Source organism: Watersipora subatra, chromosome 2, assembly GCF_963576615.1.
Source record: "Watersipora subatra chromosome 2, tzWatSuba1.1, whole genome shotgun sequence".
NCBI lineage: Eukaryota > Metazoa > Bryozoa > Gymnolaemata > Cheilostomatida > Watersiporidae > Watersipora > Watersipora subatra.
The window spans coordinates 47,152,957-47,441,314 of NC_088709.1; the positions used below are offsets into that span (position 1 = coordinate 47,152,957).

At 36.5% G+C, this 288,358-nt stretch overlaps 1 protein-coding gene, 1 long non-coding RNA gene and 2 pseudogenes across 2 annotated transcripts; 1 reads left to right on the top strand and 3 right to left on the bottom strand.

The window, feature by feature from the left end:
• Positions 1–15,292: 15,292 nt before the first annotated feature.
• LOC137388653 (uncharacterized) lies at positions 15,293–16,565 on the bottom strand. The gene is made up of 3 exons (XR_010977983.1): positions 16,350–16,565; positions 15,708–15,803; positions 15,293–15,407 (listed from the first exon to the last, which is right to left on the bottom strand). It is a non-coding gene; the product is annotated as an uncharacterized lncRNA (long non-coding RNA).
• A 2,730-nt stretch (positions 16,566–19,295) lies between these two features.
• LOC137388259 (uncharacterized) lies at positions 19,296–43,501 on the bottom strand (annotated as a pseudogene).
• Positions 43,502–71,185: 27,684 nt separating this feature from the next.
• Positions 71,186–178,287, top strand: LOC137388260 (frizzled-5-like; annotated as a pseudogene).
• A 1,789-nt stretch (positions 178,288–180,076) lies between these two features.
• LOC137388261 (poly [ADP-ribose] polymerase 2-like) lies at positions 180,077–185,199 on the bottom strand. The gene is made up of 5 exons (XM_068074759.1): positions 185,137–185,199; positions 184,012–184,143; positions 181,881–181,989; positions 180,572–180,686; positions 180,077–180,230 (listed from the first exon to the last, which is right to left on the bottom strand). The coding sequence occupies exons 1-5, from the start codon at positions 185,197–185,199 to the stop codon at positions 180,077–180,079; spliced, it is 573 nt and encodes a 190-aa protein (XP_067930860.1).
• Positions 185,200–288,358: the final 103,159 nt, after the last annotated feature.

Sequence of the window (288,358 nt, forward strand, 5' to 3'; positions counted from 1 at the left end):
CCTCTTTCCATATAGATAGTTTAGACCCTTTCTCTTTTGAATGTATGTAAATATTTTAGGTCCTTTTATACGAAAGCCACGATTTGTCCCTGTTGATATCTCCTGATTAATGAGAACATCCCTATAATCCTTGGATGTCAGCGCATTATGTCTCTTTGATATCCCTTTCGAACTATGTTTACTTTCGTCTCCTATGCAGTAGTAGCATTTGCTTCACAAAGCTATCACTCCATCACCTCTCCATTCAGTGTGAAATTTACCAACAGTACGTGAGTCATATTTGGCAACCGTCTTGCAACAATCTCGAGCCATCCATTTCATACCGCTAAACATACAATCAAAAAATGATTGTTTATGTAAGGGACAGTATTCAACAGCAAACCACTTATCGTAATCACACATAAACTGTCTCCTTTTCTCTGGAGGAACAGCTACGAATAGATTTGGCTCCGAGAGTGAGAGGTACATTGAGTCTGTGTCACATTGAATTAGTGAGAATTTGTCGAATGGAATGAAAACCAACAAGAAATCAAAATAGAATTTCAACAACAAAAATTTAGCGTATTCCAACACAAAGAAACCTATCTGAATTGGAATGTCAAGCCTGATTGATTGTTTTGCGTGTTGAACCTCAGTCACGCCATTCATCTCTTCCATTTGTCTGAAACCTTTCTCATTCACTATAGATGCTGCTGTCGTTTCTGTCAATTGATAGAACGATATATCAGTATGCTTCTCCTTGTTGACTAATGTCCTCCCGTAGGCAGAGTTTCCTACAATACAAATAATATATGTAGATCGACTAAATTATTTGTGCATAGTTTGTGTAAGAGCCTAATCTAATAAGCTTACCCATTAGTTTGCATGAATCTGAGATGATTTTCTTTTTAGGATCAAGGTCACCCACGCGTCTGGCTGCCATGACTTCCTGTCCAAATTCAGTGAAACATTTCTTTGGGGTATATTGGACTACCTGGTGAACTGATGTAACTTCTAATCCATGGTGCAGGTACCATTTCAGAAGTGGAGTAGCAAAGAGCATTTTCTTTCCGTAATAACTGTTGAGTAAAGTTTTTGTAGGGTTTTTGAGTAATCCATTTTTAGCTGAAAATTTTTTCATGTGTTCACTCAAGTCATCTCTTGACATAAAAGCGTGTTTGCATACTGGTTGATATTCAGAAAAAATTGTTTTCAGGTGCTCAGGTGTTCTGATGTCGCATTCAACCATTCCAAATAATTGTCCGCTTTTCACTTCTGCAATGATTTGTTTCTCAGTCAACTGTGGTCTGTTATCAACGATGAAAGGTCGAGTTTCGCAAAACTTTTTCAGCTCAGCATCATTCTTTTTCATTTCTAGGAATTCACACTCCCATATATGGTGTACAGTGTATCCAAGCATCTTCAGATAATTCAAATTTTGGTAAGTGAACAACTGATTTTGTAAATCTTTCATCTTGTCACCGTGTTTACCTTTTGGCGAATGTTTACACATGTGCGAGTGAAAATAACATCCTGATAACTGCATTACGTGTTCTTCATTACCTCTACGAGCGTATCCGTCAACAGGCAATTGTCTACCCCCACACCTTTTCTCTAACCCGTTGAACATGTGCTGACATTCTAGTTTCAAAGTTCTTTCCATATGCAGTATCCACTCTGTTGCAAGCTGACCATGTTTGTTCTTCTTTTCGATTTTGAAATCATTGCATTTTCGTCTTCTGACATATGCTCCTGTTGGCATTTCACGCATCAAATTGCTTAGGTACATTCCAGATATATCAAATCCGAGACACACTTTTGTGCATTTCTTGATTTTTGTTAAATCTTTTTGCTGATGTCGGTTGAAGACCATTGATAAACCTCCTCTGATATTACTTCGAACTAGGTGATATAGATCCTCATCTCGTGACCCGTATAGAAAAAGTGGAGAATCCTTGTCTTTAAGTTGTAATAGTCTTCTAATGGCAAGCCCTGGCATAGAAATTGCCATTTTAAAATCTAGGTTTTTGCTTTGGAAGAATTGAGATTGTTTTTCTAGAGCTTGGACAAACCCTCTGCAGTCTTCATTGTTGTAGTATATTAAGAGATCTTTGAGAGTTTTCATTTTGCGTGAACGCCAAATTTGTTTGCAGTATTTATAATCTTCCTTGCTAATGCCTTCTTGTTTCAATTGACTATAAAAATCTTCTCTCTTTGGAAATGTGGTTTGTTTGAGTAAATCTAAGGATGTAAACTTTTCATAAATCCAGAAAAATTTCTTCGCTTCAACATCCATTGCTCTCCGATAAGCTGAATAGCTAAACCCAGGTGCAAGATAGTTTGTAACGTCTAAAAAGCGAAGTTGATCAGTTTTCAAGCACATGTATGCATTCCCTTTTTTCACTGTGAAAGAAATACTTCTGTCGTGTTTGATTAAATATTGGAGTAGTTCTTCCTTTATTAAAGGGATGTCATAGGCACCAGAATTGAATCCGAACACAAGAAGTTCTGCTAGATATTTTTCCAGATCCTCTTCTAGTTTTTGAAACTTGAACTCTAATGATTGTACATCATCATCTCCTGTTACATTTTTTTCCATCTCTATCACTTTGGTTCGTTTTTTATCGATTTCAATGAATATATCTTCGTACTGAAGTCTTAGGGTAGCGTAGCAAAGTTCTGACATTTTTTCTAGGTATTTCATCATCCGAAAGACAACATCGTAAGCATTTCCATTCTCATTCACAAAGCAGATAGGTTCTGCGAAGCCTGGAACATTACTTGCTATGCTGACAGATGCTAGTTTATGTTCAGCTTCCCATGTCATTGTTTTTGTATCCTTAGGCAATCTAGACTTGTCAAAATATGCTTCAGTATCAAAAACAGCATAAAACGGGTAATGTCGTCGGTCATCTTCTACTGTGATGCCATAGTCATCTAACTGTTGAAAGATAGTCTTCGGTAATGAACATGTACCATTTGGATAAATGAATCGTGTGACATCAGTGCAAGTAGCTGCGTGCCTATTGAGTATTGTAGCTGTCCGAAAAAGCTTGGAACAGAATGAACACTTGTATGACTTTGTGTATAAGCGCAATTTCTTGATGAAGCAAAAATGTCTATCTTCCAGATGTAGAAAAAGTTTCTCATTATACTTTGTGGCAGATTTTCTCACCAAGTGAGCTATTGTTTCGTCATTTGATTTTTCTAGGCGGTATACAACAATAGATATTTTGAAGATTGTCTCAATTTTAGGAAGGTCTTCGATAGATACTCCCATAAATTTACTTCTATCTAAGTCTGTTGATTCGATGTAGGTATTGAAACATTCTTTAGCGCATCTCTCCATTGTCATTCTTTTTGATTTCACCATGGCTAATGCTCTAAAGAAACAGAGATTGTCGTTATATGGTTGTCCACTGTTATCCTTTTCAAGAGATACTAATGCTTTATTGTTTCGTATATAGTCAGGTAAAACTATGCAACATCCAATTGGGTGTGATGGAATTGGATAAACGTAGAAAGATATATTCGTTAAAGAATGCATTGACCAAGATGTATCAGGTCTTTGTCGAGTCACAGATTCAATCATGTCGTGATCTTTCATCTTCTCAAGGAAGTTGTTAAAATCATCAATAGTTTCTATCAATACAGGTTTATTAAATAGTCTGTCCTCATTAGGTGATGCATGGAAGTAACGAATCGTATCTTCAACGTTGTTCATTAAAATGCACCCGACTGCAGCATTGATTTTAAATTTATATTGCTGATCTTGATAGATGGATTGTACCGCTGAAGTTTCCAATGCGCCGATCATATCGTTATCTTTGATCATAATATTGTAAATTCTAGTGTGCTTGCGAATAAGCGAATAGGTCTTTATAGCCTGCCAATTTTTATGCATCAGTTCTCCGATTTCTGGACTATTAATCATGTCTGAGCTGGGTATGTTGTTTGTGTCAGTTGGAAATGAGGCAGGTCTTATAGGTGTTAAACGGTTCACTTGGTTATCCTAAAAGAAATACATCATGTTCAGTGGAATAAGAATATATCTATATAAGCGGTTATTCATGAAACTTTCAAGGAATCATTCGTACCTGTTGACAATCGTGTTTGCTATGGATTGATACTGGGATTACTTGCAGACATTTTCCGCATCTTTTGGTGTGTTTAATAGCCTTATGCCTTGATAGGGATTGTCTATGGGCGTATGACTGAGCAGTCTTGACATGTAAATCGATCTACAATAGTTTATTTTTCCGTTGTAACCAACAAATTGATTTTATGCTCAATAATACGTTAGCTATGAATTCTGGATTAGGTATTTGTGCGTTGATGGATTGTCTTGTTGACATGGTTAAATAAACGATCTTTATTGTAGTATACATACATATGTGATGGTAAGCGTAAAATATCAGTATGAAGTATATAAGTGCTTAATAACGTAAAATGTATATAAAAGTTTTCAGTTTTGTCAATCATAAGATGAGTATAGGTATATCAAACAATTATAAGTGTTATACATAAATGTTTGAGGTGTAAGTAGTCAACATTTTCCCCTTCAGGCTTACAAGTTTTGACCAAATTGAATTCTCGGTTGCCCTGAGTGCATCATACAATCCTCATCAGGTGTATAATCTTTTGGACATGGCTTATGAGTTCGCTTACACTTAAACCCCAAGCGAAATCGTGGTATCTTGAAGAACTTTTTATTGATCGGCTTCTGATAATTGCTTCCATCATACAATTCTTATTTTGAAGTTCAGCAATTGGTAACAACTTTTCCTCACCATCTTCAATGGCGTTCACACATTTTTCTTCTTTGATGTTTAAAACGGTGTCAACAAATGGTGATACGAATTTGCTATCAGGATTTCCGTAAAACCCTTACTTCACCTTTCAACTTTTTGCTGAGCCCATCTTTGAATTTTAGTAGAATTTCACTTTTTTTGACAACAATGTTTGGTGAGCCTGAAGGGGAAGATTTAGAGTAGAATATCTTGATTTTCCCATACATAGGAGCGCTTTTAAAGTAAACACGTTTGTCTGAATTGTATGTAGCGTATTTCATTCCTTGTTTTTCAGTGACAATCGCTAGGTTATTATAGTCAAAATGATGCAGTTCGGTTAGACACGGGCCAGCACTCTCGTTACCTATTCCAAACAGGTCATCTCCTACTGGTTGAGTAGCAATCTCAGATGATGAGTTTCCTTTTTCGATTGGACGTCTGCAAATAAACAACAGTCAATGTCAAATCTGACACGGGTATCATTTTAGAAAAAAAATTGTAAAAACATTAATAATATGGTAAAATGATTACCTTATGGTAGACTGCTCTGATGTCTTTTTGGTTTTTTCTAAGGGAGTGCCATCTTTCTCTTCTTCATCGCTGTAAACCAAAGAAATCATTTCAGATAAGTGTATCAAAACATACAATGACAGAATAAGGGGGGTAATGAAAAATCGTTCAATCTGAAAATGTCTGCGGTTAAACAATACTGTTATAAAGATGATCCATTAGCGGTAGCAAAACATTGATAGCAAAAATGTCGAGTCTTCCACCATGGTGGATTAAAATCAGACCTTTACCACCTTTACCACGCATAGATGAAGAATTATTTGGGAATCATATTTATGAAAATATTTCTAACAGTGCTGCGATATACCAGAATATATGCAGATTACACGCTAAGCAAGTGCATCTGTCATGCAACATTTGCAATCGGTATGTTTGAATTTTATTACCTTTTTCGTTTCTTGGTTGTTTTCTTCTTATCGCTGAGCTTTTTTATTTGCTCTTCCAACTTCTTCTCAAGCATTTCCATTCTAGCTTTTTGACTGCAAATTATGAATATTTCTATCAAGAAAAGTTGTGTTTCGAAGAAAGAATTATATCCTAACAAATGACTAAATTTTCACTCATCTTAAATAACTTATTAAAAATTTCTACTTACTCTGAATCATCCATTGTTCTGTATGAGCGTAGTCAGGAGAAATATGATCAGCAGGTTTATGTGTCTGTCAGCAAGCTGTAGATGAGGAGTCTTACAGCTCCAGCTTTTTATATAGTAAGGAGAACCCGCATGAATTCTAATTTGCGGTAGAATTCAATTAAAATAGGTAATTGGATGAATTAAACATGAAAGGAAATTACATGTTATTTGTTAAAACATGTAATTTCTTTTGCGGTTTTTTCGATTAAGATCAGAATTGTCTAATTTATGGATAGATACTTGTAATTTTGTTTTTAGACGGAGAACTATTTAATTAGTTTTGTGGAGTTCGTTAGATTTGTAACAGCTTTATCTATCTTCAGGCGGAGACGAAAAAGATAAAAGAAATAAAGGAAGCAAAGAATGCTCATTAACTCTATTTCAAAGGTAGGAAGTATACAGAACAGAAACGCATTGAATTGATACGTATGAGTTTGTTCAATTATATAATTTATTTTGCGATACAACTCATTAAGATAGGAATTTGTCTAATTTAAGGTAGGGTAGTTGTATTGGTTTTTTTTTTAATTGGTTTTATGGTAATCGGTACATTTGTAACAACGTTACCTATTTCCAGGTGGAAACCAAGGAGCTACCAAATTGACTGAAGAAAAGATCATCGATTGCAAAGTGTTTGTATTTTGTGAATATATATATATATATATATATAATAAATGTAAGCTTATCAAAAGTAAGCCTTCATCGCTGTGCAATTCAGGTCAACATATTCCATTCTGTTGAGTCCATCTTTAAAACGTAAATTGTGTTTGTTTGTATTTATAGCATTTATTGATTGCTTTATCAGTACTTTCTGGTGAAGGGATAATTTTTCACTAAGTTTTCTTTCGAACCTTTCTTTCATTGTATCCGAAGGCATGGTGTTCAGTGTTGGAATCCATTCGATAGCATTTTGTCTTTCCAAATTAAATTCCATCTATAATCAGAGATATCAAAAAAGATTTGTGTATTCGAATCACAGAAACATACATGAGTAAATTCATGCGTATTAAATGTTTGTGATACTCACATCTTACCTTATATTTTGTTAAAATACGGCTGTTTTGACCAGTTGGACAAGACTTGATGTATTGAGTGATTGAGCAGTAGTGTCATGAACTTTCTCTGTACGAACAGATGTGTAAATAACCTCAGCGAGTAGGCAGAGAGCAATGATAAATATGAGGCAAAAAACACGTATAGACATGTTTTTAATTAGTCGAATTGTCTCATGGCTATCGAGGTGTTCAACTTGATCAGTCAAGGGAATGGAGGGTGGAATAGCATTTATGTTTATAGTAGTCTCATCAGCTTCATCGCTTGCATAAAAATGTGCAGATGAATTATTTGTGGACATTATGGCAAATAGTTAGTGACAAACTAAATGTTCTTATGATATCTTTGGTTTATATATTTCAGATGTAGAACGTTATAGCGAGAATATGTGAGAAGTATTTTGACCTATTGCATTGGTCATCTCAAATGCCTACAAATGCATAAACATTTGTCCGCGTTGCTAATCACCAATGGAACACGTAGTAAACGAACTGTTCATTTAATTAAACATCAAACCTTGAGGTTACCTATTAAAAGAAATGATTAATGTAGGGTTAGTCTGACATTATTACCTATGGTAATAATGTGAACCGGTTTAAAGTCATGGCTTAAGGCTACGCGTTTGATGTACCAGATTAGCAGGTACCAGGTAAGCAGATTTAAAAAGACTATTCGCATTGTAATTAGGCTAGCATAAGGACGTAAAATATGCACGATAATTACGCGTTAACAGCGGGTGGTGCGCGGATGAGCTGCGCTCATGAAATTAATGTAAGCAGAGTGAAAACAACTATATAATTACATTGTAAGCATATTCAAAGCTTTATAAACAGTGGCGGGTAGGCGCTTGAGCTACGCGCCTGAAATTCATGTAAGCAGATCGAAAACAACTATATAATTGCATTGTAAGCATATTCAAAAGCGTTATATAAATTTAATTGTAAGCAGGTCGAAAAATGCCTTCCTATACTACTTATATTTACACATATAATGTATTGGCATAGGATCTAGAACAAGAAAATGCAATGCGCCAGTACTTTCTAGAACACTAACATTGATCTTACCAAATCATCTACGCTCGGAGGTTGCATGTTTTCTAATCCTTTTGTAAGTCCAACTGGAGTCTTAATAAACCGATTTCCAAACTGGAATACGAGGGTGGTAGAGGAGCGTCCCACAATCTACAAAGCACTAGTGTCTAGAAAATTTGATCAGTGCAGGCTGATAAAAAAACTCCACTTGCTGGGTGGTCCAGCAATGAGCAATAAAAAGCATAAAATCTGTGAGGCTTCAGATCAGCCAATCACATGCAGGCTGATAAAATTAGTATCTTGCCAGCTAATTGGCTAATGTGCCTAATGCTTTGCTAATACCAGAAAGGTAATTTAACTAACAAGTTCTAAATTTGATGAAAGCTCATATAAGTGCATTTACACCGGGGTAATTCATAGGAGTTGCTTCCTAGGCGACCAATTCGGTTTGGTGTAAAATAAAAAATTGTTGTAAAACTGCCTTTGTATCAGTCGCCAACACCAGATCAGCAAAATCTTCATACTATGTTTGTCTATTTTGAACAGCCATCATTGACAGAGTACATCATAGAAGTGACCAATCACATATCGCAATGTTAACAGCGACGTAAATACAAGCAAATGGAATGGATATCAATGTGGTATTTAATTGGCTAAAAAAATGTGACTCGTTTAGAATAGTCGGAGTTTGAATTGAGTTTAATTTGCAAAATGCTTTTCAAATTGTAAACAGACTGGATGTCATTCCAACTCCAACTCTCTCAGCGGAAACACAACTCCAATAAAATGCCCGATCGTGAACACACGTGTAATCATAAATATTGAGACGCACAAACCTCAAATGGGTTTAGCAATTAACTTGTTACTAGCCAGAAGAACAGATCTGATGTTCCAATTACAATTCCAAATTAATGAAAAGTTTTTGTGCGAAAATCTTTTGATAAAAAAGGCAGGGGATATCGTGTTTTTCTGCAAACTGCAACCACTTAATGGCACAAAGCAAACAATGGAAATGTTGTAGGTGAATGAGAACTGGTGAAGCCTAACATGATTGAAATATGTTTGCTCAGTGTAACATTTATTGGATAGCTGAGTTTAGTTTGAGTTCCTGATGGCCATGTCTACTCTTCCTCATCATCTTCTTGGTTGGTGTAAAAGCCACCCGATGATGTTAACAATAGCCTAGGATAAACATTGGAAGAATGCAGTTAGCTGTACAATATCATATGACCGCTTTTGACTACAGAACTAAAAGGATGCTGTTTATACAGAGACTAGAGGAGAGACTCGAGACCCACACACGGAAGCAGGTACTAAGTTTAAAAAAGAAAGTCTAACACAGAAAGTTACGGCTATCATAAATGCTTATGTATAGCTCATGGTTCTAAATATAAAGGAATTTGAGTGTACATGGCAGTTTATATGGATTGTGGTACACATTCCTTGGTACTTACAGAGGAGTGTTGCGGGTGTTATAGCAACAGCCCATGCCGAGTGGGGTAAAACTAGCAAGCATGAGTTTATCCTTGTCCTATGCTACTGTGTAGAAGCCTTAGTCAGTACCACGGCTAGTTACGGTTGCCAGCTCTCCTCCCTCATAGCTTATACAACGGTTGAGGAAAGTTGGGCTAAATCAGTGTAGTTAACTACGTATGTCATAGGAGACGATGCACATGGTCGATAGGTACGAATGAGTTCATACCATATAAAGTGTAAATGGAGTTGTGTTCTCTTGAAGAAAAAGCTTTATTATCCATAATCGGTGCTTTTATAGTACACACTATCGGAAACATGCCAAATGTTAATAAAAAATATTTTTTTTTGTAAATAAGCCCTAAAATTGAGTCATGGTATTAGGTCAAGCTTAATGGCTAATTGAAAACAAGAAATAGGAAGAAAAACTCCCAAATTTTTCCAAATGCCTAATATTAGCAGTTTGACAGAGTCATTAAAGATACATATGGACACTCTTTAGTGAATTAGCTTGGCTATAACTAGTTTCTTTAGATTTGAACGGTAAAACAGTAGACAAAGACATGAATTTGGTTCGCTTGATTTAACCAACACACATTGTACCCAACCTGAACAAACTAGAGCTGCTATTAGAGAACAACAATAGCAGTAAATGTTTATAGAAGTAAACTAAAGCTACTTAAAGTAGCTAATGATTGCTCATTGCGAACTGTTGATTGCTTATTGCCAACTGTTGATTGCTTATTGCCAACTTTTGATTGCTTACTGCCAACTGTTTATTGCTTATTGCCAACTGTTGATTGCGTATTGCCAAAATGTTGATTGCTTATTGCCAAAATGTTGATTGCTTATTTCCACTTGTTGATTGCTTATTGCCAACTGTTGAATGCTTATTGCCAACTGTTGATTGCTTATTGTCAACTGTTGATTGCTTATTGTCAACTGTTGATTGCTTATTACCAACTGTTGATTGCTTATTGCCGAATGTTGATTGCTTATTGCCAACTGTTGATTGCTTGTCAACTGTTGATTGCTTATTGCCAACTGTTGATTGCTTATTGCCAACTGTTGATTGCTTATTGCCAACTATTGATTGCTTATTGCACACTGTTTATTACTTATTACCAACTGTTGATTGCTTATTGCCAACTGTTGATTGCTTATTGTCAACTGGGTATTGCTTATTGACAACTGTTGATTGCTTATTGACAACTGTTGTTTGCTTATTGTCAACTGTTGATTGCTTATTGCCAACTGTTGATTGCTTATTGTCAACTGTTGATTGCTTATTGCCAACTGCTGATTGCTTATTGCAAATAACTGTTCAAACTTGCTGAGTCAGTTTCAGAATATATAGACTGTCAACAAAAATCAGCTTTTCTTCTTAGGCCTGTGCTCTTTGAGTACTCTATAAAAATTCCAGAGCTGGGTGGTCCAGTAGAAAGCCGCGAAACAAGAGATTGAGACTGAACAATCACATGTAATGGGCTAAGTCAGCTTATTGCATGTGTGACAACTAATTTGTGACAACTCCATCTATGACAACTGACAAACAATGCAGACGTTGGCTAGTGATCTAGAACGCCTGATCTGCAAACCATAGATTGGGTTCAATTCTTAACTAAGGTCACCAGTGGTGACCTTTGAATTGAGCCCTGACCTTCGGTATCTACATGAAACATTAAATTGCTTTTTCTCTCTTCAACTGGACATGTTTCCAGTTGTCAAGGTGATCTCACCACTGAACTCACACATGTACAGCTGAGATGACAGAGCCAGTGTTTGTGCAACAATACTGCTAAAAAGTGGACACAACTTCTACTTCAGTAAGCTAAGCAGACATCATGGTCTTCAAGGCATTGCTCATACACGCTTAATATTGCTATGATAACTCTATTAAATGAAATGCGACTCCCGTTTGAAGCTGAAAGGATACTATATGGTTCAGGAGCCGTCAATAATCTGCGTGCACAAGATTTGACCTTTGCATAGTTTAGTTTTTAGACTTGGTATTTTAGGTTTCCCTCTTTTATAACCGTATTGAAGATTACAAGTCTATCACCAGCACTTTTAGCCAAAGACTTCTATGTGACATTGTGCATATAGTACCTAGTAAATAGAAGCTCTCGTCATCGTAACCTTGCTGCTTCTTCTTGCTTAACTTTACTGTAAAAATACCAAGGAAAATGTCAGATCTTTTACATCTGCTAGAAAAAGCAACTAATTGTAATAATAATATGGTAGCCTACAAGTGACACAATTTGAATGTTTCTCACAAAACATCTATTCTTGTATGAAGCAGGATTAAAGATTATACTGTTTCAAATTAGAAGAACATGTCTGTTCCCAGCTGAGTTGGCACCAGACTTTGCAATAGATTGCTCCTACAAGCCAAAGTCTTGTTTAAACACTGAACATGGACTAAACAAGCAGAAATACTATCTAACTAATTAACTAATTTAGTTTGTGAAGTTCATAAATATAAATGAAATTAATAGTAAATTTCATAAAGTAAACAAACAGTTAAGTTTCAGCCGCAAACCAACTTTTGGAAGTATGCAGTAAAACTTCTAGATAGAAAATTAATTTTTTTTCAAGATCTCACGTTGTACGTCAAAACTGTTGTATCTCATATTTGTATAAGAATACACTGTAATTCCTTTAATTCATCTCACATCTAAAAAATGTTTCACTCTTTTATAGCTACTGCAGATAACGGCACTGCAATAAAACAAATGCATCTATATACATATATATATATATACTCATGCTACATATATATATATATATATGTATATATATATATGTATGTATATGTATATATATATAAATTTGTTTCCTCACCCCGGATACCCCGTACGGGTGGTAAATTCTGCTCTAACTCGGGTCTCCTACCAGAGACCTGGGAGTTTGAGCACTCGCCTCAAGATCTTAGCTGTTCCCAATAGCGCACTTTTCTGCAACTCTCCTGAGTTGATTGTTGTTGGTATTTGGGCAAGCCACATTTTATGCGCCGGTGTTATTGCACCCAGTGCCCCAATGACTACTGGGATTACAGTTGTTCTTAAATTCCAGCATTTTTCAATCTCTTCTCCAAGATGGAGATATTTCTCTACCTTTTCTTTTTCTTTGCTGGCTATATTGTAGTCATTGGGTACTGCTATATCCATTATAGTAGCCCTCTTGTTCTCCTTGTCTACCGCAACTATATCTGGTTGGTTTGCTAGGACACGCTTGTCAGTTCAAGAATTTATTTGGTAGGAAGACATAAGTATATCATCTATACATAATAAAACAATTAACAAGATAAACATAGCTCTTAATTCCCTATCCAAGTGACTGCAATCCTCTGCATCACCACTTGATGAGCCAAACGGAAGAAAAAGCCTAGAATCTGATGAATTTCTCATTACTCCATTTCATGTACCCTCACTCTACTAAATGATTTGGGTGTTGAGTTGTTTAATTAACATATAAGTAATAATATTAATGATAATATAATAATAATGAAGTAATACCAAGTTTGAATTTTACCAATAGTCCTACAGCTTGAATAAAATCTGATCACGTTCCTTCCCCTTATTTGTAATATATTGAGAACACCATAGTAGTATTGTATCGCGTATTGTTTAATAAGACTTCCTGAGTTCAACAAAATCAATTTGATTGTAAATAGCAAACCCTATCAGAATCCTTCAATCCTATTTTCTTAATCATGATAAAACTTGGCTCATTAATTTCATAAGTTCCTTAATTTAGTTACACAGACTAATTGTATCACAAATTTTAAAAAGACAAGTAAAAGAGTTAGTTTTAGGTGATGTGACTGCCAGGACATTCTCAGATTAAAATAGGCAAAACTCCATCACGATTGAAACACGCAGTAAAGAAAATACATATTTTTCTTTTGAGCGTTTTAACAAAAACCAATTTTGCCGATCTTTCTTCAAGTTTATCTGAAGGTTACCACGCTTCTCCTTACTTTCGGAAGGCTATCCCCATGCGAATGTTTGGTAAAATTTGATTTTTTGCAAACCTTTATAAAAGTCGTCAACAAAATATTTTGCCGATGATGGTAATAATGACGCCTAAGAACTACTAAAGGTTGATGTTTATCTCTATGCCTTGGAATAAAATGATATTCTAAAGCGATAATAGCCGTCTCGGTAGCCGTTAGGCAAAAAACTGTTCGAGTTAACGAAGTTAAGGTCGAGTTGTTTAAAGCAATTTATCATTGCGTGGGAACGGACCAAACAAATCCGTTCGAGTTAACCATGTGTTCGAGCTATCCGAGTGCGTGTTATCCGAGTTTCACTGTAGTTTGATATAAGTGTGGTGTCTAGGAGGAAGAGGAAAGAGAAAACATTTCATATGAGGAGAGAGATAGCTTTGTAAAGAGGAATACTTCACTGACAAAAGAGACATTTGAAGGAAAGAAACAATTACTGAAAATACAAAACTGTTCATAATAAAATAAACCTTGCACAAAAAATATTTAAGAAAAAAAGATACATTTTCAGCGACACCAGTTAGTAATGTGTTTAGCCAATTGATAACAAATGAGAAATTCCCACCATGCCATCTGCTAACAATAGATGCAGAATTTGAAAAAGAAAACTTTGGAGCTCTGCATAGAAAAAGCAATTAATGCTCTTACATTTCATAAAAATTTATGTTTTTCAGTATTTCAATCATCTATCTGAAATGCCAAAAATGTTATAGCAATCTCAGTCGCAATCATGTGGCTATCGTTTGAGGATACCGATTGTGGCTATCGATCGTATCTATTGATCGTGTCTATCGATCGTGGCTATCGATCGCGGCTATCGATCGCGGCTATCGATCGCGGCTATCGATCGCGGCTATCGATCGCGGCTATCGATCGCGGCTATCGATCGTATCTATTTTCTCGTGTCTATCGATCGTGGCTACCGATCGTGGCTATCGATCGTGGATATCGATCGTGGCTATCGATCGTGGCTATCGATCGTGGCTATCGATCGTGGCTATCGATCGTGGCTATCGATCGTGGCTATCGATCGTGGCTATCGATCGTGGCTATCGATCGTGGCTATCGATCGTGGCTATCGATCGTGGCTATCGATCGTGGCTATCGATCGTGGCTATCGATCGTGGCTATCGATCGTGGCTATCGCTCATCGCTTAGTAAATCTAGAGGCACAATTTTAACCCTTAGCTTATTCATTAACAGCCATAAATGACCTAATACTTTCATTAAATCAGTTCATGACTAAGGTGCTTGGATCTTAATTAGCACGTAATGGAACGATTATTAGTCAAACACTGAAAGTAGTTTAGTAAAGGTAAGATGCCTTTACTATCTTACCAGAAAAGTTATTTAAATTTATTGGGCATTCAGTTAGTTGACCATATTTTAAGTTCAACTGATTAAAACTACTACACCACTTGCAAAGTTAGGTAATCAGACTCATAAATGTGGCTATTCCTCCAGACAACCAACTTATGTCAAAAGACGAGACTTGAATAACGATGTTTTGTTAGGTAAAAGGCTTTTTATAATTCTAAATAATGAATGAGGATAGACAAACACAAAAGTTTGGTTCCTCCGCTGATTGGACAATTAGACAGAGGGAGGGGTACAACCTTTTGCTACCAACTACAGGCTAGAGGTGACAATCAGACAACCAGGCGTAAATCACTGATTAAACTGGAATATTGACTAGATAAAAGAATAGTTACCCACCCGATATGGTATTTCAGGGTAGATACAGAATCTGGTGACTGAGTTCCATCGTCTATTTTGGGCACCGGAACAGTAATGCCAGGACCGCCATGCTTGTCAACTCCGGCACTTCCTATCTGTCCACCCCACGGAGACCTCAGGCTCTCTCTTCCCTTTTGTGGACTATAAAAAGTTAAACTTGATGAATACTGATATATTTATCTTTCTCTTCTCATTTTTTGGAAACTTTTACATTTCCAACTGCATCTACAGGTCTTCAGCGCATCGGCATGTTACTCGGGCATTTGTACTTTGATAAAAAACTAGAAATTAAAAAAGATGCACTTCTTATGGATGAAGGAAGGTGGTGATATCCAAATCACAGTAGATTTATTATTAGCAATCACTTGTAATCAAACAACAAAAAACACTTTGCTTCTACAGGGAGAGAAACAGGTAAAAACAGAAATCACCTGAACTTGAAATCTCTGGGCAAACAGAAAACCTTGAGGGCGAGCTTACGAGTGTCCATCAACAGCTTTTGGAAGTTCTTCCGCGCATTTCCATAGCTATTGAATATATGGTCACAAAATGTTAGTCGCCCGACTGGAAAAAACAAGATGACGAGCTATGGTAAAGCGAAAGGAGGCAACTCTCAATACCACTTGTGTTCATATTTGTTACTTTTAAACAAAGTAAGCAAGTAGCAAGAGCCTGTGGTATGCACTATGGTAACATAACATTTCCACAGTGCATACACGTTGCTTCCACAGTGCTTCCACATCCAGCGCTTCCACTCTCACCATGCATGTTTAATGGTAACATAGTACTTACACAATGCAAGCACTGTGGTAAGTTGCTATTTCTACAATGCATACACGTTACTTCTACAGTATATGCACTGTGGTAACATAACATTTCCACAGTGCATATACATTAATAACATATTATTCCTATACTACCTACTCCCATGCACACATCTCAATGATCAGATAGACTCTATTTGTATTTCAAGATCAAAGGAGAGACATAAATAGTTAAAGTTCACAAAATTGGAAATGCATGACCAGCAGGAAATGGAAGAGAAATATGAAAATGTCAGGAGATAAGAATACCTGATGGAGCTGAAGGTATGCGAGGAGACTTAACGACTTCTTCAATGCCAGGTATAGGTGTAGAGGCCAAGTCAGCAGCATTGTTGTTCATAATACTGGGTGGAAGAGATTTAGTGGTGTGCAGTCCTTGTTGTGACCAGTCTACTGATATCTTCATGTTTTTTAACTGAATGGAGGCAAATCCAAGAGCAATCCTATATACATCAAGCCATTCGTCTACGAGATTCCTATAACATGAAATATGACATGCCTGGATATTAGCTACTGACAAGCTTGAATATTAGCAACTGACATGCCTGGATATTAGCAACTGACATGTTGAATAATAGCAACTGACACGCTTGGATATTAGCAACTTACATGACTGGATATTAGCAACTGACATGCCTGGATACTATCAACTGACATGACTGGATATTAGCAACTGGCATGCCTGGATACTATCAACTGACATGCCTGGATACTAGCAACTGACATGCCTGGATATTAGCAACTGACATGCCTGGATATTTGCAACTGACATGCCTGGACATTAGCAACTGACATGCATGGATATTAGCAACTGACATGACTGGATATTAGCAACTAATATGCCCAGATATTAGCAACTGACCTTCTTGGATATTAGCAACTAACAAGCCTGGATATTAGCAACTGACATGCCTGGATATTAGCACCTGACATGCCTGGATATTAGCAACTGAAATGCCTGGACTTTACCAACTGACATGCATGGATATTAGCAACTGAAATGCCTGGACTTTACCAACTGACATGCATGGATATTGGCAACTGAAATGACTGCATATTAGTAACTGATATGCCCAGATATTAGCACCTGGCTTGCTTGGATATTAGCAACTAACATGCCTGGATATTAGCGCCTGACATGCTTCAATATTAGCAACTAACATGCCCGGATATTAGCAACTGACATGTTGAATAATAGCAACTGACACGCTTGGATATTAGCAACTTACACGACTGGATATTAGCAACTGACATGCCTGGATACTAGCAACTGACATGACTGGATATTAACAACTGGCATGCCTGGATACTAGCAACTGACATGCCTGGATATTAGCAACTGACATGCCTGGATATTTGCAACTGACATGCATGGATATTAGCAACTGACATGACTGGATATTAGCAACTAATATGCCCAGATATTAGCAACTGACCTGCTTGGATATTAGCAACTAGCAAGCCTGGATATTAGCAACTGACATGCCTGGATATTAGCACCTGACATGCCTGGATATTAGCAACTGAAATGCCTGGACTTTACCAACTGACATGCATGGATATTAGGAACTGAAATGACTGCATGTTAGCAACTGATATGCCCAGATATTAGCACCTGGCTTGCTTGGATATTAGCAACTAACATGCCTGGATATTAGCGCCTGACATGCTTCAATATTAGCAACTAACATGCCTGGATTTTAGCAACTGAACTGTTGAATAATCGCAACTGACACGCTTGGATATTAGCAACTGACATGACTGGACATTAGCAACTGACATTCTTGGATACTAGCAACTGACATGCCTGGATATTAGCAACTGACATGTTGAATAATAGCAACTGACATGCTTGGACACTAGCAACTGACATGCCTGGATATTAGCAACTGACATGCCTGGATACTAGCAACTGACATGCCTGGATATTAGCAACTGACATGCCTGGAAATTAGCAACTGACATGCATGAATATTAGCAACTGACATGACTGGATATTAGCAACTGATATGCCCAAATATTAGCAACTGACTTGCTTGGATATTTGCAACTAACATGTGTGGATATTGTCAACTGACATGCTTCAATATTAGCACCTGACATGCCTGGACTTTACCAACTGACATGCATGGATATTAGCAACTGACATGCCTGGACAATAGCAACTGACATGCATGGATATTAACAACTGACATGACTGTATATTAGCAACTGATATACCCAGATATTAGCAACTGAGCCGCTTGGATATTAGCAACTAACATGCCGGGATATTAGCACCTGACATGCCTAGGTATTAGCAACTGACATGCCTGGACATTACCAACTGACATGTATGGATGGATATTAGCAACTGCCATGACTGGATATTAGCAACTGAAATGCTTGGATATTAGCAACTGATATGCCTGGATGTGAAGCGCGATTTAATTTCTAATGATTCATAAATTTTAAGTTATAAAAAGTCAATAGAAAGTCAGGATATCTTATGTGAGCGAATGATCCTTCCACATCTTTGCTTCTTCCCAGTTTACCCTATGGTAATTGTTTCTTTTATACCATATTATCAGTTTTAAGAACTTTCATCGCTCGTGTCTTCAGTTTTTACATGACAATTACAGGTTTCCAACTCAATTAAACTTGCATTATATGAACAAATTGCATACAACCTTTATTATTAGCTATTTGAAAATATATTTTACTGTTTGCTATACCTATTTGAAAATATAATTGCTAGCGCCTCTAGCAATCTTTCACCTAATATCCGTTCTCTCCACAGAAAAAGGTATTTTTAACGATATGTCAAACCATTTATTCGCTTTTATCGGTCAACTGTTGGCTTTTTCTGTTTTACAATTCTCGTATTGCATAACTTGGAAGACGTTCCTGTTTGAATGAAATTATTGGCAATAAAGTAATACATAATAAAAACAGCATGTTCAGTAAACAGATGTGACTTGCAAAGGATTGAAACGTGAACAAGAGTCGAGCTGTATTTAAATGTGATAATGATCCTAAAGCACATAAATTACATAATTTTTTTATTATATAGTTCAGTACATCAGAGTCTTGGCTTTCGAATGGGCCTATATTCAATACACAAATAATAATAGAACTGAAAATCAAGGTGTCACAAGTATGTCCTGCAATAAAAAAACATTTGGTTGTGGTTCCCACATTGTGATGTCACAATTATTATTTAGCCTTAGGTAGTCGATCCCTTTCGCCGCCATATAGGCTGCGCTTTTCTGTGACAGTTAGTGCTGTTAAACACAGAGAGCACTAATAATGAACTAGGATTCTAGATAATCAACAATGCACGGGATCGTGCTAACGCCCAACCAATACAAACACATGTTCTGGGCTAATTAATTATGCTTCAATAAATGTACTGTCGATGATAGAGGTAATGAAATCACATCAATTAAATTGTGCCCTGCGGTTGCGTGGCCCTAGGGCTATATGTCAATCGCACTTTCGCAAGATCTCGCAATGCTTCAAATAAATTAGTCTCAGTCGCGACCCTCAACATCACAATAAAATGAAAAGGCTAGTGCATAATATCATCGGGGAAACATAGTATGGTGCTTAGAATCTGAGTTATTTATCATAGAAATAATCGGCACATGGAGAACTAATGACACCGATTCCTTTGTCATTTTCATTGGTTTTCTGGAGTTGTCCTACCTTCGCCTGACACTAGCGTTATTATCGTAGTTGATAAATATAAGCGGTAAGCCATAAAATAAGTGGTAAGAGCACACAACACCGCATATGAAAATTGTGATGCCACAATTTTCGAGTCTATACCATTGAACATTTCTGTGGTATAACTCTGGTGAAATCCTATAAACACCAACCAACGTCTGTCTCACCATGTCAAACAATGGCACATTCGAAAGCCAAGACTCTGATGTGTTGAAATATATGATAAAAAATTATGTAATTGATGCACTTTAAAGAGGAAGCAGCCTCACTTAGCCTTGTTTTCAGTTTGCTGTAGTCTCTCTCAAACTTGCTAATGTCGTATTGAATGACATGAGCTTCTGAGAACTCGACATTCGATGTTTCCTCCTTCTTCGGCGTCTTCATTGAGCGAGTTCTAAACAGAGAGAAATACTGTGACAACTTCTATTTTTATTTCAGATAAGCTGCTTTCTAGTATACTCACAACATTAACAAGAGTGTGTCGGTATTAGCCAATAGATAGTCAGCACTGGCAGCGGTCTAAGCATCAATGTTTGTACAATATACTATGGATATATAAAACAAAATTATATTACAATATATTTATATAATTTATTCTTCAAGTATATTACAACATTTCATATATTATAATGTTATATCATATGGTAATTTATATGATAATTTAAATATTTTATTACATATAAATTATATATATATTAAAACTACCTACCATTCAGTATCATCAAAGATCTGAAGATTTTCATCTTTCGAGCCAATTCATACTACAAAATGCTGCTCTGGTGGATATATATTATTCATGGATATAGATTTTTATGTTAGTATACATATACCTGCTTCTGCTGCCAAAAGAAAATATTTTGCTGTGAAAAAAATGGGCTGACGCATAATTCAGTTTGTTATGGAAGTCTATTTTCTTAGCTTTGTGACCCAAAAGTTACAAAGGTGTGCATTATCTATTTTCAGTAACATAAAATTCAAAAGCAAAATAATACCACATTTTTCAAATTAGGCGCATTATTAAAATTTCGGAAATTCTATCAATAACGTGGCCTAAAATTCCATTAATCAAAATAATGAAGTCACGGTAAAATTTTCTAAATAAACTCAGCAAGTGTACTGGAAATGTAAAACAAGTAATGAATATGACTACTTCCGATGCCGGCAGCATATATATAGTGACTGAGTTTAATAATCAATATAGCTAGAAAGTTTAGGATGTGTTTGTGAAGTGAAAAGCTACAGATTTTAATTTGCAACCTAATCTACACATGCATATTTACATGTATAAAAACTTTTTAGAAATATCAAACATACCTTTGATGAAAACTTCCTGATACTAAAAGCATTAACATTTTTGGTCCTAGACAATATAAAAAACTGTTTACAGTTGATTTAATTAGGTTATGATAGGTTACAATAGGTTCACGGGTGTCTATGACCATGTTCTGTAGCATACCATTGCAATCCTAGAACAGGTGTGTAAACATGTCATAGTTTAAGGCAGCATATATGTCATTATGCTGTCAGTTTTGACAGCAATGTAAGCATGTCTTGCTGCAGTGCGTATGACTTACTTCTTGTGTACAGAGCCAGCAGGGTGCCTTTCCGTCTGGAAAGGAGCTGCACCAGCTTTTTGTAGTAGACTCTGGGATGCTTGACAAGTGTACGCTATTCTATCACTCATCTGCAGTGGTGACTACAATAAAAATCAAATGTTGACACAGCAAAATATGTTTAGATTTACACATATAATGTATTGGCATAGGAGCTAGAACAAGAAAATGTAATTCACCAGTACTTTTCTAGAACACTAACATTGACCTTACCAAATCATCTAAGCTCGGAGGTTGCATGTTTTCTAATCCTTCTGTAAGTCCAACTGGAGTCTTAATAAAATGATTTCCAAACTGGAATACGAGGGTGATAGAGGAGCGTCCCACAATCTACAAAGCAATAGTGTCTAGAGAATTTGATCAGTGCAGGCTGATAAAAAACTCCACTTGCTGGGTGGTCCAGCAATGAGCAATAAAAAAGCTTAAAATCTGTGAGGCTTCAGATCAGCCAATCACATGCAGGCTGATAAAATTAGTCTAATGCTAGCTAATTGGCTAATGTGCCTAATGTTTTGCTACTACCAGAAAGGTAATTTAACTAACAAGTTCTAAATTTGATGAAAGCTCGTGTAAGTGCATTTACACCGGGGTAATTTATAGGAGTTGCTTCCTAGGCGACCAATTCGGTTTGGTGTAAAATAAAAAATTGTTGTAAAACCGCCTTTGTATCAGTCGCCAACACCAGATCAGCAAAATCTTCATACTCTGTTTGTCTATTTTGAACAGCCATAATTGACAGAGTACAACATAGAAGTGAACAATCACATATCGCAATGTTAACCGCGACACAAATACAAGCAAATGGAATGGATATCGATGTGGTATTTCATTGGCTAAAAAATGTGACTCGTTTAGAATAGTCGGAGTTTGAATTGAGTTTAATTTGAAAAATGCTTTTCAAATTGTAAACAGACTGGATGTCATTCCAACTCTAACTCTCTCAGCGGAAACACAACTCCAATAAATTGCCCGATCGTGAACACACGGGTAATCATAAATATTGAGACGCATAAACCTCAAATGGGTTTAGCAATTACCTTGTTACTAGCCAGAAGAACAGATCTGATGTTCCAATTACATTTCCAAATTTATGAAAAGTTTTTGTGCGAAAATCTTTTGGTAAAAAACTAAAAAGACAGGGGATATCGTGCTTTTCTGCAAACTGCAACTCCTTAATGGCACAAAACAAACAATGGAAATGTTGTAAGTGACTGAGAACTGGTACAGCCTACTTTGATTGAAATCTGTTTGCTCAGTGTAACATTTATTGGATAGCTGAGTTAAGTTTGAGTTCCCGATGAACATGTCCACTTTTCCACATCATATTCTTGGTTATTATAAAAGCCACCCGATGATGTCACTAATAACCTAGGAGAGACATTGGAAGAATGCAGTTGGCTGTACAATACCACATGACCGCTTTTCTCTACATAACTGAAAAGGATGCAGTTTATATAGAAAAGAGATGAGAGACTCGTGACTCAAATACATAAGTAGGTACTTAGTTTAAGAAAGATGCATCTAACACAGAAAGTTACTGCTGTCATAAATACTTATGTATAGCTCATGGTTCTAAATATAAAGGAATTTGAGTGTACATGCCCATGCCCACAGGTACATGCCCATGCAGAGTGGGGTAAAACTAGCAAGCATGCGGTTATCTTTGTCACATGGTATTGTGTAGAAGCCTTAGTCAGAACCACGGCTAGTTACGGTTGCCCACTCTCCACCCTCATAGCTGATAAAACTGTTCAGGAAAGTTGGGCAAAATCAGTGTAGGTAACTACATATGTCAGGGGAGACGATGCACATGGTCAATAGGTACGAATGAGTTCATACCATATAAAGTGTAAATGGAGTTGTGTTCTCTTGAAGAAAAAGCTTTATTATTCATAATCAGTGCTTTTATAGTACACACTATCGGAAACATGCCAAATGTTAATAAAAAACTATTTCTTTATAAATAAGCCCTAAAATTGAGCCATGGTATTAGGTCAAGCTTAATGGCTATTTGAAAACAAGAAATAGGAAGAAAAACTCCCAATTTTTCCAAATGCCTAATATCAACAGTTTGACAGAGTAAGAAAAGATACATATGGACACTCTTTAGTGAATTAGCTTGGCTATAACTAGTTTCTTTAGATTTGAACGGTAAAACAGTGGACAAAGACATGAATTTGGTTCGCTTGAATTAACCAACACACATTGTACCCAACTTGAACAAACTAGAGCTGCTATTAGAGAACAAAAAGAGCAGTAAATATCTGTAAACCTAAACTAAAGCTACCTAAAGTAGCTAATGATTGCTCATTGCTAACTGTTGTTTGCTTATTGCCAACTGTTGTTTGCTTATTGCCAACTGTTGATTGCTTATTACCAACTGTTGATTGCTTATTACCAACTGTTGATTGCTTATTGCCAACTGTTGATTGCTTATTGCCAACTGTTGATTGCTTATTCCCAGCTGTTGATTACTTATTGCCAACTGTTGATTACTTATTGCCAACTGTTGATTGCTTATTGCCAACCGTTGATTGCTCATTGCCAACCGTTGAATGCTTATTGCCAACTGTTGATTGCTTATTGCCAACTGTTGATTGCTTATTGACAACTGTCGATCGCTTATTGACAACTGTTGTTTGCTTATTGTCAACTGTTGATTGCTTATTGCCAGCTGTTGATTGCTTATCGCCAACTGTTGACTTCTTATTGCCAACTGTTGATTATTAATCACTAGCTGTTGATTGCTTATTGTCAACTGTTGATTGCTTATTGTCAACTGTTGATCGCATATTGTCAACTGTCGATTGCTTATTGTCAACTGTTGATTGCTTATTGCCAACTGTTGATTGCTTTTTGTCAGCTGTTGATTGCTTATTGCCAACTTTTGATTGCTTATTGCCAGCTGTTGATTGCTTATTGCCAGCTGTTGATTGCTTATCGCCAACTGTTGATTTCTTATTGCCAACTGTTGATTATTTATCACCAGCTGTTGATTGCTTATTGTCAAATGTTGATTGCTTATTGTCAACTGTTGATCGCATATTGTCAACTGTCGATTGCTTATTGTCAACTGTCGATTGCTTATTGACAACTGTTGTTTGCTTATTGTCAACTGTTGATTGCTTATTGCCAGCTGTTCATTGCTTATCGCCAACTGTTGATTTCTTATTGCCAACTGTTGATTTCTTATTGCCAACTGTTGATTGCTTTTTGTCAGCTGTTGATTGCTTATTGCCAACTGTTGATTGCTTATTGCCAGCTGTTGATTGCTTATTGCCAACCGTTGATTGCTCATTGCCAACCGTTGAATGCTTATTGCCAACTGTTGATTGCTTATTGCCAACTGTTGATTGCTTATTGACAACTGTCGATCGCTTATTGACAACTGTTGTTTGCTTATTGTCAACTGTTGATTGCTTATTGCCAGCTGTTGATTGCTTATCGCCAACTGTTGACTTCTTATTGCCAACTGTTGATTATTAATCACTAGCTGTTGATTGCTTATTGTCAACTGTTGATTGCTTATTGTCAACTGTTGATCGCATATTGTCAACTGTCGATTGCTTATTGTCAACTGTTGATTGCTTATTGCCAACTGTTGATTGCTTTTTGTCAGCTGTTGATTGCTTATTGCCAACTTTTGATTGCTTATTGCCAGCTGTTGATTGCTTATTGCCAGCTGTTGATTGCTTATCGCCAACTGTTGATTTCTTATTGCCAACTGTTGATTATTTATCACCAGCTGTTGATTGCTTATTGTCAACTGTTGATTGCTTATTGTCAACTGTTGATCGCATATTGTCAACTGTCGATTGCTTATTGTCAACTGTCGATTGCTTATTGACAACTGTTGTTTGCTTATTGTCAACTGTTGATTGCTTATTGCCAGCTGTTCATTGCTTATCGCCAACTGTTGATTTCTTATTGCCAACTGTTGATTTCTTATTGCCAACTGTTGATTGCTTTTTGTCAGCTGTTGATTGCTTATTGCCAACTGTTGATTGCTTATTGCCAGCTGTTGATTGCTTATCGCCAACTGTTGATTTCTTATTGCCAACTGTTGATTATTTATCACTAGCTGTTGATTGCTTATTGTCAACTGTTGATTGCTTATTGTCAACTGTTGATTGCTTATTGCCAACTGTTGATTGCTTATTGCCAGCTGTTGATTGCTTATCGCCAACTGTTGATTTCTTATTGCCAACTGTTGATTATTTATCACTAGCTGTTGATTGCTTAATGTCAACTGTTGATTGCTTATTGTCAACTGTTGATCGCTTATTGTCAACTGTTGATCGCATATTGTCAACTGTCGATCGCTTATTGTCAACTGTTGATTGCTTATTGCCAACTGTTGATTGCTTTTTGTCAGCTGTTGATTGCTTATTGCCAACTGTTGATTGCTTATTGCCAGCTGTTGATTGCTTATCGCCAACTGTTGATTTCTTATTGCCAACTGTTGATTATTTATCACTAGCTGTTGATTGCTTATTGTCAACTGTTGATTGCTTATTGTCAACTGTTGATTGCTTATTGTCAACTGTTGATCGCATATTGTCAACTGTTGATTGCTTATTGTCAACTGTCGATTGCTTATTGACAACTGTTGTTTGCTTATTGTCAACTGTTGATTGCTTATTGCCAGTTGTTGATTGCTTATCGCCAACTGTTGATTATTTATCACTAGCTGTTGATTGCTTATTGTCAACTGTTGATTGCTTATTGTCAACTGTTGATCGCTTATTGTCAACTGTTGATTGCTTATTGTCAACTGTCGATTGCTTATTGACAACTGTTGTTTGCTTATTGTCAACTGTTGATTGCTTATTGTCAACTGTTGATTGCTTATTGCCAACTGTTGATTGCTTTTTGTCAGCTGTTGATTGCTTATGGCCAACTTTTGATTGCTTATTGCCAGCTGTTGATTGCTTATTGCCAGCTGTTGATTGCTTATCGCCAACTGTTGATTTCTTATTGCCAACTGTTGATTATTTATCACCAGCTGTTGATTGCTTATTGTCAACTGTTGATCGCTTATTGTCAACTGTTGATCGCATATTGTCAACTGTCGATTGCTTATTGTCAACTGTCGATTGCTTATTGACAACTGTTGTTTGCTTATTGTCAACTGTTGATTGCTTATTGCCAGCTGTTGATTGCTTATCGCCAACTGTTGATTTCTTATTGCCAACTGTTGATTATTTATCACTAGCTGTTGATTGCTTATTGTCAACTGTTGATTGCTTATTGTCAACTGTTGATCGCTTATTGTCAACTGTTGATCGCTTATTGTCAACTGTTGATCGCATATTGTCAACTGTCGATCGCTTATTGTCAACTGTCGATTGCTTATTGCCAACTGTTGATTGCTTTTTGTCAGCTGTTGATTGCTTATTGCCAACTGTTGATTGCTTATTGCCAGCTGTTGATTGCTTTTTGTCAGCTGTTGATTGCTTATTGCCAACTTTTGATTGCTTATTGCCAGCTGTTGATTGCTTATTGCCAGCTGTCGATTGCTTATCGCCAACTGTTGATTTCTTATTGCCAACTGTTGATTATTTATCACCAGCTGTTGATTGCTTATTGTCAACTGTTGATTGCTTATTGTCAACTGTTGATCGCATATTGTCAACTGTCGATTGCTTATTGTCAACTGTCGATTGCTTATCGCCAACTGTTGATTTCTTATTGCCAACTGTTGATTATTTATCACTAGCTGTTGATTGCTTATTGTCAACTGTTGATTGCTTATTGTCAACTGTTGATCGCATATTGTCAACTGTCGATTGCTTATTGTCAACTGTCGATTGCTTATTGACAACTGTTGTTTGCTTATTGTCAACTGTTGATTGCTTATTGCCAGCTGTTGATTGCTTATCGCCAACTGTTGATTTCTTATTGCCAACTGTTGATTATTTATCACTAGCTGTTGATTGCTTATTGTCAACTGTTGATTGCTTATTGTCAACTGTTGATCGCTTAATGTCAACTGTTGATCGCTTATTGTCAACTGTTGATCGCATATTGTCAACTGTCGATCGCTTATTGTCAACTGTCGATTGCTTATTGCCAACTGTTGATTGCTTTTTGTCAGCTGTTGATTGCTTATTGCCAACTGTTGATTGCTTATTGCCAGCTGTTGATTGCTTATCGCCAACTGTTGATTTCTTATTGCCACCTGTTGATTATTTATCACTAGCTGTTGATTGCTTATTGTCAACTGTTGATTGCTTATTGTCAACTGTTGATTGCTTATTGTCAACTGTTGATCGCATATTGTCAACTGTTGATTGCTTATTGTCAACTGTCGATTGCTTATTGACAACTGTTGATTGCTTATTGCCAACTGTTGATTGCTTATTGCCAGCTGTTGATTGCTTATCGCCAACTGTTGATTTCTTATTGCCAACTGTTGATTATTTATCACCAGCTGTTGATTGCTTATTGTCAACTGTTGATTGCTTATTGTCAACTGTTGATCGCATATTGTCAACTGTCGATTGCTTATTGTCAACTGTCGATTGCTTATTGACAACTGTTGTTTGCTTATTGTCAACTGTTGATTGCTTATTGCCAGCTGTTGATTGCTTATCGCCAACTGTTGATTTCTTATTGCCAACTGTTGATTATTTATCACTAGCTGTTGATTGCTTATTGTCAACTGTTGATTGCTTATTGTCAACTGTTGATCGCTTATTGTCAACTGTTGATCGCTTATTGTCAACTGTTGATCGCATATTGTCAACTGTCGATCGCTTATTGTCAACTGTCGATTGCTTATTGCCAACTGTTGATTGCGTTTTGTCAGCTGTTGATTGCTTATTGCCAACTGTTGATTGCTTATTGCCAGCTGTCGATTGCTTATCGCCAACTGTTGATTTCTTATTGCCACCTGTTGATTATTTATCACTAGCTGTTGATTGCTTATTGTCAACTGTTGATTGCTTATTGTCAACTGTTGATTGCTTATTGTCAACTGTTGATCGCATATTGTCAACTGTTGATTGCTTATTGTCAACTGTCGATTGCTTATTGACAACTGTTGTTTGCTTATTGTCAACTGTTGATTGCTTATTGCCAGCTGTTGATTGCTTATCGCCAACTGTTGATTTCTTATTGCCAACTGTTGATTATTTATCACTAGCTGTTGATTGCTTATTGTCAACTGTTGATTGCTTATTGTCAACTGTTGATCGCTTATTGTCAACTGTTGATCGCATATTGTGAACTGTCGATTGCTTATTGTCAACTGTTGATTGCTTATTGCCAACTGTTGATTGCTTTTTGTCAGCTGCTGATTGCTTATTGCCAACTGTTGATTGCTTATTGCCAGCTGTTGATTGCTTATCGCCAACTGTTGATTTCTTATTGTCAACTGTTGATTGCTTGTCAACTGTTGATCGCATATTGTCAACTGTTGATCGCATATTGTCAACTGTTGATTGCTTATTGTCAACTGTTGATTGCTTATTGACAACTGTTGTTTGCTTATTGTCAACTGTTGATTGCTTATTGCCAGCTGTTGATTGCTTATCGCCAACTGTTGATTTCTTATTGCCAACTGTTGATTATTTATCACTAGCTGTTGATTGCTTATTGTCAACTGTTGATTGCTTATTGTCAACTGTTGATCGCTTATTGTCAACTGTTGATCGCATATTGTCAACTGTCGATTGCTTATTGTCAACTGTTGATTGCTTATTGCCAACTGTTGATTGCTTTTTGTCAGCTGTTGATTGCTTATTGCCAACTGTTGATTGCTTATTGCCAGCTGTTGATTGCTTATCGCCAACTGTTGATTTCTTATTGCCAACTGTTGATTATTTATCACTAGCTGTTGATTGCTTATTGTCAACTGTTGATTGCTTGTCAACTGTTGATCGCATATTGTCAACTGTCGATTGCTTATTGTCAACTGTTGATTGCTTATTGCCAACTGTTGAATGCTTTTTGTCAGCTGTTGATTGCTTATTGCCAACTGTTGATTGCTAATTGCCAACTTTTGATTGCTTATTGCCAACTGTTGATTGCTTTTTGTCAGCTGTTGATTGCTTATTTCCAACTGTTGATTGCTTATTGCCAGCTGTTGATTGCTTTTTGTCAGCTGTTGATTGCTTATTGCCAACTTTTGATTGCTTATTGCCAGCTGTTGATTGCTTATTGCCAGCTGTTGATTGCTTATCGCCAACTGTTGATTTCTTATTGCCAACTGTTGATTATTTATCACCAGCTGTTGATTGCTTATTGTCAACTGTTGATTGCTTATTGTCAACTGTTGATCGCATATTGTCAACTGTCGATTGCTTATTGTCAACTGTCGATTGCTTATTGACAACTGTTGTTTGCTTATTGTCAACTGTTGATTGCTTATTGCCAGCTGTTCATTGCTTATCGCCAACTGTTGATTTCTTATTGCCAACTGTTGATTATTTATCACTAGCTGTTGATTGCTTAATGTCAACTGTTGATTGCTTATTGTCAACTGTTGATCGCTTATTGTCAACTGTTGATCGCATATTGTCAACTGTCGATTGCTTATTGTCAACTGTTGATTGCTTATTGCCAACTGTTGATTGCTTTTTGTCAGCTGTTGATTGCTTATTGCCAACTGTTGATTGCTTATTGCCAGCTGTTGATTGCTTATCGCCAACTGTTGATTTCTTATTGCCAACTCTTGATTATTTATCACTAGCTGTTGATTGCTTATTGTCAACTGTTGATTGCTTATTGTCAACTGTTGATTGCTTATTGTCAACTGTTGATCGCATATTGTCAACTGTTGATTGCTTATTGTCAACTGTCGATTGCTTATTGACAACTGTTGTTTGCTTATTGTCAACTGTTGATTGCTTATTGCCAGTTGTTGATTGCTTATCGCCAACTGTTGATTATTTATCACTAGCTGTTGATTGCTTATTGTCAACTGTTGATTGCTTATTGTCAACTGTTGATCGCTTATTGTCAACTGTTGATTGCTTATTGTCAACTGTCGATTGCTTATTGACAACTGTTGTTTGCTTATTGTCAACTGTTGATTGCTTATTGTCAACTGTTGATTGCTTATTGCCAACTGTTGATTGCTTTTTCTCAGCTGTTGATTGCTTATGGCCAACTTTTGATTGCTTATTACCAGCTGTTGATTGCTTATTGCCAGCTGTTGATTGCTTATCGCCAACTGTTGATTTCTTATTGCCAACTGTTGATTATTTATCACCAGCTGTTGATTGCTTATTGTCAACTGTTGATCGCTTATTGTCAACTGTTGATCGCATATTGTCAACTGTCGATTGCTTATTGTCAACTGTCGATTGCTTATCGCCAACTGTTGATTTCTTATTGCCAACTGTTGATTATTTATCACTAGCTGTTGATTGCTTATTGTCAACTGTTGATTGCTTATTGTCAACTGTTGATCGCATATTGTCAACTGTCGATTGCTTATTGTCAACTGTCGATTGCTTATTGACAACTGTTGTTTGCTTATTGTCAACTGTTGATTGCTTATTGCCAGCTGTTGATTGCTTATCGCCAACTGTTGATTTCTTATTGCCAACTGTTGATTATTTATCACTAGCTGTTGATTGCTTATTGTCAACTGTTGATTGCTTATTGTCAACTGTTGATCGCTTAATGTCAACTGTTGATCGCTTATTGTCAACTGTTGATCGCATATTGTCAACTGTCGATCGCTTATTGTCAACTGTCGATTGCTTATTGCCAACTGTTGATTGCTTTTTGTCAGCTGTTGATTGCTTATTGCCAACTGTTGATTGCTTATTGCCAGCTGTTGATTGCTTATCGCCAACTGTTGATTTCTTATTGCCACCTGTTGATTATTTATCACTAGCTGTTGATTGCTTATTGTCAACTGTTGATTGCTTATTGTCAACTGTTGATTGCTTATTGTCAACTGTTGATCGCATATTGTCAACTGTTGATTGCTTATTGTCAACTGTTGATTGCTTATTGCCAGCTGTTGATTGCTTATCGCCAACTATTGATTTCTTATTGCCAACTGTTGATTATTTATCACCAGCTGTTGATTGCTTATTGTCAACTGTTGATTGCTTATTGTCAACTGTTGATCGCATATTGTCAACTGTCGATTGCTTATTGTCAACTGTCGATTGCTTATTGACAACTGTTGTTTGCTTATTGTCAACTGTTGATTGCTTATTGCCAGCTGTTGATTGCTTATCGCCAACTGTTGATTTCTTATTGCCAACTGTTGATTATTTATCACTAGCTGTTGATTGCTTATTGTCAACTGTTGATTGCTTATTGTCAACTGTTGATCGCTTATTGTCAACTGTTGATCGCTTATTGTCAACTGTTGATCGCATATTGTCAACTGTCGATCGCTTATTGTCAACTGTCGATTGCTTATTGCCAACTGTTGATTGCGTTTTGTCAGCTGTTGATTGCTTATTGCCAACTGTTGATTGCTTATTGCCAGCTGTCGATTGCTTATCGCCAACTGTTGATTTCTTATTGCCACCTGTTGATTATTTATCACTAGCTGTTGATTGCTTATTGTCAACTGTTGATTGCTTATTGCCAACTGTTGATTGCTTATTGTCAACTGTTGATCGCATATTGTCAACTGTTGATTGCTTATTGTCAACTGTCGATTGCTTATTGACAACTGTTGTTTGCTTATTGTCAACTGTTGATTGCTTATTGCCAGCTGTTGATTGCTTATCGCCAACTGTTGATTTCTTATTGCCAACTGTTGATTATTTATCACTAGCTGTTGATTGCTTATTGTCAACTGTTGATTGCTTATTGTCAACTGTTGATCGCTTATTGTCAACTGTTGATCGCATATTGTGAACTGTTGATTGCTTATTGTCAACTGTTGATTGCTTATTGCCAACTGTTGATTGCTTTTTGTCAGCTGCTGATTGCTTATTGCCAACTGTTGATTGCTTATTGCCAGCTGTTGATTGCTTATCGCCAACTGTTGATTTCTTATTGTCAACTGTTGATTGCTTGTCAACTGTTGATCGCATATTGTCAACTGTTGATCGCATATTGTCAACTGTTGATTGCTTATTGTCAACTGTTGATTGCTTATTGACAACTGTTGTTTGCTTATTGTCAACTGTTGATTGCTTATTGCCAGCTGTTGATTGCTTATCGCCAACTGTTGATTTCTTATTGCCAACTGTTGATTATTTATCACTAGCTGTTGATTGCTTATTGTCAACTGTTGATTGCTTATTGTCAACTGTTGATCGCTTATTGTCAACTGTTGATCGCATATTGTCAACTGTCGATTGCTTATTGTCAACTGTTGATTGCTTATTGCCAACTGTTGATTGCTTTTTGTCAGCTGTTGATTGCTTATTGCCAACTGTTGATTGCTTATTGCCAGCTGTTGATTGCTTATCGCCAACTGTTGATTTCTTATTGCCAACTGTTGATTATTTATCACTAGCTGTTGATTGCTTATTGTCAACTGTTGATTGCTTGTCAACTGTTGATCGCATATTGTCAACTGTCGATTGCTTATTGTCAACTGTTGATTGCTTATTGCCAACTGTTGAATGCTTTTTGTCAGCTGTTGATTGCTTATTGCCAACTGTTGATTGCTAATTGCCAACTTTTGATTGCTTATTGCCAACTGTTGATTGCTTTTTGTCAGCTGTTGATTGCTTATTTCCAACTGTTGATTGCTTATTGCCAGCTGTTGATTGCTTTTTGTCAGCTGTTGATTGCTTATTGCCAACTTTTGATTGCTTATTGCCAGCTGTTGATTGCTTATTGCCAGCTGTTGATTGCTTATCGCCAACTGTTGATTTCTTATTGCCAACTGTTGATTATTTATCACCAGCTGTTGATTGCTTATTGTCAACTGTTGATTGCTTATTGTCAACTGTTGATCGCATATTGTCAACTGTCGATTGCTTATTGTCAACTGTTGATTGCTTATTGCCAGCTGTTCATTGCTTATCGCCAACTGTTGATTTCTTATTGCCAACTGTTGATTATTTATCACTAGCTGTTGATTGCTTAATGTCAACTGTTGATTGCTTATTGTCAACTGTTGATCGCTTATTGTCAACTGTTGATCGCATATTGTCAACTGTCGATTGCTTATTGTCAACTGTTGATTGCTTATTGCCAACTGTTGATTGCTTTTTGTCAGCTGTTGATTGCTTATTGCCAACTGTTGATTGCTTATTGCCAGCTGTTGATTGCTTATCGCCAACTGTTGATTTCTTATTGCCAACTGTTGATTATTTATCACTAGCTGTTGATTGCTTATTGTCAACTGTTGATTGCTTATTGTCAACTGTTGATTGCTTATTGTCAACTGTTGATCGCATATTGTCAACTGTTGATTGCTTATTGTCAACTGTCGATTGCTTATTGACAACTGTTGTTTGCTTATTGTCAACTGTTGATTGCTTATTGCCAGTTGTTGATTGCTTATCGCCAACTGTTGATTATTTATCACTAGCTGTTGATTGCTTATTGTCAACTGTTGATTGCTTATTGTCAACTGTTGATCGCTTATTGTCAACTGTTGATTGCTTATTGTCAACTGTCGATTGCTTATTGACAACTGTTGTTTGCTTATTGTCAACTGTTGATTGCTTATTGTCAACTGTTGATTGCTTATTGCCAACTGTTGATTGCTTTTTCTCAGCTGTTGATTGCTTATGGCCAACTTTTGATTGCTTATTACCAGCTGTTGATTGCTTATTGCCAGCTGTTGATTGCTTATCGCCAACTGTTGATTTCTTATTGCCAACTGTTGATTATTTATCACCAGCTGTTGATTGCTTATTGTCAACTGTTGATCGCTTATTGTCAACTGTTGATCGCATATTGTCAACTGTCGATTGCTTATTGTCAACTGTCGATTGCTTATTGACAACTGTTGTTTGCTTATTGTCAACTGTTGATTGCTTATTGCCAGCTGTTGATTGCTTATCGCCAACTGTTGATTTCTTATTGCCAACTGTTGATTATTTATCACTAGCTGTTGATTGCTTATTGTCAACTGTTGATTGCTTATTGTCAACTGTTGATCGCTTAATGTCAACTGTTGATCGCTTATTGTCAACTGTTGATCGCATATTGTCAACTGTCGATCGCTTATTGTCAACTGTCGATTGCTTATTGCCAACTGTTGATTGCTTTTTGTCAGCTGTTGATTGCTTATTGCCAACTGTTGATTGCTTATTGCCAGCTGTTGATTGCTTATCGCCAACTGTTGATTTCTTATTGCCACCTGTTGATTATTTATCACTAGCTGTTGATTGCTTATTGTCAACTGTTGATTGCTTATTGTCAACTGTTGATTGCTTATTGTCAACTGTTGATCGCATATTGTCAACTGTTGATTGCTTATTGTCAACTGTCGATTGCTTATTGACAACTGTTGATTGCTTATTGCCAACTGTTGATTGCTTATTGCCAGCTGTTGATTGCTTATCGCCAACTGTTGATTTCTTATTGCCAACTGTTGATTATTTATCACCAGCTGTTGATTGCTTATTGTCAACTGTTGATTGCTTATTGTCAACTGTTGATCGCATATTGTCAACTGTCGATTGCTTATTGTCAACTGTCGATTGCTTATTGACAACTGTTGTTTGCTTATTGTCAACTGTTGATTGCTTATTGCCAGCTGTTGATTGCTTATCGCCAACTGTTGATTTCTTATTGCCAACTGTTGATTATTTATCACTAGCTGTTGATTGCTTATTGTCAACTGTTGATTGCTTATTGTCAACTGTTGATCGCTTATTGTCAACTGTTGATCGCTTATTGTCAACTGTTGATCGCATATTGTCAACTGTCGATCGCTTATTGTCAACTGTCGATTGCTTATTGCCAACTGTTGATTGCTTTTTGTCAGCTGTTGATTGCTTATTGCCAACTGTTGATTGCTTATTGCCAGCTGTCGATTGCTTATCGCCAACTGTTGATTTCTTATTGCCACCTGTTGATTATTTATCACTAGCTGTTGATTGCTTATTGTCAACTGTTGATTGCTTATTGTCAACTGTTGATTGCTTATTGTCAACTGTTGATCGCATATTGTCAACTGTTGATTGCTTATTGTCAACTTTCGATTGCTTATTGACAACTGTTGTTTGCTTATTGTCAACTGTTGATTGCTTATTGCCAGCTGTTGATTGCTTATCGCCAACTGTTGATTTCTTATTGCCAACTGTTGATTATTTATCACTAGCTGTTGATTGCTTATTGTCAACTGTTGATTGCTTATTGTCAACTGTTGATCGCTTATTGTCAACTGTTGATCGCATATTGTCAACTGTCGATTGCTTATTGTCAACTGTTGATTGCTTATTGCCAACTGTTGATTGCTTTTTGTCAGCTGCTGATTGCTTATTGCCAACTGTTGATTGCTTATTGCCAGCTGTTGATTGCTTATCGCCAACTGTTGATTTCTTATTGTCAACTGTTGATTGCTTGTCAACTGTTGATCGCATATTGTCAACTGTTGATCGCATATTGTCAACTGTTGATTGCTTATTGTCAACTGTTGATTGCTTATTGACAACTGTTGTTTGCTTATTGTCAACTGTTGATTGCTTATTGCCAGCTGTTGATTGCTTATCGCCAACTGTTGATTTCTTATTGCCAACTGTTGATTATTTATCACTAGCTGTTGATTGCTTATTGTCAACTGTTGATTGCTTATTGTCAACTGTTGATCGCTTATTGTCAACTGTTGATCGCATATTGTCAACTGTCGATTGCTTATTGTCAACTGTTGATTGCTTATTGCCAACTGTTGATTGCTTTTTGTCAGCTGTTGATTGCTTATTGCCAACTGTTGATTGCTTATTGCCAGCTGTTGATTGCTTATCGCCAACTGTTGATTTCTTATTGCCAACTGTTGATTATTTATCACTAGCTGTTGATTGCTTATTGTCAACTGTTGATTGCTTGTCAACTGTTGATCGCATATTGTCAACTGTCGATTGCTTATTGTCAACTGTTGATAGCTTATTGCCAACTGTTGAATGCTTTTTGTCAGCTGTTGATTGCTTATTGCCAACTGTTGATTGCTAATTGCCAGCTGTTGATTGCTTATTGCCAGCTGTTGATTGCTTATTGTCAGCTGTTGATTTCTTATTGCCAACTGTTGATTATTTATCACTAGCTGTTGATTGCTTATTGTCAACAGTTGATTGCTTATTGTCAACTGTTGGTCGCATATTGTCAACTGTCGATTGCTTATTGTCAACTGTCGATTGCTTATTGTCAACTGTTGATTGCTTATTGTCAACTGTTGATTGCTTATTGTCAACTGTTGATCGCATATTGTCAACTGTCGATTGCTTATTGTCAACTGTTGATTGCTTATTACCAACTGTTGATTGCTTTTTGTCAGCTGTTGATTGCTTATTGCCACTGTTGATTGCTTATTGTCAGTTGTTGATTGCTTATTGCTAGCTGTTGATTGCTTATTGTCAGATGTTGATTGCTTATTATCAACTGTTGATTGCTTATTGTCAACTGTTGATTTCTTATTGCAAGCTGTTGATTGATTTTTGCTAACTGCTGATTGCTTATTGTCAACTGTTGATTGCTTACTGCTAACTGGTGATTGCTTATTGTCAAGTGTTTAATGCTTATTGCCAATTGTTTACTGCCAACTGTTGATTGCTTATTGCTAACAACTGTTCAAACCTGCTGAGTCAGTTTTAGAGTATAAAGATTGTTAACAAAAATCAACTTGGCTTTCTAAGCCTGCGAGTATTCCATAAAAATTCGAGAGCTGGTTGGTCCAGTAAAGAGCCATGAAACAAGAGATTAAGGCCGACTAATCACATGTGGGCGTTAAGTTAACCTACTGCATATGTGACAACCAATTTGTGCCAACTGCGTACATGACAACTGACAAACAATGCAGTCGAGACCTAGTGGTCTGCAAACCATAGATTGGATTCAATTCCTAACAAAAGTCACCAGTGGTGACCTTTAAATGGAACCATGACCTTTGGTATCTAACCTCAAACTGCCCTCTCTCTCTCTTCAACGGTACATGTTTCCTGTTGTCAAGATGATCTCACCACTGAACTCACACATGTCTAGCTGAGATGACAGAGCCAGTGTTTGTGCAACAATACTCCTAAAAAGTGGACACAACTTTTACTTCAGTAAGCTAAGCAGACATCATGGTCTTCAAGGCATTGCTCATACACACTTAATATTGGTACGATAACTCCATCGAATGGGTAGATGACTCCCATTTGAAGCTGAAAGAATATTATATTGTTTGGAAGCATCAGTAATCTGTGCGCACAATATTTGACCTTTGCATGGTTTAGTTTTTAAACTTGGTATTTTAGGTTTCCCTCCTTTCATAACCGTATTAAAGATTCAAAGTCTATCACCAGCACTTTTAGTCGAAGACTTTTTTCTTACCCTAGGACACATATGTATTCGCGGCATGTAACTTTCGCATTTTCGCGGCAACATCTTCTCGCGAAAATTTCATGAGCGAAACTAAACAATCATAACGAACGAGCGAAAACGCGAAATTAAATGGCTTTCTTCATTGATATTCCCAATAAAATCGTCATATTAGAAATGCAGGCAATTTTCGTGTGTGGTTGGCTCATTGGGCAATTTTTGCTAAACTCATTATATCTAATACACCGACTGAGCAGCATGGCAAAACAAGTTAAGATAATAAGTTTTTTGGAAAAGCCTAGACAAATGAGGAAGCTAATGATATTAGTTTAGTCATTGAATTTGTAACTGATGAGGATGACAGTCTGGTAGGGAAAGTCATAAAACTGAATAATAATTATTGTGGTGATGAATTTTATCACCAACCAAAAGCAATAACAACCCGGAGCCATGGCCACCGCGTGCTATAAATACTTGAGATCTAATATTGGTACCACATCAGTCACGGCGGCAGAGACCTTGACGTCATTGATAGTTCAGGAAACAAATGGCAGCAAGCGATCAAATTGCATTATTGATCTCGCTTACATATTTCTACCTGCGGTTCACAAATACAAACTACTGTACTTTTGGCCGCTATTTTTTTTGATGATTTGAGTCATGCGGCTTATATAAGGGTGCGGCTTATCTGTGGCTTTTTCTTGCACTGCAAAGGCGCACTAACGAGAATCTCCAATTAGTCTCCTTCTAGCGGTGAAAGAAAATATGAAACAATGCCTCATGGTACTGTCCCGCTAGGCACTAAGTTAAAAAGCGTCGGATAATACGAAACTTTGCCATTCTGCACTGTTCCATTTTAGACAGCAAACGTGCTGCCGCGTTAAAAAGCACAGTCCTGAGTTCTGCGGCCTATACAAAGGTGCGGCTTATATATAGTTTTATTATCGTTTTTTTTGGAAAATAAAACAGATGCGGCTTATATAGAGGTGCGGTTTATAGTCCAAAAAGTACGGTAGTCCCAAATTGAAAAATATTTCGTACCAGTGAACTGGACCTGAGGAATCTAATGTTTGTTCCACTGCATTTATTTTTACATCACTATATTTTCGCACTCAGAGCTGCGAAATTAAGTTGCAGCGAAATTTTACTCTGTACGTTACTCACAAAACTAAATACTAGCGAAATATAAGTGTCCTAGGGTATAATGACTCCTGATCAAAATACACTGCAACTAGAAAGAATAACAAAACACCTTGGTTACGGTATGTAGCGCCTCAGAAACTTTACTACATCTTTAAGCCTGAAATAAGATCAAACATAACTATCTTAATAAAGTTGCACCCTGTTGGTGCTAAGGCTATTTGCTGTTTATTTGGTAGGAAGACATAAGTATATCCTCTATACATAATAAAATAATTAACAAGATAAACAGCCTAATTCCCTATGTATGTGACTGCAATCCTCTGCATCACCACTTGAGCATAACAGAAGAAAACCAGCTAAAATCTGTTGAATTTCTCATTACTCCATTTCATGTTACCCTCACTCTGCTAAATGGTTTGGGTGTTGAGTTGTTTTAATTAACATATAAGTGATAATAAAAATGATAAAATAATAAAAATAAAAAAGACAAATGAGAGAAAGGTGAACAAAACGGCTATAGGAAGGATTATAAAACAAAAAATGTCTACCAAAAATGAAAATGGATTTAATGATAGGAATGAGTGTTGTTAGGTCATGACAGGAGAGAGATGGTGGAATAAAATATTGTACAACGATAAGATTACAGGGTTGAAGAGAAACTATTCACTAAAAAAAGGAAAAAAATAAGAAATCTCGAGAGGAAATAAACAGTTTGATATAATTGGGGTGTCTAGGAGGAAAAGGAAGGAGAAAGCATTTCATATGAGAAGAGAGAGAGCTTTCCAAGGAAGAATATTTTACAGACATAAGAGACATCTGAAGGAAAGAAACAATTACTGAAAATACAAAACTGTTCATAATAAAATAAACCTTGCACAAAAATCTTTAAGAAAAGAAGACACATTTTCAGCGACACCAGTTAGTAATGTGTTTAGCCAATGTATAGCAAATGAGGAATTTTCCACAATTCCATCTGCTAACAATAGACACAGAATTTGGAAAATAATTTTTTGGAGCTCTGCATAGAAAAAGCAATTAATGCTTTTACATTTCTTAAAAAAATAAGTTTTTCAATATTTCAATCATCTATTTGAAAATGCCAAAAAATTAATAATAATATAGCAATCTCAGTCGTAATCATGTGGTTATCGATCATGGCTATCGTTCGAGGCTATCGATCGTGGCTATCGCTCATCGTTTAGCAAATCTAGAGGCACAATCTTAACCCTTAGCTTATTCATTAACAGCCATAAATGACTTAATACATTCATTAAATCATGACTAAAGTGCTTGGATCTTAATTAGCACGCAACGGAAAGATTTTATTAGTCATCCGCAAACACTGAAATTGGTTTAGTAAAGGTAAGATGTCTTTACTATCTTACCAGAGAAGTTATTCAAATTCACCGGGCATTCATCTAGTTGATCATATCACTAAGTTTAACTGATTAAAACTATTACACCACTTGCAGAGTTAGGTAATCAGACTGATATAAATGTGGCTATTCCTGCGGATAACCAACTTATGTCAAAAGACGAGACTTGAACAACAATTTTTGTTAGGCAAAAGGCTTTTTATAATTCTAAATAACGAATGAGGATAGACAAACACAAAAGTTTGGTTCGTCCACTGTTTGGACAATTAGAGAGAGGGAGGGGTACAACCTTTTGCTACCAACTACAGGCTAAAAGTGACAATCAGACAACCAGGCGTAAATCGCTGATTAAACTGGAATATTGACTAAATAAAAGAATAGTGACCCACCCGATATGGTATTCCAAGGTAGATACAGAATCTGGAGACTGAGTTCCATCGTCTATTTTGGGCACCGGAACAGTAATACCAGGACTGCCATGCTTGTCAACTCCGACACCTCCTATCTGTCCGCCCCACGGGGACCTCAGACTCTCTCTTCCCTTTTGTGGACTATGAAAAGTTAAAATTGATGAATTTACACAGACTGATATATTTTTCTTTCTCTTCTCATTTTTTGGAAACTTTACCGTTTCCAACTGCCTCTACAGGCCTTCAGCGCATCGGCATATTACCCAGGCATTTGCTCTTCGATAAAAAAAACCAAAAAATGCAATTCTTGTGGATGAAGCGGTGATATCCAAATCACAGTAGATTTATTATTAGCAATCACTTTTAATCAAACAACAAAACACTTTGCTTCTACAGAGAGAGAGACAGGTAAAACAGAAATCACCTGAACTTGAAATCTCTGGGCAGACAGAAACCCTTGAGGGCGAGGTTACGGGTGTCCATCAACTGCTTTTGGAAGTTATTTTGCGCATTTCCATAGCCATTGAATATGTGATCACAAAATATAAGCCGCCCCGACTGGAAAATCTAGATAAAAAAAACAAGATCACGAGCTATGGTAAATCAAAAGAAGGCAACTCCCAACACCACTTGTGTTAATATTTGTTACTGTTAAATAAAGTAAACAAAGACAGCCCGTTGAGAGTGTTTCACACAATAATGTTGGGTTATGATCATATTGATTTGAATTTGTTCCTGGTTACTGTTTATAATACTGTTGTATGCCTGAGCGGTAAATAACATATAAAATTAAAATGCTGCAGAAACAGCGAGACAATCAGCCAGTTATATTGAGTTATCATCGGTACAGTAGACACTCCTATAACATATACATCCCATAATGTAAATTCCATATAATGCAAAGAATTTCACATACCATAAAGTGTCAAGTCAGTACAACTTGTCAAATTTGATTTCAATAACGAGAATCTCGTGGATAGCCTTAAAAATATAGCTTTTTCTCAAGCGCTTGAGAGAGAAAACTACATGTAGAGCTCTCTATTACATGTACTAGTACACTGGCAATCTACTTTATCATGAGAGTTTATCAGGCGTCTCGACGAAACTCAGAAAATAGGTAGTCGTGCAATAATTCAAAAATACTGGAAGCGATCTATTGGTGCAATCGCTGGAATGTTGATATAACAAACTGAATGTCATGAGTTGCAGTTGCAGTCGCAATCTATCTATCGTCAAACGCTACCTTTTATTTTTATCCTGATAACTGACGGGCGGTCAGACAGAGATAAAGTACATTACTAAATACGTATAGTAAAAATATTTTTGTTTTTCGTTATTTTAGACATGAAATATTTTGCAAAATTTTTCCTTTGCACATCAAACCTTGCTGTCATAAAAATGAGGAGAACCTTTAAATTGACATTGAAAGCATTTCCTTTAACTTATAGTCAAATTAGCATCCTCAACCCTAAACCTGGTGCAATTGATGAGAAAAAATGAAAATTTGTCAATACAAACCGTTAACACTAAAGTTTCTGTCAAGTTTTCAAATTAAATAAGTTATGTTTAGTTTCTTGCCATTTTGGAAGAGACAAAAACATGTTTGGAAAGATCTTAGATTAGATTCGGCAATTTGCATGTATTTTACCCTTTGTATAACATAAAATGTAAACATTCCCAGAACAAGTTATTTACGTTGTAGATGCCTCTACCATATATGCAACTTGACCATGAAATTATTTTATAAAGTGAATAAACACTCAAAGATCCTCAAATCAGGTTAAAGTAAGAATAATGGAAGTTGTACAGAGACAGTTTCATGTACTTCCTTCATTGTGAGAGCTACTATAGCCTCAGCTCACAGATAAACTCACTAGGAACATGCCAGGTACAGCATTATGTCTGGTTAGAAGTAATAGCTCGGTGTGGTTAGAGTCAAAGTATAAGCCGTCAACATATCATATCTAAAGAGAAGGTAAGGGTCTGAGCGTGACTGCATACATCTGTGAGCTCGGTTGGCATTGCGATCATTATGCAGTTTGTCTAGCATTTCATCTCCGGTATTCTTGTCAGGAAACCTGTCAATAAAAATATCCAGCAAACATTGAAATAGTTTCTGGCTCGTTACACAAGGATAAAAAATATCATCGCTAATGAATGTAAAATTTACGATGTAGAGAATAAAATTGATTATGATCAGATAACTAAAGAACGCATGGATGGAAAACAGGAGGCTATGCGAGGAAAAAGCGAAATCATAAAATGGAAGACTTTGAGAGAGACAACAACTTACAGAGAAGAGATGACTTATGGAAAGAAGACAACTTATAGAGAAATAACTTTAAAGAGCTAGCACTTTATAAGGAGAAGACAACTTACAAAGAAAAGACAACTTGTAAGAAGGCAACTTGGAGAGCTAAGGTACTGCATGTAGCTTTAGAGAAGAGGTTGCTTTAGTTAGGCAGGAGACGCAGTACAAAATAAAAACAATTCACGGTGAGAAGGCAATTTACAGAAATGGGACATTTTACAGTGAAGAAACATCTTACAATGAAAAAGCAACTTATAGAGAGGAAACAACTTACAGTGAAAACACAATATACTGTTACAAGACAACTTACAATGAGGAGACAACTGAGAGAACAATCAGCCGTTTTCTTGGCACTACTTTCGAAATGAACGTTTCCAGTGCAACATCCGTAATATAAGGAACCCGTCTCCGTGTACATCGGCATAAATTGTGACTTCCTAAAGTATAACAGGACTAAAACATAATCTACTATATAATCTATATAAATGGCAAAAAATCCGTCTGTATATTTGTGAGTGTTTGTACACCTTATAGAGCGGTCGTTCTTTTTTCGATTCGGTCATACAAAGCGAACTGAATTAATTTGAGTAGTAAATATAAGTAGTAAATAAATTAATAAAATTAAGATTTCCTACTCATTAAATAAATTAATGAGTAGTAAATTACATGTAATTAATATTTACTACTAAATGTTGATATTTACGCGTACAGGGAAGGTCACGTAAACGTTTGTTTCTTGCGGCCACCTAGACAATTATTTTCGCGTTTTATCTACTGAACTTCTACTTCAAAAAGGAAAGTACTTCTCATTCAATGTCGTATGGCCTGTGAATCGCCACACATCCACTACTTGAAAACGTTGGATTTGCCACTGTTCATGATGGTGAACATGTTCATTTCCTTCCACAGATGAGTTACTTTGACTTTTTTCCAACTACGAGTACTACAGAACTACAGAACTTGCACAGGTGCTCCGAGCGTTGCGATAGCCCACGGTGAGAAGAAAGAGAGCAGGGTATATTACAAAAAAGCACACCATCTCATTCACCTTTAGACACGCTTTTAGTAGCAGTTCTGGCCGGTTCTAGCTGTAGACATGTTTGCTCAGCAGTTTATGCTCGGCAAAAAGGTTATCATGTCAGCATTATGTTTTATTATGGTAAGGTGCTAATGCTGTATCTGCCTTGGCATCATACTGTGTGTGCTGTTATACATGTAAATTTTGCTGATAATAAATTTTATCAACACATTCACATTGCTGCTGCACTGTTTGTATATACCATGTCAAAACACAGGCTATAGACAAGAACTGGCGAGCCATGATTATTGTTTTAAGCATGTAGAAGTATCCATTCAATAAATGCTGACAAAAACTCAACGGTGCAATCACGAAATATTTTGTAGAATTTCTTGAAAGATGCAAAATTTTATAATACTGCTAGTTTGAAAAACTTCAGTTTGCCTAGCAATGTCAGTTTTATTATCCGTCCTCTACAAAAATAAGACAACTCCAGTTTGAGTGGTTTGGGACTGATGCATTGTATACTAGCTGTAAAAAAACATTGCAGATTTACATTGTTCTCCCCAACATTATTGACATGTATGATTGCATATGCGTATGCATAGTCCAATCAGCGCAACGATTTCAGTAAACTGCATACTTGGAGTTGTTTTACAGTATGAAAGACAACTCTCAATAAAGCTCTTGCTGTACGTGAATCAGCCTGTTCCCGTGGACGAACTATAAAACTAGTCAGATATAAAACTAGTTGGTAAAAGCAGACATTACAGCTCTTGCAAAACATCAAGATATTATAAAGTGGTTCACCTGACATGGTGCAACCCAGAAGTTGCTGCCGCAAAACCACTGGGCATTGATAGTGGTTAGCGACAGTCCACTCTGACATGAGACCCTGAAGTTTGGGTGTATCTGTAGATAATGTAGTTTGCTCTTCGCAAGGGAAGCTTAATACGGGTGCCTCTACTTTTAGACTGACGCCTGTTAATATAATAATAACACATTTTAACTTCAACTTAGCTAGCTGTGACACTTGGAATCACAAAGGGCGTACTGCACACCCTCCATGTAAAACTGCAAACCAGAAAGGTAGGTAAATAAAGCACTCTTATCAAAGGAGGTCCAGTCATAGTCTTCTACATGGCTTCAGGTGGTCTTTTACTACTGTCAACATCAGTAGTAGTAAGTAGTAATAATTACTAGCGTACTTTACCAGCGTAATTACCAGCCAGGTCTCAAACCTCCTATTTTTATATATTAACTTTATCTTGCTCTACTCTAACGGAAAAGCTGTCTTATACAATCTCCACCTACTAATTTTAATTTAATTTTAATACTAATCCTATTTAAACCCTAGCAATAATTTTCTAAGCTAGCATCTAAACTTCACCGATTGTCCACTGCTACACAGCATCCATAGACGTGTTAGGATTTATCAACCTCAATCTATATAGCTATCAAATTCCTAATCAAGGATTTTTACTGATATTAATGGCTCACACTTCCATTTATTCCAGTTTTTGAGGCGTACCTATTTCCTGTTTCTATACACAGGTCTTCTGATAACTTCAATTAAAACTGAAGAGAAACAAAAAAGGGCAATTCAAAGAGAATATAAAATAAAGACTACTTGCTTTAAGCAATGATAAGGGGTGATCTACTGAGTATTAGAAAAGCTTTTTTTTCGGGCTGACAACCTTGGAGTAGCAGACAACTCCTTGATTATATCTGTCGAATGCATCCATGGTCCGAAACCTAAAAAAAATTGGACACTCATGAATGCCTACCAAACCATAAACATACCTAATAGCCATTAAGTAATTCTATTGGAGTCGTCTAAGGCTGGTGTTCCAAGAATATACAAGTTTTATATAATGAAACCAATATTGTAGTATATATACAACAATATTGGTTTCATGAGAGAAAATAGTCAGCTGTCTCCCTAAATTTTGCTATGGTACACAGTCTCTAATCAGCTGACCTCTGCCTCTTAGCGACATTTTGAGATTGGAGATAGCATTTGCTTTTGGAACACAGAAGAAAATTTCAAGACAAGTATGAGAGATTTATAACAGAAACTGTCGCAACTCTTCTGTGTGGTATTGTATATGCTACCACATTCCCTCTCGTAGAGTAGTAAGTGTTCAAGTCAACTATATTCATGGCTGATGCTTGATTTATTCCAGTTTATAAATTCTACTAATTTCTTATATATTTTCGATACAGGTCTTCTGATAAACTCTCAAGTGCCTCAACAAAAATCAAAATTCGGCAAGTCTAGACAAGTGAAAATTTAAAAAGTGAGGCAAGAGCAACTCCAATAGGGATGCTCTGCATGCAGACTATCACGCTGATCAAGAGCAGAAGTGACATGACTAGCTGATACCAGCAAGTAGAAGCGGCAATAAATGTCTGAACAAGACGCACGCTAACTGTAACCTGGAACTATACTAATCATTTCTAATACCATATGAAATAGCCTAGCAAGCTACAGGTCATTTTGGAGAAGGGAAATGTGCACACTATACTATCACATTATGAATATACATGTACAACTTGGTTAGAGATAGCTTTATAATAAAATCCTGAATGTGTGATACCTTCATCAGTCTCTGTAATACAATATATACTGACGTTCACACTTTGATAACATAGTCTTTCTACAGTGAAATCGTAACAACATAGTACTCCCACAGTACATGGACAGTGAAAACGTAGTACTGTGATGTAATAATAGTAATGCGCACAGTGGCATCTTAGTACTCCAACAGTGCATGTACAGTGACAAAGTAGTAGTTAAACAGTGAAAAGTGGCTACATAATAATCTCATAATGAATGAATATAGATAACATCGCACTCTCACCATGCTTGTACAATAGTAACATAGTACTTCTATACAATACAAGCACTGTGGTAAGGTGTTATTTCTACAATGCATACACGTTACTTCCACAGTATATGCACTGTGGTAACATAGCATTTCCACAGTGCCTATACATTAATAACATATTATTCCTATACTACCTACTCTCATGCTCACATCTCAATGATCAGATAGACTTTATTTGTATTTCAAGATCAAAGGAGAGACATAAATAGTTACTAAAGTTCACAAAATTGGAAATGCATGACCAGCAGGATGTAGAAGAGAAATATGAAAGTGCCAGGAGAGAACAATACCTGATGGAGCTGAAGGTATGCGAGGAGACTTAACGACTTCTTCAATGCTAGGTATAGGTGTAGAGGCCAACTCATCAGCATTGTTGTTCATAATACTGGGTGGAAGAGATTTAGCGGTGTGCAGTCCTTGTTGTGACCAGTCTACTGATATATTCAGGTTTTTTAACTGAGGGGAGGCAATTCCAAGAACAATTCCATATACAGTCAAACATGGATAACTCGCCCACGGATAGCTTGAACACATGGTTAATTCGAACGGTTTCTTTGGTCCGTTCCCACGTAATGATAAATTGCTATAGATAACTCAAACTCAACACTGTTAACTCGAACTGTTTCTTGCCCAACGGCTACCGAAACGGTTGTTATCGCTTTAGAAAATCACTTTATTCCAAGCCATAGAGGTAAACCTCAACTTTTCGTAGTTCGTAAGCGTCGTTATTACCACCATCGTCAAAATATTTTTGTCAACGACTTTTCTAAAGGTTTGGTGAAATTTGATTTATACCAAACATCCGCTTAGCGATCGCCCTTCGGAAGCAAGGTAAAGTGAGGTAATCTTTGCATAAACTTCAAGAAAAATCGGCAAAATTGATCGTGGGTAAAACGCTCAAATGAAAAAGATGTCTTTTCTTTTGAGCCTTTCAACAACGATCAAGTTTTGCCAATGTCAATCTAAAAAACGTCCTGGCAATAACATCACCTCAAACAACAAACCAATCTCAAGTGATAGAAAAATCTCTATACTTTTTGATAAAAACGTTTTAAACTTTACATTAGAAGCATTTAATTTGAAACAAGCCATTTGAGCTTTTGATTTATATTATAGTTTGTATATGTACATGTATCTACTAATAAATAAGTAAATACATGGACTTGTGACAGTGCTCTGATAACTTGAACGCTCTGATAATTCGAACACTTTCGCTCGGTCCCGTGAAGTTCGAGTTATCCATGTTTGACTGTATATGTAGCGATTAGTCTACGAGGGGTCTGCAAAATGAAACATTACACGTCTGAATAGGTATTAGCAAAAAGAATTGCTGGATATTAGCAACTGACATGCCTGACTATTAGCAGCTGTCAGGCCTGGATATTAGCAAATGACATGCTTGGATATTAGCAACTGACATGCCTGGATATTAGCAACTGACACGCTTGGATATTAGCAACTGACATGCTTGGATATTAGCAAGTGTCAAGCCTGGATATTAGCAAGTGACATACTTGGATATTAGCACGTGACAGGTCTGGATATTAGCTACTGACATGCGTGGACATTAGCAACTGACATGCCTGGATATTAGCAGCTGACATGCCTGGATATTAGCAACTAACATGACTGGGTATTAGCAACTGACATGACTGGATATTACCAACTGACATGCCTGGATATTAGCAACTGACATGCTTGAATATTAGCAACTGACATGACTGGATGTGAAGCACTATTCAATTTCTCATAATTGAATTCTACATTGATTCATAAATTTTGGGTTGTAAAAGGTCAATAGAAAGTCAGCATATCTTATGTCAGCGAAGGATCCTTCCAAATCTTTGCATCTTCCCATTATGGTAATTTGTTTCTTTTATACCATACTAGCTGTGCTACCCGGCGTTGCCCGGGTAATAAAAAAGGCTGGACAGAAAATTGAACTGTATTTAACATATAACAGCATTTACCATTCTAACTTACAAACTATCTATCATGTGAGAAGTGTTTTGTATAGTTGAAATAAATTAAGAGAAAAATGAAAACAACGGTGAAGGTTTTAAAACTTTGGAAAACTACTGTAACTTTCAACCTATTAGCCTGGCACAATGCTAATGGAAAACTGCAGTAAGCTGCTAAGCTTCTAATGACGGTACTCCATGGCATTGCGACAGCAATGTAGCCCAGCTGCAGTTTTTCTAATAATAGCTATAACCGGAATGCAGACAGACATACGACACACGAACATACTTTGAGAAATATATATATATAGATTATCAATTTCGAGAACTTTCATCGCTCGTGTCCCCAATTTTTACATGACAATTACAGGTTGCCAACTCAATTCAACTTGCATTATATGAACAAATTGCATACAACCTCCAACATTTATTTGAAAATATCATTGCTAGCTGCTCTAATAATCTTCCATCTAATATCCGTTCTCTCCACAGAAAAATGTACTTTAAATTATATGTCAATCAATTTATTCAATTTTATTGGCCAACTGTTGGCTTTTTTCTGTTTTATAATTCTTGTATTGCATAACTTGGAAGATGTTCCTGTTTGAATGAAATTATTGTCAGTAAAGTAATACATATTAGAAACAGCCTGTTCAGTAAACAGATGTGACTTGCAAAGGATTGAACCGTGAACAAGAGTTGAGCTGTATTTAATTGTGATAATGATCTTAAAGAGGAAGCAGCCTCACTTAGCCTTGTTTTTGAGTTTGCTGTAGCCTCTCTCAAACTTGCTAATGTCGTATTGAATGACGTGAGCTTCTGAGAACTTGACATTCGATGTTTCCTCTTTCTTCGGCGTCTTCACTGAGCGAGTTCTAAACAGAGAGAAATACTGTGACAACTTCTATTTTTATAATAGATAAGCTGCTGTCTAGTTTACTCACAACATTAACGAGAGTGTGTCGGTATTAGCCAATAGATAGCACTGGCAGCGGTCTAAGCATCAATGTTTGTACAATATACTATGGATATATAAAACAAGTTTATATTATAATATATTTATATAATTTATTCTTCAAGTATATTACAACATTTCATATATTATAATGTTATATCATATGATGTATTTAAATATTTTATTACATATAAAATTATATACATTTTCAAAGATATGAGGGTTCGCTTCTCTCATGCCAATTCCTACCACAACATGCTGCTCTGGTGGATATAATGTAGTTTATATATGAATATACATTTCATGCCTGTAGACATACCTGCTGCCAAAAGAGAGCATTTTGTTGTGAAAAAATGGGCTGACACATAATCAGTTTGTTATGTAAGTCTATTTTCTTAGCTTTATGACCCACAAGTTACAAAGGTGTGCATTATCTATTTTCGTTAACATAAATTCAAAAGCAAAACATTACTGCATCTTTTTAGATTAGGCGTATTTTTTAAATTTCGGAAATTCTATCAATAACGAAGCCTAAAATTCCATTAACTAAAATATTAGAGACACTGCACAGTTTTCCAAATAAACTCAGTAGGTGTACTGGAAATGTAAACTAAGTAATGAATATGACCACTTCCGATGCTGGCAGCATATACATGGTCACAGAGTTTAATAATCAATATACAATGTAGATAGAAAGTTTAGGGCAAGTTTGTAAAGTGAAAAGCTACAGATTTTAATTTGCAACATGATCTGCACACGCATATTTTCATGTATAAAAACTTTTTAGAAATATCACACTTACCTTTGATGAAAATTGCCAGATACTAAAAGCGTTAACACTTTTGATCCTAGACAATATGTTCACAGTTTATTTTCTCAGGTTATGATAGATTACAATAGGTCCATGAGCGTCTATGATCACATTCTGCGCCATACCAATGAAACCCTAGAGCAGGTGTGTGAACATGTCATAGTTTAAGGCAGCAGATATGCCATTATGCTGTCAGTATTGACAGCATAGTAAGCGAGTCTTGCTGCAGTGCGTATGACTTACTTCTTGAGTACAGAGCCAGTAGGCTGCCTTTCCGTCTGAGGAGCTGCACCAGCTTTTTGTAGTAGACTCTGGGCTGCTTGACATGTGTACACTATTCTATCACTCATCTGCAGCGGCGACTACAATAAAAATCAAACATTGATACAGCTAAAAATGTTTATATTTACACATACAATGTATTGGCATAGAATATAGAACAGGAGACTATACAAGGTGCTAGTACTTTCTAGACCACTAACATTGATCTTACCAAATCATCTATGCTCGGAGGTTGCATGTTTTCTAATCCCTTTGTAAGTCCAACTGGAGTCTTAATAAACTGATTTCCTAACTGTAATACGAGGGTGATAGAGGAGCGTCCCACAATCTACAAAGCAATAGTCTAGAAAAATTCCACTTGCTTGATGGTTCAGCAATAAGCAATAAAAAAGCTTAAAATCTGTGAGGCTTCAGACCAGCCAATCACGTGAGGGCTGATAAAATTAGTCTCATGCTAGTTAATTGGCTAATGGGTCGATTGTTTTGCTAATACCAGAAATTGATCTAACTAACAAGTTCCAGATTTGATAAAAGCTCTTATAGGTGCATCTACACAGAGGTAATTTATAGGAGTTGCCTCGACGGCAATCAAATCGGTTTGGTGTAAAACGAAAAATGGTTGTAAAAATGACTTTGTCTCAGTCGCAGACGCTAGATCAGCAAAGTTATGCATACTATGTTCGTCGATTTTGAACAACCATCATTGACAGAGTACAGCATAGAAGTGACCAATGATATATCGCAATGTTAATAGCGAGGCAAATACAAGCAAATGGAATGGATATCGATGTGGTATTTAATTGGCTAAAAAAGGTGACCCATTTTGCAGAGTCGTAGTATAAGTTGGGTTTGGTTTGCAAAATACATTTCAAATTGTAAACAGACTGGATGTCATTCCAACTCTCTCAGCGGAGACACAACTCCAATAAACCATCCTGGTGTGAACGCACGGGCAAAGTTAAAAGACAAAAATTGGGCTATCTTAGACATTGAGGCACACAAACCTCAAATGGGTTTAGTATTAACTTGTTACCAGCCAAAAAACAGATCTAACGTTCTCAGCTACATTTTCAAATCTATGGAAAGTTTTTGTGCTAAAATCTTTCGGTATAAAAATAAAAAAGGGCAGGTGATATCATGTTCTTCTGCTAACTGCAACAGCTTAATGGCACTAAAGGAAAAATGGAAATGTTGTAGGTGAATGAGAACTGGTACAGCCAACCTTGATTGAAACATGTTTGCTCAGTGTAACATCTATTGGATAGCTGAGTTTAGTTTGAGTTCCTGATGGCCATGTCCACTTTTCCACATCATATTCTTGGTTGGTATAAAAGCCACCCGATGATGTTACTAATAGCCTGGGGTAAGCAGTGGAAGAATGCAGTTAGCTATACAATACCACATGACCGCTTTAGACTACGGAAATAAAAATGATACCGTTTATATAGAAAATACATGTAGATGAGATACCCGTGACTCAAATACAGAAGCAGGTACTTAGTTTAAGAAAGATGCATCTAACACAGAAAGTTACTTCTGTCATAAATGCTAATGTATAGCTCATGGTTCTAAATATAAAGGAATTTGAGTGTACATGGTAGTTTATATGGATTGTGCTACACATTCCTTGATACTTACAGAGGAGTGTTGCGGGTAGTATAGCAGCAGCCCATGCCGAGTGGTGTGAAACTAGCAAGCATGCGTTTGTCCTTGTCGTATGCTATTGTGTAGAAGCCTGAGTCAGCACCACGACTTGTTACGATTGCCAGCTCTCCTCCCTCATGGCTGATACAACTGTTCAGGAAACTTGGGCTAAATTAGTGTAAGTAACTACATATGTCAGGGGAGACTATGCTCATCGTTGATAGGTCCGAATGAGTTCATTCTATATAAAGCTTAAATGGAGTTGTGTTCTCTTGAGTAAAAAATTTATTTTAATCATAACCGGTGCTTTTATAATACACACTATTGGAAACATGCCAAATGTTAATAAAAAATTATGTTTTATAAATAAACCTTAAAATTAAACCATTTCGTTAGGTCAAGCTTCTCAAAAAACAAGAAATAGGAAGAACTCACAATTTTTTTTCCAAATGGCTAATATTTACAGTTTGATAGAGTCAATAGAGATACATGTAGATACTATTTAGTGAATTTACTTGGCTATAACCAGTTTCTTTAGATTTTAACGGTAGAGCAGTGGACGAATACATGAATTTCGTTCGCTTTATTTGATCAACAGACATTGTACCCAACCTGAACAAACTAGAGCTGCTCTTGGTGAACAACAGCAGTAAATGTCTGTAAATGTAAACTGTAACTACTAAAAGTTGCTAATGACTGCTCATTGCCAACTGTTGATTGCTTATTGCTAACCGTTGACTGCTTATTGCCATCTGTTGATTGCTTATTGCAACTGTTGATTGCTTATTGCCAACTGTTGATTGCTTATTGCCAACTGTTGATTGCTTATTGCCATATGTTGATTGCTTATTGCCAACCGTTGATTGCTTATTACCAACTGTTGATTGCTTATTGCCAACTGTTGATTGCTTATTACCAACTGTTGATTGCTTATTGCCAACTGTTGATTGCTCATTGCCAACTGTTGATTGCTTATTGCCAACTGTTGATTGCTTATTGCCAACTGTTGATGGCTTATTGCCAACTGTTGATTGCTTATTGCCAACTGCTGATTGCTTATTTCCAACTGTTGTTGCTTAGTGCTAACCATTGATTGCTCGTTGCCAACCGTTGATTGCTTGTTGCCAACCGTTGATTGCTTATTGCCAACAGTTGATTGCTTATTGCCAACTGTTGATTGCTTATTGCTAATCTTTGATTGCTTATTTCCAATTGTTAATTGCTCATTGCCAATGGTTGATTGCTTATTGCCAACTGTCAATTGCTTATTGCCAATTGCTCATTGCCAATGGTTGATTGCCTATTGCCAACTGTTAATTGCTTATTGCCAATTGCTGATTGCCAACAGTTGATTGCTTATTGCAAACAACTGTTCAAACTTGCTGATTATGTTTCAGAATATAAAGACTGTCAACAAAAATCAGCTTTGCTTCGTAAGTCTACAGCCTTTAAAGGTTGACTCGCAACAAAATTCACATTACAGTTATTTGGTATCAAAAGATTCACCATGTCTTACTTACTCTGTTGTGTTGTAGGTGCAAAATATGTGGGAATGTGATTACAAGCTCTTAAAAGCTCTAAAATGAAAAGCCGTCGTAGATTGGAATCTCTTTATTTCTCTGACGTAGTCATGAAATTTGGTTATTGTCTTGTCACATGATGATCTCACGTGAATTGAAAGGGCAATAAAAAGCTCAATATAAAACTTATCATAGCACTAGTTTATGACAAACACTTCAGGTTTTACCGAAGACCCCGTATCAAATATAGATGCTCGCTACTTTACAGTTTTGTTTCGGCTTGAACCAACTGGCAAGTCCTAATCTGATCATGTGACCCAATACTTCGCAAATAATTTATGCAGCACTTTTCGATTATCACAAGTGACCAACAGGCTCGTCGTGATTATCAGACAATGATAAGTACAGTACTGCTTCAAGCTGAGGCTAAAAAATAAAATGAATTTTTATGGTAAGTTATCAGATATCACTGCTAAAAGTGACAGCATTACAATAACGATAAAATAGGCGCGTAAGAACAATAGACATGGTTTTATGAATGTGTGAAGTAAATTTGTAAAAATATTTCGACGAATAAGGTTGCATGAAAGTGTAAACAGAAACCATCTCTCACAACTACATCACATTTTAGCCGTTTTGGAAAGGGAATCCAAACTACAGCGGTCTCGTGTTGCTGCGATTAACTGTTCGTTTTTAAGCTTTTAAGAGTTTGTAATCACATATCCACATATTTTGCACCTACAACACAACAGAGTAAAACATGGTGAATCTTTTCATACCAAACAACTGTAATGTGAATATTGTTGCAAGTCAACCTTTAAATATAGTAGCGCCAACAAAGTTCACCCCATTGAATCTCGCGTAACTGCAACATTTCGAAAAATGTTTGCAAAGCTATAATGGTAATGCAAATTATAGCCACACAGACACACACACAACATACACATGTACCTAAATGCAGACTGTAACATACCCACAACACACACACAGGCACAGACAAACCCATTCTTTTCAACAAGAATTATAATTTCGAAACCCACACTTTCAAAATGTGTCTAGCGCACAAACACACGCACAGAAACCCATACGAACGTAGATATGCAACAATAACAGCAAGGAATTTGATCCATTCATCTATCACAAACATTTCTATCAGAGTGTGCAGTGGCAGCTTGATAGCGGTCCTACATAGTATTAGTTTGATAGTTTTAAATGTGCCTTCAACTTTCAAGTAAAAACTTGTCCTTTAAGAGCACAGTAACCTCTTGACGGATTTGAATAGCTTGTTGCGATTGAATAATGTTCACCCTATTGAATCTTGGGTATGTGAAGTATTTGGAAGCTTGTTTGGAGAGCGATGACGGTAATTCTAACAATAGACACGCGCAGAGACAGACAGACACACATTCCTATACTTGCTCACAATTGCACAATAACACAGACAGACACAAACCTGCACAGACGCACACAATGCACACAGACGCACACAATGCACACACACTCAGATATGTCAACAAATATGTAACAACACAAATGTATAAATTTTATATGTCTATCAATTGCAAACTTTTACAACAATAGTTGCATTAGAAGATAGATAGAGGTCTTACATAGTGGCACTTTGATAGTTTTAAATGTACCTTCAACTTCCAGGCTAAACACTTGTCCTTGAAGACCATGGTGACCAATTGTCAGATTTGGATAGCTTGTTGAGATTCAACAAAGTTCAACCCATTAAACCTTGGGTATCTGCAAGATTTGGAAATATGTTTGCTGATTAATGACGGTAATTCTAATAGTATTCACGCAGTCACGGAGACAAACAAAATCACATTCATGAATTTGCTAAAGACTGCACAGGCACACATAAACATAGACACACTCACACATGCGCGCGCACACACATGCGCGCACACACACATGCGCACACACACACACATGCGCACACACGCGCACACACACACACACACAAACAAGTATACACAAGCACGCACACACAGACATGCACACACACACGTATACACAAGTGAGGGCACGCACACACACGCAAACACACACACATTTAGCAGTTTTAAATGTACATTTTACTTTCAGGTATAAAACTTGTTTTTAAAGTGAATGGTAACCTCTTGACTGATTAAAACAGCTTAGTGTGATTGAAGAAAGTTCCCCCATTAAATCTCGCGATATTGCGCCTTTTGGAAAAATGTTTGCAGAGGATTGATGGTAATTCTAATAATAGTCACGCAGACACAGGGACGAACAAATACATTCACATACTTGCTCCCAACAGAACAGGCACAGATATAAACGTGCACAGCCATACACACAGGCACGGAAACCGACACACAGTACACATACACCACACACGCGTGCGCACACACACAAACTCGTAGATACACAAACACACACAGGTGTACAGACACAAACATGCACAGAAATACACAAACGTGCACAGAAATACACAAACCTGCACAGAAATGCACAAGCTCACAGACAGAGACACACACAGAAACACACTCAGGCGATTAAACAGACACACACTTGCATGCACACATAGTCGCACACATACACACACACACACACACACAAGCGCGCACACACACAAGCGCGCACACACACACACACCCACAAGCGCGCACACACACACACCAACATGCATGCACATACACACGCACACGCATGTAAACAAACACATTTAATAGTTTTAAATGTACCTTCAAATTTCAGGTTAAAAACTTGTTCTTGAAGATTATGGTAGCCACTTGACAGATTGAAAATCTTGTGATTGAACAAAGTTCCCCCATAGAATCTCGCGTGTCTGCAACATTTATTAAACTTTTTTTGCATCTAAACATTTAAATCTAAACGTTACTGCAACGTTTAGATTTTTTATTGCAGGTGATGTCAGTAATTCTAATAATATTCACAGTGATAGACACACAGTCATATACTGACTCACAAGAGCGGAGACACACACACATGAACACAGATAGACACATATGCGCAAATGCACGCAGTCGCGTGCACGCACACTAGTGTTGGGCCGGTATCTAATTTAGTGCCGGATCAGATATCCTTGCACATTTTTATCGGTTTTCCCGGTATCGGTATCCTCGGTATTTACCATCTTCGGTATCCTTGGCCAACTAAGAAAGTTCGGTATTGTCGGTACTAATGTTCGGTATGTGGTTATCAGTGTGTCTTTACTTGAATGGTTTAAAGTTTAATGGTTTATACTTTAAATCATAACTGTCTCGAACAACTTTTATCGTTGTGCAAAAAATAGCCTGTGCAAAGAAAACATTCTTTAGTCAGCAGTATATTGTTGCGGCAAAGAGACTCCTTGTCTTAGAAAGCCAAAAAGAAAAGAAAGATGGAAATATAATTTTCATAATATATGTTTTTATTGTTTATTCTATTAAAAAATATAGTTATTGATACAAACGTTATGTATAACAAAGAACAGATAGATAATGGCAAGGGGCTCTCTTTGTTAAATATACTGAAACAGTTTACAGAAATCTTACTATCACCCATTGTAATAAGGTAATGTAATCACATAATTATACGCAGTCCAATTAGAGTCCAGTCCCGTTAGAGTCTTTATACATCCTCCCATCTGTGGAGAACTCCCAAACCTTCGAGGCTGGTGGCATTATCAATGTAACGTAATATAATAATAGATACAGTAAGCAGGGAAATTTTAGTTGAATTTGCTCGCCAATGCGTGCTGAGATTAACATGTTCGTCACGAAGCGTTTCAAAAATCTCTCCGGATATCCGTATAACCATTTACCGGTAGGCTTTAACGGATAAATACCAATGATATCAAACCGGCCGCGGATACCTAGCTGTCACCGAAAATTATTGGTTTCCTCGGATACCGAGAATCCCTCGGTATCGGTAAGAGCGGATAACCCAATACCGACCCAACACTAACGCACACGCTTGCACAGACACTCGCACAAATACCCACCCACGCACACACACGTTTGCAGGCACACATGCACACAAATACCCGCCCACGCACATGCACACACATATTTGCAGGCAAACATGCACACGAATACCCACCCACGCACATGCACATACACGTTTGCAGGCACACATGCACACAAGTACCCACCAACACGCATGCACATACACTTATGTAACCAGATATGTGCCAGTAAGTGCAATGTATTTGATTCGTTCATCTATCACAAAATGTTATATTAAGAGTTTGCAGTAGCGGCTTGATAGTGGTCCTACATAGTAACAGCTTGATAGTCTTTAGTGTGATAGCAACTTACAAATTAAACACTGGTCCTTGAAAATCAAGGTAATCTCTTGACAGACTTGAAAATCTTGTTGCAATTGAACAATGTTTAGCACATTGTATCTCGCTTATTAGCAACATTTGAAACAATGTTTGAAAAACATTGACAGTAATTCTAAAACTTCACACACGCACACCAGATACCCACATTAGACACATGCGTACACGACACACACACGACACACACACACACGCACGCAAACACACACGCACAAACACACACATGCACAGACACAAATGAAATAACTAAACAGTTAAAAATTCCAGACGCATGAATAAACAAACACACAAACAACTACAACCACACATACACAAAATGCTTATACACAAACAAGTACAAACTCATACGCAAAGAGATACACCACACACACTGCATTCAAATGACACAAAATCATGCACACACATAACCACTCACACGCACCACCACCCCACCACACATACACCATACTCATTTTGTATCCATCAAATAATAGATATTTTAGCATAATATGTGCACCCTTTTTCGGGATATGCTTAGGTTTCCAAGGTATATTTCTATTTCTGCAAATTATAGGTAGCTCATATTAGATTACTTTAAACTTATATTGCATTTTAACTCTGTAGTTTATTGTTATAGCTCTATAAATATTTATCAAAGCAGTAATTCTAGAATGTCTCTTAATGCTACTGCAGCAGCTAATTAACCTAGATATACGAGCTTAGTGTACTCCGGTACTGAACTTGCATGACAGATTTCCTGTATCTTAAGGCAATATTTATCTCCTTTATAAAATTGCTATAATTAAATAAATATCATAATATTAACTAGTGGTGATTATTGCAATGTGTTTAATCCATTCATCTGATTCATCCATTCAATCTTTTAAATAACAGATGATCCTGTTATTTAAAAGGCCTACACAATACGATGTTGATAGTATGACAGTATGCCAGTACTGTCAACTTTGTGATTAAACTCATTTTTATGGTATGTCACAAAAACTATTCTCCTGATATTCAATGAATCTTGTAGCATGGTGGATCTACACATATACTCATCCTTGCTAGCGGCAACTAACTAGACAGACATACACACATTCATATACTTGTTCAAAACTGCGCAGGCACACACACACACACGCACGCACACATATATATTTCAACAAATATCTAATAATAGTAATGTATTTGATCCATTCATCTATCGCAAACTGTTTTATCAAAAGTTTACAGTAGCAGATTGGTGGCAGTCCTGCATAGAAGCAATTTATTATTCTTAATGTACCTTAGACTTTCGCGTTAGAAGCTTGTTCTAGAAGACTGTGGTAACCTCTTGAGAGACTTGAAAATATTGTTGTGATTGAACAAAGTTTCACCCCATCTACAACATTTGAAAAGATGTTTGAAGAGGGGTGTAACTAATTCTAATGATAGACATACAAACACAGAGACAGACAGACACATATTTATATACATGCTCACAACCGCGCACACATACACATCAACAAAGGCACTCACAGACACAAATTCAGGCATAGACACACACGAGACACAAGCTTTCAAATGACATTCATGATCAAGAAACCTATAGTTTTGAAGATTAATTAATCTGATGGGTAAACCAACGCACACACAGAAACAGTATGGACAGAAAAAAACCTGTACGCACACACACACAAGTGCAGATATGCCAACAGGTATGTAACAATAGCTCACACAGCCGCAGACACACATAAACACAGATACACATAAACGTAGACACGCATAAACGCAGACACGCATAAACACAGACACACATAAACACAGACACACATAAACACAGTTACACATAAACACAGACACACATAAACGCAGATACACATAAACGCAGACACACACTCACACAGAGTCAACAAGAGTTCCAACAAGTTTTGACAAACGCCATAATTACGAAGACTAAATCTTTAAGCAGAATCTAATTTTGGCACAAAAAACAGGCACAAAAACACACACACAGATAGACAAACGCACACGGAGTCACACAAACGCACACACGCACGCACACACAGACACACATGCGCACGAACACACAAAACACACAATAAACACACAGAAAACCGCACAGAAAAATTATTCTACTGATATTCACAGAATCTCATTGCGTATTGGATCTACACATATACCCATCCTTGCAAGAGTCAACTAACACATGCACGCACACATGCACTTTGACATGCACACAAAAACATATAAGACCTGGTTGCATGCACACATGCAGACACACAACCAGTCAAACGCACTCAGACACACACACACACAAACGCTCACACATCCATAGCCAGGAAAACATACAGCCACACAAACAGATGCAGGGATGCTCACACACAAATAAAAACACAAACAAGCGCACGCAGGCAGACACACACACACACAGATACACATACATATAATTGCTTACAGACACACACACAAACGTCTTGTTAACACAAACACACAATTTCTTCAATGAGAATAATGACTACAAAACCTACACTTTTAAGGAATATCTAATCTAACGGACAAACCTATACAAACACAGACACATATACAGATAGAAACTCACACAAAAACACAAACAGATACACATATACGCAACACATGCACAGATACACACAAAAGCACACACTCACACGGACAGACAATTGCATACTTGTTCACAAGCAGACAGACACACACACACACACACAAAAACACACAAAGGAACACACAAGCATACACAGACACACAGGCACACACAGACATACGCACATACAAGCGCACAAACAAAAACACAAAGACAGAGCAACACACAAACAATCACACACATTTACACCAACTCACACACAGCAACAAACAAAGACATAAAGCAGCACTCAAGTGTACATAAATAAATACACAAAAATAAACAGTGAAACACATATGAACACAGACCCAGTACGCAAACACAAATGAACACTCTTGGGAACACAAATAGCACCACGCACCGACCAGGGCAGTATTTACCTGTTGGAAAATGGTACTGCGGGGAAAGTCCAAGAGGGGTATCGAGCGCCCTCTCGGTAGGGGGGCTGGGGGTTCTCCCCCGGGAAAATATTTAGTATAACTAGTCAAAATGGTGCAAATCTAGCACATTTGGCTCCTGATGGGGCACATGTTCCAACAGAAAATTTGACATTACAATCCAGTTTTCTAAATATAAAACTGTTTATTGAGATTGTCTTTAACAGCGCTTATTAAAAATATATGTGAATGAGAGCTGCAAAAGGGGTTGGCCTCAGCTAGCATGAGGTAGAATTAGTCTGTAATACTGAGCAAATAGTATGTTACATGCATAGCTATGCATGTTACATGCATAGCTCAAATAATTCATTTCTGTGAACGATATTTTTTCCACATAAGCATTCATTTACATATCTACTACTACAAAAAATACAACCATGTACAATTGTCTCTGTATGAAATGCTTGGAAGCATTCCTTTCGGCAAAGTCCAACGCTATAACGTTGCCGTGCGAGCTACCATAACGATTGTTTTTCTCTGTATATTCCAAATATTATAAGTCTAAAAAGTTTACATCACTTCTTTCATATGAATTATTGTTATTCTAATCACACCAGAAATCACTTACAATCGGAGAATCAAATAATATTTTATTTTTCCGTTTTGAAAGTCGAGCCGATGTTGACTGGTATTTCCAGCTTTTATTCTTTTCCAAGAAGGCGCGATTTCTTTAGCATAAAACAACGCCTTTCTGATGATCGTTTCATATCTTATTTTATTGACTAATATCTTGTTGATGATATTTAAAACTTACTAGCATTCATATCCTTTGTTTAACGTTACGAGACGGCAGCTTTATAAACTTCATGTCTACTAAAAGTGACGTAAATACCGTTTCCCTAGCCTGAGCATGGCTCTCGTGGGGGATTGGGAGAGAGAGCCTGGGACACATAGCAACACGCGGGGAAGACAACTCTAAAAGTCGACTTCTGCAGTCGCTAATATCACAATCGTTATTTCCGAAGGAGTATCATGTGATGGTCTTTTTATAATCTTCGCGAGTATTATGTATTATTTTTAATCTGAATTGGCAGCAAACAAATCCTGGTTGGTAAGTATGAAATGTTGGTTGCATAATAAATTCACGGGAGTTATATTATTTCATATGTTTAATTAATTAGGTTTTGATTTAATTATAATCAAAAATTAAATCAAGTGAATAAAAGATTTTCACAATAACAATACAAACGAATAGCAATAGAACAACAAATATGAATCGCACACTGCTAGTAAAGAAAAGTTTATCTAGTAAAAACTGTAATTACTCGCAACAGTTACTATAAACAACTCGGACCTACCACTGCAAAACGGTGCCATCTGAATGCAAATACTTTTTTTCTGAAGCCAGTAGGAAGAACTATAAATTATTCAAAACCTGCGATAATATGTTGTGAAGCTTGAGACTGTTTTGGTCTAAGCGTGACTATGCCTAGCTTTGATAGATGATTTTTGAATCGCTCCAATTTTTATCAGTATATGAAATGAAACTGCAAACCTGAAAACGCAAGAGAATAGTAACCTATGGTTCTTATCGTTTTGTTATCAAACGGGGTATTACATAACTACCCAGCCTATCAAAAACATAGGGCCTTTCACTAGATCAAGTCACGTGACCACGACGATAGGCTTTTAAACCCACCACATCTAATACATCGTGAGATCTGAATCTATCGACACGCTTTCATTAGTATCAGTCTGAGCGTCATGTGTAACACATGTCGCTCGTTTTGCAGAAGTTATCTTACTTTTTTTTCGCTATGTGTCCCAGGCACTCTCTCCCGATTCCCCACGAGAGCCATGCCCAGGCTACCATTTCCCCACGCAATCGATAAATGACATGGTGGTCATTTCTCCAGCAAAAGTGTTAAAATCAAGCAAAAATGACGTAAATTCCGAGATTTTGAGCCTCAAAAATGGTACTGCCATGGCAGTAGCTGCAGTATAGGAGGATACAGCCCTGGCACTGACACACACTTACATGAAGATCACTAGATCAATTGTTTCAATGAGATTCATGATTATGAAACATACACTATTCAAGAGGTATCTAACACACAAACCCATGTACATGAACATATACAGTACATGCACAGAAACACACACAGACATAAAGACACACACATACATAAACTCACGCATGCCCAGAAACACTCATACGATTGAAAAAACACACACTTGCCTCTATACACAGTCGTAAACTCACACTAGCCCACTCACATAAACACACACCAACACGTATACACATACACATTTATGTAAACAAAAATGTAACAGTAATTGCAGTGCGCTTGATTCGTTCATCTATCGTAAACTGTTCTATCAACAGTTCACAGTAGCAGCTTAAGAGCGGTCTTACATAGTAGCAGTTTGATAACCTTAAATGTAGTAGCAACTTTCAAATAAACTAATTGTAAATCCTGTTGCAATTAAACAATGTTTAGCACATTGTATCCCGCTTATTAGCAACATTTGAAACAAAATTTGCAAAATCATGACAGTAGTTCTAAAACTTTGCACACCAAATACACACACTAGGAAAATGGGCAAACACAAAGATAAACTAACTAAACAGATGAAAATTCAGGACACATGAATAAACAAACACGCAAACAACTACAACCACACATACACGAAATGCTTTTACACAAACAAGTACAAACTCATACACAAAGAGATACACCACACATATACCCTACATTCAAATGACACGCACGCACCACATACACGCGTGCGTGCACACACACACGCACGCACACACACACATACACCACATTTATTGTGTATCCATTAAAATCATAGATATTTTAGCAATATACAGTGAAACTCGGATAACTCGCCTTCGGATTGCTCAAACACATGGTAAACTCGAACGGATTTGTTTGGTCCGTTCCCCCGCAATGAAAAATTGCTTTAAATAGCTGGACTCCAACTTCGTTAACTCGAACAGCTTTTTAGCTTTTTGCCCAACGGCTACCGAGACGATTGTTATCGCTTTAGAATATCACTTTATTCCAAGCCAAAGAGATAAACATCAACTTTTAGTAGTTCTTAGGCGTCATTATTACCACTATTGGCAAAATATTTTCACTAACGACTTTTCTAAAGGTTTAAAAATATCCAATTTTACCAAACATCTGCTTGGGTTAGCCCTTCGAACGCAAGGAGAAGCAAGGTAACCTTCAGATAAACTTAAAGAAAAATCTGCAAAATTGTTTTTTGTTAAAACGTTCAAAAGAAAAAAATATGTCTTTTATTCTAAACGTTCCAACTGCGATCATGTTTTGCCTATTTTAATCCGAAAGCGTCCTAGCTATCACATCACCTAAAACAAACAAACAAATCTCAAGTAATAAGAAAATATTTATACTTTTTGATAAAAATTGTTAAAACATTACATGAGAGGGCCCTTAATTTGCAAATTAATGTTTTTGATTTACAAATAGCTTGTATATGTACTGATAAATACATGCACTTGTGACAGTGTTCTCCTAACTTGAATACTCTGATAACTCAAACACTTCCTCTCGGTCCCGTGAAGGTCGAGTTAGCCGAGTTTCACTGTATGTGAACCCTTTTTCGGGATATGCGTGGGTTTCCAAGGTATATATATTTGTATTTTTGCAAATTACAGGTAACTAATATTAAATTACTTTGAACTTATATTGCATTTTAACTGTGTAGTCTATTGTTATAGCTCTATAAATATTTATCAAAGTAATAATTCTAGAATGTCTTTTAATGCTACTGCAGCAGCTAATTAACCTCAATATACGAGCTTAGTGCATTTCGGTACTGAACTTGCATGGCAGTTTTCCTGTGCCTCAAGTCACTATTTATCTCCTTTATAAAATTACTATAATTGTATAAATATCATAATAAACAATCAAAACAATAAATAATCACTATGAATCAGTATAAATTCAACTTGATTTGTTTCCATGCCATGAAAGACAAGCACCCAAAAACTAGACAACAAAATGAAAATCATGTTTTAAATTGTTGTTATTCACTGCTTACACTCACAAACTAATTGAAGACGTACTTAGCGGTTATGATTTGCAGGAAAGTCCAACATTACTATGTTGAGTACCAAACAACGCTTTTACCCTTGAGACAGACATAGTGTCCAACGGCAATGTAAAATTGAATTGACGGCATCACAATTAGTAGCTGAAGTTTTTGAAGCTTCATAACACAGAAAGTTTTAAATTGAATATGTCAATTTCAACTCGATTTTAAACATCGAGTTTAGCTTACTACACACACTTAAAGAATGATTTAATCAATCTATATATATATATACTTCTCAAGGTTGTCTGTATGTGTGTAGTTCCAGCTATAGCTATTAAAATCTTGGAGCAAACCATCTGTATCATAGAAGATTTGTTCTCCGACCCTCCGATTTGCCAGTGTGACGCCTTACCAATTCAGCAATACAAGCTTGAATGTATTCATTAGGCAAATGCACTACCGATCTCCGCCTTGACGTAATGTAATGGTGTAATGTCATGAGAAGTGGTAGCTCTTATTAGTAAGCTTACTCAAGCTATTAATTGGCAATGTACCAGGCTAATAACAAGTGGCAGGCAACTCTCATTACCCCTCATTGTTTATAAGCTGATTTTTAACACCCAGGCAATGCCGGGTAGCACAGCCAGTATATATATATAAACCGCAGTGCCTGTTTGTCAGCTGTTGGTTGTTTATTCAGCTTTAGCGATAAAACTGTAGGAATGAATAATTGGAATTGCACTGGGTTTGAACTCAAAGACACGACCGAAGTCACACTGTAGACAAGCCTAACGGTTCCAAAGTAGTTCCTGAAGAGCAGCTAACCACTACGCTACAATGTCATAGTAGATATACTTAGTAACAAGAGGGGCCATACTAATTACACCTGCCAAACAATCATGGCTTCATGCTTAGCTAGCATTACGCATGAAACCATGAATGATTGGCGGGTATAAGAAGCATGTCACACTAAGTTAACATTAAGCATGAACCCATGCCAAAAGAAAAATGGGAGCTCATGCATAAAAAATTGTCAAACTCATATGACCAACAAGACTATTGTAATCAGTAGAGAACTGCAGCAGACACTACTGACAGAACAGTATGAAGTACACAGAAATAAACAGAATACCTTCATTTAAAAGGTACGCAAATTTTGTTTATGTTATGTATTTTGAGACTAAAATCTAATTTGTCTACACGGTGCTTCTAAACATAATAAAAATTCAAAATAAACACAGTACACACAACATTGTTTGCACAATTAAATCGACTGGTTCAGCTGTGCAAGAAAAGAATTGCGGTCAGAAGACACTGTGGAAGGTATTGAATATGGCCAGATGAATGTAGAACTTATAATAACTTATAAATTTGCAGATTTGTATTGTAGCTTGATTACGGTAATATGAACTTGGCTTACAATGAATCGTTGCTCATAACGGGTAAGTAAAGTTACCTTTTTGCAACAGGTGTACAGTGTACAGTCAAGCAATAGTGCTTCCTAATGTCTGTTACCATAGAATTCTTAGTGATAAAGCTATACTATAAAAAGGTTAAAAACTTTATATAAAGGCATGATGATCCATTATGCCCGTGGGCATTACATGGATATTGACTAAAATCAAAATGAATGAATCCAAAAAAAAGGTTATTTTAAATCTGCTTTTCTTTTCCGTTTATGGCCTACTTTTTTCTCTCACTAGAATGAAACAAAAAATTATTCGCAATTTACTATGATGATGCTTGCACCAGTCCATCTAATAAATTCTAATTCCATTATAAAATGAGAACTTGACATGGTCCAAGCGAGAATGAGAAGCGACACTACCTTTTCAAAGAGAATGTGAACTATTAAAAGATATATAATCATTCAATCATAATCAATGTCATATTGATCAGATTCAACCACTTCAATAATTTTTTATCTAGCTTTATGAGCTACCATCATTGCTCTTGCCATTCTGCCACAAAATAACCAAGTTGTCGGATACCTCTGAGCAAATCAAAGAGAAAAGCTGGTAATTAAAAAAGCAGTGACATCAAATACAAAAATAAAATGAAAAAATGTTTTACTTACTCTGTAAAACTAGTCACAGTAAAATTAAAATACTTGTTTTAAAACCAAAGTAAGAAAGTGCAGAGACCTTCAATAAAAAAATACTACCAAAAACGTACCCTCGGTGTACATGTACAAAAACATGCGCAGCGGCGCCTGAGGCGGCCGCGAGACAATAAAGCAGGTCAGTATGTTATGTTAGTACAAAACAATGTAGTAAGAACAAACATATAATAGCTATAAAAAGAGTGCTTAATTTAAAACAGTGAAAATTAAAATAACGCAGGTAAGATATACATACGGGTATCATATGCACGGATGAGTGCATTTATACATTGCAAATGAGACTCAGTCCGGTCTAGGATGTTGAACGATGTCCACTTGCTGAATATAAATAATTAACATGGCAAAATCTGCTATCTCCACAGAAGGGATGAATAATTATAGACATATATACCTATAGCGCAACCGACTAAAACTTGCGTCAGAAGTGTCACGAAAATTCACTACGGTAGTGTACGATCGATCGCTTGGGAAACCTCAAGTCATGGTATTATTCCTAAAGTATTATTCAAGGTGATGATAATGCTTTGGAAACAGGTAAATATATTTAAAAATACAATAAAAAGAAAAATACAAAGGGTTAGACACAAACCTTTATCAGTTGACTCAACAAAAAATAAGATTGACTACCGAAAATCGCATAACAAGCATGCAAACTGTTTGAAAATACCACAAGATTAGCTCAGGTTCTTCATAATTCACCTTTTAAACAACCCTGTTTTCATAGCTTAAAGTGCATCAGTTTCAATCTAAGGCGATACAAAATTAGAAAAGTAATTATTATAGTCGTTAAATAAAGAGAAGACAACTTCTAATTAAATCATTGACACTTCAAGGGGTGCCAGAGATTACGCCTACAAGTGATTTTGCCTACAGGAGATTACGCCTACAAGTGATTTTGCCTACAGGAGATTACGCCTACAAGTGATTTTGCCTACAGGAGATTACGCCTACAAGTCATTTTGCCTACAGGAGATTACGTCTACAAGTGATTTTGCCTACAGGAGATTACGTCTACAAGCTGATAGACTATGCCTACGATCTAGGATATTGCCCCTACTTTAATTCTGTGAATTGTGATGCAGAAAATTACGAATGGCACGATGAATGCATGTTATGAACGTGTGTTGATGTATTTTATTATGTAAATTATTTTTTATATCAAATCCTATAATCATCCATATATCAAATCCTTGCAAATATATAAATTTAATTCGACTTGATTATTGGAAACCATGGTGATTTAACAGTCGTTTATTTGCAACAAACCGTGTTGTTGAAGTTAAAACCACATTTTTATTGAATTATTAAGCAAAAAACAAGCGTATGTATTTTTGAAGTTGTTACTCTTATACATACAGGCACATGTCAATAACTGAGTATTTCTATGTTATCAGCAGCCCATCACTAAAGGTGATCAATGGTTGTTGGTCAATATATCATTTCATAACTTTGGAGTTGTTTTTTATCTTCTATTGCATACCATTATGTTTCACTTTTACATGGAGCCTCCCTCACAGCCGGTTGAGATCACCCTTGGGTACATATGCATATATACAGAGTAAATTACAAATACAAGTTATATGATTTACAATAGTGTCATCCATCAAAGATGAGCAAAAGAAGGCTCTCATAAAAATTTGATTTTTCTGCATATAACCTGTTATTTCACTTTAATAAAAAAGAAATTATTTACTAAACAATATTGTTTTAGCAAGAAAAAATATGACATATAAAGGAGCCAACTCTAAATTAACAAAAATACCACAAAACAATTAAGCACGTTTGATAAAATTATGCTAAAGTGGCCATAGCTTCAACCACATTGTAATGCTGTAATAAATATCTTTGAAATGAAGTAAAAACCCATTTCTCAATCTCCTTGCATGGCTACTATAACTGCTCCTTCTCTTTAGCTTTGCTATATAATAAGCATACATTAAAAGACTATTTCGAAGTGAATATCATTTAGACTTATACAAAATTACTCACTTTTGTATAATTTGGAGGAATTGGGCTACTTTTGTACACACAACAGTTCATATGTTAAGTACACATTCTTGCAGTATTTTTACTTGCTGAAGTTTTCCTATTTCATCAATTGAATCAATAGATAGATTATAAGTTTAGGATTTATTCTGCAAAAAAATACAAACATCCAGTTACAGATTTGTTCGCTCCATTTTCTCATTCATCACATATAAGCACCATCATGTCAGTGATACATCTTAAAATGGTAGTATCTGTACTTGTACTAGTATTTGTTCAATAACGTATGTATCGTCATATCACCCTATCTTCTGACTGTCATCAATCTTTCTCAATCGACTTTCAATGTTCTACAAAGTAGAGTAGAAGGTCATGAAAAAGCAATATGTTTTTTGAGAATATTAGAAAGTATGATAATGCAATTTACTTTCTCTAGCTCGATACATCAGAAACCCAACACTGAGCGGATAAGAAAATTTGCACAGAGAACAAATGCAAGATTTTGCAACATTTTTGCAAGATACAGAACAAATCAACTTAAGCTAGGTTATAGGTATAATATTCTAAAATGTTCAAACAGTAATATAATGATTAAACTTTTGCTTCATTTTTGTGAGCCAAAAGCCCTGCTAATCATTGTATGAGCTAGTTTAGCCTGTTTAGACTAGCTTTAAGAAAGGAGTCGTGTGTTCAACAACAGCAAAACTCTAACAGACAACTCCCAAACCGCTTGTTGAGAGAGTCTAGAGCTATTTTTGTGCCTGCTACATATTGCATAAAATGATGCTTGGTAGGCTAAGAGACGAGGTATTAAGGGACTCCATGTGAGTGCCAAGAAAGTGGCCGAAGATGAACTGACAACTTAGCTAATAACACAAAGCCTCAACAGCTACACAAGACAAAGCTCCCATGCTGCAACAAGAATTATGCTCTCTTGAATCTTGAGCCAAAATTTGGCACATGAAATTTAATCCACAAAAGTATTACCATCTCTCTATTGGCAAGTCGTCTTTGCCGATGGATACAAATAACTTTCTCATCTTATATGATCACCATCTTCAAAGTGTGACTTCTAATCCTTGTTTTGTGGTAGAGTTGCAGAATGATCTGAAATTTAATCAACATATTTTTAAAATTGAATCCGAGGAAAAGCAATTAATCGGCATGCTTACAATGGTTCTGAAAGATGCAGATCAAAAGACAAGAAAGATAGCTGATACTTCACGAGTTAGACCTGGTCCTGAGTATGGCTGCATGGTTTGGGACCTTTACCTTACAAAGGATATTACTTTACTAAAGTGAACTCAAAACGCTGCACTGAGATTTTTGTATAGACAAAAAAGCAGAGTTAGTTTTCTTCAACTATGAGAAATTAATCATTTTGAAACCTTGAAAGACAGATGAGTTAAACTTTGTCATAATGTTTTTAGTAAAATTCTGGGTGGTGGTATTGACTTATTGATCAGGACCAATATCAATATACCAATATTGACATTGGTCCCATTCGCTACTTGGGACTTGTAATTTAGATGTTGCGTACAAAGCTACATACATGGAAAATGGTAGCGTACAGCCTGCTACACGGTATTGGCGTTTCATAATTTACAGTTTTTGACTAATTGTACTGCTCAGAGGATGAAATTTTTAATGTAATGTTACTTATCACAATTAGCCATCCCAAGACAAACAGTTTTAACTCATGATTCAACCTTTCGATCAATCAACCTTGCTTGCAACACAAAATAATAAAACCACTACATAATTATATGTAATATATATTATGTATATGGTATAATATACCAAAGATATAATATTACTACTACTCTGTATATATTAGCAATGCATAAGACATTGCTAAAACAATGTTTTACAAAGCAAGCTAAAACAAAGCAATGCGTAAAACATTAAAAGTGACCAGAAGAATGGAACAATTTAGTTATAAAACAACTATTTATTTTTTTGTTATTTATTCGCAAATAATCATATTATTTTGTCTCATTCATTAACCCACACTCGTTTGACTATTATTAAATTACTATAAGCAGACAGACCAATGCCCAATATATCAAATTATTAATACTAGTTCACCGTTAGTTGCAGACTATTAATTAATTACAACTATCAATAAATAATAATTCGTAGTACAACGAATGGTACTACCACCCTAAGGTGGTGATGATTTTATCAGACTCAAAGCATCTACCAAAGCTTTGAGATTTTAAGCACACATCTTAGCGTTCTTGTGGCTCCGAACAGCCACCAGTAGTAATAGTAGCAGTGGTAGTAATCGTTAAGAAAGCCAAGAAAGGAAAGGAGATATTAAATTGTTTTTATTTTACACTTCCACGATTTTCGTTCTGATTGATAGATGACTTTAATCAATAGTATGTTTTTTCAATCAATGTTAAGTGAAAACACTATTATTGCATTACTTTTTACCATTTTTCTTACATTTTTTCTTCAACAATCAATAGTAGGCCTATGCACCATCTCCATAACTGTAGACGTAATCTCCAGGAAGTGTAGACGTAACCTCCAGGAAGTGTAGACGTAACCTCCAGGAAGTGTAGGCGAAACCTCTTGTAGCCGAATCCTCTTGTAGGCGTAATCTCTGTAACCCCACTTCAAGTTGTAGTAAGTTTTCAGTAAAACTATAGCATGTAAGATATTAGTACACCGTACTCACTTGCTATGTTATGGTGTTATATTATTTGCAAAACGGAAACTTTATAAAAGAAAGCACGTAAAAGTGTAATTTGTTGTATTATGGGATTTGTTAGGCTCAGGCTATATTGGTGTCTGAGCTCAAGGCAGTACAGGTGGTCTTGGTAATTACGGTGAGTGCATAAAGCTGGATAAAGCTAGTGGGTAAAGCTAGTAGATAAGCTAGTGTAAGGCAGTATAGGGGAGGATATAAGGAAGTGTAACGAAAGACAGAGGCTCTTCTTCATCTTCACATCAGTACATGTGAGTACATTGATTTATACAACATAGTTAGCAAAAATATAGCAAACATACTAATACTATGATAGGAAAAAACAAATCAAAAAGACTAATTTAAAGCACCCTATTTTAGCTATCTAAAATACAAAAAATAAAGTGACTACCGAAAATCGAGCACGAGCACTGATTTGAAAATATCATCAAAATTAGTTCAGGTTCTTCATAGTTTATCCTTTAAACCACCCTGATTTTATAGCTAAAAGTGCATTAGTTCAAATCTAAGGCTATGTAAAATAGAAGTGTAATAATTATAGTCGTTAATTAGGGAGAACACAACTTCTAATTTAATCGTTAAAACTGTAAGTAGTAGTAAGTTTTCAGTAAAACTATAACATGTGCCACATGTTGGATATTAGTACATGCTTGCTATGTTATGTTATTTGCAAAACAAAAATGTTATAAAAGAGAACTCGTCAAAGGGTTAAATAGCAAAAATATAGCAAAAATACTAATACGATAATAGAAAAAAACAAGTACAAAAGATTCTTTCAAAGTGTCGGATATCAGTTCTGGAAGAAACCAGGCCAATCTATTTTGCCAAGGAAACCAAAAACTACTATGACTTGTGATGACAACAATACACACAGAAATGAAATTTAATGACCTATTCATCTTAACACAACAGACAGACCACCTTAAAGGATGTCAGATGCTAACTAGACAGGAAAACCACAAATCACTGTATCTCACCGTAATATATATATTTATTTATATACTTATTCAGATTCAACATAACACATCAAAATATTGCATAAACATTGGAAAGAGAGACGTGATAGCTGAGCAGCCATCCAATCCTATATAGAACCTGTACCGAGTAGAAGAGAGCCTCCATCCACGAGCTACAATAAAAAGAGTATGTCACATAAATAATAACTGCATGGCTTGAGCTTACACTTTAATCTTTGTATTTTATGCTTTTACTTTATGTTAGTTCTAAATTTTCTGTTTTATGCTATTTTTTGTTCTATTATACATTGGTAATGCCAAAGCAGTCTTAAGAAACCATCAAACTCATGAAAACCAGTCCTTTCAACTATGTCTCCATGAGATTCCATTTAATCATGGAATTTCCCAAGGAGCTGGCTTCTAGCAGCAAGCAGAGCCTCAAATAATAAAAGAAAGGAGCAAAATACATACTCCAGAATTTTTCTAGATTTTTAAAGCTAAAAACAAACGAGATACATACACTTCTATAAATTTTACACTCCAAAAATTGGCTAAGTTTTGCAAACATCATGAGCTTCAAAAAAGGATGAGCTCAGACGCTCCACCACAGCTAATCCGTTGCAATATGCTTAGTCAGCAATTGCACAAAGTTTGCAAAATGCTGACTTGAAGCCAATTAAAAGTTGTTATTCTCAGACGGCTTGTACATAAGGAGCCTCTGAGAGTGATTAAGACAGAGAGAGGAGAGGCCAGAGAGAGGCCAGAGAGAGGGGGCCAGGGAGGCCACGTTGGTAAAATTGTATACCCCTTTTACTACTTTTTTACCTCGAGGAGATAAAGCCATTTGGCTGAATACTACGATAATACTTGTACGTTTCTGAGGACACATTTTTTTACCACTCATTTTGACGAGATATACACTTATTATACTATGAATTATTTGAACGATTTTTTTTATTTGTTTTATGCCCAAGTGAGGCTTGTTATTGATAAATATACTTTATATCAAAGCCTGAGATAGGCCAATCTATTACTGATACGACAACAATATTTGAGTTTGCAACCAGCATTTGAAATTGACGCCCGAAAGAGGCTATATACTGCTAAAACAACAGTGGCTAACACTCATTCTACAGAGGAACATACATTGGTGCCCAAGCGAGGCAAGACAACTACTGAGCTGGCAGATAAGTATAAAATATTCAGGAGAAGAAAACTTGTGTCAGAATTGCAAATACGGAAACAGATCATACACAAATTGGCAGGATTGATTTGACAGTTGATTGATATAGAGAACATTTCTTTGCCTGGCAGGAAGAGCCACCTTGCCAGTTCGAAAAATTTATTTGTTACGTGAGAAAATCAGTCAGGAGTGCTACCTTACACAACATTATATAGAACCACACAAAAACACGATTGCATTTAAAAGTTACATTTTATTAAATCATTTTATTAACATTTTATTAAAACTTTCATTTAGTTTAAATAATTATATACATACATTTGTATTTATAAAATATTATTAAATTTTCTCCACTGACAAAGCTATAGCTTTGCACAACACTACGAGTAGTTTGGAAATACATCATATCAACAACAAAAGTATATTTATATAATTTAAAATACATTATATTATTTAAATTTATTATATTCTTTTATTTATTACATATTATATATTTATTTATTATTTTCCTCACGCGACAAAAGCCACCTATTTTAGCTACATTTATCTAAAGCGTAACATAATTGTTTTTTTTACAAATCAGCAGTGTGGCTATGTGCTGCTCACCTAAGTATATTGTAGCAGTTTGACTAAAATGTAACAATAAAAGTGCTGACAGTTTTGATAGTACACTCTTATTTATATTAATAAAATGAAGATGATCAAAAAGTAGATAGATTCAAAAAAATTGTTATGAGAAGCAAAAACCAGCAATGGTGATTCTGTTAAAAACACAGTTTTGTTATCATTTGAATAGATTTTTGATGTTTGAGATAGTCTGACTGTCAGCATGTTTCCAGATTAAAATTGGCAAAACTTTTTACCAGACACAACCACAAGAAGAAAGGTATCACTAGTAGTGATCATTGCTAAGTTTCTAGGCTTCACGTTTCTATTATGTGAGTCGCTTTGCAACTTGAAACCTCATAATTGCACTTTGTAAGTATGTAGGTGCATGTAAGTGGGTGCCATTATATGTAGAGTCACATTACTACAACAAAGTCAGCATAGACGGAGTATCCGACTGCTCCATGTGCTGCCATGGAGCTTATTTTACAGGAGCAAGTAAGTTTGTAGTATTCGGGGTCAGTTTTGGAGGATCCTCCACTGTATATCAACTCCTCTCACAGTCATCACCTTCTTTATAGACATGCAAAGGTTTGAGTATCCGGAAAGACCAATCATACTCATCAGCTGAGTAGTATGATTGGTGCTCCTCAGGCTGTAGCATGCAATAGTAAAGTTATTAGATATGAGACAACAGGCCCTGCTTTTTCCATGGCTGTTTTCCTTTTAGTCCATTTTTTGAAATGGCTTCTTCCACATAGTGGGTGATTGTGACCTTCGTCTGGCTTCTTGCAGCAGGCCTCAAAAGGGCTCAAGAAGCTATTTCTAGCTATTTACGGTATTTCCATCTCATCGCCTGACTAGTGCCATCTATTAAGGCCATTGCGATCATAGCTACTAACAACATCGATGGGGACCATGTCACAGGAATATTGTACGCTGGAAACCAAAACATGCCTAATCTACGAGGATTTGTTTTAAGGCATCTTATATTGTATCTTCTGCTTGGTACTTCTTTTTTTAGTTGCTGGCTTTGTCAACCTTTTTCGAATAAGAGATGCGATCCAGCAGAAAGGTCATCCTAGGACAAAAAGTTAGAAAAGCTCGTAATAAGAATCGATATTTTTTCTGTATTGTACACTGTTCCTGATACGGTTGTGACAGTGTGCCATTTCTATGAGAAACATTATAGAGTCGAATGGAACAGAACTATTATGCGCCCGTGTGACAATTCAGGTACTAAACCAGAGTACAGAGTTTACTTGCTCAAATACTTTGTGTTCAGCTGTTGGTATTACTTCAGGCTGTTAGGTACGACCTGAAAAAACTCTTGTCTCTTGAAGAAAGCCGTCGCCTAATTGTGCCTGATGCCAAACAGCAGCCGACAATGCTGGCTACCTCTTCATCTCCACCAGCTAGCGACAAAGGAAGTAATTATACTGTTTCAAGTCATACTCTTAGCCATGTACAAGTTACACCCAGTGTGGGAGTTATCTTTTCTTTGATAAAACTAACTAAATGCTCGTCCATTGATTCCCTACTTTATATTTACACAAATTTTATTGTATTTCAAGCAATTCTCTGCTGTTTTCTTCAAGCTCCAATAACAGAATTGAATTTTGAGATTGACATTGCGAAATACTCTCAATATATGAATTGCGGGTGTTTTTCACAAGGTATTTAATATTATTCTTAGACTATATTAGGAAGTTGGAACTTGCTCTCTACTAAAGAGCTACCTAATCGACTATATGACAACAATATAAGTACTCAATGATACAACAGTGATGCACCAGAGCAACAATAATGATTAAAGATGGGAGTCATTTTCAGTTAAGTCCTAACATATCAATATCAAAACTGTCAGGCTGACACCAACTTTGAACCTATCGATTTATGAAATAGACTTCAATTTTCTATTACAAAAACAAACATTTAAAGCTCTAAGGTTACCCTCTCAGTTTTAAAGTGTGTCTAATAAGAAACCGACAACATTTTTGTATTGATATAAGTACCAAAAAATGCCACAGGTATTACATAGATATTTAATTAGCTGAAATCATTGAATTAAATAAAAAAATTTAAAATTAAGTTTTTCTTTTCGGCCTATTACTTTCTCACTAAAATGCACTAAAGAGTTATTTGCAATTTACTATATTGGCACATCTAATAAAACTCAAACTATTTCTCAAAGTGTGTCGTCTGTCTTCTGTTGTCGTATATATGTCTGTATGCATTCCGGCTATAGATATAGCTTCAGCGTACACTGGTTATTTTACAGATGTGGCCACGAGTCATGATGCCCCTGTTAAGAAAATTTTTTCGTAAGGTTCAATTACTATATTTTTGTAGATGACACATATACTATATTCGTGAGAAGAGCCTTAACATTCTCTCACCTTTCAGTCAGACAAAGAACGATATCTCATTTTTACATTTGTACCAGTATCAAGAGACAATAGTATCGCCGTATTCAAAGTTGTGATGGATATCTTCTGGTGGAACAGTAACCTTTTTTCAAATACACACACTTCTATGCAAGAATTTCAATTACAAAAAACTAACATTTTTTGAGCAAGTTTTATGTAAGCACCTCCCAAGTTAGAAAACAGATAATTACTTAGGTTGATGGCATTATAGCCGATTCAGATTTTCGTGATTACACAAATGATTGAAATAGCAGCACTCACTCGGATGGTGGTGAAAATATTACAGTAGTTACATTCTAGTTTTGTAAGGGTAAGGAGCTAGTAGGAGTAAGAGGATCATTTTAGCTTCATAGCAATTGTAGCTTCACGTCGCTTTATCAATACACAAAGTATAGATACATTAAATTTATTGCATGACAGTGTTTTTTAACATATTTGAGAAATAAAGTATATAACAAAACTGTTTTATATAGAGTTTAAAATTGAAAAAATAATGTTTGCATGCTGTATCATGAAGCAATATAGTATCGGCATCTTTCAGTAAAATGGCTGGCTGTAGGCCGATAGCTAAATTTTTACATGGATGTTGTACAATAATCGTTATTATTAATTCAACATATTCAGGATTCTTTATTTATTTTTGTCCAGTTCATAATAATTGTATCATTACCAAATCATCCTTTATTGTATTCGTAGTAAAACCGACTTAATTTAGCTATTACTTGTTAATTATTTCTCATTTATATGTAAACCCCTTTTATAGACTTTTTTCTTTTTTGGAAAATGTTTGACCTGTCCAAACCTTTTCCTTATGATATAAAGTTTGAAAGCTACAGTTTGACAAAGTTTGAAGACCTTTACTACAGTTGTTTTTATTTTCTATTAAATTCTTTCAACTACACAAAACACCTTTCTCATGATATGTAGTTTGAAAGTTAGAATGGCACATGATGTTATATGTTAAATAAAAGTCAATTTTCTGTCAAATGGCTTTTTTATTACCCGGGCAACACCGGGTAGAGATGCTAGTTCTATTATAGAATGAGAACTGGAACTAGTCCAAGCGATAATGAGTAGCGACAGTACCTTTTTGGGTAGAATAAGATTTATTAAAAGAGATGCAACCATTTACCCCTGGGTCATATTGACCACATTCAACAGAATAAATAATAGTTTTATCCGACATCGGTCAACGAGCCATGAGTAAATCTATAGCATGCTCTCGCGTACAGCTAGTAACACTTTCTAATTGACCTAGTCTAAAAATCCATCTTATGGCACCCCTCTGGATAGTTTCTAGCATGTCTATTAAATACTTATGATATGATGACCACACCCGACAGGTGTATCCAAGATTCGACCTCACTATTTCAGAATAGATTTTTGAATAAATTGTGAAGCACAATTTGCCACAAAAACAGTTGGCGTAATTATGATTTGATCTCTTCCTTGTTAGCTCATCATATAAGAAAATACAACAACAAAATAATATAGTCAGCTATCTGTATATGGAAAAGTCAGTGTTTCTGTGCGTATGTCATATGTGTGTCCAGCTATAGCGATAGTTTCTGAAATGAAAAACTCATGTTGCACTGGATTTGAAACTACTAGGCCAAGCGGCTACAATGCTATACAATAGCATAATTGTGGCCATATTCATTACATCAGTTAAAATACCCATTCTTGAAACACTTGCAAAAATGATTACATTGTGGCTATGATTACAAACCATTTCTTTCTTTCAGCAAATTACTTAAATTCTGAGAGCTAACAGTGCATTTAAAGTATTTTGTGTAATCAGACGGGCTTGGGTTTATATCCTCTTTTTCAATATTCTCCTTATTTCAGATGATATTCAGTTGTGGTTATATTTAGTCAAGACAATGCTGGGTTATAGAAGTAATTGAACAGGCTTGTATTTGTTCACACCAGCTATCTGGCAATTAAGAATGTATATGGTTCGCAAAAAGTCAATTAAGATAGAATACACCAAAATTGCTTTATCGATCAATGTACATTTGCTTCCACATAACTGATAGTGTCCGGTATGATAATATTACATGACCGCAATCATCTTTTTAGCTTCAAAGTTATTACTGAAAGGTACCGATGAGGTAAGATAACTCTTAGTAGACGGTTAAACGACTTAGACAGTTGGACATATGATTGAATATACATCTGCACACATAATTATAACGTATAAAACATGTAAAAGATATGCCTATAAAAATACTGCAATATAAGGCCTATCTAACTATCCTATCCTAACTTGTGCACAAAACTGCCAGCAAATCTTGTGTACCAGGATAGAGCCATAAAACGGTAGACCGACCGTTTTAGACATACTTGCCAGTGCACAGTAATGCTGGTGCAATTTAAAACATTGTCGATATGGTGACTTATCAAAGATGAGGCTCGCTGGTGCATTATAAATTCTGGTACTGGTGTAGACGGATAGCTAGCTAGGCAATGCTTGTAAAAAAATGCAGAGTATGTTGTAATTTGTTTTTTTATTGTGCATAAGAGTAAATATAATCATACATCAAAAAGCGTTTATACCCCAGAGGGCAGGCCTTAGAAAGTTCAGGAGGGTAAAGCAGATGTGTCAACTATTATGATTCGCAGTTAGTAGCAAACAGGCCCCGCCCTCAACACTTGATTACATAAATTCTAGTTTTATTATACACATCTAATGGCTACACATAAACACGAAATATATAAATAAGGATATACATTGTATTGTTTATACCAGTTCACATCAAAAAGGCTGATTCGCTCTCAGTTTTGAGATATAGCAATTTTAAAAGTATGGGTTTTATTACAAACTACAGCAGTAAACCGGGCTTTAAACACAATATTTGACACGAGTAGGCAATCATTACTACATATCAGATGCACTCTAGTACAAACACGCAATTTTTGTAATCCTGCTAATTCATCAATTATTTATTTTATATTATTGATAATGTTATTTCAATTAGAATTATTATCATTGATAATATTAATAAGAGGAGAAAACAATTACGCACAATAAAATATGAGGTGGTTACATCAACATGAGTATTCAGCTCCTTGTGTAGGCTCCCTAACTCATAAATGAATGAGTAAACTAAAGCGACATACACTCGTGCATCTAATGACCCGACCTTGCTATTGTCCTTCAACTTAACATAATTTAGCGAAAAAGAAATTTAAATAAATTTAAATTTAGTACATGAGTTTAATTTAATGTCGGCTTTCCATGACGCGCATTACATTACTGGTTGGCAACCAATAATGGTTGGCAACCCTACTACGTTACAAAATATGCATCGGTTGCTAGTCCTAATTGAATTATTTTAAACTGTTTGGTCAAGAGCAACTTCGATTGCTGCTGTACATTGGAACTGATGTTTGTAGGGTTTACCATAAAGGGCACAATGTACAGGTCGGTAGGTACGACGGCAGTACGGGGTAATGGAAGGATGGGTACAGCAAGGCAATAGATATAAAGAGGATATGACACCCTATGCCACCCACCCAAGCCCTATCCCGTTCTCCCATCACCCGTACTGGTGCCGTACCTTATGCTTCCATCACCCGCATTTTGTGCCTATATATTTGAGGCCTTTTCATCGCAATCAAAACCAAATTTCTGTAATGCGCACCACGAAAAGTCGACACGCCATTCATGTACTTTACTTTTCACTAAACTCTGTAAAAGTGAAGGACAATAGCAAGGTCAGGTCATTAGATACATGAGTGTATGTTGCTTTACTTTACTCATTCATTTTTGAGTTAGGGAGCCTAAGCAAGAAGGTGAATACTTTCGTTGATGTAACCACCTCATATTTTTTGTGCGTAATTGTTTTCTCCTCTTATTAATATTATCAATGATAATAATTCTAATTGAAATAACATTATCAATAATATAAAATAAATAATCGATGAATTAGCAGGATTACAAAAATTGCGTGTTTGTACTAGAGTGCATCTGATATGTAGTAATGATTGCCTACTCGTGTCAAATCTTGTGTTTGAAGCCCGGTTTGCTGCTGTAGTTTGTAATAAAACCTATACTTTTAAAATTGCTATATCTCAAAACTGAGATCGAATCAGCCTTTTTGATGTGAACTGGTATAAACAATACAATGTATATCCTTATTTATCTTCTTCGTGTTTATGTGTAGCCATTAGATGTGTATAATAGGATTAGAATTTATGTAATCAAGTGTTGAGGGCGGGGCCTGTTTGCTACTAACTGCGAATCATAATAGCTGACCCATCTGCTTTACCCTCGTGAACTTTCTAAGGCCTGCCCTCTGGGGTATAAATGCTTTTGGATGTATGATTATATTTATTTTTATGCACAATACAAAACAAATTACAACATCCTCTGGATCTTTTTACAAGCATTGCCTAGCTAGCAATCGTCTACACCGGTACTAGAATTTGCAATGCACCAGCGAGCCTCATTTGTGATAAGTCACCATATCGACAATATTTTAAATTGCAGCAGCATTATTATGCACTGGCAAGTATCATCCTCAAAAAATGATTAAGTCGGCAATCTTCTACGTGTAGATTGCACTGATTTGGCTTGTTCTTTCTAAGGGTTTACCATCATACCAGCAGGACAGTTCTGTTTCCCTAGGTTTTTCCATTTGTCAAGAGAAATGGTATTTCTTATGCAGCAAGTCTAGAGTTGCAATATCTTCGAACAGAGGGTCAAGGATCGAACAATCTCCTTTAGCTTGCTAACCAAATTCCTCTTGATTTTTATGACAATATTTGTATTTAGCACAAAAACCCGATAAAGAATAACCAATTTAATTCGGTGAGCGAAAATTCATTGAAACTTGGTTGCCCAGTGTAATCAATATGGTAACAGGCATTGCAGACTAGACACGCTCAGCAAAACATTGGTGGAGAGCCAATGGGTTATTATTTTTGAAGAAAACTGGATATCAAGGTTATGTTAAACTAATAACTATTTTGGGTGCTGTTGAGTCAGCCACTTGTATCAAGTCTAAATAGACATGTATTTGATACAATATAATATGATGACTGAGGGTTCCCTGCATGTTTTGATTTACTCTAGTTGGAAGAAGATTGATCATCGAAATTATCAGAATTACACTCGTATTCAAAGTCAGTAGGGTTTAAACCATAACTGTCACGTACAACTTTAATAGTAGTGTCTAGGTAAATCAGCCACGCTGATTCCGATTTTGTACTCAAAATAAAGATTGGTCCACTAACTTTCAATGTCATTCAAGCCTTTTTTGAGGCATTTCACAATCCGTTTCGAAAACAACGCAATCGGCATTACAAGCTCCGCCCATAAACATGTGACAAAACCTAGCTTTTTCAGAAGCAGAAGAATGTTTAGTCCGATTTAGAATAATAGAGAGGAGTGTCTTAAAACTCATTATTATCCAAATCCAGCCTGTAAAATAATCTCAGTCTTTGCCGAAAGGTATATAAACTATTTAAAATTGCTTGTAGCTTGTTACATGATGTTTAAATAGGCTGAATGCTGAGAAAAATGAGCTCAAAAAGCGTGATTTATCACAAGCTAGCGATGTTATCGCGCTCTTTTTAAATATGCAATGTTAAATAGCTTATCTACCTTTCAGAAAAGGTTAAGATTATTTTTAAGGCTGAGTTTAGATATTAATGGATTTTAAAACAACCATCTCTATTATTCTAAATCGGTCTAAACATCCCCATGTAACTTCTGTTCTTAAAAAGCTAGGTTACGTCATGAATTTATGGGCGGAGCTTGTTGTGCCGATCGTGCTGTTTTCGAAACCAACATTAAAACGCTGTAAAAAAGCCTTCATTACTTTGAAAGTTAGTGGGCTAATCTTTATTTTGAGTACAAAATCGGAATCAGCGTGTCTGATTTACCTAGTAAATACGATAAAAGTTGTACATGACTGTTATGGTTTAAGGTCGATCAATTGCCTTCAGAGACCATGAAACCCCTGAAACCATGACAACCACTACAGCAAAAACGAAAGAACTAATTGCAACTGATGTAACCGAGTCATTATTAGTAGGCCTAGCATTTTGGGGATGGTTTCTACTGATAACTTTCTATTACGGTTTCGTAAAGATCAAACAATGAATGTCAATGTGGCGGTATAATAGAGGTGATGTTCAATTAAAGGGTCACGCTGTGTTTTTCAACCTTTCTATTAAAGGGGGCATTCAAATAACAGTAACATAAAAGTTGTAAATGACATTGGCAAAAACAGTTGAAATATTTCCATCGTATCAATTCACATGCGGTCGTAACTTCGGTTGAACGCATTTATTATCTGGCTGTCCAATCAAATACTAATAATGCTGCAGGTAAATCAAAGGCTATTAGGCGTATCATAACAAAACTGAAAGGGGAGGAGTGTGTCCAAACTGAACAAAATGGGAGTAGGTTTTCTCCTTGTGTGCATATATCCTGTGTCATAAGTTTTAGCCAAATAAATACATTTTATATAATAATTACATAATAAGAAAACCTAGCAAAGTTTTGATTTTCTGTTTGAAAGAAATTTTGATAGCATTTACTGTGAGCAACTAACAGAAAGTGGCAACTAACGGCAAGTGGCAGCAGTAGCTTGCTAACTGTTATTCTCATTTACGCAGTAAAGAATAGAACAATGTGCAATAGTGCCAAAAGAAATAATCTAAAAAGTTAAAAAGCACCAATCTATAAAAGAACCAAGCCTAAAAATCATAATACAAGATATTTAAAAAAACTGACAAGAAGAACTAGAGCAATTGGGCCTAGTTGGCACTGCTATGGAAGAAGTTAGTGGTGAAAGTTGAACTTGACCTTGAGAAGATATTTCATCTTGATCTGGTTGGTGTTATAGACTATGTACTCATTGTACTGGAGCGTATAACCTGATGAGTTGACTATACCTGTCTCCTTAAGCCTTCCACATGGTACAGTCACGCCATCCCTATGGGATTCAGATATCATACGCTATTATATACCGATATGTAGAGCTATCTAAACTCATGACAAATAGATTTTTAGTCAACAAGAACATGATCACTACTTGATGATCACAGTGACAAACTGCTTTAATATTACCAGCCCTTGAATGACAATGGAAGATATTAAAGCATTTGGTAATTTTTTTATCAGAGTCCTCTGGTGTTGTGTCTATTAAACATTGGTTAAAACGGTTTGAATTTTCCTACGACCAAACACGAGCGAAGCAATTGTTTTGGAGATTTATGATAAATGCATATGTGCACACAACCCATGAAAATGATTCATCAGCGGCCGTCGCAAGTCCTTGTACCGAAATCTCATTAACAAATTCAACCATTTTTAATGGAGTCGTTTAAGTATAATAACAATACAAAACAAACATAAACCTATTTAAATAAGTTACCAAGTCTTTATTATTTGTAGACAATATCCTAAACCTTTCCCATCTGATTGGATTATACATAAATAGACAGATTAATTCGACCTGAAATCGTTAATAAAACTTGACAAGCCTTAATTTTTATCAAAATTAGGACCGGCAAACGAAACGCCAAACGACAGAGAATAGATCCATTAAGTCGTGAGCATTTCACGAAAAAATTGTGCACAGTTCACCAGTCAACGGTTTTGTCCAATTGCCGAAGGTTTCTTTAATTAACGCAGAAGTACTGAAAAGTCATCGTTTCTTTGTTGCCGATTTCAAAGTAACTGACATTTTGGACACCTTTGAGTACTTTGGTATTCTAACCGATGTCCAAAGCAGTAAAAGTAAAGGAAATGACCATCATATTTTTTCTAACGATTCTTGTGAGATTATTACAATATTTAATTATAAGAATGATTATTCGATTTTATGAGATTTAATTATAAGAATGAGCATTCGAATTTACAAGATCAAAGTATATCGTGACCGATGCTGGGCAATATGTTACTGTTATTATTTTTTCTAAATAGCTTTGTTAAATAGGTTTTCTAAAAATCTATATAAATATCACAGCTTCTTGATATTGTTAGCTATGACGTTTTGAATTGTAAACAAAATTGTGCATTGGTTTTCTATTATTACTGTATTACTATATTAATGATATTGGTTATTCTAAAAATATCAGTGCATTTTAGTTCTAATATTGCATTTCTCCTATTGCGGGGGAGAGATATAAACATATAATCTTTTCCTTTCATTATTGCTGTTTGTTGTACATAATAACACCCAGTACATTACAGCTACCATTGCAGTTATTCTATTGCCCTGCAGTGGCACTTGACTGCTAATATTGCATTTCTCAACCATCAGTACCCTTTCTTTTTTCCAATATCACTTTGGTCGTGGGCTGTATGACAGGGGAATTTCTAGTTATAATATGAAAGTTCTATCGGTGTTGAAAGTTTCCTTTATATATTAAATGTTGACTTGCAAAAATTTCACATTACAGATATTTGATATGGAAAGATTTACCATGTCTTGCTCTATTGTGTTGTAGGTGCAAAATATGTGGAAAGGGGAATGATTACAAGCTCTTAAAAGCTCACAAATGAACAGAAAATCGCAGCCACACAAGACCACCATAGTTGGGATTCCCTTTCCAAAACGGCTCAAATGTGATGTAGTTGTGAGAGATGGCTTCTGATTACACTTTCTTGCAACCTTATTCGTTGAAATATGTTCACAAATATACTTCACGCATTCAATAAAACTATGTCTATTGTTCTTACGGCTCTGTTTTATTGTCATCATGATGCTGTCACTTTTAGCAGTGATATCTTATAACTCGCCATAAAAATTCGTTTAATTTTTAAGCCTTAGCTTGAAGGAGTACATATCATTGTCTGATAATCATGACGAGCCTGTTGGTCACTTGTGATAATCGAAAAGTGCTGGAAAAGTTATTTGCGAAATATTGGGTCACATGGTCAGATTACGACTTGCCGATTTGACCAGGCCAAAACAAAACTGTAGAGTAGCGAGCATTTATATTTGATACGGGGTCTTCGGTAAAACCCGAAGTGTTTGTCATAAACTAGTGCTGCAATAAGGTTTATGTTGAGCTTTTTATTGGCCTTTCAATTCACGTGAGAACATCATGTTACAAGACAATAACCAAACTTCATGGCTATGTCAGAGAAATAAAGAGATTCCAATCTACGGCAACGTTTCGTTTTTGAGATTTTAAAAGCTTGCACTCACATTTCCACATATTTTGCACCTACAACACAACAAAGTAATACATGGTGAATCTTTTGATACTAAATAACTGAAATGTGAATTTTGTTGCAAGTCAACCTTTAAGTAACATTTTAGCAGGATATTAAGGGTGGCACCGAAGGAGAGAAACTTACAGGTCAGTATTGCCCTCCTGGCTTGGAGCCATCTTCCCACAACCTTTTACAGAGTGTTTTCCTTTAGGCAGCTTGTTAGCATGGTAGTTTGATGAGACTAGCTCATTTTGCTGACCTATGCAAAAACAATAAACCCTTCCACAATGCTGACCTAGTAGTCGTGATGCGAGATCTCTGGCATCATCGAAAGATTAACCAGAATCGCATGAATGGCTACTCGACTGAATGTAAACATCTAAACAGTCTAGCTGGCATAACTTACCTAGTTTACATCTAAAAAGTCTAGCTAGTATAACTTACCTAGTGTACATCTAAACAGTCTAGCTGGTATAACTTACCTAGGATACATCTAAACAGTCTAGTTAGTATAACTTACCTAGTGTACATCTAAACAGTATAGCTGGTATAACTTACCTAGTATACATCTACACAGTATAGCTGGTATAACTTGCGCAGTGTACGTGTAAACAGTCTAGCTAGTGTAACTTACTTATCATACATCTAAACAGTCTAGCTGGTATAACTTACCTAGTGTACATCTAAACAGTCTAGCTGGTATAACTTACCTAGTGTACATCTAAACAGTCTAGCTGGTATAACTCGCCTAGTGTACATATAAACAGTCAAGCTGGTATATCTTACCTAGTGTACATCTAAACAGTATAGCTGGTATAACTTACCTAGTGTACATCTAAACAGTCTAGCTGGTACAACTTACCTAGTATACATCTAAATAGTCTAGCTGGTAAAACTTACCTAGTGTACATCTAAACAGTATAGCTGGTATAACTTACCTAGTGTACATCTAAATAGTCTAGCTGTTATAACTTACCTAGTGTACATCTAAATAGTCTAGCTGTTATAACTTACCTAGTGAACATCTAAACAGTCCAGCTGGTATAACTTACCTAGTGTACATCTAAACAGTCCAGCTGGTATAACTTACCTAGTGTACATCTACAGAGTCTAGCTTGTATAACTTACCTAGTGTACATATAAACAGTCTAGCTGGTATAACTTAGCTAGTGTACATCTACACAGTCTAGCTAGTATAGCTTACCTAGTGTACATCTAAACAGTTTAGCTGGTATAACTTACCCAGTGAACATCTAGACAGTCTAGCTAGTGTAACTTACTTATCATACATCTAAACAGTCTAGCTGGTATAAATTACCTAATGTACATCTAAACAGTCTAGCTAGTATAACTTACCTAGTGTACATCTAAACAGTCTAGCTGGTATAACTTACCTAGTGTACATCTAAACAGTCTAGCTGGTATAACTTAGCTAGTGTACATCTACACAGTCTTGCTAGGATAGCTTACCTAGTGTACATCTAAACAGTTTAGCTGGTATAAATTACCTAATTTACATCTAAACAGTCTAGCTGGTATAACTTACCTAGTGTACATCTAAACAGTCTAGCTGGTATAACTTAGCTAGTGTACATCTACTGTACATAGTCTAGCTAGGATAGCTTACCCAGTGTACATCTAAACAGTTTAGCTGGTATAACTTACCCAGTGAACATCTAGACAGTCTAGCTAGTGTAACTTACTTATCATACATCTAAACAGTCTAGCTGGTATAAATTACCTAATGTACATCTAAACAGTCTAGCTGGTATAACTTACCTAGTGTACATCTAAACAGTCTAGCTGGTATAACTTACCTAGTGTACATCTAAACCGTCTAGCTGGTATAAATTACATAGTGTACATCTAAACAGTCAAGCTGGTATAACTTACCTATTGTACATCTAAACAGTTTAGCTGGTGTAACTTACCTAGTGTGCATCTAAACAGTCTAGCTGGTATAAATTACCTAATGTACATCTAAACAGTCTAGCTGGTATAACTTACCTAGTGTACATCTAAACAGTCTAGCTGGTATAAATTACATAGTGTACATCTAAACAGTCAAGCTGGTATAACTTACCTATTGTACATCTAAACAGTTTAGCTGGTGTAACTTACCTAGTGTGCATCTAAACAGTCTAGCTGGTATAACTTACCTAGAGCACATCTAAACAGTCTAGCTGGTATAAATTACCTAGAGCACATCTAAACAGTCTAGCTGGTATAACTTACCTAGTGTACATCTAAAAAGTCTAGCTAGTACAACTTACCTAGTGTACATCTAAACAGTCTAGCTGGTATAACTTACCTAGTGTACATCTAAAGTCTAACTGGTATAACTTACCTAGTATACATCTAAACAGTCTAGCTGGTATAACTTATCTAGGGTACATCTAAACAGTCTAGCTGGTAAAAATTACTTATTGTACATCTACAAAGTCTAGCGGGTATGACTTACCTAGTGTACATCTACACAATCTAGCTGATATAACTTACCTAGTGTACATCTAAAGAGTCTAGCTGGTACAACTTACTTAGTGTACATCTAAACAGTCTAGCTGGTATAACTTTCCTAGTGTACATCTAAACAGTCTAGCTGGTACAACTTACCTAGCGTACATCTAAACAGTCTAGCTGGTATAACTTATCTAGTGTACATCTAAACAGTCTAGCTGGTATAATTTACCTAGTATACATCTAAACAGTCTAGCTGGTATAACTTATCTAGTGTACATCTAAACAGTCTAGCTGGTAAAACTTACCCAGTCCAAATCTAAACAGTCTAGCTGGTATAACTTACCTAGTGTACATCTAGACAGTCTAGCTGGTATAACCTGCTTATTGTACATCTAAACAGACTAGCTGGTATAACTTATCTAGTGTACATCTAAACAGTCTAGCTGGTATAAATTACCTATTGTACATCTACAAAGTCTAGCGGGTATAACTTACTTAGTGTACATCTACACAGTCTAGCTGAAATAACTTACCTAGTGTACAACTAAAGAGTCTAGCTGGTACAACTTACTTAGTGCACATCTAAACAGTCTAGCTGGTATAACTTACCTAGTGTACATCTAGACAGTCTAGCTGGTATAACCTGCTTATTGTACATCTAAACAGACTAGCTGGTATAACTTATCTAGTGTACATCTAAACAGTCTAGCTGGTATAAATTACCTATTGTACATCCACAAAGTCTAGCGGGTATAACTTACTTAGTGTACATCTACACAGTCTAGCTGAAATAACTTACCTAGTGTACATCTAAAGAGTCTAGCTGGTACAACTTACTTAGTGCACATCTAAACAGTCTAGCTGGTATAACTTACCTAGTGTACATCTAAACAGTCTCGCTGGTACAACTTACCTAGTGTACATCTAAACAGTGTCGCTGGTATAACTTACCTAGTGTACATCTAAACGGTCTAGCTGATATAACTTACCTAGTGTACATCTAAACAGTCTAGCTGGTATAACTTACATAGTGTACATCTAAACAGTCTAGCTGGTATGACTTACCTAGTGTACATCTAAACAGTCTAACTGGTATAACTTACCTAGTATACATCTAAACAGTCTAGCTGGTATAACTTACCTAGTATACATCTAAACAGTCTAGCTGGTATAACTTACCTAGTATACATCTAAACAGTCTAGCTGGTATAACTTACCTAGTTTACATCTAAACAGTCTAGCTGGGATAACTTACCTAGTGTACATCTAAACAGTCTAGCTGGTATACCTCACCTAGTATACATCTAAACAGTCTAGCTGGTATAACTTACCTAGTATACATCTAAACAGTCTAGCTGGCATAACTTACCTAGTGTACATCTAAACAGTCTAGCTGGTATAACTTACATAGTGTACATCTAAACAGTCTAGTTGGTATAACTTACCTAGTGTACATCTAAAGAGTTTAGCTGGTACAACTTACCTAGTGTACATCTAAACAGTCTAGCTGGTATAACTTACCTAGTATACATCTAAACAGTCTAGCTGGTATAACTTACCTAGTGTACATCTAAACAGTCTAGCTGGGATAACTTACCTAGTGTACATCTAAACAGTCTAGCTGGTATACCTTACCTAGTATACATCTAAACAGTCTAGCTGGTATGACTTACCTAGTGTACATCTAAACAGTCTAACTGGTATAACTTACCTAGTATACATCTAAACAGTCTAGCTGGTTTAACTTATCTAGTGTACATCTAAACAGTCTAGCTGGTAAAAATTACTTATTGTACATCTACCAAGTCTAGCGGGTATAACTTACCTAGTGTACATCTACACAATCTAGCTGGTTTAACTTACCTAGTGTACATCTAAAGAGTCTAGCTGGTGCAACTTACCTAGTGTACATCTAAACAGTCTAGCTGGTATAACTTACTTAGTGTACATCTAAACAGTCTAGCTGGTACAACTTACCTAGCATACATCTAAACAGTCTAGCTGGTATAACTTACCTAGTGTACATCTAAACAGTCTAGCTGGTATTACTTAACCAGTTTACATTTAAACAGTCGAGCTAGTATAACTTACCCAGTGTAAATCTAAACAGTCTAGCTGGTATAACTTACCTAGTGTACATCTAGACAGTCTCGCTGGTATAACCTGCTTATTGTACATCTAAACAGTATAGCTGGTATAACTTACGTAGTAAACATCTAAACAGTCTAGCTGGTGTAACTTACCTAGCGTACATCTAAACAGTCTAGCTGGTATAACTTACCTATTGTACATCTAAACAGTCTAGCTGGTATAACTTATCTAGTGTACATGTAAACAGTCTAGCTGGTATAAATTACCTAGTGTACATCTAAACAGTTTAGCTACTATAACTTACCTAGTGTACATCTAAACAGTCTAGCTGGTTTAACTTACATAGTATACATCTATACAGTCTAGCTAGTATAACTTACCTAGTGTACATCTAAACAGTCTAGCTGGTATAACTTACCTAGTGTACATCTAAACAGTCTAGCTGGTATAACTTACCTAGTGTACATCTAAACACTCTAACTGGTATAACTTACCTAGTATACATCTAAACAGTCTAGCTGGTATAAATTATCTAGTGTACATCTAAACAGTCTAGCTGGTATAAATTACCAAGTGTACATCTAAACAGTGTAGCTGGTATAACTTACCTAGTGTACATCTAAACAGTCTAGCTGGTATAACTTACGTAGTAAACATCTAAACAGTCTAGCTGGTATAACTTACCTAGCGTACATCTAAACAGTCTAGCTGGTATTACTTACCTATTGTACATCTAAACAGTCTAGCTGGTATTACTTAACCAGTTTACATTTAAACAGTCGAGCTAGTATAACTTACCCAGTGTAAATCTAAACAGTCTAGCTGGTATAACTTACCTAGTGTACATCTAGACAGTCTAGCTGGTATAACCTGCTTATTGTACATCTAAACAGTATAGCTGGTATAACTTACGTAGTAAACATCTAAACAGTCTAGCTGGTGTAACTTACCTAGCGTACATCTAAACAGTCTAGCTGGTATAACTTACCTATTGTACATCTAAACAGTCTAGCTGGTATAACTTATCTAGTGTACATGTAAACAGTCTAGCTGGTATAACCTGCTTATTGTACATCTAAACAGTATAGCTGGTATAACTTACGTAGTAAACATCTAAACAGTCTAGCTGGTGTAACTTACCTAGTGTACATCTAAACAGTTTAGCTGCTATAACTTACCTAGTGTACATCTAAACAGTCTAGCTGGTATAACTTACATAGTATACATCTATACAGTCTAGCTAGTATAACTTACCTAGTGTACATCTAAACAGTCTAGCTGGTATAACTTACCTATTGTACATCTAAACAGTCTAGCTGGTATAACTTACATAGTGTACATCTAAACAGTCTAGCTGGTATAACTTACCTAGTGTACATCTAAACAGTTTAGCTGGTATAACTTAACCAGTTTACATCTAAACAGTCGAGCTAGTATAACTTACCCAGTGTAAATCTAAACAGTTTAGCTGGTATAACTTACCTAGTGTACATTTAGACAGTCTAGTTGGTATAACCTGCTTATTGTACATCTAAACAGTTTAGCCGCTATCACTTACGTAGTGTACATCTAAACAGTCTAGCTGGTATAACTTACATAGTGTACATCTAAACAGTCTAGCTGGTATAACTTACCTAGTGTACATCTAAACAGTTTAGCTGGTATAACTTAACCAGTTTACATCTAAACAGTCGAGCTAGTATAACTTACCCAGTGTAAATCTAAACAGTCTAGCTGGTAAAACTTACTTAGTATACATCTAAACAGTCTAGCTGGTATAACTTACCTAGTGTACATCTAAACAGTCTAGTTGGTATAACTTACCTAGTAACATACATATAACTTACCTAGCATGACCTCATTACGCAGGAGCACTACAACATTTGTTCTTTTTGTTGGAAAGCAATTAATGGCACTTTTACTGGAGCAACCAGCAAAATAGACAACCTTGCCAAACTATGAAGCATATAGAAACGCAAAAAAGTAAACTGGCTATCAGAAGCAGGTACATAGCAGTCAAGATGAGGTTACATAAGAAAATTTAGGAGGTAAAATTGGATATTAACATTGATAGCGCATGAGACATTGCTAGGTATGATATTAATGGCTATTCAAAGCTCAAATGGTCTCTTCTACTTTTTGGAGACTACAACAACTTTAGATAGCTGAACACTGAGCTACTGGTAGGGCTACCCCTTATAATATACCAGACCCTTTAGTTGATGAAGCAGTCACACCTGTATAAGATTTCAAATTCATTTATACCCGGTTACTAGTGTAACACAAATCTTTATCATGGCATTGACAAAACTGTAATTTACTCACCATGTAACCTGTAACAGGAGCCGCCCGAGGGTGCAATTCTCAGTCCCTTAGCCAGAATTCCAACCCAGTTGGTAAGCCTGGAGCCATGCCAGAGCGGCATTCTTCCCCATGTGCGCCAGTACGTGTTAGACAGAGAATGATGAGCTCACATAGCCATATGAATGAGTCATCATGCACGTAATACATAGCCATATGATTGAGTCATCTTGCACGTAATATATAGCCATATGAATGGGTCATCGTGCACGCAATACATAGACATAGAGTTGAGTAATCATAAGAACTCACAGAAACTGCAAACGACAGGCCTACATACAACAGCCAACATAAAGTAAATAAATAAAAAAAAACACAGAGTTTCTGTAAAGAAATCAGGTTACTATATTGGAGATACGACTAACAATATTGGAGATGACTAACAATATTTGAGATACGACTAAACATGTTGGAGATACGACTAACAATATTGGAGATGACTAACAATATTTGAGATACGACTAAAAATGTTGGAGATACGACTACCAATATTGGAGATACGACTAACGATATTGGAGATTCGATTAACGATATTGGAGACTTGACTAACGATATTGTAGATACGACTAACGATATTGTAGATACGACTAACGATATTGGAGATCGACTAACAATATTGGAAATACAACCAAAAATATTAGAAATACAACTGACTTATTGCCAACATCTGGTCCCGATGGTTGATCTTTGTCGCAATGGAATATGTCCAACAATTCTATGGAATACTGGTAGAGGGAGGAAGTGTGGGTGTTTAGCAAATAGCTTTTGATTAACTAACAAAATCATACAAACATGTGATTAATGAAGAGTTGTGATGGGTGATAACTTTGTTAAAACTGTTAAAGTTACCACAAAAAATGAACCAAAGCGTCCAATAAGCAAGCTGAAAGGCAGAATGTAGCATTCACTCAGTAGACCTAATACAGTTTGCAAAACTAGACAGTTGAATAGAGCAGTGCAGTCAGCTTATTGGCTAGTAGAAATTTAATGTGACCAGCTCATTGGCTATTAGAAAAGCAATGCGACCAGCTCATAGGCTAGTGGAAATTGAACACAACTGGCTCATTGGCTAGTGGAAATGAAATGTATATACATGTAGCTGATTGGCTGTAAGACTAGTAAAAACTGCACTACATTGAGACTTTTTGTTGTGCCAATGATGTTTTCCTAAAGAGCACCCTTAATACATTTGTGTTTTCCATCGGATAAAACTTGACAACTTGCCAGCAAATATTGGCAAGTGATGCTAAACAATTGACCAGTGTTGTCCAGTCTCATCTAATATGATGTTTATACACTAATTTATGACATAACCAGTAAATTGAACAGCACTGAGAATCTAATAAATGCTGAAATATAAGTAAAAGGCTGAAAATAATAATTTACTACTGAAAGACAGAAACATTCATACCGGCCCAATGTATGTACATATATGTCAATATAAAGAGTATAAAATAGGTGTTGAAGTAAAAGTAGCATTAACTTGTATATATCGCAAGATTTATTCATTGGTTCAAGGTCAAACTCAAGTGACAAGTACTTTCTATCTACTGGATGAATGTTCGAGTCTCCCATTTTTAGTACGTTCGCGGCAATCTCAATATCTCCAAACGCCGAGACAGACAAACGCTTCGCATACTTGTTAACTTTTCAATCACTTAACTAAGTCAACTTGGTAGATGAGCCAAACAACTAAGAGCAGGCAAATCTTGTCCATTTTTCATTTATTTGTAAAATCCTTAAACAAAATATCTATCCAAGAAAGCCTTCCAAATGTTACATCCATCTATTTGTGATTCATTGTTTACCTTCTGTGAGCGCAGACAGTAAGGTAGCACACACTTAGTTACTAGTGATGGTACATTAAATGACTCAGTTACTAGTGATGGTACATTACATGACTCAGTTACTGGTGATGGTACATTACCTGACTGAGTTAATAGTGATGGTACATTACATGACTCAGTTACTAGTGATGGTACATTAAATGACCCAGTTACTAGTGATGGTACATTACATGACTGAGTTACTAGTGATGGTACATTACATGACTCAGTTACTAGTGATGGTACATTACATGACTCAGTTACTAGTGATGGTACATTACATGACTGAGTTAATAGTGACCGTACATTGAATGACTGAGTTACTAGTGATGGTACATTAAATGACTGAGTTACTAGTGATGGTACATTACATGACCCAGTTACTAGTGATGGTACATTGCATGACTCAGTTACTAGTGATGGTACATTACATGACTGAGCTACTAGTGATGGTACATTAAATGACTGAGTTACTAGTGATGGTACATTACATGACCCAGTTACTAGTGATGGTACATTGCATGACTCAGTTACTAGCTATGGTACATTGCATGACTGAGTTACTAGTGATGGTACATTGCATGACTCAGTTACTAGTGATGGTACATTACATGACTCAGTTACTTGTGATGGTACATTACATGACTCAGTTACTAGTGATGGTACATTGCATGACTCAGTTACTAGTGATGGTACATTGAATGACCCAGTTACTAGTGATGGTACATTACATGACTCAGTTACTAGTGATGGTACATTAAATGACTGAGTTACTAGTGATGGTACATTACATGACTCAGTTACTAGTGATGGTACATTACATGACCCAGTTACTAGTGATGGTACATGACCTGACTGAGTTACTAGTGATGGTACATTACATGACTCAGTTACTAGTGATGGTACATTGCATGACTATGTTATTAGTGATGGTACATTACATGACTCAGTTACTAGTGATGGTACATTACATGACTCAGTTTCTATTGATGGTACATTACATGACTGAGTTACTAGTGATGGTACATGACATGACTCAGTTACTAGTGATGGTACATTACATGACTCAGTTACTATTGATGGTACATTACATGACTGAGTTACTAGTGATAGTACATTACATGACTCAGTTACTAGGGATGGTGCATGACTCAGCTACTCGTGATGTTATGTACATGGCATGGCTCGTTAAGTTCATTGACATACCTCTAGCAAATCCATCTTTGCTTGGAGAATTTCAAGAGACACAATTCTCTCAGGATGTTTCATCCTTTAAAAACAATATCATGGTTACATTACACACATCAGGCAATAGAAATACTTTTAACAGTAGAACATAAGTTAGTTTCTTCGTTTTCTTTCATAGAGTTGAGAGTATGGCTGGCTTAGGTAAAGTACTCTTTCATTAGACAAAAACCGTTCTTCTCCGACTCCAAGTTTGTTCAAAAAGATATTTCAAAATACTAACAAGGTTTGAAACTGTTTGATTCAAAGGAGTGTTCATATCAGCGCAACATTTCAGTTACATGCAAAGGTATATATCTCTTGGTCAAATACGATGTACTGAATTTTGGTTTAGCCAGCAACTGGTTAGAGCTTTGCTAGTTGCTTATACCGTAGTATACATGTATTTACGATAAATCTTGTATACATTTATTTGAGCATTCCTAATACACATGTGTGCAATATGTTAAGTTTTCCCCTCTCGGCTGTAAATTTTTAGCATAAGACCTTGCCTTTGATCTTGTGTGTTAATTTTTCAATAGTTTAGTAGGCATTTAGCGTAACTACTTTTACTAGTTTTCTGCTGGTCTCAACACACATAGAACATCCATTATCATATAGTCCTGAAATGACTGTCAGTTTCATGTACCCCTCAAAGAAAAATTTCTCAAAAAAACTGAAAAAAACAAGTTTACCCTTTGCGCCATTTTAATAGTGAAAGCTGCAACTAAGAGGTTAACCATTTCTTGCTTTATTAAATACCAGTATACTCGAGTATAAGGGTTTAGAATAACCTTCTACTGCTATTACCTATTCCACTAGCTTGTGCAGCTGTATACTGACAATCGTTAGTTATTCCTGCAATGGAAAACCACCCAATTGATTTTTTGTGATTATAGCCCAGTTGCATGGATCCAGAACTTCATATAATGTTTGGTCTGAAACCTGTGCCTACACAACGGCTGCACAACAAATATGAGGTATATATCTATCCATAAATCTATATGTATATATATTTCTCAAAGTTTGTGTTTTCGTCGTTGTAAATGTTCAGCTATAGAAATTTTCATATCTCGGAATAAAGAATTTGTGAGTGTTTGCGCAAGTGATTGCTCAACTCACGGAGAAGGGAAAACCTTTACAGATGTTTTATTTTTCTCTTAATTTATTTAAAGGTTGACTTGCAACAAAATTCACATTACAGTTTTGATATCATAAGATTCACTATATCTTACTCTGCTGTGTTATAGGTGCAAAATATGTGGAAATGTGATTAAAAGCTCTTAAAAGCTAAAAAACAAACAGTTAATTGCAGCCACACGAGACCGCTGTGGCTTGGATTCACTTTTCAAAACGCCTCAAATGGGACGTAGTTGTTAGAGGATGGTTTCTGTTTACACTTTCATGCAACCTCATTCGTCGAAATATTTTTAAAAATATCCTTCACACATTCAATAAAACCATGTCTATTGTTCTTACGCGTCTGTTTTATCGTCATTGTAATGCTGTCACTTTTAGCACTGAAATCTTATAACTGACCGTAAAAAATCGTTAAACTTTTTAACCTTAGCTCAAAGGAGTTCATATCATTGTCTGATAATTATGACGAGCCTGTTGGTTACCTGTGATAATCGAAAAGTGCTGCAAAAATTATTTGCGAAGTATTGGGTTACGTGATCAAATTACGACTTAGTGATTGAATAATGCCGAAGCAAAACTGTAAAGTAGCGAGCATCTATATTTAATACGGGGGCTTCGGCAAAACCCGAAGTGTTTGCCATAAACCAGTGCTACGATATGTTTTATAGTGAGCTTTTTATTGGCCTTTTAATACACGTGAGAACATCATGTGACAAGACGATAAAAAACTGTAGTGAACACGTCAGATAAATATCTAGAGGCTAATCTACGGCAGCTTTTCGTTTTTGAGCTTTTAAGGGTTTGTAATCACATTTTCACGTATTTGGCACCTACAAAACAACAGAGTAAGACATGGGGAATCTTTCCATACCAAATAACTGTAAGGTGAATTTTGTTGCAAGTCAACCTTTATACTAAGCAAAACAATTTTCTCATGATATGAAGTTAGCAAGTTCAAATGGTAACTGTTGGTATACGTTAAATAAAAATAAATGTTCTGTGCAAAAACTTTTATTCCCCGAGCACCGCCTAGCATTCAACTAGTATGTATATATATTATTATTATATACGTATATCAATATATATAAATATATATATATATCAATATATATAAATATACATAAATATATATATATATATGTATATATATATAAATATATGTATGTATATATATATATACATATATATATATATATATATATATATATATATATATATATATATATATATATATATATATATATGTATATATATATATATATATATATATATATACTATTCCATTATATATATATACACTTTTCCATTATATATATATATATATATATATATATAAATAATGGAAAAGTGCGCTATTGGGAACAGCTAAGATCTTGAGGCGAGTGCTCAAACTCCCAGGTCTCTGGTAGGAGACCCGAGTTAGAGCAGAATTTACCACCCATACGGGGTATCCGGGGTGAGGAAACAATTTATATATATATATATATGTGTGTATATATATACATATATATATATATATATGAAATTGTTTCCTCACCCCGGATACCCCGTATGGGTGGAGACTTATGGAGTATTGTGTTGGTTCCCGTGACCAACACGTAGAGGCGACTAGGTCGGCTTACTCTACCGGTCAAACATTAACCACTTCACAGGAGGTTGTGTGCTGGTTCCTTGTGACCAACACATAGAGGCGACTAGGTCGGCTTACTCTACCGGTCAACATTAACCACTTCACACAAGGGATTGCACAAAAAGGGGTTTGCACTAGGTCGACAGGGTCGACAGGGGTCGACAGTGTTTTTAAGAGCTTGTTTCAACAGCACAGTCCATAGACCAAGTCTTTGGAAATAGCTATATGCCGTGGTGATCCTTATGTTGCTAAGATAGCAGAAGGAGTGTGATTCAATCGCAATGACTGTATTGAATGAATAAAAAGGGCCGAGACCCTATCTTATGTACACAAAGTTATGCAAATTAGGTATAATAAGCCAGCCTCCCTTAGGGCGTGGCTAACAATTATAAAAGAAGGAGAACATAACCCTTGTTAGAAAAACTATCCTAACTGTTCAAGAGAGGGTGGAAGTTTTGTTTTCCACCACACACGCCGCCCCTATAGACGGCAATCGGCTATAATAAAAGATAAACAAGCCGGACTATTACTGTGCAACAAGACAAAAAATGAGTAAATAATAGTTTATATGAATAGTCAATGTTTTAGCAGAATCCTTGGCATAATCCTTTACTTGGTTAGCTTCTGGTTGGCCAATTCTTCCAGGTGGCGGGCCGTTCTTTTGAGGTTGGAGGCCTCCTCTCGGAGGGCGTTTATAGCGGTACGGGGTCGGACTTCCCCCAGTCGACTCTGGATGGTCCCCACGGTAGTTAATGACTTCCTGGGGGCAGGTATAGGTTTTCCCTTCTTGGGTGGACTCCGCTTTCTATCCACCCGCTTTTCCTTTGGGGGAGAGGGAAGAGGTGTATGAGGTCCTCTCCTCACAGGGGGTTTTATTCTGACCGGAGCATGGGGCACAGGCCTCTCGAAGGCCGGTGGATTATTTAGTTCGATCCTTTTTATCCATGCGGGATAGTTAGTACGGTCGACCTCGTATATTCGGATGCTCCCTCCGCCGTGATTTTTCCCTTTTTCACTGCCCTTCATTCTTGACTGATGTTTAGCTATGGTGTCTCTCGAGGTAGAATTCCTTCCACATTTACAGAAAAACCTCGTGAAGTGCTGCGTAATGTGTATTCGACGCCTTCGGGGGGTGGAAAAGGATTGGTGGCACAAGGAACAGTGATCACCATCTTCCTCACACAGCTTCGTTATTTTTTTGGTCGTTCCCTCCGAGATCCATTTAATTGGCATTGGAGAGCTTGGGTGAAGATTTTCCTTTTCTGTTTCGGAGTTCATATCGTCTAAGGTCTCATTAGGAGCAGGGTGTAGCTCTAACGGAGTTACTAGGTCCGATAATAAGGGTAGAGCTCCGGCAATTGGGGAAGCTCCTTTAATAGTTTCTTTAATTACTTCCATGGCTGGAGGGCGTAGGTGTGCGTGTGCGTCCAGTTGGTAACAAACGGTAAGATGGCATTCTCTATTTTCCAATATGGCCGACATCTGGCCTTGACTCTTTTTGGCCTTTCCTGATTGGACGGTATTCGTGTCGTAATCCGCTAGATGGTCAGGTATAATTGCAGTGGCTCAAAACCTGGTCAGTTTCTGGGTCGTTTTGTAGGGGTGGAGCTTAATCTGGAAATACAAAAGCTTTAAAGTTAGTCGAACAACTGCAAACGTGTAGTTGTTGAGAAATCGAGTAGTTATCTTTTTGTTTAACAAAATATCACGTAAGCATCTTTTCCTAGCAAATTTTTAATTACAAATATGAGTTTTTATTAGCAAAATAACATAAAGTATTTGCATAGCTGTTCATCGTTGTTTTCTCTTGTTAAGAATAGATAGTAACACGCTCACGAAACGGAAAGTCTTCTCAAAAATACACCATTAATTATTCTGTATTCGTTTATATTTGAAAAATAGGTTTATATTTTTTAATATGAATACACTTTTGTAAAGCAGTATTACATAAAATATTTAAAAGTTACGATTATGTTCTGAACAAATAAAATGCACATTAAAACGGTTGTCCACTTTGTTACCATTCTGAGAGCCTAAAATGATTCTATTTAATTTCAGTGTAAATATTAATATTAGCATCTTGTTAGGCATTGATTGTAAAAATGAAGACAACAGAAGACATCAGTTTCTTATCTTTACTGTATTTGCTGCAATCACACACTTTTTTTAACAACTAACTTTGTATTACTACTAAGTCTCAACTGTAGCACCTTTTGAAACAACAACAGTATGTACAGTGGTGTGCATAAACTTGGAATCACATTGTTTTGTTCACTCTATATCGAATGGATCTTCCATTTGCTTTCTATTTTCCCGCCAATTATGATGCCATGCCAGATATTATATATCAATCTGATCAGCAGAAGATGTGCTTTCAAACAATGCATTGATTGATTTAACACAATCATTTCTGAGTGATTTATATTAATCCTATTAAACGGATTAGCAATTTTATTTGCTCAGAAAGTTGGTAAACAGCATGCCTCGACGGTGTCAGATGGTGATCAAGAACAAGGGCTGGCCAATAGAATACTAATGCTCAGCTCAAGACACCTTACCAGTCCTTCTGAAGACCAACAATAACCCAACGGCCCTTTTCAGGGCCACCAATTTGTATAAAAGAGTTTGTTTGTATCCTATTTTATCAATTTTCACTAACAACATTCATAGCCTGCAATAAGTCTGCCTTTCGGTAGATCCACCCCAGCGATAAAAATCTGGGAATATTTTTGAATATTTGGCATCATCTTGTTCTTCAGAATTTTCCCTTTCAAATGATATATATATTGATGGGGTTGAGGCACTTAACTCCAAAGAATTTCTTAGACAACAGCATATAAACATACATATTTGAGGATTTAACTGGTGATTCCAAGTTTATGCACACCACTGTAGCTACCTAAGGAACAACCATTTAATTGTGTATTTCAAATTTTATTTGAACTTGTTACTACAATGGTGCGTTGTCAGTAGCACTGCCAGGCCTAGGCTGTATCTCATCTGTTTGGTTCGCAAGAAGTGTAGGAGAGGAGGCAAGGTAAAGCAAATTTTTGTAGTCTCCTGCAATGTAAGGCAGTTATATTTTCTGACTTGAGAGCCTGCCTGTGATCAGTAGTCCTCAGTAATCAGAGTCGGTTACTGCTTGCAATTTGTCTTAAAAAATTAATTGAAATGCACTACATATTCATATTGCTTCAACCTTAAAAGAAGACCTCAGTGGGTCATCATGTATTCATAACTGACTTTTTGTATTTGTCACTTCATCTTTTATATAGGCCTACCTACAGGCCTCCCGTGCCTGTAGTCGGCAATCGTGTCGGTAGGTTATTGAAGGCTCGATAGCTGAATGACATGATTGCTGACGACAGTCAACTTCTACGAGGAGCCTGAGGGCCTACCAAATATATTTTTTGCAGTGCATTTACGCATTATGCCACTCATTCTTGTCTCATTGTTAGAAGAGGCTGAGCAAGCCATCAAAGCCCATGAAATCAAATATGGCAACAAGTTTTACACATACCATGAGGACGGCATATTAAACAAGCATGAAAGACTTTTTGAAGGAAATCTCATATCCTTAAAGCACTTTTTCTCCACTGCCTACTTTGTGATCTTGTGTTGAAAATGAACATTTTACACCTCGGATATTTTAGTGTAACCTTGAGGTTGTTGTGCAATAGAAGTACATGTCAATAGTAGCTTATATGTCTTTATGCTGCAGTTTTATGAGGCCCCTTTTGGTTTGTTTTTGTACCATGTGATCTATGACATCACAGGCCCTACTTGAAGCAGAGTTGATACAATTTTCATCAGTTCACTAGCAACTCACACTGGATACACACCATCTACCTCTCAGCAATAAAGGATTACTCGCTATGGACACTCAACTCTTAAGCTTAATTTAATGAAGTGGATATTCATGTATATACAGGCATGCAGTGGATTACAATCAAGCTTATAGTGCAGCCTTGATTCGAAGATATACATGGGCTTCAATGTACAAGCATTGGCATGCAATTGAAATTACATTAAAAGTCATTGTATATTAATAACTACATTCAAGCAAGCAATAAATGTATAAAGCATCATATGCATGCAGCAGTTAATTCTCAATTGAGTGTTAGCAATCAAGTAAGGTTAAAAACCTATATTGTCTTCAGCCAATGAATCTAAAAATTCTGTACCATGTTTCTTAATTTTAAAATTTTATCTGCTCTAATTTAGCAAGGTGAAGGTATTTGGAGAGGAAAGAAGGTCATTCATGACAGTCAAGGCTATTTATGTATGTATGGCGAAGAAAAAGAGTATGGCTGCGTGTACGGCCTTGAATGACATCAAACCCAGAAGGAAAAGTACAAAGAACAGCGGAGGGTAAGTTACCGGCACACCAAGAATATTTTACTCAGGCTATTATAAGAGATATTTTGGACAGCAAAACTCGGTCATTGTATGTCCAACATATTTAGACAAGGCTATCATTTCATGTCTTTGCAAATGCACAGATAGTATAGTATGGATTTCACATAGAGATGATAAATAATATTTATTACTTTTATGGATTTTAATTTGTCTTATTTCTGAAATAGCTATCTTGTAACAAAAGCACGCGTGCACATTTATGTTATTGTAAGCCTGAAATCAGAGAATGCAGTAAATCTAAGTCTACACTACTGTGAGGGTTGGACATGTCTAAGCTGCATTCGATACTTTACTTACAAAATTCAAAAACACTTTTTCTTATTTTAATTCATCTACACTCTCATAGAAATTCGGTAGAATTGCAAAGAAACAAGGACTTGATTGGAATGCTTAGATACCATATCCTTAACCCAATAGCCAGTGAAGTTTACGGCAATCTGTCTCGTTTTTCTTGAGAATTTCTCATCCCGAGGCCTCACACATGCGCCAGATAGTATTATATCGCAGTTCACACCTTTGCTTAAACTTGGACGTAATATTTTATTTTACATTTAATATTTCACACCTAAAATTTGCAAAAACAATCATTAAAAGCAAGATGAAATGAATGCTTATTTTAGAGCCCTGGCAACAAAGCCTTTGTTTGGACTCTTTTGCCAATTTGAATTTGGTTAGATTGTGCCCACAAATATAAATATTATGGCGCCTTACGGTGCCTCGCGTTGCGCGTTCACAACTCGAGTTGTACAACACTAGTTGCACAACTCGAGTTGCACAACTCGAGTTCATCAATACCCAAGCCGAGTTCTTTCAACAACAACTCGGCTTGAGAACATCTCACCATTTCATTTTCTCTAGCTACGGTATATTTTTATATGCAATTTTTTTGGTGCATCAGTGAACGTCGTTGACATAATTTCTATGTTTGTTTATTTTCGGTGTTCATTCAGTTTCTTGTCAAGTTCTAGAGAGATAACTCTTTTTTCATTTGAAAAAGAAGTGGCCCGCCTCCCACATAGATTGTTTTTTAGTTTGCTTCTTACGTTCTACAATTGTTTTTGTCTCGTTATATTTATAGAAACAAATATGCGCAAATATCGCCACTATATATAATTTAAATGTGTATATATATTTAAATTATTATTATTAAATTTCTGTAAATGAGACACCCCAATTACTCACTTTGTTTTCTTTACGAACCCGTGTTAGTTTTGTGTAACACAACTCAAGTTCATCAAAAACCCAGGCCGAGTTGTACAACACGGCAACTCGAGTTGTACAACTCGAGTTGCGAACACGCAACGCGAGACACTGTAAGGCGCCATATAAATATGCTATACATGTTCATAAATTCATATATGTTGTCACATGGTGTCAATATACGTAATTTACGTATTGTTTATATTTTCAGTCACAGAATCCAACAAAGAGACCGCATCCTCAAGATAATACATCTGATAGTAACACGAAGGTACTCACTCACATAACCAGCAATAAAATTTTGGGCAAATTGTGCAATATTAATTATGGTTAAATGTGGAATCTCATTGGTAGGCGGATCTTCAAGCCCTTTATAACCCTAGATTAGTAGCTAGAAAAACATGAAGTTATAGTAGGATAATGCAGAAGAACTCCTTGTGTAGGCAGGATTAGGTTTTAGAAACAAATTATTTGCTGCCAACTGCGATATTTGTTAAGTTGCCTGTTCACACCCAGCCAAACGTTCAATGCCTTGAACATTCTGATTTATAGCTCAAGATAAGGAGGAAACGCAGTGCTTGCTCAGGACAGGTAGGAGTAAGAGCAAAGGCTATGCGAGCTTCCATAGATGTAGGGAGCATCTACAAAATGCCACAAACGACAGCATTATAGATGTAACTGAGACACCTGATATTACTTTCATACCTAACAGTCCAGTGAGTAATATTCAGTAACTCAGTTTTAAAATTAGAACCCTGTTGCATGATGCTTTCATGTCACTTTAGTGTAAGTTCTCAGTGTCTGAATTGGAGAGAGTTGTGCGGCGATGCTTCCAAATCTCTGATTCCAGATTTGTAAAGCATATCAAATCGCTGGCATGCGTTTTGCTCCAAATCAAATCACTTAGAAGGGTGACGACTCAGCTTTGAAAAAAAATGAAATTAAAACCATCATCCACTATGTAATTGATAATTTTATTTGATTTAATTTACAAGCTGGGCAATCCATTTTCATGGTGCTTTGATGCCAATTTCATGATTGGTGATTTGATGTGATTTGCATATCTCTAATCGGGATTTGGGAGCATGTCTGGAGTTGTTATCAACTCTTTGAGAAGTTGATAACAAGGTGCCACAACACCATCCGATTCGTTGACTGAGTACTTGACTAATGTCGTTGTTGTCTTCTACAAGTCAACTCTATGGGCTAAGTTGGTTGAGCAGTGTAGGAGCGGAGAAGATATATGAAGCCAGGAAATAATTGTGAAATAAAACTATTGTAAAAACAGTAATAAAGTCAGGAACTAGTAAAAAAAAGCAGATTTGCCCGGCTCTTTCAGATCGCCAAATTAACTTCCAGCTAATCACAATGTCCAATGTAACTTTCCAATCTACTTCATTAAATTAACAAATAATATTCCTGTCAAAGTCAAAAATCGCCTCAAAACAATGCCACTTAAATACTGCATTCACAGTACTTTACAAGTTCAAGGGGATGTAAATACACATGCTATGATTGTTTTTATTCTAGATCAAGGATCTCCAAGAGGAGTTTGCAGGGAGTAAGAAATGACTGAGGAAAAATGCTTCCTGAGCCCTGAGGCTTTATAATACATACAATATCTAGATAGGCATAGAACAAGTTTGTTCCCTATAGCTGTGGGTGAACTGGCAATGAAGGGAGGGCATGCCAGAGGGCATCTGGCGTGCCCTCCACCTCATTGCCAGTTCATCTGCAGCCATAGAGAACAAACTTGTTCTAGATAGGAATACTTTTATATGCAAAAACTTCAACTGTTTCAGCTAGGTACTGTGCTCAATTTTGAGTGAATATATAGATCAAATTAAAACATACCTGCATACATACAACATTCAGGACTTTCATCACTGATTTTTTTTTAAATAACCCAGACTTGTATTCACTTATTTTCACATATCTACATGTAGTATATGTGGCCCTTTTCTACTGTGTTATTCTGTTCTCATTTGTGCTTGTTAAAGGCCTTTTATGGCTTTGGTGCTGATGTGGTAGTAATTAAGTTATGTGCAACATTTTCTTTTTATATCAAATAAAGTAAAATTATTAAACTTAACAATTTATCATGATAGATTCGTCTGATAACTGAAACAACCTACTTCCTATCATTGTTCCAGTGGTCCATCACCAGACATTTTGTCATTGCGCATCGACTTTTCAAACAATGTATGCTGTATAACGTCAGCAATGCCAATAGATATACATCATGCTAAGGGTTTTGTGTGCTGCCCTCTGATTTTCCAGAATTGGCTACATTGTGCTTGTGGAGGTAACGGGAAAGCTGCTAACAATGATGCACAACAATTGCCACATGCATTATTTATATTGGAGCAAGAAAATACATCATCATGCCAACAGTAAGAAAATATTTTTTGCCCAACAAATCAAGAAAATTTTTTGGTCACACAATGCTGTACATAAATAATAAATATATAAGCAAATTGACAAATGAATACCTACAAAGTGCGGTCATGTTCAAAACATAAATAAAGATACGATAGACTAATGTCTTCTGTTGCCTTTTCACAATCTTTGTCTTATGATACGCTAACATAAATAGTTACACTAAAATGAAATAGAATCTTCTTTAGCTCTCAGAATGGTAGCAAAGTAGACAATTGTTTCAATGTGCATTTTATTTGGTTAGAACATAATCACAAATATTCAACAACTTATGTAATACCACGTTACATACATGTAAGTGCAATCATATTACAACGTATGTAAGATATTTCTCATACACACTGTATAAACGAATACAGAATAATTAATGATGTATTTTTGAGAAGATTTTTTTCCGTTTCGTGAGCATGTTACTATTTCGTCTTAACACGACAAAACTACAGTAAACAACTATGTGAATACGTTATGCTAGTTTGATGAAAGATCTCATATTTTTGATTAAAGATTTGTCTAAAACGATGTTTATGCTTTATTTTGTTACAAAAAATAAAAAGATTACAGACTCAATTTCTAACCGACTAAACATTGGCACTTGCTTAAAACCTCGTCGCTTAGTGCCGACAAAACAGTTGCATTTCCGGATTAAGCTCCACCTCTACAAAACGACCCAGAAACTGACCAGGTTTTGAGCCACTGCAATTATACCTGACCCCGCTAGATATGCAGGGGGCTTTTTAATTAGCGGGGGCCGAGCTGAGGTTCCGCTATCTGTAGCACCCGTCTCCGGATCCTCCGGAAAGGGCGTACTCCTTTTTTCGGTCCCAGCGTCTGGATTAAGGTCGAGAGTGTGCTCGAGGTCGAGTTGGCTACGGGTTTGGGGTATAGTTATATTTCTTTCGGAACTGGTATGCCGGTGACTTTCCGGATGGTTGTAGGGAGGCCGTGTATCCACTTTCGACCTTGTCATGGGTGGGACAAGGGGTAGTGACTCCATATATATATCTGGGAGTGCTGGTGCCTGGTTGTTTATGTGTCTTCTTCGAGGGTACCCTCTCATGTTTGGCCTTCTGGTTGGCTCGATTTGAGCTGGGGGCCCTCCCTTGTTGTACTTCGCTCGGCCGGCAAAGCCTCAACCTTCCTTCTGCTTGCACCGACTTTTGCCCGTAACTTTCAACCTCGTAGGTGTGGTTGTCATAACTCTTTAATACTCGGTAGGGGCCAAAGTATTTCGCGGCTAGTTTTGGATTCTCTCCTTTTCGACGTCGCTTGCTGACTAACCACACCAAGTCACCTTCGTTGAAGAGAGGAGGTTCTGTGGCATCCGTAGTCACAATGTCTCTCTGTTTCTCTCGCAAGAGGGTGTGTGCTTGCACGAGTCTGCCATGCATGATTTGTACATACTCATGTGTACTGGTAAATGAATCCACCAATCTTCCATAGAGCAATTGATCGGGGAGGCGTAGCTCTCGCCCAAGCATTAGGAAATTCGGAGTTTCCCTTGTGGCTGAGTGGGGCAACCCTCGAAACGTACGCATGAGTTGTGGTAACAGGAGGTCCCAATCTTCTTGCTCTCGGCCGAGCAGCAATGCTCGCAATGAGTCCCCTAGCACCCGGTTGTTCCTCTCGACAACTCCATTTCCTTCAGGGTGGTAGGGGGTCGTCCTCATTTTGTCTACCCCCCCAGAGCCCGCACAGTTCCTGAAACAGGGTAGAATCGAACTGAGCTCCCTGATCCGTGTGTATTATTTCTGGCAACCCGAAATAACAAAACACACGCTCATCTAACGTATGGGCGACTGTGGGGGCCGTAGCATCGGGAATGGCGAGGGCGTCTGACCATCGGGTGAAGTGGTCCGTCAACACCAAGGCCCAGCTATTTCCTCGCGCTGTCTGTGGAAGGGGGCCCACCAGGTCCACTGCCAACCGCTGCCAGGGCCTCCCAGCATACAACCGTTGGCGGTTACCAGAGTGTCGAGAGGCGCCGGGTTTAGCTCGCTGGCAGATTTCGCAGGACAATACAGCCCGCCTTACATCGCTGGCCATTCCCGGCCAATACCAGTCCATCTGCACCCTCTTCAAGGTTCGTTCCACTCCACTGTGGGCTTGTTCATGGGTCTTCCATTAAATCTCTTGGCGTAGGCTCTGGGGGCACACAAATACAACCTTTTCCCGTCCATTCTGTACTAGGTGGAGAGTCAGGACCCCAGACTCGTCGATCTGTAGCTGGTGGTACATTTGAGCAAGTCTACGTAGCTCAGGGCTCCCCAGGCGTACCGCCGCTTCCTCGACTTTTTGTCGTTCTCTTATAGCTTTGATAGATCTGTCCCAGATCAGTTCCAGACCTCTGCTGGAGAGCCCGGATCTCGTCCAGGGGTGTCTGGATGGCGGCCAGAGATGACTGTTCCACAGGCAGGGATCCCGCTTCCTCCGTGCTTAGTGATGGCCGCACTGTAATTTGGCCATCCTCCACGGGAAAACCAGGCTCCATTGCCGCCAGAGGACCATAGGGTTCAGTCCTTTCCCTAGAGGGTTGGAGAGGATTCTCTGACACTCGAGGGACCTCTACACCGCATGGCGGCCATACTGAGACTTGGCCGGCTGGTGTAGGGTTCTGGAGACCGGGTCCTGGTGGGTGACTGCTGTGATTTAGTTGGGGCCTATCATCCTCATTTAATTCAAAGGGTCCGGACGTAGGGGGAGTAGTGCGAACCTCGTCGGGAGTTCCTGTACCTCGTGGCAGCCGTACTGAAACTTGGCCGGCTGGCACAGGGATCCATGGCCTTGGTTCCCATCCACTCCTTTCAGACAACCGTAGGCCCGGCTCCTCTTTCCCTACAGCAGGCAATCTTGAGGGTGAGGTGACTGGCTGAGGTAGATTCAGCGAGTCGTAGACCTCGGACCTTGTGGGCCCACCATCGCGCTTTTCTATCGTGGCACACTGGCGACAGTCTGTGCATTGCTGCCGGCTCAGTCCATCTGCATTGCCATGTCGAGCCCCCTTCCGATGGATAATCTTGTACTTGTATTCTGCCAGGCCCTCTAACCACCGGGCTATCTGGCAGGACGGCTCCTTGCGCCGGTGCAACCATACCAGGGAGGCATGGTCCGTGCGGATCATAAACTCCCTTCCATACAAATAAGGCCGGAAGTGTTTCACCGCAAGGGCCACTGCTAAGAGCTCCTTCCTGGTCACACAATAATTCCGCTCAGCTGGGGAGAGTGTCTTGCTTTGATAGGCGATGGGTCGCTCCTTTCCCTGTTGGATCTGTGATAGTACCGCCCCCGTTCCCACGTTACTCGCATCCGTGTCGAGTATGTACGGCAGGGTAGGGTCTGGGTATGCCAACACGGGAGCGTGAGTCAGTGCCCACTTCAACTTCTCAAAGGCTTCTCGTTCCACGTCTCCCCAACTCCAGTTGGTCCCTTCTTCGGTCAACAGGGTCAAGGGTTTAGCAATAGATGCGTAGTCAGGGACATACCGATGGTAGTACCCGGTAGTCCCAAGGTATGCCCTCAACTGGGTGACATCTCGTGGCTCTGCCCATTCGCCAATAGCCTTAATTTTCTCTGGATCCGTGGCAACCCCTGCCTCAGTGACTATGTGTCCCAAATATTTGACTTGGGTCTGTAGCAGGCTGCACTTAGAGGGCTTTAGCTTAAGTCCAGCCTCTCGGAGCCTCTCCAAAACTTCGCCGAGTCGTGAAAGGTGACTAGGGAGGTCAGCAGACATAACAATAATGTCATCCAAGTACAGGAGTAGGGTCTTCCAATGAAGTCCTTGGAGTACCTGCTCCATCAGGCGTTGGAAGGTGGCTGGGGCGGAGGTCAGCCCAAAGGGTAGTACTTTCCACAGCCACAGCCCGCTACGAGTGGCAAAGGCGGATTTTTCTTGTGCTCCGGCTGACAGTGGTACTTGCCAATAGCCACTCATCATATCGAGAGTGCTGAAGAATTTGCTGCCTGACAGGGCATCTAGGCTGTCGTCGATCCGGGGTAAGGGGTAGGCAACCTGCCTAGTGATTGCATTCAATTTCCGGTAGTCGACGCACAACCGCCAGGCCCCATCCTTCTTTCTCACTAGCACTACCGGCGAACTCCAAGCCCCATGGGCAGGCTCAATCATCCCTTGCTGGGCTAAGGCTGCCACTTGGCGTTCTATTTCGGCCTCTTTTTCACGGCCCACTCTGTACGGTGGCTGGCGAATGGGCTGGGCATCAGTGGAGACTGGAATCTCATGTCGCACTAGGGTGGTGCGTCCCATGTCCTCGCTCCCACGGCTAAAAACATCCGCAAACCGACAGAGGAGCTCTTCCACTTTCTGACGTTCCATCTGACCTGAACAGTGCGTCACAGCCTGTTGGTATAAGTCATGTAAGTGGGTAGGTACCCTGGGGCCGTCTGTGACTTTTGGTGGATGGGGACTCCCTACGGGGTCAGTGCCCGTCCAGGGAGTCCCGATATCATCCTGCTTTACCCCGGTGTAATGGCCTAAGATAGATCCAGCTGTCACGTCCACAGGGTGATCCGTAGGGTTCATACAGCATACTGCCACCCTTCCCCGCTCGTCCGGCTGGAGCAGGCTGGCTGCTACCATGTATTTCTGGTTGGCACCTTCTATGAGTCCTACGGGTTGGTAGGATGTGGTGGTCAACCGTCCTCCCACCAAGATCTCTGATTGAGGGGGAAGTGTTGTAGTTCTTAGTATCTGCACTTTGCTCACCAAGGGTCGACCTTCTCGGTCAGTGCATACTAGGCGTTGGTCATTCACCACCAGGGTTGGCTGCTGAAAGTCCATCTCACAGTGATGGTCTACAAGGAAGGGCATGCCCAAAATAGCATCCTCTTTCAGTGCACATACCACCAAGGATGTGGTGACCTGTACCCTCCGGACTCGCAGGGAGAGGGTGATTAATCCACGGAAGCGGAGTCTTGTTCCATCGGCCATCCGTCCATAATCTTCCCTTGTTTCTAGCCTTGCTCTGACTTCCTTGGGGAGGCGGTCAAATACATGACGGCTCAAGAGGTTTGATGTGCACCCGGTGTCTATTAAGAACTGGACTGGCTGTCCACTTATACGGCCCGGTAGAAAATAGCTGCTGTTATGTGGCTTCCAGAGGTTGTCTACCTCGATCTCATCCGTCACTTTTGGCTTGGCTAGCGTTCTCCGGTTGTGCCTTCGTCTTTTTGGCCAGGTATACAACTTCCCATTTTCCTCTGGTTCTGGGACTGTCATTGGGTCAGTTAATGTCTCAAAGGCATTCTGCAAGGGGACTGGAGTCGACCAGGGGGGCCTGGGTCGACCGGTCCGTCGTGGCTGTCGCCAAACATCTTGCTTGAACGCCTGTGATCCACAGTCAGTACCTTCCCCTACTGCTGTGGATGATGGCCGTTTCTCGGCATCTGCTGCCGAGGATTGGCTCGTCTAGGAGGAAGAGGCTGGGTGCATTGGCGGCGAGTATGTTCACTTTGTCCGCACCCCCAGCAACTGAGTTCCCTCGCTAGAGGTGTGTGGTTGGCTCGTCTGCCTTCTACCATAGAGGTGCTTTGCAGCCCTTCTGCCAGCCTTTTTATGGCGGCTAGGACATTGTTTAATGTGACGGATGGAGGTTCAGGAGTCACTGGAGCGGCTGTGTGATCGGGTTTTGGTTCCTCCTCCAGGGTCATGATCAGAGGTTGAGGGGTAGACCGTTGGAAAGTAGGCTGAATTTGAAGGAATTCATTTCTCGCCTGGACAGCCTCTTCTAACGTCTGTGCCTTCACGGCTAATAGATGCCTCTGCAAATAGGCGTTTCCCAATGTCATAGAAAATGCATCCATAGCCATGGTAGCCTGGTAATTATCCGGTAGTTCTCCGTAGGCAATCTTCACCAACTGCTGGATTTCGGTTGCGTGGTCTTGTAAACTGACCTTGCCATTACGTTTAGCGTTGAGTCGAGCCTTCGCCTCCCTAGGGGACAGCCCATATTTGGTCCTTAGTGACAAGAATATGGCTTCGGGGGAGTCTCCTTGGCTACATGTTTTCGCTCCATCCTTCAGTACTTCACGAAGGTGTAAGAGTGTAGCCTTTTGATTCCATTCGTTAGCATCAGCAACTTCTTGGAATTGGGTAATGAAAAGTTTGACATCTTCTCCTCCGTCGAACTTTGGGGGTTTAAAATTCCCTTATCGACGAGGTATTCGTAGTGCCTGTGTAATGGCCTCGGTCAATCGACTCATTTGGTCAACTTGCTGCAGTTCAGCTCCTGCCAGCTCTGGTAGCTGATCGCCGACTGCCAGGCATGGTCGCGTAATTGTCCGAGTGGCGTCCCTTTTTCGGCAGATCCCATCGCTGCCACCAATGTGTTGGTTCCCGTGACCAACACGTAGAGGCGACTAGGTCGGCTTACTCTACCGGTCAAACATTAACCACTTCACAGGAGGTTGTGTGCTGGTTCCTTGTGACCAACACGTAGAGGCGACTAGGTCGGCTTACTCTACCGGTCAACATTAACCACTTCACACAAGGGATTGCACAAAAAGGGGTTTGCACTAGGTCGACAGGGGTCGACAGTGTTTTTAAGAGCTTGTTTCAACAGCACAGTCCATAGACCAAGTCTTTGGAAATAGCTATATGCCGTGGTGATCCTTATGTTGCTAAGATAGCAGAAGGAGTGTGATTCAATCGCAATGACTGTATTGAATGAATAAAAAGGGCCGAGACCCTATCTTATGTACACAAAGTTATGCCAATTAGGTATAATAAGCCAGCCTCCCTTAGGGCGTGGCTAACAATTATAAAAGAAGGAGAACATAACCCTTGTTAGAAAAAGTATCCTAACTGTTCAAGAGAGGGTGGAAGTTTTGTTTTCCACCACAGTATTAAAAGAGCTTTCGTTCACGAGCTGACAACCTTGAAGTAGTAGACAACTGCTTGATTATCTCTGTCGAATGCATCCATGGTCCAGAACCTGCAAACAATTTGGACACGCCTGAATCCCTACCAAACTATAAATATTACTAATAGCCATTGAGTACTACTATTGATGTAATATAAGACTGGTGTTCGCTGTGATATGCCTTTGTGCCATCATATTGGCTTCATGTGAGATAATAGTCAATTATCTCCCTTACTTTTGCCATAGTGCACAGTCTCTATTTAACTGATTACAGTCTTTCAGTCTCATTTTGAAATTGCGGATAACATTTACCTTTTGGTCACACTGAAATAATCCAAGACAGATGTGACACATTTATTACAGTAAATGTCTCAGCTCCTATGTGTGGTGTTGTATATGCTACCATATCACCTCCCATAGAGTAGTAAGTGTTCAAGTGAACAAACAGAAAGCTTATTTGGCACTAAACCAATCAGTTGTGTTTAGCACACAAACCTAGTGGTGTTAGAGTTTACTAACCTCTTTCTACTTAACCACCTAACTTCTGCTAAATAATTTATTACTGATACTTATGGCTGATGCTTGATTTATTCCAGTTCATAAGCTCTACAAACTTATTATTTCATCTTCGATACAGGTCTTTTGATAACCTCTTAACTGCCTCAACAAAGATCAAAAGTTGACAAGTCTAGACAAGTGGACATTTAAAAGGCAAGGCAAGAGCCACTCCAATAGGAATGATCTACATACAGACTATCACGCTGATCAAAAGCAACAGTGACATGTCTAGCAGGTAGCAGCAAGTAGAAGCAACTGACATGCCTCAATATTAACAAATGACATGCCTGGATATTAGCAACTGACATGTTTTGATATTAGCAACTGACATTTTTGGATATTAGCAACTGACATGCCTGGATAATAGCAACTGACATGCCTGGATATTAGCAACTGACATGCTTTGATATTAGCAACTGACATGTCTGGATATTAGCAACTGACATGCCTAACAACTGATAATAGCAATTAACATGCATGGATATTAGCAACTGACATGACTGGATATTAGCAACTGACATGCCTGGATGTGAAGCACCATTCAACTTCTATTTAAAACTGTTTACAGTTGATTTCCTCGGGTTATGATAGGTTATGATAGGTCTACAGATGTCTATGATCATCTTCTGAGGCATACCAATGCAACCCTAGAGCAGGTGTGTGGACATGTCATAGTGTAAGGCAGCTTAGCCTATATGTCATTATACTGTCAGTATTGACAGCAATGTAAGCAAGTCTTGCCGCAGTGCGTATGACTTACTTCTTGTGTACAGAACCAACAGGTTGCCTTTCCATCTGCAAAGTAGTTACACCAGCTTTTTGTAGTAGACTCTGGGATGCTTAACATGTGTATACTATTCTATTACTCATCTGCAGCGGTGACTACAATAAAAATCAAATATTGATACAGCAAAATATGTTTATATTTACACATACAATGTATTGCCATAGGATCTAGAACAAGAGACTATGGAATGTGCCAGTACTTTCTAGAACACTAACATTGATCTTACCAAATCATCTATGCTTGGATGTTGCGTGTTTTCTAACCCCTCTGTAAGTCCAACTGGAGTCTTAATAAACTGATTTCCAAACTGGAATACGAGGGTGGTAGAGATGCGTCCCACAATCTACAAAGCAACAGTCTAGAAAAATTCCACTTGCTTGATGGTTCAGCAATGAGCAATAAAAAAGTTTAAACTCTGTGAGGCTTCAGACCAGCCAATCATGTGAGGGCTGAAAAAATTACTCATGCTAGCTAATTGGCTAATGTGTCGATTGTTTTGCTAATACCATAAAGTTTATCTAACTAACAAGTTCCAGATTTGATAAAAGCTCATATAGGTGCACTTACACCGGGGTAATTTATAGGAGTTGCTTTCATGCCCACAAAGTCGGTTTGGTGTAACACGAAAAATGGTTGTAAAAATGTGTTTTTATCAGTTGCCGACACTAAATCAGCAAAGTTCTGCATACTATGTTTGTCTGTTTTGAACAGCCATCATTGACAGAGTACAACATAGAAGTGAACAATCACATATCGCAATGTTAACAGCGACGCAAATACAAGCAAATGGAATGGATATCGATGTGGTATTTCATTGGCTGAAAAAGGTGACTCATTCTGAATAGTCAGAGTTTGAATTGGGTTTGGTTTGCAAGCTACATTTTAAATTGTGAACAGACTGGATGTCATTCCAGCTCCAACTCTTTCATCAAAAACACAACTCCAATAAATCCCCTCGGTGTGAACACACATTTATTGTTAAAAAATAAAAATGGTGAAATCTTAGACATTGAGACACATGGCCTCAAATGGCTTTAGCAATTAACTTTTTACTAGCCAGAAGAGCCAATCTAATGTTCTTAGCTACATTTCCAATTTTATGAAGGATTTTTGTGCTAAAATCTTTCGGTAAAAAACTAAAAAGGCAGGGGATATCGTGTTTTTCTGCTAACTGCAACCACTTAATGGCACAAAACAAACAATGGAAATGTTGTAGGTGAATGAGAACTGGTACAGCCTACCTTGATTGAAATCTGCTTGCTCAGTGTAACATTTATAGGATAGCTGAGTTTAGTTTGAGCTCCTGATGGCCATGTCAACTCTTCCACATCATCATCTTTTTTGGTATAAAAGCCACCCGGTGATGTCACTAATAGCCTAGGGTAAACATTGAAAGAATGGAGCCAGCTGTACAATACCACATGACCGCTTTTGTCTACATAACTATAAAGGATGCAGTTTATTTAGAAAATAGATGGAACTCGTGACACAAATACAGAAACAGGTACTTAGTTTAAGAAAGATGCATCTAACACAGAAGGTTACGGCTATGTATAGCTCATGGTTCTAAATATAAAGGAATTTGAGTGTACATGGTAGTTTATATAGATTGTGCTACACATTCCCTGGTACTTACAAAGGATTGTTGCGGGTGGTATAGCAGCAGCCCGTGCCGAGTGGCATAAAACTAGCAAGCATGTTTTTGTCCTTGTCCTATGCTATTATGTAGAACCCTGAGTCAGCACCACTGCTAGTTATTATTGCCTGAAATAGGATAACTTAAATGGAGTTGGGCTCTCTTGATAAAGAAAGCTTTTGTAGCTATAATCAGTGTTTCTATAGTATACACTACCGTACAGGATGAAAATATCCGATGGATATAAAAATTCGCGATTTCGCGTACAGTCAGCTTCGCGAATTATTAAATTCCGTGAATAATTAGTTCTATTTTTAATCACAAGGGAGAATAACTACTGCATTAAATTGAAAACTAGTCGCTAGGCTAGTTTTTAATATAACTACTAAACGTAGGTGAGTTCCAAAACATTTTTAAAATCATTGCCTAGGCTTTGAGCTAACACCATTGCCAATGCATCACATTTATTTACAAAATTATTCAAGGTTGTCACAAGATAGGCAGAATGGCGTCATAGCGTAAATAGCCACTAGGCAGAAGTACTAAACGTAGCCGAGTTCCAAAACTTCTTTAAAATCCTCGCCGGGGTTCGAGTTTTATTGCCATTGCAGCAAACTTTACAAAATTATTCAAGGTTTTTACAAGTAGTTCGGCATGGCTTCATCATTGCAAAAAAGCTCTCCTAGTCTTTATACATTGAAATCAACTCCATCAATCTCGAATACCGAAGTTGAGGACGATCATGATTCTGATCTGGACATTATGGTATGTATTTGATGTGCAGTGCAGATACGTTTTTCCATTATTAACTGCATTAGTTAATTCTTTTGTTTAAAAACTGATCGCTTTCATTAAATACTTCAGCTATTGTTTTTGTACTTCCTTGACACTTGTTAAGATTTTTTTCTTTTTTGTGTTTACTGCAGATTGAGAATAAAACAACCTACTCCGATTACGAAAACTAGAGACAAGTAGTAATATTCATCAAGGCAGGAATATTGGCAGAGAAGCAACCAGTCAACCTAGACCCCCTTCATTGACAACAACTCCTTGATATCGCTGCAGCAAACATGATTAAATTATATATTTTATTTCATGTATAGATATATTATAATTTATTACAAACTTGAGTGTATAAATAAAATTTTACAAACAATGAATGGAGTAAATATAAACAGTTTAGTCTATATTGCGGTTGTGTAGAGCAATAAAATTAAACTGATACTCTTGATAAGTGAATACTAGCGTGTAATGGCGCTCTCTGACTAGTTATTTTGGTAATAGCAGCTCTACATCGCTGTCACTGTCTTGGGTAGATGTTAAAGGCGATTCTCTTGCTACTACATGGCTGGTAAGGAAGTTATCATCAGAACTCTCCTCGTAGCTTACTATTGCAAAGTTCTGCCGGCTGGCCAAAGATTTGTGCTCGTAAAGGCGTTTTTGCTCTTTTTTTAAAATCAGATATATTCTCTTCGTAAGTAGCTGCGGTCATTTCTATCTGAATTTCCAGACTTCCCTGAATGATTCGTGATCTTCTAAAAATGGCATACACCACCCTTGCAATCATTGTTCTTCCGTGTATGATGAAAAATCTCTCTCTCACACTAAAACAAATAATGAATTGGTAGGGATGGAAAACATGAATATCGTGTTTTACCGAAGAACCAAAGTAAGATTCAACTAATTTAGTAAATGTGAAAAACTCATTCCTTACCACAAATTGTTGGTTTATCAAAGGCCTCCAAATCTGTGAATATTCGTGAAAACCTCTGAACACAACAAAGAATTTATAGCTTAGTACGATCCACCCGTAGTTGTAAGCTAAATAGAAAACGAAACGCGCAATGCTCGCAGCTGCGCATGCCTAAGGTTAACTCTATTGCTAAACGTAATAGAGTTAACTTTTCCTAGAGAGTGGCAGTTTTCAGCCGCGAATAAATTCATCCGCGAATATGCATGAAAAGACAATTTTCGCGAAATATAACTCCGCGAATAAATTCATCCTGTACGGTATTAGACGCATGCCAAATGTCAACAAAAAATTCTTTTTTATAAATTTCCTAAATCTGAGCCACTTTAAAAGGTAAGCTTAATGACTTTTTGGAACAACTAATAGGAAGAAAAACGCACCAAGTTTTCCAAATACCTAATATTTCCTACTGGAAAGGGTCAGGAAAAATGCATGTAGATACTTTTCAGTGAATTTGCTTGGCTAAAACCAGTGTTTCAGATTTGAACGGTAAAGCAGTGCAAAAACACATGAGTTTGGTTCGCTTGATTTGACCAACAGCAACTTTACGCAATTATGCCTGAGCAAACTAGAGCTGCTCTTAGAGAACAACAATAGCAGTAAATGTCTGTAAATGTAAACTAAAGCTACCTAAAGTAGCTAATTATGGTTGCTCATTGTCAACTGTTGATTGCTTATTGCAAACTGTTGATTACTTATTGTCGACTGTTGATTGCTTATTGTCAACTGTCGATTGCTTATTGTCAACTGTTGATTGCTTATTGCCAACTTTTGATTGCTTATTTCGAACTGTTGATTGCTTATTGTAAACTTTTGATTGCTTATTGTCAACTGTTGATTGCTTATTGCCAACGTTTGATTGCTACCTGTCAACTGTTGATTACTTATTGCCAAATTTTGATCGCTTATTGCCAACCTTTGATTGCTTATTGTCAACTGTTGATTGCTTATTGCCAACTTTTGATTGCTTACTGTCAACTGTTGATTACTTATTGTCAACTGTTGATTACTTATTGTCAACTGTTGATTGCTTATTGCCAACTTTTGATCGCTTATTGTCAATTGTTGATTGCTTATTGTCAACTGTTGATTGCTTATTGTCCACATTTGATCGCTTATTGCCAACTGTGTTTTGCTTATTGCCAACTGTTAATTGCTTATTGCCAACTGTTTATTGCTTATTGTCGACTGCTTATTGTCAACTGTTAATTGCTTATTGCCAACTGTTGATCGCTTATTGTCAACTGTTATTTGCTTATTGTCAACTGCTGATTGCTTATTGCCAACTTTTGATTGCTTACTGTCAACTGTTGATTACTTATTGCCATTTGTTGATTACTTATTGTCAACTGTTGGTTGCTTATTGTCGACTGTTGATTGCTTATTGTCAACTGTTAATTGCTTATTGCCAACTGTTGATTGCTTATTGTCAATGTTGATTGCTTAATGCCAACTGTTGATTGCTTATTACCAACTTTTGATTGCTTATTGCCAACTTTCGATGGCTTATTGTCAACTTTTGATTGCTTATTGTCAACTTTTGATCGCTTATTGTCAACTGTTGATTGCTTATTGTCAACTGTTGATTGCTTATTGCCAACTTTTGATTGCTTATTGTCAACTGGTGCTTGCTTATTGCCAGCTGTTGATTGCTTATTGTCAACTGTTGATTGCTTATTGCTAAATGGTGATTGCTTATTGTCAAGTGTTTAATGTTTATTGCCAATTGTTTATTGCCAACTGTTGATTGCTTATTGCTAACAACTGTTCAAACCTGCTGAGCCAGTTTTAGAGTATAAAGATTGTTAACAAAAATCAACTTGGCTTTCTAAGCCTGTGAGTATTCTATAAAAATTCTAGAGCTGAGTGGTCCAGTAAAGAGCCATGAAACAAGAGATTAAGACCGACTAATCACATGTGGGCTTTAAGTTAGCCTATTGCATATGTGACAACTAATTTGTGCCAACTGCGTACATGACAACTGACAAACAATGCAGTCGAGACCTAGTGGTCTGCAAACCATAGATTAAATTCAATTCCTAACAAAAGTCACCAGTGGTGACCTTTGAATTGAACCCTGACCTTTGGTATCTAACCTCAAATTGCCCTCTCTTTTCAACTGTGCTTGTTTCTAGTTGTCAAGGTTATCTTATCACTGAACTCAGCCATGTCTAGCTGAGAGGACAGAGCCAGTGTTTGCGCAACAATACTGCTAAAAAGTGGACAAAACTTCTACTTCAGTAAGCTAAGCAGACATCATGGTCTTCCAGGCATTGCTCATCCCACTTTGTAATGTATGTTAAAACTGTTGTATGATGGAGCAGATATTTGTATAAGAATACACTGTAATTTCTTTAATCCATCTAATATCTCAAAAACCCATCCCTCCGTAATAGCTACTGCACATAATGGTGCTGCAATAAAACAAATGCATCTGTATATATATATATATATATATATATATATATTGCACAATGGGCAGACACACCAACACGTGTCCACAATATGCAGACACACCTACGAACGCCCACAATACGCAGATACACACACGCACGCACACACATGCATGCCCACTGTGCGCAGACACACCCACACATGTCCACAATATGCAGATACACACACACATGCCCTCTTTGCGCAAACACACCCACGCATGCCCACAAAACGCAAACACAAGCATGCCCACAATGCGCAGATACACAGATGCATGCCCACAATGCGCACACACACAAATGCAGATATACCAACAGATATGAAACAGTAACAGCTATGTTATTGATTCTTTTATCTATCCCAAACTGTTCATTCAACAGTCGCAGTAGCAGTCTGATATCGGTCCTACATAGTAGCAGTTTAATAGTTTTACATGTATCTCAGACTTTCGCGTTAAACACTTTTCCTTATAAAGCACTTGAGTCTTTTGACGGGTTTCGATAGCTTGTTTCGATTGAACAAAGTTCTCCCATTGAATTTTGCATATTTAAAACATTTGGGAAAAATGTGACAGGTCGTGTCATTTTTAATACAAATTAGGTCAGATCACAAAATTGGTTTTAGCCCAAAGTAATAGAGAAACTTGTCAGCTTTTCAAAACTGTTGTCGGAATTAAAATCAAAGCAATTTAACCTAAGACACAGAGTTATATCAAAGAGGGTGTTGGTCAATGTGGTCGACGCCAAAAACTGAGAAATCTGTCGTTACAGTTGATGGGTTAAATATCAAACAGTATTATTCGTTGACGTTTTGGAAGGTCATAGCACCCCCCCCCCCCCCCGCTACAAGCATTACGTTCTCATGAATATTGAAATCTTTAGGGAAGCGAACATGGCGAACAATATAAAAAAGTTTCCAATGGCGCCACATGAACTAGAATACTTAAAACAGTGAGGTCAAGGTAATATGTTGTGTCATTGAAAAATAACACATTAATATACAGTAAAGGAGCTACGACCAAATTGTGTTGCACATTGAACTGATGGTTTTGTGCATAACATTGATGCCAATGTATCAGTATTAGAATAATTACTTATTAATAATTAATTATTGTTATATTTTGAGCTGTGTATGTGTGTGTTTTTGAGAAAAATATAAAATGAGATTTCGCGTTTTGTAACAAGCAATGTTTTAAAAATGGTTTTGATCTACCTGCTGCGCATAATCAAATCCGTAGTGAGCAACGGGAGGTCCAGTCAGAAAAGTATTGACCCCCAAGCTCCAAGTTTTTTGTTAGATATCGTCGTGAAGGCAGGATGCACTCATTAAGGCATGTTCAAGGAGATTCAGCTGCCGATTGATCTCTGCAGCTCGTTTATCTAACGGCTGGTTTGCAGACCTGTTGTGACAAACAATAACGAAAGGTAGTGGGCAGTGTGCAAAGAACACTTGCCAGAATATTCAATATGCTCAAATATCACTAAGACTAAAACTGTAAACGCACATACCTCAAGTATGCCATGTTATTTTTCTGGCAGAGCTAACACAGATATTTACTTGGTTTGGTGATGATAAAGTATGGCGGAAGCTCCTTCCAGGTTGCTCTGAATGCCGACTTACACTTGAAGTTAAGCATAGCCTCTTGACACTTTTGCTTATAGAGCTCGCAGCTTGACTCAATTGTGAAGCTACTAGGCAGAATCTTTAGTTCCTCACGTCGAAACCCTATTGGAATGTTTTTGATGAATAATTTTCAATATAGCTCTGACAAAATTAATAACTTAGGTTAACTAATTGCAAAAAAAATAAAATAACCGTAATTAAGCTTTGAAAGCATTTAATTTTTAAATTTCAAAACCTAGTTGGCTTATCTGAAACTGTTTCACTGCATATTTTTTTACCTACATACCAGAAAGCATTATGTAGCAGTGTGTAATAACAATAACAGCTGTGTAAAAAATAACGCAGTCGATCAGATTTTCTACAGTAACACATCAAAAACACCATACCTTTGTGAGCAAAGTTGCAACAGTTTCGCTCTCGCCGCATCTCCTTGTATTTGTGCCTTTTGCCAGTTGTCTCTGACACGTCAATTATGGCTGAAATCTTTCCAATAATGATAAGATCTCTGCTCTCCTTGGCTAATGATTGATTGACTGCGTGGATCAGGGTATCTTTGACACTTCAAACCATGCGATGCAGCCACATGACCGTTTACATCCTTAAAAACAACTCATAAGTCTAACACCTGTCAGTCGGGTCATTGATGGTACTACCTGATTTGAGGTAAATATGAATTCATGACACTAAATACATGTATCACAGTGAGGGTTAGATTGGTAAGGAAAAGAGATGGTTGGTTGCTTAAACCAAACTGAGATAAAAGATAATGATACTACATAATAATACTAATAAAATAATACATAATAAAATAATACTCATAATAATACATGCACTACTTTTCTTAGACTACATCTACTTGCTTGCAGTAGGTACTTATCATCACTGAGATTAAACTCTACATCCGCTGGCAGAGCTGTTCTTGTATCATCTGAGTTCGGCTGGGCAGCAGCATTATTTTTACATGTCTCTACACTACGACTTTTATCCGTAAACTCATCGGAAATTTCCCATTTTATCCATCATTTTCAAGACCGAAATTGACCTCACTGTTTCCGGAATCACTATCACTTTCTTTTCCACTCTGTAATTCTAAAAAATCTACATCTACCTACTCAAATTATTTCCAACAATCACCACCATCGACATCGTGGTAAGACATTTTAAAATACGATACGTAAACCAAATAACTGGAAATGAAATATCGTCATTCATCGTCCTTAGCAACCCCTTTAACTTCTTCAAAACAGTCAAATAAAGCATCTTAGCTAATCAAATGCATAAGCAATCAATTCCTGATATATTATTTGCTTTAGAAAGTTCATGACCTCAAAACACAAAAGTTTATGCCGCACGGACTAATTTCACTTTGAGAGCCTATTGTGCGCTATATGAAATGTCGCTTTTGTATGGAAAATACTACGAGTCATCACAAATGTTTGCGGAGCGGTGACAATAGTTTTAGTGGTTAACATACAAATGCAAAGACAGACAGACACCCATATAAATACCTGCTACCAACTGCGCAGACACACACCTATTAACAAAGACGCATAGAAAGATGAACACGCTTGCACAAAAACATGCATGCGCACACATAAACTCACATACACACACACCTGCTAACAATGCGCAGACACACACACGCAAGCCTACAATGCGCAGACACACACACACTCACACACACACACCCACCCATGCACGCCCACACACACATTCAAATATACCTTCTACTTTCAAGTAAACAATTTGTCCTTAAAGAGCAGATAACTTCTGGAAAGATTAAAATAGCTTGTTGCGAAGAAAAAGTTTACCCCATTAAATCTCGCGATATATTTCGCTTGTTGGAAAAATTGCGCACATTTTATACTTGCTCACACCAGCGCAGACACACACATAAACATATACAGACAAACACACAGACACGGACAGCAACACACACACACGCACGCGCACACACACGCACACACATGCACACACGCACGCATACACGCACACTCACACACCCGCATGCACGCACACACGCATGCACACACAAACGCACACAGACAGCGACACACAGCGACACACACACAGCGACACACACACACAGACAGCGACACACACGCACAGACAGCGACACACACACACATCACACGCACAGACAGCGACACACACACGCACAGACAGCGACACACAGACAGTGACACACAGACATCGACAAGCACAGACAGCGACACACACAGACTGCGGGACGGACACCACAACAGCCACACCCACACAAACATGTACACACACTGAGCGAAACGCATACACACAAACATGTAAACACACATGCACACGCACGCACACACAAAGGCTAATATGCCAACAGATATGAAATAATAACAGCAACATAGTTGATTTGTTCATCCATTGCAAACTGTTATATCAAAAGTTGCAGTAGAAGCTAGATATAGCTCTTACATAGTAACAGTCTGATAGTTTTAAATGTACCTTCTACTTTCAGGTTAAAAACTTGTATTTGAAGACCATGGTGATCATTTCATAGCCTTTGATAGCTTGTTGCAATTGAACAATGTTCATCCTTTTGAATCTTGCACATGCATGCACACACTGCAACATTTAGAAAACTTTTTTGCAGGCGATGTCAGTAATTCTAATAAAATTCACTGTGACAGACACACAGTCATATACTTGCTCACAAATGCGGAGGCACACACACATGAACACAGAAAAACACACAAACGTTTGCATACACGCACAAACACCTACCTACACGCATGAACCCAGACGCACTTATATAACCAGATATGTACCAGTAAGTGCAATGTATTTAATTTGTTGATCAATCACATAATGTTATATCCCAAACTTGCAGTAGCAGCTTGATAGCGGTCCTACGTACTAGTAGTTTAATAGTCTTCAATGTAGTAGCAATTTTCCACTAGAACACTTGTAAATCATGTTGCAATTGAACAGTGTTTAGCGCGTTGTATCTCGCTTACCAGCAACATTTGAAAAAAGAAGTTTGCGAAAAAACGACAGTATTTCTAAAACGTAATACACAAAAACATAAAACAAATACACAAACTAGGCAAATGTGCAAACACAAGGATGAAATAACTAAACAGATCAAAATTCAGGACACATGAATAAGCAAACAAACAAATAACTACAACCATACATACACAAAATTCTTACACCCAAACAAGTACAAACTCATACACTAAGAGATACACCACACATATACACTTTGCATTCAAATGGCGCACATTCATGCACACTGACACACTCAGACACACACACACTCAGACACACACACACGCGCACACGCACAAATATATAACTTCTCAAATATTTGGAGTTGTTCTCTTAGGAGTATGACCAAAACGTCCAATCAGAATAACTCTGAAACGAAAGTAGTTTAGGTCTTATGACTTAACCAGTCAGATTTAAGTGAAACTAGTTCCATTTTAGAAACTGAGCAATAAAAAAGGCAAACATTTTCTGAAGATGCTTTAAAGAAAGAGCGGTGCAATTGGAAATTTTTAGCCAATCACAGAGCTTAACGCAAAACTGACCAACAAAAAGCCAGAAGCTGTTCAACATTGATTGGTCAGTTTTCGAAATACTGAACCCTGTTTGGTGACACACCATTTAGTCACCGACAGCTCTCTATACTACAATATTCCTGTTTCAGCTTTTCACAAGAGTATGTTGTCATATTCACTTGTGTATTCGCCTCATCTAATTTTTGCGTTTTCGCGGTGTCATCCTCTCGCGAAAATTTAATGTGCGAAACTAAACTATCATAACAAACGAGCGAAAAAGCGAAACTAAATAGCTTTGTTCATTGATATTCAGGCCTGTATTCACTGGTTGCAAGTTGGGGTGGCTAATTTTAGGCGACTAGTTATGAAGACCTACTGTGTGGAGGGTGGGGCGGTGTAAGCCCCCAACATATTTCTTTCATGTAGGGCCTCAGCCGGGCCTCTCGTGTGAAGTTTTAAAAAAATTTATCGGAAAGTATCAACATTTTTCTATTTTTTGAGATTTGTTTTGTTTTAGGTGATGTGACTGAGGAGACGTTTTTAAATGAAAATAGGCAAAACTGGACCGCAGTTAAAACGCTCAGAAAAAGACATCTTTTTCTTTTGAGCGTTTTAACAAAGATCAATTTTGCGGATTTTATTTTAAGTTCATTTGGAGGCTTTTACGCTTTCGATGGAACATGGCCAAGCGGGTGTTTGACAAAACTTAATCTTTTGCAAACCTTTATAAAAGTTGTTACCAAAAATATTGTGCCTCTGATGATGATAATAATGATGCCTAAGAACTACTAGAAGTTGATGTTGGTCTCTATGGCTTGGAATGAAGTGCTATTCTACAGCGATAAAAACTGTGTCCATGGCCATTGGGCAAATAACTTTTCGAATAAATGATGTTGAGGTCGAGTTATCTGAAGCAACTTATCATTGCGTTTGGAACTGACCAAACGAATCCGTTCGAGTTAACCTTGTGTTTGAGATGAAACGTTACATTTTATCCAGGGAGAGTTATCCGAATTGGACTGCAGTACTTACCGTAAAAAATTCCGAAAAAGTTGGGGCGGCTCAGCCGGCCAGCTGCTACAGAGAAAACGGGCCTGTTGATAGTCCAAGAAACAAACGACAACAAGCGATCAAATTGCATTATCGACCTTACCCACACCATTCTACCTGCGGTTCACAATTACAAACTAGTCGCAAATTGAATTTTTTTTATCGGTGAACTGAACCTGAGGAATCTAATTGTTTGTTCCACTGCATTTATTTCCAAATCACTATGTTTTCGCACTCATCAGAGCTGCGAAATTAAGTTGCTGTGAAATTTTACTCTGTGAGCTACTCCCGAAACTAAATACTAGCAAAATATAAGTGTCCTAGGGTAGTCACCGACTTTTGAAGTTTAATATCGTCTGATATAGGTAACATGACTGACAGGCTCTAGTGAATGTTTATCTGCTGAGAATCGCTAACAAACATTGCGTTGTATCTGATTCACTGCACAAACTAGTCAAGACATGATCAATACTGTCAAGCGCAATTCAAATTCCATCTACTTCATGTCTCTCATTTCATATTGTAGAATTTATATTCATAAAGCACGCAAAATAATAACAAAATATATAATTGTTTCAACACAAACATCACATAAAGATATTATTCACATTTCTAAATAAAGAGATCGGAAGGTCATTTGCTGCCAGTACCCAAATGCTCTCCATAGAACTTGGTCGTCATATCCACGACTGGCAGATAGTTCTGTGTGAGAAGTAGGTTTGATACTTTGGAGGCTTGTGATAAACGACCTTTACTTGATCCCGGTAGCGGTGGCTCCAATTTTTTAGATTTCAAACTGAAAAGAATGACAAACTTGTGTATAAGAAATTAAATATGCATACTGATAAACTGGAGGATTGTATCTACTGCTGGTATTATTGTCTCATGTGTGAATAGTATACCAGTACCAAATTTCTGCTGGCAGCATCTTTCATTTGAATTTGATTGTAACAACCATGCAATTGGCAGTTACAACAACATACAAACCTCTTATCTGATGAGACAGGATTCGTATAGGCTACGTGTCCTTTTGGAGTTATCCCTCTTTCTACTGCTGATGGCCGATGTGCGTACTCCCAATCTAACCTCTTGTTCTTGACCATGCACTGCGGGCATTGCAGCTCTCCTCTCACTGCAATATACTCATTACAGACTTGGAGCCATGCCGCATGCAGGAGAGTTACATGTACCCCCTAGGTAGTTCAAGGGCTCAATTACTGTAAACATATAGTAACAGCAAAGAATTTGCATGCCAATAAGTATATTTATTACCAACGCTAACAAAAATTGCATTTAAATGCAACCGACATTTAAGAACATGGTAATTCAAAAGAAGCATGATCTCCAACTTAGAGATGCTAAGAGATCACATGGAGACTCTCTAATTTAGAGATCACTTGGAGACCATAAGAGATTACTAATGTAATCACTAAGAGACAATCTGATTGTATCACATTATTACAAAGCTATCTATGCTCACCTTGGTACTGTATCATATCATAATAAAGCTATCTATACTCAATTTAGTAATGTATCAAATAATGACGAATCTGTGTATCTAGGCACACCTTAGTAATGCTATTTTAATTATTTTATTAGTTCACTCCAAGTATGGACTTTCTACTTTTCAATTTGAAGTAAATGTTGTAAAACTCTCTTATTCATGAGGTTTTATCCCCGCGAAAAAGAGGTATATACATACAAAAAGCCCCCCAACTTTCTCCAATTCGACGGGAGCTCCAAACCTTCGTCCACTTTAAATAAGAGTTTCATTCCGGTCATTGAGTATTACGAGGCTGCCGTTATGTGCATGTGTAATGATGTGATAAATGATGTGATTATTATGATAAATTATTCACATGATAAATGCATGCGCACACAACTTACGAAAATTTTCAACAACGACGTCGCAAACCCTCGTTTTGAAAACTCATGAAAAATTTTAACCATCGTTTAGCAGAGTCGTTAAAGTATAATAACGATAAAAAACACATATAAACCAATTCAAATATATTATCAAGTCTTTGAAAAGTGTCGACAGTATCTTAAAACGTACCCATCTGAATGAATTATACACAAATAGACAGATTTATTGGCCAAAAATTGTTACTTAGTATTTTTTATGGCCGTACTTTGATAAAAGTAAGGCCATAAAAGCCTTACTTTTATCAAAGTTAGGACCGGAACTTGAAACGCCAAGCAACAGAGAATAAAATGATTAAGTCGCGCGCATTTCATAAAAAAATAACGTGCACATTTCACCAGTCTATATATCATTGTCAAATTGCCGAAGGTTTCGGCAATTCGACAATTTGCTGATTTCAAAATAACTGACATTTTAGACACTTTTGAGTACTTTGATATTCTAACTGATGTCCAATGCAGTGTAAGTAAAGGAAATGACGATGATATTTCCTTCTAACAATTCTTATGAGATTATTACAATATTTTATTATAAGTTTGGATGACTACAGAACAATGACTACGTAGTACAGCTTTTCTAAAAATCTATATAAACATCACAAATTCTTGATAATGCTAGCTATGACATTTTGAAATGTAAACAAAATTGTGCATTGGTTTTATATTATTACTATATTAATAATATTGGCTATTCTAATAATATCAGTGCATTTTACTTTTAATATTGGCCAATATTGCATTTCTCCTATTGCAGGGGGAGATATATAAACATATAATAACACCCACACCCAGTATATTACAACTACCATTGCAGTTATTCTATTGCGCTGCAGTGCCATTTGACTGCTAATATTGCATTTCTCAACCGTCAGTACCCTTTCTTTTTTCCAACATCTCTTTGGTCGTGGGCTGTATGACAGTGGAATTTCTAGTAATTATAATATATTTATATATTATATATATATATATATATATATAACATCACCTTCAACTACTCTCAGATAGAAAATAATAAAAGAGATGCAGCATTCAGAAGATTATAACTATTTTTCTATCCTTGAATTCGATAAGCAGATGTGATACAGTATTACTATTCATAGCATAAACAGTATAAACTGTTATTCTTGTGTAAATCAGTGACAACAGTTAATAAAAAGACCAAAGATGGCTTGCCAAATGACACGCCTTTTACCCTCTATTGATTTATAAGGTTTGGATTGTCAAAAATCAATAGAAAGTCATCATATCATATGTCAGCGAATCATGCTTCCAAATCTTTGCATCTTTTTACCTATGCTGTGTGTAATAGAACAAATATTGAGCTAACTTATGTTACGTATTAAGTTAGTCAAAATTGTTAGTTAGTTACTTTGTTTACCCGTGCAACGCCAGACATTCACTGAGTAGAAACTAAATATTATCAAATATTAGCAAACTTTAAACTGTCAGTACTCAACTGCCATGACTTGTCAAGAATCCTCTAACAAAGTTACATCCATCATAATGACAATCAATACTCACTTCAACATTGGCTGAGGTATAGTGTTGTGGTGGTTGGTGGTGTTGTGGTGAAGAGCGGCGGATTAGAAGAGATGGGCTTTATTTGAGTAAAAGTGGGTTGGAAGTTGAGTGGCAGCGGGTGGCGGGCTAGGCGGTAGGGGTGGTGAGTCGATATGTGTAGTGTTGGTGATTATTACTGGTGAGGCGATAGTGATGGTAGTAGAGGGGCAATTGTGATGGTGGCGATGAAGTGAATGGGGTAGATATGAAGTTGTGGTGAAGATGATTTGGTGATTGTGGCGGTGTTTGTGGTGGTTGCGGAAGTGGTGGTGTTAGAGGTGGTGAAGCGAAAGATGATGGTGATTGGGATAGTAGAGGTGGTGGTTGTGACAGTTATTGTGGCGATAGTAGGTGAGTTGGTGGATGGAAAGAAGTGGCAATGGCAGCATCCTCTGGTGGCAATGAAGTGGTGGTTTCATTGGCACCAGTGCCTACAAGTCAAAGAATTATATTTGGTAACATGTAGATATTAGTTAAATTCTTAAAGGCTGGTTCCCATATACGTCGCAAAGCACCGGCGACAGCACAGCTGGTTATTAGCGGTGAAATGGGAACCTACGCCAAGTACCACAAAGGACCGCCAGTAGTTGCCGGCAGCATCGCAATAGTTTCGCACTGCTCAAATTTCGCAAAAACCGCAGGCAAAGCCTTCCCGAATGTACTGTGCGGGTAAAGGTCACCATTATAGGAACGGCATGGGGGAGCGAAAATTTTATTTGATCACAAAATTATGTTTACGATATTAATAACGATGTGGCTTTATGTGAACATATGCCAGCGGGCCTGTTACCGCCGGAGTCTCGCAATCGATATGGGAACCAGGCTTTAGTCAGCCATAGAACATGTACTATAATGATATAGGTTGTTTAGCATAATAACTTACTTGTACAGCTTGAAGGCTGCCACTGCCACTCCTACCGCGGCGCAACCAATTAAAATCTTTGTTACTGTTCCAGTTTGGGCTGGAGATGGTGGCGATGATGGGAGGAGTGGTGCTTTTGAGTATGTTGATGATGGAGATGCAGGTGATGATTTCGATGGTGAAGGTAGATGGGGTGATGGTTTCTTTGGTACTGATCGGGGTGTTGATGATGGAAATTGAGGTGAAGATTTGGAGTGTGAAGGTGGATAGGGTGCTGATTGCATTGGTAGTAGTTGAGATGAAGGAGTAGATGTCGAATCAGGCAGCTCTTCCTCCATCACTGGCCACGTTAAATTTTTTGGCTCTGCTGCCCTCAAAGTAGCTAGATGACCAGCATCTAGCATAAATTGAAGGGCAGCAGGCAGTGGCCAAGTAATTGCTGGCGCAGATTGTCCGGAGGAGGAAGAGCTGCCCTCTTCTTGAGCAAAGAATTCGGGGAGTTCTAAAATGAAATAATACAATTTCAGTTTAAACGTCTTAGATCGAGTTCTATTTGTAACAAAGTTACTTATCGAGTTTCATAACACTCTGACTCAATAGTGAAAGTTATGACAGTTCATAAAAGTTTGGTTGGAGCGGAATGTTAATAGTTGTGTCACCATGAAATGTTCACTTTTTCACTGATTGAATTTGTGGAGAAAGACACTTGCAAATAGTTAATGAATTTATCAAGTCTTATATTAAGGAAATCTTTTAGTTGAGTGTACTGGCCTAGCTATAGCAAGTTTTTAATAAGAATAACGACATCATGACCTTTCATGACTTATTATTACGTAGGTCCTGAGGCTATTCTTTCGAATAAATGTCACTACATTTTATAATTAAATTTGTTGCAGTCTTTTGACTGATTTACTAAGTTGATTGAAGCAGCTGATATCAGTTTAAAATATTTCATATCAACCTAACATAGGAGGTAGTATGGACTAAAATGAAGTAAACAAATATGAGTCAAAAGCAAGCATCCTTAAGCATTTTTATAATATATATTAAATGTTATGTTTTATTTTACAGACATGTCTTAGACAAACAAAAAATTGGTGAGAAAGGATATAGACATAACAGTCAGATTTTTTGCTCATATGTCAAATGCGTGACTAAATAGTCTCTCATTTTCATGTTTGTTGATTCATTCCACAAAATACAGTTTGAATGATGAAAGGAAATTAATGGGTATGACAACTTCTCATGCGCCATCCGCTTTGGTTTGATTCCAACACAATTTTATGAACTGAAGCGCCTGATACTAGACTCTTTGTTTTTAAAAGACACATAAATCGCTCCTCTACAGCTCACTGCTCTACTGTCTCTCACTTTAACAATATATCAGTTTAGATGAGGTCCTTATTCCTTTCAGCAGTCGCTAAGTAGTCACTAGCTAAACATCGATTCTAATGTATTTATTTTCACAATAGTTTACGAGTTTCACATCTTTTTATAGTCAGATTATAAACTTATATTGCTTCAAGGAAGAGAAACATCACATCTTTTTTTATAGACAGATTATAAACTTACAATATTCCTTCTGTGAAAATGAACATGTATTTATACATTGCTTACCGAAACCATAGGAGGTGTTATCCAGCTCGGCCAGCGAGCTGGATGATGATAAACGAAGCCCGCCTATCCCGCTGCCAGTCTGTGGGGGACAATCCGCGATGCTCATGATCGAAGAATGATAGCAGTTAATAATAGTTAATAATAATAGCTCAGAATGAAGGGACTCTGTGTAACTCACTGTAACTACTGTGTAACTTCACTGAGAACTACTGAGTAAGTGATGTCATCACATTCCGCTAGAAATCTTAGAATTCCTAAGCCAAGTTTATACTGTTAAGTAATTACACTGATTGGCTGTATGACATGCGTATTTTGCTCACTTGTACAGCTTGAAGATACCATAAATACTTTCTCATGTGCATAATTCAAATACATATACATTAATATTATATATACATGAATATTATATATATATATATACATGTACATGTAAATATATATAAATACATATGAATTATATATCAATAAAACATAAGATATATGTTTATAATGAACATAAATACACAATAAATATACACAATACTAGAAATTTTCCTGTCATACTGCCCACAACCAAAGTGATATTGGAAAAAAGAGAAGGTACTGTTGGTTGAGAAATGCAATATTAGCCGTCAAATGTCACTGCAGTGCAATAGGATAACTGCAATAGTAGCTGCAATGTACTGGTTGTTATTATGTACAACAACAACAATGAAAGGAAATGATTATCTATATATATATTTTTCAAAATCCGTGTGTCGTATGTCGGAAATCCGGCTATAGATCTTAAATTCTTGAAATAAATATTACATACCGACGAAGATTCGATCTCGCACGAAGCCGGGCAAAAGTCTTATGTCTAGCCCACCGGACTAAGGATGTCGCAGTTGTTGGCCAACCAATATAAGGCATTATATCAGAGCTATACCTAACTGCTTTACGTATGACGCGGGTCATAGCATAACGTCACGAGAAGCTGTTCCTCACATTATTAAACTGCCTAATGGCCCTAATAGCAAAACTCTCACCACTTCTCATTATTTATAAGACAAACAACTTTTCTCATGACATGTAGTTTGAAAGTTAGAATGGTAAATGTGATTATATGTTAAATACAAATTAATATTCTGTCAGAATATTCTTCTATTACACGGGCAACGCCGGGTGACACGGCTAGTATGTTTATATCTCTCACCTGCAATAAGAGACATGCAATATTATAAGTAAAATGGCAAGCTGCTGTGTAATATATACAGTTTGAAAGTTGGTTGTGTTGAATGCAGAATGGTTTTGACAGCGATCTGTAACCAAAGTGAAAAAATGGTTCATGATCACAAAAACCATGGTTAAGTCGGGTGTGTGAGATTTAGAGTCTACACTAACATAAGGAGAAGATTATCAGTTATTTTGCAAAAAAAATTTATTCTAGCTTATTTACAGCGGCTTTTATGGTCAATAAACTGAATGCATGTTTACCACTAGCGCGAGAAAATTGTTTTGAGAAAACTGTTATTAAAGTTTGAGAAACAAAAACCAATGCACAATTTTGTTTACATTTCAAAATGTCATAGCAACCAATATCAAGAAGTTGTGATACTTATCTAGATTTTTGTATTTCTATGCAAAAAATTATGTTGAATTTAAAATTTTAAACAGATTTTAGTTGGTTGTCATTGAAATAGATGAATATCTATAAGAAAGTGTAGGCCTATAACTTAATTTTGCAGACACCAAAAATGGCTTGGCTGTACCGCGATATTGGGCACCGCCGTAGCAATGTACTGTGTATCACTACAGATACTAGCTAACACTGTGAAATACTGCATAAGTGATGTCATCACATTACGCTAGAAATCTTAGAATTCCTCAGCCAAGTTTATACTGTTAAGTAATTACACTGATTGGCTGTATGACATGCGTATTTTTCTCCCTTTTACAACTTGAAGATACCATAAAGACTTTCTGATGTACATACTTCAAATACATATACAGGAATATTATATTTATATACATGTATATGTAAATATATATAAATCAATATGAATAATATATCAATAAACCATATGATATCTATGTATATTGCATATAAATATACAATAAATATACATTATATTATATGCACATTATATATACATGCATATATATACATGTATATATATTCATATTTATAATTCATATACATAAAGTGGATGCTGCACAATTCGTTACAGAGTGCTCAATGATAAATCAGAGCTAAATTATAAAGTATGTATAAGTGGAACTTCACTCTATAAGTTAGGCATTTTATTACTAATAGTTTCATGTGGTACAATTAAGTATCACACTCTTTAGATAAAATGTCTAAAAGTCTTAGACAATATAATAATAGACTTTTTAGGATACCTTGCTCTAGGTTAATGTATAAGCTCCCATTGTTTACGATATTCCCACAATTTTTAGTACAAGTTTATTTAAACGACTGCAAAACAACTTCCTTTATAGGATAACTGCTCCGAATTTAAATAATGAATTAATAAAGCATTTTGGGGCAGAAAATAAATTTTTTAAATGTGTTTTTTAAGTGGGGATGTTGCATTACGGATCAATTATTGTCGGGAAAAAGTTTACTAAGGGCAATTGTGCGGTTGTTACCCATCTAAACCATAGCAATCAGTCATTTTAGGATAGATTTTAAACTTTTACCAAATTCCACCCCTGCACAGCATCCATAGTTGAGTTTGAAGTTACCAAACTCTTTCTATGTTTGGTAAATCTTATGTAAACCTAATTTTTGCTAAACTATGTTTCACTGATCTATATGGCTCACATGCACACTCCATATATTCCAGTTACTAAGGTTCACATATTTCTGGTTTATCTTCTGATAACTTCGATTAAAACTGAATATAAGTAAAGCAGGACATTTCAAAGAGAATATAAAATAAAAACTAATTGCTTTAAGCAATGATAAGGGGTGACTTACAGAGTATTGGAAAAGCTTTTATTCAAGAGCTGACAACTGTGAAGTAGTAGACAACTCCTTGATTATCTCTGTCGAATGCATCCATGGTCCAGAACCGGCAAATTTGGACACGCCTGAATCCCAACCAAACTATAAATATTACTAATAGCCATTGAGTACTACTGTTGATGTGATATAAGACTGGGGTTCACTGTAATAAGCCTTTGTGCTATCATATTGGCTTCATGAGAGATAATAGTCAATTATCTCCCTAACCTTTGCCATAGTACACAGTCTCTATTTAATTGATCACAGCCTCTCAGTCTCACTTTGAGATTGCGGATAACATTTACTTTTGGGTCACACTGAAATAATCCAAGACAGGAGTGGTGACATTTATTACAGTAAATGTCTTCACTCCTCTGTGTGGTATTGTATATGCTACCATATCACCTCCCGTAGAGTAGTAAGTGTTCAAGTGAACAAACAAAAAGCTGATTTGTCGCTAAACCAATCAGTTGTGTTTAGCATACAAACCTAGTGGTGTTAGAGTTTACCAACCTCTCTCTACTTAACCACCTAATTTCTGCTAAATCATTTTTTACTGATAACTATGGCTGATGCTTGATTTACTCCAGTTCATAAGCTCTACAAACTTTTTATTTTATTTTTGATAAAGTTCTTCTGATAAACTTTTAACTGCCGCAACAATGATCAAAAGTCGACAAGTCTAGACAAGGGAACATTTAGAAATCGAGGCAAGAGCAACTCCAATAGGGATGCTCTGCATGCAGACTATCATGCTGATCAATAGCAACAGTGAAGTGTCAAGCAGGTAGCAGTAAGTGGAAGCGGCAAGAACGGGCTGAACAGGACAAACACTGGCTGTTACCTTGAACTATACTAATAATTACTAACACCATATGAAATAGCCTATAAAGCTACAAGAAATCTAAAAAAAGGGAAATGTACACACTAAAATACCGCTCTATAAATATACAGTAGAGTTTGGTTAGAGATAGCTTTATTATAAAATCCTGAATGTGTGATACCTTCATCAGTCTCTGTAATACAATATATACTGATGCTCACACTTTGATAACATAGTCTTTCTACAGTGAAATTGTAACAAAATACACGTAGTACTCCAAAAGTGCATGTACAGTGACATTGTAGTACTCAAACAGTGCAAAGTGGCACCATCACAATCTCATAATGAATGAATATAGATAACATCGCACTCTCACCATGCTTGTACACTAGTAACACAGTACTTCCACAATGCAAGCAATGTGGTAAGTTGTTATTTCTACAATGCATACACGTTACTTCTACAGTATATGCACTGTGGTAACATAACATTTCCACAGTACCTATACATGAGTAACATATTATTCCCATACATATGCAGGGGTAACACAGCGGTGCGTACACAGCCAACCTAATACTGTTACATTGATAGCATGCCAGCGATGCAATGCACAGAAAGCAGTATGGCCATAGTATGGAAATATTGCTATGTCATATATGGCTATATTAGCATCTGACATGACTGGATATTAGCAACTGATATGACTGGATATTAACAATTGACATGCATGGGTATTAGCAACTGACATGACTGGATATTAGCACATGACATGCCTGGGTATTAGCAACTGACATGCCTGGATGTTAGCAAGTGACATGCCTGGATATCAGCAACTGATATGCCTGGATATTAGCAACTGACATGTCTGGATATTAGCAACTGACATGACTGGATATTAGCAACTGACATGACTGGATATTAGCACATGACATGCCTGGGTATTAGCAACTGACATGCCTGGATATTAGCAAGTGACATGCCTGGATGTTAGCAAGTGACATGCCTGGATATCAGCAACTGATATGCCTGGATATTAGCAACTGACATGCTTGGATAATAGCAACTGACATGCTTGGATATTAGCAACTGACATGACTGGATATTAGCAACTGACATGCCTGGATATTAGAAAATGACATGACTGGATTTTAGCAACTGACATGCCTGGATGTGAAGCACCATTCAACTTCTATTTAAAACTGTTTACAGTTGATTCTCTCGGGTTATGATATGTTATGATAGGTCTACAGATGTCTATGATCATATTCTGAGGCATTCCAATGCAATCCTAGAGCAAGTGTGTGAACATGTCATAGTGACATGACAGCACAGCCTATATGTCATTATGCTGTCAGTATTGACAGCAATGTAAGCGAGTCTTGCTGCAGTGCATATGACTTACTTCTTGAGTACATAGCCAGCAGGGTGCCTTTTTGTCTGCAAAGTAGTTTCACCGGATTTTTGTAGTAGACTCTGGGATGCTTGACATGGGTACGCTATTCTATCACTCGATTGCAGCGGTGACTACAATAAAAATCAAATATTGATACAGCAAAAATGATCATATTAACATACCGTATGCAATGTTTTGCCATAGGATCTAAAACATGAGAATGCAATGCGCCAGTACTTTCTAGAACACTAACCTTGATCTTACCAAATCATCTATGCTTAGAGGTTGCGTGCTTTCTAATTCCCTGTAAGTCCAACTGGAGTCTTAATAAGCTGATTTCCAAGCTGGAATACCAGGGTGGTAGAGGAGCGTCCCACAATCTACAAAGCAATAGTAAAGAAAAATTCCACTAGCTTGGTGGTTCAGCAATGAGCAATAAAAAAGCTTAAAGGTTGACTCGCAACAAAATTCACATTCGTTATTTGGTATCAATAAATTCACCATGTCTTACTCTGTTGTGTTGTAAGTGCCAAATATGTGGAAATGTGATTACTAGCTCTTAAACACTCAAAAACGAAAAGCTACCATAGATTGGAATCTCTTTATTTATTTGACGTATTCATTACAGTTTGGTTATCGTCTTGTCACGTGATGTTCTCACGAGAATTGAAAGGCCAATAAAAAGCTCAATATAAAACGTATTGTAGCAATAGTTTATGACAAACACTTCAGGTTTTGCCGAAGACCCCGTATCAAATATAGATGCTCGCTACTTTACAGTTTTCTTTTGGCTTGGACTAATCGTCAAGTCTTAATCTGATCATGTGACCCAATACTTCGGAAATAATTTTTGCAGCGCTTTTCGATTATCACAGGTAACCAACAGGCTCATCATGATTATCAGCTAATGATATGTACTCATTCGAGCTAAGGTTGAAAAGTTTAACGATTTTTTACAGTAAGTTATAAGATATCAGTGCTAAAAGTGACAGCATTACAATGACGATAAAACAGACGCGTAAGAACAATAGACATGGTTTTATTGAATGCGTGAAGTATATTTGTGATAATATTTTGACGAATGAGATTGCATGAAAGTGTAAACAGAAACCATCCTGTGACAAGTATGTCCCATTTGAGCGGTTTTGGAGAGCGAATCCAAACTACGGCGGTGTCGTGTGGCTGCGATTAACTGTTCGTTTTTTAGCTTTTAAGAGCTTGTAATCACATTCTCACATATTTTGCATCTACAACACAACAGAGTAAAAAATGGTGAACCTTTTCATATCAAATAACTGTAATGTGAATTTTATTGCAAGTCAACCTTTAAACTCTGTGAGGCTTCAGATCAGCCTATCACGTGCGGGCTGATAAAATTAGTCTCATGCTAGCTAATTGGCCAATGTGTCAAATGTTTTGCTAATACCAGAAAATTGATCTAACTAACAAGTTCCAAATTTTATTGTATTCCAAATAATCGTGTAGGTGCATCTACACCGGGGTAATTTATAGGAGTTGCTTTCACACCTACAAAGTGGGTTTAGTGTAAAACGAAAAATTGTTGTAAAACTGCCTTTGTATCAGTCGCCGACACCAGATCAGCAAAATCTTCGTATTATGCTTGTCTATTTTGAACAGCCATCATTGACAGAGTACAACATAGAAGTGAACAATCACATATCGCAATGTTAACAGCGACGCAAATGCAAGAAAACAGTATGTATATTGATGTGGTAATTCATTGGCTAAAAAGGTGACTCATTTTGAATAGTCGAAGTTTAAATCGGGTTTTGTTTGCAAACTACATTTCAAATTCTAAACAGACGGGATGTCATTCCAACTCCAACTCTTGGCCGACATGCCTGGATATCAGCAACTGACATGCCTGGATAGTAGCAACTGACATGCCTGGATATTAGCAAGTGATATGCTTTAGATATTAGCAACTGACATGCCTGGATAGTAGCAACTGACATGCCTGGATATTAGCACGTGACATGCATGGATATTAGCAACTGACATGCCTGAGTATTAGCAACAGACATTTCTGACATGCCTGGATATTAGCAACTGACATGCCTGGATATTAGCAACAGAAATTTCTGACATGTCTGAGTTTTAGCAACTGACATGCCTGAATATTAGCAATTGACATGCATGGATATTAGCAAGTGACATGTCTGAGTATTAGCAAGTGACATGCCTGAATATTAGCAACAGACATGCCTGAGTATTAGCAACAGACATGCCTGGATAGTAGCAACTGATATGCTTTGGATATTAGCAACTGATATGCCTGGATAGTAGCAAGTGACATGCCTGGATATTAGCAAGTGACATGCTTGGATATTAGCAGCTGACATGCCTGAGTATTAGCAACAGACATTTCTGACATGCCTGAGTTTTAGCAACTGACATGCCTGGATATTAGCAACAGAAACTTCTGACATGCCTGAGTTTTAGCAACTGACATGCCTTGATATTAGCAATTGACATGCATGGATATTAGCAAGTGACATGCAGGGATATTAGCAAGTGACATGCCTGAGTATTAGCAAGTGACATGCCTGGATATTGGCAACAGACATGCCTGAGTATTAGCAACAGACATGTCTGGATATTAGCAAATGGAATGCCCAAGAATTAGTTGTGAAAACACAACTCCGATCGCCCAAAATGTGATAAATTAAATGTGTGAATGCACATTTAAAGTTAAAAAAAACAAAAAATGTGTAATCATAGACATTGAGACACATAAACTTCAAACGATTTTAGTAATTAACTTGTTACTAGCCAGAAGAACAGATCTAATGTTCCCAATTACAAATTTTTGAAATGTTTTTGTGCTAAAATCTTTTGGTATAAAACTAAAAAGGCAGGTGGTATCGATTCTTCTGTTAACTGCAACCACTTGATGGCAAAAAACAAAAAATGGAAATGTTGTAAGTGGCTGAGAACTGATACAGCCTACTTTGATTGAAATCTGTTTGCTCAGTGTAACATTTATAGGATAGCTGAGTTTAGTTTGAGTTCCTGATTAAACATGTCCACTCTCCCACATCTTCCTCTTGGTTGGTACAAAAGCCACCTGTACAATAGCTTAGGGTGGATATTGGAAGAATGCAGTTGGCTGTACAATACCACATGACCGCTTTTGTCTACATAACTAACAAGAATGCAGTTTATGTAGAAAATAGATGAGAGACTCGTGACTCAAATACAGAAGCAGGTACATGTACTTAGTTTAAGAATGATGCATCTAATACAGAAAATTACTGCTGTCATAAATACTTATGTATAGCTAATGATTATAAAGATAAAGGAATTTGAGTGTACATGCCCATGTGTACATGCCCATGCAGAGTGGGGTAAAACTAGCAAGCATGCGGTTATCTTTGTCGTATGCTATTGTGTAGAAGCCTTAGTCAGAACCACGGCTAGTTACGGTTGCCCGCTCTCCACCCTCATAGCTGATACAACTTTTCAGGAAACTTAGGCTAAATCAATGTAGGTAACTATGTACATATGTCATAGGAGATGATTCACATGGTCGATAGAGTTGATTAAGTTCATACCTTATAAAGCTTAAATCAAGTTGTGCTCTCTTGATAAAAAGCTTTTGTAGCCATAATCAGTTAATGCAAGAATTGAAAGGTTAGAAAAGGATGTTATATATATATAACTTTTTTGCTGCAACTGACAAAGCTATAACGTGCTTGTAGATCTGACAGCTGCAGCGTGAAAAACCGCTATTTCAAATAGCTTTTGGGTTGAACTGACTACATTTTTACTTGCAAACAGTCTGATATAAACACTCCAATGTCAATGATATTGGGAGTGTAACAGCATCCCGGGCAATTCTCAAAGCTATATCTATGATGAACAGAATAAGACTTGCCCTTTGTGTTTCTGATCTATTAGGGGAACCACTATTAGCCATCACTGTATTCTAATACACGTACTTGTCATTATGACATAAGTTTGCATATAAATATTATTTATCTGCAAATGTATATAATTATTATTTATTAAATAATAACTTGTTTTGGGATGTCCAGTCTTGTGAAAATGGTAAACAAAGTTCTGTCAAACATACCTGTGCCTCTTTCATCAATCGCTTCTTCTTGTGAGAGTGGGCAAAGTGGCATACAATCTTCTTGATGGCAGCTAACAAAGGGTGTATCTCCTCATCGTACTTCCTGAAAGTAGAAGTAACTGCCAAGTTCAAACGGTGGCCAAAACATTGTAATCGTAACCAGTCTGGAAATGATAAAACTATTTGGATAGTTTGATACTTGAAGGAAGTTCACTTGGACCATTAATTTCAATACGAATTACAAACTCCACAAACTAAAATTCTATGAAAAAAGATAAGAATTGATTATCAGACCAAGTAGGCCAAGGGCATAAATGAACTATAATTTACCTTGATCTCTGACAGCAGTGGAAATATTTGAAGCATTACCTGTTGTAACGGATACTTGCTTCTCTGCATCCAACTCCCAATCTAGAAACACTTGGTCCAACATCAACTGAATGTTAGCTGCGGTGTGGTTTGCTGGACAATGGCTGACCTTTAAACATACAGGAAATAATCAAACAGAAAATAACACTTCCTCTCTAGAGGAACAGTTTATAAACACAATATGTATATTGAAGTGAAGGCGCTATACAATAGACATACATAGAACTGGCAATCTTAATACTTTATTAGTAAGCAAACCAATGACCATGATGTTTTCTGCTTGCACCACCCACCCAAGCCTTGATTGTTAATACGAAAATCAAATAACATCTTGTCTCACATGATCTATCTGTTTCTATACTCACCGTGTGGTTATAACAGCAATAAGACTAAAATCATAGTTTTTATTAAACTCAACAACAGACTTGTGAAGAAAAATCACCATAAAACAACCTTGGTTGATCTTGTTTGTGCATCCCAATATTTGTTTATGGGTAAGCTTTCAATAGTTTCGGGGCTGACTTCGATTTTGCTTGTCATCCTGGTTTCTCATTATTGTTACAAAACAGTTGGGGGGCGTGAAAAATATAACATATCGAGAAGTCAAGATTGGTTACCTGTAACGGCCGTGTCTTGAGCTCAAATTCATCTGTTAACCAGTAAACAGTATACGCCATAGAAAGGTCTTTGGTTATAAAATACCAATGGTCAGTAGTGGCGCTAAAAAACTTCACAGCTCCTAGTTCATCTCGGACACGTCTGACTGTCTCACTGTACATAGCTGGCAGCAGCGTTCTCAAGAAATACGATCAGTTTGGGAGAGTGTACCTATAGAAGTACTAATGGCAAAGCAATCATGTATTTTTTTACACATTTCCACATTTTAACAGAAAGTTGGCTAGCTTATCATTATTCCTGCGTAATTTTGTTAAACAGGTCAGAATTTTTTAAAACAAATTTTCAGTAGAGGTCATGCATTAGCTGCACCTGTGTGTTATTATGCTTCCTTTTATCTCTCATTACTTGTATAAAATAGAAAACTTAAGGGTATCCGGCTACTGCGTAATTGTGCAGTCATAGTCAACAGGGCAGTTGACGTGAACAAAGTGCGCTGAAGTCTACATACTAATATGACAACCTTGCCAAATCCACTTACTGTGCCAATTTTAGTTTTACTTACAATGGGTCAAAATTTGACAGCAATTCCTTGAAGCCTGTCTTCTCCACAGTGTACAGTGGTAAGCCTTCTTTGAAGATAAATGTAGCTACAGCAGTAGTAAGCTTCTTGTAGTTTGCCGAACTTGAAGAATAAGGAGTTCTAAAGAGCTGGTGGATAGATTCCCCTTTAGAAAGCTTCTGTGACTTTTTGACTGGTTGAAGCCTAGCTTTGGTGCCTGTTTCCTCAACACATGAGATATCTGAAACAACATAAGTTTAAATCAAGTAACTGTTTGGTGTGGGGCATTCTGTATACTTCTGTAGTTATCAGTTATCAGGGGATTAGTGACATTAGTGGACCAATGAGATTATTATCGAAAGATTTGCATTGTTACAATATGCATTTATATTTGAGTAATTATTAATGGTTATCTTTAAGACTTGATGGATAAGTTGTTTGTAAGATATTAAATCATGAATGCTTTGCTTACCTTCATCTTCATCGCTATTCAACATGTGTATTGGTGTTCTAGTATTCTTCTTACTGTGTGGGGTTGAAGTCACCTGAGACCTTGGGGGAGAGGAGAGTATGTCAGAGAGCTGAGGAGAATCGCTGTGATCAAGATCGGTCATTCCGAAGCTGTCCAGCTTCTTTTGGGTAGATGATGCCATGGTGTAAGACATTGGTTTTGTACTTGTTAATTACAACGAAGGAAACGTGGTCATTTTTTACAAATTATCATATTTATTTAGCAATAACATTTAAAAATTTGAAAGTTTGACCTGAGCTTGCTAGCATAGCATTCAACGTTATATCTATAACAATTTGCAAATGGTATCATGAATTCAAGTCTTTCCAGAGATATCAACTTGAAAAACCATTTGAAATTAATATCAAAACTGTTTAGTTAAAATTAATTAGTATTTATAAATTTTTAATTACATGTATATAAAAGTTATAATAAAATTATTTTATTAGCTACAATTCCATTAATATTTATGTAAAATAAAGTACTAAGTAGTGTAATTTGGAGTTAATAACTATACTAAAGAATTGTTGGAGTCGAGTGGGTTATCTTGTTTTTCCTAGTTTAGCATAGTCTATAGACTTACTGTTTACTATTCTTGATTGTTCTATAATCAACTTAATCGATCTCAATGACTCACCTGAACCAGAGCTTGAATCAGAGGAGGCTGAGTAGAGCTTACTGGCGTGTGCTGATCTGAGATGCGATATCATGTTGCTGGTAGATCCTCTGGTCTGTTTCAACTCATTGTCACACAACAAGCATGTCACAAGGGCGTCGTTAGAGTCTTTGTACATCCTCCTATCTTTGGGGAAGAACTCCAAAGCTTCGAGGCTGGTGGCATTACCAATTTAACGTAATATAATAGTAGATACGGTAAGCGTGGAAAAGTCCGTTGAATTCGTTCGCCAATGCGCGCAGAGGTTACCATGTTCGTCAAAGAGGTGTTTTTGCAATTAACCAATAACAATCGAAGAATTTCCAAAGCGACAAAAATCCATCTGGATAACCATATACCGATAGGCCTTTACGGATAGATACTGATCATATCAAGCTGGCCGCGAATAACTAGCTGTCACTAAAAGTGATTGGTTTCCTCGGATAGCGAGAATCCCTCGGTGTCGGTAAGAGCGGATAACCAAATACCGGCCCAACACTAATACACACACACATACATGCTCACACACAGACACATACACAATGCACACATGTACATAAACGCAAATTCTACCATACACACACACACACACACACGCATGCACACACACAGATGCACACATACTCTACACACGCTACACATACACACACACTAAATCTTGTGAGTCTGCAACAATTGGAAAACAAGTTTGCCAGTACTAACGGTAATTTTAATAATAGTCACACAGACACTCGCACAACACAATCATGAACATAAACACAGACTCTAACAGACCCGCGCACACATACACGGACACACACACAATGCGCGCGCGCATACACAGAGGAATAGACACGCACTCGCACCCACAATCCCAGATATATCAACAGCTATGTAACAATAACAGCAATGTATTTGATCCGTTCGTCTATCACAAAATTTTCTACTGAAAGTTCACAGTAGCAGCTTGATAACAGTCCTACATAGTAGCAGTTTGATAGTTTTAAATGTACTTTTAACTTTCAGGTTAAAAACTTGTTCTTGAAGATTATGGTAGCCACTTGACAGACTTGAGAATTTTGTGGTGATTGTACAAAGTTCCCCCATTGAATTTCGTGCATCTGCAACATTTAAAAAGTTATTTTGCAGGCGATGTCAGTAATTCTAACAATCTTCGCAAAGACAGACACAGAGTTATAAACTTGCTCACAACAACGTAGACACATACATTTAAACACAGACAGACACACATGCACAAATGCGCGCAGTCATGCGCACACACACGCTTGCACACAAACTCCCACAAATACCCACCAAAACGTATGCGCACACGTGCACACGTGCACACACACACGCACACACGCAAACACGCACACGCATACACACACACGCATACATACACATTAAATCGTTACAAATGTACCTTTTACTTTCTTTACTAGTAAATTTACTTTTACTCTTTGACGGATTAAAACAGCTTAGTGTGATTGAACCAAGGTTCCCCCCATTGAGTCTCGCTATATCACCTATTCGAAAAAATTTTGCAGAGCATTGATGGTAATTCTAATAATATTCAAGCAGACTCAGAAAGAAACAAATACATTCATATACTTGCTCATAACAGAACAGGCACATATATATAAATGCACCCGGACATACACACAGACACGGACAGCGACACACACTCACACACGCATACAGTACACATATGCATGCACACCACACACAGTACACATACACCACACACATGCACATATGTACAAACCCAGTACAAACCAAGCCCACACAGTACACATACACCACATACCATACCTGCGCGCACACACACAACAACAGACATACAAAGATGTACAGAGACACACACCACACAGTACACATACACAACACACACCACACACAAATACATACAAATACACGTACAAAAATGTACAGACAAAAACGCACATACATGCAGAGACTCAGATAGACACACGCATACCTGCTTGTATTGTAGACACACACAAACAAACCCCATGCACAAATGCAGGGACGCAAACACAAAAAAAGTAAAACCAGAAAGACACACACAAGCACACACAGAAACATGCATGCAAATACAATCGTGCATGCATGTTTCTGTGTGCTAACATGCGCAAGCAAGCACACAAAGACAAAATCAAAAACACCAGCACTAAGCGACACAAACAATTACACACAGTTACACAAACTCACACACAGCAACAAACAATGACAAAAACCAACGCACCAAAGAGACAAAAGTAAACAGAGAAACACGTCTGAACACACACTGAGCACATATACACAAAGAAACACGCTTGGCCACACAAATTGCACCATGCACCCATACATACATGAAGGTTGCTAGATCAATCTTTCAACAAGATTCATGATTAAAAAACCTATACTTTTAAAAAGGGTCTAACGCACAAACGCGCGCATGGGCAGATACTTGTACACCAACCCAGATACACAAACGGATAGATATACAAACACACACAGATGTACAGACACAAATGTGGACAGAAATACACAAACTCACATACAGAGACACACACAGAAACACACTCAGGCGATTAATCAGACACACAATTGCATGCACACATAGTTGCACACACATACAGTCACGCAAACGCAGTCATGCGCAAACACACGCTTGAACAGACACACGCTCACACAAACTCCCACCAACATGCAAGCGTATACACACGCACACACACGTATGCATACACACACAAACCCACACATTTAATAGTTTAAATCTACCTTTTATTTTTAGGTAAAAAACAAACTGCACAGTAACTGCACAGTAACTGCACAGTAACCTCTTGAGGGATTAAAACAGCTTAGTGTGATTGAATAAAGTTCCCCACATTAAATCTCACGATATTGTGCAATTTGGAAAAATGTTTGCAGAGCATTGATGGTAATTCTAATAATAATCACGCAGACACAGAGACAAACAAATACATCCATATACTTGCTCACAACAGAACATGAACAGACATAAACATACACAGACATACACACTCTACACATACACCACACACGCACGCACCCTCACGCACACACGCATGCACGTACACATGTGCACATCTACCCGTGCACATGAAAACACACACACATCCACATGCATGCACATACACACGCACTTACGTAACCAGATACACGTATGTAGTAGTAAATGCCATGGATTTGATTCGTCCTTCAATCGTCAAATGTTCTATTGAGAGTTCACAGTAGCAGCTTGATAGTGATCTTAAATAGTGACAGTTTAATAGTTTTAAATGTACCTTCAACTTTCAGGGAAAAACCTGTCCTCGAAGATCATGGTAACCCTTTGGCCGACTTGAAAATATTGTTATTGAACAAAATTCATCCTGGCGTATCTGCAAAATCTGGAACAAGGTTTCCAGAAAAATGATGGTAAATTTAATGATAGACATGCAGACACAGACAGAAACACATTCATAAACACACTAACAACTGCAAAGACACAGACACATAACACGGGGACAGATGCGCGCGCACACACACACGCAAAAATCCCCACCAACACGCATGAACCCAGATGCACTTATGTACCCAGATATGTACCAGTAGGTGCAATGGATTTGATTCGTCCATCAATCACAAAATGCTATATTGAAAGTATACAGTAGCAGCTTAATAGCGGTCTTAGATGGTAGCAGTTCGATAGTCCTAACCCTTTCACTGCCATCCAGGAAAAAATTTAGCTATCGGCCTATTGCCAGCCAATTTACCGAAAATTGTCGATATTGCTTCATGATATGTATACAATATTTTTCCAATTTCAAACTCTATCTAGAACATTTTTGTAACATATTTTATTTCGCCAACATTTCAACTAACACTGCTAAGCAAAAAATCATTGTATATATACATGTACTTCGTGAGATGATAAAGCTATGTGAAGCGATCACTACGAAGCTAAGACGATCCTCCACAATGTTTTTTTACTCTTACAAGACGATTACTTTCACCACTATCAGTCACTGTTGCTACTTTAATTATTTGTATAATCACGAAAACCTAAATCTAAATTTGGCTATGATATCATAAACATAAGCAATTACTTGTTTTCTAACTCATGCGGTAATTTGCGAAACTTGAAAAAAATTGTTTGTTTTTAAGTTCGTAAATCTCAAACAAAAGTTTAAATTGCTTTGTTATTTTAAGCTAAGTTTATAGAGATATCTTCGGACAACGTATTCAATATCATGAAAATCCTAAAGACCTACAGACATACAGGCACCCAAACACAGACAAACTTAAACACTGTAAAACCAAAATGACACACACACATGCACACACAAAAACATGCATGCAAAGACAATTGTGTATGCATGTTTCTGAGTGCTAACACATGCACCCAAGCACACAAAGACAAAACCAAAAACACCAATACAAAGTGACACACAAACAATCACACACATTTACACAAACTCACACACAACAACAAACAATGACACAAAACAACACAACAGAGATACAAAAGTAAACAGTGAAACGCATGTGAACACACACTCAGCACACATACACAAAGAAACACACATGCTCACACACATTGTATTCATACATACATGAAGATAACTAGATCAATCTTTTCATCAAAACTCACGATTACGAAACCTATACTTTAAAAAATACCTAACACACAAACACACGCATGGACAAATACATGCACACAAACCAAGATACACGGACACATAGATACACAAACGCATAGGTACACAAACACACGGATACACAATCACATAGAAACACAATCACATAGATACACAAACGCGCAGATACACAAACACGCAGATACACAAACGCAGATACACAAACACACAGATACGCAAACACAAAAGCACAGACACACATGCACGGACATACATAGACTCACACACAGAGACACACACTCAGGCAATAAACAGACACACACTCAGCACACATACACAAAGAAACACGCTTGCGCACGCACATTGCACCATGCACCGATACATACATGAAGATCGACAGATCAATCTTTGCAACAACATTCACGTTTATGAAACCTATACTTAAAAAATATCTAACACAAACGCACACATGGAGATACATGCACACAAACCCAGATACACAAACACACAGATACACAAACACGGAGATACACAAATACACAGATACACAAACACACAGATACACAAACACACAGATACGCAAACAAGCACACACACACATGCATGCACGCACGCTCACACACACTCACACTCAGTAAGTGTACCAGTAAGTGCAATAGATTTGATTCATTCATCATTCGCAAAATGCTATATTGAAAGTACACAGTAGCAGCTTGATAGCGGTCTTCCATAGTAGCAGTTTGATAGTCTTAATCCTTTCACTGCCACCCATGTAAAAATTTAGCTATTGACTTAGTGCCAGCCATTTTAACAAAAGTTGGCGATATTGCTTCACGATATGTATACAATATTTTTTTCAGTTTCAAACTCTATCCAAAACATTTTTGTAACATATTTTATTTTGCCAACATTTTAACTAACCCTTCTATGCAAAACATTCAATGTACAGTGCACCCTCGAGATACGATTACCCTGATATACGATTTTTTCACCTTACGAAGTCAAACATTGTGATATATTCACCTCGTTATACGAATTTTATTTCACCATACGAATTTGAGAAAAGTTTCGCCCGAGTTAAAATTTGGCCGTCGGTGTGCTCATAACACACGTCGAAATAAAAAAGACACCGAAATGTAGTTTGCCAAAAACATTCTTAGAACGTTTAGAAGAGACACGATGATCGACTTCTCTCATATCCGCGTGGAAAATTTCGTGTAAAATGCACAAGCGAGAGCAAATATTCATTTGTAGCGTTATTATAGCTTTTACTATAAACTTTTAAGTCAGCATACGTATATAACTACAAGTATCTACATTCAATTTGTTAGCTATGGAATCTGAGACCGATACAAACGTTACAAAACGAAGGAAATTCAATTTCTATGTCAACAAAGTTGGATGTCGTAAATAATAAGAAGGGACCCGTATTATCAACATTGTCAAAGAATATGATTGCAACCAATCAGCATTTGCAATTATTATTAAAACAAGAACTCCATTAAAGCAAGCACAAGAAAGAGCTTCCGACTGAAGATTTGAATGAGCTAGGTAATGCATGCGATCAGCATTCAAAAGGAGCAACCATTTAGTAAAGGCGAGGATGTAGAAGAGCATTCCAAGAGCTGTTGTTGCAGAACAACCAGGCATCGATACTGGTTAGCGACAGTCCACCCTGACATGAGACCCTGATGTTTGGGTCATCTGTAAAAAATGTTCTTGGCTCTTTTTGCATAGTAAGATTGCAAAAGAAGATCTTTAGGAAGATGCACTAAAGTGGCCTCTAATTTTATACCCACCTGTCAATTTAACAATAAGACATTTTAGCTTTAAACTGACCAGCTGTGACACTTAGAATCACAAAGGGTGCATTACATACCCTCCCTGAAAAACTGAAAAGCGAAAAAGTGGCTAAATAGAGCATTATTATAAAATGAGGTGAGTCATAGTCATCTACATGGGTTCAGGTGGTCTCTATATGACATCCTCACTGCTGTAGATAGCTTATAATAGCCTGATTCAACTGAGCTTCTATTATTCTCTTTTGCCAGAGAACTATGGCTAGTTTCTCTAACAGGACTTAACCTATTAACAAAAACGTAGCTGTATTCAAGTTATTCTATTTATATACAATATATTTTGCAGACTTTTCTCTAGGCTAATATATAAGCACCTGTCCTTTACAATCTACAACCATTATTTTTAATAACAGTTCATTTAAACCAATCATTGTTAGGCTAGCATCTAGAATTCATCAATTGCCCACCCCTGCACAGCATCCATAGTTTTTTTCAGGTACAAGACTATTTCTATGGTTGGTAAATCTTATGAAAATTTTTGTTGCTCAATTATTTTTCACCGATCTTTACAGCCCACATACTGCATATATTCCAACTTCTAAGGTCTGCCCATTTCTTGTTTATCTTCTGATAACTTCGATTAAAACTGATAAGAATTGAAAGATAGCAATTCAAGGAGAATATAAAATGAAAACTACTTGCTTTTGGAAATGACAAGGGGTGACCAAGGGAGTACTGGAAGAATAACCCTGGGCAACCTTGGAGTAGCGGACAACTCCTTGACTATATCTATCACATGCATCCGTGGTCCAAAACCTGCAAAAGATTTGAACCTTCCTGAATCTCAACCAAATCATAAGTATTTCTAATAGCTACTCAGTGCCTCTCTTAAAGTCATATAAAACTGGATCCCAAAGATAAGCCTTAGTAATGAAATATTGGTTTCAGGAGAGAGAAGAATCAACTACCTCCTGCCATGGTACACAAGCTACATTTAATTGATCACAGCCTCTCCGTTTCACTTTAGGATTACAAATAGCTTTTTTTTTAACACATGGGAGGAAGGTCTGAGACAGGGATGACTCATTTATTACAGATAATGCCTAAACTCAACTGTGCCTTTATATAATTAGGCTACTGTATCATTAGAAAGAGTTTAAGCAAACAAACAAAAAACTTATTTATTAATAAGCCAATCAGGGCAGCTTTTTAGCACCTCCCTGGTTGTATTAAAGTATATAAACCACTCTATATGTAACTTGTTAAATGATAAATCCACAAGTGTCTCAACGGCGATCAAGAGTTGGGAAGTCTAAACAAGTGAATATCTAAAAAGATAGCCAAGAACAACTCCAATAAAAATGCTCTGCATGCAGACTATCACGATGACCACTAGCAAGTGACAGGTCTAGCAGGTACTAGCAAAAGTGACAGGTTTAGCAGGTACCAGCAAGCAAAAGTGAAAGGTCTAGCAGGTACTAGCAAAAGTGACAGGTCTAGCAGGTACCAGCAAGCAAAAGCAGCCAAAAAGGTCACCACAAAACACACACTCATTGTAACCTTAAACTATGCTAATAATTACTGATACCGTATAAAATAACATGAATACCTACAGGAAGTGATAGAGAAGGATAAGTACACACTATAATACCGCTATATAAATATACAACAGAGTTTGGTTAGAGACAGCTTTATTATAAAATCCTTAATGTGTGATACCTTCATCAGTTTCTGTAATACAATATACACTGATGCTCACATTTTGCTAAGACGGTAATTCTACATTGAAACCGTAATGACATACATGTAGTAATCTAGCAGTGCACTCACAGTGACAACGTAGTACTGCAACATTACATACACAGTGCCAACATAGTACGACCACAGTGTGATACACTGGCCACACCATATTCTAACAGTGCATACACTGTGGGAGATTAGTACTTTACCAGTGCATGCACAGAGGCAAAGTACTACTAAACAGTTTATGAACAGCGGCAATATCACAATCTTACAATGCATGCATATAAATAATATCGTAATTTCACAGTATTGTACAATTGTAACATAGTATTTCCACAGAACAAGCCCTGTGGTTTTTGCTATTCTCACAGCATGTACATTATACTTCTAGAGTATATGCCGAGAGGTACCACAAGATTTCATTAGTACATACACAGTAGTAAGATAACATTCCCGCAATTATGCATAGTGACAACAACAATATTACACCCCTGGCACAATGGTAACACAGTACTTCTACAAACATGCATTTGAGTGACAGGGTGCTTTTGCTGCGCATACACAGGCACACATACCGTACAGGATGAATTTATTCGCGGAGTTATATTTCGCGAAAATTGTCTTTTCATGCATATTCGCGGATGTATTTATTCACGGCTGAAAACTGCCACTCTCTAGGAAAAGTTAACTCTATTACGTCTAGCAACAGAGTTAACATTACGCATGCGCGGCTGCGCGCATTGCGCGTTCCGTTTTCTATTTAGCTTACAACTACGGGTGGATCGTACTAAGCTATAAATTCTTTGTTGCGTTCAGAAGTTTTCACGAATATTCACAGATTTGGAGGCCTTTGATGAACCAACAATTTGTGGTAAGTAATGAGTTTTTCACATTTACTAAATTAGTTGAATCTTACTTTGGTTCTTCGGTAAAACGCAATATTCATGTTTTCCATCCCTACCAATTCATTATTTGTTTTAGTGTGAGAGAGAGATTTTTCATCATACACGGAAGAACAATGATTGCAAGGGTGGTGTATGTCATTTTTAGAAGATCACGAATCATTCAGGGAAGTCTGGAAATTCAGATAGAAGTGACCGCAGCTACTTACGAGGAGAATATATCTGATTTAAAAAAAGAGCAAAAACGCCTCTACGAGCACAAATCTTTGGCCAGCCGGCAGAACTTTGCAATAGTAAGCTACGAGGAGAGTTCTGATGATAACTTCCTTACCAGCCATGTAGTAGCAAGAGAATTGTCTTTAACATCTACCCAAGACAGTAACAGCGATGTAGAGCTGCTATTACCAAAATAACTAGTCGGAGAGCGCCATTACACGCTAGTATTCACTTATCAAGAGTCTCAGTTTAATTTTTTTGCTCTAGACAACCGCAATATAGACTAAACTGTTTATATTTACTCCATTCATCGTTTGTAAAATTTTATTTGTACACTCAAGTTTGTAATGAATTATAACATATCTATACATGAAATAAAATATATAATTTATTCATGTTTGCTGCAGCGATATCAAGGAGTTGTTGTCAATGAAGGGGTCTAGGTTGACTGGTTGCTTCTCTGCCAATATTCCTGCCTTGATGAATATTACTACTTGTCTCTAGTTTTCGTAATCGGAGTAGGTTGTTTTATTCTCAATCTGCAGTAAACACAAAAAAGAAAAAAATCTTAACAAGTGTCAAGGAAGTACAAAAACAATAGCTGAAGTATTTAATGAAAGCGATCAGTTTTTAAACAAAAGAATTAACTAATGCAGTTAATAATGGAAAAACGTATCTGCACAGCACATCAAATACATACCATAATGTCCAGATCAGAATCATGATCGTCCTCAACTTCGGTATTCGAGATTGATGGAGTTGATTTCAATGTATAAAGACTAGGAGAGCTTTTTTGCGATGATGAAGCCATGCCGAACTACTTGTAAAAACCTTGAATAATTTTGTGTAAAGTTTGCTGCAATGGCAATAAAACTCAGAACCCCGGCAATGATTTTAAAGAAGTTTTGGAACTCGGCTACGTTTAGTACTTCTGCCTAGTGGCTATTTTCGCTATGACGCCATTCTGCCTATCTTGTGACAACCTTGAATAATTTTGTAAATAAATGTGATGCATTGGCAATGGTGTTAGCTCAAAGCCTAGGCAATGATTTTAAAAATGTTTTGGAACTCACCTATGTTTAGTAGTTATATTAAAAACTAGCCTAGCGACTAGTTTTCAATTTGATGCAGCAGTTATTCTCCCTTGTGATAAAAAATAGAACTAATTATTCACGGAATTTAATAATTCGCGGAGTTTACTGCTCGCGAAATCACGAATTTTTATATCCATAGGATATTTTCATCCTGTACGGTAATACTGTTATATTGATAACACGCCATTCCTGCAGTGCACAGAAAGCAGTATGTTAATAGTATTGCTATGGTACCAGAGAGTACCAATGTAGTAGTTTACACAAACAGTACTGTCTCTTGACTTATATAAGCATGTATTTGCCAATTTTATTGAAGCAGTGCGATGTTTAGTGACATATATGTACTTAAAAATGTTCATTTCCTTTTTAAAATTAACAGCAAGTTATTACGTCATTTTGGTTTCTGGTCAGATTTTAAAGATATGCTAGTTTCTAATTGTATTAAAAACCAAATTACAGAAATTGGAAATGCATGACCAGCAGGAAGTAGAAGAGGAATACAAGAGTGCCAGGAGAGAACAATACCTGATGGAGCTGAAGGCATCCGAAGAGGCCTCTCAACATTTTTAAAGCTAGGTATAGGTGTAGATGCCAACTCAGCAGCATTGTTGTTCTGAATACTGGGTAGAATATATTTGGTTCTGTGCAGTACTTGGCGTGAATAGACTGATGTCCTCATGGTTTTCACTTGAGGGGAGACAATTTCACGAGCAAAGAAGTATATATCTAGCAATTTGTCTACGAGGGGTCTGCAAAGTGAAACATTACATGCCTGAATATTAGTAAAAGACATGGCTGGATATTAGCAACTGTCATGCCAAGATATTAGCAATTGACATGCCTGGATATTAGCCTCTACAGCTACAGTGATTATCAGGTTAATGTGAGGACCAAGTAATTTTTTGTATTATTATTTATGACATGAACTCACTTTTATAACTATCTCAAACCATACATACTATATGTATTTGAGAAGCAACATTTGTAGTCACTCTGTTTGCCATCAAAATTATTCTCAATTAATATAATTTACTTAGTAAACGCCGATTTTATCTTATCCTGTGATTGATAATCAGGGCTGTTCAACATATCTGGATGTTAGCAACAGACATGCCTGAATAGTAGCAACTAAGATGCCAGGATATTAGCAACTGACATGCTGGGATATTTGCAACTGACATGCCTGGATAATTATTAGCAACAGACATGCCTGGATAATTATTAGCAACAGACATGCCTGGATAATTATTAGCAACAGACATGCCTGGTTGTTAGCAACAGACAAGTCAGGATGTTAGCAAGAGACAGGCATGGATAATAGCGATTGACATGCCGATATATTAGTAATGACATGTTTAGATATCAGCAAGTATTATGGCTAAATATTAACAAGTGACATGCCTGGATACTAGCAACCGACATGCCTGGTATTAGCAAGTGACATGCTTGGATATTAGTGAGTGACTCACCTGGATATTAGTGAGTAACACACCTGGATATTACCATTCATTGCATGAACTTATTTTTTTTACTTTTTCAGACCGTACATAGAATCAATATTTAAAAAGCAGCTTGTATGGCCTGTTCGCATTCAAAAACTTTCTCAAGAATTATGATATATTTACTGAGCGCCGATTGTATCCTATCCTGTGATGATAATAAGGGCAGTACAGCTATTAAGATGCTAGTAATACTTCAAAGGGGCACCAATTTACTCTCATATAACTACTTGTATTAATATGCTCCAAAACTGCATTAAATTCGGTCAATTTTTCCATGAGCATAAACAAAATTTTATTGGAATTTGTAATAATGTGCAGATACGCACAAACAAATACAATTTGATATTTAATAATATTCATGTGTAGAACATCTCTAGTGTTTTATTGATGTGTGTATTACAAGAATTAATCTAATATACACTAAAGGAACTAATAATTAACTAGAAATTCCACTGTCATACAGCCAGCGACCAAAGTGATATTGAAAAAAAGAAAGGGTACTGAGGGTTGAGAAATGCAATATTACATGTAGCAGTCAAATAGGATAACTGCAATGGTAGCTGTAATGTACTGGGTGTTACTATATACAACAAATAGCAATAATGAAAGGAGAAGATTGTATGTTTATATCTCTCCTCCTGCCAAAAAAGAAATGCAATATTGGCCAATATTACAAGTAAAATGCACTGATATTATTAGATTAACCAATATTATTTATATAGTAATAATAAAAAACCAATGCACAATTTTGTTTACATTTCAAAACGGCATAGCTAACAATATCACGAAGTTGTGATATTTATATAGATTATTAGAAAGTCTGTACTACGTAGTCATTGTTCTGTAGTCATCCAAACTTATAATTAATCATTGTAATAATCTCATAAGAAACGTTAAAAAATATCATCGTCATTTGCTTTACTTATACTGCGTTGGACATCAGTTAGAATGGGAAAGTATTCAAATGTGTCGGCAAATGAAAATGAAAAAATTGAAATCGGCAAAAATGAAACGATTTCTGTACTCCTATGTTAATTGCCAAAACCTTCGGCAATTCAACAATGCTATAGACTGGTGAAAAGTGCACGTTATTTTTTCGTGAAATGCGCAAGACTTGATCGTTCTATTATCTGTCCCTCGGCGTTTCAATTTTCGGTCTTAACTTTTATTAAACCAAGTTTTTCAAGTGTTTTGTGGCGATTTTCGTTGAAATTAATCTGTCTATTTGTGTATAATCCGATCAGATGGGTAAGTTTTAAGATAATACCGACGGTTTACAAAGACTTGGTAACATATTTAAATAGGTTTAAATGTGTTTTGTATCGTTATTATACATACTTTAACGACTTTACATAACGATGCTTAAATTTGTTGATGAAATTTCTTGACGAGGGTTCGTCTCATTGTTGATGAATAATTTTCGTAAGTTGTGTGCACATGCATTTATCATAAAAGCTCCCACACTTCGCTCCGCTTGTTTGGTCGTGGGATAACAAATAATGTTTTATTTTAAATTTTCCAATCATTATGGCCCACTATATAAGTAAGATTTTAACCAGCAAGGATCTTAAATATCAGCTTAAGTTTTAAATCTGCTTTAGTTTGTAGTCTAACCCTTCACCCATCTACAAAGAGTAGTCTCCTCATTCTACTACTCTCAGACTATATAGCAGCACCTTCAACCACTCTCAGATAGAAATTAATAAGAGTGATGTGGCATTCAGAATATTATAACTCTTTTTCTATTCTTGGTTTGATAACCTGATGTGATACAGTAATACTATTCATAGCATAAACAGTATAAACTGTTATTCTTGTGTAAATCTGTGACAACAAGTATTACATAAAAATTATGGCTTGTCAAATGAAACGGTATTCAAACTGTATTGATTCATAGGTTTTTAGTTGTAAAAAGTCAATAGAAATTCAGCATTTTTTATGTCAGCGAATCATGCTTTCAAATATATGCATCTTCTTACCTATGCTGTGTGTAATGGAACAAATATTGAGTTGGCTACAGACATGGCTATTATTATAATAAAGATTGAAACTAACTTATGTTATGAGTTTAAGTTACTTAAAATTGTTAGTTAGGTATTTTATTACTAGTGCAACGCCAGGCATTCACCTAGTAGAAACTAAATAGCATCAAATATCAGCAAACTTTAAACTGTCAGTACTCAACTGCCATGACTTGTCAAGAATCAGCTAACAAGGTTACATCTATCATAATGACAATCAATACTCACTTTAACCTGGGCTGAGGTATTGTCTTGTGGTGTTTGTTGGTTGATGGTGGGATAGGGGATATAGGCTTTCTTTGAGTGACAGTGGGTTGGAGGTTGAGTGGCAGCGGGTGGCGGGCTAGGCGGTGAGTTGATATGTGTAGTGTTGATGATTGATGAGAGATAGTGTTGGTGGTAGAGATGGCAATTGTGATGGTAGTGATGAGGTGATTGTGGTAAAGATGAAGTTGTGGTGAGGATGAGTTAGTGACTGTTGCAGTGTTTGTGGTTGCGGAAGTAATGGAGTTACAGATTATGGTATTGAAGATTATGGTGATTCCGACAGCAGAGGTGGAGGTTGTGAGAGTTGTTGTGGTGATAGTGGTAAATCGGAAGATCGTGCGTTGATGACGGTGATAGTGGTGGTGATTTCATCGAAGAGGATCGTTGTGATTGAGGTGATTGGGTGGTGGTGGTGATGCTTGTGGTGTCAGTAGAAATAATGATTGCTGGTAGTGGGTTATATGAGTGGTAATGACAGAATCACCTGGTCGCAATGATGTGGTGTTGTAGAAATGCCAGCAGTGCCTACAATGATATAGATTTTTTGGCATTAGAACTTTTTGTATAGTTTGAATGCTGGCATCGCCACTCCTACAGCGGCACAGCGAATTAAACTTTTTTCACTGTTCCTGTTGGACCTGGAGAGGGTGGCAATGATGAGAGGAGTGGTGCTTGTAAGGAGGGTATGGATGATTTTGATGGAAGGGATGATTTTGATGGTGAAGACGGATGTGATGGTGATACTTTTGTACTGATCGTGATGACGGTTGGGTGAAAGGGATTAAACGAAGACATAAAATTGGTCATCCACTCCTCTGCCACTGGCCACGTTAGAGTTTTGGGCTCTGCTTCCCTCAAAGTAGCTACGTAGATGCACAACATCTACCATAAATTTAAGGGCAGCAGGCAGCGGCCAGGTTATTGCTGACGCAGATGTTATAAATGAAGAGCTGCCCTCTTTCTTCTAATAGGGTTCAGGAGGTTCTAAAATAAAATAATACAATTTCAGTTTAAATGTACTAGATCAAGTTGTATTTTTAACAAAGTTTATTATCAAGTTCCATAACACTCTGACTCAATATTGAAAGCTATGAAAGTTTGATACAAGCAGAATGTCAATATTTGTGACACTAAGAAATTAAGAGAATCACTTGCAAATAGTTGAATGAATTTATCAAGTCTAATAATGAAAAGTTTTTTAGACTTTAGTTGAGTGTACCGGCTTAGCTATAGCAAATTATTAATATGAAAAACTACATCACAGCCTATTATGACTTATTATTATGTAGGTCCTGAGGCTACTCTTTCGAATAAATGTCATCAGATTATATAACTTAATTTGTCTCCCTTTATTGAGGGATTTACTAAACTGATTGAAGCGGCTGATACCAGTTTAAAATAGTTCATATCAACCTAACAGAGGCGGTAGTATGGACTAGAATAAAGTAAACAAGTATGAGTAACAAGTAAAAGTAAACATTCTTAATCATTTTTATAACCCTACGACCGAACACGAGCTTAGCGATTGTTTGGGAGCTTTATGATAAATGCATGTGCACACAACTCACAAAAATTATTCATGAACGGCCGTCCAAACCCTTGTGCCCAAATCTCCCCAACAAATTTAACCATTTTTCTATGGAGTCGTTCAAGTATAACAACAATACAAAACACATATAAACCTATTTAAATATGTTACCAAGTCTTTGAAATTTGTAGACAATGTCCTAAAACTAACCCATCTGATTGGATTACACACAAATGGCCTATTACACACAAATGGATCAATTAATTTGGCCTAAAATCGCCATAAAAACTTGACATGCCTTTTTAATCAAAATTAGGACTGGCCAACGAAACGTCGATATGGCCGTGTGACAGAAAGAAGAACCATTAAGTCGTGTGCATTTGATAATGATACGGAATGACGATAATGACAACGGAAATGATGATGATAGTATTCTAATGATTCTTATAAGATAATAATAATTTTTAATTATAAGAATGATTATTCGATTTTATAGGATCATTATTAGATTTAATTATAAGAATAATAATTCGAAATTACAAGATCGAAGTATATAGTGACCGATGGTGTGCAATATGTTATTGTTATTTTTCTAAAGATTTTGTTGATGATACTACGACTGTGCCCAATATCACGGTACTGCCAAGCCGTTTTTAATATCTGCAAAATTAGGTTATAGGCCTACATTTTCTTGTAGATATACAGCTATTTCTATGACAATCAACTAAAATCTGTTTAGATTTTTAAATTCAGCATAATTTTTTGCATACAAATACAAAAATCTAAATAAATATCACAACTTCTTCATATTGGTTGCTATGACGCAGGCCTGTATTCCCTGGTTGCAAGTTGGGGCTGCAAATATTAGGCGACTAGTTATGAGCACCAGGGGGTTTGGGGGCGATGTAGACCCCCAACGAGATTTGGGGCGGCGTCCCGAAGCTCTGGACCTTTCAAGCAACAACGACCCTCAAAGTATGCATAAATGTAATCAATTGTAAGCATCAAAATCCACATAAACATATTCTTTATAGTTCATAGTAGACAAAACTTGTTATTTTTTACACGAATGATATAAAACTCATGAAACAACATATTTCTGTAAAGGACATTTACAGAACAAGAGCTATTACTTCTTTATTGAAGTACCTCTAGTCAACACAGCACAGAAATAAACAGTGAAGCCCAATCATACGCAATTTTGGTGCAAATCCACGCAGGAATTCCGCACAGAGGCATGGACACAGGCATATGCACACACGCATGCACACAAACCACACACATGTGCGCGCACAAATATAAACGTAAAGCACAACACATAGAGTAAAAAGCTTACAAAAACAAATGGACACACCCGTGTACACACATACACATAAATAAAAAATGAAGCACATGCATTCACAAATCCACCACCAATGCACACAGGCGCTCAAACATACGCGCACATGCACACATGTATGCACAAGGACACAAGCAACTGTATCAGAAAATATGTAACAACAGCAATGTATTTGATCGATTCATCTATCACAAGCTGTTCTATCAAAAGTTTACAAATATTAGCTTGATAGCGGTCTTAAAAAGTAGTAGTTTGATATTTTTAAATCTACTTTCAACTTTTAGGTTAAACACTTGTACTTCAAGATTTTGGTAATCACTTGACAGGTTTGGATAGCTTGTAGCCATTAAACAAAGTTCACCCAATAGAATTTCGGGTATCCGCAAAATTTGAAAAATTGTTTGAAGAATGATAATGGCGGTTCTAATAATGGTCACACACACGGACATACGGACACATATAAACATAGACTCTAACCAATACACACCCGCATTCTTCTCATTGAGAATCATATCTTTGAAAACTACACTTTTAAGGAGTGTCTAACGCACAAACAGACACACTCACGAACAGACCAATAGACGCAACCACAAATGGATATATGAACACACGCACAGACAAACACACATATTACCCACACACCGATATACCTACACAGTCACAAACACACAAAACAGACCACATGCACAGATACAGGCACACAAACATAAACACAGACCCGCGTGTGCATACACACGCACACACAGACATAGGAATGTACAGACACATACACAATTATACTGCAACATACACATACAGATGGATGTACACACATGTAACAGCAAAATAGCACATCATAACACACAGGCAAAGCATACACACCAAATTTTTTACACACAGACACACACATAAAAACACACACAGACACATACAAACAGACCACATATATAGACATACAAAAGCGTACACACAGACACACACACAAAAGCACATACAGATACACACATACACGCACATAAATACAAACACTCACACAGTTGCACACATACATACACACATGCAAGCTAAAACAGAGACATTCACAAGCGTATTTGCAGACACACAAGCACACAACGACACACAAACAATATAGACACACACACATAGACATAAGGATGCACAGATACATATGCAATACAGACACACCCATACTTGCTCTACACCAACACATGCACACTTGCATATAAACACACACACACATGCGCGCACACCCACACACCACACACACAACAGATATGTCAAGAGACAACGATAACAGCGATGTAATTGGTCCATTTATCTATCGCAAATTGCCCTATCAAAACGCTGCAGTAGTAGGTTGATAGCGTTTGATAGCTTCAACTTTAAGGTTAATCACTAGTCCTTGAAGATCGAAGTAATAGCTTGACAGACTTAAACAGCTTGTGTCAACTGAACAAAGATCACCTGAATGAACTCGCTTATCCGCAACATTTTGAAAAATATTTGCAGAGCTATGATGGTAGTTCTAACAATTGTCACACAGACTCACGCACAGACACGCGCACATAACTCACGCACAGACACGCGCCCAGTGACACACACACAGGCGCACAAACACACACGGTCTTGTAAATGCATGCAATTGGGGACGCGATATTTTTACCATCACTTTGGGGACAATTTTCATCTATTATTAAGAGCTTCAAAAAATAACATATTAAAACATTTTTTGTTGGGTTTACAAATGCACTGATTTTTGGAGCTGTCATCTTATCCGTTTTTCAATTATAGCTCATGAGAATTTAACACTAAGTTTGGGGACTTCACCTCACACACATGTATGAATTTTTTATCTAATAAACGGGGACTTTTGCGTAGAGAAGATAACTCTGGCTTATTTTTGTTTTTCAACCATTTTGGAGTCGGTATGTGATACTTTTTCCACACTTTCGTAAATGTGCCTGTAAAAATTATCCATCACTTCATTTTTTCCTCAAATATCAACTTAGAAGTTTAATAGTTCTTTATTAAACCTATTTAAAGTACTAATTCTACACATGTATGATGCGCAAAGGTCGAATAGACCTTAGACTTTTATGTTTGGTAATAAATACAGTGTAATCAATTGCTTCACAGAATTTACGGGATCTGTTCAAATTAAGGTTTTGAATTGCAAACAGCCAGGCCTGGGTTGCAGGCTGATGTCCTATCTAGATTTACGACTTTTCAACAATTAACACGATTATCTTCAAGGTAAACATTTTAACATAGTTTTCATAGAACTCTTAAGCCTTGAATAGGCAACAAATTTAATTACTATAATCGATAAAGTATTTTGCTACAGCTAATTTTATCACTACCAAGAGCAGCCGTCAGAAAATTTACATTGAGGGATCATGAGTGAACTTTTTTAAACAAAAGTAAAAATAACCAGGCCAGCAAATGTGAGTAATGTTTTTAAAATCAGGAAATTTGGATATAGTTAATTTTAGTTGCACTTTTCTGCTTGGTTGTACACGATGATTACCACTTTTAATTTTAATTTTTGCGCAATTCTTTTGTTTGTAAGCCATGCATGAAAAGCCAAGCATAGGCGGAGACATATTAGAATCAAGCTTTGCAAATGAAGCATTGGTATCTCCAATATGCCTAATGTAAGCCCAAAAAACATTTACCTTATAAAAATATCATTATGTTTAATAAAGCGTGTTATCTGTACTAGAAATTTGCCTTCTATTACATTTTCTTAAAAATATATACAGTTGCCCATCTTTGCAAAACCATACATTTAATTGTAATCTATTAAAATGTTTAATAACAAGATTGACTCAATTTTTAGCGCAGATATGACCAAAAGTATGCAAAATATTTGAACCATTAGCTTGGGAGTGTTAAATAAATACTATCATTGCACACACTGATTTGAGCTATCTCAATACTATTGAAATAAGCTTTGTTCAATTTGAACGCGCGTACGTCATCAAAATTATGTATGATACTACAGCCAACGTTTTTTGAAGTAATTGGCAAGTTATTGGAACTGCAAACCGTCAAAAATAGTCTCAAATATGTTTTCATACAATTTTTCTGATGTATGATGTAAACATAAAAGAAAACTGTGTTTGTATTAGTATACAAGTATATTCGTTATTTAGGTACAATTGACCAACTATTACAAGTGCAAACGATATCATAAATTCTCTCAATGCTAGTCTAATATGGAGTCTGTACTTTTCACCATCAACTATTTAGAGGGCAATATGAACACAAGGGAATGTTTGGTATTTTAATCAGCAAGTTTGTAGCTATTAGTTAGTTAGCCAACAATATGGTAGAAATATTATTGTGAAAAGATATCCCCATATTGGTTGTAGAAAAATTATCGTGGGTGTGTATGATATTTTTACCATTGATTTAGGGACACTGACTGATTATTTTACTTCATATCACAGTCATCATCACTCCTTAAGAAGTTTCCTGAGCACATTGACCAATTATAACAAAAGAACACAGTCAGTCATAGAATATGCCAACACCATTGCAACAATATGTCCCCAATTAGATGGTAAAATTATTCTCACAGGTGTGTATGATATTTTAAACATTGATTTGGGGACATTGACTGATTATTTTATTTGAAATCAGTCATCATCATTCCTAATACCATTGCTGCTAGATGTTCCAAATTTAATGTCACAATATAAACCCCAATAAGTATGCTTCTTAAACAGTTTCCTGAGCACATTGACCGATTACAACAAAATAACTCAGTCAGTCAGAGAATATGTCAACACCATTGCAACAACATGTTCCCAACTTGATGGTAAAATTATTCTCCCAGGTGTATATGATGTTTTAACCACTGATTTGGGAATATTGGCTAATTATTTTATTTGAAATCACAGTCATCATTCCTAATACCATTGCTGGTCGATGTTCCAAATTTAATGCCAAAATATCAATCCCAATAAATATGCTTCTTAAGCAGTTTTCTGAGCACATTGACTAATGATAACAAAAAAAACACAGTCAGTCATAAAAGATGTCTACATCATTGCAACGCCATGTCCCCAATTTGATGGTAAAATTATTCTCACAGGTGTGTATGATATTTTAACCATTCATTTGGGGACATTGACTGATTATTTTATTTGAGATCACAGTCATGATTATTCCTAATACCATTGCTGCAAGATGTTCAAAATTTAATGCCAAAATATCAACCTCGATGAATATGCTTCTTAAGCAGTTTCTTGAGCACATTGACCAATTATAACAAAGAACACAGTCAGTCATAGAATATGCCAACACCATTGCAACAATATGTCCCAATTTGATGGTAAAATTATTTTCACAGGTGTGTATGATATTTTAACCATTGATTTGGGGACATTGACTGATAATTTTACTTGAGATAACAGTCATGATCATTCTTAGTATCATTGCTGCAAGATGTTTCAAATTTAATGCCATAATATCAGCCCAAATGAATATGCTTTTTAAGTAGTTTTCTGAGCACATTGACCAATTAGAATAAAAAACACAGTCAGTCATAGACAATGTCAACACCATTGCAACAATATGTGCCCAATTTGATGGTAACATTATTCTCACAGGTGTGTATGATATTTTAATCATTGATTTGGGGACATTGACTGATTATCTTATTTGATATCACAGTCATGATTATTCCTAATACCATTGCTGCTAGATGTTCCAAATTTAATGCCAAAATATCAACCCCAATAAATATGCCTCTTAAGCAGTTTCTTGAGCACATTGACCAATTATAACGAAGAACACAGTTAGTCATAGGATATGCCAACACCATTGCAACAATATGTGCCCAATTTGATGGTAACATTATTCTCACAGGTGTGTATGATATTTTAACCATTGATTTGGGGACATTGACTGATTATCTTATTTGATATCACAGTCATGATTATTCCTAATACCATTGCTGCTAGATGTTCCAAATTTAATGCCAAAATATCAACCCCAATAAATATGCCTCTTAAGCAGTTTCTTGAGCACATTGACCAATTATAACGAAGAACACAGTTAGTCATAGGATATGCCAACACCATTGCAACAATATGTCCCTATTTAATGGTAAAATTATTCTCACAGGTGTGTATGATATTTTAACCATTGATTTGGGGACATTGACTGATAATTTTACTTGAGATAACAGTCATGATCATTCTTAATATCATTGCTGCAAGATGTTTCAAATTTAATGCCATAATATCAGCCCAATTGAATATGCTTTTTAAGTAGTTTTCTGAGCACATTGACCAATTAGAATAAAAAAACACAGTCAGTCATAGACAATGTCAACACCATTGCAACAATATGTGCCCAATTTGATGGTAACATTCATAGATATAGTAAACCCTAGATATGCGAATAATCAAAACAAGTGAGGCCTATAATTAGCATGACGCAACGTCATGGTGATGTGCAAAACGAATCAGCTGATCTATTAACTCATATTGACTTAGCACTAAAACTGCTCAATTTTTCCATAGTTTGTGCATCTGAGACTGCATGTTTTATTGAAAATATGTAAAACTTATATGCAGTAATACTTCAACTTACGAGTGCCCTAATGTATGAAAAACTTGAGGTACGAGCCAGCTTTTAAGCAAGTTTTAGCACTAAAATACGAGCCATGTTTGAGATACGAGCACATGAGCCAGTTGCCAAGTATGTCGGAGGTGTTTTATGAGAACAGCATCACTCTTTATTTTTTAACTGCTCAGATTATACTTTTGTACCATGTTTTTTGTGCACGATTTTCAGTGCAGAATTATGTGAATTAAAAGTACCGTGCGTAGACCGAAAGTTTGCCAGTAAAAGGATAGATAGTGCAAAGAAAAAGCGAATGATAACAATTGATATTAAATGGGAAATTATTGAAAAATATGCAAAAGATGTATGCGTGATTGAGCTTGCTCAACAATATGACAGAAATACATCGACAATTATCAAACACAAGGATTATATTCAAGGCATTTAGTTTGCAAAAGGACTAACTATAGTTTCTAAACGATGCAGCGATCTTCACGACCACTGATGGAGAGACTGCTCAGGTTTTGCATAAAAGACAAACAATTGGCCGGTGACTGCGTAACTGAAACGATGCTACGTAAAATGGCCGATGCTATCTATCAAGACTATAAAAAATAAACATTCGGACAAGTTGGCTAGCGGTCGTGCATTAACCCTCGGTGACAACACCTGTGTTCGTCCTGATCACAACATGTTGAAAGGGCGACAAAGGCAAACGTCCTTAGATAGGTTTCTCTTAAAACGGCCGGCTGGTCGTGAGAGCGAAACAAAAATTAGCTAACCAGCGAGAAACTTAAAACTATGAACGCCAAAGAAACTTTAATTGCGTTAAGTTAAAGATTAAAGTTTGCTTTTAGGTTTGCTTTTAAGTTTGTCTTTTAAGACTTGGATAAAATTTAAATTTATCAAAGTCAAATGTTGTAACGAAGGATAACTTATCTCTCCCTCTCTGGCAAATGCTAGCGTTAGCTGCTATTGTATATGTTTAATTTTAAATTTTAATTAATCACATTTCCTTGCATTATTGTTATATGTTGCTTTTTGAAAACATGTGGTAAGTTAGGACAATAACCAACATGTTCTTTCTGTTACAATATATTGTTTTGAGTGTTTTATTTGCATTTTCAAAGTATGAAAACCTATCAATATATATTCAATTGTTCTATATATAAATAAATTGCACCAACATGAGAGTAAATTGACCTACGAGCTCAGTCTCTCAACGCATTAAGCTCGTAAGTCGAAGTATGACTGTAATGACTTTGGATGAGAAAGGCAAGAATCTTACACACATGGTAATGAATAATACCAATGATTTAGAAGCTTCTATATCATTGATAATACAAAGAGTGACCAAATAGAAATTAAACTAATAACAAACTAATGAATCAAATGAGGTTTAGAAGCAGTTACGCTGGACCTCTGTATTAAACACCCATTAGACATGACTTAAAATAACTAGACGAGATAGTTTTTGTCTAAGGTTGGTTGAGCTAGACTCCTGCTTTGAAGCGGCATAGTGTTTTCTGATTTTAGTATAGCGATTTACTATAGTTTTGAGTAGATTGTTGGCATGCACTGTACATGTAAAACCTTGATGGAGGTTATGTAATAAAACATATATGTTACTGTCTGTGATGTTACTTGTTTAAAAGCTCTCTGTGTGATACCACAGCTCTCCATGTGTGAACGTAGGCACTTTTCTGCAGCAATTCATATTCGGCCCATCAATCTGGTCACCAATCCTCCTCTGTTTTTAACTGAGATTAGGGTTATGTCATCACTATTTCTACTTCCCACTACTTCGACATCGGTCAAGAACTTGATACGCTCATCACATTTGAGTTAGAAAAAATCCTCATCACCGAACTCCTCATCTTCACCTTTCTCAGCTTTTGTCTCTTCTTTCTTTTTCTTTCTAGCCAGAGAATGTAGCAGGAGTTGGCCAGTTTTTTCAGCCCTGCTCACATCCAGATCAATACATTTAACATTGGGATTTGGTGTGATATCTGCTTTTATGAACAGTGCTCGAAGTTCAGATCTAAAGCACTGCACATCCGGGTTATTGTTATAGCCACCCTTAGATCGTATTGTGGAAAACAGAATCTCACTGTGATCCTGGTTGATCTTAAAGGTTAGGAAGTAGTTGATGTAAGGGTAGTTGCTGAAAAGATATTGAGCAATGTCATGTACAGATTTGGCTGCTGACTCAAAACCAATGACGAAATGATGATGATTTTCCTATTATTTTTCACTAGCAGCTTTCAGCTTGGTGTCTTTAATCGGCATAGATAGCTTATGATATTGTTGAGAACTTCTCGTTTTGAGTTGAAGTTCTGTTTTGTTATAGGCAATTCTGGATATACCTGGGGTGTTGTGGTCTCTTCTGAGGACATTTCACTAAGAATTTGGTCTTATTGTTATGTTTATGACTTAAAAACTAGCATGCCAAGCGTGCTTCCACTACTAAACTTATTGCTCAAATGAAGGCTTTGATGCTGTGATGCACATCACTACGACGTAACGTCGTGAAAACAACAGCCAATTATAGGCCTCACTTTTGCTCCATTGTATTGATAGCTATTCGCCAATCTAGGGTTTACTATATCTATGGTAACATTATTCTCACAGGTGTGTATGATATTTTAACCATTGATTTGGGGACATTGACTGATTATCTTATTTGATACCACAGTCATGATTATTCCTAATACCATTGCTGCTAGATGTTCCAAATTTAATGCCAAAATATCAACCCCAATAAATATGCTTCTTAAGCAGTTTCTTGAGCACATTGACCAATTATAACGAAGAACACAGTTAGTCATAGGATATGCCAACACCATTGCAACAATATGTCCCAATTTAATGGTAAAATTATTCTCACAAGTGTGTATGATATTTTAACCATTGATTTGGGGACATTGACTGATAATTTTACTTGAGATAACAGTCATGATCATTCTTAATATCATTGCTGCAAGATGTTTCAAATTTAATGCCATAATATCAGCCCAAATGAATATGCTTTTTAAGTAGTTTTCTGAGCACATTGACCAATTAGAATAAAAAACACAGTCAGTCATAGACAATGTCAACACCATTGCAACAATATGTGCCTAACTTGATGGTAAAATTATTCTCACAGGTGTGTATGATATTTTAACCATTGATTTGGGGACATTGACTGATTATCTTATTTGAGATCACAGTCATGATTATTCCTAATACCATTGCTGCAAGATGTTCCAAATTTAATGCCAAAATATCAACCTCGATGAATATTCTTCTTAAGCAGTTTCTGAGCACATTGACCAATTATAACAAAAGAGCACAGTCATTCATAGAATATGTCAATACCATTGCAACGATATGTCCCCAATTTGATGGTAAAATTATTCTCACAGGTGTGTATGATATTTTAATCATTGATTTGGGGATATTGACTGATTATTTTATTTGAAATAACAGTCATCATCATTCCTAATACCATTGCTGCTCGAATTTCCAAATTTAATGCAAAAGTATCAATCCCAATAAATATGCTTCTTAAACAATTTGCTGAGCACATTGACCAATTACAACAAAATAACTCAGTCAGTCATAGAATATGTCAATACCATTGCAACGATATGTCCCCAATTTGATGGTAAAATTATTCTCACAGGTGTGTATGATATTTTAACCATTGATTTGGGGACATTGACTGATTATTTTATTTGAGATAACAGTCATGATCATTCTTAATACTATTGCTGCGAAATGTTCAAAATTTAATGCCAAAATATCAACCTCGATGAATATGCTTCTTAAGCAGTTTCCTGAGCACATTGATCAATTATAACAAAAGAACACAGTCAGTCATAAAAGATGTCTACACCATTGCAACGATACGTCCCCAATTTGATGGTAAATTTATACTCACCGGTGTGTATGATATTTTAACCATTAGGTTGGGGACATAGAACAATTATTACGTGTGAACTCACAGTCACAAACAATCTAAAAACGGTTGCTGTAAGATGGCCGTTATTTGACAGCTAAATATCACAGACATGTTTACGCTCTTTTAAACCTTTGTATGGTCGCATTAACCAATTATTATAAAATAATGTGCAGTTTTAAGCCAGGTAAATTCATCATGCCAAGATGTCTCAATTTGATCACAGAACTATTATCACATGTGCATATGACATTACAAATTTTTGTAAGTTCACTTACAGTCACTAATCATTTCAAAGCATCTGGGAATTACACTCAAGGAATTAAACACACACTTACACGCACACACACACAATTGCAAACACACACCAACAGGCAAGCACATACACACATTTATGTAGCCAGATATGTAACAGTAAGTGCAATTTGTTTAACCGTTCATTTAGCACAAACTTTTTAATCAAGCGATCCTACACAGTTGCAATTTGATTGTTTTATATGTGTCTTTATCTTTAAGGTTAAATACTTGTCCTTGAAGTTCAGAGAAGTTCTTGACAGACTTGTTGCGATTGAAGGATGTTTACCACATTGTATCTCGCTTATTAGCAACATTTGGAAAAAAAAGTTTGTGAAACAATGCCAATAATTCTAAAACTTCTCACATGCACACCAGATACCCACACTAGGTACATGCGAGCACACACACAAATGAAATAACTAAACAGTTATAAATTCCAGACACATGAAGAAACAAACACAGAAACAGCTGCAACCACACATACACAAATTGCTTACACACAAACAAGTAAAAGCTAATACACAAAGAAATACACCACACATATACACTGCATTCGAATGATATATATACATACACATGTACATACATGCTCACACAAACATAACACCATCACCGCAAGAATAGATATTGTTGCAATATATGTGCATCCTTTTTAGTGTATGAGTGGATTTCCAGGACATATTTGTATTTTTGCCAACTAAAATTAACTCATATTGAACTATTTTAAACCTATACTGTATTTTAACTGTGTAGTCTATTGTTATAGCTCCATAAATATTTATCAAAGTAATAATTCTAGAATGTGTTTTAAAACTACTGCAGCTGCTAATTAACCTTGATACATGAGCATAGTGCACTCCGGGACTGAACTTGCATGGCAGTTTTCCTGTATCTTAAGTCACTATTTATTTTCTTCATAAAACTGCTATAGTTGTACAAATATCATAATAAACAATCAAAACATTTGAACAATCGAAAAAATTGAATTGTACTGCGTTTGAACTCGGAACTTCCAGGTCTGCAGACAAGCCTGTTTATATTTCATCAATTGGGTGACTACAGTAGCTTGAAGTTTTCTGATCATATTTGGGTATAAACCACATCTTAAAATAATTGGTTCATACATGATTATATTTAGGTAACTATAGTAGCTAAAAGCAATCTGTTCACATCAGATCGAAATTGAGTACTAGGTGTTTTTCAAATTTATCTGTTCATACATGGTAATATTTCAGTAACTGCAGTAGGTAAAAGCCAATACTTAGACCTGATCATATTTCGTGACAAGAGGTTACACAATCAATGCTTTCAGGATGTAACATAAACTGCAATATGTTGTCGATCCATATGTATGCAACAAGTTTTGCTATTAAGTAGGCCTTAACAGCAGCCTGTTTATAATTTGAGCATATCTACAAGCTTCTGGTTAAACATTTGTCTATTACAATTATGGTAGTCTTCCGATGCATTTGAACAGTTTGATCTAGTAAACAAAGTTCACCGCATTGTGCCACCGCAATTGAACAATTTTAAGGTCAATTACTGCAGTTCTACTAAGAATCATTGAGACAGATTGCATAACGGATTTATAAATTAGTACAAACTAGATTATAATTAGTGTAATTATTGTTTCATGCTAATAGAAATTTCTATTTTTAAAATGGTCATAATACTTCAATATATGTGAAATAGGTTTTGAGCATTTACAATGGAATCTGTGCTATTACGTATTTTGAGGGTAAAACCTAGAGCTATTTTGATTACATGATGTTTCTCTTTATTTGCCTGAAAAGTTGTATAGATGTATTCTAAAGTGCATCGCGTAACAGTTTTGCTCTGCTAAACATTCATTGAACGATTATATTGACCAGCTCAACTGTGCATAAAAGATGAGGTTTAAACACACTGTGGAAAGTATTGAACAACCAAAAGAATATAAAATGGTTTCAAAATAAACAACAATCAGAGTGCAACTAGCTGAGCAATCAATGCTAATATTTTTATTTTACAAACGTTAATTTTGGTTTTAACCCGTAAACTTTTGTTTATGAATGTATTATAAAGAAGGTTGGTCTGTGCCAATTGTTCTTAAATATATCTTTGTAGCATTTGATTGATTATTACTTTATAACTTAAAAATTTGCAGATTTCTAGCATATTATTTGATACCTTCAATACGATAATATGAACACAGTTTACAGTGGAACGTTACTCTCAAATTGTAAGGAACGTTAACTTTTTGCAACACGTATTAACATGCATTGTCAAACATTCGTGATTCTTAATTGCAGTTACCGTAGAATTCTTAGATAAAACTACACTATAAAAAGTGGAATGAAGTCAATATGCTGAATATACTTAAATAGCATGCCATTTTTGCTACTCCTGCAAACAACAGGATTAATTATAAATAAAAGCCAATAACGGCACCCATTAAAACTTGTGTTCTGAAGTGCCAAGAAAATTCAGGTAAATCATTTGTTGGGGCAACGCTAAGTCAGGGAATTATTTGTCAGGTAATAATCAGTGTAATAAAAATGCTTTGGTCATAGGTAAACTCATTTCAACAAAAAAGGTAAACAAATAAGGGAGAAAAATACAAAGGGTTAAATAAAAATTTTCGATGGTTCACACAACAAAAAATAAAGTAGCAACCGCGCAGCGCACAAAATGGCGCAAACTACTAATTTTGAAAGTATTAGCAGAAATAGCCCAGGCTTTACTAGTACAAATTTTAGACAACTATGAATATGGAGCTCAAATTGCATCAAATTTATCTGAGGCTATTTAAAATTAGAAAGATAATAATTACAGTCGTTAAATGAAGAGAAGACAACTTTCAATTATGTTTCAAAACAAAATTTTTTTATAAAATAGAACTTATAAAAGGGAATGATTAGTAAACATATTATAGGAGAAATACTGATATGATAGGAAAAAGCAACTCAAAAGGATTATTGTAAAGTTACCTATTTTAGCTATCTAAAGTGAAACAGAAAATGCTGTTATTCAACAAATATACAGTTCAGCAATATGTTATATACTTTGAGCATATCATAACGATGTGTGTTTAGCATTAAAAATGCACTATTTCAATGTTTGCTACTTTCATGTGAGAAAAATAAAAAAGAAACTAAATAATGTATATTTAAATCAGATAAATGTTTGATATATTTTTTTAAACAATTAGTGCGATACAAGGCTAAACCTTTCTCATGTTAGAACAAAAAGAATTATAAATTATAATATACCATATCTAAAATACTATATTAAGGACTATTTGAATTGGGAAATTAATTTTTCAAAAAATATTTAAATGTAGCCTAAGAAAAATGTAATCGTGTTTTTGTGTGGTTCAATACAATGTTGTGTAAGGTAGCACTCCTGACTGATTTTCTCATGTAACAAATAAATCTTTCAAACTGGCTAAGTGGCTCTTCCTGCCAGGCAAATAAAATGTTTTTTTTTTATTTCAACCAGCTGTCAAGTCAATCCTGCAAATTTGTGTATGATCTGCTAGTTACTTTATTTATAATTCTAACACAAGTTGTCGTCTCCTGAATGTTTGTATACTTATCTCTCAGTAGTTGTCTTTCCTCGCTTGGGCACCAATGTTTGTTCCTCTCTAGTATGAGTGTTAGCCGCTGTTATATTACTAGCATATAGCCTCTCTTCGGCATCAATTTCAAATTCTGATAGCAAACTCGAATACCGTTGTCATATCAATAATAGGTTAGCTTATCTCAGACTTCGATATAAAGTATATCTATAAATAATAAGCCTCACTTGTGCATAAAATAAATGAAGAAAAATTGTTCATACAGTTTGCAGTATAATATATATCTATACCTCGTAAAAATGAGTGATAAAAAGGTGTCCTCCAAAACTTATCAGTATAACTGCAGTACTCGACCAAATGGCCTTGTCTCTTTGTGGTAAAAAGGGTTATATAAGTTCACTCATCTGGCCTCCCTGGCCTACTTCTCGTCACCTGTCTGGGGTACTCTCATTTAATCACTTTCAGAAGCTCCTTATATACAGACCGTTTGAGAATAATAACTTTTAATCGGCTTCTTGTCAGCATTTTGCAAACTTTGTGCATCGGAATGGGACAGAACTATTACGTGCCTGTGTGACACTTCAAGTATTAAACCAGGATACTCAGTCTACATGTTCAAATACTTCATGGTTTAGCTGTAGGTATTATTTGGGATTTGGATATGGTCTAGAAAAACTCTTGTCTCTTGGAAAGATCTTTCGCCGAAATGCGCCTGCTGCCAAGCAGCAGCCGACAAAAATAAGTATGTGGTAGTTACTACTTACACGACGACAACAATGCTGGCTTCCTCTTCAGCTCCACCAGCTAGCTACAAAGAAAGTAATTATACTGTTCTGAATCATACTCCTAGTCGTGTATGAGTTACACCGAGTGTGGGAGTTATCTTTTCTTTGATAAAACTAACTGAATACTCTTCCATTGACTACACTAATTTTTTTCACAGCAGTTATATTGTATTTTTAACATTTCTTTGCTATTTTCTTTTAGCTCCATTAACAAAATTATCTTTGAGATTGACATTTTAAAATATTATCAATGTATGAACTCCCAGTGTTTTTCACAAAGTATTTATTATTCTTAGACTATTTTATATATAGCAAGTTTGCACTCGCTCTCTACCAAAGAGTCACCTAATCAGCTAGTAATACGTGTCAACAATTCAAGTTTTCAATGGTGTCACAGTGATGCAGCAGAGTAACGATAGTGCTTGCAGATGGGAGCTGTTTTTAATTTAATCCTAACATATCAATTTCAAAATTGTCAAAAAATTCTAAAACAAATCTATAGCATTCTCTTGCATACAGCTAGTGACACTTTTTGATTTCTCTAATCTAAAGAGTAAAAACCCATCTAATAGCACGCTTCTGGATAGTTTCTAGCATATCTATTAGGGTTTTTTATATGGCGACCATACCTGACAGGCGCATTCAAAGATTTGCTTCACAATTCTTGAATAAAGTGTGAAGCACAATTTGTCAAAAAACAGCAGATGGCAAATTTTTGATTTGATCTCTTCCTTGTTAGCTCACCATATAAGGGAATACAACAACAAACTAAAAGTTATCAGTAAACTAAAGATTTAAATTTCAGTGTCTGTTGTTGGTCTGTCATTTGTTCAGTCATAGTGATAGATTTTGGAATGAAAAATCTGCCTTGAACTGGATTTGAAACTATTAGACCGAGCGGCTAACTTGCTATACAATAGCATAATTGTGATAATCATATGATCATAATCATTGTCAATCATGTGATCATCACATGATTGTCAATCGGCCTGCAGATCTCTCTGAACTTCCGCTTTAAAGTTGCTACTTGCCCCCTGGTTTCTTGAGGTACAGCTACAATGCCATGCTCCACATCTTCTTTTATAGCTTCATTGTACGTGAACGACCGTTCTCTCTCTATTGCTTCTGGCCCTGCCAAGTGGAGCAGCATACACGCCCTGGCAGCCTCTGGTTTGTCATTATATATGGCATTGACATAAATGTCATATTTTTGCTCAAATATCCTCCAGTTTTAGGACACATTTCCCTCGAATGATAGCTGCTGTGGCCTCCTCAGTCCATTGTCCATGATTGACTAGTAGGCAGACTCTTGACACCATGTAATATGTTGGTCCTAAGTTGCTCAAGTAAGGAATATTGCTTGGAGAATTGAAACGCAGTTTATTGTTCGCAGGTCTAGACCAGAAGAGAAAGTTTCAGTACAGAACACGTAGTAATAAACAAAGCTGATAAAGCAAAGCTGATAAAGCTAACACACAGTATAATACAAAGCTGATAAAGCTAACTCATAATATTATACAAAGCTGTTAAAGCTAACACATGATATTATAATTAGATAGATAGATTAGTAGAGTTAGAAGGCGCGGATGCATAGAATATACATAGAATGTTACATATACCTAGTGTAGCACTGCAGAGGTGTTTTATACCTAGTGTAGCCATTTTTCCATCATATCATATCAAAATCATGTTAAACTAACAACTAGTCCGGGTGCTGTTGAGCCAGCCACTCGTACCAAGTATAAACAGACAGGTATTTTATACAATATAATATAATATGATGACTGAGGGTTCTCTGCATGTTTTGATTTACTCTGGTTAAAAGAACGAAGGTTTGTAGCAAAATCTCCCATGTTTGAGAATAATTGACTAGCTGAAACGAAGGAAAATGACTGATCAACAACTTTTTCTGCTGTAGCGAATGGTACATTAGAACCCGACGGCGATGCCTTGACTTAAGCCTCTTTTATGATACTGAATATCCTATCTTCCCTGAAGAGCAACAAAAGTTCTATTCAAAGAAAGGCTGAAAATATTTGGAATATAATATGAAACCTCTATTTGAGCCCTATGGTGCTGTATTTTTCCAAACCTTCCACTCAAGTGGCATTATAATAGTCATGACGTTCAAATAAAATGATCTGCGTCATTTTCTCACTAGCTGGCGAGAATTTTGGAAAAATAAAATTAACGTTTATATGAACAAAGCACTGCTAATGTCACCTATATTTTTCAATCTATTTTGGACAGAGCAGCATTCACGCGTGGGTCTCAGAATGTTTGCTATACCAGTTTTCATATAAGTTCAAGTATCAGACCAAGTTAAACAAGTCTATCAAGGAACTACATTAAGTAAACATGTTAGACGGATACTGTTATTACTTATTTGATAGCGTTGTTTGCAAAGTTTTAAGGAAAAAACCAAAGAGTTTTGTAGTTAGAAAACGCACTTTGAAATGCTGTAACAATGGCTGGTATTACGCCATTTGCTGTTCCTGAAGGGTATTCTCATCATTCATCAAAACATATTAAAGTCTTCAGATCAGGTTGTAAACCATCTATAAAGATTTCTACAGGTGAATTGATCAAAGTTAAACCTCAGTGACTGCAAAAGAGAGTGAAATTCTGATGATTGTGATGATGAATATTCTTAGGCGCATCTTGCATGAGGAAGGAAGGATGGAGTAAGGATCATCACTTGTGTTACTAAAACTGGTTATGAACTCATGTAACATTTTCACTAGCAGGTAACTTGACTTTTTGGCATCGAACCAATTCATATCTGGTAGAGAGCTGATGGTGTGACCATTAACAAGGAAAACTGCAGGTCAAGGTCATGTTAAACTAACCACTATCCATGGCAGCAATGAACCAGCCCCGTGTATCGAGTCCACAAACACATGTATTTGATACAACATAATAAGAAAACCTAGCAAGGTGTTCCTTGCGAGTTTCGATTGGCTGTTTAAAAGAACTTTTGTTAGCGTTTACTGTGAGCAACTAACAGAAAGTGGCAACTTACGGCAAGTGGCAACAGTAACTTGCCAACTGTTATCCTCATTTAAACAGTAAAGAATAGAACAGTGTGCAATAGTACCAAAAGAAATTATCTAAAAAGTTAAAAACTACAAATCTATATAATAACCAAGCCTAAAATCATAACAACGAGACAATACAAAGAAAACTGACAAGAAAGAACTAGAGCAATCGAGCCTAGTTGGCATTGCTATGAAAGGAGTTAGTGGCGGAAGTTGAACTTGACCTTGAGAAGATATTTCATCTTGATCTGGTTGGTGTTATAGACTATGTACTCATTGTTGTAGAGCGTATAACCTGATGAGTTGAATGTATCTGTCTTCTTAGGCTTTCCACATGGTACAGTCACGCCATCCCTGTGTGATTCAGATATCATACGCTATCATATACCGATATGTAGAGCTATCTAAACTCATGACAAATAGATTTATAGTCAACAAAAACATGAGCACTACTTGATGATCACAGTGATAAACTGCTTCAATATTAACAGCCTCCATATGATAAGGGAAAACGTTAAATCATTTGGTAATTTTTTTCATCAGAGTCTTCTGGTGTTGAGTCTATCAAACTTTAGTTAACACAGTTTGCATTTTTGTAATAATATAAAAGTTGTAATTGGTGTAAATGTTTCTTTTATATACCAAGTAAAAATTCAATAGGAAATTAAAGATGGCACCGAATGAGAAGAACTTACAGGTCAGTATTGCCTTTTGGGTTTGGAGTCATCTTCCCACAAGCGTTTACAGAGTGTTTTCCTTTAGGCAGCTTGTCAGCACAGTAGTCTAAAGAGACTATCTCATTTTGCTGACCTGCGAAGAGACAATAAACCCTCTAATTATGCTGACCTGGTGGTCATGATGCAAGAGCTCAGGCACCTTTGAAAGATTAGCAAAAATCTCATGAATGGCAACTAGACTGAATGTTAACATCTAAACAGTCTGGCGGGTATAATTTACCTAGTGTACATCTAAACAGTCTAGCTGGTATAACTTACCTAGTGTACATCTAAACAGTCTAGTTGGTATAACTTACCTAGTGCACATCTAAACAGTTTAGCTGGTATAACTTACCTAGTGTACATCTAAACAGTCTAGCTGGTATAACTTACCTAATGTACATCTAAGCATTCTAGCTGGTATGACTTACCTAGTGTACATCTAAACAGTCTAGCTGGTCTAACTTACCTAATATACATCTAAATAGTCTAGCTGGTATGACTTACCTAGTGTACATCTAAACAGTCTAGCTGGTATAACTTACCTAGTATACATCTAAACAGTCTAGCTGGTATGACTTACCTAGTGTACATCTAAGCAGTCTAGTTGGTATAACCTACCTAGTGTACATCTAAACAGTTTAGCTGGTATAACTTACCTAGTGTACATCTAAACAGTCTAGCTGGTATAACTTACCTAATGTACATCTAAACAGTCTAGCTGGAATGACTTACCTAGTGTACATCTAAACAGTCTAGCTGGTATGACTTACCTAGTGTACATCTAAACAGTCTAGTTGGTATAACCTACCTAGTGTACATCTAAACAGTTTAGCTGGTATAACTTACCTAGTGTACATCTAAACAGTCTAGCTGGTATAATTTACCTAATGTACATCTAAACAGTCTAGCTGGTATGACTTACCTAGTGTACATCCAAACAGTCTAACTGGTATAACTTACATGGTATACATCTAAACAGTCTAGCTGGTATAACTTACCTAGCGTACATCTAAACAGTCTAGTTGGTATAACTTACCTAATGTACATCTAAACAGTTTAGCTGGTATAACTTACCTAGTGTACATCTGAACAGTCTAGCTGGTATAGCTTACCTAGTTTACATCTAGAGTCTAGCTGGTACAACTTACCTAGTGTACATCTAAACAGCCTAGCCGGTATAACTTACCTAGTGTACATCTAAACAGCCTAGCCGGTATAACTTACCTAGTGTACATCTAAAGAGTCTAGCTTGCATAACTTACCTAGTAACATACAGATAACTTACCTAGCATGACCTCATTACGCAGGAGCAATCCAAAAGTTTTTCTTTTTGTTGGAAAGCAATAAATGGCACTTTTACTGGAGCAATCAGCAAAATAGACAACCTTGCAAAACTATGAAGCAAAAATAAACGCAAAACAAGTAAACTGGCTATCAGAAGCAGGTAAATAGCAGGCAAGATGAGGTTACATATGAAAATTTAGGAGGTAAAATTGGACATTAACATTGATAGCGAACGAGACATTGCTAGGTATGATATTAATGGCTATTCAAAGCTCAAATGGTCTCTTCTACTTTTTGGAGACTACAACAACTTTAGATAGCTGAACACTGAGCTACTGGTAGGGCTACCCCTTATAATATACCGGACCCGTTAGTTGATGAAGCAGTCACACCTGTATAAGATTTCAAATTCATTTATACCCGGTTACTAGTGTAACACAAATCTTTATCATGGCCTTGAAAAAACTGTAATTTACTCACCATGTAACCTGTAACAGGAGCCGCCCGAGGGTGCCATTCTCAGTCCCTTAGCCAGAATTCCAACCAAGTTGGTAAGCCTGGAGCCATGCCAGAGTAGCATTCTACGCAATGTTCGCCAGTACATGTTAGACAGAAAATGATGAGCTCACATAGCCATATGAATGAGCCATCATGCACGTAGTACATAGCCATATGATTGAGTCATCTTGCACGTAATATATAGCCATATGAATGAGTCATCATGCACGTAATATATAGCCATATGAATGAGTCATCATGCATGCAATACATAGACATAGAGTTGAGTAATCATAAGAAATCACAGAAACTGAAAACGACAGGCCTACATACAATAGCCAACATAAAGTAAATAAATAAAAAAAACATAGAGTTTCTGTAAAGAAATCAGGCTACTATATTGGAGATGACTAACAATATTGGAGATGACTAACAATATTGGAGATGACTAACAATATTGGAGATGACTAACAATATTTGAGATACGACTAAATATGTTGGAGATACGACTATCAATATTGGAGATACGACTATCGATATTGGAGATACGATTAACGATATTGGAGATACGATTAACGATATTGTAGATACGACTAACAATATTGGAGATACGACTAACGATATTGGAGATCGACTAACAATATTGGAGATACAACCAAAAATATTAGAAATACAACTGACTTATTGCCAACATCTGGTCCCGATGGCTGATCTTTGTCGCAATGGAATATGTCCAACAATTCTATGGGATACTGGTAGAGGGAGGAAGTGTGGGTGTTTAGCAAATAGCTCTTGATTAACTAACAAAATCATACAAACATGTGATTAATGAAGAGTTGTAATGGGTGATAACTTTGTTAAAACCGTTAAATTTACCACAAAAAATGAACCAAAGGGTCCTAATAAGCAAGGTGAAAGGCAGAATGTAACATTCACTCAGTAGACCTAATACAGTTTGCAAAACTAGACAGTTGAATAGAGCAGTACAGTCAGCTCATTGGCTAGTAGAAATTTAATGTGACCAGCTCATTGGCTATTAGAAAAGGAATGCAACCAGCTCATTGGCTAGTAGAAAAGGACTGTGTCCCGCTCATTGGCTAGTAGAAAAGGAATGTGGCAAGCTCTTTGGCTAATAGGAAAGGAATATCACCAGCTCATTGGCTAGTAGAAAAGGAATGCAACCAGCTCATAGGCTAGTGGAAATTGAACACAACTGGCTCATTGGCTAGTGGAAATGAAATGTATATACATGTAGATGATTGGCTGTAAGACCAGTAAAAACTGCACTACATGGAGACATTTGGTTGTGTCAATGGTTTTTGCCTAAGGAGCACCCTTAATACATTTGTGTTTTCCATCAGCTAAAACTTGACAACTGGCCAGCAAATATTGGCTAGTGATGCTAAACAATTGACCAGTGCTGTCCAGTCTCATCTAATATGATGTTTATACACTAATATATGACATAACCAGTAAGTTGAACAGCACTGAGAATCTAATAAACGCTGAAATATAAGTAAAAGGCTGAAAATAATAATTTACTACTGAAAGAGAGAAACATTCATACCGGCCCAATGTATGTATATGTTAATATAAAGAGTATAAAATAGCTGTTGAAGTGAAAGTAGCATTACCTTGTATATATCGCAAGATTTATCCATTGGTTCAAGGTCAAACTCAAGTGACAAGTACTTTCTATTTACTGGATGAATGTTCGAGTCTCCCATTTTTAGTACGCTCACGGCAATCTCAATATCTCCAAACGCCTAGACAGACAAACGTTTCGCATACTTGTTAACTTTTCAATCACTTAACTAAGTCAACTTGGTAGATGAGCCAAACAACTAAGAGCAGGCAAAACTTGTCCATTTTTCATTTATTTGTAAAATCCTTAAACAAAATATCTATCCAAGAAAGCCTTCCAAATGTTACATCCATCTATTTGCGATTCATTGTTTACCTTCTGTGAGCGCAGACAGTAAGGTAGCACACACTTAGTTACTAGTGATGGTACATTAAATGACTCAGTTACTAGTGATGGTACATTACATGACTCAGTTACTAGTGATGGTACATTACCTGACTGAGTTAATAGTAATGGTACATTACATGACTCAGTTACAAGTGATGGTGCATTACATGACTGAGTTACTAGTGATGGTACATTACATGACTCAGTTACTAGTGATGGTACATTGCATGACTCAGTTATTAGTGATTGTACATTACATGACTCAGTTACTAGTGATGGTACATTACATGACTCAGTTTCTATTGATGGTACATTACATGACTGAGTTACTAGTGATGGTACATTACATGACTTAGTTACTAGTGATGGTACATTACATAAACCAGTTACTAGTGATGGTACATGACCTGACTGAGTTACTAGTGATGGTACATTACATGACTTAGTTACTAGTGATGGTACATTACATGACTCAGTTACTAGTGATGGTACATTGCATGACTCAGTTATTAGTGATTGTACATTACATGACTCAGTTACTAGTGATGGTACATTACATGACTCAGTTTCTATTGATGGTACATTACATGACTGAGTTACTAGTGATGGTACATGACATGACTCAGTTACTAGTGATGGTACATGACTCAGTTACTATTGATGGTACATTACATGACTGAGTTACTAGTGATGGTACATTACATGACTCAGTTACTAGGGATGGTGCATGACTCAGCTACTCGTGATGTTATGTACATGGCATGGCTCGTTAAGTTCATTGACATACCTCTAGCAAATCCATCTTTGCTTGGAGAATTTCAAGAGACACAACTCTCTCCGGAGAGTTCATCCTTTAAAAACAATATCATGGTTACATTACACGCATCAGGCAATAGAAATACTTTTAACAATAGAACATAAGTTAGTTTCTTTGTTTTCTTTCATAGAGTTGAGAGTATGGCTGGCTTAGGTAAAGTACTTTTTCATTAAACAAAAACTGTTCTTCTCCGACTCCAATTTTTTCAAAAAGATATTTCAAAATACTAACAAGGTTTGAAACTGTTTGATTCAAAGGAGTGTTCATATTAGCGCAACATTTCAGTTACATGCAAAGGTATATGTCTTTTAGTCAAATACGATGTACTGAATTTTGGTTTAGCCAGCAATTGGTTAGAGCTTTGCTAGTTGCTTATAGCGTAGTATATTTACGATAAATCTTGTATACATTTAATTGAGCATTCCTAATACATATGTGTGCAATATGTTAAGTTTTCCCTTCTCGGCTGTAAATTTTTACCATAAGACCTTGCCTCTGATCTTGTGTGTTAATCTTTCAATGGTTTAGTAGACATTTAGCGTAACTACTTTTACTAGTTTTCTGCTGGTCTCAACACACATAGAACATCCATTGTCATATAGTCCTGAAATGAATGTCAGTTTCATGTCCCCTCAAAGAAAAATTCCTCAAAAAAAACTGAAAAAAACAAGTTTACCCTTTACGCCATTTTAATAGTGAAAGCTGCAACAAAGACGTTAACCATTTCCTGCCCTATTAAAAACCAGCATACTCGAGTATAAGGGTTTAGAATAACCTTCTACTGCTATTACCTATTCCATAAGCTTGTGCAGCTGTATACTGACAATCGTTAGTTATTCCTGCAATGGAAAACCACACAATTGATTTTTTTGTGATTATAGCCCAGTTGCATGGATCCAGAACTTCATATATAATGTTTGGTCTGAAACCTGTGCCTACACAACGGCTGCACAACAAATATGAGGTTTATATCTACCCATATATCTATATGTATATATATTTCTCAAAGTTTGTGTATTCGTCGTTGTAAATGTTCAGCTATAGAAATTTTCATATCTCGGAATAAAGAATTTGTGAGTGTTTGCGCAAGTGATTGCTCAACTCACGGAGAAGGGAAAACCTTTACAGATGTTTTATTTTTCTCTTAATTTATTTAAAGGTTGACTTGCAACAAAATTCACATTAGAGTTTTGGGATCATAAGATTCATTATATCTTACTCTGCTGTGTTGTAGGTGCAAAATATGTGGAAATGTGATTACAAGCTCTTAAAAGCTAAAAAACAAACAGTTAATTGCAGCCACACGAGACCACTGTAGCTTGGATTCGCTTTTCAAAATGGCTCAAATGGGACGTAGTTGTTAGAGGATGGTTTCTGTTTACACTTTCATGCAACCTCATTCGTCGAAATATTTTCAAAAATATCCTTCACGCATTCAATAAAACCATGTCTATTGTTCTTACGCGCCTGTTTTATCGTCATTGTAATGCTGTCACTTTTAGCACTGAAATCTTATAACTGGCCGTAAAAAAATCGTTAAACTTTATAACCTTAGCTCGAAGGAGTACATATCCTTGTCTGATAATCATGACGAGCCTGTTGGTTACCTGTGATAATCGAAAAGTGCTGCAAAAATTATTTGCGAAGTATTGGGTCACGTGATCAAATGATGACTTGGCGATTGAATAATGCCGAAGCAAAACTGTAAAGTAGCGAGCATCTATATTTAATACGGGGGCTTCGGTAAAACCCAAAGTGTTTGCCATAAACTAGTGCTACGATATGTTTTATAGTGAGCTTTTTATTGGCCTTTTAATACACGTGAGAACATCATGTGACAAGACGATAAAAAAACAGTAATGAACACGTCAGATAAATATCTAGAGTCCAATCTACGGCGACTTTTCGTTTTTGAGCTTGTAAGGGTTTGTAATCACATTTTCACGTATTTGGCACCTACAAAACAACAGAGTAAGACATGGTGAATCTTTCCATACCAAATAACTGTAATGTGAATTTTGTTGCAAGTCAACCTTTAAACTAAGCAAAACAATTTTCTCATGATATGAAGTTAGCAAGTTCAAATGGTAACTGTTGGTATATGTTAAATAAAAATAAATTTTCTGTGCAATAACTCTTATTCCCCGGGCACGGCCGAGCAATCAGCTAGTATGTATATATATTATTATTATATACATGTATCAATATATATAAATATATATATAGACAAAGTGGATGCTGCACAGTTCGTTACAGAGTGCTCAATGATAAATCAGAGCTAAATTATAAAATATTTACAAGTGGAACTTCACTCTATAAGTTAAACATTTTATTACTAATAGTTCCATGTGGTACAATAAGTATCACACTCTTCAGATAAAATGTCTAAAATGAATTTCATACACCAGTAATAAATACGCTGTTATGCAGAGTTAGATAAGCTGATAATTGGATGAGTGTACAGAAGCCAAAAGCCAAATAGTTAAGTGATACAATTACGTAGCAAGAACTTGGATGAATGTCTGCATGATGATAATAGCTCGTTACGTTTATTAAGAGTGCCTAGTGATGGTCTGTAAATAACAAAGAATTTCTCCCATAAGCATAAGTTACACTTGTTGGAGATAGTGTTGTATGCTTTAGCATGTCGTAGGGTCTTCCATGATATTGCGTAGTTGGTATTATTGTCCTTTAGTGACCATATATATTTACTTAATTCAGTAGAGTTTCTCTTAGATGGGTGGTTGAAAGAAGCTTTATGGTTAGTGAATCGCGTCTTGAAAGTGTTCCCTGTTAGTCCAATGTATGTTTGGTCTGGTGAATCGGTGTTGGTTTTTACAGTAGCCTGGTAAATTAATGATGTTTTCAGGCATTCTCCATTCATCGGGCACTCTTCTCTTTTTCTGCAGTTGCATGTTCGGTCTTCATTTGCGGTGTTGGCAGTCAGTATAATTTTGTTGTGAGCAATAAAACAGCAAATATCTACCAAGAAGCACTAACCAAGAGTGGATATAGCTACAAACTAACATACCAAGAACATCTATCTACATCTGAAAACAGACAATGCAAACGGAGCAGGACGATTACATGGTACAACCCACCTTACAGCAGTAATGTCCATACTAACATCGGCAAACTCTTCATCCAACTAGTCAAGAAGGAATTTACGACAAGGCACCCACTACATAAAATATTTAACAGCAACAATATCAAAATTAGCTACAGTTGTATGAACAATATAAGAGAGTCCATCAATGCTCACAACAAAATTATACTGACTGCCAACACCGCAAATGAAGACTGAACATGCAACTGCAGAAAAAGAGAAGAGTGCCCGATGAATGGAGAATGCCTGAAAACATCATTAATTTACCAGGCTACTGTAAAAACCAACACCGATTCACCAGACCAAACATACATTGGACTAACAGAGAACACTTTCAAGACGCGATTCATTAACCATAAAGCTTCTTTCAACCACCCATCTAAGAGAAACTCTACTGAATTAAGTAAATATATATGATCACTAAAGGACAATAATACCAACTACGCAATATCATGGAAGACCCTACGACATGCTAAAGCATACAACACTATCTCCAACAAGTGTAACTTATGCTTATGGGAGAAATTCTTTATTATTTACAGACCATCACTAGGCACTCTTAATAAACGTAACGAGCTATTATCATCATGCAGACATTCATCCAAGTTCTTGCTACGTAATTGTATCACTTAACTATTTGGCTTTTGGCTTCTGTACACTCATCCAATTATCAGCTTATCTAACTCTGCATAACAGCGTATTTATTACTGGTGTATGAAATTCATTTTAGACATTTTATCCTAAGAGTGTGATACTTATTGTACCACATGAAACTATTAGTAATAAAATGTTTAACTTATAGAGTGAAGTTCCACTTACAAATATTTTATAAATATATATATATATATATTTGAAAAATTATTGCGAAAAAAGTAAACTTTTAGTATTTGCGTTACAAATTTGTTTCGTGCGAAGCACTCCTCAGACGCAATTGTACTAAAATCTAGTACAATTGCGTCTGAGGAGTGCTTCGCACGAAACAAATTTGTAACGCAAATACTAAATGTTTACTTTTTTCGCAATAATTTTTCAAATATTTCATACTCCACTAATAATCTTTTGGGTTTTTAGTGTAGAGTTCTCTTTTTATATGCTTTTGCACTTGCTTTTAGTTAATATATATATATATATATATATTAACTAAAAGCAAGTGCAAAAGCATATAAAAAGAGAACTCTACACTAAAAACCCAAAAGATTATTAGTGGAGTATGAAATATTTGAAAAATTATTGCGAAAAAAGTAAACTTTTAGTATTTGCGTCACAAATTTGTTTCGTGCGAAGCACTCCTCAGACGCAATTGTACTAAAATGAAAAGCTTTACCGAATATGCCAAAATATTAGAAATGGGCTCGCTGTGTTAATCATGTAATTTAGTGCTAAGTGTAACCGAGAAGATAACTCCGAGCATGTCTGCAATTAGAAGTCAATTCATTTCTTTTATTTAATGTGCCTAAGTGTGGTTTGCATATTATGAAGTATTTTTCAAGTAAACATAATTTGCATCGTTTTGTTTTGTTTGTATATGGTTGCGCTTGAGCTAATATTTTCCATGTTATGTTGTATGTTGAGTTGTTTTCTTTCAACTTCCAAATGTGTTTGCTCAATTCTGTGTGGTGTTGTTTGTTTTTGTGGTTAAATGAGGCTTTATGGTTGCTGTATCTAGTTTTAAATTCGGTTGAGCAAAGTCCTATGTAGGTCGCTACGTGGTTGTTTGTATTGTTGCTTACTGTTGCTTGATATATCAAATTTTTGGCTCTGCATTTTCCTTCCAAAGGGCAGTTGTTCTTTTGTCTGCAATTGCAACTTTTTTCATTGTCTTCTTTTTGTAGTGTACTGGTTTCATTAAGGGTTTTGTTGCTCCCATCAATGATTGTTTTCATGTTTGGCATTACTGAGTAGCTCAGTTTTAAGGTTTGTCTATTAAATATTGCCTGGAGTGGGTGTTTCTTTGGAAAACATGTTGTAACTATGCTGAAGAATTTTTGTCCAATATTGGTTGCAACATTAGCGCTGAATGGTGGGTTGTACCATGTAATTTTTCTTTGTCTGTTACGTTTTTTAGGTTTTTTCATGTTGGTTTCATATTGCAGTTTGCTGTTGTATCCACTCTTGTGGAGAGCTTCTTGGTATGGTTGCACTGTGCTGTTAAATTGTTGTTCATCTGATGAAAGTGCGTTTAATCGTTTGTTATGTTGTCTGGTAAGTTTTTCAATATGGAAGGTGGATGGTTGCTTTGTTTGTGCACATATAGTATTGTGTTGCCTGGTTTTTGGAAAGGCTCGAAGCTGCCATCTTGTAGATTTAAAGTTACGTCAAGAAAATTCACTGATCGTTTGTTCGCCTCAATAGTAATTTTCAAGTTGTTCTTATTAAATATGTTGCATATTAGTTTCTTTGTTCTCTCTATAGCTTGTGGTGTACCCTTGCAAACCGCAAGTCCGTCGTCTCTGTATAGTCCAATGCTGCAAGTCAATTCTTTGGGTATTTGGGTCAGTAAGTAAGTCCCTACTAATTCGCAAGTCTCCGCTCCGTCGTAGCTACCCATAGTCACGTCAAACAATTTATTAGAGTTCTTCTTTGACCAGGCCGTGTCGTTGTGAAATACAAGCGATCTTTTTGCATGTAGTATGATTGTCTTTTCGTCTTCTGTCTGTTCCAAATGAGCAAACACATTTGGAAGTTGAAAGAAAACAACTCAACATACAACATAACATGGAAAATATTAGCTCAAGCGCAACCATATACAAACAAAACAAAACGATGCAAATTATGTTTACTTGAAAAATACTTCATAATATGCAAACCACACTTAGGCACATTAAATAAAAGAAATGAATTGACTTCTAATTGCAGACATGCTCGGAGTTATCTTCTCGGTTACACTTAGCACTAAATTACATGATTAACACAGTGAGCCCATTTCTGATATTTTGGCATATTCGGTAAAGCTTTTCATTTTAGTACAATTGCGTCTGAGGAGTGCTTCGCACGAAACAAATTTGTAACGCAAATACTAAAAGTTTACTTTTTTCGCAATAATTTTTCAAATATATATATATATATATATATATATATACCGGACAGGTAGTGCAGGTGGTAAGGTGTCGGGATAGTGATCATTAGGTCCTAAGTTCAAACCCCAACAACTGCACCCTTCTGGTGGTCCTTAGACAAGATCTTTGCTTGTACAACGTCTACAACCTCTATGATGAGTGCAATAACCAAATCCATGCCTACTCGGATGTTGCCCGGTCAAACAAAGTCTGTGCTGCCTGTAGTTGAACCAGGAGAAGGCAGTGAAAAATTCGCTAATGGTTCAAAACGGATGAAATGGTCTCAAACTGATAACACGGACCTCATGTAGAGCTACTTTATGAGTGAACATTGAACCTCAAAAGTGAGGCTACATGGGAAGGATGCATCAACTGTGGATAAACATGCGCCCTAAACTTCCATTAGCCGGTAAGCAACTTGTAGCTCAGAAGAGTAACATAATCAAGTGGCATCTCCTGTCGGAACTTGAGCTAGATGAAATTAGGAACCAACTCACCCAAGTAACCTCGACCAACGAGCAGTGCATATAAACACCAGCAGTCACACATACACAATCTTGTGTTGACTCACGGGTTGAAGAAGACATGCACTTTGACCTTGACCCAAGGGTAGGAGCTTGCGGAAAATATCATCAACAAGATGGCGACGGCTAATGATTATGAAAGCGGGGTACTACTACGGAGAGTTAGCAAGGCCATACTTAAGAAGCTGTTAGAAGACATTAACTTGGCACTGGAATCGATCTCAACTCGATCGATCAGTGAGACTAATGCCCTAATTTACAGTATGGCAACCGTCATCTTGGAGGAGATGGGTATTAAGCCAATGTCAACAAGGCTTCAAGCCATTCCATCTTTGCAGCTGAGGCTACAAAAGAAGATCAAGGACTTGCACAGGAACGTTAGTAGGCTCAGTGAGAGATTTAACCACAGTTTGGAGCATCCAAAAAGGGAAGCCACAATAGAAGCTACAGAATCTGCCAAACAGCAGTTAGCAGCACTCTCGGCATGACTGAAGCGGTACACTAAAGAGCGAAATAACAATAGAATGAACAAACTGTTCATCAATAATCCATCTAGAGTGTATTCCCAGGTCGAAGTGAACTGCGGAGGCCACTGTCAGATCATCTCCGATCTAGCACCTCAAAGTTCTGGAAGGACATCTGACAGAAAGAGACTACTCATAACACCACTGCACGTTGGATGAAGAGGCTTAAAGAGAGCCACCAACACACTGTGGCCACCAACACACTGTGGCTACAACTGGACTCACCATCAGCGAGGTGGACATAAAGTGCAGAGTGCAGCACTGAAGAGCTGGGCACTACCTGGCCATGACATGATTCAAGCCTTCTGGTTGAAGAAATTGACATCGCTTCGCACTAGAAGGGCTGAGCAGAGATAATGCCTAAGAGAAGAAGGCGACTATCCGGAATGGCTGACCAAAAGACGAACTGTACTTCTGATAAAAGTTCCAAAGCAGGGACCGATTCCCAATAACGTGCTTGCTCACCACCTAGAAACTGCTCTCAAGAATATTTGCAGACAAACTGGAACAGCACATGAGTCACTATATGACTAGTGCTCAGAAAGAAATTGGGCGCAAACACCCGACGAGCCAAACATCAGTTACTAGTGGATAGGACGATCTGTCAAGACAGCAGGAGAAGGCATACCAATCTTGCCGTGGCTTGGATTGACTACAAAATAGCCTATGACTCACTTCCCCATAGTTGGATACTTGAGTGCCTTGGTATGTACAATGTTTCCCCTGCTCTTGAGGCATTAATCAAGATGTCAATGACCAAATGGAAGACGGAACTAGAGGCCAATGGCAAAAAACTGGCGAATGTAAAAATAAAGCGAAGCATCTACCAATATTACTCCTTATCATCGCTGTTCTTCTGCCAAAACTTATACCATATGCCTAAACTCTCTAAGCAATATGCTGGAGAAGACTCAACATAGGTACCAGTTAAAAAGTGGCACCAAAATAAACTACCTCTTCTACAAGGATGACATCAAGCTGTACGCTAACAAAGAAAGGGACATTGATTCGCTAATAAACGTCACTCAGGTATACAGCAAGGACATCTAAATGACCTTCGGTATTGAGAAATGTGGAAAGCTAAATCTTAAAAAAGTCTGTTCTATGCTCACAGATGGCGTAAGAGTGCAAAATGGTACCATCAAAAATTTAGAATTTGGGTACAAGTATATGGGAATTATGCAAAGCTACATCAACCACGAAGCCGAGGTACGTCACAAAGCTATTACCGAATACAACAAATGCCTTCAGCAGGTCCTACGGAACCAGCTCAATGCTAGGAATCATGTCGTGGCAATAAATACCTACGCACTGCCAGTAATAAGATATTCAGCATGCATAATAAAGTGGACTGAGGAAGCCATCAAGGAAACAGATACAGCAAATCGTAAACTGCTGACCATGCATGGAGCACTCCACCCAAAATCTGATTTTACTAGACTGTATCTCGATAGGAAAGATGGCGGTAGGGAACTCAAAAGTGTACAGCAGACAGTGAAGGAGGAAGAGCAAACCATCAAAACTTATGCAGCCTCCATGGCCACTTCAGATAAGTTGCTAGCTGAATTGCAATTGGCTGCTCTTACAATGGACCTTTGCCTTAATGATGAGGAAATTGACTGGCACACGAAACCTCTTCATGGTGCTTACAACCGACAAATATCTAAGGTTGGCAATTTTCACCAGACATATATGTGGCTGAAAAAAGGAAACCTAACGACCAATACAGAGTCGCTAATCATGGCAGCCCAGGAGCAAGTGCTCCCAACAAGGCAACTCCAAACAAAAATCTATCACACTAGAGACGATCCTAGATGCAGACTGTGCAAAGATGCACCTGAGACCATCCAACACATCATTAATGGATGCAAGCAGCGAGCAGGAAATTCATACACTGAGTGGCAAAACCATGTCGCAGGTGTTGTGTATAGAAGTCAATGTGACGAGTATGCCCTTAATAAAACACAACTCTGACGGGAAACTCCTGGTAAGGTGAATGAAAATGACCGCGCTAAGATCCTCTGGGACTTTTACATCTGGACTGACAAACATGTCCTAGCAAACCAACCAGATATAGTGGTGGTGGACAAGGAGAACAAGAGAGCTACTATAATAGATATAGCAGTACCCAATGACTACAATATAGACGTGATTGATGGGTTTTGTCGCGCTCTGATTGACTTATTACTAAAATTGCAGAGAAGATAACTCTTAGAATGAGGACAAGATGAGGCAATTTCTGTTCTTTTATTAAGTGTTGACATGTCAGGTTTTTTAATGATGTAATATTTTTCAGAAATACATAAATTGCACCTTTTCCTTAAGTTGCTGTAGGATTTGGCGTGTTTTAGTATAGTCCACTCAAGTTTGAAGTTAATGTCTCGGTCTTTTAGTGCCCATATGTGTTTGCTCAGTTCTGTAGCATTTCTTTTTGAGCTATTATTTATACTGCTTTTATGGTTGCGGTACCTAGTCTTAAACTCTGTTTCACAAAGTCCGACGTAGGTCTCAGCGGTGTTGCTGTCTAGTCTTGTCACTTGTGCTTGGTAGACTATGCTCTTCTGAAGGCAGTTTTGGTTAAGGGGACAGTCTGATTTTGTTCTACAGTTGCATTTTTTGGTCTCGGTAGTTGGTGGATTTGAAAGGAGCCTGTTGTTATGGTTTTCTATTTTGTTTTTGATGTTAGGCTAGTTGAGTAGCTCAATTTCAAGGTATTTTTGTTAAATATTTTATGTAGAGGGTTTGTCTTTCGGAAGCACTTGTTGATCAGAGTCAGGAATCTTTTTTCCTATGTTAGTTTTCACACTTGAATTAAATGGTGGGTTATACCAGGTTATGGTTCGTTGCCTAGTTTGTCTTTTTCTTTTGTTAGTGGAGTTTGTATTTTCATAAGTAAGTATATGGTTGTATCCACTGTTTGTCAGAGCGGTCTGGTACGGTTGTACGGCCTTGTCAAAAATATGTTTGCTAGAGGAAAGTCTGTTCAGTCTTTTATTAATGTTAAGTGGTAAGTTTTTAATTATGCAAGGGGGTTGGTTGCTCAATCTATGTACATATAAAATGGTGTTGTTAGGTTTGGTGTATGGGCTGTATGAGCCTTTGGTTAAGTCAAGGGTCACGTCTAAAAAGTTGACGGTTTTCATGTTAGCTACGATTGTTATTTTCAAATTGTTTGCTTTAAATATATTGCAAATTGTCTTTTTCATGTTTTCGGCATATTTAGGTGTGTCGTTGCATATTGCCAGTCCGTCATCACGGTAGAGTCCAGTATTAATTTTTAGTTTATCTGGTAGTAGAGATAATATGTAAGTCCCCGCAAGTTCACAAGTCTCGGCTCCGTCAAAACTACCCATCGTCACATCGAACATGTTGGCTGTCTAGTCTGCCATCTGCCAACATGTTCGATGTGACGATGGGTAGTTTTGACGGAGCCGAGACTTGTGAACTCGTGGGGACTTACACATTATCTCTACTACCAGATAAACTAAAAAGTAATACTGGACTCTACCGTGATGACGGACTGGCAATATGCAACGACACACCTAAATATGCCGAAAACATGAAAAAGACAATTTGCAATATATTTAAAGCAAACAATTTGAAAATAACAATCGAAGCTAACATGAAAACCGTCAACTTTTTAGACGTGACCCTTGACTTAACCAAAGGCTCATACGGCCCATACACCAAACCTAACAACACCATTTTATATGTACATAGATTGAGCAACCACCCCCCTTGCATAATTAAAAACTTACCACTTAACATTAATAAAAGACTGAACAGACTTTCCTCTAGCAAACATATTTTTGACAAGGCCGTACAACCGTACCAGACCACTCTGACAAACAGTGGATACAACCATATACTTACTTATGAAAATGCAAACTCCACTAACAAAAGAAAAAGACAAACTAGGCAACGAACCATAACCTGGTATAACCCACCATTTAATTCAAGTGTGAAAACTAACATAGGAAAAAGATTCCTGACTCTGATCAACAAGTGCTTCCGAAAGCCAAACCCTCTACATAAAATATTTAACAAAAATACCTTGAAATTGAGCTACTCAACTATGCCTAACATCAAAAACAAAATAGAAAACCATAACTACAGGCTCCTTTCAAATCCACCAACTACCGAGACCAAAAAATGCAACTGTAGAACAAAATCAGACTGTCCCCTTAACCAAAACTGCCTTCGGAAGAGCATAGTCTACCAAGCACAAGTGACAAGACTAGACAGCAACACTGCTGAGACCTACGTCGGACTTTGTGAAACAGAATTTAAGACTAGGTACCGCAACCATAAAAGCAGTATAAATAATAGCTCAAAAAGAAATGCTACAGAACTGAGCAAACACATATGGGCACTAAAAGACCGAGACATTAACTTCAAACTTGAGTGGACTATACTAAAACACGCCAAATCCTACAGCAACTTAAGGAAAAGGTGCAATTTATGTATTTCTGAAAAATATTACATCATTAAAAATCCTGACATGTCAACACTTAATAAAAGAACAGAAATTGCCTCATCTTGTCCTCATTCTAAGAGTTATCTTCTCTGCAATTTTAGTAATAAGTCAATCAGAGCGCGACAAAACCCACCAATCACGTAAAAGAAAGGGATGTTTGAAAAGTCACCATCTTGCCCAGTTGAAGCTTACAGCCTGAAGAATGCGCCAGCAGGAAACTGACAGTAGCTGAAAGATAAGTAAACTATTTGACTTCCCAATTTATACTGCTCCATCCTATGTTGAGCACTCTGATTTTAGTTTCAAGTAGGATACATTTGAATATATATATATATATATATATATATATATATATATATATATATATATATATATATATATATATAAAATTGTTTCCTCACCCCGGATACCCCGTATGAGTGGAGACTTATGGAGTACTAGAAGAGCTTTTATTCGGGAGCTGACAACCTTGAAGTAGTAGACAACTGCTTGATTATCTCTGTCGAATGCATCCATGGTCCAGAACCTGCAAACAAGTTGGACGGGCCTGATTCCCTACCAAACTATAAATATTACTAATATCCATTGAGTACTACTGTTGATGTGATACGACTGGTGTTCGCTGTGATACGCCTTTGTGCCATCATATTGGCTTCATGAGAGATAATAGTCAATTATCTCCCTTACTTTTGCTATAGTGCACAGTCTCTATTTAACTGATTACAGTCCTTCAGTCTCACTTTGAGATTGCGGATAACATTTACCTTTTGGTTACACTGAAATAATCCAAGACAGATGTGACACATTTATTACAGTAAATGTCTCAGCTCCTATGTGTGGTGTTGTATATGCTACCATATCACCTCCCATAGAGTAGTAAGTGTTCAAGTGAACAAACAGAAAGCTTGTTTGGCACTAAACCAATAAGTTGTGCTTAGCACACAAACCTAGTGGTGTTAGAGTTTACTAACCTCTTTCTACTTAACCACCTAACTTCTTTGATTTATTCCAGTTTATAAATTCTACAAACTTCTTGTTTTATTTTCGATACAGGTCTTCTGATAAACTCTTAACTGCCTCAACAAAGATCAAAAGTCGACAAGTCTAGACAAGTAAACATATAAAAAGCGAGGCAAGAGCCACTCCAATAGGAATGCTCTGCATGCAGACTATCACGCTGATCAAAAGCAACAGTGACATGTCTAGCAGGTAGCAGCAAGTAGAAGCAACTGACATGCCTGGATAATAGCAACTGACATGCCTGGATATTAGCAACTGACATGCTTTAATATTAGCAACTGACATGCCTGGATATTAGCAACTGACATGACTGGATATTAGCAACTGACATGACTGGATATTAGCAACTGACATGCCTGGATGTGAAGCACCATTCAACTTCTATTTAAAACTGTTTACAGTTGATTTCCTCGGGTTATGAAATGTTATGATAGGTCTACAGATGTCTATGATCATATTCTGTGGCATACCAATGCAACCCTAGAGCAGGTGTGTGGACATGTCATAGTTTAAGGCAGCATAGCCTATATGTCATAATGCTGTCAGTATTGACAGCAATGTAAGCAAGTCTTGCTGCAGTGCGTATGACTTACTTCTTGTGTACAGAGCCAGCAGGTTGCCTTTCCATCTGCAAAGTAGTTACACCAGCTTTTTGTAGTAGACTCTGGGACGCTTGACAAGTGTACGCTATTCTATCACTCATCTGCAGTGGTGACTACAATAAAAATCAAATATTGATACAGCAAAATATGTTTATATTTACACATACAATGTATTGCCATAGGATCTAGAACAAGAGACTATGGAATGTGCCAGTACTTTCTAGAACACTAACATTGATCTTACCAAATCATTTATGCTTGGATGTTGCGTGTTTTCTAACCCCTCTGTAAGTCCAACTGGAGTCTTAATAAAATGATTTCCAAACTGGAATACGAGGGTGGTAAAGGAGCGTCCCACAATCTACAAAGCAATAGTCTACAAGCTAAATTCCACTTGCTTGGTGGTTCAGAAATGAGCAATAAAAAAGCTTAAACTCTGTGAGGCTTCAGACCAGCCAATCACGTGAGGGCTGAAAAAATTACTCATGCTAGCTAATTGGCTAATGTGTCGATTGTTTTGTTAATACTAGAAAATTGATCTAACTAACAAGTTCCAGATTTGATAAAAGCTCATATAGGTGCATTTACACCGGGGTAATTTATAGGAGTTGCTTTCATGCCCACAAAGTCGGTTTGGTGTAACACGAAAAATGGTTGTAAAAATGTGTTTTTATCAGTTGCCGACACTAAATCAGCAAAGTTCTGCATACTATGTTTGTCTGTTTTGAACAGCCATCATTAACAGAGTACAACATAGAAGTGAACAATCACATATCGCAATGTTAACAGCGACGCAAATACAAGCAAATGGAATGGATATCAATGTGGTATTTCATTGGCTGAAAAAGGTGACTCATTCTGAATAGTCAGAGTTTGAATTGGGTTTGGTTTGCAAGCTACATTTTAAATTGTGAACAGACTGGATGTCATTCCAGCTCCAACTCTTTCATCACAAACACAACTCCAATAAATCACCTCGGTGTGAACACACATTTATTGTTAAAAAATAAAAATGGTGACATCTTAGACATTGAGAGACATGGCTTCAAATGGCTTTAGCAATTAACTTTTTACTAGCCAGAAGAGCCAATCTAATGTTCTTAGCTACATTTCCAAATTTATGAAAAGTTTTTGTGCTAAAATCTTTCGGTAAAAAACTAAAAAGGCAAGGGATATCGTGTTTTTCTGCTAACTGCAACCACTTAATGGCACAAAACAAACAATGGAAATGTTTTAGGTGAATGAGAACTGGTACAGCCTACCTTGATTGAAATCTGCTTGCTCAGTGTAACATTTATAGGATAGCTGAGTTTAGTTTGAGCTCCTGATGGCCATGTCAACTCTTCCACATCATCGTCTTTTTTGGTATAAAAGCCACCTGATGATGTTACTAATAGCCTAGGGTAAACATTGAAAGAATGGAGTCAGCTGTACAATACCACATGACCGCTTTTGTCTACATAACTAAAAAGGATGCAGTTTATATAGAAAATAGATGGAACTCGTGACTCAAATACAGAAGCAGGTACTTAGTTTAAGAAAGATGCATCTAACACAGAAAGTTACGGCTATCATAAATACTTATGTATAGCTCATGGTTCTAAATATAAAGGAATTTGAGTGTACATGGTAGTTTATATAGATTGTGCTACACATTCCCTGGTACTTACAGAGGAGTATTGCGGGTGGTATAGCAGCAGCCCGTGCCTAGTGGCATAAAACTAGCAAGCATGTTTTTGTCCTTGTCCTTTGCTATTATGCAGAACCCTGAGTCAGTACCACTGCTAGTTATTATTGCCTGAAATAGGATAACTTAAATGGAGTTGGGCTCTCTTGATAAAGAAAGCTTTTGTAGTTATAATCAGTGTTTCTATAGTATACACTATTAGACGCATGCCAAATGTCAACAAAAAAATCTTTTTTTATAAATTTCCTAAATCTGAGCCACTTTAAAAGGTAAAGCTTAATGACTTTTTGGAACAACTAATAGGAAGAAAAACGCACCAAGTTTCCCAAATACCTAATATTTCCTACTGGAAAGGGTCAAGAAAAATGCATGTAGATACTTTTCAGTGAATTTGCTTGGCTAAAACCAGTGTTTCAGATTTGAACGGTAAAGCAGTGCAAAAACACATGAGTTTGGTTCGCTTGATTTGACCAACAGCTATTTTACGCAATTATGCCTGAACAAACTAGAGCTGCTCTTAGAGAACAACAATAGCAGTAAATGTAAACTAAAGCTACCTAAAGTAGCTAATTATGGTTGCTCATTGTCAACTGTTGATTGCTTATTGCAAACTGTTGATTACTTATTGTCGACTGTTGATTGCTTATTGTCAACTGTCGATTGCTTATTGTCAACTGTTGATCGCTTATTGCCAACTTTTGATTGCTTATTTTGAACTGTTGATTGCTTATTGTAAACTTTTGATTGCTTATTGTCAACTGTTGATTGCGTATTGCCAACGTTTGATTGCTACCCATCAACTGTTGATTACTTATTGCCAAATTTTGATCGCTTATTGCCAACCTTTGATTGCTTATTGTCAACTGTTGATTGCTTATTGCCATCTTTTGATTGCTTACTGTCAATTGTTGATTACTTATTGCCATTTGTTGATTACTTATTGTCAACTGTTGATTGCTTGTTGCCAACTTTTGATCGCTTATTGTCAATTGTTGATTGCTTATTGTCAACTGTTGATTGCTTATTGTCAACTGTTGATTGCTTATTGTCAACTGTGTATTGCTTATTGCCAACTGTTAATTGCTTATTGCCAACTGTTTATTGCTTATTGCCAACTGTTGATCGCTTATTGTCAACTGTTATTTGCTTATTGCCAACTTTTGATCGCTTATTGTCAACTGTTGATTGCTTATTGTCAACTTTTGATCGCTTATTGTCAACTGTTGGTTGCTTATTGTCGACTGTTGATTGCTTATTGTCAACTGTTAATTGCTTATTGCCAACTGTTGATTGCTTATTGTCAATGTTGATTGCTTTATCCCAACTGTTGATTGCTTATTACCAACTTTTGATTGCCTATTGCCAACTTTCGATGGCTTATTGTCAACTTTTGATTGCTTATTGTCAACTTTTGATCGCTTATTGTCAACTGTTGATTGCTTATTGTCAACTGTTGATTGCTTATTGCCAACTTTTGATTGCTTATTGTCAACTGGTGCTTGCTTATTGCCAGCTGTTGATTGCTTATTGTCAACTGTTGATTGTTTATTGTGACTTGTTGATTGCTTATTGCCAACTGTTGATTGCTTATTGCTAAATGGTGATTGCTTATTGTCAAGTGTTTAATGTTTATTGCCAATTGTTTATTGCCAACTGTTGATTGCTTATTGCTAACAACTGTTCAAACCTGCTGAACCAGTTTTAGAGTATAAAGATTGTTAACAAAAATCAACTTGGCTTTCTAAGCCTGTGAGTATTCTATAAAAATTCTAGAGCTGAGTGGTCCAGTAAAGAGCCATGAAACAAGAGATTAAGACCGACTAATCACATGTGGGCTTTAAGTTAGCCTATTGCATATGTGACAACTAATTTGTGCCAACTGCGTACATGACAACTGACAAACAATGCAGTCGAGACCTAGTGGTCTGCAAACCATAGATTAAATTCAATTCCTAACAAAAGTCACCAGTGGTGACCTTTGAATTGAACCCTGACTTTTGGTATCTAACCTCAAATTGCCCTCTCTTTTCAACTGCGCTTGTTTCCAGTTGTCAAGGTTATCTTACCACTGAACTCAGCCATGTCTAGCTGAGATGACAGAGCCAGTGTTTGCGCAACAATACTGCTAAAAAGTGGACAAAACTTCTACTTCAGTATGCTAAGCAGACATCATGGTCTTCCAGGCATTGCTCATCCCACTTTGTAATGTATGTTAAAACTGTTGTATGTTGGAGCAGATATTTGTATAAGAATACACTGTAATTTCTTTAATCCATCTAATATCTCAAAAACCCATCACTCCGTAATAGCTACTGCACATAATGGTGCTGCAATAAAACAAATGCATCTGTATATATATATATATATATATATATTACACAATGGGCAGACACACCAACACGTGTCCACAATATGCAGACACACCTACGCACGCCCACAATACGCAGATACACACACGCACGCACACACATGCATGCCCACTGTGCGCAGACACACCCACACATGTCCACAATATGCAGATACACACACACATGCCCTCTTTGCGCAGACACGCCCACGCATGCCCACAAAACGCAAACACAAGCATGCCCACAATGCGCAGATACACAGATGCATGCCCACAATGCGCACACACACAAAAGCAGATATACCAACAGATATGAAACAGTAACAGCTATGTTATTGATTCTTTTATCTATCCCAAACTGTTCATTCAACAGTTGCAGTAGCACTCTGATATCCGTCCTACATAGTAGCAGTTTAATAGTTTTACATGTATCTCAGACTTTCGCGTTAAACACTTTTCCTTATAAAGCATTTGAGTTTTTTGACGGGTTTCGATAGCTTGTTTCGATTGAACAAAGTTCTCCCATTGATTCTTGCATATTTAAAACATTTGGGAAAAATGTGACAGGTCGTGTCATTTTTAATACAAATTAGGTAAAATCACAAAATTGGTTTTAGCCCAAAGTAATAGAGAAACTTGTCAGCTTTTCAAAACTGTTGTCGGAATTAAAATCAAAGCAATTTAACCTAAGACACAGAGTTATATCAAAGAGGGTGTTGGTCAATGTGGTCGACGCCAAAAACTGAGAAATTTGTCTTTACAGTTGATGGATTAATTATCAAACAGTATTATTTGTTGACATTTTGGAAGGTCATAGCACCCCCCCCCCCCCCCCCCCGTTACAAGCATTATGTTCTCATGAATATTGAAATCTTTAGGGAAGCGAACATGGCAAACAATATAAAAAAGTTTCCAATGGCGCCACATGAACTAGAATACTTAAAACAGTGAGGTAAGGTAATATGTTGTGGCGTTGAAAAATAACACATTAATATACAGTAAATGAGCTACGACCTAATTGTGTTGCACATTGAACTGGTGGTTTTGGGCATAACATTGATGGCAATGTATCAGTGTTAGAATAATTACACAATCCACTCACATAACTTTTACTGAGATGAACGAGTTAGCATCTTTAGGATAGCCGATTCGGATTAGGATAGCCGGTCGGCAGGGTAGTAAACCTAAGAATTAAACAAAAGTAAATTTGTTGTTTTTTATAGGCTTGAAAGTATACTGTACATTTACTGTTTTTATTTTTAAAAGTATATTTTTATTTATAAACTTGATTGTTTTTATAATTATTAATTAGCATTTGCAATTGGCAATTGCTAATTGCCAATTGTTAAAACTCAGCAGCGTTTAAACTCAAAACACTACAGTCATGGCCTCATAACCTTGTAATAGTCGAGCAATTATTGTTATATTTTGAGCTGTGTATGTGTGTGTTTTTGACAAAAATATAAAATGAGATTTTGCGTTTTGTAACAAGCGATGTTTTAAAAATGGTTTTGATCTATCTGCTGTGCATAATCAAATCCGTAGTGAGCAACAGGAGGTCCAGTCAGAAAAGTATTGACCCCCAAGCTTCAAGTCTTTTGTTAGATATTGTCGTGACGGCAGGATGCACTCATTAAGGCATGTTCAAGGAGATTCAGCTGCCGATTGATCTCTGCAGTTCGTTTATCTAACGGCTGGTTTGCAGACCTGTTGTGACAAACAATAACGAAAGGTAGTGGACAGTGTGCAAAGAACACTTGCCAGAATATGCAATATGCTCAAATATCACTAAGACTAAAACTGTAAACGCACATACCTCAAGTATGCCATGTTACTTTTCTGGCAGAGCTAACACAATATTTACTTGGTTTGGTGATGATAAATTATGGCGGAAGCTCCCTCCAGGTTGCTCTGAATGCCGACTTACACTTGAAGTTAAGCATAGGCTCTTGACAATTTTGCTTATAGAGCTCACAGATTGACTCAATTGTGAAGCTAATAGGCAGAATCTTTAGTCCTTCATGTCGAAACCCTATTGGAATGTTTTTGATGAATAATTTTCAATATAGCTCTGACAAAATTAATAAATTAGGTTAACTAATCGGCAAAAAATAAAATAACCGTAATTAAGCTTTGAAAGCATTTGATTTTTAAATTTCAAAACCTAGTTGGCTTACCTGAAACTCGACCTGGAAGGTCACGAGAGTGAATGGAGGCGATGTGGTCTAAGAAGTCTGCAATGCCTTTACTATCATCTGATGTGACAGCCCCCTTATTTCTACCTTGGTAATTGAAACTCCTTGGTACAGCTCTTTCTGTCTTATTATAGTGTCGCTTCAGTGTTTGAAACATGTTTTTCCCTATTCTGTTGAGAAAAAGAAATGTTTCACTGCATATTTTTTGACCTACATACCAGAAAGCATTATGTAGCAGTGTGTAATAACAATAACAGCTGTGTAAAAAATAACGCAGTCGATCACAGATTTTCTACAGTAACACATCAAAAACATCATACCTTTGTGAGCAAAGTTGCAACAGTTTCGCTCTCGCCGCATCTCCTTGTATTTGTGCTTTTTGCCAGTTGTCTCTAACACGTCAATTATGGCTGAAATCTTTCAAATAATGATAAGATCTCTGCTCTCCTTGGCTAATGATTGATTGACTGCGCAGATCAGGGTATCTTTGACACTTCAAACCATGCGATGCAGCCACATGACCGTTTACATCCTTAAAAACAACTCATAAGTTTAACACCTGTCAGTCGGGTCATTGATGGTACTACCTGATTTGAGGTAAATATGAATTCATGACACTAAATACATGTATCACAGTGAGGGTTAGATTGGTAAGGGAAAGAGGTGGTTGGTCGCTTAAACCAAACTGAGGAAGAAGATAATGATACTACATAATAATACTAATAAAATAATACATAATAAAATAATACTCATAACAATACATGCACTACTTTTCTTAGACTACATCTACTTGCTTGCAGTAGGTACTCATCATCACTGAGATGAAACTCTACATCTGCTGGCAGAGCTGTTCCTGTATCATCTGAGTTCGGCTGGGCAGCAGCATTATTTTTACATGTCTCTACACTACGATCTTTATCCATAAAACTCGGCGGAACTTTTCCATTTTATCCATCATTCTCAAGACCGAAATTGACCTCACTGCTTTCGGAATCACTATCACTTTCTTTTCCACTCTGTAAATCTAAATAATCTACATCTACATACTTAAATTATTTCCAACAATCACCACCATCGACATCGTGGTAAGACATTTTAAAATACGATACGTAAACCAAATAACTGGAAATGAAATATCGTCATTTCATCGTCCTTAGCAACCCCTTTAACTTCTTCAAAACAGTCAAATAAAGCATCTTAGCTAATCAAATGCATAAGCAATCAATTCCTGATATATTATTTGCTTTAGAAAGTTCATGACCTCAAAACACAAAAGTTTATGCCGCACGGACTAATTTCACTTTGAGAGCCTATTGTGCGCTATATGAAATGTCGCGTTTGTATTGAAAATACTACGAGTCATCACAAATGTTTGCGGAGCGGTGACAATAGTTTTAGTGGTTAACATACAAATGCAAAGACAGACAGACACCCATATAAATACCTGCTACCAACTGCGCAGACACGCACCTATTAACAAAGACGCATAGAAAGATGAACATGCTTGCACAAAAACATGCATGCGCACACATAAACTCACATACACACACACCTGCTAACAATGCGCAGACACACACACGCAAGCCTACAATACGCAGACACACACACACACTCACACACCCACCCATGCACGCCCACACACACGCAGACATACACACACCACACACACAAACACACATTCTAATATACCTTCTACTTTCAAGTAAACAATTTGTCCTTAAAGAGCAGATAACTTCTGGAAAGATTAAAATAGCTTGTTGCGAAGAAAAAGTTTACCCCATTAAATCTCGTGATATATTTCGCTTGTTGGAAAAATTGCGCACATTTTATACTTGCTCACACCAGCGCAGACACACACATAAACATATACAGACAAACACGCAGACACGGACAGCAACACACACACACGCACACACACACACGCACACACGCACGCATACACGCACACTCACACACGCATGCACACACACACGCATGCACACACACACGCACACAGACAGCGACACACACACAGCGACACACACACAGACAGCGACACACACGCACAGACAGCGACACACACACATCACACGCACAGACAGCGACACACACGCACAGACAGCGACACACAGACAGTGACACACAGACATCGACACGCACAGACAGCGACACACACAGACTGCGGGACGGACACCACAACAGCCACACCCACATAAACATGTACACACACTGAGCGAAACGCATACACACAAACATGTAAACACACATGCACACGCACGCACAAACGCTAATATGCCAACAGATATGAAATAATAACAGCAACATAGTTGATTTGTTCATCCATTGCAAACTGTTATATCAAAAGTTGCAGTAGAAGCTAGATATAGCTCTTACATAGTAACAGCCTGATAGTTTTAAATGTACTTTCTACTTTCAGGTTAAAAACTTTTCTTTGAAGACCATGGTGATCATTTCATAGCCTTTGATAGCTTGTTGCGATTGAACAGAGTTCACCCTTTTGAATCTTGCACATGCATGCACACACTGCAACATTTAGAAAACTTTTTTGCAGGCGATGTCAGTAATTCTAATAAAATTCACTGTGACAGACACACAGTCATATACTTGCTCACAAATGCGGAGGCACACACACATGAACACAGAAAAACACACAAACGTTTGCATACACGCACAAACACCTACCTACACGCATGAACCCAGACGCACTTATATAACCAGATATGTACCAGTAAGTGCAATGTATTTAATTTGTTGATCAATCACGTAATGTTATATCCCAAAATTGCAGTAGCAGCTTGATAGCGGTCCTACATACTAGTAGTTTAATAGTCTTCAATGTAGTAGCAGCTTTCCAATAGAACACTTGTAAATCATGTTGCAATTGAACAGTGTTTAGCGCATTGTATCTCGTTTGCTAGCAACATTTGAAAAAGAAGTTTGCGAAAAAATGACAGTAGTTCTAAAACGTAATACACAAAAACATAAAACAAATACACAAACTAGGCAAATGTGCAAACACAAGGATGAAATAACTAAACAGATCAAAATTCAGGACACATGAATAAGCAAACAAACAAATAACTACAACCATACATACACAAAATTCTTACACCCAAACAAGTACAAACTCATACACTAAGAGATACACCACACATATACACTTTGCATTCAAATGGCGCACATTCATGCACACTGACACACTCAGACACACACACACACACACACACGCACGCACGCACGCACGCACGCACGCACGCACACACACACACGCGCACACGCACAAATATATAACTTCTCAAATATTTGGAGTTGTTCTCTTAGGAGTATGACCAAAACGTCCAATCAGAATAATTCTGAAACGAAAGTAGTTTAGGTCTTATGACTTAACCAGTCAGATTTAAGTGAAACTATAGTTCCATTTTAGAAACTGAGCAATAAAAAAGGCAAACATTTTCTGAAGATGCTTTAAAGAAAGAGCGGTGCAATTGGAAATTTTTAGCCAATCACAGAGCTTAACGCAAAACTGACCAACAAAAAGCCAGAAGCTGTTCAACATTGGTCAGTTTTCGAAATACTGAACCCTGTTTGGCGACACACCATTTAGTCACCGACAGCTCTCTATACTACAATATTCGTGTTTCAGTTTTTCACAAGAGTATGTTGTCATATTCACTTGTGTATTCGCCTCATCTAATTTTTGCGTTTTCGCGGTGTCATCCTCTCGCGAAAATTTAATGTGCGAAACTAAACTATCATAACAAACGAGCGAAAAAGCGAAACTAAATAGCTTTGTTCATTGATATTCAGGCCTGTATTCACTGGTTGCAAGTTGGGGTGGCTAATGTTAGGCGACTAGTTATGAAGACCTACTGTGTGGAGGGTGGGGCGGTGTAAGCCCCCAACATATTTCTTTCATGTAGGGCCTCAGCCGGGCCTCTCGTGTGAAGTTTTAAAAAATTTTATCGGAAAGTATCAACATTTTTCTATTTTTTGAGATTTGTTTTGTTTTAGGTGATGTGACTGACGAGACGTTTTTAAATGAAAATAGGCAAAACTGGACCGCAGTTAAAACGCTCAGAAAAAGACATCTTTTTCTTTTGAGCGTTTTAACAAAGATCAATTTTGCGGATTTTATTTTAAGTTCATTTGGAGGCTTTTACGCTTTCGATGGAACATGGCCAAGCGGGTGTTTGACAAAACTTAATCTTTTGCAAACCTTTATAAAAGTTGTTACCAAAAATATTGTGCCTCTGATGATGATAATAATGATGCCTAAGAACTACTAGAAGTTGATGTTGGTCTCTATGGCTTGGAATGAAGTGCTATTCTACAGCGATAAAAACTGTGTCCATGGCCGTTGGGCAAATAACTTTTCGAATAAATGATGTTGAGGTCGAGTTATCTGAAGCAACTTATCATTGCGTTGGAACTGACCAAACGAATCCGTTCGAGTTAACCTTGTGTTTGAGATGAAACGTTACATTTTATCCGAGGGAGAGTTATCCGAATTGGACTGCAGTACTTACCGTAAAAAATTCCCAAAAAGTTGGGGCGGCTCAGCCGGCCAGCTGCTACAGAGAAAACGGGCCTGTTGATAGTCCAAGAAACAAACGACAACAAGCGATCAAATTGCATTATCGACCTTGCCCACACCATTCTACCTGCGGTTCACAATTACAAACTAGTCGCAAATTGAATTTTTTTTATCGGTGAACTGAACCTGAGGAATCTAATTATGTTTGTTCCACTGCATTTATTTCCAAATCACTATATTTTCGCACTCATCAGAGCTGCGAAATTAAGTTGCTGTGAAATTTTACTCTGTGAGCTACTCCCGAAACTAAATACTAGCAAAATATAAGTGTCCTAGGGTAGTCACCGACTTTTGAAGTTTAATATCGTCTGATATAGGTAACATGACTGACAGGCTCTAGTGAATGTTTATCTGCTGAGAATCGCTAACAAACATTGCGTTGTATCTGATTCACTGCACAAACTAGTCAAGACATGATCAATACTGTCAAGCGCAATTCAAATTCCATCTACTTCATGTCTCTCATTTCATATTGTAGAAATTATATTCATAAAGCACGCAAAATAATAACAAAATATATAATTGTTTCAACACAAACATCACATAAAGATATTATTCACATTTTTAAATAAAGAGATCGGAAGGTCATTTGCTGCCAGTACCCAAATGCTCTCCATAGAACTTGGTCGTCATATCCACGACTGGCAGATAGTTCTGTGTGAGAAGTAGGTTTGATACTTTGGAGGCTTGTGATAAACGACCTTTACTTGACCCCGGTAGCGGTGGCTCCAATTTCTTAGATTTCAAACTGAAAAAGAATGACAAACTTGTGTATAAGAAATAAAATATGCATACTGATAAACTGGAGGGTTGTATCTACTGCTGGTATTATTGTCTCATGCGTGAATAGTGTACCGGTACCAAACTTCTGCTGGCAGCATCTTTCATTTGAATTTGATTGTAACAACCATGCAATTGGCAGTTACAACAACATACAAACCTCTTATCTGATGAGACAGGATTCGTATAGGCTACTTGTCCTTTTGGAGTTATCCCTCTTTCTACTGCTGATGGCCGATGTGCGTACTCCCAATCTAACCTCTTGTTCTTGACCATGCACTGCGGGCATTGCAGCTCTCCTCTCACTGCAATATATTCATTACAGACTTGGAGCCATGCCGCATGCAGGAGAGTTACATGTACCCCCTAAGTAGTTCAAGGGCTAAATTACTGTAAACATATAGTAACAGCAAAGAATTTGCATGCCAATAAGTATATTTATTACCAAAGCTAACAAAAACTGCAGTTAAATGCAACCGACATTTAAGAACATGGTAATTCAAAAGAAGCATGATCTCCAACTTAGAGATGCTAAGAGATCACATGGAGACTCTCTAATTTAGAGATCACTTGGAGACCATAAAAGATTACTAATGTAATCACTAAGAGACAATCTGATTGTATCACATTATTACAAAGCTATCTATGCTCACCTTGGTACTGTATCATATCATATTAAAGCTACCTATACTCAATTTAGTAATGTATCAAATAATGACGAATCTGTGTATCTAGGCACACCTTAGTAATGCTATTTTAATTATTTTATTAGTTCACTCCAAGTATGGACTTTCTACTTTTCAATTTGAAGTAAATGTTGTAAAACTCTCTTATTCATGAGGTTTTATCCCCGCGAAAAAGAGGTATATACATACAAAAAGCCCCCCAACTTTCTCCAATTCGACGGGAGCTCCAAACCTTCGTCCACTTTAAATAAGAGTTTCATTCCGGTCATTGCGTATTACGACGCTGCCGTTATGTGTAATGATGTGATAAATGATGTGATAAATGATGTGATTATTATGATAAATTATTCACATGATAAATGCATGTGCACACAACTTACGAAAATTTTCAACGACGACGTCGCAAACCCTCGTTTTGAAAACTCATGAAAAATTTTAACCATCGTTTAGCAGAGTCGTTAAAGTATAATAACGATAAAAAACACATATGAACCGATTCAAATATATTATCAAGTCTTTGAAAAGTGTCGACAGTATCTTAAAACGTACCCATCTGAATGAATTATACACAAATAGACAGATAATTGGCCAAAAATCGTTACTTAGTATTATTTATGGCCGTACTTTGATAAACGTAAGGCCATAAAAGCCTTACTTTTATCAAAGTTAGGACCGGAACTTGAAACGCCAAGCAACAGAGAATAAAATGATTAAGTCGCGTGCATTTCATAAAAAAATAACGTGCACATTTCACCAGTCTATATATCATTGTCAAATTGCCGAAGGTTTCGGCCATTCGACAATTGGCTGATTTCAAAATAACTGACATTTTAGACACTTTTGAGTACTTTGATATTCTAACTGATGTCCAATGCAGTGTAAGTAAAGGAAATGACGATGATATTTCCTTCTAACAACTCTTATGAGATTATTACAATATTTTATTATAAGTTTGGATGACTACAGAACAATGACTACGTAGTACAGCTTTTCTAAAAATCTATATAAACATCACAAATTCTTGATAATGCTAGCTATGACATTTTGAAATGTAAACAAAATTGTGCATTGGTTTTATATTATTACTATATTAATAATATTGGCTATTCTAATAATATCAGTGCATTTTACTTTTAATATTGGCCAATATTGCATTTCTCCTATTGCAGGGGGAGAGATATAAACATATAATAACACCCACACCCAGTATATTACAACTACCATTGCAGTTATTCTATTGCGCTGCAGTGCCATTTGACTGCTAATATTGCATTTCTCAACCGTCAGTACCCTTTCTTTTTTCCAACATCTCTTTGGTCGTGGGCTGTATGACAGTGGAATTTCTAGTAATTATAATATATTTATATATTATATATATATATATATATATATATATATATATATATATATATATATATATAACATCACCTTCAACTACTCTCAGATAGAAAATAATAAAAGATATGCAGCATTCAGAAGATTATAACTATTTTTCTATCCTTGAATTCGATAAGCAGATGTGATACAGTATTACTATTCATAGCATAAACAGTATAAACTGTTATTCTTGTGTAAATCAGTGACAACAGTTAATAAAAAGACCAAAGATGGCTTGCCAAATGCTTTGCATCTTTTTACCTATGCTGTGTGTAATAGAACAAATATTGAGCTAACTTATGTTACGTATTAAGTTAGTCAAAATTGTTAGTTAGTTACTTTGTTTACCCGTGCAACGCCAGACATTCACTGAGTAGAAACTAAATATTATCAAATATTAGCAAACTTTAAACTGTCAGTACTCAACTGCCATGACTTGTCAAGAATCCTCTAACAAAGTTACATCCATCATAATGACAATCAATACTCACTTCAACATTGGCTGAGGTATAGTGTTGTGGTGGTTGGTGGTGTTGTGGTGAAGAGCGGCGGATTAGAAGAGATGGGCTTTATTTGAGTAAAATAGGGTTGGTAGTTGAGTGGCAGCGGGTGGCGGGCTAGGCGGTAGGGGTGGTGAGTCGATATGTGTAGTGTTAGTGATTATTACTGGTGAGGCGATAGTGATGGTAGTAGAGGGGCAATTGTGATGGTGGCGATGAAGTGAATGGGGTAGATATGAAGTTGTGGTGAAGATGATTTGGTGATTGTGGCGGTGTTTGTGGTGGTTGCGGAAATGGTGGTGTTAGAGGTGGTGAAGCGAAAGATGATGGTGATTGGGATAGTAGAGGTGGTGGTTGTGACAGTTGTTGTGGCGATAGTAGGTGAGTTGGTGGATGGAAAGAAGTGGCAATGGCAGCATCCTCTGGTGGCAATGAAGTGGTGGTTTCATTGGCACCAGTGCCTACAAGTCAAAGAATTATATTTGGTAACATGTAGATATTAGTTAAATTCTTAAAGGCTGGTTCCCATATACGTCGCAAAGCACCGGCGACAGCACAGCTGGTTATTAGCGGTGAAATGGGAACCTACGCCAAGTACCACCAAGGACCGCCAGTAGTTGCCGGCAGCATCGCAATAGTTTCGCACTGCTCAAATTTCGCAAAAACCGCAGGCAAAGCCTTCCCGAATGTACTGTACGGGTAAAGGTCACCATTATAGGAACGGCATGGGGGAGCGAAAATTTTATTTGATCACAAAATTATGTTTACGATATTAATAACGATGTGGCTTTATGTGAACATATGCCAGCGGGCCTGTTACCGCCGGAGTCTCGCAATCGATATGGGAACCAGGCTTTAGTCAGCAATAGAACATGTACTATAATGATATAGGTTGTTTAGCATAAGAACTTACTTGTACACCTTGAAGGCTGCCACTGCCACTCCTACCGCGGCGCAACCAATTAAAATCTTTGTTACTGTTCCAGTTTGGGCTGGAGATGGTGGCGATGATGGGAGGAGTGGTGCTTTTGAGTATGTTGATGATGGAGATGCAGGTGATGATTTCGATGGTGAAGGTAGATGGGGTGATGGTTTCTTTGGTACTGATCGGGGTGTTGATGATGGAAATTGAGGTGAAGATTTGGAGTGTGAAGGTGGATAGGGTGCTGATTGCATTGGTAGTGGTTGAGATGAAGGAGTAGATGTCGAATCAGGCAGCTCTTCCTCCATCACTGGCCACGTTAAATTTTTTGGCTCTGCTGCCCTCAAAGTAGCTAGATGACCAGCATCTAGCATAAATTGAAGGGCAGCAGGCAGTGGCCAAGTAATTGCTGGCGCAGATTGTCCGGAGGAGGAAGAGCTGCCCTCTTCTTGAGCAAAGAATTCGGGGAGTTCTAAAATGAAATAATACAATTTCAGTTTAAACGTATTAGATCGAGTTCTATTTGTAACAAAGTTACTTATCGAGTTTCATAACACTCTGACTCAATAGTGAAAGTTATGACAGTTCATAAAAGTTTGGTTGGAGCGGAATGTTAATAGTTGTGTCACCATGAAATGTTCACTTTTTCACTGATTGAATTTGTGGAGAAAGACACTTGCAAATAGTTAATGAATTTATCAAGTCTTATATTGAGGAAATCTTTTAGTTGAGTGTACTGGCCTAGCTATAGCGAGTTTTTAATAAAAATAACGACATCATGACCTTTCATGACTTATTATTACGTAGGTCCTGAGGCTATTCTTTCGAATAAATGTCACTACATTTTATAATTAAATTTGTTGCAGTCTTTTGACTGATTTACTAAGTTGATTGAAGCAGCTGATATCAGTTTAAAATATTTCATATCAACCTAACATAGGAGGTAGTATGGACTAAAATGAAGTAAACAAATATGAGTCAAAAGCAAGCATTCTTAAGCATTTTTATAATATATATTAAATGTTATGTTTTATTTTACAGACATGTCTTAGACAAACAAAAAATTGGTGAGAAAGGATATAGACATAACATTCAGATTTTTTGCTCATATGTCAAATGCGTGACTAAATAGTCTCTCATTTTCATGTTTGTTGATTCATTCCACAAAATACAGTTTGAATGATGAAAGGAAATTAATGGGTATGACAACTTCTCATGCGCCATCCGCTTTGGTTTGATTCCAACACAATTTTATGAACTGAAGCGCCTGATACTAGACTCTTTGTTTTTAAAAGACACATAAATCACTCCTCTACAGCTCACTGCTCTACTGTCTCTCACTTTAACAATATATCAGTTTAGATGAGGTCCTTATTCCTTTCAGCAGTCGCTAAGTAGTCACTAGCTAAACATCGATTCGAATGTATTTATTTTCACAATAGTTTATGAGTTTCACATCTTTTTATAGTCAGATTATAAACTTATATTGCTTCAAGGAAGAGAAACATCACATCTTTTTTATAGACAGATTATAAACTTACAATATTCCTTCAGTGAAAATGAACATGTATTTATACATTGCTTACCGAAACCATAGGAGGTGTTATCCAGCTCGGCCAGCGAGCTGGATGATGATAAACGAAGCCCGCCTATCCCGCTGCCAGTCTGTGGGGGACAATCCGTGGTGTTCATGATAACAGTTTCAATGATAGCAGTTAATAATAGGTAATAATAATAGCTCAGAATGAAGGGACTCTGTGTAACTCACTGTAACTACTGTGTAACTTCACTGAGAATTACTGAGTGAGTGATGTCATCACATTCCGCTAGAAATCTTAGAATTCCTCAGCCAAGTTTATACTGTTAAGTAATTACACTGATTGGCTGTATGACATGTGTATTTTGCTCACTTGTACAGCTTGAAGATACCATAAATACTTTCTCATGTGCATAATTCAAATACATATACATGAATATTATATATATACATGAATATTATATACATATACATGTACATGTAAATATATATAACTAGAAATTCCACTGCCATACAGCCCACGACCAAAGTAATAATGGATAAAAGAAAGGGTACTGTTGGTTGTCGAAAAAGTAGTTATCAGCAGGAATTGACAGAGTATAATGTAAATGAGACTTGTTTGAGATGATATAAAATAAATTTGAGGGAGCACGACTCTAAAAAGGCGCAACAGAAACTATTAATAAACCAAGCTGTTCAAGCGTTTTGTGGCGATTTGTGGCAAGACTTTATCGTTCTATTCTCTGTCGCTCGGCGTTTCAATTTCCGGTCTTAACTTTAATTAAACGAAGCTTTTCAAGCGTTTTGTGACGATTTTCGTCCTAATAAATCTGTCTATTTATGTGTAATCCGATCAGATGGGTTAGTTTTAGGAATTTGCGTCAACCTTTCAAAGGCTTGGTAGCATATTTAAATAGGTTTATATGTGTTTTGTATCATTATTATACTTAAACGACTTTACTGAGAAATAGTTAAATTTGTTGATAGGATTTCGTTGCAAGGGTTTGGTGACGGCCGTTAACGGATAATCTTTCGGGAGTTGTGTGCACATGTGCATTTATCATAATTCTCCCAATCAATCGTTTCACTCTTGTTTTGTCGTGGGAATACATATGAATTAAATATCAATAAACCATAAGATATATATATGTACTAGAAATTCCACTGTCATACAGCCCACGACCAAAGTAGTAATGGAAAAAAAAAGGGTACTGATGGTTGTCGAAAAAGTAGTTCTCAGCAGGAAATGACAGAGTATAATGTAAATGAGACTTGTTTGAGATGATATAAAATAAATTTGAGGGAGCACGACTCTAAAAAGGCGCAACAGAAATAACAGAAATGTAACAGAAATAAATATTAATAAAATAAATAATTAACTATCTCAAACTTATGTTTTACAATAATAAAATTAATATTAATTCAAGCTGTAGACTCAAACTACTGTACGTAATTTAAATAACAACAGCAATAATGATATATGTTTATTATATCTCTTATTATATTGAAATGCAATATTCAAAGTAAATGGCAAGCTGCCGTGTAATATACAATTTGAAAGTTGTTTGTTGGTTAAAATAAATATTAATTCAAGCTGTAGACCTAAATTACTGTAAGTAATTAAACTAACAACAGCAATAATCAAATATGTTTATTACATATCTGAAATGCAATGTTAAAAGTAAAATATATTGTAATATACAGTTTGAAAGTTGGTTGTGTTGAATGTAGAACGGTTTTGACAGCGATATGTAACAGAAATAAATATTAATAAAATAAATATTTAACTATCTCAAACTTATGTTTTACAATAATAAAATAAACATTAATTCAAGCCGTAGACCTAACCTACTGTACGTAATTTAACTAACAACAACAATGCCAACAATAAAGAAATATGTTTATTATATCTCTGCAAATGTAAATCTAAATGCAATATTAAACGTTAAACGGCAAACTGATGTGTAATATACAGTTTGAAAGTTGGTTGTGTTGTGATGAATGTAGAATGGTTTTGACAGCGATATGTAACAGAAAGCAAGCGTTGGCATTTACGCGTCTGGAAGTTTTATGCAAACTGGAGTGAAATAAAGAAATATTCTTGTCATCAAAGGGCGTTGTAGTAACGCCCTACCTTTTAGATCAGATGTAAAGAAATCTGGCTGATGTTCTAGATAATTTGAAAAACCTTCGGTAATTGGACAAAACCGTAGGCTTATAAACTGTGTACCACATTTTCGTACCTGTAAATCGGTCTACGCCTCTAACAGTAGACAAACAGTACACAGTAAACAGTTCTACTATCTGTCGCATGGCTATTTTGGTGTTTCGTAGGTCGGTCGAAACTATTAATAAACCAAGCTGTTCAAGCGTTTTGTGGCGATTTGTGGCAAGACTTTATCGTTCTATTCTCTGTCGCTCGGCATTTCAATTTCCGGTCTTAACTTTTATTAAACGAAGCTTTTCAAGCGTTTTGTGACGATTTTCGTTCTAATAAATCTGTCTATTTATGTATAATTCGATCAGATGGGTTAGTTTTACGTATTTGCGTCAACCTTTCAAAGGCTTGGTAACATATTTAAATAGGTTTATATGCGTTTTGTATCATTATTATACTTAAACGACTTTACTGAAAAATAGTTAAATTTGTTGATAGGATTTCGTTGCAAGGGTTTGGTGACGGCCGTTAACGGATAATTTTTCGGGAGTTGTGTGCACATGTGCATTTATCATAATTCTCCCATTCAATCGTTTCACTCTTGTTTGGTCGTGGGATAATGAACATAAATACACAATATATATACACAATACTAGAAATTTTCCTGTCATACTGCCCACAACCAAAGTGATATTGGAAAAAAGAGAAGGTACTGTTGGTTGAGAAATGCAATATTAGCAGTCAAATGTCACTGCAGTGCAATAGGATAACTGCAATAGTAGCTGCAATGTACTGGTTGTTATTATGTACAACAAACAGCAATAATGAAAGGAAATGATTATCTATATATATTTTTTTCAAAATCCGTGTGTCGTATGTCGGAAATCCGGCTATAGATCTTAAAATATTGAATTAAATATTACGTACCGACGAAGATTCGATCTCGCACGAAGCTGCTCAAAAGTCTTATGTCTAACCCACTGGACTAAGGAAGTCGAAGTTGTTGGCCAACCAATATAAGGCGTTATATCAGAGCTATACCTAACTGCTTTACGTATGACGCGGGTCATAGCATTACGTCATGAGAAGCTGTTTCTCACATTATTAAACTGCCTAATGGCCCTAATAGCAAAACTCTCACTACTTCTCATTATTTATAAGACAAACCACTTTTCTCGCGATGTGTAGTTTGAAAGTTAGAATGGCAAATGTGATTATATGTTAAATACAAATTAATTTTCTGTCCAAATATTCTTCTATTACACGGACAACGCCGGGTGACACCGCTAGTATGTTTATATCTCTCACCTGCAATAAGAGACATGCAATATTATAAGTAAAATGGCAAGCTGCTGTGTAATATATACAGTTTGAAAGTTGGTTGTGTTGAATGCAGAATGGTTTTGACAGCAATCTGTAACCAAAGTGAAAAAATGGTTCATGATCACAGAAACCATGGTTAAGTCGGGTGTGTGAGATTTAGAGTCTACACTAACATAAGGAGAAGATTATCAGTTATTTTGCAAAAAAAATTTATTCTAGCTTATTTACAGCGGCTTTTATGGTCAATAAACTGAATGCATGTTTACCCCTAGCGCGAGAAAATTGTTTTGAGAAAACTGTTATTAAAGTTTGAGAAACAAAAACCAATGCACAATTTTGTTTACATTTCAAAATGTCATAGCAACCAATATCAAGAAGTTGTGATACTTATCTAGATTTTTGTATTTCTATGCAAAAAATTATGTTGAATTTAAAATTTTAAACAGATTTTAGTTGGTTGTCATTGAAATAGATGTATATCTATAAGAAAGTGTAGGCCTATAACTTAATTTTGCAGACACCAAAAATGGCTTGGCAGTACCGCGATATTGGGCACCGCCGTAGCAATGTACTGTGTATCACTACAGATACTAGCTAACACTGTGAAATACTGCATGAGTGATGTCATCACATTACGCTAGAAATCTTAGAATTCCTCAGCCAAGTTTACACTGTTAAGTAATTACACTGATTGGCTGTATGACATGCGTATTTTTCTCCCTTTTACAACTTGAAGATACCATAAAGACTTTCTGATGTACATACTTCAAATACATATACAGGAATATTATATTTATATACATGTATATGTAAATATATATAAATCAATATGAATTATATATTAGTAAACCATATGATATATATGTATATTGCATATAAATATACAATAAATATACATTATATTATATGCACATTATATATACATGCATATATATACATGTATATATATTCATATTTATAATTCATATACATAAAGTGGATGCTGCACAATTCGTTACAGAGTGCTCAATGATAAATCAGAGCTAAATTATAAAATATGTATAAGTGGAACTTCACTCTATAAGTTAAGCATTTTATTACTAATAGTTTCATGTAGTACAATTAAGTATCACACTCTTTAGATAAAATGTCTAAAAGTCTTAGACAATATAATAATAGACTTTTTAGGATACCTTGCTATAGGTTAATGTATAAGCTCCCATTGTTTACGATATTCCCACAATTTTTAGTACAAGTTTATTTAAACGGCTGCAAAACAACTTCCTTTATAGGATAACTGCTCCGAATTTAAATAATGAATTAATAAAGCATTTTGGGGCAAAAAATAAATTTTTTAAATGTATTTTTCAAGTGGGGGAGTTGTATTACGGATCAATTATTGTTGGGAAAAAATTTACTAAGGGCAATTGTGCGGTTGTTAACCATCTAAACCATAGCAATCATTTTAGGATAGCTTTTAAACTTTACCAAATTCCCCTGCACAGCATCCATAGTTGAGTTTGAAGTTACCAAACTCTTTCTATGTTTGGTAAATCTTATGCAAACCTAATTTTTGCTCAACTATGATTCACTGATCTATATGGCTCACACACTCCATATATTCCAGTTACTAAGGTTTACATATTTCTAGTTTATCTTCTGATAACTTTGATTAAAACTGAATATAAATAAAGCAGAACAATTCAAAGAGAATATAAAATAAAAAGTAGTAGACAACTCCTTGATTATCTCTGTCGAATGCATCCATGGTCCAGCACCGGCAAACAATTTGGACACGCCTGAATCCCTACCAAACTATAAACATTACTACCCTAGGACACTTATATTTCGCTAGTATTTAGTTTTGTGAGTAGCATACAGAGTAAAATTTTGCTGGAACTTAATTTCGCAGCTCTGATGAGTGTGAAAATATAGTGATGTGAAAATAAATGCAGTGGAACAAACATTAGATTCCTCAGGTCCAGTTCACTGGTACGAAATATTTTTCAATTTGGGACTACCGTACTGTTTGGACTATAAACCGCACCTCTATATAAGCTGCATGTGCTTTATTTTCCAAAAAACGATAATAAAACAATACATAAGCCGCACCTTACTATAGGCCGCAGAACTAAGGACTGTGCTTTTTAATGTGGTAGCAACTTTGCCATTTAAAACGTAACAGTGCAAAACGGCACAGTTTCGTATTATCCGACGCTTTTTAACTTAGTGCCTAACGGGACAGTACCGTGAGGCATTGTTTCGTATTTTCTTTCACAGCTAGAAGTGCACTAATTGGAGATTCCCGTTAGTGCGCCCTAGCGGTGAAAGAAAAAGCCACAGAATGAGCCACAGTGATTAGCCGGCACCTTTGTAGGCCTACCTATAAGCCACATGGCTCAAATCATCAGAAAAAAGTAGCGGCTAATCGTCCGAAAAGTACGGTAGTTTGTATTTGTGAACCGCAGGTAGAAATGTGTAGGCGAGATCAATAATGCAATTTGATCGCTTGCTGCAGTTTTTCTCCTGGACTATCAATGACGTCAAGTTCCCTGCCGCAGTGACTGATGTTGTACCAATATTAGAATTCAAGTATTTATAGCACGCGGTGCCGCGGTGGCCATGGCCCCGCGTTGTTATTGCTTTTGGTTGGTAATAAAATTCATCACCACAATAATTATTATTCAATTTTATGACTTTCCCTACCAGACTGTCATCCTCATCAGTTACAAATTCAATAACTAAACTAATATCATCATCTTCCTCATTTGTCTAGGCTTTTCCAAAAAAACTTATTATCTTAATTTGTTTTGCTAAGCTACTCAGTCGGTGTATTAGCTATAATGAGTTTAGCAAAACTTGCCCAATGAGCCAACCACACCCGAAAATTGCCTGCATTTCTAATATGACGATTTTATTGTGAATATCAATGAAGAAAGCCATTTAATTTCGCGTTTTCGCTCATTCGTTATGATAGTTTAGTTTCGCTCATGAAATTTTCGCGAGATGCTGTTGCCGCGAAAACGCGAAAGTTAGATGCCGCGAATACATAAGTGTCCTAGGGTAATAGCCATTGAGTACTACTGTTGATGTGATATAAGGCTGGTTTTCACTGTAATAAGCCTTAGTGCCATCATATTGGCTTTATGAGAGATAATAGTCAATTACCTCCCTAACCTTTGCCATAGTACACAGTCTCTATTTAATTGATCACAGCCTCTCAGTCTCACTTTGAGATTGCGGATAACATTTACTTTCGGGTCACACTGAAATAATCCAAGAAAGGAGTGGTGACATTTATTACAGTAAATGTCTTCACTCCTCTGTGTAGTATTGTATATGCTACCATATCATCTCCCGTAGAGTAGTAAGTGTTCAAGTGAACAAACAGAAAGCTTATTTGGCACTAAACCAATCAGTTGTGTTTAGCATACAAACCTAGTGGTGTTAGAGTTTAACAACCTCTTTCTACCTAACCACCTTATTTCTGCTAAATCATTTCTTACTTATAACTATGGCTGATGCTTGATTTATTCCAGTTCATAAGTGAAGTGTCAAGCAGGTAACAGTAAGTGGAAGCGGCAAGAACGGGCTGAACAGGACAAACACTCGCTGTTACCTTGAACTATACTAATAATTACTAATACCATGTGAAATAGCCTATAAAGCTACAAGAAATCTAAAAAAAGGGAAATGTACACACTAAAATACCGCTCTATAAATATACAGTAGAGTTTGGTTAGAGATAGCTTTATTATAAAATCCTGAATGTGTGATACCTTCATCAGTCTCTGTAATACAATATATACTGATGCTCACACTTTGATAACATAGTCTTTCTACAGTGAAATTGTAACAAAATACACGTAGTACTCCAAAAGTGCATGTACAGTGACAATGTAGTACTCAAACAGTGCAAAGTGGCACCATCACAATCTCATAATGAATGAATATAGATAACATCGCACTCTCACCATGCTTGTACAATAGTAACACAGTACTTCCACAATGCAAGCAATGTGGTAAGTTGTTATTTCTACAATGCATACACGTTACTTCTACAGTAAATGCACTGTGGTAACATAACATTTCCACAGTACATATACATGAGTAACATAATCCCATACATATGCAGGGGGAACACAGCGTTCCTAGCATTCACTGTACAGTACTAACATAATATTTTCACAACCATGCACAGTGATAACAGTACTCCCACATCGCTTGTACAGTGGTAACGCAGTACTTCTACAGACATGCATTTGGGTAACATAGTGCTTTCACGGTGCGTACACAGCCAACCTAATACTGTTACATTGATAGCATGCCAGCGATGCAGTGCACAGAAAGCAGTATGGCCATAGTATGGAAATATTGCTATGTCATCTATGGCTATATTAGCATCTGACATGACTGGATATTAGCAACTGATATGACTGGATATTAACAATTGACATGCATGGATATTAGCAACTGACATGACTGGATATTAGCACATGACATGCCTGGGTATTAGCAACTGACATGCCTGAATATTAGCAAGTGACATGCCTGGATGTTAGCAAGTGACATGCCTGGATGTTAGCAAGTGACATGCCCGGATATCAGCAACTGACATGCCTGGATATTAGCAACTGACATGCTTGGATAATAGCAACTGACATGCTTGGATATTAGCAACTGACATGCTTGGATATTAGCAACTGACATGACTGGATTTTAGCAACTGACATGCCTGGATATTAGCAACTGACATGCCTGGATGTGAAGCACCATTCAACTTCTATTTAAAACTGTTTACAGTTGATTTTCTCGGGTTATGATATGTTATGATAGGTCTACAGATGTCTATGATCATATTCTGTGGTATACCAATGCAATCCTAGAGCAAGTATGTGAACATGTCATAGTGACATGACAGCGCAGCCTATATGTCATTATGCTGTCAGTATTGACAGCAATGTAAGCGAGTCTTGCTGCAGTGAATATGACTTACTTCTTGAGTACATAGCCAGCAGGGTGCCTTTTTGTCTGCAAAGTAGTTACACCAGATTTTTGTAGTAGACTCTGGGATGCTTGACATGGGTACGCTATTCTATCACTCATTTGCAGCGGTGACTACAATAAAAATCAAATATTGATACAGCAAAAATGATCATATTAACATACCGTATGCAATGTTTTGCCATAGGATGAGAAACATGAGAAGGCAATGCGCCAGTACTTTCTAGAACACTAACCTTGATCTTACCAAATCATCTATGCTTAGAGGTTGCGTGCTTTCTAATTCCCCTGTAAGTCCAACTGGAGTCTTAATAAACTGATTTCCAAGCTGGAATACCAGGGTGGTAGAGGAGCGTCCCACAATCTACAAAGCAATAGTTAAGAAAAATTCCACTAGCTTGGTGGTTCAGCAATGAGCAAGAAAAAAGCTTAAAGGTTGACTTGCAACAAAATTCACATTCGTTATTTGGTATCAATAAATTCACCATGTCTTACTCCGTTGTGTTGTAAGTGCCAAATATGTGGAAATGTGATTACTAGCTCTTAAACACTCAAAAACGAAAAGCCACCATAGATTGGAATCTCTTTATTTATTGGACGTATTCATTACAGTTTGGTTATTGTCTTGTCACGTGATGTTCTCACGAGAATTGAAAGGCCAATAAAAAGCTCAATATAAAACTTATTGTAGCACTAGTTTATGACAAACACTTCAGGTTTTGCCGAAGACCCCGTATCAAATATAGATGCTTGCTACTTTACAGTTTTCTTTTGGCTTGGACTAATCGTCAAGTCTTAATCTAATCATGTGACCCAATACTTCGGAAATAATTTTTGCAGCACTTTTCGATTATCACAGGTAACCAACAGGCTCATCATGATTATCAGCTAATGATATGTACTCATTCGAGCTAAGGTTGAAAAGTTTAACGATTTTTTACAGTAAGTTATAAGATATCAGTGCTAAAAGTGACAGCATTACAATGACGATAAAACAGACGCGTAAGAACAATAGACATGGTTTTATTGAATGCATGAAGTATATTTGTGAAAATATTTTGACGAATGAGATTGCATGAAAGTGTAAACGGAAACCATCCTGTGACAAGTATGTCCCATTTGAGCCGCTTTGGAGAGCGAATCCAAACTACGGCGGTCTCGTGTGGCTGCGATTAACTGTTCGTTTTTTAGCTTTTAAGAGCTTGTAATCACACTCTCACATATTTTGCACCTACAACACAACAGAGTAAAAAATGGTGAACCTTTTCATATCAAATAACTGTAATGTGAATTTTATTGCAAGTCAACCTTTAAACTCTGTGAGGCTTCAGATCAGCCAATCACGTGCGGGCTCATAAAATTAGTCTCATGCTAGCTAATTGGCTAATGTGTCAAATGTTTTGCTAATACCAGAAAATTGATCTAACTAACAAGTTCCAAATTCTATAAAAGCTCTTGTAGGTACATCTACACTGGGGTAATTTATAGGAGTTGCTTTCACACCTACAAAGTGGGTATAGTGTAAAACGAAAAATTGTTGTAAAACTGCCTTTGTATCAGTCGCCGACACCAGATCCGCAAAATCTTCATATTATGCTTGTCTATTTTGAACAGCCATCATTGACAGAGTACAACATAGAAGTGAACAATCACATATCGCAACGTTAACAGCGACACAAAAGCAAGAATACAGTATGGATATCCGATGTGGTAATTCATTGGCTAAAAAGGTGACTCATTTTGAATAGTCGAAGTTTGAATCGGGTTTGGTTTGCAAACTACATTTCAAATTCTAAACAGATGGGATGTCATTTCAACTCCAACTCTCGGCCGACATGCCTGGATATTAGCAACTGACATGCCTGGATAGTAGCAACTGACATGCCTGGATATTAGCAAGTGAAATGCCTGGATAGTAGCAACTGATATGCTTTAGATATTAGCAACTGACATGCCTGGATAGTAGCAATTGACATGCCTGGATATTAGCATGTGACATGCCTGGATATTAGCAACTGATATGCTTTGGATATTAGCAACTGACATGCCTGGATAGTAGCAAGTGACATGCCTGGATATTAGCAGGTGACATGCATGGATATTAGCAAATGACATGCCTGAGTATTAGCAACAGACATTTCTGACATACCTGAGTTTTAGCAACTGACATGCCTGGATATTACCAACAGAAACTTCTGACATGCCTGAGTTTTAGCAACTGACATGCCTGAATATTAGCAATTGACATGCATGGATATTAGCAAGCGACATGCGGGGATATTAGTAAGTGACATGCCTGAGTATTAGCAAGTGACATGCCTGGATATTCGCAACAGACATGTCTGAGTATTAGCAACAGACATGTCTGGATATTAGCAAATGGAATGCCCGAGTATTAGTTGTGAAAACACAACTCCGATAAATCGCCCCAAATGTGATAAATTAAATATGTGAATGCACATTTAAAGTTAAAAAAACAAAAAATGTGTAATCATAGACATTGAGACACATAAACCTCAAACGAGTTTAGTAATTAACTTGCTACTAGCCAGAAGAACAGATCTAATGTTCCCAATTACATTTCCAATTTTTTGAAATGTTTTTGTGCTAAAATCTTTTGGTATAAAACTAAAAAGGCAGGTGGTATCGATTCTTTTGTTAACTGCAACCACTTGATGGCACAAAACAAAAAATGGAAATGTTGTAAGTGGCTGAGAACTGATACAGCCTACTTTGATTGAGATATGTTTGCTCAGTGTAACATTTATAGGATAGCTGAGTTTAGTTTGAGTTCCTGATTAAACATGTCCACTCTCCCACATCTTCCTCTTGGTTGGTACAAAAGCCACCCGTACAATAGCTTAGGGTGGACATTGGAAGAATGCAGTTGGCTGTACAATACCACATGACCGCTTTTGTCTAAATAACTAACAAGGATGCAGTTTATGTAGAAAATAGATGAGAGACTCGTGACTCAAATACAGAAGCAGGTACATGTACTTAGTTTAAGAATGATGTATCTAACACAGAAAATTACTGCTGTCATAAATACTTATGTATAGCTAATGATTATAAAGATAAAGGAATTTGAGTGTACATGCCCATGCCCATGTGTACATGCCCATGCAGAGTGGGGTAAAACTAGCAAGCATGCGGTTATCTTTGTCGTATGCTATTGTGTAGAAGCCTTAGTCAGAACCACGGCTAGTTACGGTTGCCCGCTCTCCACCCTCATAGCTGATACAACTTTTCAGGAAACTTAGGCTAAATCAATGTAGGTAACTATGTACATATGTCATAGGAGACGATTCACATGGTCGATAGAGTTGATTAAGTTCATACCTTATAAAGCTTAAATCAAGTTGTGCTCTCTTGATAAAAAGCTTTTGTAGCCATAATCAGTTAATGCAAGAATTGAAATGTTAGAAAAGGATGTTATATATATATAACTTTTTTGCTGCAACTGACAAAGCTATAACATGCTTGTAGATCTGGCAGCTGCAGCGTGATAGACCGCTATTTCATATAGCTTTTGGGTTGAACTGACTACATTTTTACTTGCAAACAGTCTGATATAAACACTCCAATGTCAATGATATTGGGAGTGTAACAGCATCCCGGGCAATTCTCAAAGCTATATCTATGATGAACAGAATAAGACTTGCCCTTTGTGTTTCTGATCTATTAGGGGAACCGCTATTAGCCATCACTGTATTCTAATACACGTACTTGTCATTATGATATGCGTTTGCATATAAATATTATTTATCTGCAAATGTATATCATTATTATTTATTAAATAATAACTTGATTTGGGATGTCCAGTCTTGTGAAAATGGTAAACAAAGTTCTGTCAAACATACCTGTGTCTCTTTCAACAATCACTTCTTATTGTGAGAGTGGGCAAAATGGCCTACAATCTTCTTGATGGCAGCTAACGAAGGGTGTATCTCCTCATCGTACTTCCTGAAAGTAGAAGTAACTGCCAAGTTCAAACGGTGGCCAAAACATTGTAATCGTAACCAGTCTGGAAATGATAAAACTATTTGGATAGTTTGATACTTGAAGGAAGTTCACTTGGACCATTAATTTCAATACGAATTACAAACTCCACAAACTAAAATTCCATGAAAAAAGATAAGAATTGATTATCAGACCAAGTAGGCCAAAGGCATAAAATGAACTATAATTTACCTTGATCTCTGACAGCAGTGGAAATATTTGAAGCATTATCTGTTGTAACGGCTACTTGCTTCTCTGCATCCAACTCCCAATCTAGAAACACTTGGTCCAACATCAACTGAATGTTAGCTGCGGTGTGGTTTTCTGGACAATGGCTGACCTTTAAACATACAGGAAATAATCAAACAGAAAATAACACTTCCTCTCTAGAGGAACAGTTTATAAACACAATATGTATATTGAAGTGAAGGCGCTATACAATAGACATACATAGAACTGGCAATCTTAATACTCTATTAGTAAGCAAACCAATGACCATGATGTTTTCTGCTTGCACCACCCACCCAAGCCTTGATTGTTAATACGAAAATCAAATAAAATCTTGTCTCACATGATCTATCTGTTTCTATACTCACCGTGTGGTTATAACAGCAATAAGAATAAAATCATAGTTTTAATTAAACTCAACAACAGACTTGTGAAGAAAAATCACCATAAAACAACCTTGGTTGATCTTGTTTGTGCATCCCAATATTTGTTTATGGGTAAGCTTTCAATAGTTTCGGGGCTGACTTCGATTTTGCTTGTCATCCTGGTTTCTCATTATTGTTACAAAATAGTTGGGGGGCGTGAAAAATATAACATATCGAGAAGTCAAGATTGGTTACCTGTAACGGCCGTGTCTTGAGCTCAAATTCATCTGTTAACCAGTGAACAGTATACGCCATAGAAAGGTCTTTGGTTATAAAATACCAATGGTCAGTAGTGGCGCTAAAAAACTTCACAGCTCCTAGTTCATCTCGGACACGTCTGACTGTCTCACTGTACATAGCTGGCAGCAGCGTTTTCAAGAAATACGATCAGTTTGGGAGATTGTACCTATAGAAGTACTAATGGCAAAGCAATCATGTATTTTTTTACACATTTCCACATTTTAACAGAAAGTTGGCTAGCTTATCATTATTCCTGCGTAATTTTGTTAAACAGGTCAGAATTTTTTAAAACAAACTTTCAGTAGAGGTCATGCATTAGCTGCACCTGTGTGTTATTATGCTTTCTCTTATCTCTCATTACTTGTATAAAATAGAAAACTTAAGGGTATCCGGCTACTGCGTAATTGTGCAGTCATAGTCAACAGGGCAGTTGACGTGAACAAAGTGCGCTGAAGTCTACATACTAATATGACAACCTTGCCAAATCCACTTACTGTGCCAATTTTAGTTTTACTTACAATGGGTCAAAATTTGACAGCAATTCCTTGAAGCCTGTCTTCTCCACGGTGTACAGTGGTAAGCCTTCTTTGAAGATAAATGTAGCTACAGCAGTAGTAAGCTTCTTATAGTTTGCCGAACTTGAAGAATAAGGAGTTCTAAAGAGCTGGTGGATAGCTTCCCCTTTAGAAAGCTTATGTGACTTTTTGACTGGTTGAAGCCTAGCTTTGGTGCCTGTTTCCTCAACACATGAGATATCTGAAACAACATAAGTTTAAATCAAGTAACTGTTTGGTGTGGGGCATTCTGTATACTTCTGTAGTTATCAGTTATCAGGGGATTAGTGACATTAGTGGACCAATGAGATTATTATCGAAAGATTTGCATTGTTACAATATGCATTTATATTTGAGTAATTATTTATGGTTATCTTTAAGACTTGATGGATAAGTTGTTTGTAACATATTAAATCATGAATGCTTTGCTTACCTTCGTCTTCATCGCTATTCAACATGTGTATCGGTGTTCTAGTATTCTTCTTACTGTGTGGGGTTGAAGTCACCTGAGACCTTGGGGGAGAGGAAAGTATGTCAGAGAGCTGAAGAGAATCGCTGTGATCAAGATCAGTCATTCCGAAGCTGTCCAGCTTCTTTTGGGTAGATGATGCCATGGTGTAAGACATTGGTTTTGTACTTGTTAATTACAACGAAGGAAACGTGGTCATTTTTTACAAATTATCATATTTATTTAGCAATAACATTTAAAAATTTGAAAGTTTGACCTGAGATTGCTAGCATAGCAGTCAACGTTATATCTATAACAATTTGCAAATGGTATCATGAATTCAAGTCTTTCCAGAGATATCAACTTGAAAAACCATTTGAAATTAATATCAAAACTGTTTAGTTAAAATTAATTAGTATTTATAAATTTTAATTACATGTATATAAAAGTTATAATAAAATTATTTTATTAGCTACAATTCCATTAATAGTTATGTAAAATAAAGTAAGTACTAAGTAGTGTAATTTGGAGTTAATAGCTATACTCAAGAATTGCTGGAGTCGAGTGGGTTATCTTGTTTTTCCTAGTTTAGCATAAACTATAGACTTACTGTTTACTATTCTTGATTGTTCTATAATCAACTTAATCGATCTCAATGACTCACCTGAACCAGAGCTTGAATCAGAGGAGGTTGAGTAGAGCTTACTGGCGTGTGCTGATCTGAGATGCGATATCATGTCGCTGGTAGATCCTCTGGTCTGTTTCAACTCTTTGTAACACAACAAGCTTGTCACAAGGGCGTCGTTAGAGTCTTTTTACATCCTCCTATCTTTGGAGAAGAACTCCCAAACCTTCGAGGCTGGTGGCATTACCAATTTAACGTAATATAACAGTAGATACGGTAAGCGTGGAAAAGTCCGTTGAATTCGTTCGCCAATGCGCGCTGAGGTTACCATGTTCGTCAAAGAGGTGTTTTTGCAATTAACCAATAACAATCGAAGAATTTCCAAAGCAACAAAAATCCATCTGGATAACCATTCACCGATAGGCTTTTACGGATAGATACTGATCATATCAAGCTGGCCGCGAATAACTAGCTGTCACTAAAAGTGATTAGTTTCCTCGGATAGCGAGAATCCCTCGGTGTCCGTAAGAGCGGATAACCAAATACCGGCCCAACACTAATACACACACATACATGCTCACACACAGACACATACACAATGCACACATGTACATAAACGCAAATTCTACCATACACACACGCACACACGCTCACAAATGCACACACACGCGCGCACACACACCATACCATCACACGACACTTTTTGTGTATTCATTAAATAATAGACAATTTAGCGATATATATATATACAGCCTTTTTTGGGTATGCGTGGGTTTCCAAGGTATATTTCTATTATTGCAAATTATAGGTAGCTCATATTAGATTACTTTAAACTTATATTGCATTTTAACTGTGTAGTTTATTGTTATAGCTCTATAAATATTTATCAATGTAGTAATTCTAGAATGTCTCTTAATGCTACTGCAGCAGCTAATTAACCTAGATATACGAGCTTAGTTAGCCTGTCTTGACAAGCTGTTGTTTTTGCAAAGTTGTCCCTCGGTCGAGCGGCGAGCAACAACAGCTTGTCACAAGACGTACTGCAGCTGATGCATCAGCTGCACTTATAGGGAGTTGTTTTCTTCCGTCTACGCGGCTTGGTCGCGATGTTATGTCGGTCGCTTCATTGGTAATCATATCGGATTTCACGCAAAGATTTATGTAGAAAAAGAAAGATTACAACGTTTAACCAAAGACCAGTTTCTGTGATAAACTTTCGTAGAACTTAAGAATAAAATAAACTTAAAATAAAATCCATAAGAACAAATAAAACTGACTGATAAAAAAAAAGAAATAAAACTGAGTGAGCGCACAAATAACTACATGTTTTTACGCACACACCTAGTCATGAACAGGCAGTCGTGCGCACACACGCATCTGCAAAATCAAACATGTGTAAACACCCACCAACACGCATGAGCCCAGACGCACTGATGTACCCTGATTTGTACCAGTAGGTGCAATGGATTTGATTCGTTCATCAATCACAAAATGTTATATTGAAAGTACGCAGTAGCAGCTTGGTAGCGGTCCCTTTCACTGCCCTCCATGTAAAAATTTAGCCATCGGCCTAGGGCAAATCATTTTACAAAAAACTGCCGATATTGCTTCACGATATGTATACAATATTTTTTTCAATTTCAAACTCTCCCTAGAACAATTTTGTAACATATTTTATTCTGCCAAAATTTTAACTAACACTGCTATGCAAAAAACTCAATGTATCTATACGTCGTGTGATGATAAAGGTATGTGAAGCAAGCATTGCGAAGCTAAGACGATCCTCCATAATGTTCTTTACTCTTACAAAACTATTACTTTCACCTCTATCCGTCACTGTTGCTACTTTAATTATCTGTCTAATCACGAAAATCTAAATCTTAATTGGCTATGACATCATAAACATAAGCAATTATCTGTTTTCTAACTCGCGCGGTAATTAACAAAACTTAAACAGAAATTGTTCATTTTAAGGTTTGTAGTTCTCCAACAAAAGTTCAAATTGCTTCGTTATTTACGGCAAATTTTAGAGCGTTATCTTCGGACAACGTATTCAATATCATGAAAGTCCTTAAAACCGTGGGTTATGTTGTCAACGGATAATGAAATGAAGTTACTACGCAATTGCTGGGGAAGTCGCAATAATGCGTCTACGGCACTGGACCATATAAAATGCATTTATGCGTCTATGATATCGAAAGGGTTAAATATACCTTCAACTTTTAGGTTAAAAACTTGTCCTTGAAGAATATGGTAACCTCTTGACAGACTTGAAATACTTGATGCGATTGAACAAAGTTCACCCCATTGAATCTGGCTTATCTGCAACATTTGGAACAAGGTTTGGAGAAAAATGATGACAATTCTAATGATAGTCACGCAGACAAAAAATGACGCATATTCAAAAACTTGTTAAAAACAGTGAAGACACACACACATAAACACAGACACACGTATAAAGGCACATAACCTGCACAGACACACGCATATACATGCTCACACAAGCAAAATGCATACACATAAAGGCACACAAGCAAAAAAAAGAAAAACACACAGCCAGACACCAACAAACCCACACACATAGCCAGAGGACCGCAAGCACGCGCAAACAGCCAGGCATCAACAAGTGCACGCAAACACAGATGTATACATAAGCACACACTCGCGCACACACATGTAAAGACACGCAAACATACACACAGGCACACACAACACAAAATTACACACAGATACACATAAAAAATTTAAGGACACAATTGCACATACATGCAGAGACTCAGACAGACATACGCACACCTGCTTGTCCTGTTGACACACACATAGACAAACAAACAGACCACATGCACACATACAGGCACCCAAATACAAACAAATTTAAACACAGTAAGACCACAAAGACACACACAAGCCCACACAGAGACACGCATGCAAATACAATCGTGCATGCATGTTTCTGTGTGCTAACACATGCACCCAAGCGTGTAAAAACGAAACCAAAAACACCAATACAAAGTGACACACAAACAATCACACACATTTACACAAACTCACACACGACAACAAACAATGACACAAAACAACACACCGGAGATACAAAACAAAACAGTGAAACGCATGTGAACACAAACTTAGCACACATACACAAAGAATCACGATTGGGCGCACACGTTGCACCATGCATCCATATATAAATGAAGATCGCTAGATCAATCTTTGCAACAACATTCACGGATATGAAACCTCAAGCATATTGCCTAATGAATCCATGAATCTGGCGTAGCTTAATTGGTAAGAGATTTGCCTGGTGAATAGATGTTCTGAGATCAATTCTAGCATGAAATGGATTTTTCATTCGTAAATTTTAATAGATATAGCCGAACAAACTAAAACACACATACACACATTAAGATTTATGTCTATATGTATATTTTTTAAAGTATTTCCGTATATCATATGTCTGTCTGCGTTCCGGCTATAGCTATTATTAGATTAACCTAGCTGGGTAACAAGCCTGACGCAATGTCATTGCCTACCAGCATTTGAAGCTTACTAACTAGGTTAGCGGAATTTTCGATTGGCAATGTGCCAGGCCACTTGGCAATGGCCTGCCACTTGCTGGAGAGTTGCTTGCCAGCAAGTGGTAAGCAACTCTCATCCCTTCTCATTGTTTATAAGCTGATTTTTATTATCCGCGCAACACTGGCAGGCAAAGCTAGTATATATATGTATATGATATATAATGGATAATTAGTCAGGCCTACAGCTGTCAATGACACTCTATTGCTAACAGGTACACCTCTTTGGCCCTCATCATATTTGGGGAGGTGTGCAAAGTCGAGTGGGGAGGAAAGGTTATGATGTGATCTTTTTTACCGATCTTTTTTATAGCAGTCTAACCAGAAGGTTGGACTGCTTATGATAAACTTGTATTTTAGGGTGTCTTTGAAACTTGTGAGTTTTTGTGGTTGGCCCAAGAAAAGTGTATTCTGATGCGGTACTCGGCCGGTTGGAACATATAATGAGCTATTTGAAATATGAGAAGGGATAATATATATAAACTATTTGGTTATATACCCTATTTTGGTTATCTATTTATATAACACTCATTTTGGTTTAACAATTCTTTTTAACTACCGTCCAGGATTTTAGTAAATCATATGCTTTTGTGTTTTAATTGGTCTTTGTATTGGGTGATTGATGTTCAGTAAGAGCTATTTAGACTCATTTAGAAATTCATTATATTTGTCGAATAAGCCGAATTGGCTACATCTGTCGATATCTTATGTATATCATTTGGGTACCTATATGGTATTTATTTGTATTTACATACTTATCTCATTTACTATTTTCCGTTTTTATTAACATGTAGCATTACTATTAGCAGTTATTAGTTGGTATACTCTACACATTCGCTTGTCTTTATTTCATTGACTATAAAGGGACCGAAATCACGAGCATAATTTTAAAATTGCACTAGTTTCAGGGTTAATGTTAAAAAACATTTGTTAAGCTTAGATTAATTCAGACCTGCACTTAGAGTTTGCCAATTCCTGTGAGCCAATATCATCGACTATCTGCAGTGCTACTGCGCATGTGGGTCTCATCATGCCTTGACGAGTAGGAACTAAGCTTTCATTTATTTTGTTCAACTTATTCAATATTATAACTATATCTTTATTGTGCTTAATATTATATTTCTACTAATTGATGAAATAAAATACACACACACACGCAAATATTTAACTTCTCAAATATTTGGAGTTGTTCTCTTAAGAGTATGACCAAAACATCCAATCAGAATAATTCTGAAACGAAAGTAGTTCAGGTCTTATGACTTAACCAATCGTATTTAAGTGAAAGTAGTTCCATTTTAGAAACTGAGCAACAAAAAAAGGCAAACATTTTCTGAAGATGCTTTAAAGAAAGAGCGGCACAATTGGAAATTTTTAGCTAATCACAGAGCTTAACGCAAAACTGACCAACAAAAAGCCAGAAGCTGTTCAACATTGATTGGTCAGTTTTCGAAGAACTAAACCCTGTTTGGTGACACACATTTAGTCACCGACAGCTCCACGAATACTACAGTATTCGTGTTTCAGTTTTTCACAATATGTTTTTTTGACAGTATGTTGTCATATTCAGTTGGTTTAAACACACTCGTCTATGGATTTTTAAAAACTGGCAAATTAATTTCAGCATGAAAATTACTTTTAAGCGGGTAATTGTATTTCTTTTGTTTAAGTTTTATCTAGAGCCAAATCAGCATCTACCAATCACCACAGTGACTTAGTTTTTTGCTGTCTTAGAAAACTTCCCTACTTGTGGTGTTTAGGTTTATAAATTACAAACCACTCGAAATGCTGAAATCACATACCCTAGGACACTTGTTTATTCGCCTCATCTAATTTTCGCGTTTTCGCGGTGTCATCCTCTCACGAAAATTTCATGTGCGACTATAACTAAAGTATCAAACTAAACAATCATAACAAACGAGCGAAAAAGCGAAACTAAATAGCTTTGTTCATTGATAGTCAGGCCTGTATTCAATGGTTGCAAGTTGGGGTGGCTAATGTTAGGCGACTAGTTATGAACACCTACGGTGTGAAGGGTGGGGCGGTGTAAGCCCCCAACAGATTTCTTTCATGTAGGGCCTCAGCCAGGCCTCTCGTGTGAAGTTTTAAAAATTTTTATCGGAAAGTATCAAAATTTTTCTCTTTCTTGAGATTTGTTTTGTTTTAGGTGATGTGACTGACGAGATGTTTTTAAATGAAAGTAGGCAAAACTTGACCGCAGTTAAAATGCTCAGAAAAAAACATCTTTTTCTTTTGAGCGTTTTAACAAAGATCAATTTTGCGGATTTTATTTTAAGTTCATTTGGAGGCTTTACGCTTTCGATGGGACCTGGCCAAGCGGGTGTTTGACAAAACTTAACCTTTTGCAAACCTTTATAAAAGTCGTTACCAAGAATATTTTGCCTCAGATGATGATAATAATGATGCCTAAGAACTACTAGAAGTTGATGTTGGTCTCTATGGCTTGGAATGAAGTGATATTCTACAGCGATACAAACCGTGTCCATATAAAATAACTTTTCGAATAAATGATGTTGAGGTCGAGTTATCTGAAGCAACTTATCATTGCGTTGGAACTGACCAAACAAATCCGTTCGAGTTAACCTTGTGTTTGAGATGAAACGTTACATTTTATCCGAGGGAGAGTTATGCGAATTGGACTGCAGTACTTACCGTAAAAAATTCCCAAAAAGTTGGGGCGGCTCAGCCGGCCAGCTGCTACAGAGAAAACGGGCCTGTTGATAGTCCAAGAAACAAACGACAGCAAGCGATCAAATTGCATTATCGGCCTTGCCCACACCATTCTACCTGCGGTTCACAATTACAAACTAGTCGCAAATTGAATTTTTTTTATCGGTGAACTGAGCCTGAGGAATCTAATTATGTTTGTTCCACTGCATTTATTTCTAAATCACTATATTTTTGCACTCATCAGAGCTGCGAAATTAAGTTGCTGTGAAATTTTACTCTGTGAGCTACTCCCGAAACTAAATACTAGCAAAATATAAGTGTCCTAGGGTAGTCACCAACTTTTGAAGTTTAATATCGTCTGATATAGGTAACATGACTGACAGGCTCTAGTGAATGTTTATCTGCTGCGAATAGCTAGCAAACATTGCGTTGTATCTGATTTACTGCACAAACTAGTCGAGACATGATCAATACTTTCAAGTGCAATTCAAATTCCATCTACTTCACGTCTCTCATTTCATATTGTAGAAATTATATTCATAAAGCACGCAAAATAATAACAAAATATATAATTGTTTCAACACAAACATCACATGAAGATATTATTCACATTTCTAAATAAAGAGATCGGAAGGTCATTTGCTGCCAGTACCCAAATGCTCTCCATAGAACTTGGTCGTCATATCCACGACTGGCAGATAGTTCTGTGTGAGAATTAGGTTTGATACTTTGGAGGCTTGTGATAAACAACCTTTACTTGACCCCGGTAGCGGTGGCTCCAATTTTTTAGATTTCAAACTGAAAAAGAATGACAAACTTGTGTATAAGAAATTGAATATGCATACTGATAAACTGGAGGGTTGTATCTACTGCTGGTATTATTGTCTCATGTGTGAATAGTATACCGGTACCAAACTTCTGCTGGCAGCATCTTTCATTTGAATCTGATTGTAACAACCATGCAATTGGCAGTTACAGCAACATACAAACCTCTTATCTGATGAGACAGGATTCGTATAGGCTACTTGTCCTTTTGGAGTTATCCCTCTTTCTACTGCCGATGACCGATGTGCGTACTCCGAATCTAACCTCTTGTTCTTGACCATGCACTGCGGGCATTGCAGCTCTCCTCTCACTGCAATATATTCATTACAGACTTGGAGCCATGCCGCATGCAGGAGAGTTACATGTACCCCCTAGGTAGTTCGAGGGCTCTGTTACTGTAAACATATAGTAACAGCAAAGTTTTTGCATGCCAATAAGTATATTTATTACCAAAGCTAACACAAATTGCATTTAAATGCAACCGACATTTAAGAACATGGTAATTCAAAAGAAGCATGATCTCCAACTTTGAGATGCTAAGAGATCACATGGAGACTCTCTAATTTAGAGATCACTTGGAGACCATAAGAGATTACTAATGTAATCACTAAGAGACAATCTGATTGTATGACATTATTACAAAGCTAGCTATGCTCACCTTGGTACTGTATCATATCATAATAAAGCTATCTATACTCAATTTAGTAATGTATCAAATAATGACGAATCTGCGTCTCTAGGCACACCTTAGTAATGCGATTTTAACCCTTTCGCAGGTGAGTTTTTGAGCCTATATCAGCTCGTCTTGGGTGAATTAATATTTCAAAAAAATGAAAATTTTGAAACTTTATTGAAATGATATTTTTGCTACACTATGGTTGTATGATAGGTTTGTATCACATAACAAGGCACTGTACAAACAGTTTTACACCCTTTGTGCCTATATGAGCTATTTAAACTACCCTTACACATGTAAATTCTTAAGAAAATTAAAAAATTTGATTGTTTTTTGCGATAATGTTATATTGTTGAATAAAACATATTCTGTATTTATATTACAAATAAAGCATTTTACAAGTAGAACCACACTTTGAAAGGCTTAGTATCTTACCGAGTAAAACAACACATCGATATTGATAACGATCGCCCAAAACAAGTTGAAATGAAAAGATACATGTCTAAAATGTAGTTATTCAAATCCTCACATGTGTTCTTTTACTTTAAAAGTATTTAATTTGATAGAATAACGAACACAGACCAAGACGCGCAAGTTCTTTTGTTCACATAAAAGCATAAAATTCGATTCGGTGGAAAAGGCTTAGTATCTTACTGAATAAAAAAACATTGAATGACGTTTGATAACGATCGCCCCAAAACAAGTTGAAATGAAGAGATACATGGCTAAAATGTAGTTATTCAAGTCGCCACATGTGTTCTTTTACTTTATAACGTATTTAAATGATTAGAAAAATGAAGACAGACCAGTAGTAAGTCTTAATACGTAGTGCGTACGAAATCGACGTTAATGTCGCACCACCCACTAGGATCGATATCGCAAAACGACATTAATGTCGCACCACCTGTAAAAGGGTTAATTATTTTATTAGTTCACTCCAAGTATGGACTTTCTACTTTTCAATTTGAAGTAAATGTTGTAAAACTCTCTTATTCATGAGGTTTTATCCCCGCGAAACAGAGGTATATACAGATGTATATACAGATGTATATACATACAAAAAGCCCCCCAACTTTCTCCAATTCGACGGGATCTCCAAACCTTCGTCCACTTTGAATAAGAGTTTCATTCCGGTCATTGAGTATTACGAGGCTGCCGTTATGTGCATGTGTAATGATGTGATAAATGATATGATTATTATGATAAATTATTCACATGATAAATGCATGTGCACACAACTTACGAAAATTTTCAACAACGACATCGCAAACCCTCGTTTTGAAAAATCATGAAAAATTTTAACCATCGTTTAGCAGAGTCGTTAAAGTATAGTAACGATAAAAAACACATATAAACCAATTCAAATATATTACCAAGTCTTTGAAAAGTGTCGACAGTATCTTAAAACGTACCCATCTAAATGAATTATACACAAATAGACAGATTTATTGGCCAAAAATCGTTACTTAGTATTATTTATGGCCGTACTTTGATAAAAGTAAGGCCATAAAAGCCTTACTTTTATCAAAGTTAGGACCGGAACTTGAAACGCCAAGCAACAGAGAATAAAATGATTAAGTCGCGCGCATTTCATAAAATAATAACGTGCACATTTCACCAGTCTATATATCATTGTCAAATTGCCGAAGGTTTCGGCAATTCGACAATTTGCTGATTTCAAAATAACTGACATTTTAGACACTTTCGAGTACTTTTCTAAAAGTACTCAAAAGCTACAGCTTTTGAGTACAGCTTTTCTAAAAATCTATATAAACATCACAAATTCTTGATAATGCTAGCTATGACATTTTGAAATGTAAACAAAATTGTGCATTGGTTTTATATTATTACTATATTAATAATATTGTCTATTCTAATAATATCAGTGCATTTTACTTTTAATATTGGCCAATATTGCATTTCTCCTATTGCAGGGGGAGAGATATAAACATGAAATAACACCCACACCCAGTGCATTACAACTACCATTGCAGTTATCCTATTGCACTGCAGGGCCATTTGACTGCTAATATTGCATTTCTCAACCATCAGTACCCTTTCTTTTTTCCAACATCTCTTTGGTCGTGGGCTGTATAACAGTGGAATTTCTAGTAATTATAATATATTTATATATTATATATATATATATATATAACATCACCTTCAACTACTCTCAGATAGAAAATAATAAAAGAGATGCAGCATTCAGAAGATTATAACTATTTTTCTATCCTTGAATTCGATAAGCAGATGTGATACAGTATTACTATTCATAGCATAAACAGTATAAACTGTTATTCTTGTGTAAATCAGTGACAACCATTAATAAAAAGACCAAAGATGGCTTGTCAAATGACACGCCTTTTACCCTCTATTGATTTATAAGGTTTGGATTGTCAAAAGTCAATAGAAAGTCATCATATCATATGTCAGCAAATCATGCTTCCAAATCTTTGCATCTTTTTACCTATGCTGTGTGTAATAGAACAAATATTGAGCTAACTTATGTTACGTGTTTAAGTTAGTCAAAATTGTTAGTTAGTTACTTTGTTTACCCGTGCAACGCCAGACATTCACTGAGTAGAAACTAAATCTTATCAAATATCAGCAAACTTTAAACTGTCAGTACTCAACTGCCATGACTTGTCAAGAATCCTCTAACAATGTTACATCCATCATAATGACAATCAATACTCACTTCAACATTGGCTGAGGTATAGTGTTGTGGTGGTTGGTGGTGTTGTGGTGAAGAGCGGCGGATTAGAAGAGATGGGCTTTATTTGAGTAAAAGTGGGTTGTAAGTTGAGTGGCAGCGGGTGGCGGGCTAGGCGGTAGGGGTGGTGAGTCGACATGTGTAGTGTTGGTGATTATTATTGGTGAGGCGATAGTGATGGTAGTAGAGGGGCAATTGTGATGGTGGCGATGAAGTGAATGGGGTAGATATGAAGTTGTGGTGAAGATGATTTGGTGATTGTGGCGGTGTTTGTGGTGGTTGCGGAAGTGGTGGTGTTAGAGGTGGTGAAGCGAAAGATGATGGTGATTGGGATAGTAGAGGTGGTGGTTGTGACAGTTGTTGTGGCGATAGTAGGTGAGTTGGTGGATGGAAAGAAGTGGCAATGGCAGCATCCTCTGGTGGCAATGAAGTGGTGGTTTCATTGGCACCAGTGCCTACAAGTCAAAGAATTATATATGGTAACATGTAGATATTAGTTAAATTCTTAAAGGCTGGTTCCCATATACGTCGCAAAGCACCGGCGACAGCACAGCTGGTTATTAGCGGTGAAATGGGAACCTACGCCAGGTACCACCAAGGACCGCCAGTAGTTGCCGGCAGCATCGCAATAGTTTCGCACTGCTCAAATTTCGCAAAAACCGCAGGCAAAGCCTTCCCGAATGCACTGTACGGGTAAAGGTCACCATTATAGGAATGGCATGGGGGAGCGAAAATTTTATTTGATCACAAAATTATGTTTACGATATTAATAACGATGTGGCTTTATGTGAACATATGCCAGCGGGCCTGTTACCGCCGGAGTCTCGCAATCGATATGGGAACCAGGCTTTAGTCAGCAATAGAACATGTACTATAATGATATGGGTTGTTTAGCATAAGAACTTACTTGTACAGCTTGAAGGCTGCCACTGCCACTCCTACCGCGGCGCAACCAATTAAAATCTTTTTTACTGTTCCAGTTTGGGCTGGAGATGGTGGCGATGATGGGAGGAGTGGTGCTTTTGAGTATGTTGATGATGGAGATGCAGGTGATGATTTCGATGGTGAAGGTAGATGGGGTGATGGTTGCTTTGGTACTGATCTGGGTGTTGACGATGGAAATTGAGGTGAAGATTTGGAGTGTGAAGTTGGATAGGGTGCTGATTGCATTGGTAGTGGTTGAGATGAAGGAGTAGATGTCGAATCAGGCAGCTCTTCCTCCATCACTGGCCACGTTAAATTTTTTGGCTCTGCTGCCCTCAAAGTAGCTAGATGACCAGCATCTAGCATAAATTGAAGGGCAGCAGGCAGTGGCCAAGTGATTGCTGGTGCAGATTGTCCGGAGGAGGAAGAGCTGCCCTCTTCTTGAGCAAAGAATTCGGGGAGTTCTAAAATGAAATAATACAATTTCAGTTTAAACGTCTTAGATCGAGTTCTATTTGTAACAAAGTTACTTATCGAGTTTCATAACACTCTGACTCAATAGTGAAAGTTATGACAGTTCATAAAAGTTTGGTTGGAGCGGAATGTTAATAGTTGTGTCACCATGAAATGTTCACTTTTTCACTGATTGAATTTGTGGAGAAAGACACTTGCAAATAGTTAATGAATTTATCAAGTCTTATATTAAGGAAATCTTTTAGTTGAGTGTACTGGCCTAGCTATAGCAAGTTCTTAATAAGAATAACGACATCATGATCTTTCATGACTTATAACGACATCATGATCTTTCATGACTTATTATTATGTAGGTCCTGAGGCTACTCTTTCGAATAAATGTCACTACATTATATAATTAAATTTGTCTCATTTTCTTGACTGATTTACTAAGTTGATTGAAGCAGCTGATATCAGTTTGAAATATTTCATATCAACCTTCATACATACATGAAGGTTGCTAGATCAATCTTTTAACAAGATTCATGATTAAGAAACCTATACTTTTAAAAAGGGTCTAACGCGCAAACGCGCGCATGGACAGATACTTGTACACCAACCCAGATACACAAACGGATAGATATACAAACACACACAGATGTACAAACACAAATGTGCACAGAAATACACAAACTCACATACATAGACACACACAGAAACACACTCAGGCGATTAATCAGACACACAATTGCATGCACACATAGTTGCAGACACATACAGTCACGCAAATGCAGTCATGCGCAAACACACGCTTGCACAGACACACACTCACACAAACTCCCACCAACATGCAAGCATATACACACACACACACACGCATGCATACACACACAAACCCACACATTTAATAGTTTAAATCTACCTTTTATTTTTAGGTAAAAAACTGCGCAGTAACTGCACAGTAACCTCTTGAGGGATTAAAACAGCTTAGTGTGATTGAATAAAGTTCCCCACATTAAATCTCGCGATATTGCGCAATTTGGAAAAATGTTTGCAGAGCATTGATGGTAATTCTAATAATAATCACGCAGACACAGAGACAAACAAATACATCCATATACTTGCTCACAACAGAACAGGAACAGACATAAACGTACACAGACATACACACTCTACACATACACCACACACGCACGAACCCTCACGCACGCACGTACACATGTGCACATCTACCCGCGCACATGAAAACGCACACACATCCACATGCATGCACACACACACACACACACACACACACACACACACACACACACACACACACACACACACACACACACACACACACACACACACACACACACACACACACACACACACACACACACACACACACACACACACACACACACACACACACACACACACACACACACACACACACACACACACACACACACACACACACACACACACACACACACACACACACACACACACACACACACACACACACACACACACACACACACACACACACACACACACACACACACACACACACACACACACACACACACACACACACACACACACACACACACACACACACACACACACACACACACACACACACACACACACACACACACACACACACACACACACACACACACACACACACACACACACACACACACACACACACACACACACACACACACACACACACACACACACACACACACACACACACACACACACACACACACACACACACACACACACACACACACACACACACACACACACACACACACACACACACACACACACACACACACACACACACACACACACACACACACACACACACACACACACACACACACACACACACACACACACACACACACACACACACACACACACACACAATTACGTAACCAGATACACGTATGTACTAGTAAATGCAATGGATTTGATTCGTCCTTCAATCGCCAAATGTTCTATTGAGAGTTCACAGTAGCAGCTTGATAGTGATCCTAAATAGTGACAGTTTAATAGTTTTAAATGTACCTTCAACTTTCAGGGAAAAACCTGTCCTTGAAGATCATGGTAACCCCTTGGCCGACTTGAAAATATTGCTATTGAACAAAATTCATCCTGGCGTATCTGCAACATCTGGAACAAGGTTTCCAGAAAAATGATGGTAATTTTAATGATAGACATGCAGACACAGACAGAGACACACTCATAAACACACTAACAACTGCAAAGACACAGACACATAACACGGGGACAGATGCGCGCGCGCACACACACACACACGCAAAAATCCACACCAACACGCATGAACCCAGATGCACTTATGTACCCAGATATGTACCAGTAGGTGCAATGGATTTGACTCGTCCATCAATCACAAAATGCTATATTGAAAGTACACAGTAGCAGCTTAATAGCGGTCTTAGATGGTAGCAGTTCGATAGTCTTAACCCTTTCTCTGCCATCCAGGAAAAAATTTAGCTATCGGCCTATTGCCAGCCAATTTACCAAAAATTGTCGATAATGCTTCATGATATGTATACAATATTTTTCCAATTTCAAACTCTATCTAGAACATTTTTGTAACATATTTTATTTCGCCAACATTTCAACTAACACTGCCAAGCAAAAAAATCATTGTATATATACATGTACTTCGTGAGATGATAAACCTATGTGAAGCGATCACTACGAAGCTAAGACGATCCTCCACAATGTTTTTTTGCTCTTACAAGACTATTACTTTCACCACTATCAGTCACTGTTGCTACTTTAATTATTTGTATAATCACGAAAACCTAAATCTAAATTTGGCTATGATATCATAAACATAAGCAATTACCTGTTTTCTAACTCGTGCGGTAATTTGCAAAACTTAAAAAAAATTGTTTGTTTTTAAGTTCGTAAATCTCAAACAAAAGTTTAAATTGCTTTGTTATTTTAAGCTAAGTTTATAGAGATATCTTCGAACAACGTATTCAATAACATGAAAATCCTAAAGACCATGGGTTATGTTGTCAACGAATAATGAAATGAAGTTACTACGCAATTGCTGGGGAAGTCTCAATGATGCGTCTACAGCACTGGACCATATAAAATGCATTTATGCGTCTACTGGACAAGTTAAAAACTTGTCCAGTAGGATTCATAAGGTCAAGAGGTTACCATAATCTTCAAGGACAAGTTAAAAACTTATCTTTGAAGATTATGGTAACCTCTTGACTGACTTGAAAACCTTGTCGTGATTGAACAAAGTTTACCCAATTGAATCTGGCGTATCTGCAACATTTGGAACAAGGTTTGAAGAAAAATGATGACAATTCTAGCGATAGTCATGCAGACACAAACAGACACACATTCATAAAGTAATTAATAACAGCGAAGACACACATACATAAACACAGACACACATTCAGATGCACACAACTTGCACAGACACACACATATACATGCAAACACAAGCAAAATCCATACACATACAGGTACACAAGCAAAAAAAGAAAACTCCACAGCCAGACCCCAACCAGCACACACACACAGCCAGACACCAACAAGCACACACACACACAGCCAGACACCAACAAGCACACACACAGCCAGAGACCAACAAGCGCGCGCACACACATACGTATACACAAACACAAACGCGCGTGCAAACATACAAACAGACACCGACACATGCACAGTAAACACACCACACCCAGCCACACAATTACCCACAGACACACATACCGAAATTTAAACACACAAACGCACATACATGCCAAGACAGACAAACATACGCATACCTGCTTGTCTTGAAGACACACACAAAGACAGACAAACAGACCCAATGCACACATACAGGCACCCAAACACAGACAAACTTAAACACAGTAAAACCAAAAAGACACACACACATGCACACACAAAAACATGCATGCAAAGACAATTGTGTATGCATGTTTCTGAGTGCTAACACATGCACCCAAGCACGCAAAGACAAAACCAAAAACACCAATACAAAGCGACTCAAAAACAGTCACACACATTTACACAAACTCAAATAGCAACAAACAATGGCACAAAACAACACACCAGAGATACAAAAGTAAACAGTGAAACGCATGTGAACACACACTCAGCACACATACACAAAGAAACACACATGCTCACACACATTGCATTCATACATACATGAAGATAACTAGATCAATCTTTTCATCAAAACTCGCGATTACGAAACCTATACTTTAAAAAATACCTAACACACAAACACACGCATGGACAAATACATGCACACAAACCAAGATACACAGACACATAGATACACAAACACATAGATACACAAACGCATAAGTACACAAACACACGGATACACAATCACATAGAAACACAAACGTGCAGATACACAAACACGCAGATACACAAACACGCAGATACACAAACACGCAGATACACAAACACACAGATACACAAACACAAAAGCACAGACACACATGCGCAGACATACATAGACTCACAAACAGAGACACACATAGAACCACACTCAGGCAATAAACAGACACACACTCAGCACACATACACAAAGAAACACGCTTGCGCACATACATTGCACCATGCACCGATACATACATAAAGATCGATAGATCAATCTTTGCAACAACATTCACGTTTATGAAACCTATACTTAAAAAAAAATATCTAACACAAACGCACACATGGAGATACATGCACACAAACCCAGATACACAAACACACAGATACACAAACGCAGAGATACACAAATACACAGATACACAAACACACAGATACACAAATACATAGATACACAAACACACAGATACACAAACACACAGATACACAAACACACAGATACGCAAACAAGCACACACACACAGACTCACACTCAGAAACAAACATAGAAACACACTCAGTCAATAAACAGAGACAAACTTGCATGCACACAGTCACACACACACAGTCACACAAAATAACAGTCACGCACAGGCAGCCGTGCGCACACACACGCTTACACACGCACAAACACCCACCAACACGCATGAACCCAGACACACTTATCTACCCAGATAATTATGTACCAGTAAGTGCAATAGATTTGATTCATTCATCATTCGCAAAATGCTATATTGAAAGTACACAGTAGCAGTTTGATAGCGGTCTTACATAGTAACAGTTTGATAGTCTTAACCCTTTCACTGCCACCCATGTACATATTTAGCTATCGACTTAGTGCCAGCCATTTTAACAAAAGTTGCCGATATTGCTTCACGATATGTATACAATATTTTTTCAGTTTCAAACTCTATCCAGAACATTTTTGTAACATATTTTATTTTGCCAACATTTTAACTAACTCTTCTATGCAAAACATTCAATGTACAGTGCACCCTCGAGATACGATTACCCTGATGTACGATTTTTTCACCTTACGAAGTCAAACATTGTGATATATTCACCTCGCTATACGAATTTTATTTCACCATACAAATTTGAGAAAGGTTTCGCCCGAGTTCAAATTTGGCCGTCGGTGTGCTCATAACACACGTCGAAATAAAAAAGACACTGAAATATAGTTTGCCAAAAACATTCTTAGAACGTTTAGAAGAGACACGATGATCGACTTCTCTCATATCCGCGTGGAAAATTTCGTGTAAAATGCACAAGCGAGAGCAAATATTCATTTGTAGCGTTATTATAGCTTTTACTATAAACTTTTAAGTCAGCATACGTATATAACTACAAGTATCTACATTTAATTCGTTATCTATGGAATCTGAGACCGATACAAACGTTACAAAATGAAGGAAAATCGATTTCTATGTCAACAAAGTTGGATGTCGTAAATAATAAGAAGGGACCGGTATTATCAACATTGTCAAAGAATATGATCGCAACCAATCAGCATTTGCAATTATTATTAAAACAAGAACTCCATTAAAGCAAGCACAAGAAAGAGCTTCCGACTGAAGATTTGAATGAGCTAGGTAATGCACGCGATCAGCATTCAAAAGGAGCAACCATTTAGTAAAGGCGAGGATGTAGAAGATACAGAAAACCCCACATTCGCAGAAATATTTTAAGTGTTTAATTTACTGATGTGGACTGGTACATTAAAACAATGCATGTATAATATATATTATTTATCTCTTGGGTGGCATGTTTTTCATATTTTATTTGTTTCCTTTTGATTTCATGTTTTATTCTCTTGTTTAACCATGTCTTTGCATATGGGCTTGTTATCTTCTATGTGAATACAATTCATCGTTTGTATGTAACTCATTTAACTAGCTACTCAGGATAGTTGACGCATCCACATTACTTTCTGAAACTCGCTAAAGCCCTGTCCCCCCTAAGGTATAAATACGTACAAACTTTGTATGTATGGTTACATTGATTCTTGTGCACATTTCATACAAGACAAACTACTGTACCACATTCTCTGGATCCTTTTACAAGCGCTAGCTAGCAATTTTCTGCATTGCACCATCAATTTTTTTGTAGAAAAGGTAGAAGAATTGGACAGGAATGGACAACTTTTTTTAGCCTGCTAAAAAATTCCAATTCATTACGTTTTAAATTTATTTTTAAGTGTACAGCACCATAATTAGCATTGATACGCTTTTGCCTCATCTCTGCTTTACTCGCTACATATACCAGCTAAAGCTACGTTACTCCAAAGGTATGTACGTCATGTATATAAAATAAAATTTTATTTTTCTTTTCGGTAGCCATTAAATGATCAAGTGTGCGAGGGGCCGCTTTCTATAACCACATCGCTCGGCCTTATTGATTTAAGGTGAAAAAGGTTTCAAACAGATAGGCTAAAATTTATAGTGATTGTGAAGATAGGAACTGCTGAAGGATAAAATTTCGTGATAAAAAGTTGATACATACTAAAACTTAGTTTTAAGTGTAGGTTTAGCAAGCTAAACTTACTTGAAGTGAATTCAAAGCTTATGTTATGCGTACCTTTTGAAGGCAAGAACTCCTTACCGTACATACTGCATTTGGTACACACATTATAATTTTGCGTTTTATTGCAGATCATAACCATTAAAATACACTAAATACAATACAGTTACTGTAGGTAACTATAATTACTAAAGTTAACATACTATTTTGTTGCTAATTGTCAATATGTACACATTTTTATGAACAAAATTGACGATTTTTACCAGGGGGTGTTTGCATTGTATAATTACAATGGTCTTTATACCCCGATATACGATTTTTTCACCATATGATGCCAACCATGGAACGAATTAACATCGTATCTCGAGGGTCCACTGTATTAATACTTCGTGCGATGATCACTACGAAGCTAAGACGATCCTCCACAATGTTCTTTGCTCTTATAAAACTATTACTTTCACCACTATCAGTCACTCTTGCTACTTTAATTATCTGTATAATCACAAAAATATAACTCTAAACTGGCTATAACATCATAAACATAAGCAATTACCTCTTTGCTAACTCGGGCAGTTATTAGCAAAACTTACACAAAAATTGCTTGTTTTTAGGTTAGTAGTTCTCAAACAAAAGTTTAAATTGCTTCGTTATTTTAAGCTAATTTTAAAGAGATATCTTCCGACAACGTTTTCAATATCATGAAAGTACTCAAGACCCTAGGTTATGTTGTCAATGATTCTAACGATAGTCACGCAGACACAGACAGAGACACATTAATAAACATGATGATAGCAGCGAAGACACACACCCATAAACACAGAGACACATACAGATGCACACAACTTAAACAGACACACGCATATACATGCTCAAACAAAAAAATGTATACACATACAGGCACAAAAAAACAGAAATACACTGCCAGACACCAACAAGCACACACACTTAGCCAGACACCAACAAGCGTGTGCGCACACACTCACACACACAGCCAGACACCAACAAACACACACTCACACAGCCAGACACCAACAAGCACACACTACCACAGCCAGACACCAACAAGCACACACTCACACAGCAAGACACCAACAAGTGCACACAACTACAGCCAGGCACCAACAAGCACACACACGCGCACCCACAGACACCAACAAGCACACACACACACACACTTAGCCAGACACCAACAAGCGTGTGTGCACACACACACTCACACAGCCAGACACCAACAAGCACACACTCACACAGCCAGACACCAACAAGCACACAGTCACACAGCCAGACACCAACAAGTGCACACAACTACAGCCAGGCACCAACAAGCACACACACGCGCACCCACAGACACCAACAAGCACACAAACACATAGCCAGACACCAACAAGCTCACACACACACAGTCAGACGCCAAAAATCGCACACGCAGACACACACAGCTAAACACCAACAAGCACACACACACACATAGCCAGACACCAACAAGCTCAAACACACAGCCAGACACCAACATGCACACACACAGGCAGATACCAACAAGCACACACATAGTTTTTGCAAAGCTACCATGATAATTCAAATTATAGCCACACACGCACGCTCGCTCACACACACGCACGCACGCACACACACACACACGCCAGCAACAACATGAACAGACCCAAACAAATGAACTCACACCCAAATATATTTCAACAGGTCTGGAACAAAAACAGCAACGTATTTGATTCATTCATATATCGCAAAACTGTTCATTCAAGTTTGCAGTAGCAGCTTGATATTGGTCCTACATGGTAGTAGAATAATAGTCTTAAATGTAGTTTCAACAACAAAGTTCACCCCATTGAATCTCACGTAACTGCAACATTTCGAACAATTTTTGCAGAGCTTTCATGACAATTCAAATTATGGCCACACAGACATACACACACACACAACGAACACGTGTACATAAACACAGAATCTAACATACACACAACAAACGCATACAACAAGATATGCACGCACAGGCGCACATATATACACCCGTTATTTTCAACAAGAATCAAAATATCGATACCTCAACTTTTAAGGCATGTCTAACGCACCAACACACGGACAAACACGCACAGAGACACACACACAAACATAGACATGTCAACAGATATGTAAGAATAACGGCAATGTGTTGGAACCAATCATCTATTGCAAACTGTTCTATTAAAGTTCACCACAGAAGCACTATTTCGGTCTTGCCTAGTACCAGCTTAATAGTTTAAAATGTACTTTAAAATGTCTACGGCTTTGAAAAGGTTAAATGTACATTCAACTTTCAGGTTGAAGGACAAGTTGAAAACTTGTCCAGTAGGATTCATAAGGTCAAGCGGTTACCATAATCTTCACGGACAAGTTAAAAACTTGCCCTTGAAGGCTATGGTTACCTCTTGACAGACTTGAAAATCTCGTTGTGATTGAGCAAAGTTAACCCCATTGACTAGAAGTTAACCCAAAATGAATCTCGCGTATCTGAAACTTTTGAAAAATTGTTTGCTAAGCGATAACGGTATTTCTAATAATAGTCACACAGACAGACACATTAATTTACTTGCTCACAACATAAACACAGACACACACACAGACGCACACACCTGTACACACACATGCACCATCGCACCCACAAACTCACAAACAGATGGACAGCGACACATACACTGACAGCGACACGCATAGACAGTGACACACAGACGGCGACACACAGACGCCGACACACAGACAGCTACACACACATATGGACACCAAAACAGCCACACCCACACAAACAAATACACACACATAGTGACACGCGTACACACAAACATGTACACACACATGCACACACACATACGCACGCACACACACACAAACATGACAACAGATATGTAACAATAACTGCGACATATTTGATTTGTTCATCTATTACAATGAGACACTTTGCAGAGAGGAGACAACTTACAGTGAGGAGATAACTGAGAAAACTATCAGCGGTTTTCTTGCCACTGCTTTGGGAATGAAAACTTCAATGTCAATATTTGCAATGTAAAGATCCTGAGCATTCCAAGAGCTGTTGTTGCAGAACAACCAGGCATCGATACTGGTTAGCGATGGTCACTCTGACATGAGACCCTGATGTTTGGGTCACCTGTAGAAAATGTTCTTGGCTCTTTTTGCAAAGAAAGATTGCAAAAGAAGATCTTTAGGAAGATGCACTAAAGTGGCCTCTAATTTTATACCCACCTGTCAATTTAACAATAAGACATTTTAGCTTTAAACTGACCAGCTATGACATTTAGAATCACAAAGGGTGCATCACATACCCTCCCTGAAAAACTGAAAAGCGAAAAAGTGGCTAAATAGAGCATTATTATAAAATGAGGTGAGTCATAGTCATCTACATGGGTTCAGGTGGTCTCTATATGACATCCTCACTGCTGTAGATAGCTTATAATAGCCTGATTCAACTGAGCTTCTATTATTCTCTTTTGCCAGAGAACTATGGCTAGTTTCTCTAACAGGACTTAACCTATTAACAAAAACGTAGCTGTATTCAAGTTATTCTATTTATAATATATTTTGCAGACTTTGCTCTAGGCTAATATATAAGCACCTGTCCTTTACAATCTACAACCATTATTTTTAATAACAGTTCATTTAAACCAATCATTTTTAGGCTAGCATCTAGACTTCATCAATTGCCCACCCCTGCACAGCATCCATAGTTTTGTTAAGGTACAAGACTATTTCTATGGTTGGTAAATCTTATGAAAACTTTTTGTTGCTCAATTATTTTTCACTGATCTTTACAGCCCACATACTGCATATATTCCAATTTCTAAGGTCTGCCCATTTCTTGTTTATCTTCTGATAACTTCGATTAAAACTGATAAGAATTGAAACAAAGCAATTCAATGAGAATATAAAATGAAAACTACTTGCCTTTGGAAACGACAAGGGGTGACCAAGAGAGTACTGGAAGAATAACCCTGGGCAACCTTGGAGTAGCGGACAACTCCTTGACTATATCTATCACATGCATCCGTGGTCCAAAACCTGCAAAAGAATTGAACCTTCCTGAATCTCAAGCAAATCATAAGTATTTCTAATAGCTACTGAGTGCCTCCCTTAAAGTCATATAAAACTGGATCCTAAAGATAAGCCTTAGTAATGTAATATTGGTTTCAGGAGAGAGGAGAATCAACTACCTCCTTAACTTCTGCCATGGTACACAAGCTACATTTAGGTGAACACAGCCTCTCCGTTTCACTTTAGGATTACAAATAGCTTTTTTTTCGAACACATGGGAGGAAGGTCTGAGACAGGGATGACTCATTTATTACAGAAAATGCATAAACTCAACTGTGCCTTTATATAATTATGCTACTGTATCATTAGAAAGAGTTTAAGCGAACAAACAAAAAACTTATTTATTAATAAGCCAATCAGGGCAACTTTCTAGCACCTCCCTGGTTGTATTAAAGTATACCAACCACTCTATATGTAACCTGTTAAATGATAAATCCACAAGTGTCTCAACAGCGATCAAGAGTTGGGAAGTCTAAACAAGTGAATATCTAAAAAGATAGGCAAGAGCAACTCTAATAAAAATGCTCTGCATGCAGACTATCACGGTGACCACTAGCAAGTGACAGGTCTAGCAGGTACTAGCAAAAGTGACAGGTCTAGCAGGTACCAGCAAGCAAAAGTGAAGGGTCTAGCAGGTACTAGCAAAAGTGACAGGTCTAGCAGGTACTAGCAAAAGTGACAGGTCTAGCAGGTACCAACAAGCAAAAGCAGCCAAAAAGGTCACCACAAAACACACACTCATTGTAACCTTAAACTATGCTAATAATTACTGATACTGTATAACATAACATGTATACCTACAGGAAGTGTTAGACAAGGAGAAGTACACACTATAATACCGCTGTATAAATATACAACAGAGTTTGGTTAGAGACAGCTTTATTATAAAATCCTTAATGTGTGATACCTTCATCGGTCTCTGTAATACAATATACACTGATGCTCACACTTTGCTAAGACGGTAATTCTACAGTGAAACCGTAATGACATACATGTAGTAATCTAGCAGTGCACTCACAGTGACAACATAGTACTGCAACATTACATACACAGTGCCAACATAGTACGACCACAGTGTGATACACTGGCCACACCATATTCTAACAGTGCATACACTGTGGGAAATTATTACTTTACCAGTGCATGCACAGAGGCAAAGTACTACTAAACAGTGTATGAACAGCGGCAATATCACGATCTTACAATGCATGCATATAAATAATATCGTAATCTCACAGTATTGTACAATTGTAACATAGTATTTCCACAGAACAAGCCCTGTGGTTTTTGCTATTCTCACAGCATGTACATTATACTTCTAGAGTATATGCCCAGAGGTACCACAAGATTTCATTAGTACATATACAGTAGTAGGATAACATTCCCACAATTATGCATAGTGACAACAACAATATTACACCCCTGGCACAATGGTAACACAGTACTTCTACAAACATGCATTTGAGTGATAGAGTGTTTTTGCTGCGCATACACAGGCACACATAATACTGTTATATTGATAACACGCCATTCCTGCAGTGCACAGAAAGCAGTATGTTAATAGTATTGCTATGGTACCAGAGAGTACCAATATAGTAGTTTACACAAACAGTACTGTCTCTTGACTTATATAAGCATGTATTTGCCAATTTTATTGAAGCAGTGCGATGTTTAGTGACATATATGTACTTAAAAATGTTCATTTCCTTTTTAAAATTAACAGCAAGTTATCACGTCATTTTGGTTTCTGGTCACATTTTAAAGATATGCTAGTTTCTAATTGTATTCAAAAACAAATTACAGAAATTGGAAATGCATGACCAGCAGGAAATAGAAGAGGAATACAAGAGTGCCAGGAGAGGACGATACCTGATGGAGCTGAAGGCATACGGAGAAGCCTCTCAACATCTTTAAAGCTAGGTATAGGTGTAGATGCCAACTCAGCAGCATTATTGTTCTGAATACTGGGTAGAATATATTTGGTTCTGTGCAGTACTTGGCGTGAATAGACTGATGTCCTCATGGTTTTCACTTGAGGGGAGACAATTCCATGAGCAAAGAAGTATATATCTAGCAATTTGTCTACGAGGGGTCTGCAAAGTGAAACATAAGATGCCTGAATATTAGCAAAATACATGGCTGGATATTAGCAACTGTCATGCCAATTTAAGATATTAGCAATTGACATGCATGGATATTAGCCTCTAAAGCTACAGTGATTATCAGGTTAATGTGAGGACCAAGTAATTTTTTGTGTTATTATTTATGGCATGAACTCACTTTTATCACTATCTCAAACCATACATACTATACGTATTTGAGAAGCAACCTTTATTGTCACTCTGTTTGCCATCAAAGTTATTCTCAAAGAATATAATTTACTTAGTAAACACCAATTTTATCTTATCCTGTGATTGATAATCAGGGCTGTTCAACATATCTGGATGTTAGCAACAGACATGCCTGAATAGTAGCAACTAAGATGCCTGGATATTAGCAACTGACATGCTGGGATATTTGCAACTGACATGCCTGGATAATTATTAGCAACAGACATGCCTGGATAATTATTAGCAACAGACATGCCTGGTTGTTAGCAACAGACAAGTCAGGATGTTAGCAAGAGACAGGCCTGGATAATAGCAATTGACATGCCGAGATATTAGTAATGACATGTTTAGATATCAGCAAGTATTATGGCTAAATATTAACAAGTGGCATGCCTGGATACTAGCAACTGACATGCCTGGTATTAGCAAGTGATATGCTTGGATATTAGTGAGTGACTCACCTGGATATTAGTGAGTAACACACCTGGATATTACCATTCATTGCATGAACTTATTTTTTTACTTTTTCAGACCGTACATACAATCAATATTTAAAAAGCAGCTTGTATGGCCTGTTCGCCATCAAAAACTTTCTCAAGAATTATGACATATTTACTGAGCACCCATTGTATCCTATCCTGTGATGATAATAAGGGCAGTACAGCTATTAAGATGCTATTAATACTTCAAAGGGGCACCAATTTACTCTCATATAACTACTTGTATTAATATGCTCCAAAACTGCATTAAATTCGGTCAATATTTTCCATGAGCATAAACAAAATTTTATTGGAGTTTGTAATAATGTGCAGATACGCACAAACAAATACACTTTGATATTTAATAATATTCATGTGTAGAACATCTCTAGTGTTTTATTGATGTGTGTATTACAAGAATTAATCTAATATACACTAAAGGAACGAATAATTAACTATAAATTCCACTGTCATACAGCCAAGGACCAAAGTGATATTGGAAAAAAGAAAGGGTACTGATGGTTGAGAAATGCAATATTAGCAGTCAAATAGGATAACTGCAATGGTAGCTGTAATGTACTGGGTGTTATTATATACAACAAATAGCAATAATGAAAGGAAAAGATTATATGTTTATATCTCTCCTCCTGCCAAAAAAGAAATGCAATATTGGCCAATATTAGAAGTAAAATGCACCGATATTATTAAAATAACCAATATTATTTATATAGTAATAATAAAAAACCAATGCACAATTTTGTTTACTTTCCAAAACGGCATAGCTAACAATATCACGAAGTTGTGATATTTATATAGATTTTTAGAAAGTCTGTACTAGGTAGTCATTGTTCTGTAGTCATCCAAACCTATAATTAATCATTGTAATAATCTCATAAGAAATGTTAAAAAATATTATCGTCATTTGCTTTACTTATACTGCGTTGGACATCAGTTAGAATGGGAAAGTATTCAAATGTGTCGGCAAATGAAAATGAAAAAATTGAAATCGGCAAAAATGAAACGATTTCTGTACTCCTATGTTAATTGCCAAAACCTTCGGCAATTCAACAATGCTATAGACTGGTGAGAAGTGCACGTTATTTTTTCGTGAAATGCGCAAGACTTGATCGTTCTATTATCTGTCCCTCGGCGTTTCTATTTTCAGTCTTAACTTTTATTAAACCAAGCTTTTCAAGTGTTTTGTGGCGATTTTCGTTGAAATTAATCTGTCTATTTGTGCATAATCCGAACAGATGGGTAAGTTTTAAGATAATACCGACGGTTTACAAAGACTTGGTAACATATTTAAATAGGTTTAAATGTGTTTTGTATCGTTATTATACTTTAACGACTTTACATAACGATGCTTAAATTTGTTGATGAAATTTCTTGACGAGGGTTCGTCTCATTGTTGATGAATAATTTTCGTAAGTTGTGTGCACATGCATTTATCATAAAAACTCCCACACTTCGCTCCGCTTGTTTGGTCGTGGGATAACAAATAATGTTTTATTTTAAATTTTCCAATCATTATGGCCCACTATATAAGTAAGATTTTAACCAGCAAGGATCTTAAATATCAGCTTAAGTTTTAAATCTGCTTTAGTTTGTAGTCTAACCCTTCACCCATCTACAAAGAGTAGTCTCATCATTCTACCACTCTCAGACTATAGCAACACCTTCAACTACTCTCAGATAGAAAATAATAAAAGTGATGTGGCATTCAGATGATTATAACTCTTTTTCTATCCTTGAATTCGATAAGCAGATGTGATACGGTGATACTCTATTCATAGCATAAACAGGATAAACTGTTATTCTGGCAAAAAATCAGTTACAACAAGTATTACATAAAAATTTTGGCTTGTCAAATGACACAGTATTCCAACTGTATTGATCCATAGGTTTTTAGTTGTAAAAAGTCAATAGAAATTAAGCATTTTTTACGTCAGTGAATCATGCTTTCAAATATATGCATCTTCTTACCTATGCTGTGTGTAATGGAACAAATATTGAGTTGGCTACAGACATGGCTATTATTATAATAAAGATTGAAACTAACTTATGTTACGAGTTTAAGTTACTTAAAATTGTTAGTTATTTTATTGCTAGTGCCACGCCAGGCATTCACCGAGTAGAAACTAAATAGCATCAAATATCAGCAAACTTTAAACTGTCAGTAACCAACTGCCATGACTTGTCAATAATCAGCTAACAAGGTTACATCTATCATAATGACAATCAATACTCACTTTAACCTGGGCTGAGGTATTGTCTTGTGGTGTTTGTTGGTTGATGGTGGGATAGGGGATATAGGCTTTCTTTGAGTGACAGTGGGTTGGAGGTTGAGTGGCAGCGGGTGGCGGGCTAGGCGGTGAGTTGATATGTGTAGTGTTGATGATTGATGAGAGATAGTGTTGGTGGTAGAGATGGCAATTGTGATGGTAGTGATGAGGTGATTGTGGTAAAGATGAAGTTGTGGTGAGGATGAGTTAGTGACTGTTGCAGTGTTTGTGGTTGCGGAAGTAATGGAGTTACAGATTATGGTATTGAAGATTATGGTGATTCCGACAGCAGAGGTGGAGGTTGTGAGAGTTGTTGTGGTGATAGTGGTAAATCGGAAGATCGTGCGTTGATGACGGTGATAGTGGTGGTGATTTCATCGAAGAGGATCGTTGTGATTGAGGTGATTGGGTGGTGGTGGTGATGCTTGTGGTGTCAGTAGAAATAATGATTGCTGGTAGTGGGTTATATGAGTGGTAATGACAGAATCACCTGGGAGCAATGATGTGGTGTTGTAGAAATGCCAGCAGTGCCTACAATGATATAGATTTTTTGGCATTAGAACTTTTTGTATAGTTTGAATGCTGGCATCGCCACTCCTACAGCGGCACAGCGAATTAAACTTTTTTCACTGTTCCTGTTGGAGCTGGAGAGGGTGGTAATGATGGGAGGAGTGGTGCTTGTAAGGAGGGTATGGATGATTTTGATGGAAGGGATGATTTTGATGGTGAAGACGGATGTGATGGTGATTGCTTTTGTACTGATCGTGATGACGGTTGGGTAAAAGGGATTAAACGAAGACATAAAATTGGTCATCCACTCCTCTGCCACTAGCCACGTTAGAGTTTTGGGCTCTGCTTCCCTCAAAGTAGCTACGTAGATGAACAACATCTACCATAAATTTAAGGGCAACAGGCAGCGGCCAGGTTACTGCTGATGCAGATGTTATTAAGGAAGAGCTGCCTTCTTTCTTCTAATAGGGTTCAGGAAGTTCTAAAATAAAATAATACAATTTCAGTTTAAATGTACTAGATCAAGTTGTATTTTTAACCAAGTTAATTATCAAGTACGATAACACTCTGACTCAATATTGAAAGCTATGAAAGTTTGATACAAGCAGAATGTCAATATTTGTGACACTAAGAAATTAAGAGAATCACTTGCAAATAGTTGAATGAATTTATCAAGTCTCATAATGAAAAATTTTTTAGACTTTAGTTGAGTGTACTGGCTTAGCTATAGCAAATTATTAATATGAAAAACTACATCGCAGCCTATTATGACTTATTATTATGTAGGTCCTGAGGCTACTCTTTCGAATAAATGTCATCAGATTATATAACTTAATTTGTCTCCTTTTATTGAGGGATTTACTAAACTGATTGAAGCGGCTGATACCAGTTTAAAATAGTCCATATCAACCTAACAGAGGCGGTTGTATGGACTAGAATAAAGTAAACAAGTATGAGTAACAAGTAAAAGTAAACATTCTTAATCATTTTTATAACCCTACGACCGAACGCGAGCTTAGCGATTGTTTGGGAGCTTTATGATAAATGCATGTGCACACAACTCACAAAAATTATTCATGAATGGTCGTCCAAACCCTTTTGCCCAAATCTCACCAACTAATTTAACCATTTTTCTATGGAGTCGTTCAAGTATAACAACAATACAAAACACATATAAACCTATTTAAATATGTTACCAAGTCTTTGAAATTTGTAGACAATGTCCTAAAACTAACCCATCTGATTGGATTACATACAAATGGCCTATTACACACAAATGGACCAATTAATTTGGCCTAAAATCGCCATAAAAACTTGATATGCCTTTTTAATCAAAATTTGGACTGGCCAACGAAACGCCGAGCGACAGAAAGAAGAACCATTAAGTCGTGTGCATTTCACGAGAAAAACGCGCACATTTCACCAGTCTGTGTCATTTTCCAATTGCCAAAGGTTTCTGTAATTAACATAAAAGTACTGGAAAGTAATCGTTTCTTTGTTGCCGATTTCAAAGTAACTGACATTTTGGACACTTATAATGGGTACTTTGGTATTCCAACTGATGTCCAAAGCAGTGAAAGTAACGGAAATGATGATGATAGTATTCTAATGATTCTTATAACATAATAATAATATTTAATTATAAGAATGATTATTCGATTTTATAAGATTATTATTAGATTTAATTATAAGAATAATCATTCGAAATTGCAAGATCGAAGTATATAGTGACCGATGGTGTGCAATATGTTATTGTTATTTTTTTCTAAAGATTTTGTTGATGATACTACGACTGTGCCTAATATCACGGTACTGCCAAGCCGTTTTTAATATCTGCAGAATTAGGTTATAGGCCTACATTTTCTTATAGATATACAGCTATTTCTATGACAATCAACTAAAATCTGTTTAGATTTTTAAATTCAGCATAATTTTAGGCATACAAATACAAAATTCTAAATAAATATCACAACTTCTTGATATTGGTTGCTATGACGCAGGCCTGTATTCCCTGGTTGCAAGTTGGGGCTGCAAATGTTAGGCGACTAGTTATGAGCACCAGGGAGTTTGGGGGCGATGTAGACCCACAACGAGATTTGGGGCGGCGTCCCGAAGCTCTGGACCTTTCAAGCAACAATGACCCTCAAAGTATGCATAAATGTAATCAATTGTAAGCATCAAAATCCACATAAACATATTCTTTATAGTTCATAGTAGGCAAAACTTGTTATTTTTTCCAAGAATGATATAAAACTCATGAAACAACATATTTCTGTAAAGGACATTTACAGAACAAGAGCTATTACTTCTTTATTGAAGTACCTCTAGTCTACACAGCACAGAAATAAACAGTGAAGCCCAATCATATGCAATTTTGGCGTAAATCCACGCAGGAATTTCGCACAGAGGCATGGACACAGGCATATGCACACACGCATGCACACAAACCACACACATGTGCGCGCACAAATAAAAACGTAAAGCGCAACACATAGAGTAAAAAGCACACAAAAACAAATTGACACACCCGTGTACACACATACACATAAATAAACAATGAAGCATGTGCATACACAAATCCACCACCAATGCACACAGGCGCTCAAACATACGCGCACATGCACACAGGCATGCACAAGGACACAAGCAACTGTATCAGAAAATATGTAACAACAGCAATGTATTTGATCGATTCATCTATCACAAGCTGTTCTATCAAAAGTTTACAAATATCAGCTTGATAGCGGTCTTAAAAAGTAGTAGTTTGATATTTTTAAATCTACTTTGAACTTTTAGGTTAAACACTTGTATTTCAAGATTTTGGTAATCACTTGACGGATTTGGATAGCTTGTAGCCATTAAACAAAGTTCACCCAATTGAATTTTGGGTATCTGCAAAATTTGAAAAATTGTTTGAAGAATGAATATGGCGGTTCTAATAATGGTCACACACACATGGACATACGGACACACATAAACATAGACTCTACCCAACACACACCCACATTCTTCTCATTGATAATCATATTTTTGAAAACTACACTTTTAAGGAGTGTCTAACGCACAAACAGACACACTCACGAAAAGACCAATAGACGCAACCACAAATGGATATATGAACACACGCACGGACAAACACACATATTACCCACACACCGATATACCCACACAGTCACAAACACACACAAACAGACCACATGCACAGATACAGGCACACAAACATAAACACAGACCCGCGTGTGCATACACACGCACACACAGACATAGGAATGTGCAGACACACACAATACTGCAACATACACATACAGATGGATGTACACACAAGTAACAGCAAAATAACACATCATAACACACAGGAAAAGCATACACACCTAATTATTCACATACAGACACACACATAAAAACACACACAGACACATACAAACAGACCACATATATAGACATACAAAAGTGTACACGCAGACACTCACATACAAAAGCACATACAGATACACACATGCACGAACATAAATACATACACTCACACAGTTGCACACATACATACACACATGCAAGCTAAAACAGAGACATTCACAAGCGTATTTGCAGACACACAAGCACACAACGACACACAAACAATATAGACACACACACAGACATAAGGATGCACAGATACATATGCAAGACAGACACACCCATACTTGCTCTACACAAACACATGCACACTTGCATATAAAGACACACACATGCACGCACGCACGCGCACCCACACACCACACACACAACAGATATGTCAAGTGACAACGATAACAGCGATGTAATTGGTCCATTTATCTATCGCAAATTGCCCTATCAAAACGCTGCAGTAGTACATGTAGGTTGATAGCGGTCCTAAATAATTGCAGATTGATAGTATTAAATGTACCTTCAACTTTAAGGTTAATCACTAGTCCTTGAAGATCGAAGTAATAGCTTGACAGACTTAAACAGCTTGTTGCGACTGATCAAAGTTCACTTGGATGAACTCGCTTATCTGCAACATTTTGAAAAATATTTGCAGAGCTATGATAATAGTTCTAACAATCGTCACACAGACTCACACACAGACACACGCACATACTCACGCACAGACACGCGCACAGTGACACACACACGCGCACAAACACACACAGTCTTGTAAACGCATGCAATTGGGGACGCGATATTTTTACTATCACTTTGAGGACAATTTTCATCTATCATTAGGAGCTTCAAAAAATAACATATTAAAACATTTTTTGTTGGGTTTACAAAGGCACTGATTTTTGGAGCTGTCATCTTATCCGTTTTGCAATTATAGCTCATGAAAATTTAACACTAAGTTTGGGGACTTCCTTCACACACATGTATGAATTTTTTATCTAGTAAACGGGGACTTTTGCGTAGAGAAGAAAACTCTGGCTTATTTTTGTTTTTCAACCAATTTGGAGTTGTCGGTATGTGATACTTTTCCTACACTTTCGTAAATGTGCCTGTAAAAATTATCCATCATTTCATATTTTCCTCAAATATCAACTTAGAAGTTTAATAGTTCTTTTTTAAACCTATTTAAAGTACTAATTCTACACATGTATGATGCGCAAAGGTTGAATAGACCTTAGACTTTTGTTTGGTAATAAATACAGTGTAATCAATTGCTTCACAGAATTTACGTGATCTGTTCAAGTTAAGGTTTTGAATTGCAAACAGCCAGGCCTGGGTTGCAGGCTGATGTTTTATCTAGATTTACGACTTTTCAACATTTAACGCGATTATCTTCAAGGTAAACATTTTAACATAGTTTTCATAGAACTTTTAAACCCTGAATAGGCAACAAATTTAATTACTATAATCGATAAAGTATTTTGCTATATCTCATTTTATCACTACCAAGAGCAGCCATCAGAAAATTTACATTGAGCGATCATGAGTTAACTTTTTTAAACAAAAGTAAAAACAACCAGACCAGCAAATGTGAGCAATGTTTTTAAAATCAAGAAGCCAAATAAATTTGGATATAGTTAATTTTAGTTGTACTTTTCTGTTTGGTTGTACACGATGATTACCACTTTTAATTTTAATTTTTGCGCAATTCTTTTGTTTGTAAGCCATGCATGAAAAGCCAAGCATAGGCGGAGACATATTACAATCAAGCTTTGCAAATGAAGCATTGGTATCTCCAATATGCCTAATGTAAGCCCAAATACATTTACCTTATAAAAATATCATTATGTTCAATAAAACGTGTTATCCATACCAGAAATTTGCCTTCTATTACATTTTCTTAAAAATATATAGAGCTGCCCATCTTTGCAAAAACCATACATTTAATTGTAATCTATTCAAATGTTTAATAACAAGATTGACTCAATTTTTAGCGCAGATATGACCAAAAGTATGCAAAATATTTGAACCATTAGCTTGGGAGTGTTAAATAAATACTATCAGTGCACACACTGATTTGAGCTATCTCAGTGCTATTGAAATAAGCTTTGTTCAATTTGAAGGCGTGTACGTCATCAAAATTATGTATGATACTGCAGTCAATGTTTTTTGAAGTAATTGGCCAGTTCTTGGAACTGCAAACCATCAAAAATAGTCTCAAATATGTTGTCATACAATTTTTCTGATGTATGATGTAAACATAAAAGAAAAGTGTGTTTGTGTTAGTATACAAGTATATTCGTTATTTAGGTACAATTGACCAACTATTACAAGTGCACACGATATCATAAGTTCTCTCAGGGCTAGTCTCAGGGAGCCTGTACTTTTCACCATCAAGTATTTAGAGGGCAATATGAACACAAGGGAATGTTTGGTATTTTAATCAGCAAGTTTGTAGCCATTAGTTAGTTAGCCAACAAATTAGTAGAAATATTATTGTGAAAAGATATCCCCATATTGGTTGTAGAAAAATTATCGTGGGTGTGTATGATATTTTAACCATTGATTTGGGGACACTGACTGATTATTTTATTTCATATCACAGTCATCATCATTCCTAATACTATTGCTGCAAGATGTTCCAAACTTAATGCCAAAATATCAACCCCAATGAATATGCTTTTTAAGCAGTTTTCTGAGCACATTTACCAATTACATGTATAACAAAGAAATACAGTCAGTAATAAAATATGTCTACACCATTGCAACGATATGTCCCCAAATTGATAGTAAAATTATTCTCCCAGGTGTATATGATATTTTAACCACTGATTTGAGAATATTGACTGATTATTTTATTTGAAATCACAGTCATCATTCCTAATACCATTGCTGGTCGATGTTCCAAATTTAATGCCAAAATATCAATCCCAATAAATATGCTTTTTAAGCAGTTTCCTGAGAACATTGACCAATTATAACAAAAGAACACAGTCAGTCATAGAATATGCCAACACCATTGCAACAATATGTCCCCAATTTGATGGTAAAACTATTCTCACAGGTGTGTATGATATTTTAACAATTCATTTGGTGAAATTGACCGATTATCTTATTTGATATCACAGTCATGATTTTTCCTAATACCATTGCCGCTGGATGTTCCAAATTTAATGCCAAAATATCAACTTCAATAAATACGCTTTTTAAGCAGTTTCCTGAGCACATTGATCAATTATAACAAAAGAGCACAGTCATTCATAGCATATGTCAACATCATTGCAACAATATGTCCCCAATTTGATGGTAAAATTATTCTCACAGGTGTGTATGATATTTTAACCATTGATTTGGGGATATTGACTGATTATTTTATTTGAAAAAACAGTCATCATCATTCCTAATACCATTGCTGCTCGATGTTCCAAATTTAATGCCAAAATATCAATCCCGATAAATATGCTTCTTAAACCGTTTCCTGAGCACATTGACCAATTACAACAAAATAACTCAGTCAGTCATAGAATATGCCAACACCATTGCAACAATATGTCCCCAATTTGATGGTAAAACTATTCTCACAGGTGTGTATGATATTTTAACAATTCATTTAGTGAAATTGACCGATTATCTTATTTGATATCACAGTCATGATTATTCCTAATACCATTGCCGCTGGATGTTCCAAATTTAATGCCAAAATATCAACTTCAATAAATACGCTTTTTAACCCTTTAGCGACCGCGGGCTTACGGCTGGAAATTCCCCAGCGTACCAGTGCATTTACTATGGCGATTTGAGCCTTCGACACCACTGCGTAAAAACTGCAACAGTTTTCTTCAAATTTGAGGTAGTTACATAAATTAACATGCATCAGAATCCTGAGAAATTTCTCTACAAGCTGATACTTTTTTGATGTAGTTAGCTTGCATTTGCTTACCTGCAAGAGTCGCAATTCGTTGAAGCTACGAGTTTTTTTATGTTAATACGTCATTTTCAATTGTATTTTACATTCACTAAAAGCAATTGGCAATGTTGTATAATTAATTCTTGCATGGATTCATATGTTCACAACAATTTGCAAAAAAAATTAGTCGTCCAAGAGCATTGAAAGCGGAGTTATGAGCTCCGATGTATAGCGGGAGCGCCATAGGAAAAGCTTGAAACGCCATGTCCATAAGCCGCGCAAGAGTCATCCGACAAGGTTGCTCCAACTTTCGTGCAAATGGGCACAAAACTGCAAATGAATATGCATCTAGAAGCTGAGACATTTTCCTGCAGAATGAGATTTTTTCCTCCACACAGCTTGCAAAAACTTTGCAGCTAAACATCTATATATGCGCAGTTACAATTTTTTGCTCTGAATTTTTATGCATTTCTTGAGACTAGATTTATGTAAAAAATTTGCATATAAAGTCATTGCACAGATTCATGTGTGCTGCAGCAAAGATTAACTGGATGTGTGCAAGAAGAATTGAGTCGTGAGCCTATATTCACACATTTGGTGAAGCAGCAAAAGACAGGAAGCAACATTTATGAGCAGAAACAGCAAATCATGGACTGCTAGATTGCAGAACAATATGAGAACTGAACTATTTGATTAGACTGCTGCTCTGAAGATGGCAGTGTGCAACAAATACAGCACCTCGATGCACAACTAATACAATAGATTAGCAAATGTATGTACAAAAGCTAGCAATACAAAGCAGTGAAGCATTTGCAGAAACTAAATAAAATACCATTTGTAAATAAATTTAGCTAGCATGGTAAGGATCAAAACATGACTCGCACAAAGATATTCCAAAATTGACTCCGCTGCCAGTGCATTCAGCTTGCTCATCGACAATGTATACAGACAATTGGTGCACATAGCCAGAGACAGCAACGGAAAGCAAATAACATAATTCCAAAATTAGATCTTTTAGATGGAATATGCTGTCTGAAGTTGAGCCAGCCTTTCCATGCCAGCAAGCTTTTATCTACAAATATAAATTTATCAGATAGAAAAACAGGATAGAACCAGTCGCATGTCATGGCAAAAACATTTTTTAATTTGAACAATTTATTGTCAGCAGGGTCTTCAAAATTGTCAATAAAGTGTAAACTTGCTTCTAATTTTCTTTCTATTTATAAACTGATTAAAAATTAGCGTAGATAATAAAGGAATGTGGACCAGTAAGGCAATAGAGTAGGCTTTTTGAAAATACCTATATGCAAAACTAAACAAGCAACTCGCCAAATATTTATCATCAACAGGCTTCGAAGCATCGCAATGTTTTTGAAGGCCATATTTATTCGTTTCGTTAAATAAAACATTTATCATGGCCGATGTTTAAAAAGCTTTGAATAATAAAAACACTTACCTGTTTAAGAATTCAAACTTATACTCCTCCCAGGCTGTCAGCAAAATGTAATTCTTTTGGTTTTAAATCAGCTCCTCTTTGATATCCGCTATTATTCGTCGTTTCAATGCCGGCCGTTTCAGTCTCACTTTCGCAATCTAATTCATTCTGTTGATTTTCTTTTTTACTTTCATCGTCTTCCTCACATTTTTCTGGTATAAAATCCTCTTCTTCACTTTCAAACCAGTCGGTATCTTCCTGTAAACGAATCTTTTTAGCAGTGCCTCAAATATCGAGTCCGTTCATGATGATCAGCTTTCCATAAAGAACGTTCAACTTCTAACAACGTGTTCTTTATGCACATGCGTAGAAGGGACTAATAATTGCCTCAAAATAGTAGTGTGATATCTTTTAAAACTCTTAAAAATATTAATTAAAATTTTTAGTGCCGTTTTTAAAATAAATAAATGAATTTAAAAAATACGTATCGAAGACTCAGATCTGACGGGCAATTACGGGTTTGGTACGCTGAGACTGCGCTCTCAGCCCGTCAGATTACGGGATTCAAAAGGTTAATCAGTTTCCTGAACACATTGATCAATTATAACAAAAGAACACAGTCAGTCATAAAAGGTGTCTACCCCATTGCAACGATATGTCCCAAATTTGATGGTAAAATTATCCTCACAAGTGTGTATGACATTTTAACCATTGATTTCGGGACATTGACTGATTATTTTATTTGCGATAACAGTCATGATCCTTCTTAATACCATTGCTGCAAGATGTTCAAAATTTAATGCCAAAATATCAAACCTCGATGAATATGCTTCTTAAACCGTTTCCTGAGCACATTGACCAATTACAACAAAATAACTCAGTCAGTCATAGAATATGCCAACACCATTGCAACAATATGTCCCCAATTTAATGGTAAAACTATTCTCACAGGTGTGTATGATATTTTAACAATTCATTTGGTGAAATTGACCGATTATCTTATTTGATATCACAGTCATGATTATTCCTAATACCATTGCCGCTGGATGTCCCAAATTTAATGCCAAAATATCAACTTTAATAAATACGCTTTTTAAGCAGTTTCCTGAGCACATTGATCAATTATAACAAAAGAGCACAGTCATTCATAGCATATGTCAACATCATTGCAACAATATGTACCCAATTTGATGGTAAAATTATTCTCACAGGTGTGTATGATATTTTAACCATTGATTTGGGGATATTGACTGATTATTTTATTTGAAAAAAACAGTCATCATCATTCCTAATACCATTGCTGCTCGATGTTCCCAATTTAATGCCAAAATATCAATCCCGATAAATATGCTTCTTAAACCGTTTCCTGAGCACATTGACCAATTACAACAAAATAACTCAGTCAGTCATAGAATATGCCAACACCATTGCAACAATATGTCTCCAATTTGATGGTAAAATTATTCTCACAGGTGTGTATGATATTTTAACCATTGATTTGGGAATATTGACTAATTATTTTATTTGAGATAACAGTCATGATCATTGTTAATACCATTGCTGCAAGATGTTCCAAATTTAATGCCAAAATATAAACCCCAAAGAATACGCTTTTTAAGCAGTTTTGCGAGCACATTGACCAATTATAACAAAAAAAAACACAGTCAGTCATAATAGATGTCTACATCATTGCAACGATATGTCCCCAATTTGATAGTAAAATTACTCTCACAGGTGTGTATGATATTTTAACCATTAATTTGGGGACATTGACTGATAATTTTATTTGAGATAACAGTCATGATCATTCTTAATACCATTGCTGCAAGATGTTTCAAATTTAATGCCAAAATATCAACCCAAATAGATACGCTTTTTAAGCAGTTTCCTGAGCACATTGACCAATTATAACAAAAGAAGACAGTCAGTCATAGAATATGCCAACACCATTGCAACAACATGTCCCAAATTTGATGGTAAAATTATTCTCACAGGTGTGTATGATATTTTAACCATTGATTTGGGGACATTGACTGATTATTTTATTTGAGATAACAATCATGATCATTCTTAATACCATTGCTGCAAGATGTTCCAAATTTAATGCCAAAATATCAACACCAATAAATGTGCTTTTTAAGCAGTTTCCTGAGAACATTGACCAATTATAACAAAGAACACAGTCAGTCATAGAATATGCCAACACTATTGCAACAATATGTCCTCAATTTGATGGTAAAATTATTCTCACAGGTGTGTATGATATTTTAACCATTGATTTGGGGACATTGACTGATAATTTTATTTGAGATAACAGTCATGATCATTCTTAATATCCTTGCTGCAAGATGTCTCAAATTTAATGCCATAAAATCAACCCAAATGAATATGCTTTTTAAGTACATGTAGTTTCCTGAGCACATTGACCAATTATAACAAAAGAACACTGTCAGTCATAGAATATGCCAACACCATTGCAACAATATGTCCTCAATTTGATGGTAAAATTATTCTCACAGGTGTATATGATATTTTAACCATTGATTTGGGGATATTGACTCATTATTTTATTTGAAATCACAGTCATCATCATTCCTAATACCATCGCTGCTCGATGTTCCAAATTTTTTGCCAAAATATCAATCCCAATAAATATGCTTCTTAAGCAGTTTCCTGAGCACATTGAACAATTATAACAAAAGAACACAGTCAGTCATAAAAGATGTCTACCCCATTGCAACGATATGTCCCAAATATGATGGTAAAATTATTCTCACAAGTGTGTATGACATTTTAACCATTGATTTCGGGACATTGACTGATTATTTTATTTGAGATAACAGTCATGATCATTCTTAATATCATTGCTGCAAGATGTCTCAAATTTAATGCCATAAAATCAACCCAAATGAATATGCTTTTTAAGTACATGTAGTTTCCTGAGCACATTGACCAATTATAACAAAAGAACACTGTCAGTCATAGAATATGCCAACACCATTGCAACAATATGTCCTCAATTTGATGGTAAAATTATTCTCACAGGTGTATATGATATTTTAACCAATGATTTGGGGATATTGACTCATTATTTTATTTGAAATCATAGTCATCATCATTCCTAATACCATCGCTGCTCGATGTTCCAAATTTTTTGCCAAAATATCAATCCCAATAAATATGCTTCTTAAGCAGTTTCCTGAGCACATTGAACAATTATAACAAAAGAACACAGTCAGTCATAAAAGATGTCTACCCCATTGCAACGATATGTCCCAAATTTGATGGTAAAATTATTCTCACAAGTGTGTATGACATTTTAACCATTGATTTCGGGACATTGACTGATTATTTTATTTGAGATAACAGTCATGATCCTTCTTAATACCATTGCTGCAAGATGTTCAAAATTTAATGCCAAAATATCAACCCTAATGAATATGCTTTTGAAGCAGTTTCCTGAGCACATTGACCAATGATAACAAAAGAACACTGTCAGTCATAGAATATGCCAACACCATTGCACCAATATGTCCTCAATTTGATGGTAAAATTATTCTCACAGGTGTATATGATATTTTAACTATTGATTTGGGGATATTGACTGATTATTTTATTTGAAATCTCAGTCATCATCATTCCTAATACCATCGCTGCTCGATGTTCCAAATTATTTGCCAAAATATCAATCCCAATAAATATGCTTCTTAAGCAGTTTCCTGAGCACATTGAACAATTATAACAAAAGAACACAGTCAGTCATAAAAGATGTCTACCCCATTGCAACGATATGTCCCAAATTTGATGGTAAAATTATTCTCACAAGTGTGTATGACATTTTAACCATTGATTTCGGGACATTGACTGATTATTTTATTTGAGATAACAGTCATGATCATTCTTAATATCATTGCTGCAAGATGTTTCAAATTTAATGCCAAAATATCAACCCCAATAGATACGCTTTTTAAGCAGTTTCCTGAGCACATTGACCAATTATAACAAAAGAAGACAGTCAGTCATAGAATATGCCAACACCATTGCAACAACATGTCCCAAATTTGATGGTAAAATTATTCTCACAGGTGTGTATGATATTTTAACCATTGATTTGGGGACATTGACTGATTATTTTATTTGAGATAACAATCATGATCATTCTTAATACCATTGCTGCAAGATGTTCCAAATTTAATGCCAAAATATCAACACCAATAAATGTGCTTTTTAAGCAGTTTCCTGAGAACATTGACCAATTATAACAAAGAACACAGTCAGTCATAGAATATGCCAACACTATTGCAACAATATGTCCTCAATTTGATGGTAAAATTATTCTCACAGGTGTGTATGATATTTTAACCATTGATTTGGGGACATTGACTGATAATTTTATTTGAGATAACAGTCATGATCATTCTTAATATCCTTGCTGCAAGATGTCTCAAATTTAATGCCATAAAATCAACCCAAATGAATATGCTTTTTAAGTACATGTAGTTTCCTGAGCACATTGACCAATTATAACAAAAGAACACTGTCAGTCATAGAATATGCCAACACCATTGCAACAATATGTCCTCAATTTGATGGTAAAATTATTCTCACAGGTGTATATGATATTTTAACCATTGATTTGGGGATATTGACTCATTATTTTATTTGAAATCACAGTCATCATCATTCCTAATACCATCGCTGCTCGATGTTCCAAATTTTTTGCCAAAATATCAATCCCAATAAATATGCTTCTTAAGCAGTTTCCTGAGCACATTGAACAATTATAACAAAAGAACACAGTCAGTCATAAAAGATGTCTACCCCATTGCAACGATATGTCCCAAATATGATGGTAAAATTATTCTCACAAGTGTGTATGACATTTTAACCATTGATTTCGGGACATTGACTGATTATTTTATTTGAGATAACAGTCATGATCCTTCTTAATACCATTGCTGCAAGATGTTCAAAATTTAATGCCAAACTATCAACCCTAATGAATATGCTTTTGAAGCAGTTTCCTGAGCACATTGACCAATGATAACAAAAGAACACTGTCAGTCATAGAATATGCCAACACCATTGCACCAATATGTCCTCAATTTGATGGTAAAATTATTCTCACAGGTGTATATGATATTTTAACTATTGATTTGGGGATATTGACTGATTATTTTATTTGAAATCTCAGTCATCATCATTCCTAATACCATCGCTGCTCGATGTTCCAAATTATTTGCCAAAATATCAATCCCAATAAATATGCTTCTTAAGCAGTTTCCTGAGCACATTGAACAATTATAACAAAAGAACACAGTCAGTCATAAAAGATGTCTACCCCATTGCAACGATATGTCCCAAATTTGATGGTAAAATTATTCTCACAAGTGTGTATGACATTTTAACCATTGATTTCGGGACATTGACTGATTATTTTATTTGAGATAACAGTCATGATCATTCTTAATATCATTGCTGCAAGATGTCTCAAATTTAATGCCATAATATCAACCCAAATGAATATGCTTTTTAAGTAGTTTTCTGAGCACATTGACCAATTAGAATACAAAAAACTAAGTCAGTCATAGAGAATGTCAACGCCATTGCAACAATATGTGCCGAATGTGATGGTAAAATTATTCTCACAGGTGTGTATGATATTTTAACCATTGATTTGGGGACATTGACTGATTATTTTATTTGAGATCACAGTCATGATTATTCCTAATACCATTTCTGCTCGATGTTCCAAATTTAATGCCAAAATATCAATCCCGATAAATATGCTTCCTGAACCCTTTCCTGAGCACATTGACCAATTACAACAAAATAACTCAATCAGTCATAGAATATGCCAACACCATTGCAACAATACGTCCCCAATTTGATGGTAAAATTATTCTCACAGGTGTGTATGATATTTTAACCATTGATTTGGGAATATTGACTAATTATTTTATTTGAGATAACAGTCATGATCATTCTTAATACCATTGCTGCAAGATGTTCCAAAATTAATGCCAAAATATAAACCCAAATGAATATGCTTTTTAAGCAGTTTTCCGAGCACATTGACCAATTATAACAAAAAAAACACAGTCAGTCAAAATAGATGTCTACATCATTGCAACGATATGTCCCCAACTTGATAGTAAAATTATTCTCCCAGGTGTATATGATATTTTAACCACTGATTTGAGAATATTGACTGATTATTTTATTTGAAATCACAGTCATCATTCCTAATACCATTGCTGGTCGATGTTCCAAATTTAATGCCAAAATATCAACCCCAATAAATATGCTTTTTAAGCAATTTCCTGAGCACATTGAAAAATGATAACAAAATAACGCAGTCAGTCATAAAATATGTCAACACCATTGCAACAACATGTCCCAAATTTGATGGTAAAATTATTCTCACAGGTGTGTATGATATTTTAACCATTGATTTGGGGACATTGACTGATTATTTTATTTGAGATAACAATCATGATCATTCTTAATACCATTGCTGCAAGATGTTCCAAATTTAATGCCAAAATATCAACACCAATAAATGTGCTTTTTAAGCAGTTTCCTGAGAACATTGACCAATTATAACAAAGAACACAGTCAGTCATAGAATATGCCAACACTATTGCAACAATATGTCCTCAATTTGATGGTAAAATTATTCTCACAGGTGTGTATGATATTTTAACCATTGATTTGGGGACATTGACTGATAATTTTATTTGAGATAACAGTCATGATCATTCTTAATATCCTTGCTGCAAGATGTCTCAAATTTAATGCCATAAAATCAACCCAAATGAATATGCTTTTTAAGTACATGTAGTTTCCTGAGCACATTGACCAATTATAACAAAAGAACACTGTCAGTCATAGAATATGCCAACACCATTGCAACAATATGTCCTCAATTTGATGGTAAAATTATTCTCACAGGTGTATATGATATTTTAACCATTGATTTGGGGATATTGACTCATTATTTTATTTGAAATCACAGTCATCATCATTCCTAATACCATCGCTGCTCGATGTTCCAAATTTTTTGCCAAAATATCAATCCCAATAAATATGCTTCTTAAGCAGTTTCCTGAGCACATTGAACAATTATAACAAAAGAACACAGTCAGTCATAAAAGATGTCTACCCCATTGCAACGATATGTCCCAAATATGATGGTAAAATTATTCTCACAAGTGTGTATGACATTTTAACCATTGATTTCGGGACATTGACTGATTATTTTATTTGAGATAACAGTCATGATCATTCTTAATATCATTGCTGCAAGATGTCTCAAATTTAATGCCATAAAATCAACCCAAATGAATATGCTTTTTAAGTACATGTAGTTTCCTGAGCACATTGACCAATTATAACAAAAGAACACTGTCAGTCATAGAATATGCCAACACCATTGCAACAATATGTCCTCAATTTGATGGTAAAATTATTCTCACAGGTGTATATGATATTTTAACCATTGATTTGGGGATATTGACTCATTATTTTATTTGAAATCACAGTCATCATCATTCCTAATACCATCGCTGCTCGATGTTCCAAATTTTTTGCCAAAATATCAATCCCAATAAATATGCTTCTTAAGCAGTTTCCTGAGCACATTGAACAATTATAACAAAAGAACACAGTCAGTCATAAAAGATGTCTACCCCATTGCAACGATATGTCCCAAATTTGATGGTAAAATTATTCTCACAAGTGTGTATGACATTTTAACCATTGATTTCGGGACATTGACTGATTATTTTATTTGAGATAACAGTCATGATCCTTCTTAATACCATTGCTGCAAGATGTTCAAAATTTAATGCCAAAATATCAACCCTAATGAATATGCTTTTGAAGCAGTTTCCTGAGCACATTGACCAATGATAACAAAAGAACACTGTCAGTCATAGAATATGCCAACACCATTGCACCAATATGTCCTCAATTTGATGGTAAAATTATTCTCACAGGTGTATATGATATTTTAACTATTGATTTGGGGATATTGACTGATTATTTTATTTGAAATCTCAGTCATCATCATTCCTAATACCATCGCTGCTCGATGTTCCAAATTATTTGCCAAAATATCAATCCCAATAAATATGCTTCTTAAGCAGTTTCCTGAGCACATTGAACAATTATAACAAAAGAACACAGTCAGTCATAAAAGATGTCTACCCCATTGCAACGATATGTCCCAAATTTGATGGTAAAATTATTCTCACAAGTGTGTATGACATTTTAACCATTGATTTCGGGACATTGACTGATTATTTTATTTGAGATAACAGTCATGATCATTCTTAATATCATTGCTGCAAGATGTTTCAAATTTAATGCCAAAATATCAACCCCAATAGATACGCTTTTTAAGCAGTTTCCTGAGCACATTGACCAATTATAACAAAAGAAGACAGTCAGTCATAGAATATGCCAACACCATTGCAACAACATGTCCCAAATTTGATGGTAAAATTATTCTCACAGGTGTGTATGATATTTTAACCATTGATTTGGGGACATTGACTGATTATTTTATTTGAGATAACAATCATGATCATTCTTAATACCATTGCTGCAAGATGTTCCAAATTTAATGCCAAAATATCAACACCAATAAATGTGCTTTTTAAGCAGTTTCCTGAGAACATTGACCAATTATAACAAAGAACACAGTCAGTCATAGAATATGCCAACACTATTGCAACAATATGTCCTCAATTTGATGGTAAAATTATTCTCACAGGTGTGTATGATATTTTAACCATTGATTTGGGGACATTGACTGATAATTTTATTTGAGATAACAGTCATGATCATTCTTAATATCCTTGCTGCAAGATGTCTCAAATTTAATGCCATAAAATCAACCCAAATGAATATGCTTTTTAAGTACATGTAGTTTCCTGAGCACATTGACCAATTATAACAAAAGAACACTGTCAGTCATAGAATATGCCAACACCATTGCAACAATATGTCCTCAATTTGATGGTAAAATTATTCTCACAGGTGTATATGATATTTTAACCATTGATTTGGGGATATTGACTCATTATTTTATTTGAAATCACAGTCATCATCATTCCTAATACCATCGCTGCTCGATGTTCCAAATTTTTTGCCAAAATATCAATCCCAATAAATATGCTTCTTAAGCAGTTTCCTGAGCACATTGAACAATTATAACAAAAGAACACAGTCAGTCATAAAAGATGTCTACCCCATTGCAACGATATGTCCCAAATATGATGGTAAAATTATTCTCACAAGTGTGTATGACATTTTAACCATTGATTTCGGGACATTGACTGATTATTTTATTTGAGATAACAGTCATGATCATTCTTAATATCATTGCTGCAAGATGTCTCAAATTTAATGCCATAAAATCAACCCAAATGAATATGCTTTTTAAGTACATGTAGTTTCCTGAGCACATTGACCAATTATAACAAAAGAACACTGTCAGTCATAGAATATGCCAACACCATTGCAACAATATGTCCTCAATTTGATGGTAAAATTATTCTCACAGGTGTATATGATATTTTAACCATTGATTTGGGGATATTGACTCATTATTTTATTTGAAATCACAGTCATCATCATTCCTAATACCATCGCTGCTCGATGTTCCAAATTTTTTGCCAAAATATCAATCCCAATAAATATGCTTCTTAAGCAGTTTCCTGAGCACATTGAACAATTATAACAAAAGAACACAGTCAGTCATAAAAGATGTCTACCCCATTGCAACGATATGTCCCAAATTTGATGGTAAAATTATTCTCACAAGTGTGTATGACATTTTAACCATTGATTTCGGGACATTGACTGATTATTTTATTTGAGATAACAGTCATGATCCTTCTTAATACCATTGCTGCAAGATGTTCAAAATTTAATGCCAAACTATCAACCCTAATGAATATGCTTTTGAAGCAGTTTCCTGAGCACATTGACCAATGATAACAAAAGAACACTGTCAGTCATAGAATATGCCAACACCATTGCACCAATATGTCCTCAATTTGATGGTAAAATTATTCTCACAGGTGTATATGATATTTTAACTATTGATTTGGGGATATTGACTGATTATTTTATTTGAAATCTCAGTCATCATCATTCCTAATACCATCGCTGCTCCATGTTCCAAATTATTTGCCAAAATATCAATCCCAATAAATATGCTTCTTAAGCAGTTTCCTGAGCACATTGAACAATTATAACAAAAGAACACAGTCAGTCATAAAAGATGTCTACCCCATTGCAACGATATGTCCCAAATTTGATGGTAAAATTATTCTCACAAGTGTGTATGACATTTTAACCATTGATTTCGGGACATTGACTGATTATTTTATTTGAGATAACAGTCATGATCATTCTTAATATCATTGCTGCAAGATGTCTCAAATTTAATGCCATAATATCAACCCAAATGAATATGCTTTTTAAGTAGTTTTCTGAGCACATTGACCAATTAGAATACAAAAAACTAAGTCAGTCATAGAGAATGTCAACGCCATTGCAACAATATGTGCCGAATGTGATGGTAAAATTATTCTCACAGGTGTGTATGATATTTTAACCATTGATTTGGGGACATTGACTGATTATTTTATTTGAGATCACAGTCATGATTATTCCTAATACCATTTCTGCTCGATGTTCCAAATTTAATGCCAAAATATCAATCCCGATAAATATGCTTCCTGAACCCTTTCCTGAGCACATTGACCAATTACAACAAAATAACTCAATCAGTCATAGAATATGCCAACACCATTGCAACAATACGTCCCCAATTTGATGGTAAAATTATTCTCACAGGTGTGTATGATATTTTAACCATTGATTTGGGAATATTGACTAATTATTTTATTTGAGATAACAGTCATGATCATTCTTAATACCATTGCTGCAAGATGTTCCAAAATTAATGCCAAAATATAAACCCAAATGAATATGCTTTTTAAGCAGTTTTCCGAGCACATTGACCAATTATAACAAAAAAAACACAGTCAGTCAAAATAGATGTCTACATCATTGCAACGATATGTCCCCAACTTGATAGTAAAATTATTCTCCCAGGTGTATATGATATTTTAACCACTGATTTGAGAATATTGACTGATTATTTTATTTGAAATCACAGTCATCATTCCTAATACCATTGCTGGTCGATGTTCCAAATTTAATGCCAAAATATCAACCCCAATAAATATGCTTTTTAAGCAATTTCCTGAGCACATTGAAAAATGATAACAAGATAACGCAGTCAGTCATAAAATATGTCAACACCATTGCAACAATATGTGCCCAATTCGATGGTAAAATTATTATCACAGGTGTGTATGATATTTTAACCATTGATTTGGGGAAATTGAATGATTATCTTATTTGATATCACAGTCATGATTATTCCTAATACCATTGCCGCTAGATGTTCCAAAGTTAATGCCAAAATATCAACCACAATAAATATGCTTTTTAAGTAGTTTCCTGAGCACATTGACCAATTATAGCGAAGAACACAGTCAGTCATAGAATATGCCAACACCATTGCAACAATATGTCCCCAATTTGATGGTAAAATTATTCTCACAGGTGTGTATGATATCTTAACCATTGATTTGGGGACAAAGACTGATAATTTTATTCGAGATAACAGTCATGATCATTCTTAATATCATTGCTGCAAGATGTTTCAAATTTAATGCCAAAATATCAACCCAATGAATATGCTTTTTAAGAAGTTTTCTGAGCACATTGACCAATTAGAATAAAAAAACACAGTCAGTCATAGACAATGTCAACACCATTGCAACAATATGTGCCCAATTTGATGGTAAAATTAATCTCACAGGTGTGTATGATATTTTAACATTTGATTTGGGGACATTGACTGATTATCTTATTTGAGATCACAGTCATGATTATTCCTAATACCAATGCTGCAAGATGTTCAAAATTTAATACCAAAATATCAACCCCAATGAATATGCATTTTAAGCAGTTTTCTGAGCACATTGACCAATTAGAACAAAATAACTCAGTCAGTCATAGACAATGTCAACACCATTGCAACGATATGTGCCAGATTTGATGGTAAAATTATTCTCACATGTGTGTATGATATTTTAACCATTCATTAGGGGAAATTGACTGATTATCTTATTTGATATCACAGTCATGATTATTCCTAATACCATTGCCGCTAGATGTTCCAAATTTAATGCAAAAATATCAATCCCGATAAATATGCTTCTTAAACAGGTTCCTGAGCACATTGACCAATAACAACAAAATAACTCAGTCAGTCATAGAATATGCCAACACCATTGCAACAATATGTCCCCAATTTGATGGTAAAATTATTCTCACAGGTGTGTATGATATTTTAACAATTCATTTGGGGAAATTGACTGATTATCTTATTTGATATCACAGTCATGATTCTTCCTAATACCATTGCCGATAGATGTTCCAAATTTAATGCCAAAATATCAACCTCGATGAATATGCTTCCTAAGCAATTTCCTGAGCACATTGAACAATGATAACAAAATAACACAGTCAGCCATAGAATATGTCACACCATTGCGACAAAATGTCCCCAATTTGATGGTAAAATTATTCTCACAGGTGTGTATGATATTTTAACAATTCATTTGGGAAAATTGACTGATTATCTTATTTGATATCACAGTCATGATTCTTCCTAATACCATTGCCGCTAGATGTTCCAAATTTAATGCCAAAATATCAACCCCAATAAATGTGCTTTTTAAGCAGCTTCCTGAGAACATTGACCAATTATAACAAAGAACACAGTCAGTCATAGAATATGCCAACAATATTGCAACAATATGTCCTCAATTTGATGGTAAAATTATTCTCACAGGTGTGTATGATATTTTAACCATTGATTTGGGGACATTGATTGATAATTTTATTTGAGATAACAGTCATGATCATTCTTAATATCATTGCTGCAAGATGTCTCAAATTTAATGCTATAAAATCAACCCAAATGAATATGCTTTTTAAGTACATGTAGTTTCCTGAGCACATTGACCAATTATAACAAAAGAACACTGTCAGTCATAGAAGATGCCAACACCATTGCAACAATATGTCCTCAATTTGATGGTAAAATTATTCTCACAGGTGTATATGATATTTTAACCATTGATTTGGGATTATTGACTGATTATTTTATTTGAAATCACAGTCATCAACATTCCTAATACCATCGCTGCTCGATGTTCCAAATTTTTTGCCAAAATATCAATCCCAATAAATATGCTTCTTAAGCAGTTTCCTGAGCACATTGAACAATTATAACAAAAGAACACAGTCAGTCATAAAAGATGTCTACCCCATTGCAACGATATGTCCCAAATTTGATGGTAAAATTATTCTCACAAGTGTGTATGACATTTTAACCATTGATTTCGGGACATTGACTGATTATTTTATTTGAGATAACAGTCATGATCCTTCTTAATACCATTGCTGCAAGATGTTCAAAATTTAATGCCAAAATATCAACCCTAATGAATATGCTTTTGAAGCAGTTTTCTGAGCACATTGACCCATTATAACAAAAAAAGCACAGTCAGTCATAAAAGATGTCTACATCATTGCAACGACATGTCCCCACTTAGATGGTAAAATTATTCTCACAGGTGTGTATGATATTTTAACCATTGATTTGGGGACATTGACTGATTATCTTATTTGAGATAGCAGTCATGATCATTCTTAATACCATTGCTGCAAGATGTTCCAAATTTAATGCCAAAATATCAACCCTAATGAATATGATTTTTAAGCAGTTTTCTGAGCACATTGACCAATTATAACAAAAAAAACACAGTCAGTCATAGACAATGTCAACACCGTTGCAACAATATGTGCCCAATTTGATCGTAAAATTATTCTCACAGTTGTGTATGATATTTTAACCATTGACTTGGGGACATTGACTGATTATCTTATTTGAGATCACAGTCATGATTATTCCTAATACCATTGCTGCGAGATGTTCAAAATTTAATGCCAAAATATCAACCATGATGAATATGTTTCTTAAGCAGTTTCCTGAGCACATTGAACATTGATAACAAAATAATTCAGTCAGTCATTGAATATGTCAACACCATTGCAACAATATGTCCCCAATTTGATGTTAAAATTATTCTCACAGGTGTATATGATATTTTATGCATCGATTTTTGGATATTGACTGATTATTTTAATTGAAATAACAGTCATCATCATTCCTAATACGGTTGCTGCTCGATGTTCCAAATTTAATGCCAAAATATCAATCCCAATAAATATGCTTCTTAAGCATTTTCCTGAGCACATTGACCAATTATAACAAAAGAACACAGTCAGTCATAAAAGATGTCTACCCCATTGCAACGATACGTCCCCAATTTGATGGTAAATTTGTTCTCACAGGTGTGTATGATATTTTAACCATTGATTTGGGGACATTGACTGATTATTCTATTTGAGATAACAGTCATGATCATTCTTAATACCATTCCTGCAAGATGTTCCAAATTTAATGCCAAAATATAAACCCCAATGAATATGATTTTTAAGCAGCTTTCTGAGCACATTGACCAATTAGAACAAGAGAACACAGTAAGTCATAGACAATGTCAACACCATTGCAACAATATGTCCCCAATTTGATGTTAAAATTATTCTCACAGGTGTATATGATATTTTATGCATCGATTTTTGGATATTGACTGATTATTTTAATTGAAATAACAGTCATCATCATTCCTAATACGGTTGCTGCTCGATGTTCCAAATTTAATGCCAAAATATCAATCCCAATAAATATGCTTCTTAAGCATTTTCCTGAGCACATTGACCAATTATAACAAAAGAACACAGTCAGTCATAAAAGATGTCTACCCCATTGCAACGATACGTCCCCAATTTGATGGTAAATTTGTTCTCACAGGTGTGTATGATATTTTAACCATTGATTTGGGGACATTGACTGATTATTCTATTTGAGATAACAGTCATGATCATTCTTAATACCATTGCTGCAAGATGTTCCAAATTTAATGCCAAAATATAAACCCCAATGAATATGATTTTTAAGCAGTTTTCTGAGCACATTGACCAATTAGAACAAGAGAACACAGTAAGTCATAGACAATGTCAACACCATTGCAACAATATGTGCCCAATTTGATGGTAAAATTATTCTCACCGGTGTGTATGATATTTTAACCATTAAGTTGGGGACTTAGAACAATTATTATGTGTGAACTCACAGTCATGAACAATCTAAAAACGGTTGCTGTAAGATGGCCATTATTTGACAGCCAAATATCACAGAAATGTTTACGCTCTTTTAAACCTTTGTATGGTCGCATTAACCAATTATTATAAAATAATATGCAGTTTTAAGCCATGTAAATTCATCATGCCAAGATGTCTCAATTTGATCACAGAACTATTGTCACATGTGCATATGACATTACAAATTTTTGTAGGTTCACTTACAGTCACTAATCATTTCAAAGCATCTGGGAATTACACTCAAGGTATTAAACACACACTTGCAGGCACAGTTGCAAACACACACACACCAACAGGCAAGCACATGCACACATTTATGTAGCCAGATATGTAACAGTAAGTGCAATTTGTTTGACCGTTCATTTAGCACAACCTTTTCAACCAAGCGATCCTACACAGTTGCAATTTGATCGTTTTATATGTATCTTTATCTTTAAGGTTAAATACTTGTCCTTGAAGTTCAGAGAAGTTCTTGACAGACTTGTTGCGATTGAAGGATGTTTACCACATTGTATCTCGCTTATTAGCAACATTTGGAAAAAAGTTTGTGAAACAATGTCAATAATTCTAAAATTTCTCACATGCACCCCAGATACCCACACTAGGTACATGCGAGCACACACACAAATGAAATAACTAAACAGTTATAAATTCCAGACACATGAATAAACAAACACAGAAACAGCTGCAACCACACATACACAAATTGTTTACACATAAACAAGTAAAAGCTAATACACAAAGAGATACACCACACATATACACTGCATTTGAATGATATATATATACATACACATGCACATACATGCTCACACAAACATACCACCATCACTGCAAGAATAGATATTGTTGCAATATATGTGCACCCTTTTTAGTGTATGAGTGGATTTCCAGGGCATATTTGTATTTTTGCCAACTAAAAGTAACTCATATTGAACTAGTTTAAACCTATACTGTATTTTAACTGTTGTAGTCTATTGTTATAGCTCCATAAATATTTATCAAAGTAATAATTCTAGAATGTGTTTTAAAACTACTGCAGCTGCTAATTAACCTTGATATATGAGCATAGTGCACTCCGGGACTGAACTTGCATGGCAGTTTTCCTGTATCTTAAGTCACTATTTATTTTCTTCATAAAACTGCTATAGTTGTACAAATATCATAATAAACAATCAAAACATTTGAACAATCGAAAAAATTGAATTGTACTGCGTTTGAACTCGGAACTTCCAGGTCTGCAGACAAGCCTGTTTATATTTCATCAATTGGGTGACTACAGTAGCTTGAAGTTTTCTAATCATATTTGGGTATAAACCACAGCTCAAAATAATTGGTTCATACATGATTATATTTGGGTAACTACAGTAGCTAAAAGCAATCTGTTCACGTCAGATCGAAATTGAGTGCAAGGTGTTTTTCAAATTTATCTGTTCATACATGGTAATATTTCAGTAACTACAGTAGGTAAAAGCCAATACTTAGACCTGATCATATTTCGTGACAAGAGGTTACGCAATAAATGCTTTCAGGATGTAACATAAACTGCAATATGTTGTTGATCCATATGTATGCAACAAGTTTTGCTATAAAGTAGGCCTGAACAGCAGCCTGTTTATAATTGGAGCATATCTACAAGCTTCTGGTTAAACATTTGTCTATTACAATTATGGTAGTCTTCCGATGCATTTGAACAGTTTGATCTAGTAAACAAAGTTCACCGCATTGTGCTACCGCAATTGAACAATTTTAAGGTCAATTACTGCAGTTCTACCAAGAATCATTGAGACAGATTGCATAACGGATTTATAAATTAGTACAAACTAAATTATAATTAGTGTAATTATTGTTTCATGCTAATAGAAATTTCTATTTTTAAAATGGTCATAATACTTCAATATATGTGAAACAGGTTTTGAGCATTTACAATGGAATCTGTGCTATTACGTATTTTGAGAGTAAAATCTTAAGCTATTTTGATTACATGATGTTTCTCTATATTTGCCTGAAAAGTTGTATAGATGTATTCTAAAGTGCATCACTTACAGTTTTGCTCTGCTAAACATTGTTTGAATGATTATATTGACCAGCTCAACTGTGCAGAAGAGATGAGGTTTAAATACACTGTGGAAAGTATTGAACAACCAAAAGAATATAAAATGGTTTCAAACTAAACAATCAGAGCGCAACTAGCTGAGCAATCAATGCTAACATTTTTGTTTTACAAAGTTAATTTTGGTTTAAAACCGTAAATTTTTGTTTATGAATGTATTATGAAGAAGGTTAGTCTATGCCAAATGTTCTTAAATATATCTTTGTAGCATTTGATAGATTATTATTTTTTAACTTATAAATTTGCAGATTTCTAGCATAATATTTGACACCTTCATTACGATAATATGGACACTGTCTACAGCGGATCGTTACTCTCAAGTCGTAAGGAACGTTAACTTTTTGCAACACGTATTAACATGCATTGTCAAACATTCGTGCTTCTTAATTTCAGTTACAGTAGAAGTCTTAGTCATAAAGCTACACTATAAAAAGTAGAATGAAGTCAATATGCTGAATATACTTAAATAGCATGCCATTTTCGCTACTCCTGCAAACAGCAGGATTAATTATAGATAAAAGCCAATAACGGCACCCATTAAAACTTGTGTTCTGAAGTGCCAAGAAAATTCAGGTAAATCATTCGTTGGGGCAACGCTAAGTCAGGGTATTATTTGTCAGGTAATAATCAGTGTGATAAAAATGCTTTGGTCATAGGTAAACTCATTTTAACAAAAAAGGTGAACAAATAAAAGAGAAAAATACAAAGGGTTAAATAAAAACGTTCGATGGTTCACACAACAAAAAAACAAAGTAGCAACCGTGAAGCGCACAAAATTACCAAATTTGAAAGTAGTAGCAGAAATAGCCCAGGCTTTTTCTAGTACAACTTTTAGACAAGTATGAATATGTAGCTCAAATTGCATCAACTTTAATCTGAGGCTATTCATGAATAGAAAGATATTAATCACAGTCGTTAAATGTAGAGAAGACAACTTTCGATTATGTTTCAAAACAAAAACTTTATAAAATAGAACTTATAAAAGTGAATGTTTAGTAGGGGTTTAGTAAACTGTAAACTTATAGAAGAAATACTGATATGATAGAAAAAAGCAAGTCAAAAGGATTAATTTAAAGTTACCTATTTTAGCTATCTAAAGTGAAACAGAAAATGCTGTTATCCAGCAAATATACAGTTCAGCAATGCGTTATATACTTTGAGCATATCATAACGATGTGTGTTTAGCATTAAAAATGTACCATTTCCATGTTTACTACTTGCTTGTAAAAAAAATAAAAAAATAAATTAAATAATATATATTTTAATCGGATAAATATTTGATTTGTATTTTTAAACAATTAGTGCGATACAAGGCTAAAGCTTTCTAATGTTGGAACAAAAAATAATTATGTATTATAATATAGTATATCAAAAATACTATATTAAGGACTATTTGAATTGGTAAACTAATGTTTCAAAATATAACTAGAAATTCCACTGTCATACAGCCCATGATCATAGTGATATTGGAAAAAATAAAGGGTACTGATGGTTGAGAAATGCAATATTAGCAGTCAAATAGGATAACTGCAATGGTAGCTGTAATGCAATGGGTGTGGGTGTTATTATATACAACAAATAGCAATAATGGAAAGAAAAGATTATATGTTTATATCTCTCTTCCTGCAAAAAGAGAAATGCAATATTGGCCAATATTAGAAGTAAAATGCACTGATATTATTAGAATTACCAATATTATTAATATAGTAATAATATAAAATCAATGCACAATTTTGTTTACATTTCAAAACGCCATAGCTATCAAAATCACGAAGTTGTGATAATTATATAGATTTTTAGAAAATCTGTACTACGTATTCATTGTTCTGTAGTCATCCAAACTTATAATTAATTATTGTAATAATCTCATTAGAACCGTTAGAAAAAATATCATCGTCATTCCCTTTACTTAAACAGCGTTAGATTTTTAGAAAGTCTGTACTACGTAGTCAGTGTTCTGTAGCCATCCAAACTTATAATTAATTATTGTATTAATCTCATAAGAAAATTAAAAAAATGAAATCGGAAAAAATGAAACGATTTCCGTACTCCTATGTTAATTGCCGAAACCTTCGGCAATTCGACAATGTTATAGACTGGTGAAAAAGGCACATTATTATTTGCGAAATGCGCACGACGTGATCTTTCTATTTTCTGTCGACTGTCGTTTCAATTTCCGGTCTTAACTTTTATTAAACCAAGCTTTTCAAGCGTTTTGTGACGATTTTCGTCCCAATAAATCTGTCTGTTTGTGAATAATCTGATGGATGGGCAAGTTTTTAGAGAATTTCGACAATTTACAAAGAGTTGGTAACATATTTAAATAGGCCTATATGTGTATTGTATCGTTATTATACTTTAACTAATCTACAAAGCGATGGTTAAATTTGTTGATGAAATTTTCAAACAAGGGTTTGTCTCATTAATGATGAATAATTTTCGTAAGTTGTATGCACATGCATTTATCATAAAAACTCCCTAACTTCGCATCCGCTCTATTGGTCGTGGGATTAAATGTAGCCTAATAAAAATGTAATCGTGTTTATGTGTGGTTCAATACAATGTTGTGTAAGGTAGCACTCCTGACTGATTTTCTCATGTAACAAATAAATCTTTCGAACTGGCAAAGTGGCTCTTTCTGCCAGGCAAATAAAATATTTTTTATTTCAACGTACTGTCATATCAATTCTGTTAAGTTACTCTATTTATAATTCTAACACAAGTTGTCGTCTCCTGAATGTTTGTATACTTATCTCTCAGTAGTTGTCTTTTCTCGCTTGGGCACCAATGTTTGTTCTTCTGTGGTATGAGCGTTAGCCGCTGTTATATTACCAGTATATAGCCTCTCTCCGGTGTCAATTTCAAATTCTGCATGCAAACTCGAGTACCGTTGTCATATCAATAATAGGTTAGCTTATCTCAAACTTCGATATAAAGTATATCTATCAATAATAAGCCTCACTTGCGCATAAAATGAATGACGAAAAATTGTTCAAACAGTTTGCAGTATAATATATATCTATACCTCGTAAAAATGAGTGATAAAAAGGTGTCCTCAAAAACTTATCAGTATAACTGCAGTACTGGACAAAATGGCCTTGTCTCTTTGTGGTAAAAAGGGTTATATAAGTTCACTCATCTGGCCTCCCTGGCCTACTTCTTGTCACCTGTCTGGGGTACTCTCATTTAATCACTTTCAGAAGCTTCTTATATACAGACCGTTTGAGAATAATAACTTTTAATTGGCTTCTTGTCAGCATTTTGCAAACTTTGTGCATCGGAATGGGACAGAACTATTACGTGCCTGTGTGACACTTCAAGTATTAAACCAGGGTACTCAGTCTACATGTTCAAATAATTCATGTGTTTAGCTGTAGGTATTATTTGGGATTTGGATATGGTCTAGAAAAACTCTTGTCTCTTGGAGAGATCTTTCGCCGAAATGTGCCTGCTGCCAAGCAGCAGCCGACAAAAATAAGTATATGTGGTAGTTACTACTTACACGACAACAACAATGCTGGCTTCCTCTTCAGCTC

Excerpts from the sequence above, each read along its gene's own strand:
- LOC137388261 (XM_068074759.1), bottom strand. The coding sequence starts at position 185,199 with ATGAACTCTCCGGAGAGAGTTGTGTCTCTTGAAATTCTCCAAGCAAAG. Across the intron at positions 184,144-185,136 it reads CAAAGATGGATTTGCTAGAG|GCGTTTGGAGATATTGAGAT; the intron begins GTATGTCAATGA and ends TTGTCTGTCTAG. Across the intron at positions 180,687-181,880 it reads GCGTAATGAGGTCATGCTAG|GTCAGCAAAATGAGATAGTC; the intron begins GTAAGTTATCTG and ends GTCTCTTCGCAG.